Here is a 222,993-nt window from a genome sequence, read left to right on the forward strand (position 1 = left end):
AGGATCAAACAGGAAAATGATGTGAGACAAAGACGGTGGGTGGGGGGGCAGCATATAGACGTAGGGATGTGGGTAGGAGGGTGCTTACTGCTAAAGGCAACGTTTTGGGAAGCATTAATAGTCAGAGTCATTTGAAGCTCATGGTCGTTTGTGATTCATGTGTGTAAACAGCTGAAGGAAATGATCGTGAGAAGCAAATGAGGCATAAGGTCTTATGAAACAAGCTCTATGAAAGAAATCTCACTAGCTTCAGTCATGGAGGCCGTGTTCACACTGCAGAGACGAAGTTACTCTCAAAGAAGTTACTCTCAGTATCACTGCATGTCCATTTATTTTTCTTGAGGCGTCACCTAATAGAATAAAAAATATATATTCTGGATTTAAAGAAATGTTACACCCTGTTACCTTGACATTTCACATGACCAAAATAAGTGGGCGAAGTTTGCAGATATTTCTCCACATTTTTCCCCAACGCTTTGAAAAACAGTTAAATCTGACGTTTTTATCTGGACAAATAAAATACTGTATCTTTTAAGAACAGTTTCACAGCACAAATCCCTCTTATTGATTGGGGTCAATCACGCTTTTCAGTCCTTTCAATTATTGCTTTGAACTGCATCCACATTTCTATTTTACAGATTTGGTATTCCATACTGTAACATAATCATTTGCCTATACTTCATGAAATCTTCACATTTAAGAAGCAAAATGCAACAAAAGTCAGTCTTTATTGCCTTATTGCATTACTTACAGGGCATATTTGTGATACTGGGCTGGAAAAATACAATTTGATTTGATCCTCCTGGTGATGGGTGATACCAGTCATCACAAAGGTTGAGTTTTGTTTTCGCTCTGTTGGATTCACCTTGATCAGGTCATGGTTTTCACTTGTTTCATTCTTATTGAAGTCTTCAGATTTTAGTTATTACTTTGGGGATACTTCACAATGTCAAGCCATCTTGCATTAGACTCCCCCCCCCCCCCCAGACCCAAACTGATTTCACAGGATCTTTTCACGTTATTGCACTTGGCTTTAAGTGGAAATCGCAGGTTCAGTCCTCGTTGTCACAGTGGTCAACAGTGCAAACACTTATTCTCGGTGTAGTGACAAAACCTCGTTTATGAAAAGTGACATTTTTGAAAATAGAATTTTTACTAGGGAAAATCCCATTATACATTACAGACTTTTGAAAAGGGTGTTTTGAAAGGCACAGTCTGTTGTTTGAATCAAGAAAACATTGTGATATAACTAAGAATAACACTAAGCAGTGTTTTAATTGCTTTATGAATGGGACAAATAACATTTTATTTTATAATTTATTAATAATTAGATAATTGATTACAGTATTCTCTTATGTACTAATTTAAAATCTGGATGCTGGTATGTAATACTGATATGTAAATGACATTTTAACAAATAACATTTGTGTGGATAAGCAGATCAAACAAAAGGATCGTTAGCTCTTATATAGCTCCTAAAGGGCGACTTCATCAACTTTCCACTTGCTCCCTATAGCTTTAATTTAAATATACAATAATGCTTTTAAACTTAACTTCCGTATTTTAAAACATTTCTCTTCTTCTGGCTGAAAAATGCTAGAAGACTCTAGCACAATCAGAAATTTTTATGGCAGCGGAAAATATGATCTTCAGCCTGTTACAACAAAGTATTACCCAGCTTACCAAGGCATCCTCACATCATGATGGCATTACTGCCTTTGCTAGTTTCGCTTATGTTTGCTGCTGATTCCTTTCACCTTTGGTATATGAGAGCACTGGGATCCTAGGTGAACAATCAAAAGAAGCAGGAGTGAAGGGGAGAGAAGCAGGAGGAGGGAAAGTAGGGAGGCAGGAGGGCTGACTCACTCTGGAGTGGGGGCTTTGGTGGCGCAGAGTGGCACTGAATCATCTGGAGACTTATTGAATATTTTCCTTCATTTGATGTCATTATCGCCTCAGTGATCATCACACCCATCATCAGCGTTGGCCCTGAGACTTCACATTGAAGGCAGGGGAGAGACAGAGCAGGGGCTGAGGAGACTTGGAGTTAAAACCCAGTGTGCAATTAAGGACTGAATAAACAGACAACTTACTTATGTGCTACTTGGGCAAAAAGCTGTATTAGACTGGAGAAAGCGCTATTTACCCAATATGCCTTGATGTCTGTGATAAAGTAATATAGCCGTCCCTTGGAGGTAAAGGGGACAGAAGGAGTGGGAAACAGAACTGCTGAGGATTTTGGCTCATGGAGTAAAGTATCTGCTGGGAGTGAGCGTGTGGGCTCTAGTCTTGAGTGATCAATACAATATTTGTTGTTTAGAAATTCTAAGTTGAGCCAACCCATTAAAAAAAAACAGCAGAAGTCAGATTTGAGTAATTTCAAATTTTTATTAGAAATCACATTTCAACCCAGGCAGTACTTTTTTGTTTTACCTTCAGTGTGCCATGCATACAAAATCTGAATTAAAGTGTCCATCTGTTAGTGCACAACAAAGTTTATATTTGCATGGGTTGATATGAAAGTCTTTCTTCTGTGCAATTAATATTCACAGATATGTACATTCAAATTAGTCACCCTTAAATATCAAGCACTCACAAAAAGAAACCAACATTAAAAGTAAAAAGTTACCAAAAAAATTCAAATTAAACAATATATTTCTCTTTTAAAATCTAGTTGTAAACCAATATATAGTTAACTATTCGGCTAACATGAGTTAAATTATGATTGCTTCATTTTTAACCATAGGCACGTTGTAGATAGGCGAGGCGTCGTGGAAGCCAAATGGAGGCCACGTACATCTTCCTCTCTCCTCACTGCAGCTCATGTTTGTGTAAACAAAACAACACAGCGCTATCAGATGGTCCTTGAAGACCACTACTAAAAAATGAATAATAATAAAAGGGAGTTAATTTGAGTAGAAAAACTAAAATTAACTTAAATTAAAAACAGGAAAATGTCTAAAGAATTAATCTGCTCCTGCTTTTCACGCGGTAGCTACCTGATATGTGATTAATAGACAATAAACTATCAGGAGCTCTTTCTGGCATTTCATGGCTCAAAATTAAAGGTTTCTTTGGTATAAAACCACCATGACCTACAACTAAAAGAACCTTATCAATGGAAAATAAAAATAATACCTTCTCATTCAATTTTAAACTGATATTTAGATGTATCGATGTACAAAACGTGATTTTAATTAACAAATACACAGGACTGATGTGGATGTGGCTACAGATGGATTTCAGCGTTATGAAATGTGGGGTTAATGTGATGGTTCAAAGTCATGTTCAACATTTAAGGAAGCATCACATGATTTTTTTGTAATTACAAAACATGAGGTAATTCAGTGTTCAAAGAATCAAACTTCTTGGCTTACCAAATATTTGATGCGTTAGCCGAGTGGGATGAAGTTTCTGTTTTCCAGTCTCTGCTATTTTTAATCAGTGTATCAACTTCACAGTGACAGTCAGTTAAACTTTGTGATTGACTTGACATCTGTATATTAGGGGGAAATAAAAGTGTTTGCTTTATTACCATTTTGGGGCAGGGATGGTAGGGAGGGGGCATCATGAAATATATGTGATATATAAATGATGATCCAGCTTTGCATTCACCACAATGCTTTCATAAACTGTTGAATTACATGTTAGATAAAAAAAAAACATCAGGAAAGAAATACCTGTGAAGATTTCTTTTTTCCTGTTATTCATTTGAGTTTGAGATTCATTTACTAGCAAGGAAGTGAAAAAGCTTCAACATATTAAAAGAATGACATGGAGAAATGCATTGCAATAGTATATTATGACCGTTCCCCTTCAGATCTAATGTTTTTTTTCCCATCTGTAGACTATGGCTACTATGACTGTGACTATCATCTTTATGCTGTCCAAACCTGATCAAATGGATCACTTTGGAAGTGGGGCTTTTACTGTGCAATTCTCTGGCAGAAAGTTGCAGATTTTGGCTTTAGTATATGTGTGACAATATACTAATTGAAATTGTATTAAAAGAAAGGAATTAAAAAGGAACTGATGAGAGGAATAAGGGAAGTATGAAGAAAGGAAATAGGACAGAAGGACGGAGGGAAGGAAGCAGTAGAATGAGCTAGTAGGTCAGTTTTTTCTCTCCCCGTTGTGACTAATGAGACTCAACTGTCCTGGACAGTATTTTTAGGATGCTCTACATGTCCACGGAGACATACAAGTTGCTAAAGTGACCTGTTTTCATGATGATCAACTATGTAACTCAGAGTGCCTGTGGTTTAGGAAGAAAAAAAAGGCAGGAATAAACTAATATAGTTGTTCTTGAAGATTGCAAATTTGGCACACTTCAAGTCCTTTAGCATGGCATCTGCAAGTAAAAACATACAACCAAACCAAACCAAACAAAAACCAAAAAAGACACACCCTTAAGTGGTACTGTTCGAGTGAATGCACATGCTGACACACTGGATTCCCCTAAGGCAAAAAGGATAATAGACAAATGTGGAAAGCACTCTTTCAGTGTCCCTCTAGTGCTCATATCCACAATAGTGCAGAGTAACCAGGATGGAGGGTGGGGGGGCGGGGATCCTGTTAGAAGGTGAGGCCTTATCTCACTGTTCCTTGTTTAAAAGTGAACCTGCTGAGTCCGCTCTGGGCTGCTCTCCGTCTTTCCCTCTGTAGCTCTCTCTCTCTCTATTTCAAGGGGACACTATCAGTAGCTTGGTAGATTTATTGGGGTAATTGATAGCCAGGCTGATGGCAGCGATGTTCTTCAGAGCCTACATAGAAAATACAAAACAAAAAATCAGCACATAAAAAAGGTAACAGATGCGGTGCAGATCGGTGCAATAAGGGAGAATGGGGTAGTTAAGTCATAAAATAACATGTAACAAACTTTGTTTTTCACCTGTGCTGTTAAATGATGATTAAAGGTTAATTGAGGGGGAATAGATAAAGAATGTATTGACTTATGTGTGGTGTGTCCTCTTTTAACCTGTCAACTGCCACCAGCAGATAAAAAACCTTGTTTGAATCAAAATGTTGGACAATGACCATGTGTGCAAAAATGAATAGTCAGATGTCATTTCAATTTCTAGTGGAGTCCCCAGAGAGCAAATCCTCAGGCCTTTGATAGTTGTCTGACTGAGATCATCTTCAGACCAAAATTACTACTTGCCTTGTAAACAGCAAATATCTAATTCTTACTGAGGTGAAATTGAACAACCCAATCTATTATTCGTTAAGTTAAATACAGTACAGCTGTAACCAATGAAATATACTAGTTCAGCAAAGCTTATAGAAATCTACATAACTCAAAAACTGACAGCATTTTGGAAGAGTTGGGACACAATGTTAAAGCAGTTTTTTGACTCACAACCAGAACAGCCTGTAAACACACTGACACATGAGCACATTTATAACAAGCAGTTGTACATTTACACATCCAGAGGACATGAAGAATCATCAGAATCCCTCTGAAATAATGTTTCTGCTCAGCCAATAAAAGTAAGTCCAATTACTTTGTCTACTCTGCTTTACTGATCAATATTTTGCAGCTTTAACATTAGGAACATTCATCTCCCAGGAAGCAGTGGAATGAACAAGATGCTTTCCTCAATGTGCAACCTGTGTTGTGCTACAGTAAACTCATCAAAAAATAACAATCAGTTATCAAGTCAATGCCTTCACAGGAACTCAATGAAAATGTGAATCCCCAGTAAGGGAATCTGATTTGTTTTTGATGGGTTTAGAAGATTCAAGTTCTCTGAACCTTAGCCAATTTACTCTTGGATCATTGTGCTCATATAATTATAGATACTGCCAAGTCACCTGTGGTTTGGTTTTCAACATGACAGGTATTAGGTAAGTGCACAACAGAACCACCTACAATGTTTTTTTTTATTTTATTTTACCACCACACATCATCTTTTACTCTTAACTGCCTTCGAGCTCTTCTACTGTTAGTCCACCGTACAGAGAACACTGTGGCTCGCTCTGCCACAAATGCTAATGGACTGTAATTACCAAATACATTAGTCCTCAGTGCAGCCCACACACATTCAAAACAAGAGGAAGGGGGTACTGAGGGATCTGCAGGGTGTCAACAGCTTGGTGATTCACTAGCAAAAGAGTCTCCAGCCCTGAGCTGACTCACAGAGACTGAAGTCCGTTCAATCAGTGGGACTGCGTGGTTGAGAAAAAGAGTTGAATAATAACACAACACTGCAGGGACAGCTTCACTGAGCTATCATCCATGTCAAGCACTAACTGAAAATTTAAAGATAAGCTGAAAGGGGTTGGCTGAAAGGAGGACTCTGAATTCAGAAAGGCATCAATGGTTATTAAACAAAAAACAAACAAAAAAAAAAAAAAGGGGGGTTAATATTGCACTTACCTTTGCAGTGTGATTGGTGAGCTGCTCATCAGTGGTCATGGCTAACAAGTACTCCTGGAGGACACCCTGTGCCTGGAAAATACATCAAAGGTTGGTAACAAATGCTGCAACATTTCAACATGCAGCTTGCAATGAAATACAGATAATCTCTAGGGCCTTCATGAATAGAAGGAACGTCCTGAAACAGACCCGAGTGCCCTGAGTGGTTACATAAGGGATGGATTCAGTTATAAATGAGGCCTGGTTCCCTGACCACTCTTCATCTCCAACTCAGCATTAAATTAAACTGTGGAATGTTGGAAAAGTCATTCAAAATTATAAACAAACTGAAGAATGCTTCCACTAAAGCCCTGCAGGAGAAACGTACCTCTTGTTGCATAAGCATGAGGAGGAGGGAAACACAGATAAGGCTACATACAGGCTAAATGGACTGAGACTGGCCTTAAAGAGCTTTCGCCAAGCTAGAGACGAAGTCCAGAACCCTGGTCAGACATCCATCTCACAGCACCCCAAATGTTTATGCTGCGGAACATCCTAGGACAATTTGTAAAGTCAGTAGTGCATGACATACTGTTTTGAGTCCTAAATATAACTTTCACTTCCTGGGGTAGAGAGTTCATTGAGTGGACCTGGCTGTGAACTCCACATGGCCCCACTTTTTTAGAATGATGGTGACAGATGGTGCACTGAGTTGTTGGCAGAGCACTGATCCTGATCACTGCTAATGAAGGTTTTCCAGTATTTATGTTCATTTTTATATTTTCAAACTTTCCAGGGACAGTTCAGCCTCATTATGTTTTGTCTGTGTGTGAACAGAGCAGCTGAAGGCGACACTGTTCATTGACCAGTTGGCCTAGTTTAACCTGAAATCCAATCTAGATTGTGACTTTGTCTAAAATACTATAGAAACAAAAAGTACAAAAGAGCACAATGAAAAAAATTTCACTGACCAATAAATATAAATGTAAATACAAGCTAATTTAGAGTTTTAAAAAAGGTCAGGCCTGAGACAAAACAGCACAAAAAAGGTTTATAAAATAGTAAGTGTTCTCACTTACTAGTAATAGTAAGTGGATCTTTCCAAATTTGGCAGGTTAATTACTAATAGGCGAAGGTAGCATAGAGGAAGCAGAACATCAATTCTGTGCCGAAATTCTACAGTTTTCTGATGGAGCGAATGACATGTTTAAATAAAGTTCAATTGAATTGAATGTTCTATGGTCAGACAATTGTACATTTCAGATAGATTTCAAAAGAAATGGACATCATGTTGTCCATGCTAAAGACCGTTCAGACTTATCATTAAAAAGTGCAAGAAGCATTTGTGATGGAATGGGGGAGTGCATCAATACCAATGTCATCAGCAACCTGCGTACAGGTACTCTATATGTTGAGGTACCATCAAAACCATTAAAGTAATGTCTTATCCTGAAAAGTCAATATTTCAGCAGCACACTAGCAGGCTTAATTCTGTATGCACGACAACAGTGTCGTTTCAAATGACAGAGTTCAAGTGCTTGACTGAGTGCATGTGGTCCAGATCTATACCCTACTAAAATATATAGTATCATGAAGAGCAGAATTACACATCAGGAAGCATGGACTGTTTAGCGGCATTTCTTCTGTCTTGCAATAATAGGCAAACATTCCGCTTGCAGTTCCTAAAGAATTAAAAGTATAATTCAAAGGAAAGGTGAAGTGCCTCAGATTTAACGTATTTCAGTATGTTGCAGGCAACAAACTTTAAATAGTTTGACTAATATTAGCATTAACTCATCAAAGCTATTAGTTTTAGTTTTTACTGCTATTTAGCATTTTCTCCAAGTGGGGTTTATAGATTGGATTATTGTGAAAGTGGGCCTGTTGGTGCCACACTGTTCACACCTGCACAGTTGAGAGCTCATCTGTGTAACCCAGTTTAGAATCACAATAACTTGCTGTATTCAGGTTGAACTGGCACTTCTTAGAACTTCTTGAACTTGAAATGTTTCAAACACTTGAACAAAGTGCTACGCCACCTGCCAGTTAGTGTAACAGCTGCACCAAAGGTAGTTTTTTAAGACCAAATATTTTACTTAATTTCACTGTTTAATCTGAAAAGGTTTGATAGGTTAGCTTATCAAACAACTTCTTTGTGTGTCCTTGTATAAAAGAAAAATGTATCTGCCAATCTCTCATTTGACCTCTGCTAAGATCTCCATCTGTGTGTTTAAGGAAGTGTAGTCTACCTTCCACTGCAGCACACACATTTGTGTTGTGCTGATAAAAGACAGGTCACGCTCTGAAACGATGCTCTGCAGGATGGAGATGCTAGATCATGTCACAGTACTTGCTAACACAACAACGGCATGTTGTGGAAATGCATTCTTACTAAAAGTGCTGAGTACTGCTAGTGCCCCCTGGTGTTTTTTGTCATGTATTGCTCCACCTGAGCTCATTCAGATGAGAGCACAGCATTTGTCATGAATGACAAGTCTGCTAAGGTAATTTTATTGTCAGATCAGCAGCCTCAAGCCTTGCTGACCAGAAGTGAAGCGAACAGGAAAGGTAGTGCTTTTCTGAGACTGCCTGGGTCAATCATGCCCACAGATGGGAAACTCATGGCTGACTGCATTCTCACAACCCTGAAGACTTCTCTAAATTAATAATGCAAGAATATTGAGCAAGAGAGCCGATACATATCACAAAATGGATAGCATCTCTTATACTCCCAGGCACGTGTGCAGGGAGACCGGGTTGTCTGGCAGATGGCAGGGCTGGGCCTTGGCCCTAAGCCCAGCACAGAACAGGTGGATTGAAGGAAAAACGTGCTCATCTCACAGAGAGACAGATAGAGAGACATAGAGAGAGAGGCAGAGAGAGAGATAGATATTATTAAAGAATAAAGATGTTGAGCAAAAATTATTCTTTAATCAGTTCATACAAATTACCTCATAATGAATAGTGTATAGTATAGAAAAAGGTTATTAGGACAAGAAACGCATCTTCTAAACATTCAGGTTTGCTGAATCTGCTTTAGGTTTAATTTACTAAGTCAATAGTGTTCTCATCACAGTGAAAACAAGCAACACAATTAGGCAAATACTTAAACTGCCACTTAGCACGTGTACAATATGACATGTTCTTTCAGATGTTCTTCTGTTTGTGTGTGCATTACTTACAATGGCACGGCCCTCTGTTATGAAGAAGAGTTCAGTGAGGGCTCTGTGAAGAGGCAGCAGCACAGTGATACTGGTGGGATCTTGGCTCAGGCTGTTTTCCATAGACATAAAGAGCTGCCACAGAGGTCGCAGCAGGGTCAGCTCACAGGCTCTAGAGTGCAAAGAAATCAAACCACAGATAAACACCTATTTAAAAGCAGAACAGCACAAGTTAGATTCTGAGAAAAACAGTGGTAAATGGATGGTCTTTCTGCTCATATGTTCACATCGTAAGATCTAATTTAAGGTGACCACAGAATGTCAACAGATGCATGTGGAAACAGAACAAAAGTCATTGTGTACAGTTTCTGAGCAATACCCTCTCAAGAGTTTTGTAATGTGTCATTGTGACCAGACAGTGGCTGAGTCACTCTGCACATGCAAATTCTGAAAACACATCCTTTACCTCATTTCCATGGTGAATATCCACACCCACGAACTACACAAGGCATTTATGGAGGCTTTTATGCAAAGCCTTTGTGGAGGTGCAGTCCTGCACCTCTAGGGAAAACTGCTGAGGTAATAATGAGCAATGGCCTCTCATAGCCAAATTAATGTTGCTCAGTGTGCGTGCATGCTGCCCGAATAAATAAGTACATAATGTTTGTGCATTTTACATTGTCGATAAATTACAACATAACTCTATAGTTTTAATTTTAGTGACAGCAAGATATCTAAACAAAGTATGAGAAAGAACTAGCATAAACAAGGCTGAGCTTACGTCTGAGAAGGGCACTGCAGGAGACGAAGCAACAAGTTAATAGCTTTGAGTCTCTGGTTCCCAGTCTGGCGACAGGCCACACCGACCTGCCAATCCCAGATGTCTCTAAGTGGCAGGTGACCGAGCACCTGGTCATCAGCTAACATTTGCTTTAGTATCTCAAAACCTGACAAGAGTAAAAAAAAAAAAACAACATTTAATTAGGTCTGCATAAATATACAATGACAGTGTATTTGTTCTACCAATGTAAAGTACCTGTCTGGAAACGTCCTCTGTGGCCACCTGTGACCGTGAACTTATAACCCCACTCTGTATTACTCATGTCTGACATAAACCTGTAGTATAGGGTATCACCTAATAGAAGCAAAAACAAGAGACACATATGTAAACATGATTCAAACATGTTTTACGGTTACACAACAGCTTATATGCTTACAGTATTTTATGTAGTAAAAGCAGTAAAGAGATATTCATTGATCAGCCATAACATTTGGGCAACTACCATAAATTAAGCAGGTTCCACTTTTGCTGATGAAACAGCCCTGACCCACCTAGGCATAGACTCCACCAGACCTGCAAAGGTAAGCAGTGGTATTTGGCACCAAGCTGTTAGTAGCTGATTTAGGTCCTGTAAGTTGAAAGTTGAAGCCTTCATGGATTGGACTTGTTTTTCCACCACATCCAACAGAAGCTCGATATGATCGAGATCTGGAGAACTTGTAGGACAAATCAACACCTCCAACTTGTTAGTATTCCTTAAACCTTTCTTGAACCATTTTTTTAATATGACAAGGCACATTATTCAGCTAAAAAGAGGTCACCGCCATCAGGGAATAATGTTTGGATGAAGCGGTGTACTTTGTCAACGACAAAACGTAGGGAGGTGGCACATGTCAAAGTAACATTCACATGAATGGCAGAAACTAAGGTGCCCAGAAGAACATTGCCCAAATCTTTACACTGCCTCCACCGACTTGCCTTCTTCCCATAGTGCATCCTGGTGCCATTTCTTCCCCAGGTAAGTGACATACATGCACCCAGTATTCTGCCTTCTTCCCCTGCTCCCTGGTCAAGCTCTGATGCTCATGTGTCCGTTGCAGGTGTGATGGACCCAGGTCAGCATGGGCACCCCTACTAGTCTCCAGCTATGTAGCCATGCAAAAAACTGCAATCCACTGTGGGTTCTAAAACCTTCCTATCAGAACCAACATTACCTTTTCACCAACGTGAGATACAGTTGCTCTTTTACCAGATCAGACTACACAAGCCAACCTTTTCCTTCCTTGGACCCCTTTTTGCCACATAAGCTGCAGTTTTGGAATTGCCCTGACCTAGTTGTCTAGCTATCAAAATTTGGCCCTTGTCAAAGGGTCTCTTAAATCCTTCTTCTTTCATCACATCAACTTCGGGGACAAAATGTGTATTAAGGTCTAATACAGTATATCTCACCCAGGTACTATTGTAGCAGACCGCACTCAATCTTACTTCACCTGGTGTCAAAATGTTATGGCTGATCAGTGTATGGCTTTTAAAATTTGTCCTCACCAGGAATCTCAAAATCAGACCATTTCTGAGGAGAGCCACTAAAATTGTGCACATCCTGGAGGAAATCACTGCTGCTGGACATGATGAGCTCATCACAGCCTTCCTCGGTGTAGCAGCGAGAGTCAAATTTTACCGACAGGTAGATGGCCCCTGGGATGTGCACCTTGTCCTGCAAAGAAAAAACAGCCAGTTTTCAAACTAATTAAAGTATAGTGGTTGAGTGGAGAGTTCAGCAATGCAAAAAATATATTTCACAAAAGCCCAAATCTAAATTTATTCTGTGTGTGTGTATAAAATTTAAAAAATAGCATAGTATACCCACCTCGAAGTTGGTGTTGTTGTCATATGGGTGTTTGGACTCTCTGACCTGCACAGCCATACCTGGCTCCTCCATGAACTGACAAGCAGTGAGTGAAAGACTGCACAGCATATTTTGACTACAACCCTTCAGTACCCTCTGGAGAATCTGATCAGTAACGGAAAATGCCAAATCACATTAGAAAAACACAATAATGTTTGTACTATATATGTATTAAATAGATATACACACACACACACATTAAATTTTGTAGTTTTTAACATGCAAAAGAAACTTTCACTTCAGAAAAAGTTGATTGCAGAAACACAACATAAAATCCACATGCTCCTCTCTAGTCTCACCTTCTCCCAGAGTGGCCTCTCTTCCAGCTGCATTAACATGTCCAAAATGTAGGCCATGTGTGACGCACCGTTCAGTTCAAGGGCTTCCTCACTCAGCGCCGCCTCTGCAGGCCAATCAGCCAGCAGGGAGGCCAGCACGTGCCGTGCATACAGAGTGGCGATAGCCTGGTTGACCTTCACCAGATACTGACGAACTGCCCGATTGCTGCGTACATCCAGTTCCTTGTGCAAGAGAGCAGAGCTTTTGGTGCGCCTCTGTTTGGCATAACTCAGCTGTAAGTCGCTCTCTGAATTGGTGATGAGCTTCTGAGCAACTACATTAATCTCCTCTGTGGCCTTTTCACAGTGACTGGGTTTAGACTGTTGGTGAAAAACAATAATTGGCATCAAAGAAAGTGACATATGAAAAAGATGCAGACTTTCTCTTAGTCTTTCATTTCTTCTTGTCATTATTACTATTGCTCCACACAACCATTCATAAGTTATGTTTCTTGATATCCCAACAACAAGCAGAGCAATAATGGAAACTTGTTTTAATGTATTTAGCAGTTTATAACATTTAAAAACATATTCTGAAAAACTCACCACGCAGGAGACCACAATCATATCAGTGTCTACAGCTTTGGTGTTTCTCTCCTCAGAACGAGGTCGCCTGGTAGGCTGCCACTTCTGAGCCAGCGTACGGATTGTTTCATCTGTTTTTATCTCTTCTCCATCAAATCTAAAAACAACACAAATGCAAGGTCAAAATAGAGAAAGGACTTGATTGTTAAATATGATATTTACTGTTAATATCATTTTCTTATGTAAAGAAAATATTTTTTAAAGAAATTCTATATACATAAACTGATGCTGACCTTTTCTGTACTTCCAAAAAGAATGAGTCCGTTCTCTTCATCTGCAACTCATACATGGCCCTCAAGATGGGCAGAGGGGCGTTTAAGGCATCATGGGTGATCTATGTTTAAAAAAAGAAAGAAGGGGGAAGGGAGCTTAACATAAAAAAAAACAAAAAAAAAAACAATTTTATTCTGCATCTATTCTTAATAGTTTTCCTCATTACCTGGAAGCAAATCTTTGTCTCTTCATCGAGACCCTCTAGGGGATCGGCTTTGCTGACATCAGTCTCATCAGCGCAGCAACTGGAGTGGTCTGAGTCATGCTCCTTGTCTTGCTCTCTTTGATCTCGATCTGGATCCTGGGCCATAGAGTGAATCTCCCTCTTCGAAGAGTAGAGCATTATAGAGAGAATCTCTAGATCTCGCAGCAACCACAGTTTGCTGAAGCCTGTTCCCTTACTGCACTTCCTCACCAGCAGCTGGGTCAGTCCTGACTGCTGAATAGCCTCCTGGGCTTGCAGTACTCCATGCTTCTACACAAAGGCAAAACATCGAATGAGGAAAACACATCCAAAATCTGTGGTAATACAAACCAGTTTTTCCCTATACTAGTTCCAGAATTCCCTGCTTATGGGTTAAAATATGATTTGAAGGTAAAATACGTTTTAACTCTATAATTTCAAGTCAGGTACCTTGAGTGTGTTATAGAGACCTTTAAGGGCCAAGGACAGGACCCAGGAGGCCTCCACAGCATCAGGAGAACTACTGTCCTCGCTGGCCTGCAGCAGGTGGCTGATAATAGAGGTGAAGTTCCTCAGGTAGCGGCTGAGCAGGGTCTTTGTGGAGCCTTGGCCCTCTGACTGCCCTGGGAGGCCGACCGTAGTGAAATCCTGAGACTGGATGAGTTGGTAGTCTTTCACTATCAAAATAGGGAGATCGCACAAAGGCCTTAATTCATTTTCATTTCAGAACAATGCTTATAATAGTGCTACTACTTCACTAACCTGTTTTTCTCTTGCGTGTTTTAACATCCACCACTGCAGCGTGGTTCTTCTCTGTAAAGTGTTTGAGCAAGATCATGTTGTGCTGTTCATTGGCGTTGTCAATAAACACCGTCTGGGTGCCCACACACAGCACCTGACAGATGCACACACAGAATTTATAATTGGTTTAGAAAGTCAAGACACACAGCGTACAACCCTATGCAGAAGTATGTGGTCAATCTACCTCAGGAAAGCCCACCAGCACCAGCAAGGTAAAGAGGTTGGTGCGTTTCAAAGTTTGTGGGAGCTGCTGAATGCAATGGTCAGCGAAGGAAGCAATGACAAGACCCCACTCAGGACAAGCATTAAGACTGTGTAAAATGTTTGCAACTGTGCTAGCCCAATCCAGGCCGATACGACTGAAAAACACAAGAAAGGAAAAGACAAAATAACAACAGATGATGAATGAATTTTCAGTTACCAGTGTAACAATTACAACATCTAGATAAAAGATTTCGCCACTTACAGCTGTGAGATGAAGAGACTGGTGCAAGTTCTATATCTGTTAATACATTATTTATTACACTACAGATTTATTATTATTAATGTAATGATGAAAACTAAACAAACACTGGACACAATTCCAAAACTGAAAGCGATGCAAATGAATAATTTGATCAAGGGGCCAATTTGTATAACATTTTAATTTAGATAAATGTTATACATTTTACAAAAGGAAAAGGAAATCAAATGTCATGGATACATATGTAAGATCAGATAGTATAACCACATAAAAATGATAACATGAAAGCCACACAAATAAATAAAAATTTCTGGACCTTCCTTACACATGTTTTTATCAAGTTAAGAAAAGGTCTCAATTTTTTCGCATTGGTTAAAATTAATATCTGGAGTCATAAGATCAGAAGGAAAAACTTCAAATATGTATCTAATCATCAGGCTCTCTTAGTTTTACCTGTCCAAACAAACAGCTCCTAGACTGAAGAGCAGCTGAATGGTCCTCCATCCCTGGGTGTCAGGATTGCCCGCCTCTCCTTGTGTCAGCAGCTCATGTTTGTCAGCCAGGGCCTCTGTGACAGCACTGTCGGCCTCCATTGGAGAGATTCGTAGCAACAGCTGACCCAGTAGTCCCAGGGTGAGGTGGTAGGTCTCATTCAGAGAGCCGACATTGGAAATGACTGCCCTGAAGAGAGGGGGCAGGATGGAGCTCAGGCTGGGCAGAGACAGGATGCTGCCCTGAGGATACAACAAAGATTATGTCAATTATATCTTTACTACATAAAATGTTTTTATGTCAATAAAGTTCCAATATTGTAACAGTGGATATTAGATAATAATTAGAAAATAATTTAGTGTTTTAATTGAAGTGTTTAAGTATGAACCAATCAACCCTTAAAGTGTACAAATTAAACAAACAGGAGTATAATGAGTATTAGAGTGTTATCATTGATGCCCATCCAAGAAGACAAGATTCAAACAAATCAGTGTCTCTGGCCATGAACTAGCCTTGACATTTAACATACAACGAATAGAGGGGTGTCCATCTTCTCATCTAAAGGCCAGCATAAAATTACATAAGCATATTTCCTAAAATGTCAAACTATCAACTTCACACTTTTAAGTGGAGTCTCATCATTAAAAAGTTGTATTTGGTTTCACGTACAGGTATGGCTGGTGGGAGCATGGCTGCTAGTAGCCCCAGAATCCTCTCTCTGGAGCACTCTGAAAACACATGCTCCTGGAGGGGAACCTGGGGCAGTCTCTCGTGTGTCTCCTTGACAACATCTGATGTTGGAGAGTTTACAGCTCCTAGTCCAGGATCTGCAGCTGGTAAAATACATACAAGGTGAATATAATTAGCTAAGGGAAAGTTATAAATACTAGTTAACAAAGTCAATGCAGTAACCCACTGGGAGGTAATCTTAGTACTTACATCGGACCAAAGGAGAGAGTGGGTCCTCACTGGACAGTGAAGGTGTCTGACTAAGGCTGGGAGACTCCAGAGTGTCTTGAGTAAGCAGCTTCTTTTTTTCTCCCTCACCAGTGCTTGGGGGAGAGGACACCTCTGGTGGAGCAGAGTGAGGAGAACCCACCTCCTTTGCCTTTTTCTCCTGACCTGACGGTTTACTCTGTGGGTAGGAGGATAATGACTGTACAACTGTTTGGGTATTTATAGAACATGAATTCATAAAATAGGAGAAAATAAAAAGCAACTATGGCAGGAGAACAACTTTGAGCAAACTGTTACAGCAAACTGTAACTGACACTTGATGACCTGTAAAGCAGATACAGCAGCAGATACAGCAGACATCAAGATTTGTCATGAGGCTAACAATTCCAGGGTTGATAAATTCTTTGATCTGTCACACGTTGTGATAATAACCCCATTTCTTTTCTGAGAAAATCTCAGAATGAAGATAGGCGACACCTATACCGTGTGGTAGGCTAAACGAATGACATCTAAGGCACTGTCAAGATAAGATCTTGAAGTGAATTAAAACATCCAGACAAAATTCTATGCATGACTACTGGGCAGTGCAGCGCAAGCTCATCTACAGAAAGGCAGGCGAAATCTTTAAAAAAATGGTACTCCATATTTCATATTCACTATTCTACCTCCTGCTACGTAATGATCAATTCCCTTAATGGTGTCTCTGTATTGTTTTTTAACTTAAATGTTCCTTACCTTGTCTCTGGGAGATGATGGGGAGCATATCGCTGCAGTGCTGCCAGGGAGTGAGGATGTGTCAGTGGTCATACTGAGGTCCTGAGAGGACTCAGGAGAAACTGGACACAGCTCACTATCCGAAGCAGAGTCATTAGTGGACAGCAGAGTGAGCAAGGCTGAAGAACGTAGACCTACATAGAGAATGGCATTGAAAGGTTTGCATGTTATCAAGTAACTCTTGGCAACTCTATAAATACAAAATTCAGCTTTAACGTTACCTTTGCCGGTCTGCCCCTTGAGCAAACAATCAGTGATAAGTTGGGAGCAGCGTGTCTGCAAGGCTGTGATCTGGTTCAGGGTGGTGTTGTCCAAAGATTCTCCACCGATTTGCCTTTCACTACTCAGTTCGGAAGTGTAGAGAGCCAAAGCAGCAAACAGGAGCCAGGAGTAGTTATGGATGTATGGCTGAATCAAACGGTGACGATCGCTGATTCGTATGGTCACCATGGGGTAGACTGTGATTCGATGAGTTGGCAGATGGCTGGAAATGGGTATTTAAATAAAAAAAAAAACCCAACAACTTAAAACTCTAAATTACATGTGCGCTTTAAATACATAAAGACTGAATTATAAATGTGTTACCTATCGGGGTACTTCTTTGCATTGTAACAACCAAAACATAGGTCAAAGTCTTCACACACATTGCAATTAATCCTGCTGCCTACAATGAGCCCCTGGCAATGGTCACAGGCATATTCCATGTTCACCATCTCATGGTCAACCTCATGGCCTTCCGGCTTGGCACCACCTGGTTAAAAATGCATACACATGTACAGTTAGGTTTTCTCTAAAGTTCTTAACCATCGCAGAATTTGTACAATTACTGTTCGTCTGAACTCTAACAGATACGCCTCTGCTCCTCTAGGAGTGTATGAGTGAATGATTAGTGTCATTGAGTTTAGATCCTTACTGAGGAAGCAGGTCTTGCACAGGTCCATATCCATGCACTGCAGACAGCGGTAACGGTGCCAAGGTGCCATCCTCTCACAGCCATCACAGGAGATGACAACATTGAGCAGGTCACAATAGCGTGCAATGAACATGTGCATCTGTGTATAGAAGCAGGTAAATTTTTCAAACTGTATTAACAATACACATTCTGTTGGTAGCAAGCCCTGCCTTAGATCCTAGCTCCTTCATTTACTTACTTACAAATATATATACATTGCTGAACTACATACACAAACAGCATAAAACTCAGAAGGGTTTGAGGATTGGTTCATGAAATGACTACATTACACTACAAGCATTTTGGTATTACTATTGTTAGTGTCTTAGCATGTTTAAAGTTAGCATCTAATGAAAAGTACTGCTATACATAAGTGCAGCCTATGCATAGTCAAAGAAAACAGAGGACAGAGCACATCAGACTTAACAAAATTTCACATCTTTGTTGATGATTACACTTTTATGTATTATAGAAATGCAAAGTATTGTACCTTTCTCCTGTCTTCCACGGAGTCCTCTTCATCAATTTTGTCATACCACTTCTCAAACATCCCATCCATACACTCATCCATCCACTCCTGGTTCTTCTTGTAATCTGCAATTTCATCTTCCTCTGTCCATTGACTGAAGGTGAATTTAAAGCAAAATTATAAACAGGAAAAGCAATTCATTTCCTCTGTGTATTTTTTCTGCAGTCAATCTGACATTACCTGATAGCAATGTCATGAACACTGATGTTCTCCTGGGACATGCTAAGCAGGAGGCCAGGAAGCTTGATCTCCATAAAAAGAGTAAGGTCGTGTACCTCCCAACTCATGTCCAGAAGGTGCAACAAGCAGGTTTGCACACATGACAGGGCAGGCAGCAGAGCTCTACAAAGCAGTGATGAGGTTCGGGTTATACCATCACACAGATGCAACTGTTTTTTTAATTCCACTAAATTTAGTTATAAGGAAACAAGATGGGTAACAAGAATAGGAGCTTACTTCTCATTGAGGCTGTTGAAGTCTTGCACTGCTGCTACCAGCATTAGCACTAGCTGATGGTAGGAATGCCTCACCTCTTCTCCTAACTTCTGCCCACTGTCTGACAACTGGGAGAAGTAACTGCAAAGCAAAAGAAAATATGTGGTGAAATATTATTGTTGTTGTTAACTCTTTTAGAAAAAAATTTTTTTTTTCCTTTCTCATTGTATTTACATGAAATGTCAAGCAGATATTGTTAAAAACTTGCAACTTCCAAAAATACATACATTTGGTACTTTTCTGTTTACCATTTAATACTGGGGCAACAGTTAAAGTATTGTTCAAAATAATAGCAGTACAATGTGACTAACCAGAATAATCCAAGTTTTTAGTATATTTTTTATTGCTACGTGGCAAACAAGTTACCAGTAGGTGCAGTAGTTTCTCAGAAAACAAACAAGACCCAGCATTTATCTTGCATGGTCTTAAGACTGTGCAAGTGGGCAATTAGTTGAAAGGGGTGTTTCAAAAAAATAGCAGTGTGGCATTCAATCAATGATAGCAGTGTCTGTCGTTGACTGTACAAACTCAAAACTATTTTGTACAAACGTTTTTGTTTCTAGGATTTAACATCCTGTGAATCACTAAACTAATATTTAGTTGTATGAACACAGTTTTTTAAAACTGCTTCACATCTGTGTGACATGGAGTCAACCAACTTGTGGCACCTCTCAGCTGTTACTCCACTCCATGATTCTTTAACAACATTCCACAATTCATTTACATTTCTTGCTTTTGCTTCAGAAACAGCATTTTTGATATCACCCCACAAGTTCTCGATTGGATTAAGGTCAGGGGATTGGGCTGGCCACTCCATAACATTCATTTTGTTAGTTTGGAACCAAGACTTGGCTCGTTTATTAGTGTGTTTGGGGTCATTGTCTTGTTGAAACAACCATTTCAAGGGCATGTCCTCTTCAGCATACGGTAACATGTCCTCTTTAAGTATTTTGACATATGCAAACTGATCCATGGTCCCTGGTATGCGATAAATAGGTCCAACACCATAGTAGGAGAAACATGCGAATATCATGATGCTTGCACCACCATGCTTCACTGTCTTCACTGTGTACTGTGGCTTGGATTCAGAGTTTGGGGGTTGTCTCAAAAACTGACTGTGGCCCTTGGACCCAAAAAGAACAACATCAGTCCAAAAAATGTTCCTCCATTTCTCTTTAAGCCAGTTGATGTGTTCTTTGGCAAATTGTAACCTCTTCTGCACATGCCTTTTTTTTAACAGAGGAACTTTGCAGTGGATTCTGGAAAATAGATTAGCTTCGAACAGACGTCTTCTAACTGTCACAGGACTTACAGGTAACTCCAGACTGTCTTTGATCATCCTGGAGCTGATCATTGGCTGAGCCTTTGCCATTCTGGCTATTCTTCGATCCATTTTGATGGTTGTCTTCCGTTTTCTTCCACATCTCTCTGGTTTTGCTCTCCATTTTAAGGCACTGGAGATCATTTTAGCTGAACAGCCTATAATTTGATGACCTAAGTCATTTAATGCCACACTGTTATTTTTTTGAACACATCCCTTTCAACTAATTGCCCAATTGCACAGTGTTAAGACCGTGCATATCATGAATGCTGGGTCTTGTTTGTTTTCTTAGAATCTACTGCACCTACTGGTAACTTGTTTGCCATGTAGCAATAAAAAATATACCAAAAACCTGGATTATTCTGGTTAGTCACATTGCACTGCTATTATTTTGAACAATACTGTGTGTTTACTCAACAGTGCTAGACTTTAATATTCATATACACAATATAAAACTGACTGTTGTTTCCCTTGACCTAAAATATTTTTACGGATGTACCTAGTGAAGTCTTTCTGGCATGCCAGCAGCTCCTGTAGGAAGAGGATGCAGGGAGTTTGAAAGAGGTGTGGCTTTCCAAGGGAGTGTAAACACTGCCGAACCATCTCCAGGACCTTGCACACACTTAGGGCCTGAGCTTTGTTCAGCGACAGGGTCTGCAAAATGCTACATGAAGAAGAATCCAATTATTTTTACCCTACAGGCTTAAGTAACACAAACAAGTAATGCAAAGTAAAAGACTGGAGGTCAGTAACCTTGCAGTTGTGAGAGCTTGGTCCCTTATAAAGTTTAGGATGTGTTTGAGTATTGGGTAGCGATCCTTGACATGTGGTGTCATGCGGGGCTCTTCTATGGATCGACAGGACAGCAGGCGTAAGCGCGCTCGAGTGAATGGCGGTTTACGTGAGAAGCCAGAGGGTGAGGCTGGATCCCCTGGCTGGGAAGAAAGACTCTCTGTGGAGCCTCTGTGGCCTTGTCTGTTGTGCCCACAAGAAGATGAGTTTTGGGTTTGCGTACCACAGGGCTTGGTCTCTCCTGCCCTGGCTTCACTACCCTCCTCACACACTGCAGTCTGAGGTCCCAGAGAGGAGCTTGCCTGGAAGTCAGAGATCGAACTTGAGCGAACAAGGGGGGCACTGCTGCCCTCTGTAGTTTTGTCACTGTTCTGGCATGTTACTCCACAAGGGGCAAATCTGAACAGCAGGAGGCTCTTCTCAATACACATTTCAGCTAAGGAAACACAAAACAACAGAAATCACCAACAAAATATCTGGGACGTATATAATATATAATAATTTAATAGAGTCATATACAAATATTTGAAAAAAGATTTCACCTAGTGAATCCATTGTAACCTCATGCGGAACCCCATCCTTCGCTTCAGGAATATTCATTTTTCCAACTAGGTATCTCTGCTTCATCTCCAACTGGGAAAAAGACATAATAAGAAAAAGGTTCAGTAATCCAAGCATATATAGATTTAGTAGAAGATAAACAACAGGGGCAAAATATGCTGCCACTCACCATCCATGTTCTGATGCTGTCTGCTAGTGAATACACCTGCACAAACTCTTCACTTAGGCAGGCCTTGCAGTCTTGATTAACTAGTCATACAAAGACAAACGTACAAGAGAAACATATCTGAATGAGTCAAGTTTATCGAACATGTAAAAATTTCACAATGAAACTTCCATGAAACAGAGTAAAGGGAACTACTTTTGCTCAGTGGTCACTGGTTATAGCCGAAACTTACCATAGGTCTTCAGTGTACAGGTGAGGGCTGGTGTGTGGTATACCATGGCTGCCCAAATGGCATTCACAGCTTGGTCTGTCTTTGACCCAGTGGCAATCTCGTGCCTCATTGGCTGTATTTTGCAGGACTGCATGATAGTGCTCATCAGCTCTGTTTTACTGTCTGTTGGTTCTTGAGAGGGATTCCAACGTGCAAAGTCCTCCAGGAATTTCAATAACTCATCAAGTGACCACGCATTTGTCTACAAGACAGAAAAACAACATATAATTGGAGGAGCTGAACTAATTAGGCAATATCCTAATGTGGTCCCACATTACTAAATTATTCTGATTTATACACACAGTGAAAAGGTTTGCATGTTCTCACATTAAATAGCAAAGCTTAAAATAATTGTTTTATAACTCAGCATAATATGTATTGCACATTCAGCTAATACAAAAGAAATGTATTGCAACACAATGAAAATTACAAGTACAAAGTTATGCAGCCCACTTTATGAAATGCACACTAACTGTACTCTAATACTTTGCATTTGCTCTATTTATAACATCCTGCAACTGCAAAGCAAAGTTTATATCCTTTCAGGTCTAAATGTAGCCTGTTTTTGGCATGTTTCTAAGTCAACCAGATTGCTCAGTTGTGTATTTTTTTCCCCTTCACTAAACTATAAAAACATAATTCAACTTTGGCCTGATCAGATCACATAATCCCTTTTCAAAACTCATTTTGTTTGGAAGGAGGCTTCTAGATATACATCTTATGTCGCTGTGGATATAATCGCCTCTAAAAACTGTCAGGTCCCCTTTGTTCTGGATTCTTACATACACTCCCCTCCAAGTATTGGAGCAGTGAGGCCAAATCCTTTATTTTTGACATACACAGAAAACATTTGTGTGTGACATCAAAAGATGAATATGAGAGAGGAGATCAGCTTTTATTTCCAGGCATTTACATCTGCATTTGATACATAACTCAGAAAATAGGACCTTTTGTTTGAACCCACCCATTTATCATATGAGCAAAAGTATTGGAACAATGGGAGTGACAGGTGTGTTTTGTAGCCCAGGTGTGTCATATGATGTTGATTATTCAAACAATAAATAGCACCGAATGTCTATGCTCAGTTTCAGATTTGGGTTTTGTCTGTTCATACTGTATTTACAGTTAACAGGTGTAACTAGAGGTGTAACCAGAGAGCTAGCTATGGGTGAAACACAAGCAAGTGTGCAGCTGAGAGAATATGGAAAATCAATCAGACCCATTGCACAAAGTATTTGGAATGTCCTGTAGAGGAAGCACACCAGTGGTATACTAAGAAGCAGACATCAAACAGGTAGACCAAGGAAAACAACAGGAGTTGGAGACAGAAACATTGTGAGAGCTATAAAGAAAGACCCTAAAACAACTGTTAGTGAAATCAGCAACAACCTCCAGAGGGCAGGAGTGAAGGTATCATAATATACTGTTTGCAGAAGACTTCATGAACAAAAGTGAAGACGCTACACCAGAAGATGCAAACCATTCATCAGCAAGAATAAAAGGAAGGCCAGACTGGAATTTGCCAAAAAGTACACAGACGAGTTTTATGGATTGATGAGACAAAGATTAACCTCTACCAAGGTAATGGAAAGACTAAAGTTTGGCAAAAGATCTGCTCATGATCTCAAACATACAAGCTCATCTATGAAACACAGTGTCATGTCTTGGGCTTGCATGTGTACTTCTGGGACGGGCTCATTAATTTTCATTGATGATGCAATACATGACGGCAACAGCAAAATTAATTTACAAGTCTACAGAAACATTTTGTCTGCCAATTTAAAGAAAGATGCAACCAAACTGATTGGGAGATCCTTCATCATGCAGCAAGATAATGACCCAAAACACACTGTCAAACCAACAAAGGAGTTCATCAGGGGCACGAAGTGGAAGGTTTTAGACTTCAACCTTATGGAGCATGCATTTTACCTGCTAAAGGAGGAGACTGAAGGGAATAACTCCCCAACACAAACAACAACTGAAAGAGGCTGCTGTGAAAGCCCGGAGAAGCAACAAAAAAGAACAATGCAAAAATTTGGTGATGTCAAATGGTCACAGTCTTGATGCAGTTATTGCAAGCAAAGTGCTTGCATTTAAGTTTTATTCACTTTAATCTTTTTAAGTCTATTTGTTCCAATACTTTTGTTCACATGAAAAATGGGTGGGTTCAAACAAAAAGTGCTATATTCTAAGTTGTGTATCGGATCCAAATGTAAATACGTGGAAATAAAAGTTGAAATGTTGATCTCTTCTCTCAAACTCATATTCATCTTTTAATGTCAAACCCTAATGATTTCATTGTACAGCAATATAAAGATATTGCCCTCACAGTTCCAGTACTTTTGGACGAGAATGTCGCTCTCAAGCAAATTTCCTAGCATTTCTTCCAGTTAGTTGTCTTGGTCTTCCACTTCTTGAAAGAGTATTCCATGTCCATGTTTCTTCCACTTCTGGACCGTGTTTTTTTCAGTTGGTACTAGTAGCTGTTTAGGGTTGCCACAGCGGATCATTAGTCTGCATGTTGTTTGGAAAAGTTTTTATTCTGGATGCCCTTGCTGGAGCAGCCCTCGTCAATCTCTACTGGGCTCAGGACCGGCACTGCGGAGCTGGGAAGCCTCCGATTTTACATTTTACAGTTAACTAACTAGAGCTTTTATTCAAGGGGATAAAAAAAACAAAAACAAACAAACACTGATAACATTTTCATTATTTAAAATGAAACTCCTTAAACAATTGTGGTGCTTCAGATGAAGAACATTTGTACTAACTGAATGTGCAATAAATTTTATATTTATTAAAAGAAAATTCTACCATTGTAATTTATTTTTTACTTTTTCACTCAACTGTACCTGTTCTGCTGTCGTTTTATTTCGATATGCCTCCCTTGTTTCACACAATCCATGTCGCAGGATGGGTTTCCATAAAGGAGAAGACTGAACATGAGACATTTTCGCTGATGGAAGCTCCTTCACGCTGTGTATCTCTGGAACAGACAGCAACCCCCACTTATAAGTATTCACGTCTGAAAAATACTTCAGCAAAACACAACTCTGAATGTACTGAAAGGAATGTGTAAAGTATGTTTAATAGCTCAAAAATCACGCTCATCAAGTTTTAAAACATTTGTTTAATAAAGGATGTTTTACCATAAGGGGATTTCAGTGCCAGAGTTCTAGATGCAAGGCGACCCATTAGGCGAGCTACTAGCAACTGCAGGTCTGACATCCAAGAAATAGTGATGTCGGGTAGACCCAGAGCAGTCACAGTGAACTTGTAACCCCACTCGTTATTACTGCTATCGGAGTGAAAGAGGAACTGGAGCTGAGGGCCAGCATCGAATGTCACTTTCTGAAGGAGTAAATGATAAATATGTGTAATTTAATGAGTATAAACAGGATTTCATGTAGAGACAACTCAGTGGTTTCTTATATTTTACCTTAGGCCACTTATCAGTTCCAACTTTCATGTCATAGCGGACCTTTCCACCTCTGGAATCTGTAAATTCTAGGTAGTCATATCTGTGAATACATAGAGCATAATGATGGATAAGTAAATCATCACCAGAGATGCGTTTTGTTTTTGTTTTTTTTTTAATATTTTACACAGGTCACCTCTTCTCTGTTTCACAGCGTTCGTCAAACTCCACCTCAAAGGATGTAGCACCGGGGCAGGCGAAGATGCTGGTCTCATGGCGGCTGTTCTCATAATTATGAGGGGACTCCATGTTCCAGGTCCTCAGGACCACTGGCTGCTGGGGCTGGTGCCAGCTCTCCTGATCCACCTACAGTATCACAGTGTATAATTCATCTTTGTTACACTTAGTGGAGGAAAGTAACTATATACATTAACTCAAGTACAATAATGAGAACTTTACGTGTTTCCATTCTATACCAATTTAGTCTTAGGTAGACTAAGGTGAATAGTGTATTTATGTGTGTGTATTTACTTGATAGCTGCTGGTTCATTTACAGATAAGATTCTAAATAGAAAACATACAAGTTTATAAAATGCCATCAGCTGTTATAGTTTTTATTATCCATGGTCAAATTAGCTTCATGTCTTATAAAAATACTACTTTCAATTTAGTGGCAACAACAATAATGCATCACTAATAATTAAATATATTTTGTTAATGATACATTTATAACTGTACTCAACATTGTTAATGCAAGACATTTCAAGGAAATAACATTATTTTTTTATGGCTATTTGTATTACCAACACTGTATACAGTAATGTTGTACTACACAACCCATTACACACATTACACTGGCCTGCAACTTTACATCTTTGCTTGTACTCAAATAGTGGAACAGGAAGGTGCAATGTTTTCTGGCAAGCTATGGCCTAAGGTCAGAATGTACTGACCTTCGAGAGGATGTCTCCAGTATCACTGGTTAAGTTTTTCAGGAGTTCAACCAGAGACGAGAAGCTCTTCAGCAGTGGGCTGTGGGGGATGTCCAAAGGACACAGCTCCAGGAGGAAAATCATCTGCCAGGACCAGAACAAATATTACTATTATTCAGCACAGTCAACGCTTTAAATATGTTGGAAGACATTTCAGAAATTACAAGTGTTTTACCAGTTGTCTGAAGACTGTGGTTAGGATGGAGCTCCCTAGCTTTTCAGTAATTTCAGCGTTAGTGTACCTCTCCAACAGGGAACTAAGGATAATCTTGATACTTCCCAAGAACTGATCCACATCTATTAAGAGAGCAGGTTTGAATCAGCCATTGCATTATCTCATGTCAGTAATTGGCATTTGGTTTGTCAGCTCTTTCTATATTATCCACTCCCACCCAGAGACTCTAATCCAGAAAACATAAAGTTATTAGGTCAGTTGTGACAGAGTTACTGTATCTCACACTTTAGTAGGATGTCTCTGGCCAGCTCCACTGCAACAGCTGAGGAAGCTACTCCTTTGAGCTGCAAGTAGCACCAGGAGACCAGACTACCCTGCAGTGCCCAGAACAAGGTCAGCAACACGGTCCTGCTTGCTCCACCACTCTCATCCACCATCATAACTTCACACTGACAGATGGGAGAAAGTTGCACACAAAAAAAAACATTAAAAATAGGGCTTTGTGATTGGACTAAGACTCCATGTGCTGATAACCATTTATATCACAATAGAGCATATTTTTTTGAGTCTGCTTCAATTTACATGGTGATATTAAAATCATTTTAAAAGTAGTATTATAAAGTGTATTGGCAAAAAAAAATAATGATTACTGCTTATTAACCCTAACTGCTGCACAGCTATAATGCTATAGCAGTTTGATATAAAAAAGCTACTTAGAAAATATTTCAAAAGGCTGGGGGCAAAGTTTGGTCATTTAGGTTCATGATTGTGTCTCTGTGTTTGTTAACATATCTTTTAGTGTTTTAACCAGAAACAGCATCAATCAGTGTTGAAGTGGTTTGTGTGACAGAGGTCTCACCTCTCTTGTTGACACCAGTAGCAGTGTTTCCATGACTGACAATATGGGGCTTATGTCGAAATCTGGAAGAGCTCCTTTTGGTGGGAGCATGAGAAGGCCACTTGGATCCTGGTCACTGCATGAAGAAAACACAGCTGTCACTGATGCACTGTGATCTAAGAATGTTATATGTTAAGATGGCCATAAAACTATAGTGTGCTTACCTAAAGTAATTGCAGAGCGATTCAAATGTTACCTTTACTGACTCTGGCTGATCCTCTTCTGTTATATTTTTCTGTATAAATGTATTATTACATCATCATTATCAATATTATCATCACCATCATCATAAATATTGTTATATTTCTAAACTCACCATCATGTGAAAGAGTTTGTCCCGTCGCACATGTTTGTCAGGGAAGAAAACAGCAGCTCCATTAAGTATGGCTTTCACTGCTTCCTTGTGCAAAGCTTTTTCTACTAATGTCTCGCCCTCAGGACTGTCCACAACTTAAACACAAACATGACAAATATCACTGGATTTTTACAATGCAACATAGATTTGAACATGATTATCATAGAAAACTGTCCTCACAAGACTCTCTACAGGGATAGTTTACCTTTTTAATCAAACACAAATGAAATCCTTCAGGTTCTTACTGTGGCAGAGGTGAGTGTAGAGTTCCCACACAGGCCTAATAGAGTCATTTAGAGACTCTTCACTGCTGGAAGTGGATGAACAAGCAGCTTCTGTGGCATCTGAACCTCTGCTCTCATCTGGGCTCTGGGCCTCCAGTGGATTGGGCAGCATAGGGAAACAGTTCTGCATCAACTGGAGCAGCAGAACTCTGCTCTTCAACACCTCCTCTCCCTCACTGAGACAACGATATGCTACATTACAGGTGAACCCTTAACATGTCACATGATGATGCCAAATTAAAGTACTAATTATTGCTGTAGTGAACAAAAAAATGTGCTAACGCAAAACCCGCTGGTGACACCACTATTACTCACATCTCCCTGAGTTTATTGTAGAACTTCCAGAAGAGGTTGATGCTGAGACCACTGAAGTCCAGAAGATACTTCTGCTTGAAGTTAGATGTATCCTGCAAAAATGAATGGTCAAGACTGTATGACAGTCAGCAATAAAACAACACACAGCAGAACTGTAAATAGAATGTTGCAATGCTGGCTAATGACCAAAAGGGGGCAGATGTGATTTTAAATGTTAGAAAATCCCAAATCAGAATATTTACTGTTCTGTAAAAGCTTCCATTATTTTCAGATACAGATTTGTGCCATCATCAGTACTTTCTCCAATGTGCTGTATACTATACCCATACAGTGTGTAAGAGTAGTTAAGATTGAAAAAGTAAACTTTGTTCATGCAGCAATTAGTCGGTACCATGTCTCGTGTAAGCTGTTGAATGAAGAACAAAGTCCTGTTAAGTAGACAGAGGCCAGTAACAGCGTAATGGTCAAAGGTTTCTCCCTCTTGACTCAGGTCATCTAGATCCCCCAGCCGCTCTGTCCCAGGGCATAAGTAGCCACTGAAAGTGAGGGACTGCACACCAAGACGCTCAGCAGACTCTTGCCTGGTGCAGAGGAACTTCACCATCAGGAACTGGGAAGACAAGAAAAAAAATTAACAACAATATAGTGTTTAAAGATAACAAAATCGAGTAAATGAAAGTACCAATATTTTTATCTGCAATTCTTTTTTGCCATACCCTTTTACTTTCAATTTCAAAAAGATTAAATAATTTCCTATGGCAGCAAGGCACAGAGGAGGAAATCGTGCAGCTGTAGATAATTCACAATGAATATTCTAGCAAGTATTTGGGGCAGCAGGATAGTTTATATATTTCTAATTAAACTACACATTCATTGTAATAAAATTATTAAAAAAGAAGTCAGTAAAATTATATCAACATTTTAACTGGATGCTGAAGTATATACTTTTGCGACACGACACTGCTGCAGCTTGATCTCCACATCGTTCCAGTCATCCTCAAGCTCAAACCAGCCAATCGGTTCATCCTCAGCCTGTGCTGGAATCTTCACACTGCAGGTCAGATAGTAGCATGGTGTTTAAGGCAGACTGAGGCAGACCCCCACTGTAGTGAGGGGTGTCAATATTTATGGTGTACTGTTATCTTAGTAGACTGAATGATTCTTTTAAGTGCTACGTTGTCCTGCTTATAACACAACTACAATTTGTGATTTGTTTAAAGTTGTTAAGTTGTACGTTTAAAGTATATTAAATATAATATTAAATACAGAGGCTAACTAAAGCAAAAAAATTCTAACAGTTACTAGATCCTTACCTGTCTTGTACAAACTCTTTGTAGTCCTTGTAGTCCCACATGTCATATTTTTTGAACCTCTTGAAATGTTTCTCTGCATCAAAAGGGTCTTCCTCTTTGTATGCAAACACCAAGCCGCATTTTGCGCCAATGGCTCCTTTTCGCACCTTATCATTCAATTGTGAAAATTAGTTTTAATGTGCTTCATTATCACTATGGCTATTATTACAAATTCTCAATGTAATGCCGAAATCAAATGAAGCCTCACCTTGATCTTCATTTGAGTGATCTGAAAGTTGCTGTGGTCCTCTGTTGAGAGGATAACACTGGCTTTCCTCTGTCCACTTTCTGTGAGGAAACCTTCAGAAGAATCAACGTACAGTTGAGGGCATATCCATAATATAATAGTAAGATGCATTGTTATTGCACTCAGTTTTACCATCTCCAGTGGAGGATTCTGTGAGCATATTCTCTGGTCCTGATTTCTCCTCTTTACTCTTTACATCACATGCCTGTAGGTGCAGCTGGACTGGCTTCCCTGCATTATAACACAAATCGTTATGTCATTATGTAGTTACAGAAAACAAAATGTAGTTAATAGGCACTACTCACAAAAAGTAAGAGATATTCGACTTTTGGGTGAATTTTGAAAAATGTAAAAAGTTCATGCTACAGTGATATTATAGCATGAAAGGAGGGCATTTGAGAAGAAGCACGCAATGGTAATATCTTCATCACAAACAATTTGTTGAAACAAAAGCTAACAACAGTGGTGGGTGTACCACAACAATAAATGTCAATGTCTCAATAACTTGTCAATTGCTAGGTGTCATCTTGGTCTCATGGTGTCAAAAATCCAAACAGCAAGAAGAAGAGGACCATTTTAATACAAATTGTCATTGAACCAGAACATTTAACGGTCAATTCATAGATCAAACATGATCCCTTGTGATTTTTGCAGCTAATCACCTTGTTAGAGAACAGCATGTTATGCAAAAAACAACGAACAGTTGGATATGTGCATTCAAAAGTTTGGTGAAATTACGTTTAAATTATGTAATAATTAAATTAGTCAACAGGTTACAGTGCATTTTAGGTGCCTTCTGAAATTTCACCCAAAAGTCAAATATCCTGATATACATCATTAGTTTATTTTCTATGACAGCATAATTATTCATTTGATAATTTCCCATACAGGGTGTCATTTAATTTCTCTACTAAGAGGCAATAATCACCATCCTGCAGCTTTGTAACAGAATTAGTAGTTTTCCACTGTGTAGTCCACAAATGCACATCCTTCTTGTTGGCTAGGCCCTTTCTCTCCAAGGTCTATGGTTTCAAAGGACTTTGTGTGAATGAGAGTAAGGGAAGGCTAGTCACATTACCGTTGCGATAGAGTAGTCGTAGTCTAACAGAGGCCATAGAGTTGATGAGGGAGGAGGCCTTGTACTCTGCCTCTAAATGGTCACAGATGCAGGACAGGGCCTGAAGCACTTTTGCAACACTACCTCTGGCCAGAGCAAAGGCCAGGAGGGTCATTTCTGCATCAGGACTCACACAGCAGCTACACAAAAGAAAAGAAAAAAAAAACATTATTTGTGTCATTTTTGCCTCTATTGTTTTTTTTGTTTGTTTTTTTTTACTTACTTTTTTACTGTAAGAAATTAAATAGCCTCAATTTATGAATCTGGCTTTGAAACACTTAACTCTTGCAGAGCTTCTAGACTGACATGTAGCATTTTGTTTCTACGACTAAAGGTAACATTAGAATGCAGTATAATGCCAAACTAGGCTGGTTCGTGGCAAAAACAATCATCGTGAATATTCATCAAATAACCCAAATCTCACTGCTCTGTCTAGCATTGTGGCAGACATTGAGATTCAAATCGGTTTCTAAAAGAGCAACAGTTTAATTATGATTCGGTCATTCATGTTGCCTTTGATAAAGACCCTGACAGCAGCTGATGGACTTCAGTACATTAGATGGAAAGTCGACAGTTGGTCATCACTAGTTCAGTACTTATAGTGTTCTGTCTGTTCTGTAGTATGTGCTCATTGTGGCAGTAATAGGCGAGTGTGAAGAGTATGTAGTTCTTGCAGGTCATTACTCGGCTATCCTGATTAGAAATTCATCCACCTCCTCCAGGATGTTCGGGGAGAAAAATTTAGGAAACTCTGTGGATGACGGTGTCAGGGACAATGGTGGCATGTGTCGTAAGGCTTTTCTGGAAGGACAACACATACACAAACACACATAAGAAGTAAAGCACTAAGTGAAAAACAAATCACTACACTTGAAGCTTACTCAATCTCGTGTCAAACATCCTAATGCTGCAATATTGTTGCAATTTATGTATAGCTTGATCTTACCGTGTGCTCTGGAGGACTGTCTGAGCAAGTGCAGGGTTGGTCTCCATGGAGGCAGTGACCAAGGAGGTGAGGAGAGACAGGTACCAGATGGCTGAAGCATCCGAAACAGACACCTCTTTATTCTTGGTAATCTGATAGCCTAAAGTCTTCAACCCATGAATCCGTGTGTCACATCCGTCACTCAGGCACCGCTTAATGTTGATTTGAATATCTGGGGTTTGGTGGAAATGTAACATAGTTAAGCAGACTGATGGCATATACCATGCAAACAGGCTATATTCAATCACTTCATCTTCTCAGAGTTGACATGTTGACAAATAACATAAATAACACAAACAAACTAATAATAAATGACCATCATTTAACTCTATGCTAATATTTGGCAGGGTGTTCAACCACTTGGCTCAATCCATTCTCAGTTAATGTTATTCTCATTTATTCACATTTTGGAAATAAAATCTAAGCTTCTGAGTTTAAAGCCTAGTTTTTGTGTAGCTAGACAACTTCTAAGAAGGCAACTATGCAATATGTTTATTTCCAGGTGGTCCTTTAAGACTTTAAGACACCAGTGCCTCAATTGGATCACATTAATCCTGGCTCATGAAAGCTTGCATGTTGATTCAAAACTGAGGCACTTAAAAATTCCACTACTCTTCTGCAGGGTGCAAAGGAGAGCAAGTTTTACAACAATTTCTCTACAAGCACCAGTGAAGTAACAAAAGAGAAATACATATGCAAATAGGGAGACAGATTGGTATACAGTGACTCACATGGGTGTGTGATGTTGGCACTCTCCAAAAGAGCTACGTAGCCTGTGACATTGCTGGGGATTCGAATATCCCTGATCTCCTGCAGAGAACGCCGGTTTTTTCCCACAGCAACCGAGACCAACTGAGGCATGTAGCTGTGGTCATTAGAGGCCACGGCGATAGCCAAACGTCTCAAAACCACATCTGGCTTCATTTTCAATCTGGGAAAAAGGACAGACTTTCTAGCCTGAAACTGACCATATATATAACCATAATTCATGGATTAAACACATGTAACATTAAGATGCAACTTTTTAGTTCTGTATTACCTGATCCAATGCGAGCGTGCACTGCCATCTGACTGCCAGAAAGAGGCAGTTTCTCCATTTGTCATCTTGTAAATGTCAGCAACATTGGATGACGCTTCTATAGTGCTGTAACACTGTGTGACGACTTTGACCTTGTCCACATCTGGATCACGGTCCAGTTCGGCTCTGTACTGGATATCTAAATCTGAAAGAAACAAATAAAGCTTGAAAAAAATATTGTGAGGGAGAAAGATGCACTTCTAAATATAGATTTAGTGTCATCTTATGCAGGATAAACATTCAGAATTCAAACCCCTTCGCTATCAGTGTTAAGCCAGTGATTTGTTTTTCATGCAAATCTCTAGTGCTCACCTTTCTCCTTCTGCAAGAGGAATTCCAAGAAGTCCTGAACCACACTAGACCTCATGGTGCAGATACTGTTGTAGCCCTCTAAGATAGGGAAAGGAATGGCACTGCTGGGAATACGATTCCTGTGTAAGAACTTAAGGATTTTAGAGGCATGTGCCCCTAACCGGTCTTTGGTCTTGGAAAATATGTCAACAAAACCTATGGAAACAATACAAGAAAGAGGCTACATTGATATTTGGTGTTAACTTCTATGCCAAATAGATATTAAAATGAAACTGCCCTTGTTCCAGTCTGTTAAACAAATTACATCTCATACCTGGGGTTAGGGAGCAGGCTTGTAGCTGTCTGATCACATGACTCAACTCTCCCTGTAGATTAGCTCCATTTGAGTTCTTCAGAGCAAGCAGCATGCTCTCTATGTCCACAACCCCATCCCCCTCCGCATCAAACTGCCCAAAAGCCTCAAAAGAGATACATACAGTAAACAATGTGACACTTGACATACTGACACATGAACTTACATTGCAGCAGACCAATGTAAAACCCTCTAATCAGATGAAACACAAACAACCAATTCCCTTCATTTAGATACCACACTTTGTTGCTGTATGTCTATCAATTGGTGCTATTTGACACATTTTGAACATGTCATCATTTGACATAAAAAGGCAGGTAGTAGCTCTGCATCTGAATCCTCTTAGGGTTTTTTGAGGAACCAATGTTGTGTGTGGTACGGAAACAATAACTGAGGCATTGAATGTCCACACAAAGCCAAAGTCAGACTAAAGGGCACATATTCATTTAGTTGCCCTATTCATCCCCAACCTTTGGTTTAGCAACGAATACCAATGAATAGACCAAAGTGACAATAAAACTGGGAAGCAGAGATCACATCATGACAGCTCATTTGCCTAGTTTTATTACAGGCGCTTATTAATGTCCAAAGAATTTACAATAATTTTGCGAGTGACCTTTTCTTACTTCACTAGTAAATGATATCAGTTATAATAAACGTGCACGACAACAGTTACGTGTTACCATGCACTCTGTCCTTATTGCTGGGACAGGTAGGTTATTTCAAATCATGACATTTCACTTCACTTGTTGCGAGAGGAGCGCTTTTCAGGATATTTATAAAGTTACCTCTTCACATTCGTCTCTCGGAGCGTCTCTGCTCTCCAACATCTCACAAAATTGTTCCATATTGACAGACTCCTCTCCTCGGTTTAACCGGTCCTCCAGCCACCGTACCAGGACACCCTCATTCCCGGCCAGGACAGACTCCTGAATGGCGAGCCCCGAGTCGCTAATACGGGCCGCAGCTTCTCTCAGTTTCACTTGCTCTAGGAGAACCCCAGGGCCAGGGGGTCCACTGGTGGGACCAGGCAGGTTATTTGATACCCTCCCGCTTCTCCCAGAACCGGAGCCCCCACCGCCTCCGAGACCGCCGCCAGTGGCCGCAGAGGCCGGACTGTCTTCAGCGAAGCCCGGGCTCTCTGTTTCTATGTCTTCCTCGTCGCCGCTGCCTCCACCACAGCCGCTCTCTGCGTTCCCCATGTTTGCTTCACCGACTTAGGGTTCCCTTGTAAATCTCTGCGCCCAATCGGGCGTCCGTTTGGACACGGCTACGCCGGTCTTTACATAGACCTTCCTAACCTAACTAATGTTAAGCTAGAGTTCTTCTGTTCACTAGCTACTACCGCATTGACGTACTGTTGTACGTCCATTGCGCACGCGCTGTTACAGTTCACGGAAGTTCTCGGTTTTAATGTGTTTCAGTTGGAAGGAACGTGATGTGATTTTAATGCAGCGAATCTTGTAAACTCGAACGAAGAGCATGCTCAGCTATGCTATAGTGGCGATTTTGTCTGTGCTGCTGGCAGTATGGTTCATTCCTAAATTTGGAAATGAATTTACTCAAGGGCCACCTGTGAGGCTCCTGGGCAAGAGTGAATTAGCACTTTACGACGGAGAGGAAGGCAGCAGGGGCCTTTACCTGGCCATACTGGGGCAGGTTTTTGATGTCCACAAGGGCCACAAGCACTATGGACCTGGTGGTGCATATCATTTTATGGCAGGTGATTCCCTGCTAATTTAAATGCTCTCAATACTGAACCACACTTTTAATTTGTTTTTAAAAGTATATTAATTGGTATGTAACAATCCAAACCACCAGACGTAAATCAGTACACATGATTCCCATTCTAATAGTAGCACATGAATAGCTGCAGTAGGCTAATATTAATATTTTACTGTATGTGTTATTGTTTTTAGGAAAAGATGCCTCACTGGCCTTTATAACTGGGGACTTCACAGAAAGTGGCCTGACAGATGATGTGTCCGGTCTGTCCCCACTGCAGGTGTTGGCCCTGTATGACTGGTTGGCTTTCTATCAAAAGAACTACCAGTTTGTAGGTATGTGATATTTGTCCCCAAAGTATTTTATTTGGAACTTTTAGTACAGTACATAAATGTAACCACAAAACTGTAAAATATTAGGGGCTTGGACCCTGATTTTATATGAAGCCCTCTTAACAGCTCAAAAACATAGGGTACACTATTCCCATTGAAATAATTTGAACATATCACATATTTCAGAAGGGTCCTACAGACCGTGGACCTCTACTAAGGGTCTCGGAGATCGTAGCTGTAAAATTTTCTGCATTGGTATTTGGGATTGGCAGGACTTTTAATAAGTCACTACTTCTCCCCAATCCCAAATAGGTCTATTTGGTTTTGAAATGCAAGCATCTATGTGATGTTTCGGGTCTTTGTAAAAGATGGTGAAATATTTGTAATATCAACATGTATATTTAAATATTGGATGATGTCATATAAATGAAGCTGTGAAATATGCCATTTCCAGCTATACGAGTTTAGTTTTTTTTGGAATATGTCTTACCTGTGCTCATTAGCTCTTGTGTTAACCCGAATAATCAAAAAGAAAGATCCTGGACAGCTTAGATTCTTGGATATACCGCCAATAGTGCTTTGAATGGCATCAGCCTTTAATAGATGTGTAATGTTTTAAAAATAGCTGCTAACTTATTTCTTTGTATAATTCATCCTTATCAATAGATCTTCTGTAAAATACCAACATCTACCATCTTGACTTTCAGGATTTGTTACTGGCCAGTTCTATAATGAGACTGGGCAGCCCACAAAGAATCTGTTACAGGTAGAGGCATCGCTAGCAGAAGGCAAGCAAATCAAGTCCCAGTCTGATGCGGAGATGTTACGTTTCCCAGCCTGCAACTCAGAGTGGAGTGCCGCCAAGGGAGGAATAGTCTGGTGCTCCACTAAGAGGTATGGAAATAGCTCTGGCCTGATCAAATATTAACAAGACTAGAGGGCATATCATTGCAATAACATGATGTCATTAACAGGCATTATTGGTGTAAGTAAGCACTCATTTTTTTTCTCCAGTGGTGGAGTACCAAGAGAGTGGACAGGTGTCCCACGGAAGCTCTACTCTCCTGGATCCGGTAGCGTTCGTTGTGTCTGTGTTCAAGACCCATCTGCAGCAGAGGAAGACCCCAACCTGCAGAAATATGAAGGCTGTCCTCCAAGTTCTGAATCGTGCGCTTTTGGAGAGTTCTAGTCTTAGCCCAGCCCAAAAAAACACACTGATGAAATTATTAATAATAAAAATGTTGAAATGAATAAATCTCTATAGGATTGTTTTTGATGACCTTTATGTAAAGTTGTCCTCCCTTACTCTAAAAGGATATACCAGGAAGTGACAAGCTAGATATCTGAGCATACAGATACAATACAGTGTGCATAAAAGATTAAACAATGTGCATAAAAGATTAACAGAGGCAAGATTTAGGTTTGTCACAATGACAAGCACAAACTGCATTAAAGTACAAAACAGTTGTAGTGGTCAAAAATATCACACATTTATCTGTACAATTTCATAATACTTAAAGGCCTCACTAGTTGGCCATCCCTTTACTCCACATTTTCCCCATTGATCGGAAATGACGTGATCTTAATAAAGTGCACCTGTTTGGCTTAGAAATCAAAAAGCATTAAATGTGATGGGTCAAGACAACAACTTGACTTGAGGCAACATTGTTGGGGTTATGTTCACAATTTCTTGTGGAGAACTCCTGGCAGATTTTAAAATGGAATGTAATAATTTCAAGACTGATTTCAAGATATGATTCATGATCATGATACGTGAAGGCTATAAATTAAACACCATACATAAACACATGGGGATTGTTGGCCAAATTGTGTTGTCATTTATATTTCTCGTGATAAAATGAGTTTTGTTAGGACACATTCTCCCAATTTGCCATGCTGCCATACATTTTAGCATTTAACATGACACCCAATCCAAAAACCAACTTTAGGAATTTCAACGTCGTTCATTTGTGCTAAATTTCATTTCTAGTAATAAACTACTACAATGTCAATGCTGTAAAAGATTGTATCTCATTTGGAAAGGAGGCTTATTTTGGAAATAAGGTGAGCTGCTTTCTCTTTAAAGCCTCCTGGTCTCTCACTTCAAGAGTGATAGATGAATTACTGAGAACATGCTCAATGTAGTTATCTAGTAGTATTTTTGCAGATGACCACAGCCTCACCTCTTACATGAATGTAAATATTCATTTTGTAGGAGTAACCAAACTCACTCCAGCCATTATCAAGCTGGAGAACTACTTATAGTTAGCGCTTTAAGATACTTTGATCAAAACAGGGAAAAAAGACATTGTTTCAATTTCTATTGGAAATGTCTCTTTTGAATATTAATAATTTTTCACATATTGTAATAGTGTAAAGGCAAATGTCCATTAGGGTCTGGGAATCTCTGGTTAGTATGTCTGGCTACTGATGTCCTTCTGCTTGAAGGCCTGAATAGGTTTGCAAAGTTGGTCCTGGCGTGGCCACTGTCTGAGGATGGAGGAGATCCGTGGTGCTGTATTATGACACTCCACCCAGAGTTAGTACATCAAAGCAGATGTCACACACTCTCACCGGCTTGTTCAAATCAAACTTGATGATGGGAATCTCCTTTATAGAGCACTTGTGGCACAACAGGCGCCCACAGTGGCGGCTGGAGTTAACAGCCAAGAAGAAGACACGGGGTTAATCATACCGTCTGACACAAGATAAGAGCCAAAATGAAAATAATGGACATATCATTGTACACAAATTAAGAAGTCCTACTAACCAGTGATGCTTTCGTGTTGTAACACCAAACTTGGCAGTACATTCATAGCAGTTAGACCCATCACACCAAGGAGGTTCTTTGGACAGCATATCTAAACACAAATAAAAAGGCTGATTACTTATTATTAACACAGAGACCCCCCCCAGAGGTCAAATAATTAGTTTTAGATCATTTCCCCTAATGTGGGGCTAGCTGTTAAACACCACAGTAACAGACAGAAAATTTACCTAGAAGGCGAAAGAGCAACTGTTTAGTTGCAACTTGATAGTTGAAAATGTTGATGCCCTGATTATTATTGACACCCAGTCGAGCCCCAGCCCTCACAATGGCACGACACAGGTTTGCATTTCCTTTCATATAGGCCAAGAGCAGAACTGCAAAAACATACTGGTTACAGTCAGTGTATCATAGCTGTACTTTGTATGTTATGGTCATTTTGTGAACAAAAATAATTAGGCTAGATTAAGCTAGAGCTAGAGTACCTGTGTTCCCTTCATTATCTGGTTTGTCTAGAGGGTATTCAGGCATACACTCCAGAAACAACTCAAAAATGGCAGCAGCGTTCTCTTTCCCATAATGGCCTAGTACATGCATTGGGGACTGACCCCTAAGACAAGGACACAGGAAGGTTGTCACTATAATTTGCAAAATATCATCTGTTACATGCATGTTTAAAAACATCCATTGTTTACAATAATTATCTTTGCATTTCATATGGCATTCACTCCATTTCTTCATGCTATGTACTAACTGCAATGAGCCAATTTGCCAAAGGTATCATCAGTTTCATCATTTTGATCATAAGGAAAAGTGCTACTTTAAAGTAAACTGAATAAACCTGAGATTGAAGGCTTCAGCATCGACATTGGACTCTGTGAGAAGGGTTCTGACATTGTTAAGGCGGCCTTGCATCACAGCCAGATGCAGAGCTAGTGAGACAAACAAAAAACAAAACCAAACAGGCAATAAAATTTTATATACACGAGGATAATGGTATGCTGGGGTAAAAGAATAATAAACAAGCCCCTAATTGGAATTGCTGAAGCTGAAATCAGTAATTACTATGAACAAGGCAAAACCTATTGAGACAACCTGCTATTATTTTAAACATTCTAGTGAAATATTTGAGGAAAAAAAAAACACAATTTAACAAACCACATTTTAGTGTAATTAGCTCTCTCTTTATCTTAAGGTAATGCATAAACAGACATTAAGTCAATAAAGGCTTACATTGAAACTATTGTGCAAACATTCTGCAATCTTAACACAAAAAGTTATTTGCCACATAGTTAAACAGTTTCAGATTACCAAGAAACAAAAGCATTATTGTAAATAATATAAAAAGGTACCATTATTGCCATTCTCATCCTCAGCAGCAAAGTCTACTCCATTCTCCAGCAAAACAGAACAAATAGTGGGCAAGTCCTGCTGTGCTGCCAGATGTAGTGCTGTCTGCCTGTGTTTAGTCAACTCATTTACTTTGGCCCCAGCGAGCAGCTGGAAACAACATCATGCAACATAAGACAATATTAACTTCACCACATATTAACTTCAGTGCATCGACACTTAAAGTAGTATGAAAGGGTTTACAGACTACAAATGTGAGCCATTTACCAGGTTGCGGACAATGATCTCAGCTCCAGCCTGTACAGCCAGGTGGAGAGGGGTTAGTTTGGCAGCATCTTGCACCCTGGAGTTGACATTTGCTTGGACACTAATGAGGAACAGGACACTTTCAATGTCGGAATTTTGCACAGCTACATGGAGGAAATTTCGCCCTTTGTTGTCCACCTGGATAGACACAGGAGTTTGAGGTCAGGAGAGATTGAAACCATAACGGTACAGAATTTCTAATAATGCAACAGTGACCCTGAAGATGCAGACAAACATTACATTTATGTTCACACTACCTGTTCAGCAGCACCTGGCTCTCTCTTTAGGATAGCTTCTGCTGCCTTATTGTTCTTGTGTGTCATGGCACAAGCAAATGGTGTCATGCCTTGACGGTCGCGAATGTTGAGACGAATGTCTGGATGGGAAATGAGGAGTTGTATAATGACGTTGTGCTGGTTGCTAATGGCAGCATGGATGGGAGCTCTTCCCTCTGCATCCTGACAAATTTATAGACAAAGGGTTTTAAACTGTTAAATGCATTCACAGATCACTTTCATTAGCCTTGTGCTGTGATGGAAGGTAAAAAGTCAAGGACCAAAATGGATCATCTGATGAAACAAAACTGACCTGTGCATTAACATTGGCTCCAAACTCAAGAAGGCACTGCACAATCTCCTCCAGTCCCCAACTACCTGCCAGGTGGAGGGGTGTTTGTCCATCTCGGGCTTCTTCGTCTCCTTCCCCATTAGGGCCTGGCCGCCTGGAGCTGTTCACATCACATCCACTATAGATACATGGCACACGCAGTGAGTTAAGAGATCAATCTCATTGAACCAACCTCCAAATGCTACTTGAGTCAGTTGAGCCAGGTAACAGCTGACAATGCATCTATGTCTGAAGTGTGTGAAAACATAACTTTAAACGAAGTAAAAATCAAAACACTGAGTTAATTTAATTCCGTTTCTTGTCAAAGTTTAACATTACTGCATGTACACACACACACAATATGCATAATGTTTTTGCTACATTAAACACACATATCATGTAGTTTCTTGGTGGGCTTAAGTTTCAAATGGTAATGATAATTAACAGACCTGCGGATGAGGAAGCAAGCAGAGACCTCATTATTTTCATCAACAGCCCTGTGCAGAAGGGTTTGCTGGCAGCCAGAGGGTCCTGTGCTCCAACAAGTTGCATCACAGCCATGACGAACCTAAGTGTGATAAAAAAAATAAAGAAGCCATCAGTCAAATGCAAGAATTCAAAAAATGCAGGGAAATGCAAGAAAATGTCATTGTTTGCCCCAACACTATACATTCTATATAGAGTTATTTTTAAAAACCTGACCATTTTTAAATTTTGAAAAAATTATTCCTATCTAAAAGTTAAACGTATCAGGGTCAAGTACCCAGTCTTAGCTACATGTCAATGTGTGCTTGGAGCAATACACTGAACCCTAAGTTGTGAGCACCTTGCATGGCAGCCACAGCCATTGGTGTGAGTGTGTGTGAATGGGTGAATGAGAATGGTGTGAATCACTTTTGATAAAAGCACTATATAAGCGGCCATTTACCATTATCCTTAAGGTGCAATCTCATTATAATTCTATTTTATCCTAAATGAAGTCTCAGTTAAAAAGAACTGAAGTACTACTACCATCTGTACATTGGTTGTGTAAGCATTTGTCTCACCAGTGTGGATGCAATATCTTCCAGGCCGTTTTCAAGAGCCAACCACAGTGGTGGATCACCTTTGTCATCCACAACAGACATATCTGCTCCTCTTGTGCAAATGGCATCTACCACCAAAGGCAGTTGGTTACTAATGGCGAGCTGTAGTGCTGTTTGTCCCTCCTGAGTCCTGATAAAGGAGACACAGACACTCACTGGTCACTCTATTAGGCAATTGAAAAATACAGCATCTCTTCCATGAATTCTACAAGGTTATTATTTCTCTGTTTATATGTTGAAACTGACAGAAACGTTAAAATTTACTGTGTGTGTATTACTGAGGTCATAGTGGGTGGTGAAGCCGTACAGGAGTGCATTATATTAAGAGGTGGTTCTAATGTTTTGGCCTCTTCATTTTTTTGAAATGTGGTCGGTCTAAACACTACAACTACTTTTTAACCAGACACATACACACACGTAACATACTAAAGACTCCAGTAAGAACAATTTTTACTTAGATAAATATGCCTTTGAGAAACAGTACAATAAACGGGGGACTTCTTTTTACATAAATTATTTTCTCCGGAATGTATTTTGGGTAAATGCATGTGTTGCGACGTGCTGTGGCATTTTAGCTCTGCAGTTTACTTATCAAGTGTTACCAAATGCGGTTATAGGTAGGGGCACCCAACTAGTTAAGGCATATTCACAAAAGAACTGCAGTATTGCCTAGGTGTTACCTAACATTGATGTCGGCCTGATGCTCAAGAAGGAAGAGGGCACTCTTGCTGTCTTGTCTTTGGATGGCCATGTGAAGCAGGGTTTGTCCATTGGACATAGTGTCATTTATTGAGGCCCCTGAACCCAGCAGCTGAGCTGCTATGGTGTGCATACCTAAAGGGGACAGATTGTATATTACATTCACAGATTACCACGCAACGGTGTAAAAAGGTTATTGACTCCAAATATTAAAAATGCAAGACCAACTTTATTATGAGGCACAATGTTGTGTACCTGTCCAGAGGGCCAAGCCCAGAACCGTCTGGTCCATGGAGTCTTTAAGACTGAAGTCTGGAATGATCTGGAAGTTGTTGGTGGCATGAAGTGCATTGGCTGCAATAGACAGGACATGCGGTGAGGAAGAGGAGAACTTAACACCTGCTGTGTTTGTACTCTAATTACAGGCATTCAACCATATCACATTATCACATAATGTGCTGACCTTTTTGTTCGAGGATGACAGACACCACATCGGGGTGATTGTGAGCAATGGCCATGTGAAGTGGAGTCTGCATAGCCACACCGAGGGTATCTTCAGGCAGAGCCTTCTGGGTCTGGAGGTTGGGGTTGGCCCCCTGCTGGAGAAGTTCTGCCGTCAGGTTCGCCAGGCCACAGCGACATGCAGTATGGAGAGGGCTCTCACCCTGGCAGAAGATAAATGAATTGAGATTTTTATTAGTAACGATTTAACGCCATCTTTTAATTTAAGAATGAGGTTTTAAGCTATTTTATGAACATATGCAGATATAAAAACTGAGACAAATGATTCTTTTTAACTGAAATCCAAATCCATGTTACATGTTATACTAAGTGACAGAATGAGTTCAATTTTCATTTCTGTTTTTAATCATAAATAAAATGGATAATGAAAAAAAAAAAAAAGCTACACTGGTCATTTTCTAAATTCCTCTTTAAAAGTAGACATGTTTGACACTACTTGTCCTTCTTTCACTTGGATCAATTAAACTAATCTGCCCAGGGACACTAGACAAAATGTTAGAAATTTAAACCATTAAAGAATGGAGTACCTGCACACTACAGGTCTGAAACTAAGTAACTGTTTGGCTTTACATGGCCTAAGGTTCATACGCACCAATTTGTTTACATTGTTGACCTTTGCTCCATGAGTGGCAAGGAAAAGAGCAGCTGCCTCATTGTCTGCCTGAGCTGCTCTCTGCATTAGGCAGTTACCTGCAGACAATAATATGAAGACAAAAATGCGCTGAAGCATAAGCACCATTTTATTTTACAAGAAATGACTCTTAAAGATAAATGTAATTTCTCTAAAGCACCTGTGGTAGTGTCAGGTGCATCAGGGTTGCTTCCTCTCTGGATAAGCAATGCTGCAAAGCTGTTCTCATCAAATGAGGTACCATTCACTATGGGTGCATCATCCTCAAACGGGTTTACTGAGGGGTCTGAAGACACCGTGATATACTGCAGGGCCAGCCACAGAGCTGTGCTGCCCTCATGGTCTTTAAGCTCCAAGTCAAGCCTAAAATGATGGACAGGTTACAAGTGAGGTTATGTTTGGAGGAAGGTGATGACCAGTGACATGGTTTTGAGTATCACTGCCTACAAAGTGTATAAAATCAAAATATTCAGATTTCAACAACTGTGATGCATAATGAGGTTTTTAAAAATAATGTCGCTCATGAGGATAAGATACATTTGTTGCCTAGCATGGCACAGGAAAAGAAATACATTGCAATGGAAGCAATCCATTGTCCAGTTTACTGAATTAGCTACCTCAGCTTAAATAAAGCATGCGGTATGTCAGAAGCACAAGTTAAAAAAATCTCACTGTTTGCACTGTAGTAGCTGGTTGAACACTGGCTCATTCCCTGATGCCACAGCTTCATGCAACGGAGTTCTATAAACAAACAAAAAAAGTGGAAGACACAATCACACATTGGACAGTAGCTGGCCACCATTCAAGTTCATAAACCAAGAGCCCAGTGAACTACAGTACCTGCCATTGCTGTTCTGCATGTTGGGGTTGGCTCCAGTTTTGAGTAGAGCCTCTGCAATCCGAGCCATGCTGCTCATCACTTCTGCAGAGTGTTTTTTAGGGCTGAAAGAACAGACCAGGTGAAGTGGGGTTTCCACAGCTCCCACTGTGGCTGCATTCACCTGAGCCGAGTGGCGAATCAGGAAAATTGAGGCAAATTCATCACCTACAAAGAGGCCAAAAAACAAAAACAAACATTCAACATAGTCTACTTTTATATAATAACTTCTAAAAAAAAAAAATGAATGTTCACACACCAACCAAGTTGGTAGGGTTGAGAAATGTTCATGTAAAACTTGTTTGAGTTAACAATGCTGAGCACCATATTTATTTAAGCTTTGCTTCTACAGCAAAAATTCCTGAATGACAAATAGCAATACTTGCTTGAGGGACTCCATACCTCTTTGGATGGCCTTATGCAGGAGGCTCCAGCCACTCTGGTCCACCATATCCACATCAGCTTTGTTGTTGACTAGAGTGGTGGCAATACTTTCCAATTTACGAGAGAGTGCCAGGTCTAGTGCTAAGTCCCCGTTGTTGTCCACTTCATTTAGCTTGCCGGGTAGCTGAAAACAGGAGATAACAAAAACAAAACATAAAAACATTTTATAGCAATATGTTAAACATTTATTATTATATATTTATTGTTATATAACGCTAGCCAGGTTATACTGCAATAATATCAGCTACTGAAAAATGCCTGTAGTGAACTTACCTGCGAATCCATCTCAATAAGGTAGAGAAAGACCACATCTTCTCGCTCAACTTTGATGGCTTTGTGGAGAGGATACTCTGTTTTAGATTTGATCATCTTATACAGAAGTTGGGCACTCATGGTGCTGAAATCTTCTTTCCTCAGATCATCCTAATAAATGGCAGTCAGTGACAAAAGTCTTAGAATTGGCCCATGATGAAAAACTTCAAATGCCCTCAATCATTATGTTATCCACAAATATCAAACTGAAACAAACAAACCACTTACCTACCCACTCCCTACATTTCTTAGGTAGCCATGAACAAAGTCACTACTCACCCAGTGACTTGCTATGATTTCCCCACAGTAGTTCATCAGGGTGGAGGCACTCAGCTCCTCGGCTGTCTGGTAGAAGCGAATGCAATTCCTGACATTCACGGACGACATCACACCTTTTTCACACCTGTCTCAAAGAAAAACAGTATTTAAAACAAGTATTGTCAGCGTGTTAAGTCACATGTTGCATTATTAAATATATTACAGTAATGCAGCCAATAATAACAATTATGGTTAAGCTGTAGAGAAAAAGGAATTATATTTGTTCTGACCTCTCTCTAAGCAGCTGAAGCTGGAAGCGGTTGGCCAGCTTCATCAATTCAATAAGAAAGGCATCATCCTCACTGAGTTCCAACTCATCAGTGTATGCCCAGCGCAGCATCGCCATGGCAACATCAGGCTTGCAATCTGGGAACCAATTATGTCATAAAGTCAGGGATTTGCTCAGATTGATGAATTACAAAGTGATATCTTCATTCTCAGAAAACACTGCATTTAATACAGTTTTTCCAGAATTAACTCATCCTTAAACACTCAGCCATCCAACATGCTTGTTGTTTTTATAGGATCATGTGCGCCTACTAACACAACACGTCTTACATAGCATGTGCATGCAAATTGTTAATATCCCATTAGGCCGGTCACAATATTTATCTTTTTCAAACTAAACTGTCCCCCATGATAACTATCAACTGTGCATGGTCGCTGAACCACCTGAACACCTCACACAGAGCTGTTTTCCAAAGAGAGACAGATGACCTACACTTGGTAGTGTGTCTGAATTCACTTCGCTTACAGGGACCGCACACCTGCTGATGCTATACAGTGTTACTTTAATGTAAAACCTGCACACAAAGGGAAATGATCCAGTTACAATAAGACTACTACCTTTCTGAGTTTAAGGTACAGAGAAATATTCAATCAGCTGTTTTTACTTGCCATTTAGTATCTGTCACACACCATTCTGTGAATCACAAATATCAAAGTCAGCAAAAATCAAAGTTATGTCCATATATGGTAAGATAGGTAGATAATGTAATTATTGTGACCGGCCCTTTCATGATATAACAAATCGTGGGGAGAAAGTATCCCAATATACAATATGATGTGGGAAAGCTCTATTCTACACAACTGCATTTTTTATATATACTGGAAAAAAAAAAGTCATATTTGCTCATTATATTAACCCCAGCACGTTAACAGACAGATTAGAGTGGATGATAAATAATTACTGTATTTGTATAATGAAAGAAGCTTCTCCATTAACACAGTGATGTCACATCAGGGCTGCTCACCTGATAGGTCCAGTTCAGAGGTGGAGGCCAGATTAGCCAAACTCCACACATCACTGCGAGCAGCCAACACAAACTTATGGGCACTGAGCTTCTTCCCTGCGACTTTCACTTCCAGATCACTGTGGAACAAACACATTCACATCTGACAAACCAGAATGAAAATTTAAAAATGTAAAAAAAAAAAAGAAAAAAAAAAAAGAAAAAAGGAATGTCCGCAATTAATGCAAATAATGTATAAATGTTATATATAAAAGAATAAATGAATAAATAATAAAAGTATAAAATGTAATTTGTTGGCTAAAAGAAACTCAAAAATGACAGTCACTGGCTTTCAACTGCGACCAATGTACCAGTATAGATTGACTGTCACACAATACAGACAATAGCAGAAAAAACTTTAAAACATTTTCAGGACTGCTGGATTATCGAAATCTCAAACTAAACTTGTATCCACAGTTCCCACCACGATTCTCACCTGTACTGCTCTTGCTGATAAAGGTCAGCCACAATGTCCATCAGCCGGCTGACAAACGTTTCTGCAGCTGCGGGACTGGAGGAGCCCTGACCAGAGACCACCTGAGCAGCAAGCATGGCGCAGCGCCTCTCTGTGTCAGCCAGCTTCTGCTGCATCTTCACATATTCCTGCCTGAGCAGGGCCAGGTGTTTCTGCAGCTTGGCCACCTCCTCTGTCCCACATCATAGTAAAAAAAAAAAAAGACAAAACAAGATGCAGGCATAGAAAAAACAGGTTAGAAAGATCCATTTCTGAATACAGATAACACCTGGTCTCTTTAAATAACTTTTCACCTTAAAGTAAAAAGTACAGTAGTTTTAAGACAAATTACTTGATTTATTTCATACAATTTTCCGAAATTTGTTTTTAGAAAATCATTACTGCTGTTTAAACATAACTCATGGCTCATGGAAGAAGCATGCCACAAGAGATACCAGAGACTTGAAGCATTACTTCTTTGCATAATACTGGCCTAATCTTGTTAAGAACACTAAGTTGTACAGACACAGTAGGTATTTGCCTTTCTCTGTGCAAGAACCAAGTTCAGAATGGTTCAAAAAAAAAAAAAGTGAAATACAATTTTGTTTCACAGCACAGATGATTCATTGCTCAGCCGATGATCCACGGAGTTCTGAGGCCGCTTTCCTTCCTTTAAAATTGTAAAGTTTTAGTGAAGGAAGAATGCTGAGACGGCATGTTAATCTGTCCTGCCTCGTAAACCGTTGCTGGCACAGCTAGTAGTCATGAGGAACAGAAAGGGTGTGTCTGAAAACCACATGATCAGCTTAACACAAGAGGAGTGATACAGTCAGTATATTTGAGCAGCCGCTTAAGACCAACTGCCCAACTCCACCAACACTTTGGAGGACAAGCTGGCATCAATATTTAGTCTGCAAAGCTACAAGTCTATCAAGCTTTGGAAAATTCATTTTCTCATTTCTTTTGCAAAATGTGTGACATCTTATTTAATTTATATGGCTCAGACAATCTTTAATGTCTAAACCATATATGCTTAGCAGAAACTTAACCAGGTATATGCACAGTACCGCTACTGATCTAAGAGTTTATTTTCCGTTTTCAAAAGTTGGTAAGCAGATTCCCTTAAGCAGGGACACAAAGCAGACATCCCATTACGCCTAAACCTAATATAGATGGGGCACTTGGCCATGGCAGTTCTACCAGGTGGTGCAGATGATACTTGGATGGAGTGACGCCTACCGTGTCTAATGACAGGTGTTAAAACTACACTAAATAATAAGTGCCACAGTCAAAGTTTGTCTTCCTGAACTGAACAGCGACATTTACTAAAGCGTGGGCTGTTACGAAATTATAGCTAGATAATGCAGACAGTTTGGTGGGACACTTGGCGCTGGCATTAATTAAATGCAACTAACAGCAATATGATTTTTTTATTTTTACGTAAAAAAGCAGCAATCCTACGAACTAAATTGCTCTCTGCAGTCCAAACCCCAAACAACAGCTCCTGCTCCCTAACTCGAAGCTATAATATTCAGCTAGCAACATCAAGGAGCGCTAACGGCAGCGCTTGGTCACTGGGAGGCTGAGTGACCAGGAAAAGGGTGTCGCAGAGTCTTGTGTGTTTAACTACAAACAATGCACGGATTAATACACGCACAGAGCACTAGTTGCTTCACCGCGACAGTTGTACAAGCATACGAATCTAAAAGGGAGTGTACCAAATGGTACCAAAAAAAAAAATCAATCTCATACCTTCCGCCATGTTCCTTAGCGTTAGCTCCGTGGCCTGATGGTCTCTATCGCGATATGAGCAAGAGGTCGCTAGTAGGCAGTGGCGCTGCGTTCAAGTGCTTCTCAAAGCACGTTAATATATTATGCTGCTCTATTACTTGTACCTACTTATTTTGTTCTTATCCCCAATTAAGTTGATGACTTTATATAGTACATGAATATCTCATGTTTAAAGATGCTATTAAGGGATTTGCTTTACCACATTAAAAAAAGAAAGAAATCCTAGCTGGGTATAAAAAACAATTGTTGCCTTAAGATGCTTCTAGCCTAGAATTGAAACAGATAAAACCACGCAGTCGATTCTGTTCACTCCACCACATCCACATTGACAATAGATACATATTAGACTTGTGTATGGGAAAAAGCAGATCTCTCACTCAGCTGATACTCCTGTTGAGTGACTGGGAACATATACATATACATATATGTACATATAATTCTATTTTGTTTGTATGAGCAAAAAGGGATTTTCTCTGTGTTTGTTCTGTTTTGTTTTTCTGTGGTCAACACGTGTCTTGGGGGGTTGGGTAGATTGGGAAGTGTCTATATAAGTGTAGGGATGGTGTCATTAATGACATCACATAACTGCCTTTGAACTTTGCCTACTCAGTTGTCAGCTTAATAATGTTTTATTTACAGCCTTTGGAGCTACAATGGTTGGACGTGGACATAGTGAGGGTGACGGAACAAAGTAGTAGAGGAAAGTTGAGTGTGCAGCTGTGGAGGTAACTCCACAATTGATTTGTGAAACTTGTTCAAACTCAACTGGAATGCAGAACTCAATAAATGTTCAGTGTTTGTCATAGAACAATCTCTGGAGTGGATAATGTTTGCACCACCGGACACGAGTAAGCCTGCCTCTATATTGATCACCTCCTCAGTCACATTGTTCAGTTTTTTTGTGCTTTTGTAATGTGAACAATAAACAAATAAAGTAAAAGGACTTTTTGTTTATCAATGTTTATATATGATCACATTATGCCTGTTCTGTTTCACCAAATGTTATATCAGGATTGAAGGTCACTTTTCATTAGTCGTGTTTGGTGCAGTAGAGCTAACAGTAAATAGAAAACTATGACGTTGGTTTTGTGTGCCAACAAAACTCATAAAACCTTGCTCATTGGTGGTGGTGTGCATGGACAGAAGCAAGACTGAACAAGGGGCATGTTTACACATCTGCATAAGCCTGTGAACCACAACTAAGAACTATATTTTGTATACAATGAACTTGCAACAATGTTATAATTGCTTTGATGATTCAAATATTTGGCTAGGTGGCCTATGTTTACTTTAATTACTATAAACCCAAAGGAAGTAACAATCTGTTAATGAAAACAAATATCGACAACTAGAGTTTTAAAAGATAAGATTATCAAACAGGTTGATGAGTCTGAAGCAGGAAATTCAAGGCATTGTGATGTTCAATGTGGTTGGAATAGATGTGCTCACTACAGAAATTCTCAAGTGAGTTAGATGAAGTGATTCCGATTATCCCCAGAGGTGAGAGAGTGGCGATTGGTGCAGTTTTAAAAAGATGAGGATTGGAAGCTATATGTTCATGACACAACCCCCTAAAATCATAAACTATTCAAAAAGAATGTTGCTGAGAAATGATGGCCTTAGTTTAAACTTCTTATTCTAAATATCAGTAACATTTAGTGGACACTTGCCTAAAAAGCTGGAAAGTAAACTGGGTTAAATTGACATTGTTGTGTTAAGGAAAGGTTTCTGTTGTCTTGTTATCCAAAACACACCTGAATTAAATACACAAGTAGATGTTGAAAAAGGTCATATTTTAGAAGAACTCACTACAGGTGACAGGGTTCATAACATGAAAAATATACATCAGTATTTTTGTCTTTGTACATTAGGCAAAACTGCAACAGTTCAGTGAGCAGAAACATGACTATGTGGATCCGGGCAGAGTGTGACAAAACAAAATGGGCAGGCATACTGTATAAACAAACACTCAAACATTTTCAAACAAAATCCCAGAGACATTCAGCAATAATAAAAAAAAAAACAAAAAAAAAACCAAAAGATACAGCATGCATAACAATTTCTACTGGGAACAACACAGACGAGAAAAATAGAGGCTGCTAAAAAAATAACAGAAATATGAGGATCTTAAATTGTATCAGGATGTCAAAAATTAACATGTATGCTTCATACTAGGCGAGTTATTGCTACACCAAATTGTTACTAATATTCTAATTATACAGATTCCTGGTATAATGGCTATTAAATAAAGTCATTAGATAGGTGGTACACAATTTCTCTGTCTTTTTTCAACATTTTTTAACATTTGCTCAATGCAGGGTGAAGTGGCCAAGCATTTATTAGGAGGCACTTTTGAAAGAGATAAACAAAATTTAGCATGCACAAAGATTAAGGGGTATGCTGCCTTTCTCAAGCCAACTGAACCGGATGGTAAGACTTAATACTGAGAAAGGACAACAAAATCATTCAGGTATGAAGTTGAGCTCTGAGAGAGAAAGAACTCACAAGAACAGCTTCTAATATGGCATTACTCCTCGAAGAACCCTTCCATCACGCTGTTCATTTCTTGCTTGAAGTTCCTTACAGATGACATGTTCCCAACAGCATCACAGCTGTTTTTGTTTTTTAAGACCTCCTGATAAAAAAAAAAAAAAGCTAAAAGAGAACTAATGCATGCTGGATCTGAGAGAAAGAAACATGGAAAAAAAAAATCTACTAAACCAGAGCTAATCATTTGGTCTAAGTATCTTGATAGATGGAAAGGGAGGTTATATATTATCCGGTTTAGTCTGTGCTATATACATGTCTTTACAATATCTTCCTGAATGTTGAAGCAGTTCATAGACTTGAGAAACATTTATCATCATCTGGGTATGTTTGATTTGTTTTCTTGAGTTGGCACTTGCTTGGCGGGTTTCTGTCAGTCTTGGTAATCACTTTTATGTTCTATTGCAGCCTACAGCAGCCAGTCTGTTCCTGCCAAAATGAAGGAGGACAAGCCTGGCGACAGTGTGGAAGAGTGCAGGAAACAGTGCCATGTTGATTTTCAATTGGAGAACTGTAAGGAGGAACATACAAGTTGTTAAGGTCAACAACAGACACAAATGGTGACACAAAATAACTCATGTGTTGCACCAGCTGCATGCATCCAAATCACAATGTTAAGACTAAACTCATTCCCTTCAAGTTGGTCTGTCACTTTCTGAATCGTCATATTAGATGTTAAATGACCACTGTTGGGCTCTTCACTTAAAAAATGTTAACTATTGCTGTTCAAAATTAGTATTACTTTACTCCCTGTCAAAAGTAAAGCATTATATTAGTTTTTCAAAGCGTTAGAGATTTAAAGACAGGCTGAGAGTCAATGGTGGAAATGGGCAACATTATATATTTTTAGAGTAACACATTACAGCACAACACTGCTGATTTCTCATTTTTTCCCACTCAGTTAGTTGATCACAATCATAAAAACTGAACTCTCAGAGTCCATGTTTCCCAAGGTTTTGGGGTTTTTTGCTGTGTTTCCAGGACAGGTATGTGGAAAACAAATGGCAGATATAATGAGTCTCACGTGCTGGAAAACAACAACAGTCCAGTTAGTGTATGTAAATTATGATAATGTAGAGTGATGTACAAGCAATGTCAACAGGTTTAAAATCCCACATTGAAGAAGGCTCTAATTTTCACTTTTTTGTTTCATTTATCATTTTAGAGAGATGGTGAGAACACAGACTTAAATTTCTCTTCTACTCCATGTCCATGTTTTTTTCAAAACTGAAAACTCGAATTTACATTTGTTTGGACCTTCAGATCCCATTCTTTGTGACAGATCTTTTCAAATTTCATAGGACTGGATGTGAAAAGTATTTCAACTGTCACCATCAGGTCTCTCCAAGGGTGTTTAAGACTGGGATTTGGCTGGATCACTCAAGGTAATTCAGAGACTACAATCAAGCCAACAGCTGTTGGCAGCTTTGTTGAATTGAGTTAGCATGGTTATATGGGTTTTTTGTTCTTGTCAAAATATCACTGAAAAAGCCTGATGTGAACTCAGTAGAGAAATCAGGTTTCTTGAATAATCTGGGAACTAGTTTAAATGCTATGTGCTAAGCTACATGCAGCAGATAATAACCAGTATAGTGGAAGAAGACTGCTTCCTGAGTTTATTTATGTAGTGTGTGCGAGAGCTGCACAGCGCAAAGTGGAGAAAAAAACATGGTGGAAAGCGACTTATTTAGACCTTTAGAAGCAACATTTAGTTTTGACTTTGGGTGTACTTTAATTAAAAACGAAGGACACCTCCATATGTGTTACATCTCTCCTTTCATTCCGCTGCTTGTCCTTTCTATAATCTTTAATTGTGTTGCGAAAAGCTGATTTAAAAATAAGTAACACCAGAGGAATGGCCATTCTCAAGGAAAAGTCTACCTAGGGAATTCATGTGTGGACACTGGTGCTGTGTCCCTCATTCTGCAAAATAACTTTATAGCCTATTTGACTCAATACCTCTCCAAAATTATTTGAACAAAAACCTTTCAAATAAATACCTTCAGAAGGAGGATATGCTGCAGGACTGTTGTATTACAATGGATTAGCTTTACTTATGTTTACCTAGTACAATTAGAAAAGCTTAGAGTACAATACATTCTTAATTACATTTTCCTGGTAAAACAGAGAAGCTACTGTAAGGTTAGAGGTGATTAATGACCTGGAATACTTGCCCTGAAAACATGAAGCTAGATCTTTGCTAAAAATCACTCAAACGCAGTCTCTTGGCTTTTTCGTACACAACGGGCAACTTTCCTTTTGAATGCACCATGTCTGTCCTCCCTCCACTCTTTCTGCAGAGACAAAAGAAAGGTGAAGAACTTTCTATTACTGGCCAATAGTTTTAAATAGAAACACATAGGTTTTACTCAAATGCCAATTCTGATCAACTATTAAAAAGGTCAACTTACTGCAGCATCAACATTGGCTGGCGAGTCACCATTTGGATCTGCCAGCATAGAGATAACACTAATCATTATGGTTTCCACTGTGTGGATGGGCAGCCAGCGCTCCTCTGGTTTCTCATAGCCATATTTGTCTTCCCCAGGCTCATGCAAAATTGAAATACATACATCTCCATTCTTGTCAACTGGGAAAACAAAACAGTTCATGGGAAATGTTTGGTTCAATTTTAAATGTAAAAAAGCTTTAAAAGCAATCAGCTACTGAACTAAAAATGACATTATTTTCGGACAGCTCCTATAAAAAAAGATCTGCTTATACTTCGAGTCAGTAGTTAGCTTTTCGAAAAAGTTACAGACGTAAGTCTACTATGTGAATAGGTGTGTATCAATACACATGTGGACAGTCTAATTAGTCCACATTTTTCACAGGTTTTCTCATATCGTTTTAAAAACATTTTCTAATGAATTGTATTCCTTTCTAAAAAACTTAGAATGCAAGTTTGACAGCTTTATGTTTTATATTTAATAATCAGCCTGTACAAAAACTCAAGGAGTACGCCGTCTTGATCCCAGACGTATTTATGCTGCATAAAAAAGTAAAAACTGCTGAGCAAAACTGCAACTAAACTTTAAAATGCATTCATTCAAAGACTAAAACAGATGTAACACATTAAACAGGTAATGGTGACTAAAATAGAATTTATATACAAGCCTAAAGCTACTCATTCCTCTCCAAAGAGATAATGGTGCAACTGAGTTTATTTCTATTACAACTACATTTGTCAGCAGTAATAAAGTAATCAATTACTACTGCAATGCTTGTTGACATTGGAAACCCTTGCTGCCTTTGCTGTGGATAATATTACTCAACATACTTCCTTAAATAATATAGAGACAACTTAGAAATAGCATAATGCAATCACAGAATAAGCTTTAAGTTAAACTACTTAATGAGCTGCATGCATTAACACATGTTCCAAACTTTCATATTTTCATTTCAAACACTCAATTGCTTCAATAAACATGTGACCTTCACTTCCTTGAACAAACACAAACATCACTGACAGCATCACACATACTGTATATACTTACCATTAGGGTGCCAAATATCTGTGATAAATTTCATTTTAGGTGGCCTGAGAGGATAATCTTTGGGAAATGTCAGATGGGCTTTAAACACACCACCTTCACTGTGAAAAAAGAGATAAGGACATATATCAATATAGCAGGTAAATATTGTAAAGATTTAAAAACCAAGTACAAATTGAGGCAATAAAAATTATTAAGAGGACCACATAGAAACAACTTTTATCCAATTTCAGTATATCACATGCTGGTTGCATGAGGCATTAATAGACTTACTACAGTGTGTCTGGAGGCCCAATGATAAGGACTTCCCATCTGTATAGATCATTATCCTCAATCAGGCCTGCTGAGAATCCCTCCACTGGGTTTTTGTTTAGCTCTGGAAATTAAAAAAACAAAACAAAACCAAATGCCAATGAAAGTTAATTCACCATCAGCTTACATAAAAGAGTCTACGGTGAGCTAACTAATGATGGGCTTCTCTGGATACAGCTGGAGACAATGTAACCCTTCTCTTAGGGTTTAGTAAGAAGCAACATGTAGCTGCTGAACCCATACAGTAGCCTAGTCCAGGGCCAACTCATACTCACAACTACAATTTTCAAGTTTTAATCTCAAGCAATTTAATCATCAAACCTCCTATTTATTTTAGCTAATAATAATCAAAATTGGTGTGTTAACATATTTGGAAGACCCCAAAAAGATAACTTTGCTAACTGTCCTTAAAAAGTTCTGGTAGATCTTGCCTATTTGAAATTTATTTATTTTTTTGTCCTTTCGGCTTATCCTGTGAGTTCAGGGTCGCCACAGCGGATCATTGTCCGCATGTTGATTTGGCACAGTTTTTTTTTTTTACGCCGGATGCCCCTGCTGACGCAACCCTCCCCAATTTCTACCACTGCACAGCTGGGGAGGGGAATGGGCTGTTAAGGGTTCAGTGTCTTGCCCAGGGACACTTCGACATATAGCCAGGGATTGAACCACTCACACTGTGGTCCACGGACCACAGGGTTTACCAACTGAGCTACAGCCATCCCCTATCTTGCCTATTTGAAATAAAATTGCATAATTATTTGACACATGGTACAGCTGTAAACAAATGAAGATGTATATAGGATCCAAACAATCCCACAACATTTAGAGGAATTTTATCAGCAATGATTGACATTAAAATAATGCAGCCAAATCTCAATTGTCATGACTTCATCCTTATATGAATTTTGGACTTTAACTTTTCTAAACTGAGTGCATTTAAAAAAAACACTACAAATAAATCTGTTTACAAGTGTTTATTTAAATGCAAATCTAGTTCAAGAAGATAATGAAACATTGATAATATCAAATGTTTACTAGCAAACATGGCACTCATACAGGAAGTCATCTATTGTTACTTTCGAGATATGATATTTTGAGATATGATTTCCCAGTAAACTAGCACACAGTCTATTCATATAGGTTAAACATACAGTAACACACACACACACACATATACATACACATACACATACACATATACATATATATATACATCCATGACTATGGAGAGTGAATCTGGGATTCTAAGTACAACGCATAAAACCCTAACAGTTTGCACACAGATCTTACAATTTTAATCAAACCTTAACATGTTACATTGGTGGTACCAAACCAAAACAAACACAATGTCCGTTCTACTCAGCTGCTTTTGGAAAGTGGCTAATATTGGAGTAGCTAAATTTAATTCGCAGCTGACTGCAAAAATAGCGAACAGAGGTAATACGAGATTAACATTAGCTTCTTGGTGCAAAGAGCAGTGACAGCAGTTGACATGAACTGAGCCCACAAATACAGCAGATTTGCTAGCTAAATATGTTAACATGTCAATGTAATAAACAAGGCAAAATTGATCAACTAACGAAAACGCTCCCTTGATATATCCATAAAGCAATAACTACCACCAATTTGTTCGTGAGCCTAGTAAACACCGCATCCAAATATACACAACAAAACTTGATATGCCGTATAAAATATACGTAAACACATACGGTCAGTCGACCCAGCTAGAGGCTAATGTTAGGCTAACAGCTTTTAGCTAGCTTAGCTCGGAAGTAGAAAGTCACTGGGGATTCTGACAGCGGCTTTCATACTGAAATCAGTATGCAACGTCCACACACATGTAAATGAGTTGGTCTCCCAGTACAGTGGACGCGTTTATTTTCCGAAGGAGGAGTGTGGCTATCGACACGCACTACTAGAACCCCCCCGCAATTCATTTGTCAAGGGACCAAAACGTTAATGTGGAAGGTTCAAGAACACACTTTGCGCCTGCACCATCGTTTGAATCACAGCTAACAGCAGGGTTCGCTCAAGTCCCACCGTTGGCCAGGCTGCCAGCATCAGTTACCACCAACATTTACTGACCTGCGAGCTGTCTCCTGAGTAAAAGCGCTGATTGAGGCTCTGTCATAGTTAGCGAATGGAATGCAACTATGTTTAATGACAATATTTCGAGGTTACAGCGTTAAATTAACGTTCACCAGACAGTACTCAGTCCCGTCTATTTTCCGTTTAACATTCACGTCATTCTTCTTCTCCGCCGCCTCCTCCTGCTACCGTTGCTGCTGCTTCTTCTTCTGCTTCTTCGTTCGCTATTTTACAGTATCCGGCTTCCTCGTTGATTCATTACTGCCACCTTTTGGATGAGCAGTGTTCTCTTAAATTTGTTGCAGTTCGCACCCCATGTCACAAAAAACACGTTAGTCTGTGGTAAAATCAGAATTTAGTAACGTCAGATTGCCTTGCCTGTTTGTAACCTCCATTGTCAAATAAATACTATAAACCCTGGACCCCTTTGACATGAAAGATTTGGACCTATTCCCTTCTTTGGCTGCACGAAATGGTTGTGCCATTGATAAGGTTAAATTGTAAAAATTTTGTTTTAATTATGGAAAATGGGTACGGAGAAGGTAAGAACTACTTAGATGTAAGGTGGGATATTAATCTGATTTTTGAGAAGAATCTGGCCAGTGCCTGTTTTGGATAAAGGATAAATAAAATCAAATTAGGCCTACTACATTTGTTTGCCTTACCCACTGAGCTGCATTAATAATTCCCTATAGAATCTGTGAGCTAACATGATGAGTCTAGAAGACTAGTCATACACATTTAATCCCTATATGAAACATTTCTGCTTAATAAAACCAGTTGATATTCCACCCTATTATTCACAGTAGATAGTAGTCTAGATGGTGGCAACTGATTAGATTCCAGTAGCGCTCAACAAAACAACACCTAAAACTATTAACAACCTTCTAAACCAACAATGGTATGTCATCACAACACTACTAAAACAATAAATATTTGAAAAAGCCAAAATAATATGCATGACAAATAAATAAAAATAGTGTCACACTTCATCATGTACAGCATTATATTACCAGCTATATTCAAAATAAATACTTCTTAATTGAGATGGAAACTAATGTCACATCCTGTTTTATTTACAGAGTGTCTCCAATGTTGTCAGAAGTGAGGGAGGAAGTGGATTGGTAGATAGACGCAGTTGCTGCTGAGTAACATGCAGCTGTTTTTGTGGTTGGTTATTTTGCATGTACATATATGTCCATGTTGTTTGTCACAACCCAACCTAATATACTATCTGCTATACAATCTGCACATTCAGTATGACTGCACAGGTGAAACATCAATGTTTAGCATGCCACTAAACCAACTTGGTGCAGAGAACCACCAAAACACATCTATAACACCTGCAAACTTAACTACATTAAAAAAACAAGATTTATTTTTCAAGTCCTTTCTTGAGAAGTCTAGAAAGCATATTAATAATGGAATAGAATTGCCTTTATCAGGATGGAAGTTAAAATGTATTTTTAAAAGGTTATTTTAAGTAAATATCACTAATAATTACAGCATATTATTACTACTATTATCAACATTAACATTTCTCACCTATTAAAAGAATGAATTGATAAAAAAGAAAGAAAGAAAAAAATAAAAATATTTACAGCATTATATCACAATAGACATGTTTGAGAAAGCATATGACCAATTTAGAGTGGGCTGGGCATTTCACTAACTCAATATATCTTGAGGCATCTTCACACTGAGTTATTTGTTAACTTCTTCAAGCCTCAGAGAGACAATGGCAGCTGCACTCTCCCTTTAAAAACTGCAAATATGAATTAAACTGAGAACATTATACAATCAAGACTTTATCAACGGTTAGGTGAGGTTTTTATTTGCTTTTTCTCTAACGTGTTCTTTATGACAATTTTAACAGCTATTTTAACAAAAATTCACGTATAAAAAACGCGTTCTTTCAGCAAACATGTTCACAGTGAAGCTGTATTGAACTGTGGTGTTCAGAGACAAAACTATGCACATATGGTCTCCTTGTTTTTAGAGCAGTACACATGGTGACACTTTTTTAGTTCACTTCTGCAGAAAGTAACACTGCTGCAGCATAACATGGTTCCTAACATTAACAGAGGCAAAGCACCAGATTTGAAATAATCTTCAAAAATGCTGTAATTTACAATTAGCTTTTATGTCTTCAACCTTTCTTAAATTGTTCATTTAGAATGTGAGTAATGAAAGCTTTAATGATGTTTCTTTTTTAGTTTACAATGTTTTCTAGGATTCTTAATTGTACACAGACATCATATCAATAAACTAATTTATTTTTAAACATAATGTAACCTATATTCTTTACATTACCAGCCAATAATTGTCTACTGTTTGGCCACAATGGTGTTTTGATGTGTTGTAAGAAGTAGCTAAAAAATAGTTACACAAAATCATCCTTCTGCTTTCTTGGTCACTTTGAGACAGTTTCACATTGTGCGCTTACAGTGTTGCGTAATTGCCTTTGGTGTCATGTAAGTATTTCCACAAACTGCCAAACATTACATTTACGGCACATGATTTCAAAAGCAACGCATAAGAAATATATAGACTGCATGCCATTAGCTCTATAGATGATAGGTTTCCATGTGTTAAGTTTCAGTGTGGTTGTCTGAGGTTAATGAAATTGAGGTTTGTTACAAAACTACTGTGCACATGCTGCAACATTATCATCTTTGGTGAGATTGCAGTGGGTATATTAGCTTCTACAACTCAATCTCACGTTTTCTACTTCCAGGCGACCACAGAGCTGCTTACTATGGAGCCGGAGGGATCTGTGACTACCCTCCAGGACAGACCAGAACCTCGATGGAGTGTGGGCTCCAGTTGGAGTCTACACTATGGCTCATTTGCAAACAGCCTTGCATCTCTTACACCAAAGTCCGAGGAAAAACCCCCTGTGTCAACTAGACATGCCTACATAACTGTAGCTGTGCTTTGCTATATCAATCTGCTGAATTACATGGAACGGTACACAATAGCAGGTTAGATAAGATGTTGTGCACATATGACAGCAAGCTGTCAATAAACAATATTTACTGAATTCAATTTGGTGGGGCTTGCTTTTGTTTTTGTTTACAGGTGTGCTTTCTGACATTCAGAAGTTCTTTGATATACGTGACAGCACATCTGCACTTCTGCAGACAGGTAATAACTTACGTCTCCTTGACAGATGCGCACACACAACTTTGTCTTTGAGAGATTGTGAAATATACTTTTCACACCTCTCACATTGGTTGACACCCATGTGTAGAACTGTATCGCAGAGCAAAAATATAAAATTAGACATACACACAAGTGTGATACACTTTGGCCTGTGGTTCTAAATTAGTGAGAAATCATTGTTTGGATTGCTTATGTCCTTGCAGGGCTTGTATTTTAAAAGGTTTAAATGTAAATCTTCATTTGGTATTAATGAAAAAGTGAGTCAGCACCAAAAAAATAAAATATATAATTATTGTGCTTACAGTTTTCATCTGCAGCTTCTTACTTCTGGCCCCTCTTTTTGGATACCTTGGGGACCGCTACAACCGAAAATACATCATGATTGGTGGTTTATGTGTGTGGCTTGGGACTGCAGCCGGAAGCTCTTTTGTCACTGGGTCTGTAAGTACACTATAGGGGCCTTCATGTACAATAGACGAGAAGCATAAACCAAGAAACAAAAAAGCAACAGGGTTGAAGTGACATGATGTCACTTCCTGTTGCTACATTTTTTTCTTCCTCTATTGTTTTGTCTTAGCCTGCATTTACTCACCGTATGAAAATTGCCCTGAATTGCAAGGAATAAAATATTAAATGAGCAGCGAAATAGTTTTTTGACACTGATCCATGCTGATATGTTCCTATGATGCTGCTTGTCCTTGTTCTTGTCCTCAGTACTTCTGGCTTCTGATGCTGTTGCGAGCCCTTGTTGGGATTGGAGAGGCCAGCTACTCCACTATTGCTCCCACCATCATCGGTGACCTGTTCGTTGGACGTCAACGAAGCATTGTGATCAGTGTGTTCTACATCTTTATCCCTGTTGGAAGGTTAGATACAAACTTTGCAGGTGTTAAGTGTTGTGGGCAGAATAAAAAGCTAATTGAAGAATGTGGATGATTGTTGCAGAGGATTTTTGTGACTTTGCCCTCACTGAATGTGTGTCGTATTGTGAGAAAGCCAGATTCCATGAAGCACCTAAACGCAGAAAACATATGGGCTTTTTTTATGTCTCCAGTGGTCTTGGCTACATAACAGGGGCAGGGTGTGCTACTCTTACAGGGGACTGGCGCTGGGCTCTCAGGGTGAGAACATTGTGGTTTTTACTAATGTAAATGGTAATTTATTACTGATTAATCCAAAATGAGCTAATTTTGACATGCTTTCTGTGTTATCAGATCACCCCTATCATGGGTTTTTTTGGATTGATCTTGCTGGTCTTCTTATGCCCTAACCCACCCAGAGGTGCTGCAGAAACCCATGGAGAGGGCGTTTCAGGGCAGAGCTCTTACCTAGAGGACCTTAAGTATCTTCTTAGAAAGTAAGGCATAGAGTTAATACTGGTAAAATAATATATCCTGGACAATAGATTTTTATTTTTTTTTAAAAACAGCGGATCAGTAAACATTACTGAAATGTATCCCTTAATTTTGTTATTGAAGAGTTGTTACCATGATATATTGAGATGGATTGGATGTTTGTTGGACTGTGTACAGTAATAGGATCGGTGTTTCCGAATCATCTCCAACATATTTTGGTAGATTAAACTGTATCGCAGAATGTCTGCAGATATGTTCACCGTATTTATAAACCTTTTTTTGTTACCCTGACCTTAGTAAAAGTTACCTGTGGTCTACATCTGGACTGACAGCTCTGGCCTTCCTCACTGGAGCCCTGGCTTTCTGGATGCCCACCTTTCTTTCCAGAGCTCAGGTCACTCAGGGGCTCCGACCGCCATGCACCACTGACCAATGTAACACCACAGACAGGTGCAGCATGACTTTTGACCGGCATCAATATACATTCACATATTGTCTTTCAAAACTGCCACAAAGTTTTAAGAAAGCTGTCTGCCTCTGCTCCCTTTACAGCTATATCTTTGGTGCTGTGACGTTAGTGACGGGCATTCTGGGTGGGGTTCTTGGCACACGATTTTCCCTATGGTTTAGGGATAAGGTTCCAAATGTCGACCCACTCATCTGTGCAGTGGGCATGATTGGATCGGTCCCCTCTCTCTTCATCACCATCTTTGTGGCATCATTAAATATTCCAACTACTTACGTAAGAGACAAACTTGTGTCTTTTGTGCTAATGTCATGTTGCTAAAAGAGCATGTTTGTAGATATGTTTGAAGAGATGGCAAACTTAGGTCTGTCAGTCAGTCAAAACAATTTAGACCAGATGTGAAACAACAAATACTGGCTGAACTTTGGAATGATTTTCTCCAGACAACAATGGTCACCTGAGATTAAATACTGCATTCACAGTTTAGAGTTTTAGGAAAATGTCTTCTCAGCTAGACTGTTGGATTGACATGAAATCGGGCTCACACAGACCCCTGCCCACCCCCTCAAAACACTTAGTCCAGTGACATCAAATTGTCAGGAACTTTTGATAAAAAAAAAAAAAAAACACCTGCAAAATAGTGAACACTGGAAAGCAATTGTTAAAAAAATCAATCTGTTAGTTCATTATGTGATTAATTAATAATTAACTGGTCAGCTAATTATTTGCTTTACTGGGTGTCAAATGTCTCATTTCAGGTGTTTATTTTCTTTGGGGAATTATTTCTATCACTGAACTGGGCTGTCCTAACCGATATGCTGCTGGTGAGTTTGAATGCTTGGGTAAGAAAACAGAAAACAGTCTGGTGACAGCTGAAACTTATGTGTTGTTTTATGTTACTTTTGCTTCAGTATATTGTTGTACCAACCAGAAGGTCAACAGCCGAGGCTCTCCAGATTACAGTGGGTCATCTCCTGGGTGATGCTGGGAGTCCTTACCTAATAGGAATAGTAAGAAATAGTTCTACTTTGAGTGTATTGTTTCAGTAGTACTTCTGTTGAGATGGACTGTAACTTTTTCTGTCTTTAATTTTGTGCACCATTAGATCTCTGATGCTATAAACAATGCCAAACCTACACAAACAAATGCTGACTGGAGCTTCCAAAGTCTGAAGTATAGCCTCCTGCTCTGCCCATTTGTCGGCATCCTGGGTGGACTGTTTTTTCTCATGACCTCCCTTTACATCACTGAAGACAGGAAGACAGCTCAGCTATTGGTTGAAGGTACTGAAAATGGGTAGCTACTGCCTTTTATTCATATCACAGCAACAAAACGTTAACACCAAATGGCAATGCTCCATGGTTATGGCTCCTGTGAAACACTTTACAAAGTTTTACATGTCCTTTGAGCTTTAATTTCATGCTAAAATCAGCCCGTTTGATTTTGAGAACATTACAACGTTACATACATGTTGAAATGAACATGTGAGAGAACGCTCCTCCTTATGTGGTGAATAACAAATTCCCCTTATGTGCACACATGCCCCAGTAACACACTGACAGGCCACTTTTAGGACGCTCAGAGGCAGAGATGTCAACAACATGTTTGTTTGGATCTGAGCTGACATCACGTGTTTATTCACATCTTTATTCTGCTGAAACAGGGCTTGATTTAGCTGGCATCTAAATAAGGGTTGGGTCTGTGGCCTGACATACATTTGTCTAATACTGAACCACCACCGAGGGATTATTTACCACTAAGTTGCAACTGTCATTTTCATAAATAACAAGTTCAACTGCTCCCTATTTTGATTTAAAATGTTTAAAACATGTACGTGTGTGTGTTACCAGAAAATACCCCACCACAGCAGGGTCCTGCACCTGAGCCCTCCATGGAACTAAGCAACAGGAGTAGAGCAGAAGAAAAAGAGCCATGATGTTAATTTCTATGTAAATATCTGAAGTTAAGTTAAAAGCTACAGTTGTGGAGAAACAATATATATTGGAGCTGACCTGAAGCAGTTATGTTTTTGGCTACATGCTCTTAGAAGATTTGTCAGTCACACTGATAAACGGTCTAATGCTGTTTTTAAAGGGTTCCCCTGGTCTCTCAGGTTTATTACAGTGTTTTTTATATTGTAGAATAAATGACTTTTTATTTTTTTTATTTTTATTTTTTTTTTGCCCAAAATGTAACCCAGAGAGCTGTAGAATCTGAGAAAATGTTTACCAAGTGGAAAAGCAAACATGGACATTTTACAGTCAGAATCTGTTAGTCTTCTTTCTCATGATAACACCTCAGTTGAATTTCATAGTGGAGGCAGGTTACTATTGTCCTGTTAACACTGGTAATTCCATTGCACTGTTAATGCTTGAATATTCTGAATGAAAATGCTGTTTTTCAATAAATTTTCCAACAAAACTCTCACTAAGTATTCAAAATCCTGTCCCACTAATGGTCTCCTGTTCCAACTTCTGGAAGTATTATTATTATTATTATTATTATTATTATTATTATTATTATTATTATTATTATTATTATTATTATTATTATTATTATTACTACTACTTTTCTTACTTTACAATCTTGATGTCACCAGCTAATAACATCAGTCCCTCAATAAACCCTAACAAGTGAGCTGTTATTTCATCAAGACAGGCTTTTATTTAGTTTTACATACTTAAAAACAGCACAGAATGTTGACATTTTAAAGTCATAAATAACACAAAAAATCCTGTAAGAAGAAACAAGGCATTAGCTGACTCATCAAAAAATAAATATCATTATATGTTCCTATTACAATATAAAATATACAGCTGATGAAACTTTTGTTAATATTGCCCAGCCCCGAGATAACTGCTTCACTGACACCACCTCAGTTCTCTTGAATTTTGCTGACATTTATCAGTACTCACATGGTTGATTTAAATCTCTCCGACAGAGTCTTGTTTTCAGACAGACTTGCTGAATTTGAAGTGTTAGTTTTGAGGATCATCAAATGAAGTTTTCCAGATAGGAATCCCCCAACTAGCAAGCAGCTGCTGTTTCATAATGCGGACCCTCTTGTTCTTATTAGGACCCTCCGGTCCTCATTAGGATCAGGCGTGACCACAACATATGTCTATAATAGAGTTAAAGATGGATTTTTATTATGTTCTATACAGTTTGTAACAAATTCTGTTCCCATTACCCATTTCATGGTGGCTTCACTGAACGTGTCAACTCTGTTTGTTGTTTGCACTTTCTTAAAAGCCTTTATATTCCATTTCACCTCCACAAGATGGCGTAGCTGTATTTCTTTAAAAAAAATGCAATTATTCATATTCTAATTCATCATGGAATCGTGGAAGGTCATGGTACAATGGATTTTTGCTGCATAATGTTCATAATGTTCTACTGTAACAGCCCTTATAACTATTGCAGCACTATTACATGTACTGATCCAGCCATAAATTCATACACCATTTGGCCACAACATTAATACCACTTGGTGGTGTTAATATAAAACTATGACTTGTTTTTTTTTAATTGTTATGAAATAAATAAATGCTGATGTATCATTATAGGTTAACCAGCCATCAGCACATAAAGTGGTTAAAATCTGCTCCTTTTTTACAAACTGTGACCTTTGACCCTTATTTATTTAATAATTACTGTACATGATTTGCCATAATTACAATTATCAGAGTTGTTAAAAATACATTATTTTCATACTGGAGTACTTTACTTTTGGATATTAAGCAAAATTAAGAAAAGCTGCTTAGTACTTTTACTTGAGCTACAATTCACCTTAACGTTTAGGTCAATAGCTGCAGTTTTACTTGAGCACTGAGTTTGTATATTTCCAACACCTTTACACACAGTGTTTTACAGTTTGCTGTGTATAGGGCTGTGTAGCTGTAGAATGGCCCCACTGACCTTTGTTCTCCATTAAATTATTAATTATTAATTAAGATGTTAGTAAGAAGGTGCAGAACTTTAAGTACTTAGGGTCAATGGTTCTGAACAACAGAGAGTGGGGAAAAGAGGTGAAGAGGCGACTGCAAGCAGGTTGGAAGGGGTGGAGAAAAGTGTCAGGGGTGTTGTATAATAAAAGAGTATCAGCGAGAATGAAAGGAAAGATGTTCAAGATGCTGGTGAGACCAGCGATTTGTACAGCTTAGCGAATGCCAAGACTTACTCACTACAATGACTAACTAACTAACAAAACAACATTTTGACTGACTGACGCACTGAAAAGGTTATCAAGCTGGTGGTTGGGAAAAAATGAACAAGAATGTGGACAACAGGATACATGGGGAGACACACTAGGAACAAACAATGGGAATGAGAGTCCTTATAAAACAAAAAAGGTGATATGAATCAGGTGTGTTGACCGGTGCCAGCTGAGGAGCGGAAAGCCAAGACGGACTGGAAAAAGACTGGGGTGGAACTGAGTGGGGGAAGCCTCAGCTGGCGGGAAGGAGAACTGCAGGGAGACATTCAGACAAGATGAAAATACAAAAGACACAGGAACAAATTAATTTAGATGTTTTGGAGATAAAGTCAGAGATGCCAGATTGAGGGGGTTCGGACATATTCAGAGGAGAAACTGTGAATATATCAGTAGAAGGATGCTGAGGTTGGAGCTGCCAGGCAGGAGGTCTAGAGGAAGACCAAAGAGGAGATTTATGGATGTAGTGAGAGAGGACATGAAGTTAGTTGGTGTGAGAGAAGAGGATGCAGAGGACAGGGTTAGATGGAGGCACATGATTCGCTGTGGCGACCCCTGAAAGGGAAAGAAGAATTAGTCAGTGTTAATGGTGGAGTTGAGCAGTGTATATGTATAAGCAAAGTTACACACAGTTTGTCAAATAGTTAAGTTTTTTGGACGTAAAAAGCAATTTAGCCTTTTACAAGCGAGGAACACAAAGGAAAAAAATCAAACCTGAAAGAAAAAGGCAGGCGATTGAAAGCATTGCTTTTTACACTGCAGTAAACAATCTTACATATAAATCAGGCTAGCTTAGAAAAAGTGGTTCAAACTAATAAAATGACCCAATTAACAACTGTAATTTCTTCACAGATCACACTCAGCATTGGTTTAGTATGCAATGGGCATCATTATCTGTGGGTGGATACTACCTGCCAGGTATCGAATGGTAAAATGCCTAACACTGTCGGTACAATTCTAAATACATATACACAGACACAGAGGAGAGATCAAAATTAAAAATGCACCAGTTTTGAGCCATAAGTTGTGCTAACATGACATACAGGACATATTTACACACTTTAGTATAACAGCAGCTTGTTTAATTTCTAAGCTGTTAAGACAACTACTGTGGTGTTTGATAACCTCAGGTCAAGCCTAATGTTGCATCCTAACATTGCTTGGTACTGCCAGTCTCTATTGTTTTGTACTTGAGTAAAGCATTGCAGGGAGGTCAAAAGCCAATGCCCTTGTCACCCTCATGTACAAGGTCATGGAATAGTTAGACAATGTCAATAAAATGGAATCTATTCATCCAGTTCTGATCCAATATTACCTATTAAAGTGTTGAAACTGTCAACTGAACTGGATGCAAGCTGTACGTCAAGGATGCTAAGCCATTGTCACAACTTTCATCGCTTTATTGTGGAATTCCTTGGTATTTCCGCTTGTATGTGAACATTTCAGCCTCAAGCTTGTCATATTCCAGAAGTTATGTGGTTACCAAGTATGCTGAGGGAATAGAAAGGATAGGGGGGCATGTATGCAGAATAACAAGCAGGCACACAAACACTAAAAGGTATGTGGAAAACATTCTACTGGTAACAGTTCAACCTGTAATTAAAACACAATAGGTATTGTGCGCCATGTTTTCCAGCATTTTATCTGCATACCTCTCCGTTTCCCCTGTCGACCCTGGCTGTACAGGAAACTGTCACAATGGCTAATAAATTGTCCGGCCGATCAATGAGGGAGCCGGGAACCACAGGGAGAGAGCCGGATGCAGTCAGTGTTTACTCAGGGATGGGGAACATTTTAGTCGTGCTTCAGACACACAACACAACACACTAATACATTCCATTTGGGACCAGCCTTCAATCAGAATGGTGTCATGATATCAGTAACAACCAGAAAAGGGCTCATGTGGATCAAGCGAATTTCTTGAAAAAGAAGAGGCAGCTTATCTACTCTGTGTTCGTGATGTTCTCACCCTTCCACAGATGAGCTGCAGAACAACGATAAGAGTAGTCAAACCACATTTGTGGATGTGACGTTTTACTCTTACCTTATCGCCAGCAAACTGCCACGGTGACATGACATCATAGAGAGGAAGAGCCTTCTCCACCCTTTGCACCGCCCCTTATTTGGACAATTACATCATGTGGGCCTTCCTATCGTTATACCTCAGGGCAAATATATATTTCATGTATTTCTGTTGGTTGCAGAAAAATAATGCCGGAAATAAATGAAAGTGTTAAAAAGAAGGAAGGATTATTATTTATATGCCACCACTGGAGTGTTGGTGTTATTTCTAGAAACTGCACAGCTTTTCTGTTTATGTGATGGGTGGCGTTGAGATGCGTTGATTGGACTTTTGGGGGGGGTAATTAGCACATGCAAGATTTAGAGAATTGTTAGCATTAATTAACACAGGAGTTTGGTGATTGTAATTGCACATAAGTCAGTTGAAGTCAAAGAGGAAAAAAAATCACTAGAAGAAAAACATCAATGGGGGAGAAGTTTTATTTTAAGTTGCTTTTGAATGAACATGTATCATATCGAAATGGGAACAACTGCTCATGTTTGTGTGGGAATGCGATAATACGCTCTATAGTAGATCGGTCACATTTTTTTCCCCAGTGTCATGCAAGTAACTTTGTCTGGAGAAGGGAATACAAATGTGGATAGCAACAAAAATGCCGCCAAATGTGAGGTCTGCACAATAATGGCATATGCATATTCTGGTCCTATGTATTTAGCATTCCTTTCTCAGAGGCTTGCTGCATGCTGGGTTGGAGAGAGAGCTGATTCACAGACACAGCAATGGCAATAGGGTAATTACAAAGACCCATGCAGCCTATAAATATGAGCTGCAGCACCACATAGATTTGGTCTCGCTGCAAGTCATCCTCTGCCACATAGGAACTCATATTTCTCCAATTTGGCAGAGCTTGATGTGAGTTTTTCAGTTGCATAAAGAAAGCAGCTGGAGGAAAATGTGTCAAACAAAAGAGATCAATCCGGTGATACAGAGGCAGACTGTGGACTTGACCTCTTCTACCTTCCAGACAGATCAACTCAAAATGATGACCCAGGACCAAGGAATTGTCCTAGAGCCGTCATATTAATAATTAAAAGACCAGATAGAAGACGTTGTCTCGGCCCATGAACTGAACTCTATATTTAGAATCTGCTTTCTTTCTGCCTCTTGCTGGTCTGTTGTACACTATAGCCCCCAGATCAGACTTCCAAAGAGAGGAGACATCAGGCCAGATCTATTCAAATCCTCAGCTGCTCTGACGTCAGACATTCTGTTGCTTGAGTTTGGAAGAGTACACAGCGTGCTAGCCCCAGCAAGCTCCTGGAGGGGGGTGATAGCTGTAGCAAGCTCCTGGAGGGGGGTGATAGCTCCAGCAAGCTACTGTCAGACACAGACAGTCCAAGGGTCAGGAGGTCATAGTGGATGAGAAAATGTCAGCATGGCAGAGCCCACACCTTAACACTGACCACAGCCCAGACGGCTCCAGCTCAAAAAACAAATGTGTGTGAGGGGAGTGTAAGTAGGGTGGTCCAGTGCCACCAGACATCATTGAGGGAAGTATCCCCTTAAGTCAAAAGCCACTGTTTCAAACATGCATTGATGATAACATCTTAGACTTAAGGTAGTCTCTTGTTGGGTACATCATTTAGATATACATTTACATTTAGTCTCTGGGCAGATGCTTTAATCCAAAGCGAATCTGAAGTGAGTGTTTTAGTACAGATTGTTTCTCTTTAATGAGATCTGTGCAAAATAGGATTTTAGGACATAGAACAGACAGGAGTCTTTTTTCTTAAAGTGATTAGGAAGTAGCAGGCTACAGAAAGGGCTACGTTTATGTTGTCACTTCTGTAGAGGTGATCTTACCCATTCCAAAAAGTGTCCACTCTAGAGATCGTTGTATGATGAACACTGAACATTTATTGTATTCCACATTTCTCAACCTACAACGGACGAATTCCACAAACACGTTCACAAATCAGTTCCATCAAACAAGTTTCTCAAAGCGATTCCTAAATCCACAGAACCCGGTCAGAAACCGTGTGCCTCCACAGCTACATACTGAACCTTTCACTTCTACCTTGTTGCGGTCCCCACTATCTTAGGCAGGTCCTTTGCTCCAGTTACTGTCTCTCTTCTAGTCCCCGTCTGTTCCTTTCAATAGCTGAGCTGAATTCACTGCCTCTCTAGTAACAAACTATTGTATGCATTGTTTCCTTGACAACGTTTAAATATTTTTTAAGATAAACTACAAAGGCAAACTATAAAGGCAAAGCCCTATAAAGTCATTAATGATATCATCAGTACACTTATACTTCTTAATCTAATTAACAGGGAAACCCTGGTTGGCTCATACAACCAGAGCTTATTGTTTAGGGACTAAAGCTGTTTAAAAGTCACTATATTTACTATAGAAAGAGATACAAAGGAGAAAATTGTTAGATGACAAAATATGAACTCGATAAATATAAGTTGTTGGACACAAAAGTGCAACTGGTTGGTTTTTTTCAGCTGAACCAAACATTGGTGAACTGCTCATTCTCCTTCAGTATCTTTACCATACATAGTGTACTCGGAAAACTGGGATGCTTCAGTCTTAGTACAGGAAAAGGAAGTGTGTCTATTTTACTGTCAAAAACTTGGCTTTTCAAAGAAGCAGGGAATAACAGCTTCACAAATTTTGGTTTAAACTTAACTGAACATGCTTGAATAGTTGCTTGTCACTGCTTAATTACACTAAAAACCCCAGGATCCACTGTTTGCTTCTGTCATCCTCATGAGCTAAAGAGGCTGAGACGTGTTAACCAGAAGCACAGCTGATAGACACACGTGTCTGTGGGACATTTAAACTTTACTGGCAAGTAACGCAGAAAGAGAGTCGTCCTTATCGTCCTGCGGGTGCTGCGCTCAGCGATTAGCAGGTTATCTCCCATCCTCTCCTGGAGGCTTGGCCCTGAGCTGAGACAGGAAGGAAGGCTGGGGCAGTGACTCAGTGGCTCCGGGCCACATAGCAGAATAATGCAAGAGATAGTTCCAGCACCAAGCCATTCTGCACGATGGAAAAACACACAGGATCCCACAGACATGACCGGCATATCAAACATATCCCAAAGAAAGAGGAGGGGAGCTGGGGGCTCCAGAGAGGGAGACAGGAACAACTGTTTACTGGGGCTCCCTCCTAGGCCCTCAGCATGAGACCACTGGCTGGTTTGGCGCTCTTCTCTTTCCTGTATCTTCTTATCCTGGATGTCAGTCTGCAGTGTTACAAAAAGCAATTCTTGTCACTATCACTTGATCATTTTCAGCTGAGCCTGCCAGGCTGCACTGCTTGCATCATTCTTTCCAGATTCAAACTGAGGGGATTTTTAGAGATCAAAGATATTGGGAAGTAAGTGGATGATTGCTGTGAAAGTAGTTCTGCAAAACAAAGGCTTTGACAAACTTTAGGTTCACTGGCAGGTTGCTCTCATTTCAGTTCAAATTAAACAATACAGGTCAACTGAGTGCATGTAAATGTGTTTAGACCACCAGTCTGATACCCTTGTGATGCCAAAGTGTTGCAGAGAAGAGCCAAGCAATCCTCCAGCCCTCTCCCTCATCGATGCCAGGACCCAGCCTTCCCTCTGAATTTGCTCAGCTCTTCACGACTTTAAATACAAACAAACCTCTTAATTTTATTTCAATTAAATGTTAATATAAATTGTTTCAGTGAAGAAAACTTCCCCGGGGTGTGCGTTACACGGTCGTTTCTAGGCTACCGAGTTCATCAGGAAAAGATCACATTGGCCAATGTCCCCTGTGGCTTTCAGCAAAATCGAAGGACACTTGTCAGGAAAGCGCCCCAGCACGCCCACCTTTCGTTATACGCTCAACTCTGTGCTCATGTTAAACCAACACCATGTCAGCTCTTGTCACCCTGCCTCTCACTTTTCTTTTAAAAATCATTGGTTCAGAATAATAAAATTCCCTTTACACTTCACTTTTTGTGACACACAGTTTGATCATGTTGAGGACACTTTTTTACATCTTGGCAAAGCCAAAACAGCTCTGTGTACACAGTGGAGTAGCAGAACGGCTCGCTAGAGATATTTTGGCTTCTTTTTGACAGAACACAGATGGCACAGGAACACTCATCTGCATGCAGGATTGGAACCTCTCCCAGCCATTCAGAAACAGGTAACTTCCCTTTTTAGACATCTTACAACTCTGGAGCTGCTATTAACACATCTTGTTTCAGAAGCTCATCTAAAAAGGATGTCATTCAAAACTGACTGAGGTATGAATGCTTAGCAGCATCAATAAAAGGAGCTCCTGTATATTCAGACTTTGTAAAGCATCAATGAATGATATTGGTAAAGTGAAGCTATGGACGCTGGTTGCTGTCAGATGTTTACAGAAATCATTGAACTGTCAAAGCTCTATCAGTTGCATTGCATTCAGTTCAGTTCATTTAAAACAACTGCTGTTGTGTTTTGTGTCAACATGTCCAGAATATGAGTAGTACAGGGAATCCCAGCAACAAGACATTTGCCTCGATATGTAGCAAAAGAGGAGCTAGAATTCTCTAAAAAGACATTTCCACTGTGCAGAGTTAGTTATTTCCAAATACGCAGCAGTTAACTGCTTTCCATAATATTTATTGCCACAAAAAAAATAAAGTAAAATATCAAGATACAGTTATACAGCATTTAATGCTGTTTTTATTTGTCACTATACTGTTAACTGTACCTATAAAATCTTTTTGCATTACGTTTGTGTCAAAGTAAAATGTTTCCTTAATCATTATTTTATTCCAATGAAGTCAGACTATTTTGAATGTAATTGCGCGTTTGATCATATACTGTGGGAATGATCCCATATTGTACCCAACAATGACATAGTCCATCCAAAAAAGCTCACCTGAAATGAAGGAAATAGCAAATTTGAAATCTATGATCTTCTTTAGCAGAGCCTGCTTCTTTACCTTTTCTCTCTGCTTGGACTTATAAGGCTCTAGTTATTTTGTTGTTTTCATTTGTACACAGTTAATCTTTAATGACAATTTCACAAGTTCCAAGCATGACTGTATTTGTTCAGACAATGTTTAAAAGCCGACTGTCAGCATAACAGGGATTTATACATAAAAAGCAGAGGTTTATATAAGTAACACCAGACATCTATTTAAGACCCTTTCCTAAAAATATGAGCATACCAGGGACTGTTCAGTAGCTTCCTCTGATCTGTCTGTGCAACACACTTAAGTGACCTACTTCTATTAGCCTATGGTTATTCAGTAGTAATAATAGTAGGCTAACAGTTTCTCCCTCAGCAATTATTGGTCTCTTAAAAATATAAACGATGCTGATGAAAAGGAATGAATAATTATATGAATTCATTAATTAATGAGCACACACCCAGTCACCCGTTACCTACTACTGTCACCTTATTAGGAAATGTTTGTACCTGCGTCTGCACTGCACATACAGTATCAGGTGCAGCTCCATCATTTGCTGCAGGCTGGCAGGGGAGGAGTCTTCGAGACAGACCACGCCCCCTACATTAAAGCCAAGCACTTGGTACTTTGAAAAAAGAACTAAGGAGCGCACAACCCGTCCGTCACTGCACACTGGTAGAAAAATATGATCCCCAAAAGAGCTGCTCCTGCGCTTCAACACTCAAGGAAACAATTGCACTGCGACTAATTTCATCAGAAATCACAGACCATCGCTGAGTGTGGTGCTTGTGTGGTCCCTTTTCTACATTCTCCCTCTTTTTTTTCTGCACTGGATCTTTCGTGCCAGAAAATGTGCGTGGAGAGCGATGGATGCGAGATTGAAGGCTGCAGCAGTTCGGATGAGGTGCGCACGCTGTCGGGAAGCATGAGCCCCGCACTGAAATCCAGCCCGGACCTTCGCCCGTGCAAACCGGGGCAGAAATTCCGCGCCGCTCTGCTCAGATGCTGCACACCGGCTGCTGCCGCCGGGATCCTCAGTTTTGGGAACGTCCTCAATTACATGGATAGATACACTGTAGCCGGTAAGACAGGGGACTTCTATTCTTTTATTATATGCGACTGGGTTTTATTCCTGTGAAAACCCCCCTTAATTAGTGAAGTGATAGGACATGTATTAATTGCCTTCGAGCTGTTCTAGTGGTGGGAGCAGCTCACCTCAGCCGAGGCGGGCGGAACAATGGGTTTGCCCAAGCGCAATGGACAATCAGCTTAACCCACAAGGCTCTTAGGTGTTTTCATGTTTGCAAACTGTGTCTACTGTGATTAACTCAAATAGATAGACTATGTGTCTTCACAGTCACTCAAGAAAATGTTTGACAGTAATGATTTTTACTCGTGGCTGAAAGATAATTGCAGATGGATAGGGGGAGATCAACTGTCCATCCACTAACCTGACTGCATGCTTTTGCACTGTGTGTGTGTGTGTGTATTATATGTGTGTATGTGTGTTAAACGTCGCTGTGAACACATCTGTTAGACCAGTTCCTGCAGAAATGCAAATGAGAGAGAAAAAAGCGAGCATATCACTGTTTAAGAATCAGTCATTAGTTCCTGGGAGCGATTTCCAGCACCTAATAGTCTGCGTTTAGTGCAGCAGCTCGCTGTGTGATAATGCGATGAAGCCATGCGCTGTTAATCCTCCCCAAGTGTCCGCATTTCCCCACTGATACATTCAATTCTGTTTTTATAGATTTTTATAGACGTTTATGTTGTGTATTGTAAGGTTAATTAGATTAAGAAGTATAGCTATAAGTACTGATGACGTCATTAGAGATGCCCATATTGCCTTTTAAAGTTTGTTGATCAGTTGTCAAGGAAACAATGCATAACCGTCACAAAAGTGGCAGTTAAGCTCAGCTGCAAGAAAGTAAGTAGATCCAACGAACTGACTAAAATAGTGGACACCGTAGTAAGGTAGAAGTGAGAGGTTCAGGGTGTAGCTGTGGAGGCGGAAGGTTTCTTACCTGGTTCTGTGACCATAGGGACCACTTTGAGAAACTTGTTTGAAGGAATTGATTTGAGAAATGTGGAATACAATAAATGTTCAGTGTTCATCATACAATGATCTCAGGAGTGGATAATTGTAAGACCACCGGATAGAGATAAGATCGCCTCTACAAATCCTAAAGCCATAATCTAGCCCCCTGGCAGATAAAGGAGTGTCACAGAACAATGTGAACACTTAAGTTGCCATATGCCTACAGCTCATCATCAAGTGCCTGTGTCCTGTCTCAAAACCTTAAGCTCCTGTATGATCATTAGAGCAGCAAAGCTTTAGCTACTCAACCTACAGCCACATTATCAGTAAGCTGATGTGCAGTGAGATATCTAGTCTTAGCATCTCCAAACACCACTCTGTCACAGCAGATAGCTCAAAAACTGATCCCCAGTCATGGATGAGTCAGTCTCCCTCTACTGTAGTAATTTGTACTTGCATGTCCTTACACCTCCTCATACTTGGAACAGAGGGAAACCCCTTATTAAGGGGCTCTGAAACAACACTCTATCAGCCCTGTCATGATCACGCCTCTGTGCTGCTTCTGGCCAGTACGATAGCTGATGAGCAGCATGGGAGAAAATCCTCTGGAAATCTGTTAACTGTGCTGTTCCTCCGAGCTGTGCTGTCTGTTCACAGGCACGAGCAACTGAAGAGGGATGAGGGGAAAGTGGTAGTAGAAAAGAGGAAGGAAGTGCAGGATGATGGGTGGTGGAGGTGGTGTTCATAATAGGGTGGGAGGTTGCTGCAGCCTACGGTTTATATCCTCGTGAGGCATCAGTGCTCAGTGCAATTGATACAGAGGGGGTTCCTTCCCGTCGTTGCCAACTGAACACTGCTGGTCTTTTTTTTGCATTATGCATGTGAGAATTGCACGTGTGTGTGTGTGTTTGTGGATTGGGGGGAGGGGGGGGTGAATCAGGCTGTCAGCCAGAATGAGGACCAGAAACCATGTGCATCCAACACAACTAATACATACAAGCTGCTCTGCCGTCTCCATCTCTGTTTAAGCCTTTCTCTCCTCTCCTACTGTGTAAGCTACACTGCAGTAATTAGTTAGTGGAAGCCTGCGTCTGTAGCACAGACGTGTGTGTGTGTGTGTGTGTTTGTGCAATTAACACTGTGTTATATCAATATAAAATCAACATAGTGCTGTTGGATTTGATATCATGGGGGATTTTAGTTACAGCGTAAACGGGACATTTAGCTTAAACGTTATCTTATCCTGATGCAGTTTGTGAGCCAGTGAGGCAAATTAAGTATTGATTTGTTTACTTCCCATTGCCGCCTCCTCTGTCCTCACGCAAATTCAGGACTGTCCTGTTAGCTCTCTGTCTCTTCTTGCTTGTATCCACTCCACATTCTGCCCCTTCACTAGCAGGTACCCAAACTCATAGATCTTAATGTCAATTAAGCAAGGATGAGTGCACACCCACCCACACACTCACTCTCTCACACACTCACTCTCACACACACACACACACACAGACACACAGACACACACACACACACACATCATGCACACATTCGAAAAGACTCTAACCACCTTTTCAAGAGGGGGTGAATGAGAGTGGAGAATTGTGAGGGGAGGGGCAGGTTGCTGCAGTGGCAGTCAGTCAGAGAGAAGTGAAGATGCAGAATGCAGGCAGCGTTGAGCCCAAGCGATGCTGCCCCCCCAATGTCAAAAAGGTCTTTGTACCACCAGCCATTACTGTAGTGTGTGTGGATCACTAAGGCATTGTCACAGAGACAGAGGGTGACCATTGCAGACACCAGGGCTATTCTGCTTCACAACAATGATGGGAAAATTGCACCCATCAATGCACAGCAGTAGTGTCAAAGACTTGGATCTTTCTGTTAATCCCCTATGTCAAAGGTGAAGACAGACACACACTCACACACAAGCATAAACAGAAAATCAGCACACACAAACTGCAGTTTATGATTTTGACATGACGTGGCTTATCCAAGATGACAGTAACTTTTGCCAAAAAAGGCAAAAGTTGGAACGTCATTTTTTTTAATGAGGTATTGTTTTGTTCTGGGTTTGATGCATTTACTGCATGTTTTATATAAGACTTCAATATTTAATACTGTGGCTTTGCAAGGAGAGACAGCTTCACAACAAAGTAATTAAATGAGACGCATGCTGCTGCATTTGGAGGACATGTTTTAGATTTCAGCAGGGCTCTACAGAGACCGAAAGGCAAACATAATATTGATTTGAATCGCAAACATATAGTACATTTATGTAAATTGAGTATGATAAATTCCTACAGATTTATTACAATGAGTTACTTTTCAGTGAAGGAATCAAATTCTTTGTACTAAAGGCAAATTAATACCTGAACCTCTCATCTTTTCCATAATTTTTAAAACCAATCTGGGTAATTTTTAAAACCCTTGATCATCAAAATGCTACCAACAGTTCAAATTTCTGCAATTTCTATATTTCTGTGTTGTGGAATTACTGCAGCAAACAGTCAGTGTAAGTGTGAACAGGCACAAAGGAGACCACTAAGATTCAGGAGTGTGTGAATGAAAGTGGCCAGCTACAAGCTCTTTCCAGTGACTTGGATTTCAGGCTCAGCTGTTCAGATGGTGGGTTAGACTGAGAGTGAGTGCCCCTTCAAACACCTGTGCTTGTTCTTTATGATGTCTGGGATGCAGACGAGGCAGACACCGAGCGTCTGATAAGGTCGATCACTCACTTATTTATTGTTCATTGCATTTTAGAACGGCAGCATGCAGGGAAATAGTGGACTGGAGTGGAGGTCAGTGCAGTTGGATGAGTGGGGTCACTTGTGTCTAGCTTTTGAAAGTAACTTACAGCCACTTATAGTCACTTGCTTTTAGAGTGCATAGGACCTGGGAGATTTTGAGGAACACTGCATTTAATTTAATTTGAGGTGGCTTTGAAACCTTTAATCCTGGTGTGGGTCTCTCTGTAGTCCCGCAGCAGACAGTCCAAGCTCCTCCACAGCTTATCATAAAGCGAGGATTAAGTGTTTTTTTTTTTTCTTTTAGAGAATATGAGGATATGTGAGGCAGACTCTCAGCACTTAAAGTAATTTGCTTATTAAACTCTGATCTGTGTTATCAGTAGCCCCCCTCCCTGTGTTTATTCAAAGTCCCCCTCATTCTCAGCCAGTAAGGGGACAATTGTTTAGGGTGATCGGTGCTGATCAGAAATGTGTGGGAGGTGTATATTAACACTTCCTCCAAGCATCTTAACCCGAGTTGCCGTTCCAGGAATACCCTGAACATGAGTCACGTCGTGCTGAACAAGTGCATAAAGATTGCATCCGAAGTTTTGGCATATGCTGCAGATGCAAATGAGTTTGTGGTAATAATCCGCTTAAGGCAAGGTCTTTGTCACACAGTCAAAAAGATGTAGCAATCTATCCTGTCTGACAGGCTATGCAGATTAATTCTTTAGCTTTGTCTAGTTCCTTTGTAGGTCTCATTTCTACTGTCCAAGTAAGTAGGCTTTAGTCATTCTTCCACATTAGCATTTCCACTTATTCCAGGGTATAAATGCAGAGCTTATTTTCTGGGCTCTGCGTGTTTCCCTGCACACTGTCACAAGCACAAGTGCTCTTTCTTGGACAGAAGTGGCCAAAGTACAAAAAAGGGCACCACTTTCAGTTCCACAAAGCCTAGAAAAGAAGAGAAGTCGTGCCAGTGTAAGTGTCTATTAGGGAAAATCAGAAAGAAAACGAATTCTACTCAAATTCAAAAGAAGATAATGGTGTCACCACTAAACAATCCAAATGTTGAGTGGTCTTTTTTTTTTGCTGGTGGTATTTATTCTCAGCAACATAAAGTGTTGCAGCCGCTTGTGTCAGGATTAGACTTCACTCCTCATTACTAAACTATACTGTATGAGAGGCTGTGTGGGCCACGCTCCAGTTGCTTTGGGGTTTAGTTGTTTGTTATTTCACCCTTCACTCTTTTCCCTATTTCACCCTCGCTTGTTTTATAGCATTCACATTAAAGGTCCCCGAACAACAGCAGAGGCATTAAAAGATAGAAGGGCCTCTAGTAATTTACTTTATAGGGTTGCTGTGTCTTTCTTGTCGCGCTTTTTTCCATCTGATGTTGAGCTGTTTTGAATTAGACAAACATGAGTGTGCAGCATGAATCCACGTCTCTTTGAAAGACAACATCATCACTCCTGCGTGTAGTACTACATTTCAACATTTTCTAAAAACACTGTTTACAGCAGAATATTTAACAGATGTTAAAGTTGAGTCCAACACCCTGACATCCTTCCAAGTTGGCCTTTCCAGACTGGTTTCCCACAGATATCCCACTAATATCTTTATGTCTATATTCTTGGATGCTATTCCCACTGCTGTGAGAAAACAGTCTGTGTGTTCTTTAGGCTCCTATTTAGCCGACGTCTGTAATAGTAACCGGTAGAATAAGAGCCTCTTTCTCTGCCAACGGAGACCTTTTCATGTGGCCACTGCAGATTTTACCATCGAGTAGACACACTTTCCTTGCAGCAGCTTTTACCCAGTGACCCCCCAGCTATGAAAGCACATATTTATTTTTCAGTATTTCTGCTGACTGAGGGGTGAAACTTTGACACTTCCCCTATATACAGCTGTTACTTTGGCATTAACCCAACCTTGCATCATATATCAATCATCATAGCTATAAGTACATTACAAGTTTTGCATTCTGGAGAGGATATTCTTACTCTGTGTTGCTCTTGTTTTAAGCCAGAGGCTTTCAAATGGTGAGTGCAAGGGCAGTCAGGCAAAGAACCAGAGTCAGGTGAAGCGGCATGCAGCATTAAAAAAATGGGAAGCGGGTTATTTAGTTTGGCCCACCCACCAACACAGTCAGCAGGAGCTGTAGCTTACTAGGTAGTTAAGGTACTTTAAAGCTTTAACCTTCCAGTTTTAGTTTTCTTCAGGAGATAGGTATATCAATGGAGGCAAAATAAAATCATGTGTTTTTCCTAATATTGTTTTACTGGATATATATTCTCCAAATGTGGATGTCAATGTGGAGAAGGTGCTGCTGTGCTACGACCAGACTCATCTAACAAATTAGTGGCAGTGCAGGGATATTTTATTTATCATTTAGACGTAAATGGCATAATTTCGAAATATTTCTGCTCGATTAGTCAGTTTTGGACAGCTAACAGGTGCTGACAGAGTGTGGTGGACTCTGGTGGAGTGTAGCAGAGCACAGGAGAGCAGGGAGAGAGGCAACAGGGCAAAGTAAAGCACACTGTTTTAAAGGCCAATGATAGCTCTGGATGAAATTGCTTTAGGCTGAAAATTTTTATTTCTTTTAGTTGGCATACCTTGTCATACTTCTGTCCACAAAACGTTTTTACTGTTTTTATTTAATATTTAATTAGATTTGATCAGGAAATAATCTGAGTAGCAGTTTCAATGTACAGTTCCCTTTTCAATCATTTACATTCTTAACACGTGCTTATCTTTAACTATCAGTAGCTTGACAAGTTAACTTGTAAAAGACAACAGTGCTTGCTCAAGCTGCCTGTTGATCGTTGACATGTGAAGACGGGCAGTAGCTTGAACACCATCAGAGGGAAGGTGGTGTTTCCTTTGGTGTTGTGTCCTACAGAGGCTGCTTTAGGATTACAGCCTTGAGATAAACACGGTATCTGTGTTTTGGAGTGACAGCCACATGATTCATGAGCAGAAGCTGTGGCATCCAGTCACCTTAACAAGAAAAAAAACTCTCTGTTTGGCCCTGTTTTAAATTGGCACCACTCCCTTCCTGTCTCATTATCTAAGAAGATTGGATTGTTTACCTGAGAGCTGAAATTTGCTGAAAAAAGAGCTGAAATGTGTCTCTACTGGATTGCAGAAAGGGAGGAGGAGAGATATGTGTGTTGAGCACATTCAAACACTTGTCAAGTAACAACTCATCACAGCTTAAAAAATGTGATAGGAAAAATTGTTTTCCCTCACTGCCTTTCATTTTTTATATAATATTATCTTAGGAAATTACAACAGAGGAATGGTACAGCTGCACAAATACATGTAGGTCTACAGCATTAAGTGTCAGACAACTGCCATTTTTCACAGCTCTGACTGCACATTTCCCTTTCCTCCAGCCACCCCAAACACTCTGTGACCTAAACATCCATTTCAACACACACTAAGAATGAAAAAAAAAAAAGGTGAAACAAAGCAAAGTGGCAAAACAAAGTGTCATGAAGGTCATGTTCAAATGTGCCCCTTAGCCTAGTGCTTTGACTGAGACCAATAATCCACGAGGTGAGGAAATGGAAATAGAAGACAATGCAATCTATTTTATATCATTGTGACACACACACTCACACATAAAGAATGTTGATCAAAAAGTAGCAGCTTGGTATTTGTTACAAGTGATGAAACTGTAATGTCCAGGGAAAGGCTGAAATTGGATTTGTCTCTGACACATTAACAAGTTGTTTTTGAGAAAACCAGGGTTTAATATTGACCAGCCTGCAGCACCAGTTGTTACACACAGTGGTTGTAAAAGCCAACCTGCAGGCAGCTAGCAGTAATATTAGCTCCCATCTCCGGAAGTCCAATGGCTGCTAGAATAATATTGAAAGTGATTATTTACGGCAGACAGGTATATTTCAGAAGCCCTTTACTGTGAGCAAAACCCTTTTCCCCATTTCCGTGTGATAAAGTAAATAGTGAAGCCTTGCAGAGAGATGATGTAATCTTTTATATACACCAATCAGGCCCTGGATACGGTCTTATGTGTGTTTGTGCTTTTCCCCACATGTTTCATCAGCTCCTTTTTAAATTTTTATTTGTGCATATGTTGTGTTGTTGGATTGCAGCAGGATTTTCATTTCTTGTTTGGGCGTATGCATTACTGTCTTTGTGGGAAAACGTCTGTCAAAGACTTTTGGTTAATGTCCTGGGTCAGAGGTGAACACAAACACACGCACACACACACACACAAACACACACACACACATGCACTAGCAGCCTGATTGTCCTTCTCTGCTTCAAGGGTTCACTCTTAATTCCTTTGACAAATGTGAAGCTGTACTGACAACATTATTGAAATTCGGGGTAATTTTTCATGATGCCGCTTGATCACCAGGCAAATACACTATATTATATCAGTCTCTTGACCCTTTCTGCACTGTGACAGAATTTGTTTTTGAGGCAATGACAGACTGAGTCTAGGTGTTTGTTTTTGTACTTGTTGGTTTGTTTCAGAATAGGTTGGTTACCCTTTCTGTACAGGGTTGATTTGCACAGCATTCTTTTGATTCCTAAACACCATAAATGTTTACTGGTCTATGTATAAATACATATCTCTGCAGGCAGCCTGTCACCACACCACTTCAAAAAGATTATATCTGGATCCTCCTGTATTTATAACACTGAACAAACTGTAGCTTTATGCCCTTTGGCTGAATCAGTTGCTGAATGCGGCACTTGTGGCATAAAATATGATGCCAATATGAAAAGTTCAGTAATGTTTTAGGAGACAAGATGGGAGCTGACTGCAGTCACAAGCTACTGCAGTGCGCAGCATAACAGAGCAAAGCTCATACGCTCATATCTTAGAATAGTTTAATGATTGAGTGATGATTGTGTAAAGCCTGAGGCTGTTTACTGTGTAGATATGAGGACTGCTCTTTAATGAAACAGGTCTAGTTTGTCGAGGAAGTTAGAATGGAACATAAAAGATGCCAAGAAGAAATAACTCACCTTCCAGTTAAAGATCACGGTTGGGAAATCTTGAGGTAAAGTTCAGTCTTAGAAATGAGCTCACATACTTTTATCACATAAAAGGAGTTGAAAAAACATTGTCAAAGAAAAGATTAGAAATAGCACATGAGGGTGTTTGTGAGCGTTTGATGAAGTAGTACAGGGACTAATGAGATACATGCCTAAATCATAAAAGAGTCACAGATGAATCCCATGACCTTAGCTAAACTCCATATCTGGAATGAAATTGAGTTGAAAATTAGGGGCTTCCCCATTTGATGAAGACAGACTTTGATAGTAGCATTAGCAGGATTGCTTACAGCTGTAGAGAGGTCACCTTGAGTATAGGCAGCACCGTACACACACTGTGTATAGCCAATAAGAGTGACAGATACATCCCATTAGCCATGGCCAAAAAGCAGTATTTGTGGATGTTGTGGAGAATCATGATTGATGTGTGGAAATATAAACATCCTCATTTTTGACAGATGGTATCACTGTGGACATAAATATAACAAATGGCAGAGTCAGACTTTGCCGGATCCAGTCAAACTATCTTGTAATAAAATGGACGCTAAATCAAGAAACCCCAGCCACATTTAGTTCCTAACAGCTGTGGAAAATTCAAATGACCTAATAATTTAAGTGTGCTCTATTAAAGCCCATGATTGTCCAGATTTTAGGATGGAAGCGTTTTTTTTTTATTATTTTCTATTAATAGAAAATAATTAAAAAAAACTTTATTCCTGAATTTATTTTCTTGACAAAAACTACCAAGAGGAAAAAAAAGCCATAAATATTACCCATGTGGATCCAGCTGGGCACTATTACCCCTGAACTCTTCATTTTGTGGATGCTGAGCACTGTGATTATCCAGAGAAGATAGCTGTGTGGTAGCTGTTCGATGTTAAATTGAGCAGAAAATACAAACCTTAACGCATTCTCTTCTTTCTGTGATCTTTCGGGTCACTTTGCTTTGTGCTCTCTCCTTTTGCAAACAGCAGTGATGCTTATACAACCAATGTGACAGTCTGTATAGAAATCTGATTCTTACTTACTGCAGCTCGGACGGAAAACGTGAAGAACCAGGTGTCAGACAGGAAACAGAGAATTGTGTGTTTACTTTGAAATTAGATCCAATGAGTAAAGACAAGTATTTAAATACTGAGCCACATTTTTGAGAATCCACCCTTATTTTTCAATGATTAAAATAGAAATTGATGGAAATGGGAAACAATTAAATGGGAAACATTAAGTAAACTTCTAACAAAGTTGTCTTGACTGTATGTACAGTTTATGATAGTTATGCAGCATGATGTTTAAAACCCCCTGTAGTAGATTCCCCAGCATCCTCATAAAACCACATAATGACCAGAAGAGAAAGAGGAGACATGAAATCTTATAAAATAAAAAAAATTAAATAAAACACTACATACTGTAATGACTTTAATCCTCCACACTGTTATGTAAAAACAGAGTGGAGGATTACTGACAGGATTTGTCAAATTCACATTTGCTGACACTGGCCGTGTGGTAGCTGTTGGCCTGCGTACACACGCACACACACACATGCACATGCACAGTGAATTCTTACGTGTCTTGTGCTTTTTATCCATTCTAATGGTGAAACTGTCCCAATGTTAACATAACTTAAAAATGTATTTTATAAGATGTGTGCAGCTTTGTGGACACATGGGATTTGTATGCAGAATGTGTAGGTGTTTTTTTAGCCATAATTAAAATATCAAAACAACTTTTAAACTGATTGCAATGGTATTGTGAAAATTACACACATCAATGTCCACCACAACATGAATACAAATACTTTTGGTTAGTCTGTGATTTTTTTTTCCTCTTTGGCTCGTGACGAAATAGAAAAGTGTTATTATCTGTACTCTGTGTTTAGTGATAATTGGCAAATGTTAGCAAGATAACACGCTCTAAACTAAGATACTTAGCATTATCTGCTAAACATCAGCATTGTCACTCTGAACACGTAACCATGCTGAAATGATAAGGCCTCAATATAACTATAGACTCACCATCAAAGCATGTAGTGGAGAGCTGACAAACAAATTTGCGGACATCCCCACATGCTTCAAGTCAGCCTAGATTTCTTTTGTGTGCCGGCTGAATGACGGCCGTCTCTTAACCCTCACAGCTGTCACCATTATGAAGTAGTTCAAGAAGCTCAGCTTGCAGCACTTTCATTCCAGACTCCCCATCACACTTGACCTCCTCTCCAGTTTGCTCACCTCCAAATACCTATGTGAGGATGTTGCTTGCAGCCTTTATTTTAGTATTCAATACACTCATCCGACAACATATGAGTGTGAAGATGAGACAGATCAGCAGCTCAATGTCTGTCTAGATGCTTTTTCAACCTCTCTTCAAGATTCTGATTTTCTCCTGTTGACGTGGCTCCTTTTCAAAATTCCACATGAATAGCACTCCTCCGTGCTCATATCAAGGTTGAGACTGAACTGCTGTTCAGTATTCCTAAGCGAATACAGCTCACTCAAATCTCAACTACCTATGCTTCGCATCACCGCATCTCTATCCAATACATCTTATGCATTATCTCATGTGAACAAGTGGGCTGCCCTCTGTTTGTATTATTGATGAGCTCTGGCTTTAGTCTGTTTCTTTAATGTTTCACTATGCATCCTCACCACTGCCATCCAATATTTACCACGTTGTGGCGGGACTAATGCACTTCAGCCCGTGAGATGAATTCAAGCTTTTGATTAGTGAAAGAAAATTAAGTGAAAAAAAGCCCAATTAATCAAAGTGGTAAGGCTGGCAGACCAACAGGCCTTTTCATTTGATTTAGCTCCAGCTTGGCTGTCACAAATTTAGAAGATTAGAGTGAAAGCTGTCTCAAATGTCATAGTGGTTATATCACTGGAATAACAGCATATTCATGCTCACACACTGGCTTGGGTTCTGATTTGAATATGTCCTTCTCGGTGTATGACGGTGCAGTGGCAATAAAACAGGAATCAGCAAAAGAAAAACAAAAGAAACACAAAGTTTTACTTACACTTTTATTTTACAACTTTCAAAGCAACATGAATCTAAATGTACAGTTTTACAATCAGTTTAAACTAACTAAAGTTCTCTAATAAAAAAATATTTAGAGCATTAATAAACTTACTTTAGTTCGCTTTTAATATATTCAGCAAAATAAGAGAAAGAACATTTTAAAGATGTCACAATCAGAAAAAGGATTTACATTGGTGTGGATGTAGTTTTACAGATAAGAAGGTGAAATACAATCCAGGAAGTACAGTTTAAATAATACATTTATCAGATGCCAACGCCCTGCACAGAGGGTTACAATAGTATAAAATCCATGCTATAATTGTATAACTTTTAAAGTTACCATGGTGACAGTACTTTTATCTACCTTCTGAGTTATTGTAGAGCCAACTGTGCCACTGTTACAAAGTAACCTAAGCAATGTGTGCTTTCATATATTGACCGGTTCATGTGATGTGTTACATGTCACTGACGATAAAGATGTTCCAGATTCAGTTTTTTTGCCAGTGCATCCGACAGAACACAGTGGTGTCAATAAAATGAATCTATTCAGTGCGTCATTGACTTTTGACATGTCAACACACCAGCAAACATTTCAGGTTGTTTCTGCATTTAAGCCAGTTATCTCATATGTATTCACCATACACTTGAAAACACAAGCACTAAACTCCATAGAATCGTCTCTGAGCTTGTCACTATGACTATATAAGATCTTAATGAATTTCTCTCACACCTACTGTACAGTACAAGTAGTGTGTTTGATTCAGAACCAACAGAGAAGTAGGTTGAGTTGAACTTTTAATAAACGCCGTCACTCCTCACCTCTTGCTGATTTTATTGGAGAATCCATCTCGTGTGCAAGGCCTGTAGCCATACCGTTGTATATACAGTTTTGCAGACATCTGCATCGCGTTTCCTTTCTGTGTGGCAGGGAAGGGAAGTGGAATGGAAAAAGCACTCCCCGCCCACTGCGGCCACATGGCAAGGGAGGAGAGCAGTCGGTCAGGAGCCCACCGGCCACAGTCGGGCATATTTGTGGTCAGCTTTCTCCTCGCTGAAGTCTGAACCACTGTGCAGCCCGACCTGCATCTGCACTCTGTTGTTCTCTCTCTCTCTCTTTTTTTTAACAGTCTCTCACACACTAAAATCCAAAAAGTAGTTACAAGAACAACGACAAAAGGCACACTTTCTCCTCACTTATTAAAGTTCCTCCACTTCTTCCTTTCCCAGACTATTTATACTGATGGGAATGACACATGAAAAGGGATCACCCCATTTGCAGGAATGGAGGGGAAGGATCTGGCCACATCAGCAGTGCGGTTCACCACTGCCCGTCACACTCTGGCCAGAAAGAATGACTTCCATCCATTGGCTCCCTCTCACTGTGACACAATCTGTGAAACCAGGGCAAAGGGGAACACACATATATTATATATGTATAAACAATGGAAACATATGCTTTTCCAAGACTATCTACTGTAAGCCTGACTGACCCGATGTAGCCACAACCCACCTCATTCTTCCTCGGTCTCTCTCTTGTGCTTCACCAAATGCCCGTCACTGTTAAATTGCTCTGCTATTCTGTCCTTCCTCCTAGCCTAGTTTCTCTGAGCAGAAATAGAACAAGAAGGGCCAGAGACCCACAAGTCTCTGTTGGGGATTTGATAGGAAATCTGCCCTCCCCAAAGCTGATGGAGTCCTGTGTGCGTATATCTGTGTATGGCTGTATGGAGTGTGGTATTGTGGGTGTGTGTTCACTTAGGGTGTTTGTGAGTGTATGTTGGTCCCAGAGGAGTTAATCTGACAGCGTGAGTCACTGCATGAAAGCTAGACTTCCAAACAAACAACCTGCCGCATCCTCAATTTAAGCACTTTGTCTTACTCACGCCATCATGTTGTTTTAAGTGAAGACTTTGGGCCAAGTCACACTAAAATGTCACTTTAAATAATGGTGGCAGAAAAACAGTGTGGTGCATTTTTAGCTATAGTGTTTTTTATTATAGTGTATAGTGGTATAGTGTTGTTCTTTTCTCTACACGTGAGGATACAAGCACAATACAGAACAGAACATTTGTCACAGTTCTCCGAAGCTTCAGAGCCTCCTCTATACATAGTAAGCAGTGTTGATGGAAACAGCAAAGACTAAAGAAAAGTACTATTCACATGATCATTCACTATTCATTGCTCTAAATGCAGTATTTGTGGTATGTTAGTCTTTAAGCCAGTTCTTCTTAACACTAAAAAAAGGGATCATAAAGGTGGACTTTATGAGTGGGTGGAACAAGTGTCAGGCCCTCAGCTCTGTGTAAAGTCTGTATATTTACAGTAGCATGCACAGTTCAGCATCACAAAAAAAATCTGTGAAAGGATTCTTTAAGAGCCACGGAATATCCAAATGTGGCTGTACTGGGTTGTTACACATTGCAAAACATGTCCATTAACAAATGTGCTAATGGGCGGATTTGTGTTCACAAGCTAAACCAAGGGAGTGTACCTGCAAAGTAGCTGTCAGTGTACATAGCTGTGGTAGTGCTTTTACCTTCAATGAGGATGCAAGTAGCTGCTGTTTTATTGTTGTGTGCAGTTTCGAAGATCCACATTCCAATGATGTTTCTTCATTGGCATCATGCTCAGGTGCCCAGAGACCCCTGGGGACCTGAGATTTGAGAAACTAATTAATTTTTTTGGATACATGGATCTGCTGTGTTATATGTTCAGTGTTGTCACAACGAAAGTGGTCATCTGATATTTAGCTATAATTCACTGTTGCTATGGTGTCTGTGCCACGTATGTCACCTGTGTAATTTAGCAGCACCTCAGCAGACACATTAGTGCCTGCAGAAGTGTTCATATTGAGTCCAGCTTCAACAGGGGTTACACAGAAGCAGTTTGGGGATTCAGAAAGCTGAGTTCTTTTGTAGTATCTTAACCTTTATCTGTTTAACTCCCCATACATTGCCATAGCAACCAAACGGGGCACAGCAAGCAACGAAGACGTTGTAACGGAAAATCCAGAAACATTAATCTTCTTCTGACTGACAGAGAAAAAAGTAACAAACAAAAGGGGGACATTACTAAAAGGCCTTTAGAAAGGACACATTTGGGGGTGAGGAAGAAATAGAGACAAAAAGAGAAATCAAAAGCACAGATTTTGCTTGCTAGGGATTAAAAAGCATCATTGGGTAGAGATGATAGTTATACAGATGATACACTGCTACACAAACACAGAACTGCTGGCTCTCTGTAATCCCTTACAGCTTAGCACAGTTCATTTCACAGCTCATTGCATTTGAATCCAGTAAAACAACACTGTTCCTTTGACCTGCCTTCACTACTTAACTGGGTACACATTTACAGGTAGCTGCTGCAATAAAGGATATAATTCATATCATATTACCTCCTCTGACACTTTTTAAAATGGTTTTAATGGCTCCAATCTTGTTGTCACAACAGGACTATGGCTTTAGTAAATTTATGAACCACAGCTGTCTTTTCCTGGTGCTACAGTAAATAACATTTGGACAGCTCTACCTTTTTAATTGTCTGATAACTGCGTGATAAGTGTAGACGGGTGTGGCTCAGACAAATGCAGACTCTGTCCAGGAGGGACGCTCCACCATCTGGCATAGAAATCCCCCTCCCAGCAGGCAATGTGTTTATGTGTGCGTGGGTGTGTGTGTCTGTCAATTACGGTACAGCAGCAGTTGTACAATGTAAATGGTTCAGTACAATGTCAGTGTTTCAAAGGCTTGATGGGAGGACAAGACCATGTAAGGATGCAAAATGCTCAGCTTTGTTTTGTACTTAGGTGCCTTTAACTAAAGGAAGTGTGACACATATTGACATATCTTTCATCCATGAGTCCTCCTACCCAGGACTGAAAATGGACTTGAGATCTACCTACGCAGAAATGAAAATTGAGTCCCACCTGTCTTGAGGTAGTTGCTTCATAAAATGCATCAATATATGCACTGACTGGTGTGGGAACAAATGAGTGAGGATGCAGTAACCAAGTGTTGAATCAGACGTGATGTGGCAACCTGAAGTATATGTTTTTGGAGAATATGAATTCATGGAGTTTATTAAAGGAGGTTCAATGAACTTTGGGTTTCGCTGTAACTGAGTCATTACATTATGAAAGCAAAAGATTTGTGTGCTTGGTGCTTAAAGATGAATGCTACCTGTGGTGTGAGAATGTGAGCAGGTGGTTTGACTCAGATGAAAGGAATCTTATGTATGTCTCAGTCCATCTTGGACACGCCTTTGAAACATGACAACAGAAACAGACAAATACGTGACGCCAATGCCAAAGACAGCAGATTCACTGTGCAGCTTTACTGTGGCTGTCATCTTGCTCATCATCCTTGAAGTCAAAATTCCACAAATGACATTATGCATAAGCTATGTCCGAAATATACACAGACACTCAGGTGCAGTAGTCTGGAGGTCAGGTTATACTGGGTTAAACTGGTCTGCTGGACTTAAAAGAGACGAGCAGGCAGATCAGAAGCAGACAGCCTCTTTAAAATGTTAGTCATCCCACTGTTCCATTTTCATGAGCTGTGTTGCAATCCCCAGGACTATTCTGCCAGTTTCACAGAGAGTCAGATAGCACTACCAAGCACACCACATTGCATCTGGAGTGCAAGAATTTCAACAGAGATGTGCTATTCCCTTTGCCCTTTTCTTTTTATTTTAATAAAGATAAATAAGACTTTGAACCTTTTCAAGCTGAAGGTCTCAAGAGGAGTCAAATTCATTTGATGAGATCTGTTGCTTCTTGTTTACTGATGCTTAAAATTGTATGTTAACCATAAAAGAATTTCTTTAATGTGACAGCCTGTGATCTCCTTTTGATCGTGATCTTCTGATGTTTACGATGTGTTGAAACGTTTATAGGATTTCTTGTGCATGCTTTACATGAACAGTTCATTATGTTGTAATTTTCAGATGTTCACATGTGAGCCCTGTACTTTAGTCATACTCCAGGTGCCGATCAATTCATAATGGCATTGGAATCATGTGCATTTCAGTATTTGATGTCATCGGTGTCTGTATGACCATAAATATTCTCACACAGTTGAAGTTGCACTGTCTTCTGGTTAAACCAAAATAGCTCCCAACGAGCCACTATGGAGCTTGTGCGTCTGTGTGTGTGTGTGTGTGTGTGTGTGTGTGTGTGTGTGTGCATGTTTGTAGCAATTTATCACTAGAAATTGTTCATATACTGTAACACCCAGTGGTGAAATCTTTGCAGCTATTTGCTAAAGTTCATCACTGTCTGGCAGCCAAGAGAGCACTTATCAGGGGTGTTTTATTGCTGTTCAGGGATGCTAAGTGAATCATAGCCCAAGTGTTGTGTATCCATCAAATCCAGCAATAATCACAATCCACAGAGCACTGTCATAAAGCCAGGATAAACGTAGTTGTTAGTCAAACAGAGCTGATTAGGATTACGCCTAGAAACCACATTTATGTTTCCCCCTCTCCTCTTGTTTACAGGTGTTCTGCTTGACATTCAGCGGCATTATGGAGTATCAGACAGTGGAATTGGCTTGTTGCAAACAGGTACGTCTCTTCCCATAGCTACATATGTGAAAAAACTTTTTTTTTTCAACACTGAAACACATTCATACTCAGATGTTGTGAAGTCCTGGATCCTTTTATTAAATTATATCTCTGCATCAAGCTAAAACAAATCGCTGGAGGTTTTTTGATGATCACTTTTTTAGAAAGAAGCAGAGATGTGATCTTAAAGGGAAGGCAGAGGAACATTGACAAGTATTATGTACATGTACTCCACAAACTAGAACCATAGGTAAGACATTGAAAATTGGTAAAGTTGTTCTTTAAGCTGTTTATTAAATTGGTACATTTACTTACCACCACTGTATAGCAGGCTGACCTAGATGAGAGTGTTTTAAGAACAGCCTTTCCTCACAGCAGTAGCAGCGCTGGCAGCCGGGCAGGTCAGCTGAAAGCAAAACAACATCAGGAGCCAGGCAGGCTGTTCATGTTTGAGGACTCTGGCTCAGGGCAGGGTTTCCTGCTCCAAAGGATACCCAATGAATTCACCTTTCAGGGAGATACCTTGCAATACCCTCTAAGTGGAGGACAGGACCCAGTCTTGTCTCTCTCGTGTGCCCTCAGACTCATTCAAACTCACAGACAAAGTTCCATTGAGAGCAAGCAAGCAGGATTGAGTTTGAGGGGGAAAGAATGCCGCCCAGTGTTTTCTCCTTAGACTAGCTTTGGGTGAGCTCAATGGTCTGTTGAGCACAAAAATATCCCGCAGGAAAAGACATCAGTGATGTAATTTTTATTAACTTTTCAGTCAGTAAGCCGATTTACACCATCTTTCACTTTAGTGTAAAGGCCATAATTTTCTATTAGCAACCTCATGTCAGCATTAGTCAATAACCTCAATCTGCTGTCACATTTATGTTGTTCCTTTAAAAACAGGTAATGGTTCTTATGCCTGCAACCCAATACAAGCAAAAAACAAAGTCGAAAACAGGGCATTGATAGTTTTTCAGCCAAATACAGTAAAATTTTAAATCGATGTCTGATTAGTATGAAATCTCAACAAGAAACAGGAAATTGTTCAGGGTGTTTGACTCTCCATTTGGTTTTGGTTGCCTGTCTTGGCTTCTCACTGTTCAGTCTCCTCGTGGCCCCTGGTCCCCAGGTGAACTCTTCACTCACACTGGCCTGAGGAATGCTGGGTATCTGGGCCTTGAGCTGTGAGGCCGAATGGGCACAGACAGGGAGCATAGGTGTGAAGGAAAGGTTAGGAGGTTGACGTAATCAGGGTGCTGGAAGGAAGGGTGTCAGTGTGTGCATGTATGTGTTTACACAATGTCTTTTTCAGTTTACCGCTCTCCACTTCCATTCTGTCTCCTGAGGGAACAATCCCTGCCTCTGTGTGCACCTGCAGACCAGGGTAACTTTGCCTACTTCACTCCCTCGACCCTGGCAGCCTTCGTCCACCTGGGAACGCAAACTGCCAGCGTAGGTGTTTTACAGGCAGTGGGTGTTGTGTGTGCTGAGGCTTTCTCTCTTTGTCTGCTTGGCTGCCAGGTCACCCTCACACTTTTAATAAAAAAACACTGACCACACATTGCTAGATCCAAGTCTTAGAACAAACAAGACTAAGTCGAAATTACTTTCTGAACTCTGTTCTGGCTCAGTTTGAAAATATGATAGTTTTGGCCTATTTCTCTGGGTCCTGATCAGAACCACTGGAATGAAAAAATTCCCATATCTGCTGTTTACTGACAAGTTGTTTGCTCTTGGAAAATGCAACCGTGTCTGAGCTACTTACTCTTTACTTGAACAAGCAGAAAATTAGCATAGTTTTTTTTTTTTTTTTTTTTTTTGCTTTAATTTGTAGAAGAAAATCTAGAATTATCCTACCCCACTGGCAGGAAAATAAAAAACATGAGACAGAATAGCACAGTGTTCGTTATTGCTGTGCCGTGGTGTAAACCACCCTGCAGAAATCTTGTTGCATGTTAAAGGATGGAAAATACCCTGTGGTGAGCTTAGTCTCTGCAGCACCAGTGATTTTTTTCATTTCTATTGTGCAAGTGTCATTATTGCCTTACGAGCTGAGGTCTCGGCTCTCTGGCTAAGAGAATGAGGTGTTTGTAGCTGTCAGTCAGGTTGGGCTAATAGTGTGCATTTTAAGCCTGGAGCTGCTGCTGGCCCCGTCCATCAGCATATGGTGATGGCCTCACCTGCACTCAGCAGACCTGTCAGTGCACCACAACAGTCTGAGCTCAGCTTACTCTGCAAATGACAGACCTCTGTGCACACGGCCCTCAGGCCGCAGCTATCTGAAATGAGTGACACTCATCCACAGTTGTGAACAGGACCAGTCCCGAGGGCACAGGGCAAAAAAAGGTTAATGGAAGAAGGGAAGAAGAGAAGGAGAGGAGAAGGGGTTCACCTGGATGGTATTACCTTTGGTTAAGAGCATTTTTGAGCACTTTGTTAAAAATACTAAGAAATCGAAGAGAAGACTTTCTCCTCTTGTGAACATGCTAAGGTTATTGTATCCAACTGCTTGGAGGCTAATCAGAAAAAAGTGGGTTGAATTATGTTCTATATTGGAAGCTGGCATACTAATTATTCTCCACTGGTTTAGCATGGAATCTAAGTTATTGAGGTCAGTCGGGCTGGATTTATAGAGGGGCTGGTGCTTAATACAGAGCTAGCACTTAAAACAGCTCAGAGACTGTCTGTGCCCTGTTGTGTGTGGCTGCCCACCTTTTCTGAAACACGACACCAGTGCCTACACATACACCAAGTCACAGAGGCCCAGTCTTAACACAGTGTCTGTCTGCTGTTTAGCCACTGTGTGAGCTGCAGGAATGAGGCCACAGGTGCTTTTCTGAGATTTATGGATGGAGCTCTGCTAACGCATCAGCCTTGAACCAGCCACAAAAAAAGTTTTAAACGGAGACCACAAGAAGACACCATTGTACTTAGCAGGTAGAATTTGGGTTTTATCCCATGTTGTACTACAGCTGGTATTTCCACGGTCTGAAGTGCAGCCAAGTGTACAGGCTTATCAGTGGCACAAATCCCTACTGTGGAATAGAGTCCTCTCTGATTTGCACAGTGGGAAGCTGAGTTATCAGTGCTTGATCAGCTGTTTTGGTCACTCAGAGTGGCTCCTATTTTGTGTCTCGCCGTCATTGGTATCACTTGGTACATCCTCTCTTGCTGTCGCTCGCTCTCTCTCTCCCACACTTCCTCTCTATCAGCAGTTTGGCAGCTGTTGCTGCCTCGCTGTCAGTCCCACTGGCACCTCATAGGAGTTAGAGAAGAGACACGAAAGGAAATGAAGAGAGAAAGAAGAGCCACCTGTGACTTCCCCGTTCTGGTCATGCATGGCAGTGAGGCTTAATCCTTTCCACTTTTGATTCCCAAAGCCAAATAATTGCATTGCAATGGTGTTCAGTGGCTGTTCTTCTGCTGCGACAAGAATAGAACGATGACCTGATGATGCATCGGCATCGCAGTGTGTGCGTGTGTGTCTCCACGTCAGGCTGTTTTTATAGGCCATGTCTCTGAGGAGGGCAGCTGTTGGGTGATGATTGGCACTCTGCACCTTGTTTCCTTCCCCCTATACTTGTTGTCAATGGACCAATAGCCCTACTGACAAGTCACTGCCAATCCAATGTGGACTTTAAAGGCAATTAAACAAAAATGCTGTCTAATGGCCCCATCGTTATTTTTTTGTTACTTCTTATTATCTCAGCAAAAAAGAAACTGCGCAAACCCTGGACAGGTGGGCTGTGTTGCGGTTTAGCATTCATAGCGACAGGATTCATGTGATCATCCCTCTGGTTTCTCTGAAAAAGAAGCTGAACACTGATCGATTGCTTGACACCTTGTGAGGCTGCTCAGCTCTTTCTGCTTCAAGTGACGCCAACAGATCGATTAGGAACACGCACACTCCACAGCTCACCTAGTCCACCACGGTTGATACATCCCTCACCAAGGTCAAGGCTGCTTTGTGCTCATTTGGGCTGTTTTCACTCACCACTTTAAGTGTGTGTGATGGTATGAGTAATGCAGAGAATCTGGCCATGTGCTCTTTGTGCGTGTCAGCCCCAGTTTTCAGAAACCATTAGTCACAACAACAAGGGTAGTATATAATAACACAAACACAGACAAGCAGGGTCCTCTGTCATTTCAGCCAGAGATTGTCATTAAGTCAGCTGCTCCTGTAGTTGCGGCAGGAAAATGCCAGAAAAAAGCCTTCATCCTCAGCTCAAGCGCTCTGCTGCATCTCATCTTGGTGCCATGTCACCAACCACAGGAAAATATCCCTGGGAAGCAAATAACTATGTGTTTTTATTAATGCTGCAGTTTGAATCAGTCTGAATCTCTAGACATCTCACTACTGCTTGTTGGTTTTTAGGAAAACAAAAAGCAAGCAATTTTCTTTATTGTAACCACAAGTTTTTGCTTATAATATGTGGTAGAAATATGCAAAAGATGATGTTCCACCGCACCCCTGCCCCACAGCCTGGAGTAGTGTGTAATTCTCTCCAGCTGCAGCTCTCACATTGAGCAGGTACAGCTGCGGAGACAAGGTATCAGCTCTGAGCAAAGTTTAAAGACAAAATAAAATAAAATGGGTTTCAGTTGGCTTTACTTCATGCTTGATGGCAGCTTCTGCAGAAATTAGCCGTTGATTCTGACAGAAACCAGTATAAGAAGATTCCTGCATGGGTATTTTCCAGGGCTGCATGTGGCATTTATTAGACTGTAGCCAACGCATTTGTAATCCAACACTGGTGAAGTGAAGGAGGAATTTCTTAGAGAATTAGTGGTGATCAGAAATGTGAGGAATGCAGAAATGTTTGGGGCACGACATGAAAAAGAATGCGGAAGGAAGAAATGTGATGTATGAGTATGTTTCAGCGACATTATTGGTTTCATACATTGTTCGACTATGCTTCCTAATCAGCTAAAACCGATGTGTCTCAATCTCCACGGGAAGTCCCATGAATGACTGGACTAAGAAACAAAGCTGCCAATTCAACAGGTACTACACACCTGATGGAAAAAATTGCACAGTACTGTCACAGGGCACTGGACAACATTAGTGACTGCAGGATACTGTAGTGCTTTTAGTTTCTTTATTCAACTTTGTGTTGTAGTGCCTTTCTCATGTTTGTGCAGATTATTTTCAGCAAGCAGTAAGAAAATTTGTAATAATGAATATTGATATCTCGTTCTTATTTCATCCAAATATCATGGCGAGGAAGCAGATACACACACACACACACACACACACACACACACACACACACACACACAGTAGCTTTTTATGAGGCCCGGAACTCCAGTAAATAACATTAGATAGTGTTTTTATAAATATACTTTAATGCACCAGAGACAGAGTAAATCTCGGAGCTGACATTAAACAAACGCATGCTTGTGAGTCTCGGCAGCCACAATTCAGTATAGTCAACTTACTTTATTGTTACAACCTCTGCATTACTATTATTTGCATCATACTGATTACCTGTTAACTGCATTAAGTAAACTTATACTGAGTCATCATGTAAAAAGATTTCATAACTACCGAATGGCATTGCACACCTAATTACAGTTTCCATTAATCATGTTTCTCTGTGCTGTGTTAACACTGTTACACTGCTCATCTACATGTAATTTCACCAAAAATTCACAAAGCATGTCCCATTGGAATACTTCAGGTGCTTGCCTGTGTGAACACACTGTAAAAACACATGATCAGTTCAAATCAGGACACCTGTTTTGTTTGTTTTGCTTTCTCTTGCTGAGATGACAGACACTGATACCACAAACACTGAACATTTCTTACCCACATTTAGAATTCAATGCTTTTGCTATGAATCAAATCCCAGCCAATCTGAAAAAAGCTAAACCAGAATCTCTGTCATAGATCACCGGAACATGTGAATACAGTATACAGGTTATCTTGGTTATCTGTTGTGTTTCTGCACAATATTTGAACTGGTAACCTGAAAGGCTAAAATAAGGGCGATTCTCACATATAAATCATAGATGTATCATCATTGTTGTAAGTTACTACAAAACCAGAGTGACATGCAGGGATTTTACAGAAATAGCAACAGCAAAGTTTCATATGTGTGTGTAGACTTTTTTTATTGTAACACACCTATAGTCCTGCACAGCTTTATGAAATTGATAATAAAAAAGCTGAGCAGGAAAAAGGACATGGATACAGAACCTTTTACTAGCAGTTTACTTCATACAAACCCCACCGGTTGCAGCAAACAGGTGGAGGAGAGTCGAGGGAAATACCATTACTTACACACACACACACACACACAAACACACACACTGATGCACACTTTGTCCACGGTGAACAGGTTAAAATGACACTTGGCTTTGTGGTAAATGGCTCTGAACACTGACAACGCCCAGCCTGCAGAAATGTACAGACATGCAGAAAGGATGTGTTCCTCTTACTCGTCTTATTAATCTCTTTGGCAGCTGTCGGAAATTCAAATTCCTCAAACTGCTGTCCCTTGTTTAGGGTGTCTTTCCTGACTGTCAAGTTTCACAGCACAGCGATGACAGTGATTTGAGCTACTGTGTAGCAGAGAATACATAATTGGCAACTTTCAAAAGGTAAAATGAAAAGAGGAAATTTATAGGCGTCTGAATTGATTAGAGCTGACTTTTAGCACAATGATAATGAGACAATGATAACGCTGTGATTTTTTTTTTTTACCTCGGGTTAATGGTTTGCATCCCTTGTAGAAGGCTGTCCTGTCTTTTCATAAACAAACTAGACTGTAGACCAGGTGTGAAAGCAGACGACTTGTTGCCATGTCAGTAACACGTACTGATGGACACTTTCATTGTCAGGAATCAAACATGCCTGAAAGAATTTCTCTTTAGTTTCGCACTTTGCTTTTCTTTATGTGTATCAGCGTACCACTTAAGTTGTATATTAAGTAAAAAAAAGTGCCTTTTTTTCCTTAAGCTGGAACTCTTGAATCTATGAAAAACCTCATCTACTTCTACAGTCTAATCTCTGAGGTGGAGCTTAGGGGGAGCCGTTGAAGGCAGCAGTACACAGCATTGAATCTGGTAGGGGATAGGCTGCACTGTATTTAGTACAGTACCTTTGAGAACCTTCATTCCCACTTTTTTAATCTAAATCACTGTCAGTCACCCTCAAGATGAATGATTTTTCTTTAAAAAAAGGATCAAATGGGCTGGTAAGCATTTGGTATCCCACCACCGGATGCAGAGCCTTTCAGGTGCTCTCTTCATGGGAAACTAGTGTTTCATAGGGAAATGTATCTGCACAGGCTCTGTGAATATCAATCACACACATTCACACACACGCATACTTATGTGTCTGTCTCCCCTCCTGATGCTCTATTCACAGTGGTATTGAATCATACAGGGTGAGTCATCTCAAGGGTATTGTTCTGCTGGCCAATCGAAGGGAGGGCTGGATGTCCGCTGTTTCTACTCTCTGTCTGTGTGTGCATGTTTATTTATGGAGTGGGGGGGTCCCTGGGGGTGCAGCTTGATTGTATTCCATTTTTGAGTTGAGTTGCATTCAGTGTCATTATTTTCTGTTTCTACCCAACGAATTGATCCATGGTTTGACCAACCAGTGTAACCACCCAGCCATTATTTTTAAAGAGAAAAGCCTTTTCTATCATCTCACTATGACCCATAATTGTTAAAGAGTACATAATAACAATACAACACATAATAAAGAGACAGGTTTGTTTATTGATGAAAAAACATTTGACTTCTCTTATTCTTTTGGTTTTGTCCGGGGCATAAAGAGTTCATCAGCAGAAAAACAAATCATGATTCATCCTGGGTCTAACATTACCATAACAACAGTAATGATAAACCGAAATACCTAACTTTAGTTCTCCAGTATACCTGTTTTTTCACCTGCTTTCAGACTTGCAGCACAGCCATTGTTCTCCTATGGAATGTCCTAAGTCTCTGGTAATTGATGCAATTTGCTCACTGAGTGACTGTGAGAAATATGTGTAGCATCTTATTTGGAATTTGAAGAGCATCAGAACAGGTTTGGCACTCCTATCTACAATAAGACTAAAATTAAAATGCTTTGTATACTCCGTGGGAAGAAAATATGAATAACAGTTGCCTGCTGGTATCTCTTTTATCTATAGTACACAGTTCAACAAAATGTAAAGTTTTTCCTTTAAACCCCTGTTACAAAGAGAATAAAATAGATTAAAAAAAGGAATAAAATTGGTTAAATTATCTGATCTATAAAGGCTTTGCAATACAAAACATTTTCTAGACTGGGCTCCATGGGGTCTATGTAGTACGATGCAAAGACATTAATAAGTTATCGTAAAATTTTGAAGCACTTGCAACAAGTGCAGTGCTGAACAACTTTATAACTTTATATGACCAGAGATTTTCGGCCTGTTGTCTTCATCAGGGTCTGATGAAGACATCAGGCCGGAAAGAAAACGTTTTTCTTAACCTTTGGAAATCAACAATGGTTTACGAGGAACTGACCTATTTGTTAAGCTAATAGAGGAGAATGTGTTACATAACCTTATTGAGAAAGGCAGGATGTCAAGAAAAGCTGACATTGTTTTAACTGTTGTTTAATTGTTTTCCAGCCTATGGTTGAGTTACTTCTTTCAGGGACAGATGTTCATGTCATGCCGTCATTGATAGCTATCATAATTACAGCAGCAACAACACCACTGCTCAATCTTCAGGAATATATCCTATAATTTTACTTAATCTGAAACTCTGAAAAGTTTAACTTTAAGTTCATCTGTTGCATGTTTTTGACGGAATATTAATTAATGTGTCAAGATATAAATAGAAGTGAGAATAATGTTGCTCTTGGCTCAAACGTTAGTGAGTTGGCGTGTTGTAAAAGTTGGTCACTGTCTGAAAACCCTGTCAAAGCAGACCATTGTCTTCTAAATGAGGTTATGAAACTTAACCAGTTATGTTGCAGTGCAGACTGTGTACATTAAATGAAAGGTTTTCCTGCTGCTTGGCTCTTTTTAAAAAAATTAAAGATTACCATCTTTGGAGACTAGTCAGAACTTATCTGCCACGGTATGATCACACAAACAATGTGGACTTGTGGTGCTCCACTACATAAACAAGAATCCACAGAGAGACAATAGTTGTGAAAAGAGGAATGTGATTTGTGAGGGCGGGTAATATTTTTTTCTCATTTAGGAGCTGTTTACTGTACGTCAGTCAAACCTTTCCTGCTACCTGTCAGCAGGGCCATTTAAAGTCTTTCAGGCCACAACATTCTCCTTCAGAGAAGGAGCCTTCCAATTCTCACTGGCTGTACTGAGAGTTTTGGGTGTGACCTGGACTTATTGTCAGTTGTGGTTTGTATGTCCTTCCTACAATGTCTCGAAATAGACTGAAGACATTTATTTTCCTGTCACTACTGTAAGTTCATTCTCATTAATCAAGACAAACGTTGAAAGCAATGTCAGTGTGCTGCATACAAAAAATTACAGGTTCTGCAGCAGACAACTCTTTTATCTTTTTAATACAATCCCATAAATAACATTTGATGTAGTGTCAGAAGGAAGGAAAACATACAAGATCTCTCAAAATTAGGAGGAAATCGTTGTGTCAATGTATGACACAACAATGTAAGATGTTATTTGGACTCTTCTTCAGCCTTCAGTCAGGACTGACAGAAGAGGGTTTGTAGTGACAGGACATTTCCTGGGAGTAGACAAACCTCCATTAAGGTTACATGCGATGTCTGTGTGCATCCAGTCTGAGTGACAACATCTATTTTGAAACAAATTTGTGTGACATTAGATGAATTAATCTTCTTTTCTTTACATTGACATGTTTTATGGAGAGTCTTGTTCTTCTAGACAGGACATGCCTCATAATCACACTGGACAAAGGCAGATTCCAGACATCTTAGTCTCTTTTGGACCAACAAATCAGGTCAAAGATAACTAGACAACCTGCAGCAAAAGTGAAACTTACCAAGGTACAACATTCCCAGATGACTCTTGTCAAGTAAAGAAAGCATATTTGTAACTGAGGTGTGACAGTAAGTCATTACCATATTTCTCTTTGAGTTCAAATTCGTTTCTTGAGAAAATGTTTTCTGACAGTCATTGCACAATAGACCCGTCAAGAGCCAATACACTTTAACTTTTCAATAGATGAAAGCTCAAAGCAGTATTAAAGATACCTTTTTTCTTTTTCTTTTTCTTTTTTTTAATTTGAGGACTAGGTGTTGTCTCTTTTTTTAAACCAAAGTTAAGTTCGTGCCAAACACATAAAAACAAATATATACAAAACAAGAGCTTCCTTTCCCCTGATCAGAAAGCAGCAAGGTTAATATAAAATAAATGTGAGCAGACTGTCAAGACCTCTTTTTCCATGTCTTGATAGAGCCTTGAAAATGGTGTAGCATGTTAAAACTTTGCATGAAAGAAGACACATAAAAAGGGTAAGTATGTTTTGAAAAACTGCTCAATAGAAATAAAAATAATGACTGAGTTTTAAACCCCATGTGGACCAGCTGGTGGTGGGTGTTCTCTCCTTTATCTTATCTCCAGTATGCACAGCACACCACCCTGCTTTGTGTGTGTGTGTGTGTGTGTGTGTGTGTCTGCGTCCGTGCGTACATACATGGGTTACTCCAGCTGGGCAGTGGCTACAGGGTGAGTTGGTTAAGCTCTTAAGAGAGAGCCAGGCCTTCACAGAGCACTCATCAAAGTTATTTGGCATTATGCAATAGACCTGCAGCACTTACAGTAGCCACATACAGTAAATGCCTGGGATGGGGGCTTCAGTAAGGGAGAGCAGGAGGAAAATGCAGGCAGCAATACGCAGATAGTGAAAACAAAGGGCCGAGGTGGGAGAGACTCATTATCTGTAACGAATCCATCTGTGAAAACCCAAACCATAATTGATTCATTAATTAATAATAGAGCAAATTAGATTTAAATTAGATTTCAGATTACATTTCACTTTGTAAAATGGATGTAAAATGATTTATTCTTTTGCTCCACAAGTCACAGTGGTATCACAGCAGCTGAACTCTGTATTGCTGTTTCCTGTGTATAATCTCAGATAATTTCAAAGAACTAGATGTGTAATTGTATAATCATTGTATAAAGCCTTTTTTACATTTTGAGTCAAGATGTAAAAAAAAAATGAATGAGCAGTGTTGACGCTGTGTTTTAGAATTTATTCAAAAACTAAATTTGGAAATCAGTGCCATCATGGTTATTCTGTATTTCCTTAGGCAATGCGATGATGAGGTGCAGACTGTTCTGTTCTTTGCTCCTTTCTATGAATGGTTACTCAAAACTGATTAGTTATTCATTTGAATGGATCAACTTTAAGCTATTTTTATGTGCTTGTTATTGTCGTATTTTTTGTAGTACAGAATTATAAAATTATGCTAGTTGAAATACAGTTTGAATTGAGCATTAATAAAATACTGTATTGCAGTTGTTCATAACAGACTGAAATACCTGCCTGGAGTTATTTCATTTAAATAGCTGCTAAATTGTTATTCTTTTTACACAGTTTTTTGGTGACTGTCAGGTTATGAAAGAAATGTTTTCCCTTTTTCTCATGCCATCATATCGCATGTTCAAAACTACAGTTATGCTATAATCTGATTACCGTCCCTTATCCTGTTGGTTGGCCTCAGCAGCTGTGGGACTGTGAGGCCGCTGTCTTATATAACACCCCTCCTCTCTTTTTCACTCATATCCTCTCCTCCTCTCCATGTTTATGCTGATGATGTGTCAAAAAAAACTGCAGCCTGCCTCCCCAGCTCCCCTCACTGCTGTCAACAGTAACATCTCTGCCCTTTCTCTTCTGCAAAGGGACAAAACTCCGTTTGAGAGCATTAAAGATTCAGGACTGTTTTGCTTGGTTCTCCCCATAAATATTGACTAAAAGCCCTGCATATGAGGCCTAGTTGCCCAGTCAGCAGTGGGGCAATTAAAGCAAGTGTTCCTTTTACTGTGACATAAGATCAGTTGTAGGAAATGGAAGAATTATCTGTGGCCACACAGTCATCTCAGTCCTTTCCCAGGAGTAGAGTGGGAAAGAATCAATGCTGGTGTGTGATGTGTTGCTATGAAATGTCTTCTATTTTTACTGTAATTTCACTAGTCATTATATTAAGCCCTGGCAGTGTGGTACTGTATTTGGAAACTACTTATTTACTACTTACTCTGTACTTTTAACATTTGTACAACATCTCCCCCTTGCTTCTGTTCACAAATTGAATCCGATACAACCCACATTGCCTTTCTCAGTGTCATTACACGCTGCCACATCATCTCTAGCTAATATTCTTTTGCCAGGTTCCTTGTAGCATGTGTAGGTGAATTATGATGGAATCCTAACTGGTTGGAATTGAGTAGCGGTGTCCTCTGGCAGTCCTTCACTGTGTGTTTCTGGCTGACTGCTATCACACAGTTTATCTGGACAGGTCTTGACTTAATAAGCAGACCGTGGGAGCAGACAAACTTGGCAGTTCAATTTTGAAGGTTTTTACTGGAATGTGCAATTAAAGTAACACAACGAGAATGCAAATATCCATCACTGAAAATCATTTTCTGTCAGCATATTCAAGTAACATTTTCTTCTTCCTTTTTTTCCCTCCGCAGTCTTCATCTGCAGCTTCATGGTGGCAGCTCCCATCTTCGGTTACCTGGGCGACCGCTTCAACAGAAAGGTCATCCTGAGCTGTGGCATTTTCTTCTGGTCTATTGTAACTCTGTTGAGCTCCTTCATCAGTAAAGAGGTATGGCATTGCATACGCTCTGACAGAAACACAAGAGCTCCAGTGTTATTCTGTTAGGCTTCTGTGGCTGTGATACGGTCTCCACTGACGAGCTAATTATTCTCATATGATCTGGATATGCTTGATGTTAAAGCTAGTGAAATGAAATGACGCTCTTGTTAAGTCAGACACCCGCTTAGCCTTTGTAGCCATTCTTCATGGCTCCCTCCCTCTCTTTCCCTCTCTCTCACTGGCTACCAGCCAATCAGCTAATGAAGGCCCATGCCTCAGCGTTGTCTCAATTACAATGCTTCAGAAGATAAGACTCTGTGGTTTCACTGCATCTTGACAACGGGATTTAGATTTGATATCTCTCAAAGCCCAGTGTGCTGGGCGGCGTAGGACACATTAAACAATAACATTATTCTTGTGTTGGTGAGGATGTGGGGGGAGGGGGAAGCCCGCAGCAAGTAGTCATTACATTACTGTTATGGGCACTGTGTGTGTGTAGACAGATTTCATTATACAGATATGATAGACAGTGGTAATAAAAACTGGACAAACTGATGACTTGATTGGCAGAGAGATGTGCCACTGGTAAATGTGTGTACCACATGTCTGCAAAGCAGCGTCATGGAGTCCAGCAGCCTTGACTCTCCAGTGAGTAAGCCCGTACGATGCCGGAGCTCTCCAGGCCACAGCTCTGAAAGGAAATGACAACTCAAAGATGTTGATGGTGTCAGAAGGGCGTCCTTTGATTTAAATCCCCTATGGATTTGTGTATGGACTTGTGTGCTACAGGACAAGATGGCAGCCTTTTGGCTTATGCCTCAGCAGGAAATACATTCAGTATGCTTATGGTTAAGCTGAAATGAGGAGCCTCTTCCACTCTGACTAATGACACAAAGGCAGCTGCCTTCTCTTGAGGAGCTGGAGAATGATCTTCAGTGCCCTCAGTTTTTGCCTCAAACTTTTAATTCCATGCTCAAGTTATGTGTTCCTTAGCTTGTCAATCACAGGAGACTAAATGAGATGGCTCTGGTGTAATGATGATATGTCACTGTCGCCATGAGGAAGGAAATAAAATGTTGATGACCAGTTAAAAGTGAGTCCTCTCATTGTGCATTTAAGACTCTATGGGGCAGTTTTTGAAAGATTTGAATCAGTTTCTTAATAACAGATGTCCATTTTTTCTGCATGACCGCAACACATCTTTGCCCGACAAATAATAATTTGTGGGTCAAAATTCAAAGGTATTAGTGGATCTCTGTGGCTTATTAATGCTTCTGACTGTTAGCCAAAGGGGTGAAAAAGATATGTTGCAACAACCTACAGCTCTTCTAAGTTCATCATTGGTTACCGCCGTGGACTAGAAAACAGTCACTTCATTTATTCTTTTCTCATGAACATAAACAAGCTGAGATGGATAATGATAATTTAATACTATTGTTTAATGAGGCCTGGCTGCAAGGATCAAAAATCCTTTTGTGTGTCAGTCAGCTGCCACGTGTCAAGTCATTAGAGGCCCATACTGTAAAATGAAAAAAGCATAAATCAAATAAAATGCCTGTAATGTTTTCTGGACTAATGTTGTTCTCTGCAAACATTATGTGATCAAGCTGATGTTAGCAGCTCAAAACACCACAGTGCCTAAACAGCTTCGCAGAGCAGCTTTAGGATTTGTCTGAAAACGGGTTGAAAACAGTTAAAGCGAAGTAGATTTTTTTAAACCCCCTTATTATCTTTTATCTTTTTGTGATCTTCAGGCTGCTTTTATGGTCTCTAAACCTCATTTTTGTGGTGTTTTTCTGGCAACGCTCTATGGAGCTTTTTTTTTGTCATTGCTACTAGCATTTCTGGCAACAAGGTGACCACACAAACAAGCACAGCAACACACACACACCCACACACACACACAAACACACACACACACATAGAGCTACCATCATAATCCCACTAAATGGTGAGCCATTAAAAAAAATAGTCTGTCTTTGGATCATTCAAAACAATGTGGCAAACATCACAGTGAAAGCTTGGTTGGGACCAACCATAAACACAGCTGTTTACGTATATTTCAAAACTTAAGACTGACAGCCCCTTTATTAATCTTACACTGCTGACTTTTCCACACACTTGAAAAAAGAAACTTGAAAATCTTCTGCCTACCTAATACTTTTATCCAAAGCCTGCTTTAAATTCACCTATTCATACACCGGTGACCATGCAAGGGGCTCACTTGACATATTAAGAGCAACTTGATATTCAGCATCTTGGCCAAGGACACTTTGGCATGTAGCTGGGTGGGACCAGAAGACCGACAACTGACCCTGTATTTGGTGGATGGCTACTCTACCCCCCCCAACCAATATGAAATAAAGTGACCTCATTGCCACATTATGTTGCATAGGTTCAATATGCAACCCATTTTACTCATGGGATAAGACACAGTATATTAATTATGCGGCCAATATTTGCAACTTGCATTGTTCCACTGTGTGGGGGAATCAGATTTCTTTGCACCTCCACAAGCAGATATTGGTGCCTGGTGAGTTGCTGTTGCCATGGAAACAGTTAACAATCCAGCTGCCTACATAGGTGCCCCTCCTAACATGTGTGCTCCTGTAAAAGCCTTTTAGGTATTCACCTTTTTATCCTGTAATTATTAAAGATGATAAAAATGATTATGCATTAATACGAAAATTTAGTATAGCTTTTTGTTTTGGGTGATCAACCAAGATGTTCCAAGAAAGCTGAGAATGGTATGACAATCTCTCAGCACTGAAAGGCTCGAGCTCACTGTGAAAGCTTTATATTGAAGAAGTGTTTCTATGTACTCTAGCACACTTGGTTGCTTAATCAGTAGGGTATCAGTAAACTTTGGGAGATAAAAGTAGACTTGAGCTGTTTTTTTTCCTTGTGGCAATTACTCAAAATGAAACACTGCAGATGAAAACAACATAAATCACTGTTGGGTTAACACTGACAGAATGTTCCCCTGCTGTGTTTGGTAACAAAACTCATATTTCCTCCTTACCTTTGTGTTTTTCTTTCCCCCTCTCTGCAGTACTACTGGCTCTTTGTGCTGTCCAGGGGTCTGGTGGGCATTGGTGAGTCCAGCTACTCCTCCATCTCTCCCACTATCATTGGGGACCTGTTCACTAACAACAGCCGCACCATGATGCTCTCTGTGTTCTACCTGGCCATCCCATTGGGAAGGTAAGATCCAGACAGACTGGCATTATTGCAGCAGATGCTGGAAATAAATATTGTATTTTCTTTGAGACGATGATGCAGACGTTTATAAAATATTGAGTGATAATGTTCAATTTAATTTCATCCTTTCTTCAAGTACTAAATCCAAGGTTGCACAGGAATTAAAATAGGAGCATTAAAATAGATAATTAGAATTACAGGATCCTGAAATAGAGAAGGTCAGCCTCGCTCCTATCTTTTGCTCTTTTTTGCTGTTGCAGCAACCACACAAAGAGCTCGTGTGAATCTCAAAGCAGGGTGGAAGGTTTTTTGCAGATGTGGCTTGGGGATGTGGGGGTATGAGGTATTATTAAGCTTAAATCTCCAGCCTTTTCAGTTCATTCAGTCAGAAAAAAGGCCACTGGGAGAAAACAAACAAAGACAAGCAATAAAAGATGAATGTACCGGTGGATAGAAGCCACTTGAGAGTTATCATTATATACTGTACAGATCCTAACAGCATGCACTTGAGCTGCTGCATGCTGTGCTGTTTTTCAGCTCCTGCACACAGAATCACATAAAAGAAAAGGAACAGGGAAATGTGCAGCACTGTAGATGTCAACCTTATGTTGCAATTACATTGTCATTTGCTGTCAATTTGTTGTTGCAGATCAAAATTTAGTGATGATTAATTATAGCTCCATAAATCATACAGTGTAGTAGTCATAAGTGTTTAGTAAGAAAGGAAGGACAAACTGTCCCATGAGCGGTCATGTTTTGAGCTGCCAAAATGTTTGGGTCACAGTAAACTGCCCAGCAACATAGACAATAGAAGGTGAAAGAGTGGGGCTTAGTAAAGCACAGTCACATTTCCTATCCAATCTCCCACTTGTTTTGTCTTTGCTAAGGTTGTTGTAACCATTTCCAGGAAGTGACCTCAGGAATTAGACCAGATTTAAAGGAAATGTATTCCCCTGTCCGCCTGTTTATTTTTTTGTCCATAGTTTTTTAACCATGGACAGGGTTCAGTACCATCCCCGTGTTTGATGTGAGCATTTAACTCATGCTTAAGTTTTATTGGTGTTGTTGAACTTTCCAAACACCCTGATAACATTAGCTGTTAGTCACCCACTGGATATATCATATGCTGTCTGAACTGCCTGTTTGTACTGTGATGTTATTTTTGGAGAACTAACCATGGAAGCATTGCCGCAGACTCGTTCCCCTTTTGCTCTGAGTTGTGTCTGTGTCTGAGTATGTTGTGTAAAACCTGTTACACATGGTTTGACCTTTTGGCAGCCAGCGCTGATAAGAACCAACTCTGATGTCCTGTTTGTTACATTTGATCATCCACCTATTGGTCCAATCTGCACTCCAATCAATTTTTGTAGAAACAGAGACATCTGTCCTTTAGCTCTACCTGCAGGCTGCGTGTCACTATAATACACACACACACACACACACACACACACGTCACACACATAAACGCTTTTTAACTCTGCTAAAATTGAATTATACAGTAACTACACACAGCCTTTGGCCAGACAACCATGTTAGACTTCTACTCTGTTAAGCTGTAATGTTGCACCTGGATTTTGTGATTACAGGCACAAATCACACGTCCACAAATAGACCAACCAACCAAGTTGCTACCGGTGCTTTAATCAGTAAAACTGATATAAGCTCTTCATGTGAAGCAGCCAACACTCATTGCCGATTTAATCAGACTCCAAACAGGATGTGTGTAGTGTAGGCTTAAGCTTAAGTGAGGGAAATGACAGACTGACTCATATGCTTTATATATAACGCGGTTCAGGAAGTAACGTACATGATTATGTGTGTTGCTAAAATGTAGCTTTTGTGTTTCTCTGCAGTGGGCTTGGTTATATCCTGGGTTCCAGTGCCAAGGAGGCAGCAGGAGACTGGCATTGGGCACTGAGGGTAAGAGCATCGTTATTATAACCCACAATTGCGCATACACACTCAAACACACACACACAAAGCCATATGAAAAGTCCTTACTGCAGGGTTTGTTGCTGAGGCCTGTCGTGGATAGGGGGGTGAAAGGGGTCAGACTTGAAGAAAGCATTTGCGGAGGGGGCACATGTGGCTGTAGAGGCCAACCAGGCTCTGATATTACAGGGAAGTGACAGAAGAGAAAGCGCTAGAAGGTGAATAACTCACACACAAATCAAAACCCATGTCAACATCAGCTCCAGCCTTTCTAAAAATGTCTGCATCAAATTCACTTATCTTCTACAATGTGTTCAAACTACAAAGCTGCAGAGGTTCAGGTGTGATCTGACGGCTGCTGCAAGGAGAGTGGATTTCTATTAAACATCAAGGCTGATCCAAGCTTGTGTTTCTGAGCTGCTGTAAACGCGTTTATCTTTTATTACACTTTACCCAAAGACTTCATCTTTGGGGAAGCTGGATCAATGTCGAACTCGCTGAATAAGAAGGTGTCAGTTCTTCCTCGGCTTTGCTGTAGTGCCTTTTTTACAAAAGCAACTACGTAAATGGGTGCCATGGTTCTATTTTTACTGTTATTGTTTTTTCAAGAAGCTCCATAAGGGAAATGTGGGCTCAGGACATGATACTAAAAATAAATACACTTTCATGCTTGTGATTGGTTAAGCAGATGTGTTCTTTTGTCATCAAAAAGCACAGGAGCCACTACAGCAATAATCACCAGCATGGTGCAAGTGATCATGTTTAGTAAAACGTATTTAGGGAGAAGATGCTATTCAGAGAAAGTCATAGTAAAAATAACAATAGAACCCGTGCAGTAATAGTTATTTTTATGGAGTACCCATGGTTTGCAAACCAAACAGGAGGAGACATGTTTGATGCAGTGAGTCAACAATTATTATAAATATTTTTACATCAGTGATATTTAAGAAGTGAAAATATGTATTAGTGAATGCACTGCGCCTGCCTTGTCATGGGGCAGTGAAAGATCAAGGAGCCTGATTTTAGTTTGACCAGGTAACTATGTGTTTCTATGCACTAGCTCAGAAAAGGTGCTCCAAGAGCGTTAAGCTGGAGCTCTTTTGATTGGATGCTAATTTCACAGCCCAGGAGAAGTGAATCTGTAGAAATCTGCTGATATAGGGGTTTTGCTTTCAGAGACAAAACTTAATATCTTCTCAGGAAAAGACGCAGATGTTGACTAAGAAGCATAAATCACTGCCATAGCAGTGTTTTACAGGGACTCTATTGAGTACTTGAGAAAAAAGCAATTTAGAGGGGAACAGCTCTGTAAGACATGCCAATAGTAAAGGAGAGGACCAGTGACAGCCTTTACAGGACTACCTAGGAGCCCCTCACTTTGGGGTCAGCTTTTAAAACTCTTAGAACAAATTATGATCTCACTCTTCTTATGAACAGACAGACTTTTAAAGGAAGACATTAAACATTCTATCAGCAGACCATGGGGGAAGGGGATTCCTAAAGATGACAGCTCTCTGGGTTGGAGGAAACAGGAAGTCCAGTTCTTCTTGCCTTGATGGAACACTAAAAAAACCCTTAACAATGAGCTGGGGCATTGTGTTCCAAAGCAGCTACAATGAAATTCAAATAAAACAGTTTCAAAAGCCAATTAATCACCCCTGTGGCTTCCAAAGAAAAACAAATGCCAAGACTTGAAACGGCTTTTGTCCAGCAGTATCCTTCGTTAAGGGGAAAAAAAACACCGTAGCACTTCCTTTTGTTTTGGCCTGTCGTGTTCCAGCTAACTCGCTGAAAAATGGACTGGAACGAGGTAAAAAGGTGATGCGTAGAAATGAGGTGAATCACAGAGCACTAGCTAATTTGTTTGATTGTCATCTATCCAGGCCTCTATTGGATTATGTGGGAGTCAAGGTCAAAGGTCACAGACCCCAGATGAAGTCACTTAACAATTAAAAGTATTTTTCTTCAACAATAAATGCTTTTTCTTCCCTTAAGCTGCATCTGTTTAAAAGCACGTTATAGAATTCTCAAGTAGATCTTGATCCAATTACGTTGCTCCACACAAGCAGAAGAAGATGGAGATACAGTATAAGAAAAGGACATTATCATTATTAACACCTCTGAGAGAGGCCATATGCACTGTGTAAATGAGAAACGATGAAAAACTTGTGGGCGTGCTCACACACACACAAACACACACACATTTACATCCACTCACACACACAGGTTTCACGGAACAACAATATTTATGCATATAAATGGTCTTTTATAAGCTACAAAATATAATATGATGAATTTCCCCCGACAGATGAAATTGGTTTTGCTTTTGTGAGTCATTTGTATTATTCAAACAAATGCTTTACCACACATCCCATCCTGCCTTTTGTGTTTGTCTTCCCCTCACACAGACACACACATTCACAAACATGTTACCACATCACCCATAAAAGATGACATGAAACATAGTAGCAGATGGGCACTTATGAGGCTTTTACCTTGGTGCTCACAAAGAAGTTCTCAAAGCCAAATGACTCTTTTTAGAATCTTGTATGTGTATAGACAGGGCCACACTTAGAAACACACACACACAATGAACAAGAGTAAGTAGAGGCAATGTTCTGAGCTCCAGAGGACTTGTATAAGATGTCAGACGCATCTGTAAACACTGTCTATTCAGATTAAAAACACACTGTTCTTTGTCGGTTCATTTCACATTTGTCCCCTCTAAACCTCTCCCAAGCCTGGACAAGTTTGAATAACCAGTCAGTATGATGTGGTAACATGATCTGAAGCCCCATACATCTTTTTTTGTCTCGGTAGGTGTCCCCACTTTTAGGCATCACAGCAGGAACTTTGATCCTGTTCTTTGTGCCGGAACCAAAGAGAGGCAGCGCCGACCAGATGGGAGGACGGATCAGGACACGCACTTCCTGGTTCTGTGACATGAAGGCGCTCGCCAAGAAGTAAGACCTGCTTTCAGATTCAGGTTTTGGAAGACTGGCCTGTTTGTCATCCTACCTGATCCATGAAAGGCATATTTACCAAAATGACCAATGATATTCCCCTACAGCAGATCACTAACAGCCATGCAAGCCAATAATTCACCTTACACTTGATGACTGACTGGAGACATGCATTAGCTGTGCAACATGCATAATAACTATTAGAGGAATGGAAATGTCAACAAAAGAGATAGTGTAAAGCAGTTTCCGTTACTCACCACCACTCAACAGTCTTACTAAACTTTGAAGAGAGATTTGCATCTATGATAGTGAAGACCCTTGTTATTATATGACCTTTGGACTGATGTCTTAAAAATATGTCTTTAACTTCATATGTAGATGCAGATTATTGGAGGTGTTTTAGGTGAACAGTCACTGAGTCACCACAGTGTGACTTTTAGCAACACAGACTCCTACGTTCTCCGCCTAATCAAACACCAAAATCATTTAAGCACTGTGTTATTTTTGTCTGTCATGTCAAACCTGACAACTTCAGCTGCATTTTGTCTCACGTTACTTTTCATTTAGCATCAGAGCAGCTTTGTATACTTACTTTCTCACCTTTAAGAGATAAATATAATCTTGTTCAACATTAAGTGAGGTGAGATAACAGATGTAAGTTTATTTTTTTGTGTGCCAAGATAATCACCAAATTGATTTTGTGTGTCCTTGTGTTTCCTTGTGGCCAGTCGGAGCTATGTGTTCTCCTCCCTGGCAACGTCGGCGGTGTCCTTTGCCACAGGTGCATTTGGTATGTGGATTCCTCTGTACCTTGTCAGAGCCCAGGTGGTGCAGAAAACAGCAGAGGCCTGCACGAAAGAGATCTGCAGTAGCACAGACAGGTGGGAGGTTAATGGCTGAAAACAAAGTGTGGGCTCTGATGCTTTTGTTTGACTTGTGTCACCTGAAACACTGTAAAAGAAAGAAATCACACATGTACAAAGCATGATCAACGGGATTTAAGTTAAATTCTGTAAATGTAATAATTCTGGATGTATATCAATTTGGCACCATTTCTGTTAAACTATGCTATTATTAAAATGTGCTTAAATCGATCTGAATGGTTGCATGACTTAACAACTTGTTATTTCCTCCCCTCCTGTCTAGTCTAATCTTCGGGGGGATCACATGTGTGACAGGGCTGTTAGGCGTGGTCATTGGGGCAGCCACCACACGCCTGTGCCGCCAGAAGACAGAGAGAGCTGACCCCCTCGTTTGTGCTGTCAGCATGCTGGGCTCGGCCATTTTTATCTGCCTCATCTTTGTGGTGGCCAAGAAGAGCATTGTAGGAGCTTATGTAAGACCTGTTTTCTGTCAGTATGGTGTGTTGTATCCACAGGAGGAAGTTGCACGCATTTTAAAACCAAGAGAGAACTGTTATTTTTATTTGGCTTCCCTAATTCCAGGAACTAACAGGTCTGTTGTAAAGTACAACGCCCTCTTGACAAAAAGTAATATTAGTATGTTCATAGTGAATTAGCCTTATCCAGAGGGAATCAATGGAGAAAGTTTGGTAACTATTCCAACAAAGAAAAGCTTTATAAAACCCACCAGGCTGGGGTTTAAGGGAGTGAATAGGACACCTTGCCTGATGCCAGTTCCTTTCAGGCCCAGACGTTAAATAGGGGGGGCTTGCTCATCATAATGAATACCTTTAATTGAAGGCGAGATTGAGACGGCCTTAGGGGCTGCTGCAGGTACTGTAGCTTAGGTTCATTACCAAAAGCTGACAGTCTCACTTAAATGTCGAGTGAGTTTGTGTTGCTTGCGAGACAGGAAAGGGTGCAACTTAACATTTACTGGTCTAAAACAATGCAGTCTGAGCTGCTGGGCCCACCAAGCACATTTTTCTCTCTCTTATCAGAGACAAAGGAATGGGAACTGACTCAAGTCAGTCAGTAACAACGCTGGAAAGTTGAGGGGAAAAATGGAAAATATTTCCCATGCGTTTCAGGAAACATAACAAACAGGCATCTATATCCTAAATATGTGACCTCTTCATTGACTTTTTACTGTGTTGTGTGCTGTTGGATCAGTGCAGGACTTACTTTAGAGTATTTGTGAGATGTGATTAAGAATATCATGTTGTTTGTATACTTTGGATGTTAAGTCACTGAAATAGACAGTAACTACTTTTAAAGTGTGTCATTATAAAGCATTTAAAAAAATGGGGAAATAATTTAAAATAGTAAATGCATGGAATAGTCCAAAAGTAAATAGACTGTAACTACTGCACAGTTTCTAAAGGAAGTAGTTCATGTTTTAACCAATGTACATAATAACTTGTATGCAATGAATTAAAATATTAGGAGATTCCATGAGGTCAAAAGCACACAGTTGTCAGGTGTCTCACAGAAGCACCACTCAGCCAATTACAGACTGAGATGTGGAAGTATCCATATTAATTAAAGATCTGTCCAACTCAATTTTAAACCGTTGCTGTCTGACAAATAGGCTTTACCTCTTGCTGTTGCATTCAAGTGACAAGTCAAATTCCTCTGTAGAATATGAGATTCGGATGATTAATGTTTTTGCCTTGGATTTTCTCTCAGATCAGGATCCAGGAATAAAATATCTTGTTGTGTGAAAACATACACATATAGAATTGTCTTTTAACTGTAACAGGCCGTGATTTCAAACATATTAATTTCTTCTCAGATTTCTCTACTGTACACATTAGATCATCATAACGTGCAGCAGCGATTGCAAGTGATTAGCTCAGGTTTCATAGCAAAAAGAGCTGACAGATGTGTCATATTATAAGGCGTGACATGGTTGTAACTGTTGGCGCTGTGCTGTCAAGGCCCCACTGACCCCTCGCAGCTGTTGTCTCGTCAGCACACAGCTCTTCTGAGGAAAGGCCGGGCTCCTTTCTTCTCAGAGGCAACATGGCGGTCACACTGTCTGGCTCACACCTGTCTGTGTCTTCAGACTCCATCTATAGCTCTCTGTCCTGTGCTGTAATTTCTGCACACGGACAACAGGGTTATTCCCCTGCAGGAAACAACAGCCATGTTAAACTGCGCCAGACAAAAGCAGTGAATACAGATACTCGAGATTCCACTGCAACCAAATCCCCCTGGTTCGGATTTTAAGAAAGTGGCCAAACACAGCTGCTGCCAGCCTGTGTATGGACAAAGGCCTGTCCTTCACATTTTCTTTACATTTTCTCCACCCTTATAGAAATATGACGTAAATTCACACCTGGATCCAAACTTAGTCTTAGAATGTTTCCACATTTAAATTACAGCTTTGATGAGAAAAACAATCCTTATCATCTCATGCTTTTTTTTCAGGCCTTAGGTTAAATATCCGGCTCAATGGGACCAAAATGACGGCCTCCACATCCACGTATAATTAGGCCAAAGCATAATAACATGTTTTTAAACCACCACAGCCAAAGCACTTCTATTCAGCAGTAGATTCCCACACACTTGAGCAATATTTGCAACCTCCTATTTTTGGCTTCACGTCTGGTTACAAGTCTTTTGTTCAGTAGAAATTAGCTGATCTTAATGAGCACCACTAAATGTGCAATTTCTTCTTCTTTTTTTTTTTTAGGTTTGCATCTTTATTGGAGAAACACTGCTTTTCCTGAACTGGGCCATAACAGCAGACATTTTAATGGTAAGTACTGAGAACCTATACTTAGCCACTGGCCCACTGGAAATTCCTTCTACAAACTATACCAAAATGGCAATGATCCAATTATAAACCATTTAGATTGGTGAAATATGCAAGTGGACTCCGTGGTCTTTGTTGGTTACAGTCTGAGTGGAGCTGATAATTACTGTCTCAACCGGGACTTATTCCTATACCGCTCAGAGGATGGAGGGGAGGCCTTTCTCTGATGTATGTTTTGATACTTAAAAGTGAAAACAGGAGGTTGAGTGAGCCAAATGAAAATAGGCTTCCAGTAAGGTGGGTGGACCAAGCAGCTACTTAATTTGTAATTAGGTTTGAGACTGTGGTGAGTATGTAGGGACAGAGACAGGCCATTAACCAGCATTTTTACTGTGACTGACAGCTCTGCCTGGGGCGCTGTGACCCAGTGAGGTGGGCTCTGCCTGCATAATTGATGACCACAGGGGTTGTTTTTACATGGGTGACTGAATCTTTCTACCTCTGTCTCTTCATCACTGTACACAGTCTCTTGTATTTTTCACCCTCCATTTCTCCCCATCTCTGCGCAGTTTGTCGTTATCCCCACACGGAGAGCAACAGCAGTGGCCTTTCAGAGCTTCACATCTCATCTCCTGGGTGATGCAGGAAGTCCGTACCTGATAGGCCTGGTAAGAGCTTGTGCTGTGATCATAGTGTCAAGGAGGGGATATATTTAAAGTTTACCTTGGGTTGTAAATCCTAGCTAGAATGTGCTACTTCAGCCTCATTTATACACACATACACGCTGCATTTACATACTAGTTCAGCTTTCGCTTTAAGTGGGCCAGTGCAAAGTGAGGTACAAGAGCAGCTTTTAGCACACATCTCAGGAGGGCTGGTGAACACAGTTGTGATTTCACCACTGCTCTTCAGGCTGTCAGTGGTGTTTTCTAGTAAACGTCATGGTTCCCAAGAGAGGCCAGCATATGTGATTGGACAGGAGAATGGGCCGATCAAGGTCACACTCAAGACCCCCCCCCCCAGGATACAAGAGCTGTTTACTATTCAATAGAGTGTGAAACAGGATTCACCTTCAATTGTCAAACAGCATTCTTTTCATTCCAAATAGAAAATCTGCATTTTTAAAGTTAAATAGTAACTCATAGGGGGTACACATTCTTTATCTGTTTGTATGTACGTATACAGGAACTAAAAACAGGCTCATGTGCATCAATAATGCAGTAATGTCATCAATAAGATCCTATTACCAAGCCATCGTAAATTTGAGATGTGTTTGCATTATTTTTTATTGTCATGCCTCTGGCTCACAGCCTAGGTCATGTTAGCAAAGGAAATGGAAGACGGATTAGCGAATCAAACTGGTCCTTGAAATTCTTTGTCATGGCCTGACAGGCTTGCAACAGATGCAGTCTGTCTGTTGAGATATACAAAGTGCTTTGTGCTCTTTTTTAAAATGGAGACACAAAGACTGGGGCTGTATTGTTTCTACAGACAAGATAAAACCCTGTGTCATCTCCTAATGTACATGTTTCCTACTGACACATTTAGACACACAGTACTTTTAAAATCTGACTCGACTCAATTACAAATGAACGTAATTCTGCAGTTTGTTAATAGGTCCAGAAACAACCATTTTGATAACTGATTAATCACTTTAGTCATTTATTAGGCAAAGATGTAGACATTTGCACTGGGCTTTCTCAGATGGCAGATTTCTCTGCCTAAAATTACTGTAAAATAAACTGAATGACGAATAAAATGTTAAGTGTCTAGACTACGGCCTACCAGCATTTATGGAAAATAGACAAAATTGTATAATACAATTGCTTCAGTATTCTCCAAGAACATTCCAAAGCCCAAATGTCTCAATAATAATGTAGCTCACAAACAAACACACACACTGCCAGTCAGTCAGAATTACGTCAGCATAGACCCACAGTTAGCCAGTGACCCCAGTCTTCTCCATCCAACCTCTAGCGCTCACGACTCCCCTCTGAGTGGCAGGCTGAATGTCCGGGGGTTTCTCACTCCTCCACAAACAGCCGACCAGCGATGCACAGAAAGCTCCAAGTGCGTCACCACTCACTCCTGAGTGGAGGTTTAGCACGCGAGTAGGATGGACTGGTCGTGACACACTGAGCAGAGCGCGGGCAGATATAGAGTCATCGATGCAGACTGGCACAAATCCTGTAAATGAGAATTTCAAGAAAAACAAGACTGGTGGTTATTGCTAAGCAACCACGGAGAATGTGAATAAGTAAGTGTGCAGCAAGCAGACCAGCAGATAAGGTATCAATACTACAAAACACTGCAGTGTTTCCAGTGCACCAGTGTTTTATTTAGTGGGAACGCCTGTAGATATCAGTGACCACATGCCACCCAGCTACAACTTCCTGTTGTTAGACAAAAAAAAGAAAAAATCTGAAATTCTCATGTCAAAACCCCCCTCCAGCTGCCACATACCGTAAGTATCCCCTGGGAACAGATAATGGACTCTTCCTATAATACGTTGAGGCCATAGATAGAGTGGGTGGCAAGGGATTGCTACAAACAATCTCTCAACAATCTCCCGAGAAATACCTTCTCGCTCGATAATTAGACGAGCATCAGTTTGCTAGGTATTTTTAGCTGTAACGTGCAAGTTGCAGGCAATTTACTCTACCTGATGAAAAATGCTCTTCATGGGCAGCACACACACGCACATATAACTGCTGGATATATTGCACATTGTGTTACGCATGTCATGCATTTTATTTCTTCCACCACCTTTTCTTCATCTCTCTCTCTCTCTCTCTCTCTCTCTGTATACTCCTCATGGCATATGCATGTACGCACAGGCAACACAAACTGCATTCACACACAGACTTCCTCTTGTCAGCAGTTCTCCATCGTCTCATTCTGCTGATGCTAACACATAATCAATATGCTTCAGCTAGGGTGACCTATGGCCACTTACGCAGAGATGAGTTGAACCCCCCCGCAGCGTGTTCATTCTGCGAATATCTCTATAGCATCTATAAGCTACACGGGCAGCCACCTGTCCATCATGACTCTCAGTATGGCGATCTGTGTGTGTTTTCAGATCTGCCTTATGAGTGATACTGGAGAATGTTGATACACAGTTCTTCAGCTGTTGTTTTCCTCAGTACTATGCATGACAGCCTGAATGCCAGCCCTCCACAGCAATATGAGCTATTTGCCGTGAAAATTCTGCCTCGCTTCAAACTAAAACAGGGCCTCTTACATCATACTGTGTGTCAGTTTGATCGTTTGCTATAAAGAAACATGCAGAATCACTCTGGAAAAGTGTTTATTGTCAGTTTGAAACCAGGATAGCATCAAGTAGTGTGTCAGAGCATGACAGGAAGATCTTTTGCTGAACGATTAGTGTGAATTAATTTCTCCTCTCTTGTGTCTGTTACTGTGTCCATGTGTCTTTGTGTTTGGTGTGTTTACCTGGGTGCAGATCTCCGACGCCCTTCAAAAGAGCTACACTATGTCAGCGCTGTGGCAGTTCCTCAGTCTGGGTTATGCCCTCATGCTTTGTCCTTTTATCATCGTCCTGGGGGGCATGTTTTTCCTGGCCACTGCGTTGTTTTTCCTGGACGACAGAGAGAAGGCTGAGAAACAGTAAGTGATTCAGACATTGTCGGAATAACTCATCATTATTTCATTTATTATTTAGTCATTCATTCTTTAAATATTTAACACTTGCCCGAGTTGCCCTCCACCGACTTTCTGTGGAAGAGCTCTAAAAAATCTGATCACGCAATAATATTGGTTTTATCCTTACTGCCACCGAGAAACAAAATTTTTAGAAACTTTTTTTATAATGGTAGAGTTTGCGTGTCAGGGACAAGCTGTAGTGATGCCAACAATGGTGCCAACCCTGCACAACTCAGAAAGGCCCTCAAGCCAAAAGAAAGCCTCAGTCAGCGAAAAGTGCTGGAGAGCTGACATAAGCTGTTCTAGCCATCAATTTGTTAAACTGTGCTTCCTTAGACTTGTACCAGCTACAGCCTCCTCCTGTTCATGTATTCATATTTTCCTCTTTCAAACACCAAGGCCTGAACACTGAGGCCATAGTTGGTCATGGCCTTAAAAGGCTGTTACAAACACAAGCATCCTCTTTCAGATAGTGAGACGTGACTTCTTGTTTCTTTTTGACAATGTTTTCCAACTATTTAATATGTTGATACTCCCCTGGTACCAGTGATCTCAGAAATGACTTCCTTCCTGTAGATGATGAAGTACAATTTTAGACAGGATGGCAGTCTGCTGTCTGACGTCTGTCTGTAGTCATTGCCTCTTCAGCCTGTGCAGTTTGTTGCTGGTTGTTGCCACACAAACAAATTACACTTTTCAGTGTAGCTTAAACAGAAGGAGCATTATTGTTATCATAAAATCCCAAAAAAGCAAGAGTTGTTGAATTTCTTTTTACCCCTAACCCTTAGAATTGACTGTATTTTTAAATCTAAGAATCAGGCTATAATCCCAGGTATTTTTCCCCACTGTTATCTTAACATAAGCGTGAAGAGGAACTATAGAGAGCCAAGCTGTGGCCTGCTGTGGGCGGTTGTGGGAAAATCAAAAAGCAATGCAAATCAGTGACAAGCAAGTCACACCCTTGCCATTGTGCCAATAATATACACTAGTTTGTGGTCCGACATGAGGTTCCAGCTATTTGATGGCACATGATCCCGCTAACTGTATTTAACCACTAGCCCCTTTCACATAACAGGCTGGAGGGTAAAGCGGACTGAGTTAAAGAAACACACACACTAAAAGGCACTAAAAGTTAATTCCTTTTTTTACTAATATGATCCTTAACAATTAATCAAGATATGTATTTTTTACTATTAAGTTTGGTTATTGTGTTTGTAATTAAGCCGAGTGATCCATTTTTGTTATAGTAATCACGTTATCATATGGCAACATACAGAATAAGCAGACATTTATGCACTGTAATAATATCCCAGTTCTAGTTATAGATAACAAATTATTGATCATACATTTCAATTCTGCAGTTATGAATTTTAATTATCTGCCTTATTAGAAATAAATGTAGTCTGGGAAACTTAGAGTCATAAAGCCTTCTACACAACCATACACATTTGTAGTATACACCACAATCAAAAAGAACAATTCTCTTCACTCTTAATAAGCCGCAAACGGCGCATCAGGACAACATGCACAACTGCATATAACCTGGGTGTTTTTGTGATATTTATAGGTTCCATTCATACTATAAAGTCCTCAATTTATAAATTCCTCCGCCTTTACGGAGCAGAGTTTTCTTCCTCTTTTGAGTTTGTTCTCAGACTCTCAGCTCTATTTATAAAAGGAGCAGGGATGAATGAGTTGCTCACTTGAGCGCCGCTGTCTGTTTCCAGCCTTAAAGAGAGCTTTATTATTTCTAGGTTGTTAGCTTTTTTTGGCTGCAGGGGAGCCATTAATAGCTCAGGTTTTAGTGCATGTTACCTCCCCACACATTTATCCAGTCTACATTTACACTCGGTGATGTGTGAGAGCAGAACTGTCTCATGTGTCGTGTCAGTGTGCCTTGACGGTACAGATCCATTGTGGGTCAAGGCAAGCTGAGCACTGAAGCCTGAAGGGGATCAGAGAGGCAGATAGTGATGAAGTGTGAAAGAAAGACAGCGACAGTCAGCATGTGAGGAGTGAAGTTGACAGAAAAAGAGAGATTACTCAGAAAACAAATGAAAAAATGCTGAAAGTTTTTGTGTCCTAATTTGTAAATCTTTTTTTCTATCCTCAGCTTGAGCCAACTGACACAACCAATTTCCTCAGTAAAGGTATGACCAGGTAAATTCCCTTTTCTCATAAACACACTTTTATTGTTTACAGTTTATTGAGTTTCACATTAGCAAGTGTGCATGGTTGATAACATTTAACTTTTATAGAGCTCTGTCTTCTGGTGTGCATCACCAGTTTCATTAGGAGACACAGATTAGAAAACAAGATTTTCTGGACTTAAAAGACACTTTGGCCTCTTTATCCAGAACTTTTATTAGAGTGCAAACATGGGAGGTGATCCCTATGGTGATGTACGAATGATTGATCAATGATCCATTTCCTGTGCCATTGTACTCAGGAAGTGTCTAGACATTCTTGCAGTGGTGGTTATTTAACCAACTATCTGGCATCTTATCAAAAATGGAGCTGACTTCCCTGTTTCCTGCCTTTATCAGACTCGCACACAGTGCAAACCTTCTCTAATTATTAACTCAGGAAAAAAACACACTGACAATAACTGGCAGCACACCAGACAACCCCAGGACAATGGGGTGCTGCTGTAGATGCCTGTAAGAATAACAAGTTTAAACTCTGACTCCCAGATTAGACGTACAAGCAAACTGCTGTGACTTATTTGTAAAGGTTATCATGTTTAACCAGAAGGTCAAGGTTTTACTGCTTCCACCCCTTTCCATGTAACTGGATTTATGTGGCCTCTAAACATTTTTCAAAATGCTATATGTACACAATGTGTAGCCTAAAAATACTGCAGGTCATTATTTTGTATACTGCTGCTTTTATTACAACCACCACCCGATAATTTCCAGTCTGTTTCTTTAGTCTGAAATGCTGTGGGTTAAAACAGCTTACTTTCATATTCTCAGGTAGCCTTCACTAAACACTCATGTTTCCTTGGTTTCCAAGGAAGAGGCATTATCACCTTTGTCCTTGAACAGGACAGCAATGACAGCTTTGCAAGTATCTCCTAACTTTGGCAAGAAAAACAAGTAAAATTCTGATGGATGGCCCATCACAAGAAACTTCTAAATCTGTGCAATGTGATTTGCATAGTGCACTGACAAATGGAATGCAATATGACTCCTGATGGGAGGGAATCAATCTAAATAGCTAAGGTATGTCTTGGAAAACGGGCTGTACACATGGTAGTTAATAGGCTACAATAGTCAGTATCACCGGTACTGCACTGTTATTAGCAATGGCAGGGTGGCATTAGCATGCATGGCTAATGACAGGTAACATGAAAGGCTCCCACATGGCTGCCACACATATCAGGCCTTAGTGGCAGCTAAAGCTCTCAGCCCGAGGGTTCCATCAACTCGGTGTCACTCTGAGAAGCTAAAGCAGTTTCCCCGTGTTCCTAAAAGGACTAATTATAGAGCAGCTTCACTAGGTCAAAGTTGAAAATGCCTGTGAACTGATCATTTCTGTTCTAACGTGAAACCACAGAGGATATATGTGCAGATTGATTTTCAACAGATTTGTTTTAGGGGATAATCCAATCAGTGACAGGGAATATTTCCTCCCTTGGGTCTGATTCACAGATCAATAGAGTTCACAGTTCACCCAAGTGTGAACCCTTGGAGGTCTGACATGCTGATCTGTGAAGGAACAGAGGGAGAGGGAGTAGAAAGAAAATATTATATCAGAAGCTGTGGTAGTTTTAGAGGAATATTTCAATCACATAAAAAAGTGGTATCTGACAAAGAGCTGAAGTAAAGCGGATGAATTTAGACGAGGAGAGAAAAGACACAGCCACTAAATAAATGAAGATTAATAGAAGCAATGATGGCCTAAACTGTTTTACATCACAAGCTATTAATCTGTGGCAATGAAATCCCAGGCAGGGATCAGATACAGTGAGATCCAATTAACCTTCTCTGCAGGAGCAACCAGTCTCTGCTGACCAGAAACACCCCACACAGCACCATAACTGGAGGACTTCTAGGGCGCTGTCAGTAACAACAATCCTGTAGTAGAGTAAATTTAAACCTCAGATTTACTTAGTGCTGTGCAAACTTTTAACTGTGTGTTTATTCAATTCCTTCTTTGTATGCTTATCACTGAGAAGTGCTCAGTGAGTTCAAGGTGCAATAACCACAGGCCCCCCCCACACACACACACACACATACACACAGTCCAGCTCTGATTTGACCTCTACAGCTACATTCAGAAATGCCCTTGACTTTCAGATCATTGTCTCTCACAATCAGATGAATGAGTGCAAAGAAGAAACTCTGCTCCCTTTAACATATCATATGTTTACCACACCCTTCCACACTTTTTCCAACAGTACTCAAATTTGAAATCAGTCAGATCTACAGTGTTCAGTCATAATTTGCATCCTGCCTGCCAGAAACCACTACACGCAATTTGATTAGAGTTTGTTCACTTGCCAAACCAATGAGACCAATTCGTGGCCAACAGTTTTCAGCACAGTAATAGTGAAGCAATACGGAAACGGGCCAATCTCGCACATATCAAAGCATTCAGAGGTCTATGTCATGCTGGCATTTGAGCAACTTAATTTAACATTTGACACATAAACAATTGAGATTTTCCAGTTTACAATAATAACTGAGAACAATGGTTAATCCTTAAAAGGATTGGATTTGAATCCACAATACATTGTTTTCAGAAAATTCCCTAATCATCCTGTTAAAGCTGATTCCCCATAGTTACACGGAGTTGTTATTCTGCAGCACATCAGGTGTGTGTATACAAGTGTGTACAGCTACATCTGTGTATGGAAACGCAGTGTCTGTGGTACTCTGGGTGTGTGCAAACATGCATTGTGCACTAATCCTATTGTAGTGCTAGTAATAGCCTGTGTACTGAAGCATCCAGGGCAACGTAATGGCAGACCTCAACAAACAGCTGGATGCACCCGCATTTCTCTCATCCAATCTGAAGAGTGGCACCATGAATGCATAATGGTTGAAACTCACACCTGATCATTTTCTCTGCATGTGAGCTTTGTGTGTGTAGTTTGAAAGTTTTTGAGAAGTCGAAACCAAGCTACCAGCTTGGCCAGCTACAACATTTATGCTATTGGTTCCAATCTAATTTAATATCAAATTACAATGAAGGTAGCAAAACTCTCCATTGATAATACTTATGTTTGAAGACAGGTAATGCAGCACTTTTCCTCTGAACTAAATTTACGAGATTTAATACTGAAAACACTATTGTGCAGGCGTTTTCAGGAAGCTCCCAGCAGATTTCCCAAGAGTTTTCAACCTCCACATTATTTGCATGATGATGTCCTTTGTTGAGGCCAGGCTCTAACTGTTCTATTTCCTCCTGTTCTTTTCTCTCTCTCTCTCTCTCTCTCTCTCTCTCTATCTATCTCTCTCTCTCAGGTTACAGCCTAATCTTTAAAGCCGCACCGTGCCATCCTCCCTCTCATCACCACCATGATCCTCCTCCTCCTCCTCCTCCTCATCTTGGCTCCTGCTGCTCTTCTTTTTTACACACTCGTGGAGGCTGCTCAGATCTGCAATGAGGGAGCGTCTTGCCCCTGTTTGAACTGCCTCTAAATCACAGGCTGGTGAGAAGGCCCACCTCAGCTTGTGTCCTCCTCACCTCCGTCTGTGAGGATCCACTGAACCTTACAGGTAGGAGGTGGGGTAGCAAAAATCCTCCATGAACTCCTCCAACTTCTGATGTCATACTACTGAATGCTGACCATGAACCTGCCCTGTCTGTCTGCCTGTCTGTCCAGTGATCTGTCTCTTGTACGTCTGTTTGTCACGTCATCTCTTAATCTGCACTAAGTGCCACAGCACCATTACATTCCTTCAGATTTTGCACTGACCACCAACAACCCTCATGACTTCATCACTGTCTATGTTTACATGCACACTCTATAATTCAGGTTTTGGCTACAAACTTTTTGATTAAGCTTTTTAACTTTACAAACACAGTAACAGTAAAATGCAAGTTTTGTGGTGCAAGTAAGGAGCGATCATTAATGTGAATAAGATCAGATTAATCTGCATATTTCTATCAGAGTTTTATCAACGTGAACAAACATAACAGATGCAGTGTTTTAATATTCAGTTTTGTTCCAAGTTTTGTTGTGCATGTAATCATAGCTGTCCACCGAGAGTGAATAAGTGTTACTGTCTAAGGTCAGTGACTTCGCCTTAAATTGGAGCTTTCATGCCAACATATGTTTCCTTTCCCCTCCCATATACGTTGTTATTTTGGGATTTTAGCACTTAAATCCATATAGACAGTGCCAGAGAACATGACAGTGATGATAGATTTCTGCAAATTATTTCCACAAGGTTTTATTGTGATTTTTATCATTATTCTTATTTTTTCTGTGTAATGTTTGATTTGAAACTGGAGGTTACTGCCTACGATTGTTTCAGAAGGATGAGAAAGCAATCCAGGTAAATTAAAGTAGACACTGGAATATATATGTTATCATTTTTGATGTGTAATGCTTTTCACAAACGTAAATGAAAGGCTACTTAGTTGAGTTTTAAGGAAAAGCACCTGTGCTTATGTGTAAATAAAATATATAAAATAATAAATAAAATAATAAATAAAAGCAATAAATAAAAAAAAAACCTTTTTTGTGCAAAGCAGCCATTTTTCTATCCACATGCCTTATCAGTGAGCTGGGAATTCCTTTAAAGGGGTATGGCTCTCTGATGGTTAGTTTTAAATTTCTGGACACAACACCCACACAGAGATGGAGTCACACTTAACAATGGATTCAAGTATACTCCTTGCTCGTTACAATAACAGGCATTGTGCAAGGAGACCTTTCTCCCATCCCAATTGTACATATCCCATTCCAAGATTAGAAGAAAGGACCTTTGAGAAGAGCTGGAGTTACAGTCATCAGTTCATTAGTGAGGGAAATCAAAATCCCAGACAGGAACAGGAAATCCTTGTAGCCGCATGTTATACTGTTGGTGAGCTCTTTTTGTTGATAACAGATAAGTGAGGAATCCCGCTTTGAACACAGCCCAGCATGCCCTGTAGGAACCTCAAAAAACCGTGCCCTGAATACACCAAAAAAATGATTTTTAGATTTAAATTGGAAAAGTTGGATCATAACTCTAAGCAAAGTAATTATGTAAATTAATGCAATCTAAAAAAAAAAAACAAACAAAAAAATCTGTGAGGAAGCCTTCAACTAGTTGTTTGTATATACAAAGACTTAGGCTTCATTAGAAGCTACTTTGAAGAACGGATTTCTTCTACGTCCCCAAGTGGAAACAATTTTACTGAAACCTTAAAGCCACTCGTAGAGTCAAAGTTTTTTTAATGGAGAAGAAAAGCACTTTGCAAACCTCCATGTAAAAGGAGTAGGAGAAGGATGGATTGACCCGAGTGGAGGAATAAAGAGAGATGTTGAGGTGCTTCTTGTAGCGCTGATGTGCGAGCATGACTCACTGGCTGCATGTGTGTAGGGGGCGTGCTGTGTGGGCTTTGTCCTTGATCATTAGCTTTAGCTTCTCTCCAACTGTGTGGAGCTCTCTGAATGTGATTGTGTTCTACCTGACGTGTTTACACACCTACATCTTCTTAATGAACTAAGCTTCTTATCTTTCTTGTATCTATTTACTTTGTGTTTTTTATATGTTACCAAATGGGTTTTTCAGATAACTACATATATATGTCTATATCTATCTATCTATATCTATAGCTATCTATCTATGTAGATATATAGATATAGATATAGATATATAGATATATATATATCATGCAGCAACTTTAATATATTGTAAATGATAGCTTGGATGCAATGTATTTATTTGTATTTTATGATAATGAAGAAAAATCTATAAAGGGAAGCCTAAAGTTTGAATATGCTAATCTTAGTGTTGTATGTCATTAAGTTTAGAAATGCCTGTTATTAATCCTTTTGTATCACAATGAAACAACATAATACCTTTTTTCATCACTAAGACTTATTCTATTTACTGTGAGCATGATTTGAAATCGCATATTACACACAGAGGAACTGCAATTGGTATCATATTTGCATTGTTTCTGTAGCTCTTATATATTTGTGTTTTTCTGTTTTTATTTTTTTTATTTTTTTTAATTGATCAAACCATTTTGCACACTTAATGTTCAGGGATTTCTTTGAAGCCTAGCATCAACTTCACAGCCTCTACCACAGAGGTGTGTCGCGTCATTCTCACAGCAAGTGCTGACACACTGTTATTATTCATCAGAAGGAATGTTGGCTCTGGTCAGATGGGTCATGAATTAAGTGTCACTTTGCCAAATTTAGTTGATTTAGCACCGCTCCTTTAGGCGTATACGTCAGTGAAATCCAGTAGTTCTATGGTAATAATCACTGAAGTGATGTATTGAGAATATTTCTTGTTATTTCTTGTTATACAAGAATCATGTATAAAAAAGCTTATTTCTGATGTTGAGCAGAAACCAGAGGTTATTTTTTATTTTTAGAGCAAGTCAATAGAAGAGAAGTGTCAGAGAAATCAAATGATATTATTCTACAACTGAACTGTGATGCTCCCTCAGAGGGTTGACAGGAAATGTACATGTCTGTAAATGAAATAAACCTATTTAATCCCTTCATAGCACTTTGTTGCCTCTTCTCTTCACTGTGTGAGACATCCGTCACATCAGAATGAATCCAGGACTCATTTCCTCTCATCTGTTTTAGTAGTCCTTCACAAAGAACTTGTTTCCTCCCTTCTAAGCAATGATCAAGTCTGTTTAGTGGTAATTTAAAAAACAGTTTTCACACTCCAGAAGTCTTTTCATATTTTTTTTATCCATATCGATATAACACCACACACTATTTTTCTCCCACTGGTTTCCCACAATGTTACTTTGCTATTCAAGGACAGTAAACACTGAGCAGATTTGATACCACTGATAGAAAATGGATTTTCAAATTGATTTTGGATGTTAATAACACATTACTGATAAGATATGTATTGTATGTATTAAAATAATCCATCAAATGCTTATAAGTTACCTAACTAAGATCTAGTGTAGCTGATGACGACATGCAGTGTTAAGATGGATGTATTATGCTCTGAATGGGATGATTTTAATGGGTTTTTTTTTTTTTTTTTGAGGAAAATGTACTTGCTGATTCAATATTTAAGAAGAAACATATCAAGAAGGCATTAGTTTATTATATGAAGGATCGTTTCCTTACAGGGAGACACACTAGGAACCCATGTAGATTATTTCAATTATTCTATTAAGTATTTTGTACTTCCTCATTTATGAGCTTTGCCAGGCTAAAAAAAAATCCATACAAACCTTTTTTTTTGTAAAAACCTGCAAATTGTGGGTTATTGATGGCCACAGGAGTTGTCTAAATGATATGAAAACCACAATGCTGACAATGGTTCCTATGGGACAAATTCAATAAAAGCCTCTTCAGTGTCCTGTGCTAATGTAGTTATGTTTTCAGTGCTTCAGTTAGAGAAGCTGTCTGGGAGGTTGTTAGACTGAAAACTTTAGAGGAACTACTGAAGGCATAGAAAGACCGTACAAATATGTATTATAAGTACTGTACATGTCATATCTGTTCACAAATGACATTTATGTATTGAGCATTTGTTCCTTGTTCACTTCATACTAACCAACAAGGATTTTCTCTACCCAGTTACCACAACATACTTTGCACATATGTTCAGTGTCATTACAATGAAAATGCATTACGTCATCTTAAAGATATTGCATCAGTGCACAAGCTATGTTACTTTCACACAAACTTTTAGTTTTTTTGTTAACTGGATACCATTTTTTCCACCCTTCACCATATTTGCAGAGGCTTACAAAGGCTTGATTTTTATCACAGTGAGAGTTGCCCAGAGTACATAAATGAACTACTGCATTGTTCAGGTGCAGTGAAGCAGCCTTCTGTGAGGCTCACTTTGTAAAGTAATCTCACAGAGTGGCCTACAGACACACTGATACATCACAGATTTGACATTTGTACAGTGGGCACATTGAAAAACAACATAATATTTATTTACCTTGACAGGAAGTGAGTAAGTCCTGAGTTATAAGAACTCTAATCGCTAACTAATAGCACTAATGGACACGTCTATGACAAGGCTGCACAAACAGGAAGAAGTAAGTACAGAGTGCGTTTGGACAAAAGAGGCTTGAGACATTGCCTGTGAGGCCTTTAATTAGGCAAAGTGTCCAGTTTGAAGAAGTCAAGATTTTATCAAAAGTTCAAAGTGGAAAAGCTCTGTGAACGACCCAGAGACACCACCAGCCTTTCCCACATACAGACCACAGTCCGTACCCCAAAAAGTCAGACGCTGCAAACTCAAAGTCAACACACCTAGTCATAGCAGGCAGGAAACACTGGGGCGTGGACAGGAAAAGAGGAGCCATTCTAGTGCGCGCTGGAATTTCCATTTGCACTTTACCACCTAAACTCACACTGGACAAACTTTATACAACACACAGGGTAAATGTAGGTGGAAAAAAGCAACCAGTGAATGTGAGGCATTAAAACGTCAGCTTGTTCAGGGTTTAAAAACAACACTGTTTAGGGCGTCCTTTTCTCAAATGTTCGTGTGTACTTGGGAGTCACAGTGCCCTGTTGTTTTGCTCAGGACACATAATGTCAGCCTTTAGTTCATAAAATATGTATGTTATGAATTGCAGCACTTTAAAGTTAATGCTCATCTTGCACACTAATGTGTTCATTAGTGTTAACAGTAAATGAATACTTTACGTTTATGAAAAGTATTAACTAAAGTTTGACTTTGTAATAATGGAGCCAATTAACATGTTGTTACACATAGTTAATGGCTGTAAAAGATTTACTAATGTATAAAGTTTATAAGCTTTTATGTCCCACACATCCACCTGAAGAATGCAGTGATGCATTGTATCACACAGTGTACTTATTCATTATACACAGATCATCAATAAAAGAATGATTTTTAAGTAGAAGGAAACAGTTTGGGGAACACTTATATACAGTACCAAGTTTCTACCTTATTGGTGGCTAAAAACCTTTGGATGTTGCTTCTCATTCACACACTCATACCCCTATGGCAGAGCCTTTAAACGGTGGGCTCACCTGAGTCACCAGCAGGTATTTGGGGTTTCAGCGTCTTGCTCAACGACACTTTGACATGTGGGAATGAAACCACCAGCTTTGGGTTTGCTGGATGACATTTGGCTCCGAAATAGAGAGTGTAACAACTGTGGGTTTGTTTAGGCCTGCTTGGGTATTTCAGTTTGTATTGTAAAATTAGTTTTAACTAATGCTACTGCTATATTGAATTGAATAAATTCAAAAAGAAAAACAAAGCCTTCTAAGTTGTGTGCACAACGTTATTCATGTAGTATAGTTTATAAAAATATTTCCACTTGTGGTTTTTCTAATTTTTTGCATTTTTTATATTATGCAGTGATTAAGGATGGTGAAATTGATTTCAAGGTCCTCTTCAAACAAAAAACTATCACCCCCTTATTGTTTCTTTTTTTGGAAGTCCTCTCTTTTTCTTCATTCCCATCAAGAGCCAGACCCCAGCGTAAGTTAATGAAATCTGTAATGTTTTACTACCCAAGTTCCTACCCCTCTAGACCAGGGGTCTGCAACACGTCGCTCGAATGTAGCTCGCCAAAGGGTTAACGCATGAAAACTTGATTAGTCAAATTTAATTGGTCACTCGCCGAATGAACTTACATGTATATCCAATCAAATTCAGAAGTGTCCCGTGTCCACACAGCAATTGAAATGAAAACCCATACCAGTAAGAGAATACAATAGAAAGAAATGCATACAGACACACTAAATGCAAAAACATTTAGTAAAATATTTTTTGTGATGTTTTAAGGCAAAATGAAAAAGTAGCTCTCGAAGTGAAAATGGTTGGAAACCCCTGCTCTAGACCAACCATGTAACAAATCGTTATGTTCATCCCAAGAGATAAAAATAGTTTGCTTTATTTTAGGACAGACATCTGTAATGCAGTAATGGATGTCAACAAGCTCAAAACATGCAAAAGCTTAAATTAAAGGTCTGAAAGGGGTGTCGATTACAAATCAAAACTAAATCTGACTCATCTCTGCAATATGTCATTAGCACATCAGAATACAATAGGTTTATGTTATGGTGACAACCGTAATCGTTTAATTAGTCTGTCAGTTTTCATGGTGTGGTTTTAAAATAACTAACTGTCAAAAACATGATGCACTGTAGTTTCTAGTAAATTGTTAAAAACAACAAGAAGTGTAATCAGTTTGATTTATATGCTTCTTCCTGAAGGCTTGTCACTTCCCTCAGCCGGAATGAGAGATTTCAAACAGACGTAATTCATTTTTTTCAGAATAGCTAACAAAAGCTTTTGTTGCAAGCAGAGTCTTTTATGTAATTAAACGGATCTGATGATTAATGCAGAGTTATCATCACAGAACAAATGGGGTCATGCAAGGGAAACAAGGTGATATCTGATAACACAGAACTAGAATAGGCTGTCTGCACACCAACACATAAAGTACAAGTACCTGCAGGTTGCAGTATCACACTTCCACAGTAAATTTCTCACCTCTCTTTCTCTTGGCATCCACTGAATTTTCCAACCTGCTTCACACTGCAGGAGCACAGCTAAAGCAAGGGTGGTGGAAACATTAGAGAAGTCTCCGTTTGCATCTGGTGAGATGCTCGTCATGTACCCAGACTGTGACATTCTGCCATCTGAATGTCAGTGTGAGATACAGGATGGATTTTCCACTGGCTGCTCTTTTCCACAAAGAGTTTAAATCAGATTCTAGGTTTGGAGTTTGTTCACATAATTCAATTTTTGTATCGCACAAACAGGGATAATCAACTTGTGTAATAAACATAGACTTGGGTACACATGTACCCGAATCTGTCACAGTTGCACAATGAAAGCTATTAGTTTATTATGTAAATTATTACAGTAAACACGTAGTAATTCATATGAAATCAATAAAAAATGCAATGGCAAAAACATAAAATAAAAGATGTTAAAGTAGCTTATTTTTGTATCTACTGTTCATATTTTAACCATGCCCTTTTGGGGCATTCAAAGAAAGTACTGATGACAGTCTTTAGAGTGACAACATAAGTGGTCCAAGAACTGATCCCTGGGATATGCCACTAATCTATGTAGATAGGAGATAAAATAATCAACAAACGCATGTTTTTAGTATTTAGTATTTCATTTGCCAATATACATTTAGCCTGAGGAGCCAACTAACCTTAAGATGTCTGTTTGCAGTTTGCATGGATGCCAACATGTCATTAAAGAGATGGACACATGTCCCAGAGCACATGAGAGTTCTCCCCCCACTTAACTATCTACCCATGTGGAATGATTAAGAAATGTGCTTTATGGTGGACCGAGCAATGTCAATGAAGGAGCTAATGCAAATAATTCAAGAAGGAATGAATGGCAAGTGATGGTCAGTCCTGCTGTCATTGCAGCCACAGTAGCATAGACATCATTAGCCTCCAGCCAGTTACAATGATCATACTTCATATCCCATCAGTCCTTGAAGAAGTGGTTGCATTTCAAATTGTGCCAGTAGGGTCCCCAATGCAATGAGGGACTAATTAGATTTGCATGCTTACTAACAAGGATGTAATGTAAATTGACAGTGGAATAGTGTTACCGCTATTGTGCTTGTTATGTGCCACACTGGGTTCAGTGGCACATGTGCAGCAAGTGTGAATTATAAATACCAGAGTTTTCTGAATTAAACATGAACTTATGCTTGACTTGTCAAAGGGTGAATGATGTTGTTTAGATTTCGTTGCTGTTTTTAGCTCTCGTGATTCCATTTTTAGAACTACTGCTTTCACTGCAGCATGAAGTAATTCAGAAAAAAACTTCCAGAGGCTGTTTATGCCTTTGTGCACAGCAGCAGACAGAGAAACAGCTTAATGAATGTCTTGTAAATGGCTTTCGCCGAGTGCAGGCTGAAGCAGTGGATGGCAACAGCTCTGTGTAAATGGATGCAGAAGAGCAAGTTACATGATGTTCTGTTTATTTAATACACCAACATACTGTATGTAGCACAATTCAAAGACATAAAATGGGTAGATGTCATAAATTGCATACTGACAATATGGCTACAGATTAAATCTCAGCTTTGGAGATTATTTTAATGACCTGTAATCAGAAAGCAAATAGTTTTCATTTTAACAAGCACTTGATGCTTCGTGAATGACTGCATCTATTCTAACGATGACCAGGCACTAAACTTTGACACTGACATCAAATCAAATATTATCCAGGTGTTACTTGTACAGAACACTTCTACTCTCTTCTCTTTAAAGTGAACAGAGGAGCAGGGAGCCGTTACCCTCAAATGAATGAATTGAAGGTGCAACAAGAAATGAGTGATAATAGGGTTGATAGATTATTTATGATGTCAGACAGTGATGGTGACTGAGCTTTAGCACTAGTGCATTTTTTGGATTGAATCCAAAAGTTCAAGTCAAGGAGGGGTAATTTAAAGTTTGAATATTGCAATGGCATTTACAAAATCCCAGTTGGTTAAGTGTTCTTAATTTTTCCTTTTTCAGATCTGACATACCACGATTGTGTGATGAAAACTGTTTTTCCAGCATCAAATAATCTACACATTCACTGCCATATGTGATGCACTTGGAATGACCTCTACTCCCTCTTCACCACAGGATCCACACGCTCTGACTTTTAACGTTCAACAGCGAGGGAGGATGAAGATTTATTTTTTCTTGAAAACTTCAGGAAATGAACTCAAATTCTGACCATTCTTGACCACCACATAATAAATAGTGCCTAAATCCTAAATTAAGTCATGTTCCTATTTAAAGAACATGACTGGAGAGGCAGCAGAGATATAATAATAAATTGCATAGGACAGCAGCAAGATATGCTAAAGCAGAGTGTCTACAAATATAAACAAGTGAAAATATTCTCTTTCCAAATACTATGATGTCAGTTCAAAATGAAGCATAAGGTAATATGGTAATTGGTTGCATGTGTGATTCCACTGCCTTGGTTCCCACTGTCCAAAGTTTGACTCCAGACATTTAGTGCAGTTTCCTTTGGAAGCACTTCCAGGCACCAGCTTTAACCACGGTGAGTGATTGCTATTCTCGATTTGTCACTAAACTTGCATTTTCCCTTTACCACAGTCTAACAAGAATGCTGACTAGCAACACCTTAAGAATTCTAGAGATTCTTTAGACCCATCCATGCGAGAGTATGCTTTTTAATGTCTTTTATTACTAAAATTGTACTTAAGACATTTTAGGACTTTTTAAGGACCCATAGACACCGTTTAAAGGCTTGATACAGAATAAATACACGACCCTGAACTCACGGGATAAGCCGGAAGGAAAGAAAAAAAAGGTTTCTTGCATTGAATCTGGTCCTGACCTCTTTTTTACAGTTTGTTATAGTGTCTGGCTCTGGTTCAAGAGGTCGACCTATGTGTAAACCCTCATCTGAGACATACAACTAAAGAGTCAAGCACAACTTCAAAGAAGGCAGCAAAACATGTGAAAAGTTCTAGTGCACCGATCACAGTCCATGTGATTGTGATCTGTCAATGTGATCTGTTCGTGTGATCTGTCATGAGCTTGACATGCTGCTGTCCCACTTCCCTGTACATGGCACTCCTCTCATCATCTTGGGAGACCTGAACATCCACCTTGACAAACCTCAGGCAGCTGACGTGTTCTAAACACCTTTGACCACTTCCCTGACCCACAAAGCTGACAACAACCTGGACCTGATTCTCACCGGGGAACTGCCCCACAGACAGCATCTTGGTCACTCCTCTGCATTTATCGGATCATTTCTTCATTCAGCCTTCATCCCTAGACCTTCGCATTCTCCTACCACACTTGTAACATTCCACCGTAACCTCAGGTCTCTCAACCCAGAGCAGTTCTCTTCCCTGGTCTCTGCAACTCTGCCCCCACCACAGGACCTCTCCATCCTCGATACTAGTGCAGCCATGGACAGCCTCTGCAATAGACTTTCATTATGTCCAGATAGTCTCTGTCCCATGTCTTCTAGACCCGCTTGTACCTCAGCTTCTAATCTTTGGCTCACTGTCTGGATCTGTGAGCAACCACCACGCTCAGGAGTGCTGAGAGGTAGTGGTGCAAATCTCCATCTGCTCTTGCCGAGTATCAGAGACCAAAGTTCTTGTCTCCCCAGCAAGATGTTTGACTCAACACAACATCAGATCAACATTGGATCTCCAGTGACTGTCTCCACTAAGTCGTCCAGAAATCCGGGAGTCATCATTGACGACCAACTGAGCTTTAAGGACCACGTCACCTTAGTCTCTAGACCATGAAGATTTGCCCTCTACATAATCAGAAAGATCAGCCTCTGCCTCACGGAATATACAACCCAACTCATTGTGCATACTGCAATGCCCTGTTATTGGGGTTACAGGTATGCACAATGAAACCCTTGCAGATAATCCAAAATGCGGCAGCACGTGTAATTTTTAATAAGCCAAGAAAGAACTCATGTCACACCACTCTTCACTGAACTCATGAACTCATGTCACACCACTCTTCACTGAACTCATGAACTCATGTCACACCACTCTTCAGATCTCTACACTGGCTTCCTGTAGCTGACCGCATCAGGTTCAAAGCTCTGTCCCTCAACCACAGGGTGATCAACTCAACAGCTCCTGCTTACTTCAACTCTCTCATTCAGGTCTACAATCCCTCCCGTCTGCTGCGCTTTGCCAATCATCAACATCTGGGGATCCCAGCACCACACAGAAGACACGACAACAAAAAAACAACCCCCCCCTTCCTTTCTGCTCTTTCTTGCACTTGCATGTCAGGAAACATAAACACTTCTTAAATAGGACTTTGCTTTGATGTTTTCTTCTTGATTTATTTTTTTTTTGCAGCCTTGTACCTCACTTGTAAGTTGCTTTGGATAAAAGCATCTGCTAAATGACCAAATGTAAACGTAAATGTAAAAAAGTTTAATTATGTAGTGAAATTCTGAAAATACTGGAAATAGCTTTCATTTGCATTTTTTGGTGAAAGAGGACTTCATTTGGCTGCTGCGGTAAAATCCCAGATGGCACGCAAATCTATTTACCTTTAACTGACAATATATCAATTGATTTTGATACGGACACATTTAGCTAATGACATTCTTATTGACAGCCTTGGTTAACTGGGAGAAAGTACAATGACCTCTGACAGAGACAATAGTGTGGAAAGCTTTCTTAGTTGTCATTGTGACCTGGATGAAAATCATCCGACTGGCTGAAAAGTCATCCACTTATTTATGTCTTACCTGTAGAACTGCAGTGGGCAGTTATAATAACAAATGTTTTTAGATAGAGATGTAGGGATCTGGCTAGTGATCATGGTTTGGAGAATGCTAGTAAAGCTCGAGTAGTTAAAAGGGCACACATATCTGTGCAGCAGGCAATATGCCATGAGATGTTAGCATGCTGGGCAGCCTTGTATCCTGTGGATAGTGGTGTGTAGACAAAGAGCGGGAGCCAATCAAAGAAAATATGCTCACAGTGATTTTTAAACATGGCTTCGGAGTCACACTGACACAACAAATAAGAAGGGTCCCCCACATTATAACATATCAGCTAAACTACTGTATGTATGGGAGTCCCAGACAAGGAGCTGCTTTTATCCAAAGAAAGTTCTAGCAAAGACGCAAACCGTTCTTTCATACAAATAGATGAACCTTTGTGGCCTTTATACAAGCTTTGATCCAATCAGGGAATCCATAAGATGCAGTGGTGGTTAGCAGCCCACAGCAGCCTCGAGGGAAAGAGGTGGGGATTTATGGGCTGAAAGCAGCAGGGTAATCCATGCACAAGTCTCTCCCACCAGCACTAAACATTAAATATTTATTTCTATGTAGGAAAGAGTCTGCACACTTCTAATACTCTGTGCAGGTAAAGTTGATTAATCTACTCTAATTGGTTTTGAAAGAAATAGACAAGAGAACTATGAGTAACATTTGTGTGCGGTATGTTGTTGTAGTAGAACTACTGCAAGATATCTTACACGCTCATAGGAACGTTTTCATCTCTGCTGGTACATTTACTAATACATCAGTTTATTTTAATATGCTCGTTATTCAATGCAGGCTTGTAAATAAGTTAGATGTAGCAGCCCATGTAGCAGCAGAGATACCTGCTGAAGATTTGTGACTTGTAATTATCATTACTATGAAGACATAAAATTTACGAAGCCATAAAATTTATGGGTTCATAGTAATGATAATTACATTTATGGCATAATGTTTATTTTGAACAAATGTATTATTATATTGAAAATCAAATGTAATATATTTGTTCAGACAAACTAGAAGATGATGGAATTTGCAGTTTATGATTGTGATTTAAATACAGAAAAATTAAGGTGAGAGGAAGTCTGTTCCAGTGTGTGTGTGTGTGTGTGTGTGTGTGATTATCTGCACGCATTTCTATTGCAAGCCCAAGCCTTTAATACAGTAAGAATACATTAACTGATGCAACACACATATTTTTAGGCAGTCATCAAAATACTGTATGATGACACAGTACATATCTCAGTAGTTTGCAGATTGTATTACTTCCAGAAAAAAAAGTAATTGTAAACAGAGCTTTGAGCTCCATCTTGTGGTAGCAAATATTAAAAGTATTACTGCATTGCTAATTTTTATGTACAGTGGATTGCTGGGTCAGTTAACTGGACTTACACATTTTTCTGATTTCCCTTTTCAAAATTCCTCACACAGTCAGCGTAGCTGTCCTCCTCGACGTAATGATGAAGTGAATTATTTGATGTAACTGCAGATAATGGCCAGGGATAGTGAGCCATGCACAAAGAGAATACATTCTTTCTAGAATATACATCATAAGATGTGATCAAGCCGCATGCATTCTGAATACATAAAATACAATTATTAATTTTGTTTAGAAAAATAGCATATTTCTTGGTGGTAAAAACAGTTGTTCAAAAAAAATAAAATAAAAAGGCATAACAGTGTTTTACCAGCTTAGAAATAAGCTGGTTTATTTTTTACTGTGGTGAAGGTAGATATAGATCAAAAGGAATTTGATGGGTTCCAATATCTGGTTTCCAACGAATAAATATTAAGGATAAATGTCAAAGAAGAAAACAAAACAGTGCCGTAATAAAAAAGACTGTTTAATTGCTTTCATAAAAAATAAAGCCAACAAAAAAAAAACAAAGGAAGCCCTCAGTGATGAAGAGATCTGTGGTCAATTCTGAATTAAGCCAAATTTCAGTGAATAAATCTGAATCAAAACAATGTTAAAGATAAACAGACAGAGACAATGTTATACATTTTATTTCTATTATCAATGGACTCAATGCTGACTTCAAATTTAGGTGAAATGCAGTTTTGCACCGACTCCAACTTCAGGGGACTATCAACAACATAAAGAACTTGACAGTAAAGAAAACCAAGCAGGCCTCTTCATTGGGACGTATCCATTGAAGCTGTTTCTGTAAGTTAAAAACAGGTTAAATTTTTTTGCATAGAAAAAACATATTTTTTAATAACATGCAAATCTGTAAAACATTTTGTTCTGCACGATGAGGATAATTACAAGTGTGCTCATACAGGGCAAGGGGAAAACTCACGTGTTTCATGGAAGAGGAAGGAATCTTGATATTCCTTCATATACTGAGAGGATCGGGCCTCATCAAGAAACAGAGAATAAACCCGTTTAATGTCTTCCACCTGTACCTCTGTTCCCTGATGAAGAGAAAATACACAGATGACATTAACACTGAGGCTCCAGGAAGTCATGATACATTACAGCTACAGAAACAACATCTGCTTGTTCAGCGTGAACTTACCTTGCGTTTGCGACACACCAGTCCTGCTGTGCTGATCAGCTGGATGGCGTAGCGCAGTGACGTTTCCATGCCAATGCGGGTCAGGACAGTGTGAGCCTCTTCGCTCAGCTCCACATCCTCCTCCTCACACCTAAAATAATACCCATGCAGAGGTACCTCATATTACCTCCGGGAGGAGAGAAACAAAGTTTACAGATGAATCCTTGCAGCAGTTTCTCACCGGATTTTAAGGATCTGCCGCGTCTCCTTTTCAGTGTAAGGAGAAGTAGCGATAATGAGCAGGCGATCCAGCAGGTCGATGGGGATTCCATGAGGGCTTTGATAGTTTGTACCACGGATACTGCGAGAAAAAAGTGACACAAGTTTTAAGAATTTGAAATTTATCTAATTTATCTTAGATAAAAAAAAATCAGAAAAAAGACACAGACACACAGACACACAAGCCTCAAATGGGATAAAACAAAAGTCAGCAGTACCGAGTGATGCCTCTGTTGGTGGCCATAATGAGAACTGGGGACAGGTCACTCTCCAGAGCACGGTTCAGGAAAGAAAAGCACTCCATATCCAACATATGGACCTCATCAATAAATAACACCTGAAGCCAATTAAAAATAAATAAAGGTCATTCAAGTACAATCGCACAAGACAAATACAAACAAACTCGCACACATATAGGTGCACCTACCCCTGGAATGATCTCTGCCTTGCCCTCTTCCCTCCACTCACACACTTTAGCATTTATTTGCTCGCGGACTTCAGATTTTATCTCTCCGGTGTCTCCAGAGAAGAGAGCGAGGAAGCCTTGTGTACGGCTGTTGATGACGTCAATCTCATGGAGGGACACCGTGTGGACCACCTCTTTTCTCTTCTGCAGTTCTCCCTCTGGACACTGTACAAACTGTGTCTGTAAAGAAAAAAAAAATTCAGCTACTATTCTGACAATATTTAACAATTATATGTAAAACTAGTGAACACTACAATTTTTAGAGATATTTCAATAGTGATCAATTTTAGGGCTTTCAGGTGCCGTCATTAGTGGAAAACTCTGCTGTTTGTGAGAATGCATTTCATTATGGCACACACCTGAGCTCCCATGGCATCATAGTCTCTGGCTCTTGTGAAGGAGCGACCCAACTTGCTGATCTTTCCTGTGGCTTTGTCAATAGTAATAACATCTCTGAAAGAAAACAGAGAAATGTCATTTAGAGAAAATATGACTATCCAATATACCAGAGTGACAAAAAAACTGTAGAAAATAAAAATGACAGATAATGGCTATAATCCACAAAGAAGAAAATGACTTACCCAGCTTGAACCTTCTCTTTACTGAGACTGTCAATCATCTTGTTGCCCAAGTCATATATTGTCTCCATCTCAGTAGTCTTTAAAGTAAGCTTGCCCACCTTGGCACCCTAATAGACAGTAAAGTATGTTGCAAAAGAAAGTTATTTAAATAAAAAATACCAACAGGTTGTTTATATGCTTATTCAATCTAATATATTTAAAGTAGGCATAAATAGGGTGTGGAAAACATATGGTTTTGATTGCATATGCAGCAAACAGGCTACCGTTCCAGTTGCTGGTCTATCAATCTGGATTTCAACCACCTCTCCTTCAATAATCTCTGTTTCCTCTCTGTAAATAAAAAAAACACAGTGAAAACCAATTAATTCTGAACAATAAGGTTAAAAAAAAATACAACAATTGTTTTTGCACACTCACTTGATCCTCACTCCGATGGCTTTTCTAAAAGCTTGGCTGAGTGCCTCAGTCTTGCTCATTTCTAGGGAGAAGATCTCACTACCAGCCAATGCTGTGAAGGGTGTATCAGGACCAAGAGACTGGGCAATGCCTACATAAAAAGAAAAAAAAAATAATATATATATATATATATATATATATATATATATATATATATATATATATATATATATATATATATATATATATATATATATATATATATATATATATATATATATATATATATATGCGCGCAGGGGGCAGGAATGTTATCTTTAGAAAATATAACCTAAACTAATTACACATCAATGAAAGGAAACAGGGGGGAGAATGATACGATTATTAAGTGTTCTGGGAAGATTCCAATGTGGCCCTTACCCATAGCAATGGCTGTCTTTCCTGTGCCAGGTTGGCCAGCAATCAGTACTGCCCTGCCAGCTATGTGGCCATCTTTGATCATCTCCAGAATGACCCCTGCTGCCCGACGGGAGGCCAGCTGGCCAACCATCCCCTGAGACACCTGCAGGTCAATCAAAAAAAGGTATTACTGAAGCTTAATTCAACAGGAATCGAGGCACAACAGCACATCATTCTGTGCTGAAATGCTATTTCTGCCTATAATCATATTCTGACAATTATTTGTTATACAGTGGAATTAGAATAAACAAGATGGCCTTATGGACATATACCCCAAACTCAGCCAAATACACCTCTTGAAATTGTCATATGGCTAAAAAACATGAAAAAAGACTTACTTGTCTTGGCTCCAAGGCATCATCCAAACCAAGTCCACGGATGTGAGAATGTGCACCTAGACACAAAGTAACTTTTAGTTCTCAACATATATTAGAGCTGACCTATTTTAGGCCCCATTAATCAATTATAATTTGCATCAGTCAGGGTCCCAGTGGAAATGTGGAGTTACCAATTCTCTCAATCCGTGTAATGTCACGAACCTCTGGAACCTTTGTAGTTGCCATCTGAAATAGGTAAAAAAAACAACAGACAACACAGCAATGTAAATAATGAATACTTCTTTTATCCCTTCCATTAGCTTTTTTTAGAATCTTTAAGTTGAAAACACATAAGGGATCAAAACTACTCCAGATTTACTGGTTTATGGTACTATACCTCTGTTTCATGCACAAGTTACCATATGTTCTAAATCCCATTAACAAGATTTGGCTTGTCTTTAGGAGTATCAGTCTACAGATAATAAAAGCCCTGCGTTGAGTAACACAAGCGTTTTTTATTTATCTCAGCTCGTAATATTGAATTATAGTTTATAATGTTTTTTTTTTCTTTACAGTCAACCAACTGCTTTACAATGACAAAGAAAGGAGCGATTTTTTTCAGAACGTTAACGTTAGCGGTTAACGTTACCTGGACGATGTCCTTTTTTAATTTAAAACAGCACTGAGTTTTACCAACTTTTTCAACCAAATCCAATGGTAGAAAATAAATCTAAAGAAGTCTACCCTGTCAACTCGGTTGTCATAGTGACAATAGTAACAGATACCACAACACAGGAGTGGGTCAACGCTTATCTAACTAGCTTTGCCAAACCAAAGAGGCTTTTAAACTGCGAAATTAATAGATATTACCTAACCAAATAAACTTGGTGTTATCGGCAAACTCACATTGAGTTATAGGACATCTGGACATTAAAAATCTAATCTATTTGACAGTTAGCACTAGATCATCGGAATAAAATGTAAACGGCAGCTAATGTTATGTTAGCAAACTAGCTAGCTCCATTCATAAATTTCTGTCTTCCGTATCTACAAAGGACTAATGTTGGGGCTAACAGGAAGAATATGGCTTACAATACAAGTATAGCGATTTAAATACATCAGCAAAAACGCCTAACGACGTTTAATGCACTTAGTGTGTGAAATGCCTGCTCACCTGGGCTGCCACACTTGCGAAAATGTGAAAATGCGGCGCTTCTTTCTGGCGGTGCTCAGCGTAAATGTCTCCGAAGAGAAACGCAAGTCCTATGTTTCAGTGTGTGTATACGCTTTAAAGGCGACTGCCCTCTAACGAATCGGAGGTAAAGAATAATAAAGGGATTATAACAAAGGCAAGTGAAGATCACTAAACTGTTACAGCAGGATCCAATTATTGATTACGAATTGTTTAGGTAGGCCTACCTGTAACTAAATGTACACTTTTAATGTCTTTCTGATTCGGATTCTGATTCAATTTCTAATGGTGTAGAGTAACATTAGTTGTTATACTGCTTAATAAAAAAAAATGTGAACTGTTTCCTTAACTACATTTTTTTTATGTTTAGCCCTTTTTGCATTTAACTCTTGTTAAAGTTGCAGGTGTATAATTAATAATCGCTTTACACGAAAACACCTTATAGGTTAAATATAGTAAATTTGTTCAGGTAATTTGTTCCAACACAATGGTGGAATGAGCTACTAAACTCTGCACGCTGAGCAACCTCCCTCTCAATATTCAAAAAACTGCTGAAAACAGAAGTCTTCCGCACCTTCCTATGCATCTATTTTTTTTAATTATTACTATTTCCTTGCACTTGCAACTAAATTTTTTATTTATTATTTTGCTTGCCTTGTACCTCACTTGTGTGTTGCTTTGGATAAAAGCGTCTGCTAAATGACTAAATAAAAATACAAAATGTAGCCCTGTAATATGCTCTTTGAAGTAATCAATCCCACAATTTAAGACTGCGAGGCCTAAGGTAAACCGAATCAATAGTGTTACCAAAGAAATAATTTGGTCAATTTTTCTCTGTTCCAGAGTTTTGTAGCTCCAACAAATAAATTATATGAAAAAGCTTTTACAGTAGAAAAAAAAGCCTTGATAGGCACAACAGACAGTTGTCCACTAGAGGTCCCAAGGAATTTAGTATGTTAAAGAAATTCACTGCAGTTGCATTTGTAGAGAACAAAAAGAGATCATGCTGAAGTTTTGGAGTTCCACAGTCTAAACGTATTTCATTCCACTATTACAGGAGTAGAAAACAAAGAAAAAAATAATTTAAAGAATTAAAAGAATGTATTGTTTGCCATTGTCAACAGTGGAAATGATTCCTGGTTTGTAATCATTGGCTTGTGAATGAAACACGTGCTTAGCTAAAAGTCAGGTCTCTTAAATGCTTCTCAGTAAAGAGAACAGTTTACTTATATATAGTTGTACCTCCTACAATAATCAGGTGGAACTCATTTTTATAACTCCTTTTATGAAGAAAGAAGCATATGCGTTGACCAGCAATGCCTGAAACCAGATTTTTAATAATCAACTAGATTATCCAACTGGACCATGTTTTAGTTCAGCATGCCACAAATATTTCAAACAGTTGAAATGACAGGGCCTCAACCTTGTGTAAACTGCAGGAGCTCTCAGTTACACCTCACCTACTTCTGTACAGTTTCTCTCAAACCTCTCATGACAGACTCCCACAAAACCTACACTGTTCCTCGCCCTCAGGACATTAGTCATTACACTCCGCAAGCACACCGTCTCACTCGCGGCCTCTCAAAATATTATTTACCTTATTGTATTTATGTTAAATGTTTATCAGGCCGCTAATGCAAATATTTTAAATATTTTTCACACGTAATACATGTTTTGTGATTGAACAAACCAATGAAGTGACAGGTTTTTAATACTCTTTCGAGTGCGAGTTTCCTTTCTCCTAATACTGGACTGAAATAATGACTGAAGCAAAGAGTGAAAAATGTTTTCTTCCATTTCGTTCTTTACATTGTATTGTAATTATTTTTTGTTAGATATTATGTTAGTGTTTAGCATTGGGATTAGGCCTAGAAGAAAATACTAGAATGGAATAAAATTGCTCATGTTGTTATTCTCATTGATATGTGCATTTATTGAAAAAAGTTAAAAGTTATTGATCACAGTTAAAAATTATTAAGTGTCATGTTTCAATCAAGTACAGCCTTCTTCGTTTTACATTTTAAATGCCCATTCACTTTATAACCTGATTTCATATGTCACACACATGTTTATTTGCAGAATATTTACATTATAAAATGTCCTACTGATACTGAACACATGTTTAAAAAAATAACATCCTGTCTTCTAAAAGAATTACAAACATCGCATCACACAGAATCTTCAGTAAATTCATAGCAAAACTTAATCACTTGTGTACTGTACATTAATTATTGGATATGTACTATTTAATCACAGCTGAATGATGGTGATGGCCGACTCATACCAAACCCAGAAGCCAGGATAGACAGGTTCACTAAACGAGGCCTTAAAACGGTGGATGAGAGACATGTTGTCTCCTAGAGCATAGAAAGAGAGGGTCCCCCCAGCGTGATCCAGGAACACCCCAATGCGGGAGGAGTAAGGTGCCTTGACCTCTATCTGGTCTTTGTTGTGACGGGCTGAGTAGCTGGAATCAGAGCAGAAGAGGCTCCAAGATTTGCGGTTGTACCCAATGCGGCAGTTGTCTCCATAACCAGCCCTTTTGATGCCTTTGTAGGTGACTCCAATGGCAGCTCCCTCCCCACTCCATTCAATTTCCCAGTAGTAGGCACCACCAGAGAGGGCCTCTTTACACAGGACCTGAGGAAGGGAGTCAAATCTGGCCGGGTGGTCACTGTAAGACTGGGGCTCTCTCTTGAGGGCAGCTTTTCTGTTTCCTCGAGACAAGTAGAGCTGTCTGTAGGCTGTGTTTTGGTCCAGAGTGAGCTGACTAGCATCTAGAAGTAAACATAAGGAAAAGTAAATGTAATTTACAAAAGGAAGTATTTATTTAAATTGCTTAGGTTAAATGTAAATGAGCAAAACCAAGACCAAGCCCCAGCAACAGCAACAAAAGAAACCCTAACTTCTGCCCCACTAGGATGCAGAGGTTAGCAGAATGTAATAAGAATTTGCAGTTCTGTTAGAATTGATGGAAAGTGATCGGAAGGTTAAGTGGGAGACCCTTTGGCTGTACACAAAGAAATCAGAATAATTCCAAGGGTTAGACATCACCTGCCTGCTGTGTACTTTCACATCTGCAGATCACAGTATGTGGGATACCCGGTGGCCTCGACCAGGTCTGCCTGGCCTATTATCTGAAATACCAGAGGGATTAACACTGTTTGTGAATTTGACCACAAACAGAAGTCCATCTAACAACTAGGAAGTGAGACTGAAACCATCTGAGAGCTCTTTTCTAGTGATCCTAAAGACTGTAATTGATTCGTAGTATATTCGTAGTAAGTATAAATGCTTAATAGAATGAGGGAAGGGAATGTCCCTATTTATTAGACAAGTATACCCGGTTGAAATATTTTGTTACTACAGTAATTAGACTGGTTATCAAACATCAGGTTTTGTGGTCTTGTGATCACAAAGATCGCAAAGTTATGCAAATGTAATCAATCCCAGTGTAATGTAACCGCATCTAAAAACAGATTTTGTGGTCAGCCACAGGGTCTGACAGAGAAACTCATCAGCATCTAATTTGCCTCATGCACTTTAGCGAGCACCAAGGGGAGTGAATTGTGTCACTGCAGAAAACAGGATTAGAGAAGCAGAGACTCACATTTCAGGAAATCCTCCCTGTATCGGGGTTCCTGTACTGGAGAGGCTAAAGTGGACTGGAGTGATTTGTACTGCACAACAGCTTCATCGTCTGTGGAAGTAAGAACATATACAATACGGATGAGTGTTGTAGTATTACAGGGAATTACTTTAGACTACATCATGCCGGTAATTACAGAAAAACACCGTTATTGCACCTATGCCTATGATGACGAGCCTGAAAATGAAAATGAGACTGTTACAATGTGGGCAGTGTGAATCCTCCTGTTATAGGCTATTAACTCTTCTGTGTCACCGTCAGTAAAACTGATCCACACTATCCAAGACCAATCAACTTTCTATTTCTATATCAGTGTGTTTATGTAAACTTTATGGCAGTTTTGCACCCTATCAGTGTAAACCTTTAACCATGCAGCACCCCTTAATGACCTTCGGCCTCCCTCTAATGAAACCATGGCCCTGCCATGGTCAAACATCAGACAAGATTGCAAAATATGGCCTGGTCAAATTTTTCCTAAACTTTTTCATTTCTAATATCCATAAATGTTACCAAAAGGCAAATATTTTTTACAAATTTGGTGTTCACATAAAATCAGTTATGTTGTTTTTTTTCTTGAATGAGTGACTTACTTTTAATTGACCGTCTCTTTTTGGAATCGTCCAGTTCACAGAAGGGCATTTTGTTAACTGGAATTAAAAACAAAAAGAATGAGTCAACCCGTTTGTGAGGATAACATCTTCAGAAATTTACAATAAAAAGATGTTCATGGCAGCTCTACACTCACCTGTCTTGGCCACTTTAACCAGCTCTTCATTGCTGAATTCATTCAGGTGCTGTTTCATCTCAGAAACAGCTTTAGTGACCGGGTCAAAGGAGAAGTAGGGGTTCACAGTTACTGTAGGCAGCTCTTCAGACTCTGTTTGGGCTATCAGCATGTGAAAACTCTAATACAGAAAGACAGAAAATGTTTAAGAAACTGATGGATGGATGGTGGAACTGTGGGCGGAAACTATTGCGAGTCTTGTATTGTGTCTTAATGTTAGTGTTTGGTGGCCGTTGTTTACCTGGATGAAGTGGATGTGGTCCTCAGTGCGGGACAGCTGGGTGATCTCATTGTCTCTCCTTCTCAGATCAGCAATCTCATTGGTCAGACGCTCCATATGACCTTCAGCGTTGTTGAGTGCTGCTCTCTTGTTGGAGGAAATCATCTTAGCCATCTCTTGCTGCATCCTCTCAATGGAGCGCATCATGTCACCAAACATCTTCTCGCATTCCTGCAGCGCTCTCTGGGCCGAGTTCTACACAGGAAACAGAGAGGAATGCAATGAATCAACTGGTGTCATACTGCTTTTACAAGCACAGAGAGATAATCTGTCATTACCCCTACATAAAGGAATGTTGTCTTTGTTAGTAGCTGATTTAACTTTGTTAAAAAAAATCTGTACTGGTTAGTCTGGTCTTATCTTTATTATGAATGGTGGTGACACAAACCTTGAGTGAGTCCACTGCTTGCTTAAGTTCCTCCATCTGCTTGAGTCGATCATGAATTTTCTCCTGAATCTCAGCCTGGGTGGCACCGAGTCGTTGCTAAGGAGAGAAAAACACACAGTGTTGATACTGCTGACAGCAACTCATTTTGTCTTTGACTCTAAGAGACTAAATCATCTTGTCCAAATATTTTTTAACCATTAAGCTTTATAAAAATAGTATCCAGCTCAGATTTGACACTGGCACCTGTAAGAAATTATGGGTTTCATCTATTATGAGCTGCATTTTCATCCACTACCTGCCACTGTGCTATTTATCTAATGGTATGTGGTGTACATTGATTCACAAATGACAAAATCTTTCTGTACAATAAATACTACTTGTGAATTTTAGCATTTATAAAGCTCCTGTTGCTAAGCCAGTGACAGTTTTAAAAACCATTAAAAAGATTGCCTACCTGCTCCTCAGACCTTTCCTGCTCAGCAGACACCAGGTCGTGACCTTTGTGTTCTTTCACTGTACACAGCACACAGATACACATCTCATCAGTGCGACAGTACAGCTCCAGACCTTTCTGATGCTGGGGACAGATCTGCCTGTCCAGGTGGCCAATTTCATCTACCAGCTTGTGCCTTTTAAACGTTGCGGACTCATAGTGAGGCTTGAGATGCTTCTCGCAATAGGAGGCCAGGCACATCAGGCAGGTCTTTATGGCTTTGTACTTCTTCCCAACGCAGATGTCACAACCTACATCCTGGGATCCTGCGTAGTTGTAATCAGGCGACGGGGGTGGAGGTGGAAAGGATTCTGAGCTGCGTTGGGCGGTGGACTGCCGGGAGCTTCCCATGCGCCTCGGCGTGGGCCTTTTGTTGTAGGTGACCCTGCACTGTGGGCAGAGGTATGAACCCGTGTAGTCAGCATGGTCCCAGTAGGTTTTCAGGCAAATGGAGCAGAAGATGTGGCCACATGGAATAGATACAGGATCCCTGAGGTATTCCTTACACAGGTAGCAAGTGTCCTGGTCAGATGACATGGAGACAACTTGGTGATGTTCCCTCTAATGCAGAAAGGGAAAATGATGCAAACACAGTTGGTGACTTCTATCAGCACAGTGGCAAAGTGATCTCACAGTTACTACAGGTGCAAGTTATATAGAGTAAACAGAGAGGGAGGATAAACTGGTTGAGCCGAAACCAGTAAAACAAGGGCGGGGCAAGAAAAAGGCCACAGTGAATGCTTCCATCCGTCACAGAATCCAAGAAGGATAAATGAAATGTGTAATTGTAAAATTTGGACAACATAAGTAACAGCAAATTCTAAATGGACTATATGAAGGAGTAAACACAGCGTGATGAGTGAAATAACGTTATTTGTATTTGCAACCTATAAACAGATAAATTAAAGAATGTTCACCGTTCAAATATAACATGGCTTTGAATAAATAATGGAGTGCGATAAAACTAGAGGCGTGTCAGGATCGACTATTCAGTGCAATCTACTATGTGGGAGTGTTCCCTTTAGACATTTTGCAATAATTCTCAGTTCTTTGACTAATAATAATTCAACTCCTTGTCCTAGTGACCAACTGTTATGTGTCATCCGTGTCAGACTCATCAGTGACTCCATTCATGATGTATACATGGTCAGTGAAATAATGAAATTTAGCTGCTTTCTTTGGCTGTGATTAAATTCATAAACAAGTGAGGTTTTGACCTTCACCTTACCTGTGGTGAAGTGGTTAATTATCAACTCTGGATGCTTTTACCTTTTATTCTTACTGATTTTATCTAACAAGACAAAAAGTTTATATAGACGGACTTTCTCTTTTTGTAGTACAGAGTCAAATGTAATCCTATCCTAAATAGCAACATTTACCTTCTAGCAGTTATTCAAACGATTTGAGCAAAAACTCTCTTCCTGTATATTTCATTTTACATTGAACACACCTCCCCATTAAGGAGTTTCAGAGCCGTTAAAATGGAGACAGGAATGCAACTACACTTGATAGCCCAGATAACAGGAGGGCAGAGAAAGCCTGCTTAAAAGATTCCATTGTTTTAGCGCCAGCAGGGCCTAAGCAGAGTGCCAAGCACTGTAAGGGTCTGTTGTCTATCAACAACAGTAACTACAGATGACATGCAAGAAGAAATGTATCATCTTATTTGACAAAAAAAAACATTCCACTGTCAGGGGACATTGTGATGCAACGATGCAGAGACTTGGTGTAGTCCTGATACCAAGTGAAAAAAACAATGTGAATATAAACATACATTTAGGTTGAAATGTTAAGTTTAATTTATTTTTATGAAAAGATCTGAATTACAAAATGTTTATTTCAAATAAATACTGACATTCTAAAGACTTTACACCACTGATTTAATTTTGCAAACTGCAGCAATTATGTACATTATTGCCTTTTTGTCTCATCTCTTGAAAAGTTGAAATTCAATTGGAAAAGACAAATGTACAACAAAGAGAAATTGTTGAGTCTCTTTCCAGAGTTCTAGAGACTTTATGGCCATGTTATGGAAACTAAGAGGATTTTCTCAGCATTCAAAATAAAATAAAAAACATGACCAACTTTTGTTTTACAAGAGTAATTGGACCTTTAACCCTTTTTTACTCTGGACTTTGGTTTCATAAAAAAAGACATTTTATAGATATGTAACACCTTTCTCTGTGACTTCTGTGCCTACTGAAACATTGTATGCTCAGAATGTGTTTCGTGGTAGGCAGAATCATAAGATCAACACAATCCCAATCAAAAACAATCAAATGACCATCTGCCAACATTCAATAATTACACATGACCTTCTCTAAACCTAAAGCATATGTGACATAATGCAAATACAACTGCCCTGAACTCCTGCCCGAATTGTTTCTAAGAGAAAGACTCAGGTCTGGTCCTAGCTTGAAGTTTCAGTTTGCCTAGGTTATTTGCTTTTTGTGTATGTTATGCCAATCCTAAAAACCCAGCTTTTCTAGTAAAAGAAATATTTGGAACCAGTTATGGACACACTATGCAAATATTGCTGTTTTAACAATAACTTAAAAATATGGGACCATTATTTTGGGAATATTTCTAAGTTAAACTAGGATGCATGCATGAAGGTGGTATGACATCAATGATGCTTAACAGTTGCATGAAGCCATTTATTCCCATTTGGCCAAAGTATATTTAAGCACTCTTAGTCTTTGTGCATTTACCAGCATCAACAGCCGTTTCCACTGTTTTGCCAAAACACTTTGAAAAAAAATGTTTCTTCCTGTTTCTATTACTCATACTCTGTGCAGTGGATCCTTGTTTTGTTTGTTCAAATGACCAATCAGTGCAGCAGCCATGCTTTCTGCTGCACCATAATGAAGGCTGACCTTTCACCTTGATCGTACACATGACCATGGAGTTTCCATTTGCATCATCAAAGTACAGATTTATTTAATACTCAAGATTAAAGTTTCAAAAAACTGTATTGATTCCATGGGAAATTTGGTTTGCATGTTACAGCTGCTCTCCGCATGAAAAATAGAAAAGAAAGAAAAAAAATTTCCACCAAACCAAGACAATAAACAAGTACAAGTACAAAATACTGATTAATAAGTAAGAAAAAACCCAACTAGAGGAGTAAACATAAATGAAAAAAATGATAAATGACATAAAAACAAAACTATTTGTCCATTTTGACCATTTCCTCCCCCTTCTTTTTACAGAAGGGGGATGAATTAAACAGGTTAATGGCCACTGGGAGAAAAGATCTCCTGTGATTTTCTGTGGAGAACTTCACTGTGATCAGCCTCTGGCTGAAAGTGCTCCTCTGTGCAGCCAGCACACAGTGGTGTGGTCAGGAGGGATTGTCCAGGATTGAGAGGAGTTTGGACAACATTCTCCTCTCAGCCACAACATGCAGAGGGTCCAGCTTCTCCACCAGAACAGAACCAGCCCTCTTTATTAGTTTGTCCACTCTGTTACTGTCTGCCACCTTCATATTGCTGCCCCAGCGAATCACAGCGAAGAAGATGGAGCTGGCTACTATGGACTCATATGGACTGTGCTTTCCTCTATATTGATGCTGCTTTAACTGACCAGTCTAGTTTATTGTCAATGAGCATTCTTACAGAAATGCTACTCTTCTCTAGACGCGTGTAAATCTCATTAAAGTGTCATGTATATGACATTATCATGTTTCAAATAAAAAATGTTTTAAACTAACAATATGCTCTGTCTAGTCTTTGTCTTTATATCATGTGTTCAGAACTCTCACAACGTAAATAAGAGCCACATACAAAGTTTTCCCACTGTGCAGCGGCCCTCTCCAATAACAAGGTACAGAAGTTAATGTGTAAGCGCTCCCTTAACTCTGGAGGAAGGAAGGAAAACTGGCTTATCAGAAACCTGACCAAATATGGAGAGGTGAAACTGCCTAGCATATGAAGTAAGGCATGAAATTAAATCGAAGGTGAAGCCACTGTAGTTTTTACTGACATTACAATTGACAGGCAGGAAATGGAAAGTACAATATATTACTATCTTTTACTAGGGTTATTTCAAACAAGAACCTTTACATTTGAAACTTTCACAGTAATCCTGAAAATCACACAGAAGTGCTGTAAATGGAGCAGTAGTATTGGTGGAAACCAGTGGTTTAGGGCTAATTAAAATGCTAATGAGTGGCTGTGACATCACTGAACACTTCATGTTGCAGTACGAGTCGGGGTCTTCTCTTCTCTGTTTTTCCCCCAGCCGTTTTTAAATAACACTACATTTAGTTAAATGAGGGGGGCATTTTAAGAAATGCAAAAATAAAAAACAAACGGCACGCACACAAATATGTGAAATTTGCACTGCACCAACACACCTGGAATTGACAGGAATGTTCTGTCCGTGTGTATGTGCATGTCCATGTGTGTTTCCGTTTCATGTTGCAGCCCTGAAATTTTCTTCCTGCTGCACAAACAGGTGCATATCTACAGTTACGAATTTACTTGCAAATTTTAGCAAACTGGTTTAACTGGTTTCAGTGCAAATACTACAGCTTTGACCTCTAGCCGCACTTGGCCAAACCACCTACAGCAAGCTAGAGCCTTAAACATGTAATCACTGATTAAAAAAGCAAGCTGGGATACTGGAGTTTTCTGTGAAACTCTACTTGGGCTCAGGGTGTTTGTTTATTGGGTGGTCCCTCAAATTCCTACAGCACCTAGGCTGCTTTTTATGTTTGTCAGACTATAACCGGTTTAAGACAATGGCGATTCTGTCTTACAACAATAGGTGGAAATACAGCTGCCGAGATGTGTGTGCGCACTTCATCCACAGATGAGCCACATGAGAAATTTGAGAATAAAGGAAACTGCAGGGAAATGGGAGTGTTTTCATGCACATTATTTGCTGTCCTTTCCGTTGCTTTTCATTCATTCTCTTTCGTTCAGTTGGTTCTCTGTCTCTCTCCTCTCCTGTCCCTTCTCGCTCAACCTGCTTATCTAAACTGGGCAGGGCTCGATATACTCACAGCACAGCACAGGGGGGAGGGCCTTGTCTGCTTTCAATCAATAACCTCTGGAATTCAGAAATACAAGTAGGTCCTGTCTCTAGCAGGCTGTACCACACTCTTGAGGGCGGGCTCCTAGGAACACACCACAAATTTTCTATCTGCTTCTGGCATTTTTCTTCGTCTCTTTCCGCAGGTCTGACGGGGTTTTGACTTCACCACAATGGCTGATCACACTTCGCCAGATTACTTTAGCTGTTCCTTGTGTCTGAATCTTCTGAGGGATCCTGTGGCTATCCCCTGTGGGCACAGTTTCTGTATGGACTGCATCAGTGGCTACTGGAATGAAGCTGACTACACAGGGATTTACATTTGTCCCCAGTGTAAGATCACATTTACTCAGAGGCCTGTTCTGCGACCCAATGCCACTCTGAACATGGTGGCTGAGAAGATCAGGAAAAGCGGGCTGAACCTCAACCTAAGTACGATCCAAGGGAATGTTTACGCTGGATCAAATGATGTCCCTTGTGACTTCTGTTCTGGGAAAAAATTAAAGGCTGTCAAGTCCTGTCTGAATTGCCTGGCATCCTACTGCGAGAAGCACCTGAAGCCTCACTATGAATCAGCCACATTCAAAAGGCACAAGCTGGTGGATGAGCTGGGAAACCTGGACAGGAAGATCTGCCAGCAGCACCAGAAGCCTCTGGAGCTCTTCTGTCGAACAGATCAGATGTGTATCTGTGCTATCTGCACAGTCAGTGAGCACAGAGGTCATGACATTGTCTCTGCTGAGGCAGAAAGGGGTGAGAAACAGGTAAGAAATCTTCTTGTCTCTGGCTGTGAATCCTATTGTTACCCCTCACAGAATGAAAGTAGGACTTGATGTTAGAAAGATACAGTTGTTGGAGAGAAACCACCTTATGGCCTTATGATCTGAAAAGTTATTCAGGGAAAGAAACCTTTCAAATCTTCGATACATTAGAAGGACAGTACATTTGAAGTGAATTGGGTTAAATCAAACAGTAATTTTCCCAACTCCTGTAATGGGACTAAGACTGGTGGTTGTACTTTGACCTGTTTCTATCTGCTAGCCTGGGAGGCACTCACCGCCAAAATAAATCCAGCTCTCTGATTAGCTGTATGGAGACTGGGGGAGTGTCTTACACTTATCACCTTTGAAAGCTGCTTTTCAGAGAATGTGCTGTTCCAGCTGTGGGAAAGATACACAGAAACTTCCTTCGGCTGCGTTGGTTCCCACCTGTGGGAGTGGGCCTCCAGTGATACTAGAATGTCAGGGAGTCAAGGCTTTTAACAATGTCTGATTAACCAATTTTGTTACCACAGGAATGCACATTTAAATGACACACCAGTTAAAGTGCCTGTAAAATAATGTTGAGGAGATAACAGTGTCAGCAGCATGTGCATGGTTTGAGCAGTTTTAGTTTTTATGCACGAGGAACTGAGGAGGAGTGTTTTTATGGCAGCTATGATTATGGGTTAAAGGATTTTTTCAAGCATGATGAAGTAATAATTCATCCTGCTGTTTTCTTAACAACATGGGGAGTCTGGTTCCTCTCATCTAGTGATTTACAATCAGAGTCTCACATATCTCACTCTGTCTCCTGCTCTCTCCCCTCCCCCTCTCATGTTCCCTAGATTCCCCACATTCCTCAAGCTTATCTTGAAGAATGGTCGGTGGGCTTCAGTAAAAGCTCAATTAGAAGCCCCCTATTCCACATGTCAGGGCCGTGTGCACCTTGAAACCTCTTTTTAAAAGTCAGGCAGCAGTAGTTTCACATTCCTGGAATCGCCAGAATTCCATTACAGATTTTTCCCTCCTCTCCCTCTGAGATAAAAGCTGCCTGTATTAATAAGATTGTTTGAGTAAAGTTTATTAGACATGCCAAAGGGGCTCCCCAGGTATTTCACAATGAGAAAGACTGTTTGTGCTGAACCAACAAATGTGAGGCTTTATTTCTTGTGAAAACAACATCTAATTAATGGGATTCAATGCAATTTCTATGATTGACTATAATAAAGGTACATAATATATTAAATGCAGCAATGCCAGCTTTCAACAAGGGGCTGAGTGTAAGGAGAAAACATAGATGCTTGTGTAATAGTTCTTTATTCTGCAGAAACTACTTGGAGTCTCCCAAACTGAGATTAAACAAAAATGCCAGGAAAGGGTGAAAGAGCTGGAGGAACTAAAGACTGCAGTGGATTCCCTGAAGGTAAAGACTGTTAATAAAATATTACTACAGTCGCTATTAAAATCATATACACTGATCAGTAGTAGCTTATCGTGAATTGGACTACAGTTGCAGTTTCTTCTATAAATCACTGACATCCTGAGTTTGTTATGCAGAACTCGGCCCAGAGAGCCATGGTGGAGAGTCAGAAGATATTTGAGGAGATGATTCGCTCCATTGAGAGGATGAGATCAGAAGTGACCAAGCTGATTGGTATTAACGAGAAGGCTGCTTTCAGCCAGGCCGAGTCTTTGGTTGAGCGACTGGAGCAAGAGATAGTTGAACTCAAGAAAAAGGAGGCCGGACTGAAGCAGCTGTACACTACTGAGGACCACATTCACTTTTTGCAGGTAATATAACAAGAGAAGGCTTCCTATATTTTTGTTATTGTCCACAAATAACACGCCAACATCTATGTCACAGTGTCTTGAAACATCTGCCACTGAACATGCTCAGATATGCAGCTCTGTCTATGTCACAACCTTATGACTTTGGAGTAAAGTTTTTTTGCAATATCTAAAACATAACCTGATGCACAAAAAGAGATTGCTGGTGTGATTTAAAATAAAAGTTTAGGCAAGTTCTAGTCTTGCTATGCTATAACAGCTTGTCACTATATTACTGTATATTAATATTTATGACACCATATTGCCAATGCAAAGATACCAATGGCATTATTTAGGGGTGTGATTCACTTAGAGTACATAATTACATAATTAATTTTTTCTTTCCATCAGAATTTCAATTACCTCTGCACCCCCACTGATGACGGCTTCATACCCAAAGTGACAGTGAATCCGGACTTTTCCTTTGCGGCTGTCAGGAAAGCTGTGGCTGAGATCAAGGAAAGCCTGGAGGAGTTTGGCAGAGAGGAGCTGCTCAGGATCTCCAAATCAGGTCGGACCTTAGCAACAGAAATACCTGCAAAAGATGGGAATTAAACACCAAAAAACTCAAATAGTTAAATGTGAATGTATTATGTCTTGCAGTAAATGAGGTCCCCGTCTACACTACAGAAACTAGAACACTGGAGAGAAGGAGCAGAGGTGAGTCCTGTCACATCATATAGAAATAACACCATGGGGTTAATGGTTATTTGTGTTGTGTAGAAGGCAAACCACAAAGCAGTTGCTTTATAGGTTATTCAGTAAAAATGTTACCAAAACACATAAACACAAGAATTAAAAGCATGTGTGTGGGTGTGTGCAGTTCACATTGACCTAACACTTTTTCATCTGCAGCCAAAGAAATGACAGTGGACAACACTCCTTCTCTAGAGCCAAGAAACAAAGCAGATTTTGTGAAATGTAAGTTTGTACTTTATTTATAGGAAATATGACAATTTAATACCCAAATACTAAGCTGCCAAGTAAATGCTATAAATGTATTGTGTTTTTTTTTTCTTCAGACTTCTGCCAGCTGAAATTAGACCCCAGCACAGCCTATAAGGAGCTGCACATCTCTGAAAACAGCAGAAAGGTCGTACGCACCAGGGACCTGCAGCCCTATGGAGACAACCCAGAGAGGTTTGACAGTTTTGCCCAGGTGCTGTGTCGGGAGGCCCTGTCTGGAGGCCGATTCTACTGGGAGATCGAGTGGAGTGGGGAGTTCTCTGTTGGAGTGGCCTACAAGGGCATCAGCCGAAAGGGCAAAGGCTCACTCTGTCTCCTGGGCTACAATGACAAATCCTGGAGTCTTCTCTGTTCAGACTCAGGTTACTCTGCCTGGCACAACCGGGTGGACAAAGCCGTGAGCGGCCCCCACTCTCCCAGGATAGGTGTGTACCTGGACCACACAGCAGGTGTGCTGGCATTCTACAGCATAGGCAACACCATGACCCTCCTGCACAGGTTTGAGACCAAATTTGTTGAGCCCCTTTATCCAGGCTTTGGAGTTGGAACCTCTGTCAGACTATGTCATGTGAAGTGATTATCAATATTTGATCACTCTTTTGAATGTGTGAAATATTTCCTGTGCCTTTTTTATTATTATATAAAGCAATGCTTTGGAAAAATGTATTTTTGGAATATTTTGAAACTGTACCATATGACATAAGTGATCTTTGACTGCTTATTTTTATAATACAAATGTAAATACAGTTTTATCTTTACTCAACACATATTAATGTTTGCATTGTGCTGTCCAATCACAGTTTTATGATAATTTTATAGGCATTATAGAAATATATAACTACACAAAAGTGTTATCCCTCTTAGCATCTGATAATTACTGCTGGAAGGTATTATAATGTGTCAGTAAGTAATATATCTTACTCTTAACTGACTAATATGTCAAAGTTATATGTGCCTCCACAAATAATATAATACATTTTAAGTGATGATGTAATGACAGTCATAAGAAAGGTACACTGAGACAACCTCAAGGTACATTTTTTATGATAAGTCATTACACTGTTGGGTAATCTTATTGCATAATAAATTCAAAATGTATTGTACTTTTATGAAGGTATGAGTATTACAAAAGCATACGTGTTGGTGCATTCACAGGTATTATTATGGTTCTATTACATTCACAACAATATCTCATTGTCATTTCATTTTGTCATGTTTTGCTATTATCCTGTAGTTGGTAAGCTGCATTTGAGCTCTTATTTTTTACCTTTATTTAATTTGTTTAAGTTTGTTTTCATATGTAGTAGACAACCAGACTATAACTGTATCCAAAAGACTTTTTGACTTTTGTAATAAAATTATTCATTGATAGTTCTAAATAAAGAGCTATGCGAGTATTTCTGTAAATTATCTATTTTCACACAATACATTCATACTGATGTCGGTAAATTAAATGTTTCATTGGATTACAAATGACGAATAGCACGTTTTTGTGCTTAAACAAAAGACATAACTGTTTGCTTAAAAAAAAACTTCAACCACTAGAGTTGGAATTTGAACTTTAACTGCTGTGAGCCATCCCATTTATAATCTCATGCATCTGTGAATCAGCAAGACACCTGCTCTGAAATTAAGATACCATTTTAACACCGAAAGTCCAGATGTCTCCCTCTGTTGGTTGATTGCAGGAACTGAATGGAAATAAAAAAATAGGAGTGGCTGCCGTGATCTAGCAGACACATTACCAGTAACACTGCTGTACTGTATTCAAAGGTAGATTATATGCAAGAATGTATAAGACTAACTATAGAAAAAAATTATACAAGCTGCACCACATTTTTCTTTACAATATAATACAAGTAGTAATACACTGTTGAACAAGTGCAAAGGACTGATGGCATAAACACCAAGTTATGTCTGAAAGGGGTTCAGATCACTATATTCGACTTTAGGTGTAGAAAACTTGGTTGTTTTTAACTGCACAAAAAGTACCGAGCAAGAGCAAGTGTCAGAAGAGCACTGCTTATAACTCATTCCTATGACACAAAATATTGATTTGCAGAATTGTCCTTAAAGTAAAATCTTAAGAGGATGTTCTTCATAAAACTAAGTTTGTCTAATGTTGATCCACAGTTAAGCCACAGTTTAATAATGTCTCTGTTCTCCAACAGTTAACCTGCAAATACAAAACATGCCTCAGGGAATGAAGAAACTAATAGGAATTTAGACATGATTTCATTATTTATAGCCTAAGTGGCTTCAGAAAGTTTTCAGTTTAACTTCAGTTCACTGTAATGATGAATGAATGACTAATTAAAGTGTTGCTGCACTCTGAATAATACCCAGGAGCCTCCTGTTTCCTTTAATTAGCTACCCATCTCAAACTAAACCTGCAGGTCAGATAAGTAATTATCTACTATTACACAGAGCAGCTAAAGAGTCTGGAAAACATACGTTTTTTTCACAATAGATAGTCATTTATTGGTTCCCAGGTTTCTTGCAGAAATTTGTGGATACAATGTTCAAGAGGAAAAGAAAAAACTACAACACTGCAAAATTCAGACATTGTAGCCAATGATGCCTCCTTTGCCAATGCATTCTCCAATGTAGAACCACATCAACACTTCAGTGGCAACCAACCCATTCCTCAGAGCATCCTGTGAAGCAAAAAATAAAAAAGATAAAGTAAAATTTTATATTAGCTGGTGATGAATATTTCACTGTCACTGCTTTCCATTTGGATAGACTTATTCAGTGTTTATGTCAATAAACCTGACAATTATGAGTTACCTGTACATCCACAGAGACAGCTAACGTCTTATTAAATTTCCTTTAAATGCTTTAAAATAGTTTGTCTTAACATGGCATCTCTTTTTATACTACTCAAAAAAAATCCAAACTCACAGTATGTTACATTTTGTATACCCACTTGTTAGCTTATGTAAATGTGATTATTCAATTTAAAGCCCCACCTAAAATTATTGTTTCCCCTTTTAACAGGTCAGCATAGAGCTACTCTTCATTATAACATGAGATTTTTAAATTTGCCCTCGTACTGTCAGCTGTACTGCAGACATTTTGGCTTCCAGTCTGACTCGTACTCCTTTCTTCAGCTATCATAAGAAAGTAATTTTAAGTTTAAATCAAACTTAAAACTAAAGAGAAAATACTCTCAATGCAGTTGCTGAATAAACTAGAATCATTGAAAATGTTTTACTCTTGGAGGCACATGATTTGCTGTGGCAACCCCTGAAAGGGAACAGCCAAAAGGAAAAGAAGAATATTGAAAATGTTTTCCTCAATATACTGTAATGTTGTATTACCCACAAAAACAATTATATTCACCTCCATTGTACTGATGCGATAACAATGGGTTACCTGCAGCAGCAACTTTTGACAAAACTAATTCATAGCTGTTTTCAACTTGGAATGAATAACTACAATGGGATTTGACAACTTGATATTCTCGATAACTTGATAAATGTCTCTTATGGTTTGTACAAAACCCTTGTTTCCTTGTCAGCTTTTGATAATATACGTTTTTTTTATAAGTAAAGCCATATTCTTTACAAATAATGCCTCTGTCTGAGAATGGCACACACCTTCACTGTGGTTTGACCGAGACGTCCTGTCTGGAAAGCCTTAATGAGGTTTGTGGCCCCCTCGATGGCCTTGGGGATCTCAGCAGGGGTAGGGGGGACAAGTTCAACACGGGCATAGTGCCAGAAGGTTGCTAGCCGAGGTTTGGAGAAGGTGACAGCGGCTGAGAAGAAAAACAATGTAGCAATTAGTACAAGTTAGTACGCGTTTGAAGCTCATTCTCCTATAGTTTTATGTTATTGTCTCTACCGACAGTTGCTTTGGGCTGCAGGACACCCGTTACTCGGGATGCTAACTGAGCTTTGCTATTTAGCCTTATGGCTTATGCTACGTGAGTGTAGGATATACTAACCACTCGTGGTAGCTGGCGCTGACAATCGTATTCCACTGCTGAAACTTAGCATTAGCTAACGTTACTTCATACAATTCAAGGCTAAGTCACTTGCAGCGAACAGCGACGGCCTAGCTACGTATTCTTAGATTAACAACCTACGACCCAGCTTCCCTTTATTGGTTACATTTTATAAATAATATTACAATAAATAAACTTACCGCCGACTAAGCTCGGTACTTTAGCAACCAGTTTTTGCACAGCTTGTGCCATGTTGAAGTACTTTACAATCCTAACTGGCCCCTGTTCCTGTTTAACGACTGAATGTCACCTCCAGTAGAAGGACCCACGGCTGCAGCTGACAACACAATTGCCTGAACAGAAATATCATGTGGTTTAAACTCGAGAGTTTTTTGTACTGATAGTTTTAAATATCACAATTTTAAGGCGCACAGAATTTATATATTTTCAGAATTTGCTTGTAATTTGATTCTGACTGGCCTTTAGTTACAAATGTATTAACAATTAACGCATAAACTTCGTTTTTTTATATGGGCAGTAGAGTGCAATGATTCGGGCCTTTTTTGGATGGTTTCCGTCACTTATAGGTTCTCATATACATAGTACATAATAAAAATACAAAACAAATTGCTAGATACAGTAGTTTGAGAAATAGGCCAAAAGAGTGAATGGATGATGAATGTGTATTTTATTGTAAAATACAATATATCCAAGAGTAAGTTGGAAATTCAGGAAGACATATTGTTAAGGAAATTTCAATTCATTCTGGGACAACAATATTATAGACAATAAAACTGGATAATACTTAGTTAGAATCTCAGGTAGAATCTTAGCAACACTAAATGGGATCATGGTTAATAGGGCTGTTATTTGGTCAGATCGGTTATATTAACATGTGTATCTTTGAAAAAAACTATAAATTATGCAAAAACAGTGACACTGTTGTTCACCCTATTACTCATTTAAGGGTTGCTATGCTATGTTTTGGCAATTTGCACACCTTTCATGTGTTATATTATTTATGTCATTTTTTGACAATGCATAATGGATCATGAAAAGTGAAATGTCAGAAACTAACGTAATACAAATTGAACTGTAAGTTTTTTCTCCTCTACACTTAATAATTTTTCTGCAAATACAAACATTTACACAATGCAAAAATATGTATGCTATAAAACAATAAACTTAAAACAAAGAAATTCCCTTTCTTTAAAATAATATTAAAAGCTTTATAAGTGTATGTGTCCACCAGTACACAAATATTAGTGAATGGTATTGTGTGTGTGTGTGGTAACCATTGTTCACTAAGACAAAATGTTCAACATATGCAATAATGACTGAACCAAATAAATTTAACACATTGTATCAGTTTAATCTTCTGGGTTCATTTGTGAGACACAAACATTATGTCATTGTGGTCAATATAAAACTAATAGTAGACAAATTGGGCCTGTTTAGATTGGTTGGAAGTCTCCTCAGTCAACAACTGTTGTGTGGGGAGGTCTACAGAACAATAGAGCTTTGTTCCTCACAAAGACGTTATCTCACAGTATTCTTCCTCCTGTTGACATACAAATAAGCATATATGGTAAATATAGTGATCATTGAACTGATTAGATGAAAAATTTGTAGTATGTATGAAACAATCTTTTACCTCATTGTCAGTGGCATTGTTGACTCTGGCTGGTGTTTCAGCCTTTTTTTGTGATGATTGATCTTCTACAGAAACTGGTAAACTGCTGTTGTTTTCTTTCTCTGCAGCATCATCCTCGCAGAAAAGAAGAGGTGATAGACCCAACTGCAGAAAAGAAAGGGAATAAAAACTGATCCTTATTTGTACAGGAATGGTTAGATAAATTCGTCCAAGGAATTATTTGCTTTGACCTAAGGAAATACTTAAAAAGAAAACCTTTTTTTACTGGTCTGTGATGCCCAGCTGACACCCACAAATAAGCATAAAGATACAGATTAGGAAAAAACATGTAGTTAGTCCGTGATGCCCACCCGGGTGTAAAACTCTAGTCCCTGCAGAGTGATGGTGGTGAAGGACACCTGCTGCTCACTCTGTCTCACTCTGTTCACAATCTCTTCATGGTGCAGTGACTCTACTGAGTCTCCGTTGACCTCCAACAGCAGATCTCCATCATGCATACCTGCCCTTTCTGCTGGACTGTCTCTGTCCATCTCACGCAGAACATGAACTATAGTTTGAAAAGACATTCACTGAAAAAGGCTCAAATCTGGAACACTTGACTTTTAATATTGCACTTTTTTTGTCATCTTACATGTGCGTCCTGATGGTGTCTTCTCCATTCGAAGGAGGAAACCATAGCCTTTAGGCCCAGAGACCAAGTAGAGTTTTCTGGCCCTATAAGGTAGGTTATGTGGAACAGCCATTGAGGGCAGGATAGGCATCTTTAGTTGCATGTATTTCTTCTCACTCTCACTATCAATCACTAGGATAGTGATGTGATTGCCACATTTTTTCATCTACAGGAAAAAATATTTGTTTTTGGATATAAATATATTGGCACTTGTTGTTTGAACATCAATTTTGACAGTTGCACAGTTGTATTCTAATCCAGAGAAAGAGTATGTAACTTTACCCAAAGAAAAAACTATATAAATGGGTTGTACCATCCTGCTGAGTGCAGAGTGTGTGAGCTCAGAGACTGCTGCTCCATCCATCCACACCAGGCGATCTCCCTTACACACCCCAGCCTTTTCCGCTGCGCCTCCTGTCGCCAGGCTCACAGAAAAGTGACCTTTCTCTCCTACAAACGACATGGAGCAGCTCAATAACCCTGCACAGAATTCAACCTAAAGTCTGTTAGAAATCTAAATTTAAAGGCTCTAAGTTTTACCTTCCACAGGTGTGAAGTGGATGCCTAGACCTGATACAGGATTCCTCACGATGTGACAGAGTCTGGGTGGTTTATAGCCTTCACCCTTGTATGCTCTGGCCAGATCTCGGAGGTCTTGACCTCGGGACACAGCTTGCTCATACTCCTCCCCATCCAACACTAACAAACATAGTTGATGTCCACTTAGCATTATCTTTTTAGCCACCTTGTTCATAAAAAGGAAACAGAGTAGCTCCAGTTAGAATCACAAACGTGAGGCTTCTTAAATGTTTTTAATGTCAGAAGCCTGATTTACCTCAGGGTGATAAACATCTACAACATAGCAGTTGTTAATTTCCAAAATCCTGTCTCCATTTTGAAGGCCACTTCGCCCCGCTACCCCTCCTAACACCACATTTCTGATTATGTGACCTTGGCACCCCTTCTCAACCCGCAGATGGAAGCCAAAGGACTCCCCTTCCTCACGTTTAAGGACACATAAACGGGGCCTTGGTGTCGACACAGAGTCTGAATAGAGGAAATATCAAATTCTTGTCACACGGAGCATTTTTCTTCATCTCTGGATCAATTAGAAATATATGAGAAATATATGTAGCATACCTGCATCATCTGTGATGACCATCATTGGGTTGTCTATTCCCTCTTTAGGATCAAATATAAACTTTCTGCAAAAGGAGAGGTAAGACACCTTTTGTAAGCTGTTAGATTTGGTCAATTGGGTAGATAAATAAACATGAAGTAGACGTTGATTCTGTTTATGATACTCTAAACCAAAGCTTAAGGTTTAAGCAGCTACATTATGATCTAGTAACGGTGCCACACTTGTTATTCTAGGTTGTAGATTTAATTAACTGATCAATTGTTGGTGCATTGCAATGTTTTGTGCAAATTTACAGCACAATCTGTTATAACCTTGATAGTAACAGTTATTATCTGTGCAGTAACCTTATCTTGTGCCAAATATCTTGAAGATCACCACATTCCAAAAGCCAAACTGCAAGGCCAAGTCAAATACATTTTGTACAATATCTGTCAAGTTGTATGTATTCAACATTACTGTAATACAGGAGATATGAACAGGGGAGTTCTGTAGTTTATGCTACTGTCTAATTCAGTCCTATGTTGCCTCTGATCACCCTAATCTTACTTTTATCAGTAGCAGCAGTATAGTGTTCACAGTTAAGGTAGAACTGACAGAGACAATATTGAGGCTTTTTTAAAATGTATGAACACTGTTTCAAACAATCAGATGAAAAGACGACTTACTCTGTCATACCTAGGATTTCCTCCAACCCTTGAAAAACAAAAATCATGTGAAGTGAATGGTTTTAGCATTTAACACTTTAGTATTTACCTCACTGAAGACTTTGCATAAACACTTCTGTATTCCACACTTCACAAACCAAACATACAATTTTGGCTGACAAATCAAGCATAATTGTTACTACCAATCACATTATTGTGCATTAATGTGAACTTACAGCTCTGTGAAAGTCCCCTCGGTTCAGCCTACTAAACTCCGCGGCAGTTAGATTGGTGTTTGTGTATTAAATGCTGACTATAACTATCATGAGAGGCACCATAAAACAGGGTTTGACTTTATGTGATTATCTTTACTCTTTGGCCTCTCTAAAATGCAAAGGAAGATTATTAGAAACATAGTACAACTACTACAACTCGGTCTTTGTTTTAAGTGGTCTTCAAGCAGCAACCAAGACATTTATCATTTTGTCAGCAAAATAAAACACCTTTCTTTTTCCATGTAGTGCCTCTGTGCCATCCTAAAAAATACATACTTGCTGCTACAAGCATCCCCCTCTTACATAAAGTATCTTCTGGGGGGCCGGAGCTAATCCCAGCTAAGTAACAGATTACATCCTGTATAAATCACCAATCTATCACATAGGAACAAACAGGGACTGGTAACCATTTTGGCCCACTGTGGGGCAAGAGGTAGAGTGGTCATCCACCAATCCCAGTTCAATCCCCGTCTCCTCTGGTCACATGTCACAAGTGTCCTTTAGCAAATACTGAATCCTAACTGAGTTGCTCCCGGTGAGTGTTGGCCAGCTGCATAGCGGCTCTCCCATCCATATCTGAGCGTGTGTGATTGTGATTGTGATTGCGACTGGGTGAATGAGAAGCAGTGTAATGCGAGTACCAATAGGTAGACCATTTACCCTTCACACACATATTCATACCTATTAGAGTTTTAAAGTCATCAGTTATTAAACTACATGTCTATAGATTGTGGAAGGCTGATATGAATTAATATATTATAAACTGCTAAGCAGCCTGTGGATTTTCCTTCGTGATCCTTGTTAATTAATAGTTATAATTTAATTGTTCTATCAGTTTTGTAAAATTAATACAAATCTTAACAGTACCTTGTATCTACAGCTGTGACTACAATCCAATAAACGTAGCGAAGAAAGAAAGCACAACGTTTCCCTCTTAAATGTATCCCAACTGACATACAAAAACCTCAAAACTATAAATAATTACAGTACTTGAGTGAATGTAATTCAACTTCTACAACTGAGCATGAAAACCTTAACAGCTCAAAGATGAAATCCACCTCCTCCGGTCCTGAATTATTTGTACCATATGGACTTCATTTCAGCTAATGGGTTGCTCTTTGCTTTTCTCCCATAAACCTTTTTTTAAGGTCACAGGAAACTTTATACACAGGAAAAAAAAGTGCAGACATCGGACTGCTGAGGGTAAAACATGGAAATATAATTTAAAAAACCTTTAGAAGCACCATCCAGTCATTGACCTGAAAACATTAAACAACTTAATTCTAGTATATTGGTGTTCTATTTATAGTCTGTATTTCAATTTACTGTAAGTATAGACCTTTTGAACCTAAATACAGCACAATCAAATATGGCACAGGCATAAGAAATCCACGTGAAGTATAAAATATTTCAAATACTAAACACAAGGACAACAGGAAAGCTCAAATGAAAATATAGATTGAAGTACCGCTACTTGTTGTCATGTTGTATCTCGTCCCCCTCACGTGTCCCCAGTCACAGACAGATGTAACAGACCGAGTGCTCCATGTCCAAAGATTTATTCTGACCACACAGAGACGCCTCCTAACAAGGGATACTAGGATTAATGTTTAATCATTTGTGAACTTTTGAGTACACATGTATCCAGGTAATATCTGTATTGCACAGTATCATGTACCAGCTATGTAATAATTCATTCCCTACTGTTTTATCTCAGTGGATGACTTTCATCTTGATATTCTGGAAATGTTACAGTTATCTGTGCATATGTGTACATGCTGTATCTGTTCCTGTTCTCCTGAGAATCACATTCAAAATGTCAAGGCTGAGGTTTGGTGATAAGTTACACAAACAGACCAGCATTTCAAGTTGTCAGAGGGGTGATTTACAAATCAACTGTGGTTGCAGCAGAAGGAATAGTGCTTATTCAAATCAACATAAATTAATGGAAATGCTGAGGGAAGGAGAACATGAGTGGGCAAATAATGATCAAAACATATTAAATTGGCTTATCTATTTCACCTTTGGGGTTCCAGGAAGACTAACAACATAATTCTTATGGTATGTGTCAGGATCATTAACTTCATTTCCTCCTTCAGGCTTTTATTTTGCAGTCACTTCCTCGTCCTGGTCCTTTCACGTTCACTCCTCTTCATTAATCCCTGTTAATCATGTGTTATTGGAGTTTATACTTAAGGGATTTTGGAGTTCTCTTTTTCAGGATTTTGAGATTCACCCCTGCTATGTTCCACATGTTCACTACCAGGCCTGCCTCTGTTACGGCTCTAGACCACTACATCTTCCCCAGTGGACCCCCTCCCAGCGTTTCCTACCTTATCAAATAACTAATCCTCGCTGCATCTAAAGATCTACCTCTACTGCCAGGACAATACTCCTCTCCATAAAGCGCTGCCTCTCCTGCAGACTCTGCTTTTCTCCCCACTCACTCTAGTAAGTGTTGTTCTTTATATACTCAATTTCCCACAAGTCATTGCTGAAATACTCATCTATGTGTTCTCTCTCTTGAACTGGAGCACAACACCTAGCGAGTCGGGGATCTATTAAATCACCATCCTGCTTTTGCCAACTATCTTCTTTAATAAACTTCTTAAATTTAAACTGAATAGTTGTGTCTGGTGTATTATTGGGTCCAAACTTGAAACCAAATTCTTTATTTGTTATTATTGATCAGTAGTTTGTACTTGTTTTCTTGGTTTGGAAGGTTTTTCACTTTCTCTTCTACTTTTCACGTGAAGAGCAGCTGTAACAAGGCAACACTATTTTCCCATGGGATCAATAAAGTTGCTTGAATCTTAACAGTGCTATGCTTCTTTACATAAAAGTTTCTAAGAAGTTAGCATTCATCAGTCAGCTCTCACATTTCCCTGGATACACTGTTACAAGAGATAATGAGGTTAGATTGGTGACTTCTAGCATTTTTAGCTTTCATGTAATTCTCACGTTTTGAGAAGGTCAGGTTTCAAGACACTGAAATGCAAATTAAGTCGGTGATTAGTAAAGAGGGATTTTTTTAAATTCAAATTACAGGTTATTTTTTATACTTGAACATACAGTGGAAACATATATAGATGACAGTTTCTTTACAAGAGTATTTTGTGCGTGTGTGTGTGTGAGCATCCTGCAGTTCTGGATAAACTTGCTATGCTTGTTCAGAGTCAGACTGGGTTTGACAGCTTTGAGGGTGGCAAGTATTAAGATGCTGTTACGGGAAGTACTGTATACATGGATTGGATTGCAAAGACACAGAAGTGGAGAGGTTTGTGGCTTAATTATAAGTTAGAGTGCTAGGTTCTGCAAGTAGATGCTATTAAAGGCTCAGCAGGTGGCACTGCAGCATGTTTAGTATGCTGCACAGGCACAATGTGGCAACGTGGGAATTTTTATTAAAGTTTTCTAACTTTCTTTTGTCTTCAAAGATTAAACCTGTTTCTTGTGCAGAGATCATCTAGTGATCTTTTTCAAGTCTGTCCTCAAAAAATACCCATATGCCAATATGCATGTTGTGAGTTTTTTTTTTATTCCCTATAATCATTGATTCTGTCCATATTGGCATATTTTGTCCAAAAGGAAGGGTAATAAAATCTGCAGTCCTTTACTTATACATCACAAGCTGTGGACTATCTTTTACATGGGTACCGCCATGGATCATTTCTTTATAAAGATATCAGAAGGATCAGAAGGTATCAGAATGATTACAGCAACTACCAATGCTTCCTATATACATATAGTATGCATTTGGGATAATTGCATAAAGGTTTAACAGTATTAAACTGTGATCCTAATCCAAACCATTATCATTTATTTGTGCTGAAATGACATATAGTATCAAGTTTAACCAATAAGTTTGAACATCCGAGATTTAAAAAGAAATGACTATCCTTAGACTCATATGTGACAAGTTCCTGTTTTAAAGGATCAAAGCACACATAGTCAATTAGTAACCTCACCTCTAGTGGCGTTCAAAGGTTAGGCTTTACTACACTGCACATCGCTAAAGCATTTGTTTAAATAACAATGTCAGGAGGATTTGTCAATGCATGGTTTTACATCTTTCTATTTAATTTAGAATCAGAATATATTATAGTTAAACTCATTGTGTAGAAGGAACATATTCTTCATTTTATATAAGATTTATCATTACTATACATGTTTGACAAAGGAAGAGTCATATGAATGTATTTGACCCTGTTAAAGAACATAAGTCAAAGAGCAAATGTTTCCAGTATTCCCTTTACATCTGCCTTCTTAAAGTGGAGCAGAAAGAAGGATGACAGGGAATGAGAAAAGAGCAGGAGAATCAACAAGGCAGGCTTCTATGGGACTTTTCAATCCTGGTTCTGGATCCAAGTCTCAGTCCTTCTCAATCATCCCGGATGGGATCCCCCCAGCCACAGGAAGAAACAGAGCTCCCATCTGTGCCTAAATCCTTGCCAAAGCACTAGCTGTCAAATATCTGTAAAGGAGACAGCTACCTTTTCATCCCATTTGCTACACACATCTAAACACTAGTCTAAGAAAGTCTGCTCTACTGTGGATCTCACTTGACTATTCATGAAACTGCAGAGGATGTTGCTCGGTTACTATAGATGGGGGCATCATCCTGGAGTGTCTAAGGAAAGACAAGAGCAAACGCTCTAGAAATATCAGCGCTGTCCTTTCTTTTACATGGAGCCTGTGGCGAATTTAGGGTACAGTGGGCCTGTGTGACATCTTTGGAGTCAGAAGGCCACTCTCTTACTATGACACACGTGGCTTCTGTATGAGTGTTTGTGTCTTGTGTTTGCTCAGTCTGTGAATCCATGGCAACAGCAACGTGAATGGCCTTTTCACGACATCCACCACTACACCCTCCAGCTCTGAAATTATAGATCAGTAAAAAAATTCCTAATTGTTTTGGTTGCATGTGAGATGTAACATTGTTATTTTTTAGACTTGGTCCCAGGTTGTGGAAGTAAAACCACTCAAATTATTTTGAAGAAAAAGATAATAGGGGAACTACTGTTTAAGCTTCTATTGACATGAAATTACTTCTGTGTTTTTTGGTTATGGATTTAAATCGGTTGTTCTGAAATGTTAATACCACTTGTGTTCTGAAATCAGAATGTAATGTTTTTAAAGGGGGCTATAATCAGAAAAAATAAAAACATTTGTCCCAGTACAAATTAAATATCTATTACTCTTAAATATATAATTATAACTTTATAAAAACAAATGTATGTTGGACATTAATTCTTTTTTACAACCTGACATCAATTTGACCTTTTTCTTCTTTCTCGGTGGATCAGATTCCAGAGGTTCTCTGATGGGACTTATGTTCTTGGAATCTTAAGCTCTTGTGACGAATGCATCATTATGAAAATAGAATAGCAAAAGCTATTGTGCTTGTTCAGATCATTTATGACCTTAAGCCTTTCAATGATAACCCAACCTGTTTGTGGTGCTTAAAGTATATTATCGGCCATTATTTATGGCTATACAGTAGTGTTTTAAGCATTGGTATAACATTGACGATTGACTTAAGATTTCTGTTCAAATGCAGAAACACCATGAAATTGTATAAATGTTTCAGGTTTGCATTTTTCTCTCTCAGTTCTGCTCACATATACCATAAATAAAAATCTTCTCAGGTGACTGTTACTGGGGCACAGCCTTTATTTAATAAGGGTCTATTTTTGCAGTATCTATATTATGATATCTTTATGGATAACCTTAAAGATCATAATACATTTTTCAGGCATCATGATGTGTGATTGACAAACAGCGTTTAGTCATTTCACTCCAACCACATTTTACGTCAGAAGCCAAATTTGCTGGCTCAACAGAATAAGATCTTTGCTAAAAGTGCACCTCATCTGGTTTTATATTGCCCAATAAAGTTACATTCACTGCAACAGAAATTGTGGTTGTAAAAAAGGGAAATGATCACTTGGATCAAAACTCCACCCAAAACGTAAAGCATGATGCAATAGCACACAAATTCTGCAGATCTGACAAACTTTAAAAATGTTATTATTTTATAGCCTGGAATCTTCTTCTCTCAGATCGTCTAAATAAAATGGCCTCAATAACTGTACTTATTCATTCCATTGAAAATTTGTATAAGAAGGATAATTTAGTTATATGTTTTGTCTTTACTTGCGGTCTTTGAATGGTAAAATTGATGGGTAGAATAATTACATCAGCATGAAGAGCCTTTCTGCTTAACTGTTTGTCATGGAACCCTGACATACATATACTACATACAATCATATATGTCCAATCAATTTGCCAGTGTCATTTTGACAGCGTGTCCAGATCACAAGCGTAGGTGAAATGTCATTCATTTAAAATGAACTATGCTTATAAATAGCAGATTTAGATCAAATTGAGCATTAATGGGCACTTGAATTATCATATATCAAAAAAAGAACTGCTAACATATAAAAATCAATGTTTTGATTAGTAAAATGTTGATGAGATGCTCATTAAATTCAATAGAAAGTTGAACTCCTGGCTTGAGCTCAGAGTGATCTGATTGGCTGTTAGGACAAGTGTACATGAAGGAGGAATGACGTAAATTTACACAGACGAATGATGTGGCAAAAATGAAAGGGCGAATAAGAAGAAATAGTTCTCGCTTTGCATTTGTTTTTATATATTTTTGTGTGAAAATGTGGTGTTGCTGGTTGAAATTTTAAACATAATATTAAACATTGCAAATGTGCCAAAGATATACTAATTATACACAGCATGGTGTACTTTTCAAAAAAGTGAGTCTGTATCCATCCGCCTTATTGAGTGCATTTCCATTTCCGGGATTTTTTTCTCTAGTGACCAACCTCCACCGCCATTGCAGGTCCAGCAAGTTGGTGTAGTGGCAGTCAGTTAGCCAGGGGAAGCCCGCAAGTAAATAGTTAAGGGACAACTAAAAGTACCATCACATCGACAGCACGTTTTAAAAAAAGAATTACTATCAATTAATTTGGACTTTAGTTTAGGGGCTTCCTGGCTGTCCGGCAAGGATCTGAGAGAAGAAGCCGTAGTTTGTTAGCATTTTAAGAAACCGGAGGAGAGTGAGAGAGGAACCGCCATGGCTCAGATCCTGCCTATTCGCTTTCAGGAGCACCTGCAGGTATGTGGATGAATGAATCGTTAAGTTGTTAGTTATCATTTGCCTTTCACTCGCAATCACTATGAGTTTCCCAGTGGCCCCAAAGACTTTTCAAACACAAGTTGAGGTCCGCTAACAAGCTAAGTTGGCTGTGCGAGCTATGCTAACTAGCCTGACAGGGTGGATGACGTTTATCTTAGTTAGCATCTAACGTTAGCTTTCTAGCTAACGCTTTGAATAGCCACCCTTGTTTATGAATTAAATGACAAAAGCCTCAATTACACAAACAGAAGGTACATACAAATTGTTATCAAGTCGTAAGATTAGTAAAGATGTTATTCCTTTTCTTATAAGTTATATAGACCATGAACATATTCTTAAGCAAGAGCTTACTCCTTTTCTCCGAGTACCAATGTAACTCAAACTCCCAAGTACATATGATCACTTTCAGTACTGTGATAGGGGTAAGTTGTACAACAACATTCGTTTCTTTCCTATTCATTTTACCGTACCAGGTTCTAAATGGGGAAAAAAAATAATATTTTAGTGCTTACTGTACATTTGTTTATGTGGCATTTACATGTCCTAAAATATAAATACTCCTGCTAGTTTTGAAGTGACAATATCAACTCTGATTGGCTAGTTGTAGAAATGGTCATGTGGTGTGTAGCCCTGTTAGATAGCAATTATTGTCAAATTACTTTGCCAAAGTTGGGCTCAAGCATTCACTGCAAATGATTTTCTTTGCAAGCCACTGCAAGACTTCCCTTCACATGGCAGCTATAAACCTGATTGCAAAAAATTTGTAATACTAGAAAACCCGATGATTTTTGTAATTGTACAGCTCTGTGTACTATATGGATTGTGCTCCCTTCATAGTTTTAATCTTCACACCTTTGTCATAACCCCAATAAACCTGTAAATAATCAGATTACGGAAGTGAAAAATTGCTGCTTCAGGTACTTCGATATTGCGTGGAGTGCTTTTTTCTCGTAGTTTATGTTTATTTCTGAGTGACTCATCTCCTCTCAGTAGTTATTAGTAAAAGTGTCTCCCTGAAGAAAGCTGAGAGGTCAGGGTCAGTCCCAGTGTCTTTCCTTGTCATCATTTTAGTTGCAGTTCTTTAAGATCAATGTTTGGTCCTTAAGAAATAATCACCATGTTTATAGATGTCCTTAAATATATTCTTACAGATGTTTTTGTTCAAGCTAAGCTCTACTTTACAAACTGTTCTTTAAAAAAAAAAAAAAGAAATGTAACAATTCCTTATCTCTAAAGTCACCTTGCAGCTCAATTCTTTGTTACAATGTGTTAGTTCTGTTGATGAGTAATTATGCAGGCCTATCACAAGAGATTGTATGTAGGCTGAGCTTCACAAAGCTATGCAAAGATCGTTTGTGCGTACAGTTACAATGAAATTATTGTGGAATTATACTGAAATGGAAAAGAGAGCAAAACAGAAGTGGTGAATTACAGCATGTACTGTGCACTACAATTAGGCTATCCATCCATTCTTATTTAGCTTATACCTACCTATCCCTACAGATTTACAGGTAGCTGGCACCTATGCGTATGGATAAGCATTGAACAGATGCATGGACAATTCAAATTTTATCTTCAAACAAGGGGTAGGCGTAAGCAGTCATGCCCTGACAATCATGGCCTAATATATACAATATATTGGTTGAAATGATAAAACATTTTATTCAAAGAAACTGTACATTTATTGTGTAACTTTAACTTTCTTATACATAGTTGTGCATAAGTTTTATTTTTATGCACCTATTTATCCATATTTGCGAAGAACAAAATGCTGTAAACTGGTCTGGAGCATTAGCTACATTGTTGCATTCAGTGTGTCCCCTGCAGAGGCCTGCAGTCCTGTCCAGTAGGCATGTGCTAATGCATTAGCTGCATATGTTGTTTCCTGTATTACAAGGAATCTGTCCTTTGAGCTTGTTGGATGTCAGTTTGAGGTTCTATATATTAGTTTGGCATGGCTCTTCACAAGTGCACCTAGGTAGCAGGATGAGCCTTTTTGTTACCGTAGTTTTATATGATTCTGGATCATATTTTTTTTTCTATTATGGTATACTAGCTCAAAGCAGGTGCATATGCAACCTTTTTTCTTTATATTGTAATTTCAACCACAATGATTAGTGTGATTCTGATAGTTTTTGATCTCTGCAAAAAGGATATTTGTTGTGCAGTATTTAATTTAATCTGTAAATACCAGCTATCATGTTTCATTTTAATCATGTCATAGATTCATCATCTTTTTATTCTGTGCTTCAACAACAGCAGAAACATGACTTCTAGAGTATCAACATTTTAATAGACAAATGTGAAAAATACACTTTTTAATACTCTTATGGTGTCTCTCTACCTCTCATTCAGTGTCTGCAATTGTATCCTCTATCATCCAGTCAGCTTGCATGGCTTGCGATTTTAAAAAATCTACTCCAGTTAAAGAACTTTACATGTTTTGTGAAATGCATGTTTTGTTGCACCTCACATCATTTCTCACAACATATATGCACTCAGTTTATCATACACTTGACTATTAATATTTATACTATGAGTAGGTACAGCTATTACTAGAAAATACTGGTATTTAATCTAGAAAAGCTGGACATGAAGGAAAAACTGGTTGACAATACGCTCACCAAAGATGTCTATTAAGAAATATACATATAAAATAATGAATGAATGACATGCAGAATTTGCATATCAGCCCTTTTGGGCACCAATCAGGAATCATATCAGTTTAAGACTGGTCCTCAATTCCCATGTTCATGCAGGAGTTGTGTGTAATCCTCCAAATAGATTTCTGTTGATATATGAACACTCTTTAGACAAATACTTCTTACTAAAACCAAACTTCTGGAGGAGGGTTTGGTAGTCCAGGTTTCTGTTATTCTGACAACTTTAAAAGGGAAACACATGAGATTTAGCTTGTGTTTGCGCAACACAATTTTGCACATACAAGTGCATAATTACATGTTAAAACACTGCTAACTTACTTTCCATGCATAAATGGATGTTTTCAAACCATTCACCGTTATCTGTTATATTTACAAAACATGCCATCTATTAAATCTCTGGTTTAAAGCAAAAAACCGTTTTGTGTAATGTATAATTTGTAGTTTACAAATGCAGGAATCTTCAAATGTGTCACAAAATGCACACATTTAAAAACATAATGAATGCAAAGGTGGGAGGAACATAGAAATGCGTTTGTTTTGCCCTTGCATAAGCATGACCTTTTATTCGAGTCATGTTGATTTAAATTAATGGTGCTGGCTGCTTAAATTATATGTCTGTGCTGTAAGAAAGAATCAAGTCCCCTGAAATTCCCAGTTGGGCAGGGCATTCATTCGTTGCGCTCTTTAAACCATCTTACAATGTTTGCATGTTGCACCTTGAACCTTGCGTGTAACTGACCAGCTGATATCTCGTGACAAGCTGGTGAGGATACAGATTTGCTTACACTTGAAATTCTGCAGTCCTGTTCAATTGTATGCTGAAGTGTGCATTTGGACAAAACGGAAACTGAAGTCTCAGTACCACCTCAGTAGAACTGGCTTTGATTGTAAATGTATGGGCTTTGTAAAATGCGTGCATTTTCGTCCTCAAATTCACTATTCACTCTTTATCTAACCGTAAGGGCACCCCTTCATTTCTCACCCTTGTACTGGTCACATGTCTCCCGCCAGTGTCACATGATGTGGAGGAGGCAGCACTGGGCAGGCCTGTTGTTTCAGTCCTAGTAGACAATGGGTCCCTGATTTCCTGTTGTGGACCACTGCAATAAAGTGCTGCAAACCTCAGCACATTACATAGCTCTTCCTTCCCTGCTGTGCCTTGAACTTTACATGCGTGGGACACACACGGGACGTTATTGCTGAGCAAGATGCCACTTTTCCATGAAGGAAGAGCATACTGGTTAAATCAACAGGTTGGGCTCTCTTGGGGTTATTAGAACTAGATCAAATTAGGGGGCTAATGACTTTATTTATATAATAATGAGTGGGTTCACGTGGACTAGGTTATAGTTGGCTTTCGCAGGAAAGCTGATTTCTTAACTGCCATGTAAATGGGAAACTGTGGATGTGCATAACAAAAAGCTGCAGAAACACACCACTGAGTGAAAGAATGAATGAAACATTAATGGGGCAACAAGTGACAACAAAGTGCCTTTTAGAAGTCTAAATTAGTCACTTTCCCCTGCAGATTATTCAAATTCAGACAGTTGTGAATCAGCTGCATTTGTCTTTCCTTTCTCTCCACCTCTGCTGTCACTCTGTGGCGAAAGAAAAGTCAGAAAGCTGTGTTTTCAATCACAATACAGTAAAAATCTATGCACCAGGATTTAAAAGTCTGAGGTGGAGGAGAAATGAATTTACTCTTCTGCTGCATGTATACACAGATTTTCCGTAACCGGGTTTCTTAAGTACATATAAACGCTGTTCACCAATTACCAGAGAGAGCTGATTTCTTGAAGTACCCCAGTAACTTAAGTCCATGTAAATGTGCTCAGTAAGTCATTGTAGCACTGTTGCTTGTCAGATACTAATTGGTCACAAATATTAATACTTGTTGTGTTATAGGTCTTGGATAAAGATTCTATGATGTGGCATTTTTATTTGCACTGTGCCTAAAATCAGTTCAGTAGACATGATAAATGATTTGATTTCAGTAAGCAGATTTAAAGTAGCCATCGGATTTGGGGGGAAAATGCTGTTTAACCCAGTGCCTATTTGTACCCTTTCTTACCGAAAGCAAATTTCTCCGAGTGCCTCAGTTACTTAAGATCATGTAAACTCAGTCATTCAGTAGCAACTAGCAGGTCAATTTGATAGGGATTAACTCCTAAGGTATTTGCTAGAAGCCATCCTCTAAAGGCGTACATGATGTATCAGTTATTTGTATCAAACGTGAAAATATTGTTATGGATTTGGTGAACCTTATCAAATCCATGCCTGATGTTAAACTATTTGCAGGGAAGCTTTCAAGCACCCATGTGCCAAGGTACAATAAAAAGGTACAAATTTTAGTTGTCTAAATTTGAACCAAGAAAGCTATTTATATACAGAGAGAAAATATGTGGTATAGCAATGAAAGTAAGATTATACAGTGTTTATTAGCATAGGTTAAAATGTTCCCAAGTCCAAGCTTTTAGTATTATTTCATATTTATTTTACCAATAGTTATCATTCTCTGATTAGGTGATAATATTTGCTTGGATTTAAACTGATATCTTTTGGTCCCCCTCTCTAATGTATTTGCTCACACTGTGAAAGGAACTGAAATTGGATGTGTGCCCAGCCCTGTGGTCTTGGCTCTATTCTGGGCATCAGAGTAAATGTATCTGTCCAACTTTGACCTAGAACGAAGTTGTGAATTTTTACGTTATTTTTTTGTTTTCAAAAAAGAATATATTGGTTGTGAATTTGATATTATTGTCAGATGTTGTAGCATGTGTCAATTAATTTCTGTCTGAGTACCAATACAAGTGCTAGACTGTTGTGCTTTTCGTATAACTTTTTGGACATGAGAGACATTCTTAGACACTGCTGAACCAAGAAATAGTGGGGACACACCTAAAGACTAACTAAGACCTTCAAAGACAGGAGAGTACACATTTAAACAGCGTTTCCACCAGCTGTCACAGATTTGTAGTGTCAGAGAGTGTGAAAGAGGCACACACCTGACAGTTGGAAGTTTTAAGGTACAGTAGACAACCCAACAAATCCTGCAACAACAGTAGTTCTCTCAATTATTGTGCCAAAACAAATATGGGGCCCACCAGCTTTTAATAAATGGAAAAGCCTCTGCTGAAAAAAAAAAAAGGTAAACAAAACACATAATTTGGGTGAGATCCTAAATGGATCTATCAGATGGAAGGAATATGGAGGTAAGAAAAGCAAACTTTGAGTAGAGCTCTAATTGCTCTAGATCTCCATTTGGTTGTCATAAATATAAAACATGTTTAAAATATTCTTTGAGAATGGCTACAGAATCTTAAGATTTTAGCAGAGTTGAGCTTTGCAGTTGGTTTTACTTATTTTCAGCTATCAGACTTATAACTTTAAAGCTCAACCAATGTGAGTTTTTACATAGTATTGGATGCAATATCATAAATTTTACATGCACACGTACACCAGCAGTATCAGACCCGATACTGGTATCAGTGTCGCAACATCCCTACTAACTGATCTATTGTTAGGAATATTATCCTTCAAGTACTCATGTAAATTGAATCCTTTGACTGTACAATTTCTTCCTTTCTAGTAGTTTATATCACCAGTTTTATTTAGCATTTAAAGAAGTGTACATTTTTGCTCCTTATTTTCATTAGAAGTTCTTTCTAAACTAATATTCTGATATTAGTTTGATCGTCCTAGCGTATATGTGACACACTCTTCCTCTACTCATATTTATCCAGTGTCTCTTATATTCTCCACTAGAAACCTTGTTATTAAGCACGTGTTGATGAATTGAAAGGTTTATGATAAGCATACATCCATAAAGAGTTGTGCAAGCACCCGAAATGTAGCATAGCCAGGCCAGGGCGACTAGACTAAACCATTTACTACCTTCAATCATTTTTTACATTGTTTTAGCTCTACTGGTTTGACCTCCTTCTAACCAAATTCCTTCTCATTTAAGTCAATGCAAACATTAGCCCACAACACTGTTGTACTCAAGGTTTCCACAGCAAACTGGTCTAACAAACTAAACTGTGGTGTTGCCAGTCTTCAAGAAGTCTAACATCTGTGTGTATTTTTATTAAATTTGTTGGTGCTTTATTTGAGGAGATGTAGTTGAGATCAGGCAGTGCTGCTCTTTCCTGTTTTACGAATGCTCTTTGTTGTAAATGTAAGAGCTTCCTGCTGATCCCAGAATAGATAACAGATGGGTGAGAGAATAAAAGACAGAGCTTATAAATCTGTCTAGAAAACTGTTGTGTAATAACAGAGGGATAACCCTTCTTGTCTGCTTATTTTTGTGGACATGCCTTTCCAGAGATTAGAGAGATGAACAGTTTATTTACACAGTCTTTAGTCTCACAACCATTGCATGGGATCTTGAGATATAGTTACAAAAGATGACTTTGCTTTTAGTTAGAATTCATGCTGAAGCGATGCATTTAAAAAAAAAAAAAAGATTTTAACTTTTAATGGGCGTCTGAGAAAGCAACAGAATAAATGCTTCCCTAGTAAACATGGCTTCTGTACTAGACAAAGGAAAGGATAAGAAGCATGAAGGCTTCAGTGATGTAACTGAATGACATCACTCTTTAGTACTACAAATATCACCGTGGTTAAATCTGGCTTCAGATCAGTTTTAATTGCTTTCATTGTAGCTGGTGGTAACACTTGTTCGGTAGGTCATTTATAATAATGTAATTGAGAAGAAAGCAGGTTTAGACGGTAGAAGAAAGGGGGTGGGGCTGGGGCGGGGGTGGGTGTGTCATTGATAAAAAATGTTCCCATTTCGTTGAGTAATTTCCTGGAACTGTGCTTTGTGTTTGCTGATTAGGACTCAGCTATTGCAAATTGTTGACAGGGAGCCACATGTTATCATTAGCAAGCCTTGAAATGAGCACATACCGCCAAACTGGTTAGTAGTGGCTGTGGCTGTCAAGCCTAGTAGCCTCTAGCACAGATCTATTTTGTGTTTGTGGAATTGCTCTTGACATTCAAAAACTTAAAATAGAGAATGACAAATTGTGACTTTGCTAACCTTTAGGGCTGATTAAATTCAAACGTAGTATTGGTGAAAACATTAACCAAAAATATGTGTGTAAATCTATTGTCTTAAGTTTGTTTAGGAAATCATGCTCCAAATAACTGCAGGTAATTATTCAACATTTGTACAACCGTAGTGTTTTTCTGATAGGTTGCAAAAGAAGAGGAAGTTGCAACAGAAAAATGTGGCCTATGGGAAATATCTCTGGTAGTTTCATTAACTTCAGAATTACTTCATAACCATGTTCCATATAAATGGAATATGCATGTCTCTTCAGTGGTGTTAAAAGTGACTTTTGGTATTTTCATATTATTAAAAACATTGTCCATGGTTTCTTCTTGTACCAGAGTGTTGACACTCCCGTCCAGAGCTGTTCAGACACTGCCGTCCAGTGTTGTTTTCCCAGATTAATGGTGCTGTGTCAGGGTTTGTGTAAGGCAGGCAAAACGCTGTTTCCAGCCTGGGCAGTAGTCTGTGTTGCAGGGCCTGTTGAAGTGTTGCAAAGCAGTCAGCCTATAACCTTAAGCTTTTTATTTAATGGGGGACAAACCCCTTTGCTGAACCCTGGTATACTCTGTTTGGTGGTTACATGTTTTTTAATTTGTCATTTAGCTAGACTTTAAATGGGTGAGGGGGGTGGTCAGACTGTAAAGCACAAGTGATTTTCAAAACAGATATTAATGACAAATGGTCTGCACTTATATAGCACTTTTCTACCTATTGGTACTCAAAGTGCTTAACACTGCTTCTCATTCACCTATTCACAACACAATCACATACACACTCACACACCGATGGGGGAGCTGCTATGCATCTGGCCAACACCGGGAGCAACTAAGTTGGGGTTCAGTGTCTTGCTCAAGGACACTTCAACATATGACCAGAGGAGCCTGGCATTTAACCAACAACGGCACGATTGCTGGATAACCGCTCTACTTTCCTGCGCCTCAGTCCCCCTTGTCCTCATATAGTCAGTGTTGCACAGTATCTTGACAAACTATATCTGAATCTAATGCAGTAGCTTTCAAGAGGTTAGACAGAATGCAGTAATTTGGTGGTGGTCTGAAGTTAGGTTAAAGTGTTGTGTAACACCGTTTCCCCTTTGGCCCATGTTTTTGAACTATGCTTTGTGTGAGCTCATTGGGTGTTGTTTGACAATGTTTCTGTATTGTTGCCTTTTTGTTCTTCTTGCTGCATTATTTTAGAGTGAAACTGAAATAAACTAGAAGAGCCTTTTTTCAGATGATAGCCTTAATTTGAGTTTTTGGCATGAGTGCAAGCCCAACATCTTCTTAGATTTTCTTGGCAAATGGTGTCCTTAACTTCAGCCTATAACAGACCCTTAAACCTAACATGCCTGTTACTTTTTGTTTTTGTTAGCTCCAAAACCTAGGGATCAATCCGGCCAACATAGGCTTCAGCACCCTAACCATGGAGTCGGACAAGTTCATCTGTGTCCGGGAGAAAGTGGGCGAGCAGACTCAGGTTGTGATAATTGACATGGCAGACCCCAATACACCTATCCGCAGGCCCATCTCAGCTGACAGCGCCATAATGAATCCAGCCAGCAAAGTCATTGCACTTAAAGGTATGGCACTTTTACAGAGATCATGTTTTTTTAAATGTCTATAAATTTTATTACTTTAGCATATATGTATAATACAGAGCATTAAGCATTAGCATTAATGCATTAGCATTAGCATTAAGTTCGGGCATTTTTGTTCAATTTAGCAACATAGTCCATTTAATATTTAAGACTTTGTCCATATGCATCAAGCTATTTTAGTATTTCTGCTAAGAAGTATTTTTTTTTCCCTCCTTTGGCCAACATGTATGTTTCAAACATTTGTCTTCTAAATATTCAAAATAGCTTATATTTGTTCTTTTTGTCCAGCATCCATGATTGCTTTGACTTTTGTTGTTTTTGTTTTTGTCTTTTCTATGTTGTTGTTTTTTGGTTTTTTTTATTACTTTACTGCTTTCTTATGTGTTTGCAGACGGTGAGTTGAAATTTAACTACTTAATTGTGGAAGTGAAATCCTGTTTTCAAGAGAATATTTATATACATATTACAGACCTGAGAACGTATTCTATTCAGTGTTGCCTTGTTGAAGTAAACAAATAATTCATTATTGTTTGTATGCTTGACATGATTTTGTCTACCAGTGTGTGTGCTACTGGACACTTGGTTTTGGTACAAAGCTGTTAAGTTAAAAACTTAGTATTTAATATTTTCTATATATTTTGACTAATTTCTGAACTTCTTTTACATTTAGGCTTTTAAAAGGTTTCTTTGTAAACAGGATTTAACTTTCACAGTCTTATAGCTTGCTCGCATTCCATTTTTATTAAGTGTAAGTGTGATTTAGATCCCATTTTATATGTGATAGTACAGTGGGTAAAAATGATTTCATTTTAATTCACATTTCCTTTTCATTTTGAAATCCATATCTTCCTCCATCTGTATGAAGTTGTAATTTCTCTGTTTTTGTGTCCATGTTTACTAATTTATGTAGCAGCTCCCTACAACCATTATGGTAAAATGTGCTTTTGTTCCTGCTACTAGAGTGTAGCCTTAATGTGCATATTGTAATCTATAAGGGAAGGGCTGATAGTATCTGAAAGTAGCACTTATTTGGTGGTTACATGTATTTGTTATGTCTTTTTATAACAACTAGTCCCACAGAGCAAAGAACTGGTTTGGGATTTTTGATACTAACCAGTGAAGGTCATTTGTTGCCATATAAAAATTTGAAAAGTTGATTTAGATTTGATGGACTATGAGGGTAAAAGAGAACTTTGTTTTCATCAGATTGAAGAGGCCAGTTTAATCCAATAGTTTGTTTTCAGCTCTTGGCCTTGCCACTGTACAACTATTAAAATAATATTTTCTAAGCCAAACAGCTGGTGTCTCAGGAGTTTTGGCTATGTCCCTGTACTTACGGTTTTGTATTATGAAATGAATAGATTTTTGAACCCTCTGCTTTATTGTTCCATGTAAAATATAACTGTCAGAACAGTTACCAAGGTTTGAATGGCTTTAATTATGTTTAAGGTAACATAAGTTAGTTCTATTGTTTTGCAATTAGGAAAGAAGGTAGTGACTGGTAGACTAGTTGGTGTTGCTGATTTGATGCTGAAGTGTTACTGGGTCAAGAACTTAAGAGGGTTGGTGTGAGACTTACTGTCCTCACTTTGAATCGATTTTTAAAAAATTAACTAAACTGTCTTTTCTAAGCTTCTCTGGATTGTGGATGTGGTACAGTGTCTCATCATTTACAGCAATTTGATCTGTGAGAATAATGGTGGATTTTGCTTTGTAAAAAAAAACTGGTAGTTCAACAGCATATGGATAGCTTCAGGAGCATAATGACATTTTCCAGCATGGGGTTATCATAAACCCTTCCTCTTTCCCTCCACTCCTGCTGTCTTCCTCTTGCAGTTGATGCACTGATGTTTCTCAGCCAACTTTGTCATATGATGCATTATCAATTGTTCATGCAACCTTTTCTGAAGAATAAATATAGTGGGACTACTACACACACAAACCTCCAACATCTGATCATTATTCAATAAAAAATCCCTTTGCTTGCTATTTGAAATTTGGCTGCTGCTGCAAGTGGTTCATTCACCACAATGCTTATTGTTCTCTGATTCCACGGCTTAGTGATGGCAAACCGATCTTAATGGTTGTGCTAACGCATTGGTCTTTTTGCTTTTTCTCACTCTCTTGATACTTGGTAGTAAATAATGAACAAAGAAGACACACTGCTTCATTAAAAATGCTTAAGCTCACTAAATTAACCTAACTAATAACTCAAACAATGGAGGTGAGTGAACCATTTTTTTTAAACATTTGGTCTGTGGCCACACACCATAAGACGTTTTTAACTTTGATTGTTCGGCCATAGTCAATCAGTTATCGGAAACACTTCCTGTGACTCTTTAAGTCTCCAAAACCTCAAAATGTATCCATGTACCCCTGCTCATTAATGGTGCCTCTTTGTATGTGTTTAACTGACGTATTCCACTTTTTGGCTTGGAAGCAGGTGTGTTTGCCTTTTTTGTGAGTTGTTTTCTTGTTTCAACCTTCTATCTGCTTTGTATCTTTAAGGCCTTTTATTTGATAGGGTCAGCCAAGTAGTCGGATGTAGCAATACTTGACTCTTACCGAATACATTAATTCAGCAGTTTTAAACAGCTGTGGTTAGTTTAGTTTAGTTATTACATTTATTTACTATATTCTTTTTAAATGTAGCTTTATAATGACTTGCACTAAGGAAAAGGTATCCATGCATTCAGTTCACGCCTTCAAAGACCACAAAGAGCAGAGCGATTTACAACAGAAAAATGTAGGTGCTTTAAGAATGCATTAGTGGGCAATCACAAATTGAGAGGTTGAAATTCCAGACGCACCACACATTGTAAAACACAGTTTCCGACTACAGCATGTTTGGCATCCCCTATCCGCCAGTCATGGTGTTACTGCCTGATGACAGCTCTGCCATGACTCCCAATATGTCAATTTTGAATCATCTTTTCTATTAAAATTTGGTGTGTTTCCTTTTAATATCTGTTGGTGTTTGTAGATGCACTAATATCACAAACCATAACATTCTTTTGAGGCCTAGCTTCTACCTCCTTTCTCTACCCCCCATCTAGCTGCCAAAACCCTGCAGATCTTCAACATTGAGATGAAGAGCAAGATGAAGGCACACACCATGACGGACGATGTTACCTTCTGGAAGTGGATCTCCCTTAACACAGTTGCACTGGTGACTGACAATGCTGTCTACCACTGGAGCATGGAGGGTGACTCACAGCCTGTGAAAGTCTTTGACCGCCACTCCAGCTTGGCTGGCTGCCAGATCATCAACTACCGCACTGATGCCAAGCAGAAATGGCTTCTGCTCATCGGTATCTCAGCCCAGGTAATTTGCTGCTCTTGTCTTCTGGTTAAATACCAGCATACAGTGTTTTGAATTGGCATTCTCTAAATACAATATAGACAGTAGCTTTGCCTTTAGCTTTGTTATGACATTTTTAATGCATATTTATGTGTTCTGTTTTTGCTCTCTTCAGCAAAATCGAGTTGTGGGAGCCATGCAGCTCTACTCTGTTGACAGAAAAGTTTCTCAGCCTATTGAAGGCCATGCTGCCAGCTTTGCCCAGTTCAAGATCGAGGGAAACACAGAGGAGTCGACTTTGTTCTGCTTTGCTGTCAGAGGCCAGGCTGGAGGAAAGGTGACCGGTGTTAATAATCCAACTGGGTCATCAGATTTTAATGTCATTAACATTAATGCAGAAAAACCTCTTTAAGTCTGCTTACATTGTCTCTTTTTGACACAGCTGCACATCATTGAAGTGGGAACACCACCAACTGGCAACCAGCCATTTCCCAAAAAAGCAGTGGATGTGTTCTTCCCTCCAGAAGCCCAGAATGACTTCCCTGTGGCAATGCAGGTTTGTTTCCATAATTAAGTCCCTGACTCATACAAAACAAATTCAGTAGGCAAGTAGATGACTTGACAGTGAATTTGTAGCATTTGGGACAACAATGTAATAATTACCTTTTACAAAACGTATGTGTCTATTGGGTAATTTGGTAACAAATAATTTTATTTATTTTATTTTTTTTGCAGATAAGTTCCAAGCAAAATGTTGTTTTCCTTATTACCAAATATGGCTACATCCACCTGTATGACTTGGAGACAGGTACCTGCATCTACATGAACCGCATCAGTGGAGAGACCATTTTTGTCACTGCTCCGCACGAGGCGACTTCCGGCATCATTGGGGTCAACAGGAAGGGACAGGTAAGAATGTCAGCCTCTACTCTCCCAATGTACTCACGTAAATTACGCTGCTGTTTAGCATCACTGCACAGTCTTGGTAATGTCTAAGTAGAATGTTGCTGATCAAACAAAATTTGTTCCTGCATTTATCACAAGACTGCAACAGAACTACCTGTTCATCAGCAGTCATACGTTCAGTTAGATGTGACACAGAAAAGAGAACAAACTGAAGCATCAGTTGCTGTATGGGTAAAAACAACATATTGGTTCTGATCATCAGGCAAGCTCATAGGGTTGCAGGAGCCATTATAAATAATCCAAGGTGTAATGTTTCACACAGAGAGAGCAGAGGGGGGTGTATTTTGCTGCTTTTGTAAAGCTGAACCAGAGAGGAGAACTAGATCCAGCCAACTGACGAATAATGTTTCAGCCAGGCCACACATTGCATGAATTATTGAGTGAAGAGAAGAAAGCTGATCCTATGTAGTGGCTGATCGTGCTGTATGCCATGGCAGTGAAGTGCGTATGTGTACACACATCACAAGCCCATATAGAGGTGGTGATCTAAGAAATAATAGGCCAAGCTCAGTGCCTCCAGTTAAATATGTTGGCTAACAATATAAGTAACCAGTTATACATTTTAATTTTATATTACACTGCTATTACTATAACATTTTAAATTTACTGCTGTCTTTAGTCAACATGTAGAATAATGACTCACAGGAAGAGAAGCTAACCACATAATTCATGCTCAGAAGTTCCCAATGTTTTTGTAAAAAAATCATAACCGTCAGAACTCTAACATAGAGTGGTAAAATGTTAAATGTCATGTATTGTTGTGAAAACTTTTTTTAAGCATAAGCCTCCTGATCCCAAAAATTACAATTGCAATTGTATTAATGAACTGGGGCCCTCATCTGCAAAAACCTTTACCTTATAGTCTGAGTCATTGGCATGGCAGAGGCCTGTGATGAAATGTATCAGCAGGTGCTTTGTGCTCTCTTGTACTGGTAGATTCATATGAAAGTTATCATTGGTTTTACATATCCTGTTTTTGAAAAATGCAAATTGTATTTGCAACTAAATAATTAGAAACACCAGACAGTGAGTCTCTCTCTATCTCTCTCTTATCGTTTGTTTGTAAGTAAGTAAGTTACCCGGATTTAGTGGCAAAAGAAATGAGCCCATGAAAGGAGCTGGGGTACAGAGCTGTTGGGCTTGTTTGTGGAGAGGCCAACACTTTCTTTGCCCCATTCTCCTCTATCCTGTTCTCAACTCATTCTTTATTTTTCTCTGTTGTCAGGCCACTCACAAAGGTTATGTGTTACACTTGCCAACTAATATGATATTTGGCTGAAAGTGGGCAAAATAAAGGAGCAAAAAGCTTTTGATGGATTTTATTGCTATTGCTCACAGTTCTAATCAGCTGAGGTTTCTCACTCTATTACCTTCTTCACATGATGTGAATAAAAATAGTCTAGTTTATATGGAAAGACCACCATGTTATCCAATTTGTACAACAAAAAGGGTTCAAATGTGGCAGAATGATTACAGTATTCTGGTCTCTAATGCACTCTACTGATCCTCTACGCAGGTGCTGTCAGTGTGCGTGGAAGAGGAAAACATCATCCCATATATCACCAATGTCCTGCAGAATCCAGATCTGGCTCTACGTTTAGCTGTCCGTAACAACCTGGCTGGTGCAGAGGAGCTCTTCGCACACAAGTTCAACAACCTGTTTGCTGCTGGGAACTACTCTGACGCTGCCAAAATGGCTGCTAATGCACCAAAGGTGCTAATCCTATTAGCATTGGGTTCAACAGCTCTCTGATATAAATGTATTGTTAAGTGGTTGTAGGACAGTTTAATTAGTTTAAATTCTGCAAATTTTTTTTGACTTTTCTGTTATGTAGATGTGCTCTCACCTTCAGCTGACCTTTTCCTTCTCAGGGTATCCTTCGCACCCCAGACACCATTCGTCGCTTCCAGGGTGTTCCAACCCAGCCAGGCCAGACCTCCCCTTTGCTGCAGTACTTTGGTATCCTTTTGGACCAAGGCCAGCTCAACAAATTTGAGTCCCTGGAGCTTTGCAGGCCTGTTCTCCAGCAGGGACGAAAGCAGCTTCTGGAGAAGTGGCTAAAGGAGGACAAGGTACTGCAGATCCCCATCTCAGTTTCCACTCACAGGAAGACCTCTCCCTGAGCTGCATGTTTGTTTACATGGTTCTCTTATTATCTTGGATTATATGATATAATCTGTTATGTAAGAGTTTACGAGGTGTTTCTTATAAAAACTATACATTTGGGTGGTCCTAACCTACTGTAGTGATAAACAAGTTAATTGTGGCCTGGTTGTGGACTGATTCATATGCATTTGAATTTTCACTTTTCAGAGTGGCGGTTTAATTGTTTATGCAGATATTGTATGAAGAAACATAACATAGAAATAAACATGAAACCAGCTAGGGAAGCAATTTACTATGGTTTTTACATGGTTCCAGTGCTAATGTGCCTTATTTTATGTTACAGTTGGAGTGTTCAGAGGAACTAGGTGACCTTGTGAAGGCAGTGGATCCCACACTGGCTCTCAGTGTCTACCTGAGGGCGAACGTCCCCAATAAGGTCATTCAGTGCTTTGCAGAGACTGGTCAGTTCCCCAAGATCGTCTTGTATGCCAAGAAGGTATGGTTGAAACTGTATTTGATCGCTTCTGATTTGACAGTTCCCAAATGAAGAGATACTTACAGAAGATACACCATATGAAATAAATTTAAAACAGAAAAAGTAATTTGTTTAACAAATGAATTGCATATTGCACAATATTTTATATGCTTTAAAAGAGTTCTGTGTGATGATGCCTTACATCATTAACAGTAATGAATATAAGTTTAAACCACCAAGTAGATGTACTTTGTCTTTGGTTTCAGGTTGGCTACACACCAGATTGGATCTTTTTGCTGAGGAATGTTATGCGCATTAATCCAGAGCAAGGGCTGCAGTTTGCCCAGATGCTGGTGCAGGATGAGGAGCCGCTGGCTGACATCACACAGGTCAGAGTCAGGAGTAATACATTTCCAGTGATACCTAAGAAATGTAAGGATTTTTCTTTGTACCAGTAAGAAGTTAATTCCAGAATTTCCTTCACCTCAAACAGTAAATCAGTTTGCTGAATCACATGGTATGACAACATCTGTGAACCTCAGCTCTTCTGTTGTGTAAAGGAAATGCACCTCTTCCTTTGCTTCCTGCCACTGCAGACTCTTTGCACTGCAAAACTCAAGTGCTGAGACAGCTTTTTGTATTGCCTAAAGTGCTGTAGTGGCAGAAATCAAGAGTTTGAAAAATAAAACACATTGTGCTACAGGATCACTTCAGTCCTTGGAAGAAGAAATATGTTGTATTTAGTCAACTTTCACTAATAGCCCACTGTAAATGGAAGATTTAGAGAACGGTGAGGCTGCAAATCCGGCAGAACCGTAGTGTCTTTTTTTTTTTTTTTTTTCCCTCCCCAGTAGTTGTCATGTTACCATAAAGAAAAGTTGTCAATTAGTAATGTATTCTTTTAAGAGCTTTGGGAGATACAGAAGCATATTCTTTTCTTCTCTCAGAAGTTCTTAGTTGTGTGTCTCCATATCTATCCAGATTGTGGATGTGTTCATGGAGTACAACTTGATCCAGCAATGCACCTCCTTCCTTCTGGATGCTCTGAAGAATAACAGACCCTCAGAAGGACCTCTGCAGACTCGCCTGCTGGAGATGAATCTCATGCATGCTCCACAGGTGGACAGATATACACAAACACTACTAAAAGCAATGCACCTAATAACGCTGAGATGCATGTTTCTAACTTTTCTATTGCTTTGTTTCATGAGTGCAGGTTGCTGATGCTATCCTGGGCAATCAGATGTTCACAAACTATGATCGTGCCCATATTGCTCAGCTGTGTGAAAAGGCAGGACTCCTACAGAGGGCACTGGAGCACTACACCGACCTGTACGACATCAAGCGAGCTGTGGTGCATACGCACCTGCTCAACCCCGAGGTAAGCTCCAATTAAAAATAAGTGTGATGATAAGTGAAATTAAAACACAGGTTCATATTTCTTTGTCTACTTTTCATAAATTTTTAAGAATTTGTTAATAACTCCACAAAACTACAGCACACATGTAACAACTAGGTCTAACATTTGTTTCCATGCTTTTAGTGGCTGGTGAACTTCTTTGGCTCTCTGTCAGTAGAGGACTCAATGGAGTGCCTCAGAGCCATGTTGTCTGCAAATATACGCCAGAACTTGCAGATCTGTGTCCAGGTGGCTTCCAAGTACCATGAGCAGCTGACCACACAGTCCCTCACTGAGCTGTTTGAGTCCTTCAAGAGCTTTGAAGGTGAGATTCCAGATTTTACACTATAGTGCTTCAGTTAATTGGATCATTCTTCAGGAAAACGATGAGTTCTGATATATAATAATTTTATTTTTTTTTGTATAAAATATGGTAACTTATCAAGAGATGTAATTAGTATTGAATGTTCATCTCAGTTTTGGTTATGGAACTTCCTGCCAAGTGGGGAGATGTTTACTAAATGTCAGCCAGAGAAGAGTGAGGACTATGGATAGATTGTGCAAAATGTCCTTGATGTGAATTAGTGCAGCATCGCTATAATTACTGAAATAGCGGCGCATAAAATTTAAGTACGTTAACTGGGGATGAGAAACAGTCATGGAGCTAAATTTTCATGTTAGATTATTGTTCTGGATGTTTTCCTGGAATCCTATTCATTAGGTTGGTGGAACTGTAGATCGACGCATCATTTGAAACTTAATCTAACTAACTATCTTTGTCTGTCAGGTCTGTTCTACTTCCTGGGCTCTATTGTGAACTTCAGTCAGGACCCTGAAGTTCACTTCAAATACATCCAGGCTGCCTGCAAGACTGGCCAGATCAAAGAGGTGGAGAGAATCTGTAGAGAGAGCAACTGCTACGACCCAGAGCGCGTCAAAAACTTCCTCAAGGTAAAGTGTCAGGGATATCTAGAGTAATCAAACATTGACACTCTTTCTTGATTTGACTGCTTCTCTCTACCCTTTATGTCTGTATATTTCTGTTCCTGATCTATTCTCTATGCTGTGTAGGATGTTGTGTATGACAATTATACACAATATCAAAAGAAAGGCTTTGTAGCTTAACATTTTGACCCATTACCTAAAGATTGTCATCACCAGTAGATGCACACCAATTTGCCCGTTTTGATTTAAAAATGTTCAAACACCCTGATGGCAGTGAATTTTCTTTTCTGATTTTCCCATTTTTGTCTGTGGAATGCCAGGACATGTATCAGGTAAAGTCATTCCTCCTCACAGTTGGCAACCCTTAAACTAGGTACAGGATTAAATATGGGATTTGTATGGAAGCATATATCTTATGATCATATACCACAATCCATACAATAGTTAGTGTGCAAGCAGTGCTCTTGAAGCTCTTGTAGTAATTCATTGGATGTTTTAGGTCCTGTTAGCCATATTGAGCACTATGAAACAAGTGATAACACATTGAAGGTGTCTGTGTGTTTAGTGTTTAGTCCTGTATTAGGAATCTTCAGTCAGTACAGCCTGTTGTTGGATATTATTGACAAAGGTATACAATCCCAGTTTGTTAATCTGGTATGTATGGATGACAGCAATACACCAGTGCATTATGGTGCAGAAGACTAGTGGTCTGCGCTACCTAGTGGTGACAGTAATAAAGCTAGCTGTTTATTATTGAGAGGTTTTGTTTCATGACGTCACTGTGAAGCACACTAATTTAACACTATGCAACCAACCTCTAAGGGGTTTAGTGTAGCTGTACGTCTTAACGTTGATTTCCAGTGATTTCAGTGAATGTTGGGAGTCTTTTGTAGGTGTGTTCTTGTTAGTTATCACAGTTTATTGACTGCTTTTCCTCTGCTCTGTGTGACGAACAGGAAGCCAAACTCACTGACCAGCTTCCACTCATCATCGTCTGTGACCGTTTTGACTTTGTCCACGACCTGGTCCTCTACCTGTACCGCAACAACCTGCAGAAGTACATTGAGATATATGTTCAGAAGGTAAGACTCAGTGCAAAGACATTTAAGTTATTACTCTGCTGCATCCCTATGTTATAGATGTGACCTCATGAGGCTAACTGTTTGTGTGTAAGGTGAATCCTAGCCGACTGCCTGTTGTGGTTGGAGGTCTCTTAGACGTTGACTGTTCAGAGGATGTCATCAAGAGCCTAATTCTGGTAGTCAGGGGGCAGTTCTCCACTGACGAATTGGTCGCTGAGGTGGAAAAGAGGAACAGGTGATACAGAGATGAAACCAACTAGTACTAAGTGATGCTAGTGCTTTTACTTTAAGATAAATAATAAATTTCATAAATCAGGCTATTAAACCATATACTGATCCCAAAGGGGAGAGCCCTGTTTTGCTATTTATTCAACACTGTTTGTCTAACAGACTTAAACTATTGCTGCCCTGGCTTGAGTCACGCATTCACGAAGGCTGCGAGGAGCCCGCCACCCACAATGCCCTGGCCAAGATATACATTGACAGCAACAACAACCCTGAACGCTTCCTGCGGGAAAACCCATACTATGACAGCCGCGTGGTAGGAAAGTACTGTGAGAAGAGGGACCCTCACTTGGCATGTGTGGCGTATGAGAGAGGACAGTGTGACCAGGAGCTGATCAATGTAAGAATGAATTTATGTACTCAGCTGCCTCTCATTGTCTTTGTATCTGAATGTCCCTGTTTCAGTCTGCCTTCCTACATGTGGTTCACTATAATAAGTATTATTTATTGTCCCTTTTTACATCAGGTCTGCAATGAGAATTCCTTGTTCAAGAGCTTATCTCGCTACCTGGTCCGCCGCAAAGACGCTGAGCTGTGGGCCAGTGTGCTGCTGGAGAGCAACCCCTTCAGACGTCCACTCATTGACCAGGTAACATAGAAACATTTGATGCTTTATCATATTTGATCTTATAGCTCTGCTTTAAGCTTTCATTCATTTGTCTCCCAGGTGGTGCAGACAGCATTGTCTGAAACCCAGGACCCAGAGGAAGTGTCAGTCACTGTCAAAGCCTTCATGACGGCAGATTTGCCCAACGAGCTCATTGAACTGCTAGAGAAGATTGTCTTGGACAACTCTGTCTTCAGTGAACACAGGTGTTCTGAATTAACATATTAGGGTTTTTCTGCTGATTTTCGGAGTCATTTTTAAAATCAATTAGAAAAAATATAGTGTACTTAGGGTCATGTGCCTCTTCTCCCACAGAAATCTGCAGAACCTGCTGATCCTGACAGCAATCAAAGCTGACCATACTCGTGTGATGGAGTACATCAGCAGGCTGGACAACTATGATGCTCCTGATATCGCTAACATCGCCATCAGCAACGAGCTCTTCGAGGAAGCCTTTGCCATCTTTAAGAAGTTTGACGTCAACACCTCTGCCGTGCAGGTTAGTCATGAGTACTTAAAGATCAGAACTCATACAGTATGTATTGAACAAGAGTTGATTGTCCATCTTTCCTGTCCCCTAGGTGCTGATTGAGCACATTGGAAACCTGGACCGGGCCTATGAGTTTGCAGAACGGTGCAATGAGCCAGCTGTGTGGAGCCAGCTTGCCAAGGCTCAGTTGCAGAAGGGCTTGGTTAAGGAGGCTATTGATTCCTACATCAAAGCTGATGACCCCTCTGCATACATGGAGGTGGTACAGGCTGCTGATAAAAGTGGTAAGGAGACTTAAGCTCAGGACAAAAAGAAATAAAAAATGGCACAGAAAAAACACACCAGACTTGTTTGAGATTGAGTTTATAGTATGTACAACAAGTAATACCATATTGGAGCTATTCTGTTTCTCTGGTACTGGTAGCTGCAACATTCTTTAGAAGGGCTTTCAAAATCTTAGCAATGCATGATGGGAAAGAATCCAGCTGACTTGTTAGTCACTATGCCTGGCTTTTAGGGAAAGCTGTTATTTGTAGTGACTTTTTGATTGAAATCAATTAATACAGAGCATATCAGCTGTGTAGTAAATTTGTTGTTGAGTTTTAAAGAATAGAAAAGGATGAATGCATTCAAAAAGAAATGCTAAAAGGTTTATATTACATTCCATATTTTTCAGGTAACTGGGAAGACTTGGTCAAATTCCTTCAGATGGCTCGTAAGAAGGCCCGTGAATCCTACGTAGAAACAGAACTTATCTTTGCCTTGGCCAAAACCAACCGCTTAGCTGAACTGGAAGAATTTATAAATGGACCCAACAATGCTCACATCCAACAGGTTAGCCTCACTCACACTCTCATGTTAGGTGAATTAATGGCCAGGTTAAAAAGGAGCCACTAAGTCTTTACAAAATGTGTTCTCTAGGTTGGTGACCGCTGTTATGACGAGAAAATGTATGAGGCTGCCAAACTTCTGTACAACAATGTCTCGAACTTTGGTCGTCTGGCTTCAACTCTGGTACACCTCGGGGAGTATCAAGCTGCTGTGGATGGTGCCCGCAAGGCCAACAGCACTCGCACCTGGAAAGAGGTGTGCTTCGCCTGTGTGGATGGAAAGGAGTTCAGGCTGGCCCAGATGTGCGGTCTTCACATAGTGGTGCACGCTGACGAACTGGAGGAGCTGATCAACTACTACCAAGTATGATGGAAATACGGGCATTTTTAGCCTTATATTTGTGTTGTCAGTTCAACGACAGATTTCTGATTTTGTAATCGTAACCTTGTATATGATATTCAATATTAAGAATGTAGCACATACATCCACACACATTCTTTACGTTACAACATTCTTCCCTTTCTTTTTGAGGACCGCGGTTACTTTGAGGAACTGATCACTATGCTGGAAGCTGCCCTGGGCCTGGAGCGTGCTCACATGGGGATGTTTACAGAGCTGGCTATTCTTTACTCCAAGTTCAAGCCCCAGAAGATGAGGGAGCATCTCGAGCTCTTCTGGTCCAGAGTTAACATCCCAAAGGTCCTGAGAGCAGCGGAGCAGGCTCACCTCTGGGCCGAGTTGGTCTTCCTGTACGACAAGTACGAGGAGTTCGACAATGCTATTATCACCATGATGACCCACCCCACAGACGCCTGGAAAGAGGGACAGTTCAAAGACATCATCACTAAGGTAAAGGTTGCTTTGATGCCAAAACCCAACCCAGTTTTTAGGCATTTTAAATTATGGTTTCTCAGAATGTCATTCCTTCTGCATCCTGTACAGGTGGCTAATGTAGAGCTCTACTACAAAGCCATTCAATTCTATCTGGAGTTCAAGCCCTTGTTACTGAATGATCTGCTCATAGTGCTTTCTCCCAGACTGGACCATTCCCGTGCTGTCAACTTCTTCAGCAAGGTACAGGTTTAATCTACTTTCATCATAGAAATTTCAGCAGTTTGTCGCGATTCTAGTGATCATCATATTGCCTACCATGTTTACAGGTGAAACAGCTCCCTCTGGTCAAACCCTACCTGCGGTCAGTACAGAACCACAACAACAAATCAGTCAACGAAGCACTTAACAACCTTTTCATCACAGAAGAGGACTATCAGGCAAGGGCCTTTGACAGTATCACAGTATGTCATTCAGAGTTTTTTTTAAACAAATGTCATTCTCTTATTACATATTCTTGTCATTCCTTTTAGGCACTGAGAGCATCAATAGATGCCTATGACAACTTTGACAACATCTCACTGGCCCAGCGCTTGGAGAAGCATGAGCTGATTGAGTTCAGGAGAATCGCTGCCTACCTCTTCAAGGGCAACAACCGCTGGAAACAGAGTGTGGAGCTCTGCAAGAAGGATAAGCTCTATAAGGTGCTGTTGTCAATTTCAGTGGTTGATCCACCATTGCTTCTCTATAAATGTATTAGATATACTATTGAAATTGACTGAGGCCATTTTTGAACCTGTCAATGCCGCATCTCCCCTGCAGGATGCCATGCAGTATGCGTCAGAGTCCAAGGACATAGAGTTGGCAGAGGATCTGCTGTCCTGGTTCCTACAGGAGAACAAAAAGGAGTGCTTTGCCGCCTGCCTTTTCACCTGCTATGACCTGCTGCGACCTGATGTGGTGTTAGAGACAGCTTGGAGGCACAACATCATGGACTTTTCTATGCCATACTTCATTCAGGTCATGAGGGAGTACCTCAGCAAGGTGAGTGGGGAACAAATTGGGTTTGATATAATGCAGCCACGAAGCACTGCTATGATGCTAAGGATCAAATTAAGTGTATGAGCAACTCTGAATACTTAAATCTTGACAAGTAGTTTGATGGTCTTTGTTTACTATCCTAGTATACACCCTTAAGCAGTTCTCTAAACGGGGAGGTTCTTTTTAATTCACTTCTTTTATGCTGCACCTCTTTTCTTCCAGATTGATGCGGTAAAGAAACAGGTGATAGTCAAAAGCTCTGTTTTTGATCTCAGAGTGTTTAGCTTGGAAGACACAGTCTTGAGTGTGCATGGTTTTAGCTCTACCACGCATCACACTCTCACTTAAGCACAGTGACAGACATTTTTCAAGCTGACACATTGTAAAGGTTGTGTGTTGCAGACATGTACTAAAATAAAATGTTTAAGCCTGAGAAGACAAAATTGTAGCACTCTGCTGTAAGAACAGGCAACCAGAGATTGTTATTCACTACTATTGACATTATTTGTTTACGTGATCATAATCTGTCAATATAGCACTTGTCATGGTGATCAACTAACTACAGTACTACTACAGTGCACATGAGATCAGATGGCTGCAAAGTAAATTTAAAATTCATGTGTAAGAGGAACAAGTTAAAAGTAGGTGCTTCAGTTTTAAAGGACAGAAATATTACATGCATCTCTCCGTGAGACCTGTCTAACTCGCTGTGTGCATAGACAGTCTGAACATGTTGTGCCCCTTTTAAGTGACCATACTTCACCCCTTCCCACTCCTTTTAATTAACCATGAACCACATAGATGGATGAAAATGTGCTTCACACATCAGCTTTAATCATACAAGAGTGTGACTAAATTCATGAAAATATCACTTGACCGGTGCTTAAGTGTATTCTTAAACATATAAAGAAATTACACGTGCATTTTCTCACATTTACTGACAGCCTAACATGACGCTGTGTGTTTTTCTAAGGCATTTTGATGTATTAGCTTATTATTGGTTATTGAAACAAGCATGAATGAGATGTCTGTTGCCAATTTGTGCTGGAGGCTGTCAGCTGTGGCTGTATTTCTGTGGGAAGCCTTACACTTTAGTGAGCACCTGGCTTGTGAGTCACCTACCTCTCTCCATCTCCCAAACTGCCTCTTAGTGCTGCAGCTTGTTAGTCACTGCCAACATACAGAGCAGGGGTGGCCAACTCCTGTGCTCGGCCTTGCTTTTCCAACTATCTATGAACTACCCACTGCTGATTCCCGGAGCTCAGTTAGTCAGCAGCTGAAAAATAAGGGTTGTCCACAGATAGTTGGAAAGCAAGCACAGTTGTAGCACCTAAAGGCCCCCCTGGTATCGAGCATGGGACAGTGAAGCTACAGCTTGTTGGAAGTGCTGTGGTTTTTCTGTAAAAGCTTATGTAAAATATGAAAGAGCACTGCTGAGCACGCTCTTTCTTTGAACACTGCTACTTTCCCTGTGGACCTGATGTGTACATTTTGCTGTGTCTAACTTGCTGCCTGAAGTTCTGTTTATTTTTAAATAGTTCTGTAAAGACGTAATGTGCTGGTACTACTGGATCTAAACTTGTTTCCATTTGTTTTGTCTTGTGTTTTTGTAAAATCTGCTAATGTTGACTTGAGCTTTCATGTGCCTTCTCATAAAAGCTGTAGGTCAATAGGTTTTGATCGGTTCAGCATGTTTACTCATTAGGTATGTTTGTATTAATTGCACTATTTTTTTTGCCTTCCAGGTAGATAAACTAGAAACCTCAGAATCCATAAGGAAAGAGGAGGAGCAGGCAACAGAGACGCAACCAATCGTCTACGGTAACAATCAATGTTTGCACGCGCACCAGGCTCCTTCCATACATCGCACATTTAGTCCCTAAAGTGTCCTCTAAAGTCATTGAGCTCTAAAATAGCAGACTTTAACATTCATATCATTATATAAGTTAATAAAATTGTGAACTTGACAACTCACAGTTGCTTATTGACAATTATTCTTAATGTTTGAAGCAGAATTTTTGGTCCCCTAATGAAAGTTCGTATGATATTCAATAGCTTTAATTTTCGGTCTGTACAAACTCCAGAGGGAGACCTTTGGCTGTTTTTCTATTTAGTATCCTTCTGTGTCTGTTATAAATATAATTGGTTTGATTGCTGTATTGCAAATTCATCAAGGGGACTGAAAAGTGGACAAATGACCAACAGTCAATCGCATCTTATGGTGGTAAATCAGTTTTTAAGTTTATTAGGTGAATCCTGCCCACTGTTAGAGGACCAAATAACTAAGACCAATTTGATCAAAACTGTGATAAGTGAAATCTGCCTATTGATAAAACAAGTTTTTAAATCCTTTTAAAAGTAGGGAAAATGTGTCTAAAACCTTTTCTGTGTATGTATATGTTTCAGGTACACCTCAGCTAATGCTGACAGCAGGCCCCAGTGTACCTGTGGCCCCTCAGCAAGCTTATGGCTATGGCTACCAGGCACCTGCAGGATTTGGCCAGCCAGCACCTCAGCCAGGTTTTGGCTATGGCATGTAAAGACCCCATGTCCCTTCCTCTTCACGTGCAGGCTGGAGCTACCATCCATCCGTGTTCCACAATCCTTCACCAGACCATTACTGTCTCTCTGTCCTCAAGAGGGAGCTTAGACCCCTTTTTTTTTCTTTTATTTCTTTCTTTTTTTTTTTATTACTTTGTTCCCCTTTGTAAACTGTCATGAAGGACTTTATTTCTGTTGTCAAAGAAAAGAATCATTCACAAAGATTAATTTTCTCACATTCCGTATTGACTAATTTTTCTTTTGTCGATTTTATTTCAAGGGGAAATGGTTTATGTACAATGGGGGGTGGGAGGGGCTTGTGGGAAGAGCTAGTCCTCTTCTCAGTTTAAAAAAAACAGGTCTGTTGTGAAGCATCTGATTTGCACTCTGTAGTGAGAAGAAATTAATGTAGAACCTTTTCCTTTTGATGTGTGTGAGCCGCTTCTGTCCAACTGTAAAATGCATTTAATTATTGTATATTGACACAAAAATGCTACGGTGTTCTTCTATATTTGAACATCAGACTGCCGCTTCCATGACCACAATCCTGAAACACTACATCGTACCTGTCATGTCCCCCTACACTCTCTTTTCAGGGCTGTTCCTTGAAGAAAACCACAGAGTATTTTACATACAATTTTCAGGAAAGTTTGAATCTTTCCACCAAGGCCTATGCAGAACTCTCCAAAACAAATTTTGCAGTCAGGAAACATTTCCATGGGCTTTAATACTTTAGTACTGCTCTAATGTGGGACCATTCCACCTCAGTAGGGACTGTACATGTATGTCTCATTAACATGTCCCTTCGATATGGTGCCATTTGTTTGTGCTGGGTTTTATTTTAGGTCACTGTTATAAGGGGTGCAGGAGAGATTTTCCAAACTACACTCTCCTTATGTTCTGTCAGGGGCTGCCTTTTACCTTTTAAGTTGACCCACTCCTCCTGTTCAGACTTGTGGTAATTTGAAGCTTTTATCAAAGACTTGCGTGTATACAAGAAATAAATCATTAAGTCCTTCAAACTTATATTCTTATCTAAATTACCTTAGATTTAAATTGTGCACTTATGATACACGATGGTGCATAATCAGGATCATGAATGAATCAAACAGTTTTGTTTTCCATTTAAAAATAAAGGTTTCTTGTTTGTCAAGAACAGTCTGAAGGTGTTTTACATATACAGATTTGTAACCTTCGGTCCAATAAGTTGAGCATAGCATTTATAAATACTGTGAAGTGAATAAACAAGATGGTTTCTTTGGTCAAATGTAACACTATACCTAATAGACTACTAAAATGAATTTACATTTCCAAACAGTGGATTAGTGTTTGTATTGGCAGACAAAAGTTAACCAAGCAGTCAGCCTTACCAAAACTGAAGATCACAGGAAACTACTGAATTTGTAGAGCTTTCATAAGTAAAGGAGACTAAATGAAAACTCTGAATGGGAAGAAAAATGACCCTCTTGCTCGAAAGGTACCCCGCTGCCGTAATAAGCTCGCCAAAAGAGGGAGACAATACAAGGAAGCTCCTTACAATGGATGGAGGGTTTGCCCCAGATCCAGCATCCTGAGACTGTACACTGATCGAAGGAGGCTGAGGATTAGTGAGTGTCACTATCCAGGATGGAATAACTTGGATCCATAAATATATCAGGACGATGGCCCCAAGTAATGACATCTTTAGTGAATATCTGGCAGCAGAAACCAGAGGAGCAAGGCAATGAAGAGCAGGAACCCTCTGCTGGCCTGAAGGGCAACACAGGAGCAGGCTCAGATCAATAGAGTCAATAGAGGCCAGGGTCAACCATGCCAGGCAGGACTTCAGGTACAGGCTGTGACAATCCAGCACATAACAACTATGTCCAAGATTCTAGCAGGCAGAGCATACATGGAACGCCTCAACCAAGTAGCTGGCCTAGTGCACAGAAACATCTTCTGAGTACAGGCTGCAAGTCCCTAATTCAAAATTGGGACACGCCTCCAAAGGTGGTTGAGAATGACTGAACTAAGATCCTGTGGAACTTTCAGATACAGAGTAACAAACTTGTAATGGCCAACCAACTGGACACTGGAGTGGTGGACAAACAGAAGGACAAGGTTGTAGTGATAGACGTAGCAAATTCAAAGTGATAGCAACATCAGGATGAGGGAAAACGAGGGGCTATGTGTGTGTATATATATGTGTATATATATAGAGAGAGAGAGAGGGAAGGAGATGTCTTATATAAAGTCTCTAATTTCAATCCTATATGCTGCTATACCCATAATGACATTAGTAACATGCTGCTGGTTACCAGAGTGAATGTGCATGATGGAGATTGTAGTGTAACATTAAGCAACGTAATGTTTTTAAATTAGTACTGCACACTAAGCACTGTTGGAAGGTTTTAGTTTTACAGGAATCTGGTCTTAACCACAGTTTGGACGAACTGAAATTTGACCATCAGCACCCCAGTGGAGAAACTGATGTCTGTGCCAAATTTCATGTCACTCCCTTCAGTATTTTATGAAACATTTAAACATAGAGTTACAATGTCTATTTACAATGACTTAGAGTATTGATGTAAGTCTATGTTTAAAAGCTGACTAACTCAGTATACCGTAGAAGAACATTTCCACTTTCTAAAATCACTAATCACTAAAATCCGAAGGCCCAAATCTTTGGGCTCACAGTATTGCAAATACAAATACAAACCTTACTTAACTTGAAATTACTGAATAAACCATGTCTACACACTATACAAGCCTCACATTACAAAATAACATCATTGCCTAAAAAAAGAGGTTGTAAAAGTCCAAAAAGGCAACAAAATTGTTCCTAATCCAAAAACAGTAGAAGAGGCCATTTCTTCCAGTATGTGAGATCTAAGCCTCTTAAACTTTAGGACCAATAAAGCAAAATAGGCAAAACACACTATATTCATTTTATATAAAGTAGTTATAAATATAGATGAAGAAGTGAGTAAGTATTTGTCTTTTAAATGAAACCAGAAAGTGAAAAAAAAAGTAAAAAAAGTCCAAACCATCCTGCACTGTAAGTGTAGTGCTTCTGTCTTTATGTTGTGCTAGAACCATGAGATATAGAGTAAAACACTGCTGCACCAAAGGGTTGACAGTCTTGACCTACTTCTGATTTCCTGCTGTGAGGCAAGAATCTCTCATCATCTGACACTCGGAGTGGATCTTTCCAGCATGCAGCATCTGCTCACAGGTGGAGTAAGGCAAAGGAAGGCTGTAAGATATGATGGTGAAAGTCCAGATCACTCACTTAATTGTGAGGTGTGCAGAGACATTTAATTCAGAATGCAATTTCCATTTGTTGTTGGCCTGTACAAAAAGCCAAAGCTGCTGGTCAAGGTGACTCTGTTTGATTTCAGACAGAGCTTTTTCAAACAACAGACTTTCAGATCAGCCGGTTTTATAATGGTGCTACTGTCAACAAAATGCCCACAAAGTATTTTATCCATTAATCCTCTTTGATCCACTTTTACCCGACAAAGACTGAACAGTGATCCCAACTGTTCAGTCTAAACTGAGTCTTCTTATGGAGTGTCTTTGCAAGCAGTCCTGCTCTCCAGACTCCTTGTCCATTTGCCTCCCAGAAATCCTGCATGATACGAGGAAAATCTGCAATATGTGTAAAATATTGTAATGACAATATGACAAATTTAGATTTAGATTTAAAATTTAGATTCTGCCACAGCATCTCTCTATTTTTCAGATGGGCTCTGATTGGCTGTAAACAGCTGTTTCCCACAGCATAATACATATATAAATCTTTAATAGTCAGCAGCCATTACATATCCCAGATTTGGTTAAGATTACATAGTGTAGACACACAAATTTGTTGCACTGTGATCAAAACATGCATTTTATACCATTGTAAAATACACTGGTATTCTTACCGTTGTTTAGATAAAGTTTCTATGTTGTCTACTTGCAGGTGCTTTCATACCTGCCACACTGCAATTTAATCAAACTCTGGCATGTCTACAGCCTCAATTTGTTTAGAAAGGTGAGAACACCCCATCAAAGTCTGGGCTGCCACAGAGAGAGTTAATTCTTGGACCACTTCCAAGTGAAGCTTGGGACATTTGGGCTTATAATGTGGTGATGCATTTTAGTTAAAAATGCTGTACATAGACATTTTAAACATGTTCAGCTGTCAGTACGTGTTACAAGTTCAGCCTCCTGCACTCGATTTCTCTCTAAAGGAAGTGGTGACAAGTCACAATACTATTTCAACACTTCCAGTGGATGGCTGTGTGACAGCAACAACAATTTTAGGTTTAATTTTGACAGTAACATCTGTGGCATCAGTTAGATGTGTTGCTCAGTATCCATAGCATTTTAAAGAAAGATGTATCACAAACCACTCTGTACGGTGATAAGTTAAACTAAAACAGCAAGAGATGCTACAAGGAGTAACCTACCAGTCATTCTCAGAAAGATATTTTAACAAACAGTTATCTTCTTTCAGAAAGAAAAATCTAAACAAAGTTACTGTATGTTTTAGTAGAAGTACAAACACTACTTTGCACTGCCATTAATGTCCAAATATAAAAACCTACAAAACAACACTGACAGTTTCTCTCATGTTGCCACAGCCATCAGGATTGCTACAGAAAATAGCTGCAATAAAGGAAGTGGACATTGGAATTTGAATATTTATCATAATAAAAGGGGAGTACGCACTTCGTCAGCACAGCTTGTAAAGACTAGTCTGACAGCTGACACAACCAGTAGTATAGTCAAACTGAACACAGTTTTATTGTTACAGATGGCTGAGTTGGCCCTTTGAAGGATGGAGGTGCCCCATGTGTAAGAAAGCAATCCATTTATATTTCCATTCAATTAGATAAATCAATGGAAATGTCCTAACACGTTTACATTTCTATCTTATTTATTAATATCATTATTAATACAGTTAACAAACAATGAAACAATCACATCATTTATAGCTGAATGAACAGTATCTATATCTGTTTCCCTCTTCTGTTGCACATTATTAAAACATGCATGAGTGCAGAGCTGAACTGAATAATAATAGCAAACACATGCAGCTCAGAAACAGCATACAGTGACTCACGAGAATGTTTTAAGTCCAAAGAGGTGATAGGCTGGCAAAAGTGTCGAGGAGAACACAAACCAGACATTGTTGGTAACCTGAGACAATAGAAGTATGCCTGAGAGAAGCCATTCTGAAAACAGAGGAATCAAACCAGAACCAACCCAGAGTAAAAGACCACCAATGAAGAGGGAGAACCACTATTGGCAACACCAAGTTTACCAGATAAGCCAGTACAGTGCTATGCTGGGGCGGTATAACTAAAACCTTTTAATGCTGCTTCTGTAATACCCAATCGGGAAAAATCTATCTATCTGTCTTTCTATCTTACATAATATTTAGGAAGTTTCTGTAATAGGGCCTCTAATGACTCATTGTTGACAGGTGTAACATTTTGTTTTGTCTGCTCTACAGCAAATACTGACATTATGGAGGTATATCTTTTTAACAATGAGAAAATAAGAAACAATACGATTCTATACCATCTGCTAAACAAACTAAACATTTGAATCCTTATTTGCGACTCAGTTGATTTTTGCCATTTTCCATTATAACTAATATTAAAATGTATTGTGTTCTGGCGTAAGAATTAATGTGATAGAATGAGAAGAAATTATAGGATATAGGTGAGAGAAACCAGTTTGGTCATCTATATCCCTGCCATAATCATACGATCTCCCAACAACGTTGACTCTGCAGCTACACAGACCCACACACAGCAAACTGCAAAGCACAATGTGTTCTAACAGCCGATCAGGGTCAGCATAAAAATGTTCCATGCTGAGCCCATGTACACCATAACATTAATACCACCAGATGGTGGTAGTGTTGTGGCTGCCTGTGTTAATCTCAAAAGTAACCCCTGCTTGGAACATAGAAAACTCAAGGTGTACAAATGGAATTAATACTGTCAGTGCCATAAATTTGCTTAAAGTTGATTTTGGGCTTAGAAATAAGACAGGATCTTTAATATATTTGTACACTTTACATGGAAATTTGATGGTTCACCACTTTCTTAAAGGCTCTACATTCCTGAGGAGAGCACTTTCCAGACCTTTTCCACAGAACCTGAGGAGGGGTTTTAGCAGAAAACATCGAAAAGGGAAAGAATTGAAAAAAGCCTAAAACAAAATTGAGAAGTATTATCACTAGGTTTTATAGCTGCTGTCACCTTTTATGTGTTTGATTACTTAGTTTGTTTTTTATTTAAAATTGTGTTTTTCTTATTACTGAGCCGAGTACCAGCACATTATATTTGCCGGACAAATCAGCACCTTAAAGCGTTACCTGTATGTGTCACCTTGAAAGAGAAGGCAAGATCATTAATGAAATCGAGAACAGCACCGTACACACAAGCCACTAAATCAGTCGTGCAACATCGCAGGTGAAAAAGGGAGCACTCCATCTCTGAGACCTGATCTCTCCAAACCAATCAACCGGGCGATTTGGTGGACGGAGCCTCCTGTGTACCATACCTGCTAGGCATGCAGAGATTTGTTTCAGCGTAGCAGAGACATTCTGTCAGTCCTGGCAACTGGTAAGAAAGTTTGTATAATTTAAGGCCAGAAATGAGGTTTAAGCTTCTTTTTAATTTTATGAAGAAATCTAAATGACATTCAGTCTTGTAACCATCTCTACTGCTTCAATACAAACAAAATGTTACATCCAACTGGTCATTGTGGTGAGTTAAGTTGTATTTTAACTATTAAATACTGAATATATGACTTACTTTCATATAGTTTTTGGGGTCATTCAAAGAACACTTAAGATTTCTAAGATTTCTTAAGATTTCTAATTCGACATAAAATGATAACATGGAATCAACTGCCATTCAATCACTGTTTTGCACGTAACATTTGACAGAATTTATTTTTATGTGTTTCCTCTGAGAATGGCGTTTTTTTTCTCAAGCAGCCACAAAACTTGTCTTCAAAATAATCAGGGAGCAGGAACAAAAAGTTCAATAGTGAAGTATTTACAAAAAATGTCAATACACCAAGACAGAGGTTGAAAACTGGTCTAAAAGTGTGGATGTTGTTAGTTTATTTATATTGTTTTCTGGGCTATTCCTTAACTCCTACTGGGGGTGGGATTCAACTTTTAATTTAATTATCAAAGATTTGACACCAATATTCCCAAAATTATTTAGGTTTTCCATATGTCCAATCATCAATCAGTTCCTTGTCCTTGAAAACCTGCTCAATCCACTTTTGTCTGGATTTCCCTCTCCACTAAACCTTTCACCTCAACCTTACTCTGCATACAGTGAACTAAATTGTGCTCCCCTTAGTTCTACCTTTAGCATGTAGGGAGATACCCTTCTACCCATGGCATTCATTCTTACTGCGGGGAAAAGAGACTATGCTCAGAGTAATACATTTTAGACTCAAACTATTTATTATTTTCCACCACAAGATGGAAACTTTACTGTGTTTCTGCCATTTAAACAATTACCGAACTTATGTAAATTATAAAAAGTTTATTACTTATATACAAGCATATAATCCCCAAAATTCAAGTAGTTAGATGTAATAAAGTAAGTTGTTTTGTACATAGTTTTAACAATGAGAAATTCCTAGAGATGCAAGCTCTAGTACAGCTTCAAGTCTCCAGTGACAATATCTAAGAGTTCAGCTGGGCCTGGACCAATACCCAGCACAGTGCGTGACCCAGGTGCGATTTGTGTCCTTCCTGCATCCTGGATCAGGCTGACAGGAAGCCCTACTTCTTTTGCATGACTCAGCAGATTAATCAGTGTGTCTTCATCAGGGGCCTTCACCACCACTTTGGGTTGGCCACAGTACTCCCACTGTTTGAGAAGCTCAGGGTTCCTGCGCTGGACCTGCTTGTAGGCTGACACAGCAGCATGGGAGCACTGGGCAGCAACCTTCCCTTTGCCCATCTTCAGGTCATTTCGGACCACCAGAATCATCTTGAACTCGCCTCTTTCTCCCATCACACTTGCTTCACTGGCGCCGTCTCCCATCGCTGCCGTCAGGCTTTTAGATGTAGGGCCAAAGCGACACCGAAGGTGCCAACCGAGGATGAGCCCACAACCCAGTCCTGCTGCTACACCCAAGCCCAACGGACCATAAAGCGAATCCATTATTATATTTACACCTGAAAAACAATACACAGTAAAATGTGAAACAGAAATATACAGATTATAATGAAAGTTTAGAGAGCTCTCTTTTTAAATCTAAGATTTAAAAGTCTTTGACTGTAAAAACAACAGCTGGCCAGCAATGTCAGTCTAAGATCACTACAGTAAATTGTAGACGTCCAAAGTCCAATTCCTCTTTTAATGAAATTAATGAACTTGCAAGAAACTCGGAAAGCCGATGTGCCTAAAACCTGAAACAGAATTTAATGAACTTTTACTCCACGTTGGCTTAAAATTTAATGAAAGTGTACAACATTCGATACTATAATATCCTCTTGGTAATAATTTCACTTTATAAAGAAATTAAGACTTAACGCTAACGTTAACTTTACCAATACCAATTTCTTGGGCTAACATTAGCTTCCTACCGGGAATTAGGAGCGCTTACTCTCAGCAGCACCTGTTGAGTACAACAGATATCGCTGCAAAAGCAAACAGACTCACATTCATACATCTCAAGCCCACACAGCGAGAAAACATCCATAGTACTTTCTGAGATTAGATTAATTCCAACCTGTCGGTCTGTTCGTCAAATTGAAAGCATGAATGAAGCTCCTTCTTGATGGCCCTTTTTGATGACGTCACGTCCCGTTAGACTTCCTTAGGACGTTATTATCCACTGAATGCTTTACATTGCTCGGACATTCACAGTATTGAGATCCTACTCTGTATTATTATTCTCTTATTCTCATTTTACCAACTACTTCAGCATATTTTCAACTATTCAACACCATTCAATCTTCAAAACGTTCAGCTTGTAAAGGACATTATTGCTTGTACGCGGCTTTTTAAATACCTTTTCTACTTTTTAAGATTTTTATACTTTATAAAGTATTTAATTATTTAAGATTTTTATAAATGATTGCTTTGATAGCATCATCATTTGCATCGCATATTGGCCTTTGTATTTTTTGCCTCTGAGGAAGTTTGCCTAATGTCATTATTTCAGCTGAGGAGCTGGTATTGCAATGACTAACCAGCAATCTCTAGTGGTCTCATGGAAAAGATAAATGGACTAAGTGCGATTAAATGTATTTGAGACAAGTAAAACATAAATAAATAAAACACTTTTCCATCAACACCACTTTGCTGCCTTTAACCCCAGTGTAAATACTGCATGTGGGCGACTGTGGCGCAGGAAGGTAGAGCGGTTGGCCACCAATCTCACAGTTGTTGGTTCAATCCCCGGCTCCTCCGGTCACATGTCGAAGTGTCCTTGAGCAAGACACTGAACCCCAACTTAGTTGCTCCCGGTGAGTGTTGGCCAGCTGCATAGCAGCTCCCCCATCAGTGTATGAATGTGTGTGTGATTGTGAGTGTGATTGGGTAAATAAGAAGCAGTGTAAAGCGCTTTGAGTGCCAATAGGTAGAAAAGCGCTATATAAGTGCAGACCATTTACCATGTACTTATAACTTTAAATGTGTGCAGCTGTGTTTTTCCAAGAAAGAAGAGAGTCGACCTCTTCGTTACGCTTTCCCAAACACATCTCTCTCAGCGAGCCAGTGTGGTGCCTGCCTGCCGAGACCTGCAAAGCACAACAGCGCACGCAGCTAAAGCAAAAACTCCCAGACTAATTGTCTATTTTTAGACATAAAGCCTCATCAATTCAGGGTAAAATATGGCTTTTCACGCTGCCAAGTCAAAGTCAAAGTCGAGCAAACAATATAACATGCCCTTTAAACATTTAAACATGAAATTCACTTTATCTTTAATACATCTCCTCTCCATGCAATGCATGCAGATACAAAGATCTACAACAATATGTCACATGTGAAAACTGAGTAATTTTACTACTTCATGGAAAATATTTGCTCATTTTGACTTTGATGGCAGCCACACTTCTCAAAAAAGTGGGAAGTGGTGCAACCAAAGGCTTGAAAAGTAAAAGTAAAAATAAATGGAGGAGCATTTAACTGCTAATTAGGTTAATTGGCAACAGGTCAGTAACATGACGACGTAAGGTGAGCAGAGGTTCACCAATCTGTGTCAAACTGCGCCAAACATAGTGGTACAATTTCAGAAAAATGTTATGACTTAAAATTGCAATACTTCCAGCATCTACAGTATCATGAAAAGATTCAGGAGGAATCTCTGTGAGCAAGGGACAACACCGAAGGTCAAAATTTTGTGTGTGTAATCTTTGGGCAGCACTGCATTAAAACAGACATGATTCTCTACTTATCACTACATGGTTCAGGAACACTTCCAGAAATCACTGTCTGTGAACACAATTTGCTGTGCAATCCACAATGTAAGTTAAAGCTGTATCATCCAAAGAAGAAGCTAGATTTGAATACAATGCAGAAGCATTGTATAAGCATTGTTCTCTGGGCCAAATCTCATTTGAAATGGTCTGAGGCAAAATCGAAAACTTTTCTGGGGTCAAAAACCACGGACACCCTGTTCTGTAGACTAAAGAGGAGAAGGGCCATTCAGCTTGTTATCAGCAGACAGTCCAACAGCCTGCATCTCTGATAGTATGGGGGAGCATTAGTGCCTATGGCGTGGGCAGCTTACACATCTGAAAAGGCAGCATCAATGCTGAAAAGTACATAGAGGTTATAGAGCAACATATGGTCCCATCCAGACAACGTCTCTTTCAGGGAAGGACTTGCACATTTTAGCAAGAAAATGCTAAACCACATACTGCATATTTCACAAATGCATGGTTTTGCAGGAGAAGAGTCTGGGTGCTGAACTGGCCTGCCTGTAGTCCAGACCTTTCACCAATAGAAAACATTTGGCGTGTCATAAAACAACATAAACAATATAGCAACTCAGGCCGAGGACAAAACATTACCCTCAAACAAACATTACCCTCTTCGAACTTTTTTGAAATGTGTGGCTGCCATCAAATTCAAAATGAGCTAATATTTTCCATGAAATGGTAAAATGTCTCAGTTTCAACATTTGATATGTTTATGTTCTATTGTGAATACAATATGGGTTATTGAGATTTGCAACTCATTGCATCAGTTTTTATTTACATTTTACACATCCTCCCAACTTTTTTGGAATTGGGGTTGTATAAGTAATTATAATAATAATTAATTATAGTGTTTTGATGTTAGTGGTAATAAAAGCCTATTTGGCTCCATGTTGTCAACTAATTGGCCACTGTCATTATGTCTAAGATGTTTCGCTTTGAATGTAACATACCAAACAGGCTTCTTCAGTGAGCACCATATCATCTGATAGTGTTTATAAAATCATCTGTAATATATAATATGATGATGTAAATGTTTTTACAGACAAACATAAAGCAGCACTGATAATTATCAAGTATCTTTTCTGTTGATACCACAAGCAAATTCTAAATTATTTACATGTGTATCTAGCACCTTCAACTTTTAGTGAGTGACTATGTTGGTAAATCATCCATGTGAAAAAGAAAGGCATTGAAACTGAAAAGCTTTAAATAGATCAGAGCATTCTCAAACAGTGAGTCTTACTTTGGAAAGACTATTATACTACTATTATAACCTACAACAATTGGTGCCCAGCGTCTCACCAATTACAGCTTTATGAGACAATGGCAATAAGAAAGTCACTGACCGAGACAGGAGAGGTTTTTTTGGTCTCATGAGTAATGGTTAAATTGACGATGTAACATTTTATTTTAACTTGAGAGTAAAGGGAATTCTTCCTAGCTACAGAAAGTTACACGTGGCCCAACTTATCAGCTATCAGCTAACCAAACTAATCAGCAGCTATAACAACAATATAAACACAAAGAAAATACATTTTACATGTTTTTCACACCGATGCTAATGTTACTGTGAGTGAAGAGGTGAGTGAGAAGCGACATTGTAAGGTAGGAAGGTAGGAGGAAAAATTGTTTGCCCCTCTTGTGCTTTCTTTATATTTCTTAGTGGTATTAAATATGAACATTCATATTTAATACCACTAAGGCTGTAGCTCTTCATCCTCCCACCTCCTCTCCTCTCCTCTTGTTTGATAGTTCTTCTTTAGTTTCTCTCCCTTTTTATCTAATCCTCTGTCTTCCCTCTAAAACAAAGTGCAGACAAAGTGAATTAAAATTTCATATTAAGAGAATATTATTTATGGGATCACGTCAATTTTGAACATTTAGTTGATTATTTACATTTTTGTCCCTTGTCTCCCTTCATTTCTTGCTAAATTGTTTCCTCTCTCCTTTTAGTCTCTGTCTCATCTCTTTGTGTCTGTTTTCTCTATGTGTTTTTCTCTCTTTAATAAAAAGCAGAAACAATAAAGTACTAGTTAAAAGCATGAACATAAACACACAGCTACACTTCCTGGTAATAACATCAGTTACAAGGATATGTACCTTAGACATGAGAGTTCAATTGTGATGTTGCCTTGTCCTTCTCTCTCCTCTGTCTAAGTGAAAAATGGAACACAAGCATGGATGGAGTTACAACTATAACCATCAGGTAAACAGGAACAACTGATCACTGCATGAAATACATAATACCATGAAATACTTACATATTGTACAAGGGGTTCGCTCGTCATTGTCTTTTGTCATCTCTTCATGTTTCTTCTCAGCTTCTAACATCTAATCTTATTATTGAGCTTGTCTCTCTGTCTCCTAATGGACTGAAGGGTTGTTTTTTGTCTGTTTTTAGATAATTACTGTACATTTTGGTGATTACCTTATAAATTTTATCCCTAGTTTTTGGCCTCCTGTTACCATGATAAATCCAATGAGTTTAAGGAAGCCATTACCAGGTTGTTATTTTAGGAAATTTCTTGACATTACATAATTTCCTTTACATAATGATTTTGTAACTTTGTCATTACAGATCTACTACCCCCCTTTTATGTGGTTATTACATAAATTCTACGGCCCTACAAGCTTAATATAGGTTCCGCTACGACCATGGTATTACATAGTTATTATTCTATATTACTTTATTATTTCTGGAGAATTACCTCACTTTTATCCTGCTTTCACTAAACTGTAGTGTGCAACCAGAAATATAATTCAAGAAATTAAATTAAGTTCATTAAATTTTTTTTTAAATGTGAAAACAATTCAGTGTATATTCAAATTAATTAAAATTCAAAGAAATTAATTAATAATGTCAACAATATTATTTCAAGGTTATTTAAAGTAATTTCATTCAAATTCAATAAAATAATAAAAAATTAGCTATTTATGTAATTAAAATTCAAAAAAATCAAACTCATTTATTTTAAAACATTAATTTCAAATAAGTACTGTGGCTTTTGGTTTGTACGTGACCTATGTAACTATCTGATTATAACTTTTTTTTTAGTTATTGTGTGTTTCTGTGTGTTTCTGACCTCCCATTACCTAGATAAAGCATCAATTATTATTATTACCTAGTTATTATTTTATTGGTTACTGTGACATCACTATTATTTTAACCTATTAAACACAAGTTATATTGTTTTAACAGAACTGCAGCCATTACTTTGTTATTACTGAGATATCAGCCCTACTACCACTGCACTACCACCCCATATTGCCTTTCAATTTTACCCCTCTTTTACCCTGATATGACAGAGTTACCAGAAAATAAATTCAAATATAGTAAAAAAAAAAAACTTTTAAATTGACTAAATTCAAATTCATTTAAATAAGGAATGAATGCTTGTTGTTTGTGTATTGCATGTACCTGCCCAAGGACTGTGGAGGGAACACAAGCTAGCAAAGTCTACAATTAGAAATCCAATTAATTCAAATGTAAGTAATTCAAACCTTTTCACTTATGTAAATTCAAATTAATTCAACAACACATTATTCAAATCTATTTAAAGAAAGAATAAATGCTTGTTGTTTGTTGTTTGTGTACCTGCCCAGGGGCCGTGGAGAGAAAGTAGCTGTTAGCTATTTAAATGAAATTCAAATTAATTCACATTCAGCCACCTCAATTCAAGTTCCTTTTATTAAATTACACTCAAAATAATTCAAAGAAATTGAAAGCTCAATGAGCAGGATTCATAAATTGGTGCAATTTGATTCCCCCTCCCCCCTTCAGTGTAATTCAGTTTTACACAACTATCCAAAGTTGTGGTTCATTTAATGGACCGTGGTTTTTACTGAACCAGCAAAAAAGGTGTCAGAAGCCAAAGAATGATGTACGCAGACATTTTACAGTAATATTACGGGGTTTACATAACTCTGCTTAGCTTTTCTACTGTCACATCAAAGGCGAACTTTAACTGAACGACAACAGTAAAACTTTGACAAACTCTGGTAAATTGTATGTCAACCACAAACAAAACTTGGAAGAGTTACAACAAAGTTTTATCGTGAAGTAAATATGCACCTTCAGACAGTTTTTCCTATGTGCCAGTCGAAGCTACACATCTAGAATAACTTTACAAAACCTTCAATAGCCTACCTTGGCAAAATGTGAAGTTTGAGTGGCAAGCTAAATAACACAGCTAACACTGTAGCAACCAACACAGAATGCAATCCAATACAGTGGCTCTGCCATGAATTCTACTTTCACAAAGTTATATTGTCTCAGTTTTTAGGAAGAAACTGTCAGAAAGGTGATAATTCAACTATGTGTTTCTTAGTGAAGTCAAAGTGGCTATTTAAAATTAATGTGGTGGCCAAAACATTAGAACCAGCTCTTCTTATAATTCACTCCAGTAGGACTCCACTACCCACTTTAAACACTGCATCATTTGTGCATGTTTTGTTGTTTCTTTGGTTTTTTGTCCTTTCAGCTTATCCCATGAGGGCCGTGCCCTTCCTGACGCAACCCTCCCCAATTTCTACCGGGCTTGGACCAGCATTGCACACCTGGGGATGGGAATGGGCTGTTAGGGGTTCAGTGTCTTGCCCAGACACTGACCCCGTGGTATGTAGACGACTGCCTTTACCAAGTGAGTTACAGCCGCCCCCTTTTGTTGTTTCCTTGTATTTGTTCTTAATCTAATTTTTTCCTGCAAAGAGTCTGACAGAAGTTATGGGCAAAGCTCAAAGAGGAGGGGTATGTCTGTGTGTAAACAAGCTGAAGCTCTGCAACTGCTAACGGGCACATTTGTTCACAAGATGCAGCACCATCTTTGATAACTGCAGTTGATCTCACCACATGCACCAAAGTTGTAAGACCTTTTGTAAATATGTCTCCTTTCCAACCACACAGGATAAGACTTTAGAAAACTGTTATTGGTCAATAAAGAAGAAGAAACTGGCTTTTAAAGAGAGAACTGCTTCTGATCTGGACATAGTGACAAACCAGTTTTGATTAAAAATTTGAAGAGCAAGATGGCTGCATGACTTGGCTCAGGCTGGTCAATATGAAGAGAATAGCAGGCCAAAGACAAATCCAAAATAACAATCCAAAGACACACAACACTCATGTTATTTTAGATTGTTTTGACTCCAATACTGAATTTGCTAATTCTCTGTTGTTATACTCAATTTGATACTGTTGATTGTAACAAAACAACTCAAAGACTAAGTTTTGAGCTCAAAAAACTTGGGCTCAGTAAAAGTAAACAAACGTTATAGGCCTGACAGAATCTGTGGTCGCTGGACACAAGAACTGAGCCCTGACTTTCATTTCATTTAAAGGCGTCCTTAAAGTCACAGCTTGTCCCCAAACTTTGGGAAGATGCTGTTGTTGTTCCTGGGTCTAAACCCAGATGCCCAAAAACTCGGAATGATTTTAGGCCGGATGCTCTGACTTCAGATGTAATAAAAACTTGGTCAGATCAGAAATTCTGAAGCAAACCAAGCATGAACTTTGCCCGCATAGAGGACTGGAAGATGTGGAAGATGCTACAGTCACTCTGCTTAACTTACTTTTTAAACATCTGGATGGAAATAGGACTCATGCTGGATTTTAATTGCTTTAATTTTCATCTGCTTTAATGTGATCCAACCTCACATTCTAATCAGCAGGCTTTCAGAACAGGTGGACTTCAGTACCAATGTGGTGGGATGAATTCTTAGTTTTTTTACCAACTAGGACACAGAGAGTGAGGGTAAATGGTACCTTCAATTGTAGAATCATATGGCTGACTTTACACCAGGCTTCATTAAAAAGTATGTAATTTCTAGGTTCACCTGTTGATACACAACCTACAGATGTCCTACACCATCACTAACCCTTTCTTAATTCAGAGGAGCAGTTTATAAAGTCCGGCACTAATTTACAGTTAACTCGTAAAATCTACTTTAGTTGCACGTCTCTGCTGCTTCCTATGGATTCCCCACCGCATAGTGATACACAACTGAGTCATGTTTGACTGCTTTAATGAGGGACTAATTATGTCAAATTTCTGAGATATAGTCCACGAATAGAGTAATTATAAATGCTATCCTTAGTAATTAGACCAGCCCAACATTAAGATTGTCTTGTCTTAATAATGTCATGAAGGGTCAGTATGGTCACTCTGCAGCTACACGGCCCCATACAAAGCAACCTGTGATACACTGTGTGATACACAACCATTCACACTCACATTCACACCCACAGGCAATTTAGAGTCAAAAGGCAATTTTAGATGCACATCATGGCCAAAAATATTGGCACCCTTGCATTCTCTCAGAAAATTGCTCCAATTGCAAATGTTTTGGTATTCACGTGCTTATTGTTGTTGTTTGCACTGAAACAATACAAAAAAAAACAGAGAAGTCAAACTTGATAAAAATGTACACAGAACTCTAAAATGGACTGGACAAAATTATTGGCACCTTGTCAAAATTTTAAGAAATAATTGCTTTTCAAGCATGTGACGCTCCTGTAATTTGTATTTAGACACACCTGTGGCAAGTAACAGGTGTGGTAATCTCACTTGCAACCAGTGAAAATTGAGAAACGTTGGTTCAACCTTTGTGTTGTGTATCACACTGAGCATGAAGAAAAGAAAGAGGTGTCTGTGGATTTGAGAAAAAATTGTGGAAAAACATAGACAATCTCAAGGCTCCAAGATCTTAATGTTCCTGTGTCCACTGTGCGCAATATCATCAAGAGGATAACAGCCCATAGCACTGTAGCTACCACTGTAGCTAAATTTAAGCTGATCTGCAGACACAGGGTACAACAGTGTCAGCTCACACTATCCGTCGCCATCTGAATGAAATGGGAGGCTTTGGTAGCAAACCCAGGAGGACACCACTGGTGAACAAAGGCATAAAAAGGAAGACTGGAGTTTGCCAAAACTTAAGTGACAAAACTACAATCTTTCTGGGGGAATGTTCTGTGGGGTGAATTTTATACATGTACTTTAAAAAGAAATGAGACTTTTAAAGAAAAGAACACAGTCCCTACAGTCAAACATGGGGGAGGCTCAAATATATTTTGGGTTTGCTTTGCTGCTTCTGGCACTGGATGCCTTGACTGTGTGAACAGTATCATGAAATCTGATGATTACCAAAGAATTTTGTGGAGCAATGTAGTGTCCAGTGTCAGAAAGCTGCATCTCTACCAGAGCTCATGGGTCTTCCATCAGGACAATCACCCAAAACACACTTCAAGAAGCACTCAGACATGGTTACAATCAAAGTGCTGAGAGTTCTGAAATGGCCAGCAATGAGTCCAGAGCTGAATCCCATAGAATACCTGTGGACAGAACTCAAAACAGCAGTTGGGAGAAGGCGTCCTTCAAATCTGAATGACCTGGTGCAGTTTGCAAAAGAGTGGTCCAGAATTCAGGTAGAGAGGTGTAAGAAACTCAATCATGGTTACAGGAGGTGATGGATTTCAGTAATGTTTTCCAAAGGAGGTGATACCAAATGTTAAGTTGGGTGACAAGAATCCGTATGTGCCAATAATTTTGTCCAATGCATTGTTTGGGTTCTGTGTGTAATTGTATCAGATTTGACTTTTCTATGTTTTTTTTGTGTTGTTAATAAACCTGAATACCAAAACATTTGCAACTGCAACAATTTTCTTACAGAAATGCAAGGGTGCTGGTATCTTTGGCCATGACTGTACATGTTTTTGGACTGTGAGAGGAAACCAGAGTAACCGGAGGAAACGCATGCAAGCACAGGGAGAACATGCAAGTCCCACACCAAAAGGCTGGGGCACGAACTCCAAACTAATAGCTGTCCATGCGCCCTATGTCCGGAATACAAGTCCATATTTAAGGCATACAAACAGTGAGCTCCTGTAACTCCAGTTATGCACATGCCAATTTTTTTAATGAGCAGAATAACAGAATAACGAGCTGCTGTAATCACATTGTGATTAAGGTGCAATAAAATCACTGCAGAAAATCCACATCCCAGAGTTTGTAGACTAGAGGAAAGCACCCTCTGGTGTCTGTTCTCCTAAAATGTGTGAACCTCAAAGCCAGACAAGGTTTTTGTTTGTGTTTGTTTTAAGGAAATTTATTATCATCATTATTGATTTGTTTTTGTTTTTGTTTGTTTTTTTGTTAATTTTGCAGTCAAACAGTAAAGTTCTGCAATACAAGATAAAACTTGCAAGAAGTACTGTCTCTGCATGTTGATGATAAGTGTATTCAAGTATACTGTAAAAAAATAAGTTTCTGTTTTAGTTTACTATGTATTTATCCTGTTGTTATAATACAATCTGTACTGTTAACTGTTGAGCTTTATGTTGTGATAATTTTGTTTATTACTGGTTTTAAATATTTTTGATTTTAAAATAAACTTTTCTTTAACAGTAACAAATGTTCATGCACCTTTTCTGTACAGTTCCTTATAAACCATTTACAAAATTATTTTTAATAAAGCATTTGGGTTTTAGGGGTAACCACTTCTGCAGTAGTCACACTCAAGAATAACATTTTGATGGTTCTATGAAGGAACAATCTATTGACAAATATATTTCTTTGAAGAGCCATCCTCTAACAGGTCGTTCATGGCACCAAACAATTGTTCCTTTATGTTGGCTTTCGATAAAACCCATTTTGCATCCACTTACTGTAGTAACTGCTTTTATTGCTTGTTAAATGGTATTTTTCTAACTTTACTTCCGGCCCTCATTAGACACCTGTGATTGAAAGAGACACTTTGTGTGCTTGGGAAGACATTTTGATTTGGAGAGAGTTCCAAGGACAGACGCCAAGAGAGATTGTTTGTTGGAAAAGTACAGAGGATTTGAGGGATTGTAGCCCTGAATAAGGGTGTTGAGGTAGGTAGGAGCTACTGACCACTCTTTAGGCAAGAATCAGAGCTTTGAACATGAAGTGGGGAGCTACTGGAAACCAGTACAGAGGTCTAAAGAGTGGTGCAACTTGTGTCCTTTTTGGCTGATCAAAAATGAGATGAGAACTTGTGCTTTTAAAGCTGCTGCCATAACACCCAGAATGGCAAATAATAATTAGCAATTTTCCAACCCTCACACATCACTAGTAGTTAGGTCACAAGCCACAACATTAAATACATCTGTAACATCTATGCAATCTATTACAGCAGCTCTGCCATGAATTCTACTTTAACAAGAGTAAAAATTCAAGTTTCAAAATTCAAAATTGAATCTGTCAGACAATTGATGATTCTACTATGTGTTTATTATTAAGGTCATAGTGGGTAGTGGAGTCGTACTGAGTGCATTATATTAAAAGACGCCTTCACCGATTTTTGAATTTGCTTCTTCTGGTTCTAGTTTGGGTAGTACATGTAAATAAATGCCATTAAACATCCCTTTGACTTTCCTATTTTAAAATATGTCTCTAAGTGTAGCTGAAAAATGGCTCCAGAACACATCACTTGGAGGAACTTTCAGTTCAGATTATGTCATCTCGTTGCTCACACTATGGAGTTCGTATTATGGTCAACCTTCTTTTCTAGGGCTCCTCTAGATGACATCCTCTGAACACCTAATGTTAAAAAACTCCTCCGGGTGATGTCATCTGGAGGAGTTTTTCAGCAAGAAGCTGAGAAATAATTTGATACAGGGAAGTTTAAAAGCGTTAATGTACATTTACACCCTAAACTAAAGCAATAGAAAGAAAGTTAAAAATTGGGGAAATCGCCCTTTAAGAGGTGAATAAGAAGAACCAAAACTTAAGAAGAATAAAATGTAAGGAGTTGTTTGCTACATCCCAAGACGCTTCTAAGCACCGTTGTCCTTTCCTTGTGTGTTAGTGCCTTCCACTAAGGAGGACAGCGAAATGAGAAAACAGCTTATTAGAGACATGAGACGTCCTTTACTCTGAACTATCATGTGCAGTAATGTCTGCTGACAGACCTAACTTGAATCAATGGTGCAGACATTTTGTTAGAAAAAGGGAAATAGATAAACCCCTAAGTCATTTTCTTTTCATCTGAAAACCAATGTATACTGGTATTTAGTAATGTTGAATGATTAAAGTCCAAGACTTGACGTCTTGCACAGCTACTACAAAAATTATTATGCGTCACCTTGTACTGCAGACTGAAAGTTAAAGAAACTTGGTTATGCTTCCATTTTCTTTTCTCAAGGCAAGAAGAGCAGTAAAAATAACAACCGACTGTGGAGAATAAAACTTGGAGTCACAATAGTTTGATACAATATGGTATCAAGATGATAGCACATAGTGTACATTTTATATTAAACTACCTAGCTACACAAATATGGTGATCCTAAAAGTAAGTACAGTACCACCATTATCAAATTGGGGAATTTGTGTTATAGACAAACTTTTTCTCTGTAGTATAGCATCACCTGTATAACTTCTTCAGGTTTCATCATACTCTCTATGGCACTTAATCCATGATGAAATTTCATAATTTTCACAGATTGTCTGCAGTAGTAGTGCATCTACTGTACATGTGCCAGAAAACTAAACCCACCGCTTGTTCTTGTAGATCAAAGCTATTTAATGTCTTTGCACTGTTCACATGAAGCACTTTTTTCAATAAAAGTTAGATTAAATCTGCCATCATTCAATGTAAAAAATTATAGTAAAAGATGAAAAGGGGCTGATCTTTTCTATACTCACTTTATATGTGTCTATTTCACTTTATCGTGAGGCAGCAGGCTTTTGTAATTCCCAATAAAAAGAGCAGCAACATAGTATTTATACTCTGATACCAGTCTTTATCTTCCAAAATCAATTATTATTACATATGCCCTGGTCAGTCCTCTCAGGAGCCAGGCTGAGAGGACCAGCGCTATCATTTAGCACAATGGTTTTCGTGGTGTTGAAAATAATGAATCATCTTTACACCAAACCTTGAATTAACTGACCACATATTCTAAATCTAAAGGGTCCTTGGTTTGAGGAAAAAGTATGAAAATTTTATAATGTGGTGTAACAGCTTTGCCTTGCTGATTAATTGGACCAGCCACTATGTGTCTGCCACTGTGTGCTGCTGCCACAGCAGACCACAGCATGGAGGAGGGCACTCAACACTGCGGACTCATAAAACATCTGCAGTATGGTGCAGCAGACATGAACACAGATGGCTTCGCTTTTTTGTAAATCACTGTTGAATTTGTCTAGTTCAGTTAATTTTTCCAAGTAGTGTCAGGTCTTTGTAGATGTATGTATGTGGTGTAATTGATGTGTGATGTGAGTCACAGAAACAGAAATATCAGCTGGTCAAAAGTGCTCTAGCAGAGGGACACAGGCACCATGGGCCAAAAAAGAGGCAATGAAAACCCACAAAAAGTAGACTGCCAACGCTGATGTGTGCTGCTCCTTTAACTGCTTTCCACAGGCCAGTGGCACAACATCACCACCCGCTAAAAAACACATATTATTCAAAAAAGTACAGGGATAAGAGGGACTTTTCGGTTTAGTTTTCTTTCACAGTGTGTTGTGCGACAGAAAGGTAGCCCACCTTACAGCCTTTAGGTGCCACTCATGTCACAGCACCCATCTAAGAAACGGTCCAGTGGTATGATCTTCATTTTCAGATAATATATGCTAAAGATTTCTTCAAGTTGTTTATACATTCTTTATTTCTTTGTCCTGGTTAAGCTAAGGCTTGTTTTTAGTGCAATGAGTGGCAGAACAACTTGTTGCAACTGCCACTTGTTTTACTTGGTTGCTAAAGCCAGACAAGCCTGCTAATGTCACGTGTTTCTTGATGATTCCTTATGGTAACTTATGAAACACATGTAACCTACTGTACACAACATGATGATCTTTATATATATGAAGCCAGAAGAAGCTATTCAATAAAACAGGATTTACTTAACCATCATTTAGCCACATTTTGGACTGATACAGCAAAGGGTCTGGATATGTAAAGGGGACTTTCCAGGTTTTGCATATACAAATGCTTTCAATATGTTTTTCATTATGTGTTATTTTGTGTAGATAGACAGGGGGAAATGTTTTGGGTTTTTTTTGGGGGGGGGGGGGGTTCATTTCAAACATACTATGCAGTAGAGTATGCAGAAAAGGAATATGAAGCAACTTTTGTGTCCAGCACTAGTATCAAGTTTGTCACTTCTTTTAAACCTGACACTTCTTTTACATGAACTTAATGACCTCTTAGCAAGTTGATCTTTAAGCACAATTACAGGTCAAGACCCAGTAAGATATAAGTGATCCGACTTCAGTGCTAAGACTTCTGAACTGCCACTTGGGCCTGTGCTTGACCATGTTTAGCACTTTACTTTAATGTGCTGCACGCACATTGCTGTTTGTTGTGCATATTGTAAACGACACTGCACAGA

General features: G+C 39.3%; 13 protein-coding genes across 22 annotated transcripts; 5 read left to right on the plus strand and 8 right to left on the minus strand.

Annotated features, from left to right (window-relative positions):
- Positions 1 to 2,374: 2,374 nt before the first annotated feature.
- On the minus strand, positions 2,375 to 35,369 carry zzef1 (zinc finger, ZZ-type with EF hand domain 1). Of its 3 annotated transcripts, XM_067493970.1 has the most exons (54): positions 34,826 to 35,369; positions 33,999 to 34,143; positions 33,686 to 33,880; positions 33,335 to 33,518; positions 33,027 to 33,226; positions 32,257 to 32,467; positions 31,995 to 32,111; positions 31,272 to 31,450; positions 30,326 to 30,424; positions 30,155 to 30,246; positions 29,908 to 30,053; positions 29,540 to 29,645; positions 28,986 to 29,204; positions 28,595 to 28,686; positions 28,241 to 28,455; positions 27,957 to 28,090; positions 27,805 to 27,875; positions 27,602 to 27,716; positions 27,026 to 27,191; positions 26,743 to 26,864; positions 26,529 to 26,651; positions 25,772 to 25,941; positions 25,597 to 25,678; positions 25,307 to 25,508; positions 25,010 to 25,143; positions 22,122 to 22,362; positions 21,893 to 21,972; positions 21,705 to 21,795; positions 21,124 to 21,598; positions 20,870 to 21,034; positions 19,011 to 19,130; positions 18,735 to 18,896; positions 18,516 to 18,648; positions 17,987 to 18,125; positions 17,659 to 17,824; positions 17,295 to 17,557; positions 17,035 to 17,207; positions 16,282 to 16,477; positions 16,012 to 16,175; positions 15,304 to 15,584; positions 14,572 to 14,746; positions 14,349 to 14,481; positions 14,037 to 14,263; positions 13,569 to 13,877; positions 13,363 to 13,463; positions 13,091 to 13,226; positions 12,506 to 12,865; positions 12,168 to 12,311; positions 11,846 to 12,014; positions 10,556 to 10,654; positions 10,301 to 10,466; positions 9,541 to 9,691; positions 6,380 to 6,451; positions 2,375 to 4,763 (listed from the first exon to the last, which is right to left on the minus strand). In XM_067493970.1, the coding sequence occupies exons 1-54, from the start codon at positions 35,237 to 35,239 to the stop codon at positions 4,683 to 4,685; spliced, it is 9,105 nt and encodes a 3,034-aa protein (XP_067350071.1). In that variant the 5' UTR covers positions 35,240 to 35,369; the 3' UTR covers positions 2,375 to 4,682. The 3 variants fall into 3 exon arrangements, with proteins under 3 accessions (XP_067350071.1, XP_067350074.1, XP_067350073.1); XM_067493972.1 differs by lacking the exons at positions 2,375 to 4,763; positions 6,380 to 6,451 and adding an exon at positions 6,458 to 6,913; XM_067493973.1 differs by lacking the exons at positions 31,272 to 31,450; positions 31,995 to 32,111; positions 32,257 to 32,467; ... (3 more) ...; positions 33,999 to 34,143; positions 34,826 to 35,369 and adding an exon at positions 31,122 to 31,251.
- Positions 35,362 to 37,283, plus strand: cyb5d2 (cytochrome b5 domain containing 2). Its single transcript, XM_067493975.1, has 4 exons — positions 35,362 to 35,760; positions 35,957 to 36,097; positions 36,802 to 36,988; positions 37,109 to 37,283. The coding sequence occupies exons 1-4, from the start codon at positions 35,520 to 35,522 to the stop codon at positions 37,281 to 37,283; spliced, it is 744 nt and encodes a 247-aa protein (XP_067350076.1). The 5' UTR covers positions 35,362 to 35,519.
- Positions 37,284 to 37,360: 77 nt separating this feature from the next.
- Positions 37,361 to 49,610, minus strand: ankfy1 (ankyrin repeat and FYVE domain containing 1). The gene is made up of 25 exons (XM_067493974.1): positions 49,510 to 49,610; positions 47,740 to 47,950; positions 47,265 to 47,383; positions 46,242 to 46,377; positions 45,973 to 46,096; positions 45,655 to 45,804; positions 45,340 to 45,505; positions 44,901 to 45,105; positions 44,733 to 44,801; positions 44,221 to 44,423; positions 44,022 to 44,119; positions 43,371 to 43,572; positions 43,163 to 43,261; positions 42,889 to 43,042; positions 42,170 to 42,338; positions 41,573 to 41,691; positions 41,106 to 41,262; positions 40,775 to 40,975; positions 40,479 to 40,655; positions 40,214 to 40,361; positions 39,703 to 39,793; positions 39,347 to 39,471; positions 39,092 to 39,238; positions 38,865 to 38,955; positions 37,361 to 38,747 (listed from the first exon to the last, which is right to left on the minus strand). Exons 1-25 carry the CDS (start codon positions 49,517 to 49,519, stop codon positions 38,615 to 38,617), a joined length of 3,504 nt encoding a protein of 1,167 aa, XP_067350075.1. The 5' UTR covers positions 49,520 to 49,610; the 3' UTR covers positions 37,361 to 38,614.
- A 1,712-nt stretch (positions 49,611 to 51,322) lies between these two features.
- On the minus strand, positions 51,323 to 58,200 carry ube2g1a (ubiquitin-conjugating enzyme E2G 1a (UBC7 homolog, yeast)). Its single transcript, XM_067494636.1, has 6 exons — positions 57,987 to 58,200; positions 55,863 to 55,965; positions 55,593 to 55,690; positions 54,507 to 54,685; positions 54,270 to 54,389; positions 51,323 to 52,606 (listed from the first exon to the last, which is right to left on the minus strand). The coding sequence occupies exons 1-5, from the start codon at positions 58,030 to 58,032 to the stop codon at positions 54,303 to 54,305; spliced, it is 513 nt and encodes a 170-aa protein (XP_067350737.1). The 5' UTR covers positions 58,033 to 58,200; the 3' UTR covers positions 51,323 to 52,606; positions 54,270 to 54,302.
- Positions 58,201 to 59,662: 1,462 nt separating this feature from the next.
- Positions 59,663 to 65,402, plus strand: spns3 (SPNS lysolipid transporter 3, sphingosine-1-phosphate (putative)). Of its 2 annotated transcripts, none has more exons than XM_067494765.1 (13): positions 59,663 to 59,811; positions 60,727 to 60,973; positions 61,071 to 61,136; positions 61,459 to 61,595; positions 61,869 to 62,020; positions 62,209 to 62,275; positions 62,369 to 62,511; positions 62,807 to 62,959; positions 63,062 to 63,251; positions 63,734 to 63,799; positions 63,887 to 63,985; positions 64,081 to 64,258; positions 64,826 to 65,402. In XM_067494765.1, exons 2-13 carry the CDS (start codon positions 60,748 to 60,750, stop codon positions 64,909 to 64,911), a joined length of 1,563 nt encoding a protein of 520 aa, XP_067350866.1. In that variant the 5' UTR covers positions 59,663 to 59,811; positions 60,727 to 60,747; the 3' UTR covers positions 64,912 to 65,402. The 2 variants fall into 2 exon arrangements, with proteins under 2 accessions (XP_067350866.1, XP_067350867.1); XM_067494766.1 differs by lacking the exon at positions 59,663 to 59,811 and adding an exon at positions 60,502 to 60,620.
- A 9,360-nt stretch (positions 65,403 to 74,762) lies between these two features.
- Positions 74,763 to 129,378, plus strand: spns2 (SPNS lysolipid transporter 2, sphingosine-1-phosphate). 3 transcript variants are annotated; one of them, XM_067494148.1, is made up of 13 exons: positions 74,763 to 75,223; positions 92,457 to 92,522; positions 105,146 to 105,282; positions 108,326 to 108,477; positions 110,328 to 110,394; positions 113,227 to 113,369; positions 114,098 to 114,250; positions 114,516 to 114,705; positions 116,970 to 117,035; positions 117,602 to 117,700; positions 120,499 to 120,662; positions 122,812 to 122,848; positions 126,170 to 129,378. In XM_067494148.1, exons 1-13 carry the CDS (start codon positions 74,992 to 74,994, stop codon positions 126,179 to 126,181), a joined length of 1,518 nt encoding a protein of 505 aa, XP_067350249.1. In that variant the 5' UTR covers positions 74,763 to 74,991; the 3' UTR covers positions 126,182 to 129,378. The 3 variants fall into 3 exon arrangements, with proteins under 3 accessions (XP_067350249.1, XP_067350250.1, XP_067350251.1); XM_067494149.1 differs by having other exon boundaries at positions 74,764 to 75,223; positions 122,812 to 122,858; XM_067494150.1 differs by lacking the exons at positions 74,763 to 75,223; positions 92,457 to 92,522 and adding an exon at positions 93,947 to 93,965.
- A 10,565-nt stretch (positions 129,379 to 139,943) lies between these two features.
- ruvbl2 (RuvB-like AAA ATPase 2) lies at positions 139,944 to 144,360 on the minus strand. The gene is made up of 14 exons (XM_067494152.1): positions 144,289 to 144,360; positions 143,306 to 143,360; positions 143,136 to 143,191; positions 142,759 to 142,900; positions 142,360 to 142,489; positions 142,206 to 142,272; positions 141,943 to 142,049; positions 141,721 to 141,814; positions 141,323 to 141,541; positions 141,114 to 141,232; positions 140,858 to 140,977; positions 140,638 to 140,767; positions 140,419 to 140,533; positions 139,944 to 140,280 (listed from the first exon to the last, which is right to left on the minus strand). The coding sequence occupies exons 2-14, from the start codon at positions 143,358 to 143,360 to the stop codon at positions 140,252 to 140,254; spliced, it is 1,383 nt and encodes a 460-aa protein (XP_067350253.1). The 5' UTR covers positions 144,289 to 144,360; the 3' UTR covers positions 139,944 to 140,251.
- Positions 144,361 to 146,201: 1,841 nt separating this feature from the next.
- On the minus strand, positions 146,202 to 150,535 carry ftr83 (finTRIM family, member 83). The gene is made up of 7 exons (XM_067494757.1): positions 149,862 to 150,535; positions 149,408 to 149,503; positions 148,981 to 149,214; positions 148,701 to 148,860; positions 148,546 to 148,602; positions 147,917 to 148,006; positions 146,202 to 147,083 (listed from the first exon to the last, which is right to left on the minus strand). Exons 1-7 carry the CDS (start codon positions 150,435 to 150,437, stop codon positions 146,557 to 146,559), a joined length of 1,740 nt encoding a protein of 579 aa, XP_067350858.1. The 5' UTR covers positions 150,438 to 150,535; the 3' UTR covers positions 146,202 to 146,556.
- Positions 150,536 to 154,825: 4,290 nt separating this feature from the next.
- Positions 154,826 to 159,891, plus strand: ftr82 (finTRIM family, member 82). The gene is made up of 8 exons (XM_067494519.1): positions 154,826 to 154,974; positions 155,084 to 155,701; positions 157,026 to 157,121; positions 157,256 to 157,489; positions 157,877 to 158,036; positions 158,129 to 158,185; positions 158,381 to 158,446; positions 158,548 to 159,891. The coding sequence occupies exons 2-8, from the start codon at positions 155,111 to 155,113 to the stop codon at positions 159,066 to 159,068; spliced, it is 1,725 nt and encodes a 574-aa protein (XP_067350620.1). The 5' UTR covers positions 154,826 to 154,974; positions 155,084 to 155,110; the 3' UTR covers positions 159,069 to 159,891.
- Positions 159,892 to 160,946: 1,055 nt separating this feature from the next.
- atp5l (ATP synthase, H+ transporting, mitochondrial F0 complex, subunit g) lies at positions 160,947 to 162,804 on the minus strand. The gene is made up of 3 exons (XM_067494520.1): positions 162,644 to 162,804; positions 162,094 to 162,254; positions 160,947 to 161,148 (listed from the first exon to the last, which is right to left on the minus strand). Exons 1-3 carry the CDS (start codon positions 162,693 to 162,695, stop codon positions 161,050 to 161,052), a joined length of 312 nt encoding a protein of 103 aa, XP_067350621.1. The 5' UTR covers positions 162,696 to 162,804; the 3' UTR covers positions 160,947 to 161,049.
- Positions 162,805 to 163,790: 986 nt separating this feature from the next.
- Positions 163,791 to 168,412, minus strand: nherf4b (NHERF family PDZ scaffold protein 4b). Of its 3 annotated transcripts, none has more exons than XM_067494852.1 (10): positions 168,296 to 168,391; positions 166,574 to 166,601; positions 165,908 to 165,972; positions 165,603 to 165,814; positions 165,308 to 165,512; positions 165,081 to 165,217; positions 164,729 to 164,933; positions 164,448 to 164,644; positions 164,098 to 164,241; positions 163,791 to 164,004 (listed from the first exon to the last, which is right to left on the minus strand). In XM_067494852.1, the coding sequence occupies exons 1-10, from the start codon at positions 168,309 to 168,311 to the stop codon at positions 163,972 to 163,974; spliced, it is 1,242 nt and encodes a 413-aa protein (XP_067350953.1). In that variant the 5' UTR covers positions 168,312 to 168,391; the 3' UTR covers positions 163,791 to 163,971. The 3 variants fall into 3 exon arrangements, with proteins under 3 accessions (XP_067350953.1, XP_067350954.1, XP_067350955.1); XM_067494853.1 differs by lacking the exon at positions 168,296 to 168,391 and adding an exon at positions 166,789 to 168,260; XM_067494854.1 differs by lacking the exon at positions 166,574 to 166,601 and having other exon boundaries at positions 168,296 to 168,412.
- A 5,245-nt stretch (positions 168,413 to 173,657) lies between these two features.
- Positions 173,658 to 201,356, plus strand: cltca (clathrin, heavy chain a (Hc)). 2 transcript variants are annotated; one of them, XM_067494126.1, is made up of 31 exons: positions 173,658 to 173,959; positions 183,074 to 183,281; positions 186,356 to 186,624; positions 186,776 to 186,937; positions 187,043 to 187,156; positions 187,336 to 187,509; positions 189,083 to 189,280; positions 189,439 to 189,639; positions 190,017 to 190,169; positions 190,415 to 190,537; positions 191,130 to 191,267; positions 191,365 to 191,529; positions 191,692 to 191,872; positions 192,335 to 192,498; positions 193,449 to 193,574; positions 193,667 to 193,809; positions 193,965 to 194,199; positions 194,326 to 194,448; positions 194,527 to 194,672; positions 194,782 to 194,965; positions 195,048 to 195,240; positions 195,633 to 195,790; positions 195,878 to 196,150; positions 196,319 to 196,636; positions 196,730 to 196,861; positions 196,948 to 197,058; positions 197,152 to 197,322; positions 197,441 to 197,662; positions 197,882 to 197,902; positions 199,405 to 199,480; positions 200,066 to 201,356. In XM_067494126.1, the coding sequence occupies exons 1-31, from the start codon at positions 173,918 to 173,920 to the stop codon at positions 200,197 to 200,199; spliced, it is 5,058 nt and encodes a 1,685-aa protein (XP_067350227.1). In that variant the 5' UTR covers positions 173,658 to 173,917; the 3' UTR covers positions 200,200 to 201,356. The 2 variants fall into 2 exon arrangements, with proteins under 2 accessions (XP_067350227.1, XP_067350228.1); XM_067494127.1 differs by lacking the exon at positions 197,882 to 197,902.
- A 5,765-nt stretch (positions 201,357 to 207,121) lies between these two features.
- ptrh2 (peptidyl-tRNA hydrolase 2) lies at positions 207,122 to 209,025 on the minus strand. Of its 2 annotated transcripts, none has more exons than XM_067494783.1 (2): positions 208,949 to 209,025; positions 207,122 to 208,391 (listed from the first exon to the last, which is right to left on the minus strand). In XM_067494783.1, exon 2 carries the CDS (start codon positions 208,375 to 208,377, stop codon positions 207,862 to 207,864), a length of 516 nt encoding a protein of 171 aa, XP_067350884.1. In that variant the 5' UTR covers positions 208,378 to 208,391; positions 208,949 to 209,025; the 3' UTR covers positions 207,122 to 207,861. The 2 variants fall into 2 exon arrangements, with proteins under 2 accessions (XP_067350884.1, XP_067350883.1); XM_067494782.1 differs by having other exon boundaries at positions 208,879 to 208,998.
- Between the last annotated feature and the right edge of the window lie 13,968 nt (positions 209,026 to 222,993).

This window comes from Channa argus, chromosome 24, assembly GCF_033026475.1.
Source record: "Channa argus isolate prfri chromosome 24, Channa argus male v1.0, whole genome shotgun sequence".
Taxonomy (NCBI): Eukaryota; Metazoa; Chordata; class Actinopteri; order Anabantiformes; family Channidae; genus Channa; species Channa argus.

What these genes read in the sequence shown, in the direction of transcription:
- spns2 (XM_067494148.1), top strand. Translation starts at nt 74,992, where the DNA reads ATGTGCGTGGAGAGCGATGGATGCGAGATTGAAGGCTGCAGCAGTTCG. An exon ending in AGAGCATTGTAGGAGCTTAT is followed by an intron (nt 114,706 to 116,969) that starts GTAAGACCTGTT and finishes TTTTTTTTTTAG; the next exon opens with GTTTGCATCTTTATTGGAGA. An exon ending in GTCCGTACCTGATAGGCCTG is followed by an intron (nt 117,701 to 120,498) that starts GTAAGAGCTTGT and finishes ACCTGGGTGCAG; the next exon opens with ATCTCCGACGCCCTTCAAAA.
- ftr82 (XM_067494519.1), top strand. Translation starts at nt 155,111, where the DNA reads ATGGCTGATCACACTTCGCCAGATTACTTTAGCTGTTCCTTGTGTCTG. An exon ending in CTGCAGTGGATTCCCTGAAG is followed by an intron (nt 157,122 to 157,255) that starts GTAAAGACTGTT and finishes TTTGTTATGCAG; the next exon opens with AACTCGGCCCAGAGAGCCAT. An exon ending in CAAAGCAGATTTTGTGAAAT is followed by an intron (nt 158,447 to 158,547) that starts GTAAGTTTGTAC and finishes TTTTTTCTTCAG; the next exon opens with ACTTCTGCCAGCTGAAATTA.
- nherf4b (XM_067494852.1), bottom strand. An exon ending in GGTCATCACAGATGATGCAG is followed by an intron (nt 165,815 to 165,907) that starts GTATGCTACATA and finishes TCCTCTATTCAG; the next exon opens with ACTCTGTGTCGACACCAAGG. An exon ending in GACACCATCAGGACGCACAT is followed by an intron (nt 164,645 to 164,728) that starts GTAAGATGACAA and finishes TTCAAACTATAG; the next exon opens with TTCATGTTCTGCGTGAGATG.
- ftr83 (XM_067494757.1), bottom strand. Translation starts at nt 150,437, where the DNA reads ATGTCATCTGACCAGGACACTTGCTACCTGTGTAAGGAATACCTCAGG. An exon ending in ACCACATCCACTTCATCCAG is followed by an intron (nt 148,861 to 148,980) that starts GTAAACAACGGC and finishes TTTCTGTATTAG; the next exon opens with AGTTTTCACATGCTGATAGC. An exon ending in AAAGAGACGGTCAATTAAAA is followed by an intron (nt 148,007 to 148,545) that starts GTAAGTCACTCA and finishes TTACTTCCACAG; the next exon opens with ACGATGAAGCTGTTGTGCAG.
- atp5l (XM_067494520.1), bottom strand. Translation starts at nt 162,695, where the DNA reads ATGGCACAAGCTGTGCAAAAACTGGTTGCTAAAGTACCGAGCTTAGTC. An exon ending in AGTACCGAGCTTAGTCGGCG is followed by an intron (nt 162,255 to 162,643) that starts GTAAGTTTATTT and finishes TTTTCTTCTCAG; the next exon opens with CCGCTGTCACCTTCTCCAAA. An exon ending in TCGGTCAAACCACAGTGAAG is followed by an intron (nt 161,149 to 162,093) that starts GTGTGTGCCATT and finishes TTTGCTTCACAG; the next exon opens with GATGCTCTGAGGAATGGGTT.
- ruvbl2 (XM_067494152.1), bottom strand. Translation starts at nt 143,360, where the DNA reads ATGGCAACTACAAAGGTTCCAGAGGTTCGTGACATTACACGGATTGAG. An exon ending in AAAGACAGCCATTGCTATGG is followed by an intron (nt 142,490 to 142,758) that starts GTAAGGGCCACA and finishes CTTTTTATGTAG; the next exon opens with GCATTGCCCAGTCTCTTGGT. An exon ending in AGGCAGAGATCATTCCAGGG is followed by an intron (nt 141,233 to 141,322) that starts GTAGGTGCACCT and finishes AATTGGCTTCAG; the next exon opens with GTGTTATTTATTGATGAGGT.
- ube2g1a (XM_067494636.1), bottom strand. Translation starts at nt 58,032, where the DNA reads ATGACAGAGCCTCAATCAGCGCTTTTACTCAGGAGACAGCTCGCAG. An exon ending in ACTCAGGAGACAGCTCGCAG is followed by an intron (nt 55,966 to 57,986) that starts GTCAGTAAATGT and finishes TTTAATTTCCAG; the next exon opens with AGCTAAACAAAAACCCAGTG. An exon ending in GGGCCTCCAGACACACTGTA is followed by an intron (nt 55,691 to 55,862) that starts GTAAGTCTATTA and finishes CTTTTTTCACAG; the next exon opens with TGAAGGTGGTGTGTTTAAAG.
- zzef1 (XM_067493970.1), bottom strand. Translation starts at nt 35,239, where the DNA reads ATGGGGAACGCAGAGAGCGGCTGTGGTGGAGGCAGCGGCGACGAGGAA. An exon ending in CGCTGTGAAACAGAGAAGAG is followed by an intron (nt 25,679 to 25,771) that starts GTGACCTGTGTA and finishes ATGTATTCACAG; the next exon opens with ATATGACTACCTAGAATTTA. An exon ending in AGAGGCCACTCTGGGAGAAG is followed by an intron (nt 12,312 to 12,505) that starts GTGAGACTAGAG and finishes GTTACTGATCAG; the next exon opens with ATTCTCCAGAGGGTACTGAA.
- spns3 (XM_067494765.1), top strand. Translation starts at nt 60,748, where the DNA reads ATGGAGCCGGAGGGATCTGTGACTACCCTCCAGGACAGACCAGAACCT. An exon ending in ATCTTTATCCCTGTTGGAAG is followed by an intron (nt 62,021 to 62,208) that starts GTTAGATACAAA and finishes TTATGTCTCCAG; the next exon opens with TGGTCTTGGCTACATAACAG. An exon ending in TAAATATTCCAACTACTTAC is followed by an intron (nt 63,252 to 63,733) that starts GTAAGAGACAAA and finishes GTCTCATTTCAG; the next exon opens with GTGTTTATTTTCTTTGGGGA.
- cyb5d2 (XM_067493975.1), top strand. Translation starts at nt 35,520, where the DNA reads ATGCTCAGCTATGCTATAGTGGCGATTTTGTCTGTGCTGCTGGCAGTA. An exon ending in TGCATATCATTTTATGGCAG is followed by an intron (nt 35,761 to 35,956) that starts GTGATTCCCTGC and finishes TATTGTTTTTAG; the next exon opens with GAAAAGATGCCTCACTGGCC. An exon ending in GTCTGGTGCTCCACTAAGAG is followed by an intron (nt 36,989 to 37,108) that starts GTATGGAAATAG and finishes TTTTTTCTCCAG; the next exon opens with TGGTGGAGTACCAAGAGAGT.
- ankfy1 (XM_067493974.1), bottom strand. An exon ending in GCTTGCTTCCTCATCCGCAG is followed by an intron (nt 41,263 to 41,572) that starts GTCTGTTAATTA and finishes ATGTATCTATAG; the next exon opens with TGGATGTGATGTGAACAGCT. An exon ending in ACAACACGAAAGCATCACTG is followed by an intron (nt 38,748 to 38,864) that starts GTTAGTAGGACT and finishes TGTTAACTCCAG; the next exon opens with CCGCCACTGTGGGCGCCTGT.
- ptrh2 (XM_067494782.1), bottom strand. Translation starts at nt 208,918, where the DNA reads ATGGATGTTTTCTCGCTGTGTGGGCTTGAGATGTATGAAT. An exon ending in TGGGCTTGAGATGTATGAAT is followed by an intron (nt 208,392 to 208,878) that starts GTGAGTCTGTTT and finishes ATTGTTTTTCAG; the next exon opens with GTGTAAATATAATAATGGAT.
- cltca (XM_067494126.1), top strand. Translation starts at nt 173,918, where the DNA reads ATGGCTCAGATCCTGCCTATTCGCTTTCAGGAGCACCTGCAG. An exon ending in CAAAGTCATTGCACTTAAAG is followed by an intron (nt 183,282 to 186,355) that starts GTATGGCACTTT and finishes CCCCCCATCTAG; the next exon opens with CTGCCAAAACCCTGCAGATC. An exon ending in TCATCGGTATCTCAGCCCAG is followed by an intron (nt 186,625 to 186,775) that starts GTAATTTGCTGC and finishes TGCTCTCTTCAG; the next exon opens with CAAAATCGAGTTGTGGGAGC.